General features: G+C 37.8%; 1 protein-coding gene and 1 pseudogene across 6 annotated transcripts; one reads left to right on the plus strand and one right to left on the minus strand.

Moving 5' to 3' along the window:
• Positions 1–32,639: 32,639 nt before the first annotated feature.
• LOC306855988 (macrophage mannose receptor 1-like) lies at positions 32,640–41,901 on the minus strand (annotated as a pseudogene). The gene is made up of 7 exons: positions 41,892–41,901; positions 41,519–41,821; positions 40,999–41,340; positions 39,526–39,894; positions 37,969–38,314; positions 37,465–37,777; positions 32,640–32,992 (listed from the first exon to the last, which is right to left on the minus strand). The product of its transcript is annotated as a macrophage mannose receptor 1-like (transcript).
• Positions 41,902–50,822: 8,921 nt separating this feature from the next.
• LOC306856090 (splicing factor, suppressor of white-apricot homolog) lies at positions 50,823–154,166 on the plus strand. 5 transcript variants are annotated; one of them, XM_079395101.1, is made up of 18 exons: positions 50,823–51,158; positions 51,250–53,330; positions 61,992–62,123; positions 74,681–74,760; positions 76,802–77,027; positions 77,783–77,889; positions 80,370–80,520; positions 87,332–87,617; positions 87,706–87,879; positions 88,015–88,108; positions 109,168–109,252; positions 109,593–109,832; positions 115,145–115,329; positions 135,548–135,867; positions 140,451–140,597; positions 147,194–147,358; positions 148,099–148,171; positions 153,493–154,166. In XM_079395101.1, exons 2-18 carry the CDS (start codon positions 53,294–53,296, stop codon positions 153,556–153,558), a joined length of 2,568 nt encoding a protein of 855 aa, XP_079251227.1. In that variant the 5' UTR covers positions 50,823–51,158; positions 51,250–53,293; the 3' UTR covers positions 153,559–154,166. The 5 variants fall into 5 exon arrangements, with proteins under 5 accessions (XP_079251227.1, XP_079251226.1, XP_079251229.1 ...); XM_079395100.1 differs by having other exon boundaries at positions 50,832–51,158; positions 53,167–53,330; positions 87,344–87,617; XM_079395103.1 differs by having other exon boundaries at positions 50,835–51,158; positions 87,344–87,617.
• The last annotated feature ends 50,899 nt before the right edge of the window (positions 154,167–205,065 follow it).

Consider the following 205,065-nt stretch of genomic DNA (forward strand, 5'->3'; position numbering starts at 1 on the left):
TGGTGCCAGGCTCATTTCTAAGGGCTCAAATAGTTGTTACCGAAGGTTTTCTGTGTAGTCATTTTTTTGTCAATTATTTTATATTGCTTAAATATTCACTCTGATTCTGACACTCAAGTATCTATGGGAGCCTGCAACCGAGATTTTTTATTTTTTTATTCCAATTCTTTTTTTTCTTGCAATTATGAATTGATATTTGAAAATTCTGTCTTTTTTCCAAAATTGTCAAAAGTTAGAAAACTAACTAGTTTATATCATAAAATTGTGAGTGAAGAAATAAACTCATAAAAGAAAAAAGTCATAATTGTCTTATGTAAGCTCAAAAATAAAAAAGTCAAAATTGTGAAAGCTAAAATATATAATATATATATAAAGATAATATATATATATATATAAGAACAAGTTATTCTGCAATATAACAAATAAATTACAATATATATATTGTAATTTATTTGTTATATTGCAGAATAACCTGTTATAATTTAAACAGAAAATACATTTGTATTGTTTATTTTTTCTTTTTATATATCAATATTTCAGAAACTGTGCATACTGTAGATCTTACATTAACTTGAGAAACACGAAAAATAGATATGAAAATGCTATACAAGCTATCCCTACTTTTTAAACAAACTGCAACATTGTGTCTAATCGAATGTAATTAAAATAAATAGGAAATATAGATATTATTATTTTGAAAAATAAATAAAGGCAAATGAAGCAGCATTGTAGTAAAATATGAGCACATTTTGTGTTTATGTGGCCACCTGTGATGCAATGCTGATGTGTTAGTCAGTGTTTTGATTAGGTTCTGTGGATTCAGTCCCTGTAGTCCCTGTACTTGGGTGTAATTTGCGCAACTCTGTTATCATCTGGCTCTACATGTCTCATAATAACATCATTAGGATCTTGTCCTTCTTGCTGCTTTGGTGCACTCATAATACGATTTTGGATTGGATTCATTTTTGCCTAACTTTTGCAGGAATTGCATCATTTTCATTTGTAATAAAATTAATTCAATGTGAATTGTAATGAATCAATTGTAAATATCTTTCAGACCAGAGCTCAACATTACATCAACTACTGATGAACATGTTAAGTTTAAATTAAATTATCACTCAGTAAATTATTTAACCGTATATGTCTTTAGAAGACTTTTGTCTTCGAAAAACAATAAAATGCACAAATTAACGTTGTTTGTTATTTACATATAATGTAGGGATCCCAAGCTTCTTTGGTCAGTCGAACCTCTTTCACCTAATATATTTACTTGAAGTACCCCTGAGATTTTAAAGTAAATAATTTAATAATTAGGTATCACATTTGCATGTCCGTGGTTCTCTGGTCCCAGTTTGGGAAACCATGATAATGTATTGTAAATTTTAATGCATGTCAAGTTGTCAATAACAATGAATTGGATCACGTGACGCTTTCATTTGCCAAGTCACACATTAGCTGAGCTCTGTGTATATTACCGTCTTTTACTGTTGTTCGTCTTCTTTTTTTTACATTTGGGGTAGTTTTTTCGTTTGTCGTTGGTCTCGAGATGTCACAAAGTCGGAAACTCGCTTATCTTTCACCATCATCCTCGCCAATTAAGAAGAAAACAAAACCAGCAGCTGCGGCAGGCCGAGCCGACGTTGAAGACAATATGACGGTCACTATAAAGCGATTTGAGGACATTTTGAAGGCTGAATTACCAGCAATACACACTGAATTCGCCTCTCACATGACTACAATCCACAATTATTTATCAAGTTTCAAGTTTGTTTTATTTATATAGCACATTTAAATACAGCAAGCACGGCTGACCAAAGTGCTGAACAAACAAATACATAGAACACAGGACAAACCACAGTTACATACCGTAACCTCACAGTGAATTAAAAGCCAAAGAAAAGAAATAGGTTTTCAGAGATGATTTAAAAACAGTTAAAGACTGTAAATAATCTACCCAGTTCTGTTTGGGACAGATGTTTGCAATATGATGGAACTATTGCTGTTGGCTGTACTGAATGAATGTTCAAAAGATTTTTATGTAGACATGTGCTTTTGCATTAATGCATGAGTGATAAAGACTTTAGGCCAGTCTTTATCTTAGGTTATAAATATTTAAATTGTATAACTATAAATGTTGCAAATATCCTGGATCATCCAGGTAAGAATTAAATTCTGGGAGTTCTTATTTAAGTTGCCTGTCAGCACAAAAAGAATGTTATTGAAAATTGAAATGCTGCCCTTTAAAAGGCCCCGAATCTTTCAGTTCACTTGATATAACCTGATTGACCCTTGATATTGAATCTTTGATCCAGACATAGTGTATGCTAATTCAGTCATAAATAATGCTAATTTAAAACACTTCATTTTAATGTTTTATCAGGTTTCAGTCATTTTGGCAAATCGTAATTCTGTGCTTATAATCTTATCTTGTCTCATGTTTTATTAATGACTAACTGATTCCCAGAGAAAGTGAAAAAGAGCCCTATCTGTTGGATATGAAATAGGCCCAAGTTTGGGGAGTACTGTTCACGCACATTGTTCAAAGAGAATGAAAGGCAAAAAGGGGGAATTTTTTTTTTTTTAAACCTTCGGCAAAAAAGATTAGAAATGAAAACTTTGCTATTTGCCAACTGATTCAGGTCTTTATTGTGATTCCTGTCCAAATGAACTGAAAATTGCATTCATATCAGATCCATTTGTTAATAGTCTTCTTTGACTCTGGCCTCATTCACTTCATTACCTGATAAGCAATTGCTTTATTTTTTCGTCCCCTGAATCACAGAGGCTCCCCTAGGGTGAGAGATGTCCTCTCCCACCTTTCCTCTCCCGTCCTCAGCAGAAATGAATTTGGAATTGAGGTAGAAAACAGGAAGTAGAATGGCCAATACTATACATAGACTTTAGTTCTTATTACTGCTATATGTATCATTGCTACAGTATATCAATACTCCTAATTAACAAACATTTAAACAATATCATAGTGTTATGGCCATAAATCATCAGCATTTATTTGATTTGGCTGGCATTCAGAAAATCATTTTGTTTGCATTTTCAAGTTTTCAAATAAATCATAAAGAGAATGATTCAATGACTCGCCTATGATCACAATCACGTTTCATTCCAGAATCTCCAGAATTGACTCACTTATTAATGTAATCTGCAGAAAGACTCAGACAAGTGATACAAATATGAATTAGTGCTGTCAAACGATTAATCGAATTCAAAATATTTTTTTACATTATGTATGTGTATTTTGTATATTTATTATGTATATATAAATACACAGTATATATTTTGTATATATATATATATACATATTCTTATATTTTATAACATATACATATATTTAATATATAAACATAACATATTTTTTTCTAAAATATATACATGCATGTGTTTGTATTTATATATACATAAATATACATATTATACACACATTATGTAAACAAAAACTTTTATTTTGGATGTGATTAATCGCGATTAATCGTTTGACAGCACTAATATGAATATAAATTAACTTAAAATATTGATATATTAACAGTATTGATATGTTTTAGATCAATATTTAAAAGAATGTCCAATTAAGAATTAAGAATTTATAAATTTTTCCTTTTTTTTTCTTTCAAATTTTGTTACTGTTTTGTTGTTACTGTACAGCCATTTCAACTCAAATTCCAACTTGTGAATTGAAACAAGCCAGTTTTTAAATTCTGAATTTTCCCCGAACTCTTCCTGGTTGACAATAAATGGAGGAACACCGCACCTAGACAGAACTGTGTCCCTAGCAGATTGACAGGACTAATAATAATGACTTATTTCTCTCAGTCTCTAATAGCAGTCTAAAAAGTAGCTACATTTTGCCCCTCTTTTTCAACTTTCTATTCTATTAAATTCCCCAGCTCATTGGGCTTCACCTCAACATCAGCACATCATCTCACCGTTGCTGTCAAATAAATTTAACCACAAGCTTTGACAGGACACTTCTTTCTGTCTTGATTTGTATTCAGCCTAGTGACAGAAGGGAAGAGATGTAGCAGAGATGAAGACTAATGTTCTTTTACTGACACTGCCTCTCCTAGCCCCACATGTTTTCAGGATGCACTGATGCACTGTCATTAAATCAATAATGCTTTATAATAGACCGAAAATTGCCTATTCTGAGCGCTAAGTCACTGTGCATCTGATAAATAAACTCACTCAATAATAAAATGTGAACTGGTAGAGACACTGCTCTACTAGAGAAGACTCAGTAATGTGCATTAGTCCTAAGGGGCTTTATAGGGATTCCCACAAGGCTTAATGAAATCAGGGCAAATTTTGTTTTAATAGAACTCATTAGCATTGGGGTAAGATGATTGTTAAAATATGTATTCTTTATTCTATGTAAATTTCAAGCAATTATAATGCAAAGCTATTTTTTTGCACTGATCCAATAAAGAATATTGAATACAGCTGGGAAAGCATCCTCACATTTAATGTTTACTCATCAATTATTCAACTGTTCACTATACAACTTTAAAAGCTTAATTTATTATCCACCAACCCATTCATTCACTTGTTTTTTTTTATTTTTTTATTCTCTTTGTGCACCCTTTATTATATTTCACAGAAACATACACTTGCCCTTTCAGTTTAAATGTAGCATGTAAAGAGATGTAGTTTAAATACAATTCAATATATATATGTACAATGCCTTGCGAACATGTTTATACCCATTCAATTTTTCCCACATCATTTGTGTATAAATATACAGTGAGAGAGAGAATATATTTATGTAATAGTTTTTTTGTCATTTAATTAATTTGTCAATTAATTTGACAAATTAATTAATTTTAACATTTAAATTAGCCTGAAAAGCCTAAAATTGGCTTTTTAATGATTGGTTGGAGACAGTTTTATGACAGTGCCATCACTGGGGCATGTTGTCACATAAAAAGTGTGTTAATTAAAATATTTATTTCTTGGATCGTAATGGTGGAACAATTCCAATATATGTTTGTTTGTTTATTTATTTATTTTTGTAGCCATGGTTTAAAGAAATTTTTGCTGGAGTATAAAGTGTGTAAACTAGTCTCTCCTGTATCATTAGTGATATTATAATTTCTTCCCAAAGAGTGGTATATAAAATATCGCTTCAGAAAATAACTTATTGTTTGGAGAAATTCTATAAAACTATACTTTGATGATCTAGTAGTCTAATTCTTATTGTTCCTTTATGAATAAATGCCCTTTTGGTTATCATGTGTGAAATGAAAGCAGGGCGCTCACAGCTGGCCCCTTTTTTTCACTTAGGACAAAAGTTGAATGAGTATCCTGCTGGTAACAGTATGTAACTTAGATGTGGATGACACTTCCTGCCCTCTCTTTTAGTTTCATTTTGTCATGATTATAATAAAAATAGCTGAATGTATTGATTTATAGGTGTAAGTGCATGGGTTTAAAGGCGGCATGTAGCATCTTTTTACATGTTGGCTCATTATTGTTTTTCTACCACTACTGTATGTATATTCATAATCATCAACTGAGAATAACCATGCATCAACAAAACAACCACAAAAGACCTCAGCCTTTGAAAACATCTTGGTTTCTGTTTGGTTCTTTATGTCTTCATGTGTATCTTAGCTCATATTAGTCCTCGCACTTTATTTTATGTTTTTACTTATCTGTTTTTGTCAGCTAAAACATAATTTCCATGATTATTATGAGCTGAACTGTCATAACACCTCTGTGCCTCGACGTTTTAGGCAAAATTAAAATGTTATGTACAGCCGCTCAGGCCAAAATTGAAAACCTGCTGTAGTAGAATCCCATTAAATAATTGCCTGCTGTTCTTCATGCGCACAATGGCAGCATTTAGCAACAAAGTAATTGCAAAGGGGAGGAACTCATTAAAGTTATCTTTCTCAACATTTATTTATTTTTTTAACTGAGGCCTTAAGATTTTTTTTGACCCTGATTGAGTTCAAATTGATTGTGTTGATGTATAAGTCAGGAGCCTACAGCAGTTGAAATGTCACAAAGTGTGGATGAATCAGCATTAACGTCATTACAGGCAAGCGGTTAGTCACTCAAGGATGTAAATGTTCCAGACATTGTGAACACTGAATAACAACAGTTAAACCATTAAGACAATCAATGAAATGCTCGATCATGACCCGCTGCGTTGGTGGTCCACAATAAATGTGTCACAAGCTGCTAACATATCAGTAATTGGGTGTAGACATGCGTGGTCAGGTTATAATGGTTGTTAGAATGGGAAGTTGTGATAAGACTGTCAGTAAATCTATTTAAATAGCTATTAAAAATGTATGTATATATATATATATATATATATATATATATATATAGTATCTTATCTTATTCTCTACAATGTAAAGTAGTGAGTGTACAGCTTGTACAACAGTGAGGGGTGTATTCACTTCTGTGAGCTGCTGCATGTGTATGTGTATGTGTATATATTAGATTAGATTAGATTAGATTCAACTTTATTGTCATTTATGCAGAGTACAAGTACAGAGCTAATGAAATGCAGTTAGCATCTAACCAGAAGTGCAAGAATATAGTGTTTTATATACATATAAGTGCAGAGTAAGTGAAGATATGATTTACAGAATATACAGTGGAATTGCTATATACAGTATTGAGCAGAGTATATACAGAATATAAAATAGGAATGCAATGTAGGGATTGTATGTACATTATGAACAGAGCAATGTAGATTATATAGATTACAGATTATATATACACATTATGAACAGCAGAAACGTGAGAACAGTGGTAATAAATAAATACAGCTGGATGAGTGTGCAAAGTATTGATAGAACAATGTATTCTATGCAAAATAGCAGTAGTGCAATATTTTATAGAAATAGTTTACTGTGCTTGTACAGTAACAACTTTAAACAGTTTATAGTGTAATGACTTGAACGATGTGCAGTCTGTGCAAAATATGAGTAGTGCAAATGCATGTGTTTAAAGTACTGTGACCAGTGCAGTAATAAGCAGGTGCAGGTTAGATTGGTGGTGTGGCGTTCAGAAGTGTAAAGTAAAGTAAATATATATACTTTACTTTACTTTACTTTTGTCATTTAGCAGACGCTTTTGTCCAAAGCGACTTACAAATAAGAAAAAGTAACTAAAACTAAAAAGTTACAACTCTATAAATACTATCTACCCACATATTTAAGAAAATAAAGAAATTAAATAAAATTAACACATGCATATAACAACAACATTTCAATAATAAACATATCAATGAAAAAATTAAATAAAAAGCTACTACTATCCCTTGCCGGTGTCCCTGCCCGATGGAGTCGCACGGTAGAGTCGATGGTCTTTACACTCTTTGGTCTTCACACTAAGAGGGCTTCACACGACGACTGCCGCGACCGCTACCGCGGTATAATAACCTTTATCATACCAATCTAACAAATGATCATTTCAATTCAGCTGGACCCACTTTCCTGTTTATCAACTACAAATGGACAAGCAAGTGCACACACTGACAAGATACACGATACAGTACGAGACCAAACGCGATTTCAGCAACTCTCATCCTAGTAAACAAAATAAGCGTTTCCTAGCAACGGCAAATGCGCTAAACACTGAGACAAGTAAATACACTTACGAGCTGATTTTAAACTTCCGCTGATAGACTGCTTCTCTTAAAGACCACTTCCATTACACTGCCTTCTGCTGGCGCTTGAACCCACTTTCCTGTTTATCAACTACAAATGGCCAAGCAAGTGCACACACTGACAAGATACACGATACAGTACGAGACCAAACGCGATTTCAGCAACTCTCATCCTAGTAAACAAAATAAGCTACTATATATATATTGTATTCTATATTTAAAATGTTTAAGAAATATATTTAAACTAGTTTAAAATATAAATCTTAAATATAAGTTACTTTATTAATTTTATATGCGTAGGTTTAGATGAAAAGGCCAGTGGTATTTTTCTTACATTTTAGGTTGCGTTGTAATTGTATTCAATTTAATAATTACACTATTTAGTTCATATTCAAAAAAAAATCTGTTTCAGGAAATTTTTCGGGCCTTTTTTTATTTTATTTTTACTTTTGTTTTACTGTTTTTTTGAAAATCCTGTATAATATCCTGTGAGTTTATGAACACTTAGCCCATAAAGTGTGATAACATGCTACTGGGGCCTTTTGTCACAAAAAGGAATGCGTTTTCTTTATTACAGACTGCAATAGTGACTTAGCTCAGGCTGACTCAGTCCTACCAGTCATGTGTATATTTTGGCAGTCTCAAAACAGCCTTAACATTATTGCTTTGGTGTTACAGAAGAAATCAATGGCCAAGGAGAGGTGATTCCTGCTCCTCAGGTCCATCTATGAGGCTGTAGTTGGAACTGAGAGAACCGCCAATATTCTTGAAGACTCAGAATATTTTCCTCCTATATGTGACATTGTACATGGAGTGAATCTGTAGGGGCCAAAAACCAGATGTGTGCAGCTACAAGACAGAAAGAAGATATTTTTTATATGAAATGGACTGAGCAGTTGTGAAGCACACTTGAGTCATAGAATAAAATAGACTTTTTCTGTTCGAGAGCCCTGTAATGTTGCAGTGCTGCTTTGTCCTCTTGGCCCATGCTGATGGTGTTGTCATTTTTGTTATTCAGATGTTATAGTATTATGCATAAATAAAACCATATAATCAGGCAGTTTTATATTCCCAGAATATTTGATAGATGAGATGAATCAAAGTGTAGAGATAAAAAGCAAATGCTCTGATTCACTCAGTGCCAGTTTTGACCTGTTGGTGGTGAATGAGATCCATTATATGTAATGATTTTGAATGACTGCCGATTCTCAGTTTCTCAAAGTACACTTATAAGTTCAATATTTTCATGAAGTTCATAAAGTACTTTTTTAATTTTGTTTTGTTTACTGATGTTACACAATATGCAAAACAGAATAATAATCGACAGTTCATATAAAATACGAATTTGAAATTCAGATTATTCTCTAGCAGACCTGTTGAGCAAGATATGAATCTCAATGTCAGACCTGTTTTTTTTTTTCTTTTTTCTCCCATCGGAATAATACTGATGGACAGACCGTGTTTCAGAAAGACATAAAAACTAATGCCTAAATGTCAAAACCGAGCAGCAGAGACAGACACTACCAAGATGAAGAGTGGGCAGTCAGGTTACTAATGGATAATGTCAAAGACAGCAGTGCCTTATGGGTATAGACTGTCAAATCACCCAATCAGTGGGACAGATGAAGACTAGGATAGATGAAGGAGAAGAGGAGTCTGAGATCTGGGATACACTAATTTTCCCAGGCTGACATTTTGCTGTGCATCTGTAACTTGTGTTTTGCTCCTTCCACTGTCATGAAAAGACTGAACTCCTCTGTTTCAAATAATCCCAATTTTGTTAGCACTGTAATGTTGTTGCAATTTATTAGTTGCAATTAATTATCATTTAACAATAAATATAAGAATTTGATAGCTTTAATGATTTGATTGTTGTTAACCTTCACAATATATTCAAACGAACTACATTTCCCATGAGCAGCAGCGTAGGAGACGAGGAAGCAGAGTATGCTGGGATTGTGAGCCTGCTGCCAGCCGTCTATGTTTTTGTTAATGCCTTTTGTCGCCATTTTTTTGTTTCTCATAAACTTTGTTCAGTAAAGTTCCAGCAAATCAGAAAGATTACGTCTCATCTTTTGCTTCAAACTACAATATGGTGCCGAAACCCGCGAGTTTGGACTTTATTACCGAACTTTAAAAGGAAGTTTGGAGTTAGCTCGCGGCGACGCGAGTGAGCGAGTAAAAATGACTGAACGCTACGAGCGGATGAGACGGAAGCGCGGAACAATTAGAACTTCCACTACAAAGATTTTGACTCGTATAGAAGAGGAGATCAACAAGGATGACACGGATTGTGAGAAATTACGTGAACTGTTGTCATTGCTGAGTACGAGAGAGGAAAGCTTATCAGAACTGGACAAGGGGATAGAGGATGAAACGCCGATAGACGAACTCGAGGACGAGGTTGGAGGCGCGCAGGAATATCAGGACCGTATTGTGCTGTGGAAAAGACGTGCCACCCGGCTGATTCAGTGCAGCAGAGATTCAACTGCTCGTCAAAGTGACGTAAGTGCAAGTGCTGGCAGATTGCAAGTTAGACAATCAGTTAAACTGCCAAAGCTGATAATTGACAAATTTGGTGGAGAAATAAGTGCTTGGCAAGAATTCTGGAACCAATATGAGACTGCCATTCACTTAAATGATGCACTGTGTAAGAGAGAAAAGTTCACCTACTTGAAATCCTACTTAACTGGAGCCGCAGCTAAGGCGGTGGCAGGACTTACATTGAGTGATAGTAACTATGATGCTGCAATTGCATTGCTTAACGACAGATTTGGAAGGAAGGATCTTGTAGTGAATGCACACATGTCCAAATTGCTGAACCTAACTCCTGTGAAAAAATCATATGACATCACAGGATTAAGACAGCTGTATGATGAATGTGAGATACAGATTCGCAGTTTAGAGTCTGCTGGCATTCACTGTGATTCTTATGGCAGTCTTCTTTGCCCAATTCTGATGCAGCTGATCCCAAATGACATTGCACTCGGTTATACACGAAAGGCTGGCACGAATGATGTATGGAGTGTACCTGAGTTCATGGCTTTTTTGAAACTTGAAGTTCAGAGCAGAGAAAGAGCACAGCAACTCACAAGACCGAACTGCGTACAAACGGATGCCGTTCATAAACCATCCAACAAGATAGCACCAGGTAGTGAGTCACGGCCAAAGAGACTGAGTACTCCATCAGCTGCTGCGCTGCACACAGCCTGCCCTACAGTTCCAACAATCTGTGTATTTTGTGACAACACAACCCATAAGTCAGAGTGTTGTCCCGATTACTCAGTATCCGCACGCAAAGAGAAATTGAAAAAATTGGGCAGATGTTTTGTATGTCTTGGTACAAGACACATAGCAAAATTCTGTAGAGTTAAGGGGGTTACATGTCCACTCTGTAGTCGTCGCCATCATCAGTCTGTGTGTGAACAATATGAAGAAAAACCAGAAACTTCTAGCACGACAGACACTGTGGTTTCATCTGTATCAAGTACAGTAAATATCAAATCAAGAGAACCAAACACAGTGTTATTGCAGACAGCGAAAGCATGGACTGAGGGCCCAGGAGGGAGAAAGATTGTACGGTGTTTGATAGACGGAGGTAGTCAACGAAGTTTTGTTCATGAAAGGCTGGTGAGAAGTTTGCAGCTGCCAGTACTGAGACAAGAGACATTGAACCTCCACACCTTTGGCTCTCCCAATTCTGTGACGACCAAGCGTAACACTGTGAAAATGATCTTGGAAAATGTGTGGAACACACAACAGAAAATCGAGATTGAAGCTATTGAGACCCCACAAGTGTCCTCGGCTGTCATGAAGGTTCCTGATGATCAAATTCAAAACCTGATGCGAGAGAGAGGCCTGCAGCTCGCAGATTTTCCACTTGAGGGTGCTGACCCAGAACTTCTAGTGCTCATTGGAGCAGATTTCTACTGGAAGGTTTTGTCTGGGAAGATCGAGAGATTAACTGATTCCCTTGTGGCTCTGGACAGCGCCTTTGGCTGGGCCATTCAAGGTATTGTTTCAAACTCAAGCGAAATGGAAACCACATGTATGCACATTAGTGTAGCAGAAGATAATCAGATCTCAAAGCAGTTACATGCGTTTTGGGAAATTGAAGCTCTCGGCATCGTCCATGACAAAACACCTAGTGTAGAAGAAGCCGAAGCGCTAGAGACCTTTGAACGGACAGTGAGCTTTAAAGACGGGCGCTACCTAGTGGAGTTGCCGTGGAAACATGGCAGAGACACATCAGAACTTAAAGACAACTGTAATGTTGCAAGGAAAAGATTTGAAGCTCTCAAGAAAAGATTTAGAACCGACAATGTGCTCTATGAGAGATATAATGATGTGATTCAAGAATATCTGCAGCAAGACATATGTGAAGAGGTGAAGGACACATTAACTGCAGAGCAGGCTAGCACAGTGAAGTATTACATGCCACACCATCCGGTAATCCGAGACGATAAGGAAACAACCAAACTGAGAATTGTTTGATGCGTCTTCACACGAAGAGGGTTCACCCTCTCTCAATGACTGTTTACTTATCGGGACTAATTTAAACCCAGATTTACTTCATGTGCTTATTAAATTCCACCTTCACAAGGTGGCTTTCACAGCGGATATTGCAAAGGCTTTTCTGCAAATAGGATTGAAAGAAAAGGATAGAGCTTTTATCTCAGCACAAGCAAAGGCCATCTTGTCTGCCGCAGGAATGGAGCTGCGGAAATGGACAACCAATTCCTCTGACCTAAGAACGAGATGGATAAAAGACCAAATTGAAAGCCCAGCAAATTCACAGACACACAACACTGCATTGAAAGTGTTGGGACTAATATGGAGGCATGACCATGATGATTTTGTGTTCGACTTGAGGCAAGTGCTGGATGTTCTGGAAAGGAAGGAGAGTACTAAGAGGAGTGTACTTCAAATCTCATCACGTATCTTTGATCCAATAGGTTTCCTAACACCCTATACTATCCGTGTAAAATGTCTGTTCCAAGAAATGTGGGAGCGAGGTCTCAAGTGGGATGAAGAACTACCCCCAGATATAGCCCACAAGTGGAAGCAGTGGTGTGATGAGTTGCCACAGCTACACCTCGTGGCCATACCCAGATGGTACAACATATTGACAGACCAGCAAGAGAGAACGAGACTCCATGTGTTTTGCGATGCAAGTGAAAGAGCTTACGGTGCAGTCGGATATCTACAAGGCAAGAGTGAGACTGCAGAAATTATTTCCACTCTGGTAGCCTCAAAGTCCAGAGTTGCGCCACTAAAGAAAATGACACTTCCTCGACTGGAACTAATGGGAGCCTTGATAGGAGCCAGGCTAGCTCATAATCTGTTAAAGGCTCTAAAGATTAGAGAAAACCATCTCTATATGTGGACAGACTCAATGATAGTCTTGAACTGGATCCGCAGTTCGGCACAGAAATGGAAGCCCTTTGTGGCAAATCGAGTGATTGAGATTCAAAGCCTCACTAAACCAGAATCATGGTCACACTGCGATGGCAAACATAATCCAGCAGACCTGCCAACAAGAGGACAAGCTGTCAACAGTTTGATTGATAATATGTTGTGGTGGAATGGACCTGGTTTTCTCCAGTCAGTGAATCCAGTAGTCTCAGCAGACGTAGAGCTTCCAGAAGAAGAGGTAAATGCAGAACTCAGATCTAAATTCCAAGTCGCAGTGCAGTTTAGCAGCACAGAAAAAAGAGAGCCGTTGCTTGATCTATGCAGATACAGTAAACTCAGTACTGTTCTCAGAATAACAGCATGGGTACAGAGATTCGTCACTAATACACGCTCAAGCGTAAAGAACCATGGAGAGCTTTCTGCAGAAGAGTTAATGGCAGCTGAAGTGTATTGGGTTAGAATGACTCAAGAGGAGACATTTGAAAGAGAGATGAATTTGCTTAAGGATGGACAGTGTGTACATAAAGACTCAAAGATCAAAGAACTCAAACCATTCCTTGATGAGAAGGGTCTGATCAGTGTGGGAGGAAGGCTGCAGCTGTCTGATCTCAACTTTAGAGAGCAGCACCCATGGATACTACCTGCTAAACACAGGTATTGTGAACTTTTGATTCAAAAGTGTCATGAGAAGAGTTTGCATTCAGGTACACGAGATACACTCATGCAGGTCAGAGACAGATTCTGGATCTTGAAGGGTAGACAGCTCGTCAAGCAGGTAGTCGGAAGGTGTCCCATCTGCAAGAGGTTTAAGGCTAAACCAGCACAACAGGCTACCGCACCCTTACCGAGAGACAGAGTCATTGAATCTCCCCCATTTGAAACCACTGGTGTAGATTTTGCTGGGCCGCTCATGGTGAAGACCAGTAATGGTACCAGTAAAGCCTACATAGCACTCTTCACTTGTGCGGTCACTAGGGCCATACATTTGGAACTAGTCTCAAATCAAAGTACAGAGAACTTCCTTTTAGCATTAAAGAGGTTCATTGCAAGGAGGGGACTTTGCAAGGTCATATATTCAGATAATGCAAAGACCTTCAAACGAGCAGATCAGGATCTGAAGGAGCTTTGGAAGTCAATCAAAGAGCCTGATCTCCAAATTTGCTTCGCTGAACGGGGAATAACCTGGAAGTACATAGTTGAGCGAGCAGCCTGGTGGGGCGGTTTCTGGGAACATCTTGTGAGGTCAACAAAGTCGTGCCTTAAGAGAATCTTAGGGAAAGCCTCATTAAATTTCGAAGAGTTAACCACCATCTTAACTGAAGTAGAGGCTGTGCTAAATTCAAGATCTCTCACTTATGTTCACAATGAGCTGAATGAACCACAGCCATTGACTCCTGCTCATTTTCTGGTCGGCAACCGACTTACATCTTTGCCACCAAAAACCATTGCATCTAACATTCCAGCTGCTCAGAGTCGAGAGACCTTGACAAAAAGATGGAAATACAGTCAGAGGCTGTTGAATGAAATTTGGACTCGTTGGCGCAAGGACTACTTGATGAATTTAAGGTCTGCTCACCAATGTGCAAACACCACTGCAGAGGCAATGAAAGTGGGAGAAGTCGTCCTCATAGGAGAGGACAAGATGCCACGACAGACGTGGAAGACAGGAAGGATTGAAGATGTTTTCCTGGGGAGAGATGGATTAATAAGTGCATGTTCTGTGCGCACTTCCCTTGGAACGGTGTTAAGAAGACCAGTACAGTTACTGTATCCTTTGGAAATTAATAAGTAGTAAAGAGTAGAGTGATGAACTATGGTTCATCGGGGGGGAGGATGTTGCAATTTATTAGTTGCAATTAATTATCATTTAACAATAAATATAAGAATTTGATAGCTTTAATGATTTGATTGTTGTTAACCTTCACAATATATTCAAACGAACTACATTTCCCATGAGCAGCAGCGTAGGAGACGAGGAAGCAGAGTATGCTGGGATCGTGAGCCTGCTGCCAGCCGTCTATGTTTTTGTTAATGCCTTTTGTCGCCATTTTTTTTTTCTCATAAACTTTGTTCAGTAAAGTTCCAGCAAATCAGAAAGATTACTTCTCATCTTTTGCTTCAAACTACAATAAATGTAAACAGTGTTGGATGGTAACTAACTGATCGAAAGCACAAGACAGCTGATGAAATAACAAAACATACCCTCAGAATTCATTTGAGTCTTTGTTGTACATTGATGCTAAAAATGTACTCCACTTCATTCCATCCAAGATGTAGTTTGTTTCTTTATCAAAGCAGTTTTGATAAATTTAGCATTGCATCACTTTCTCACCAATGCAGTGAATGGGTGCCGTCAGAATAAAAGTTTAAACAGCTGATAAAAACCATTGTGATGTTTTTATCAGCTGTTTAAACTCTCATTCTGACGGCACCCATTCACTGCAGAGGATCCAATGTTGAGCAAGTGAGCTAAATTTCCCCAAATCTATTCTGATGTAGAAACTACGGTGACCGGGAGGGGGCGTCTATTCTGTTCACTTAGTTTTGTTGTGGCCACGACATATTAACTCATGGAAATGTCATATTAATTCGTGGGAGCGTGATATTATGTTGTGGTCACGAGATAATTTTGTTGAGGTAATGACATCCTTATGTTGTGGCCTCGAGATGTTATGTTGAGGGAACGACATCCATTTCTCGTGGCCACGAGTTTAATGCATAAACAAACCTACGTGATCATAGAAACCTGGGATTATCAGAGATGGACTCATTAATATTTTGAATTAATTCTGACCCTGCGTCCATTGAAATGGACATCACATGATTTTTTGTTTAAACCAATACAATTTTATGTTTTCATAATATGGGCAATGCCTGGTCACTGATTGGTCCCTGATCAACCAATCACAATGAAGAAATGACTCCTAACTTAATCTGATTGAGCTACAGGCATCACAAAAGAGAGACATGACTAACCAACTAGACAAGAAGAGGAGGAACTCCACATTTTACTTTTTATATGCAGATTTATGTTTAGGGTAGCCTCATCAACTTGCACCTATTATAAAATGAAGACTATCAAATGATAATATTCAAAGTTATTTTGAAGATCTTTCAGAGTTGCAGAACACAGGATTTTGTTTACATTTTTAAAAAGTTCTGTCCATTGCAATGGGCATCGGGTCTTGAAAGATATCAACAGCACCTCAGGAATTACAGGTTGAGAAATTTGTGGAAGCATTTCAAAGCTCAATACAGAGCTACAAATTATAATGTTAATGTTTTATGAACATTGATGTTAATTAATGAAATTAATATTAATATGATTTCATTTATGTCATCAAAGTGACCATAGCCTGTCAATCAACTTTAGTTTTAGTGAGAAACAGCCATAGTGGATGTGAAATCAGTGAAGGCCATTGCACACTGAGTCCGAATTTTTCGTCCGAAATTTTCGCACGTTGAAAAATAAATACGACCTCACGTTTTGTCAATCACGTTTGCACACTGCCTCCGAAATTTTCGTCCGTCAAAAAAAAATTCGGATCGGGTTCGATTTTTTGCGTTTTTCGCATCCGTATAAAGCATTTCCAGATGCTTTGAGAAGGTGTTTTAACAATTCAGAGCCACCGTACAAGCGAAAGCCAAAAGAGTGTCAGACAAATTAATACACTTCGTCTTGCAGCACAGCGCACTTTATGACAAACAGATTGCGGAATACAGAATATAAAGAACTGCTGTAGCCTATTTTTTTATGCCTGGCGCGCACCTTTCCGATGCCGCAGTTCGGTGTGTGTGTTTGTGTGTGTGTGTGTGTGTGTGTGTGTCCATACCTCAGACAGTCTCTGTTCAGGATAAATTGGTTCACGGAAATTGGTGGTCTTCTTTTTATTATGTGGATTCAGTATCGCTAGCAAAGTATCAAACTGAGGCACTGACATCCTGAAATAAACTTTGAATCTCTTGGGATAATCCCGCAGCTCTTTGATAAGGAGGGGGAACTCTCCTTCCTCTCTGCGCAATCTAAGGATTGGATGGACCCAATATTTCCTTTTTCTTTTTCTTTTTTTAAAAAGAGAGAGGACAACAAAATCATCCTCACTGCTTAAAGACATTTTGTATAGTTTTGCGAATTTTTTCGCAACGGATTAATTAAAACGCATCGGACTCAGTGTGCAAGGTCTCTGTGCGTGACGAATTTTTAAGATTGCGAATGCGAAAAAACGCATGCGAAAATTTCGGACTCAGTGTGCAGAGACCTTTAATGCTATAATGCACACAATCATACATTCATCAAAACAATCAGCAAGTACACAAACCAATTCACATACACACAAAGACATTTATACATATACTCAGATTCACCCACTTCAACCAACAAAAAGGATCAAACAAGTTTTTTTGAGACTTCATATCATCTTACCTTTTTTCCCACATTCTTACTGCATTGTTCATTATGTGTTCAAAATCTTACTAGCTCAACTATAGTGCACAAGCTCTACTTATGTATGGTTAAAATATAGGGATGAAAAAAATCTAATAAAAAAATTAGTTGGCACAAATCTTGTTTTTTAGACTTATTTCTATATTGGAGAAAAGCAAATATCAGGTGGATAAAAATATATATATATATTCATTAAAAAAAAATCAGGTCTGAAGGGGTTAAGAAATTATTATATTAATTATTATAGAAATCATAACATAATTAAATTATTATATTGACCATAAGCTACCGGACTGTAGACAATTGTAAACAACATTCAAATTAAGTTGATCATGAATAGGCTAAATGTTACATAAAGTACATAAAATAAAATAGACTTACAAGAAAACCTTTTTATCCATCCCACAGTCTTGCTAGCTGTGTGTGTGTCCATTAACTGATCATCTTTTTTTCGTTATATTTGTATAGTATTATTAAGTGACGTGACATACGGCCAAGAATGGTGACCCATACTCTGAATTCGTGCTCTGCATTTAACCCATCCAAAGTGCACACACACACAGCAGTGAACACACACACACTGTGAACACACACCCGGAGCAGTGGGCAGCCATTTATGCTGCAGCGCCCGGGGAGCAGTTGGGGGTTCGGTGCCTTGCTCAAGGGCACCTCAGTCGTGGTATTAAGGGTGGAGAGAGCGCTGGACATTCACTCCCCCCACCTACAATCCCTGCCGGCCCGAGACTCGAACCCGCAACCTTTGGATTACGAGTCCGACTCACTAATCATTAGGCCAGGACTTCCCCATTAGCTATCAACATCATCATAATCATCATCATTATTATTAGCCTGCTATTATATTTTTATATTCGTTTTCGATCTCTTTACATAACGTTTTTTAAATAAGCCTACTGTAAATGCTCGACATGCCAATAAAGCTTTGATTATGCAGACTGGAATTTATAGTCTATTGTAAATGCAGTTTAAAGGTTGAATTTTAAATTAATTTGTCCAGAGCATGTGAGCGGAGCGGAGCGGTCATATTTCCTTCGGAGAGAAGAGTGCCTTTCTGAAGATTCCGCTCCGCTCGCTCAACCCAAAATGCCCTTTGGTAATTTGCTAGTTCGAGAATCTGTGGAATAAGCAATAGTTTGTCTAATGTTTCTAAAATGTAATTCTAAAATCATGTAAAGATAGATGTTTTAATAGTCTGCATTTCCACGCAGTTTTGGTCTTTTAGAAGGTGTGTTTCTTTTATAAATGCCACTAATTCATTATTTATTTGGGCCTGATAATCAAGGTGTATTTCGTGAAATTATATGTGCATTTATTTAATCTTTTGTGTGTGTTTTGAATGTTCTGTTGCACAATAACTGAAGCTGTATTTTCATGGAAATAAAGTAGGCCTAATGAAAATCAAATACGTATAGCCTACTTTTTCAGTTATTTTATTTTTTAGGAGGGTTTGCCAAGTGGCTTCAAAAACAAGACACGCTTTTAAATTAGTAATTTTAATTTAATACATTTAAATGAATATAATTAATTTATTAATACATTTTTATGTTAAAATATAGCTCATCACCATCTCTGTTTGGCCTGTAATCATTGTGCCAGCTCATACAACTGATCTTATTAACTGAATTAATCAAGCTGTGAAGGAAATCATCTTAAACCATCAGTTTGCTAAACACATGAATGTGACTATACATCTACAAGTAGTTGGTGACTGCAGGATACATTTAAATTTCCAACACGTAATTTAATACCACAGGAGAGACAGTTCTGCTTATTTGTACTATATTATCGGGGAAATCTTGCAATTATTTTAAACTGACCTCAGCATGCAGCAACAATGATGTTTCAGTCTTCCTATCTTGAAGTGTGGTTTTAGTATTTATTGAACATTATACAGGTTAAATTAGAATTGCAAAATTAGACAAATTTAAACAACTAAGAATTACATTTGTGAGTGGGTCAGATTTAGCCGGTATTGTGGACCTTGCTGAGGATCAGCCAATGAAAAATGACTTTAAATAGATACTAAATGATGTTATAATGAAAATCTAAAAGTGGGAAAGGTTACCGTTATGGTTAGTTTTAGGATTAGCTATGTATAAAAACAATAGAAGTCAATGAAGAGTCTTTATAAAGATAGTCCCAATTCCCTTCATGCGGATCCACAGGTGGATTCCTTTCAAAAGGTCACTTGCAGCGGGTAGCATGCTTTGTTTATGTGTATGTATGTGGGGTGAAACACCTGTTTTCATGAGTTTGGTTTTGCTTTTAAGAGGTTTTGTATGCTGAAATTAGATTAGATTAGATTCAACTTTATTGTCATTGCACATGTAAGGTACAGGGCAACGAAATGCAGTTAGCATCTAACCAGAAGTGCAATAAGCAGAGGTACAGGATATACAGTGCCTACAATATGTTACATATGTACAGAATATACAGATAAGGCAGTAGTACTATGGACATAATTTACAAGTTTTTAAATACTATCAGTATGATATACAGATGGGTGATATGAACATACTATACAGATGGATTGTACAGTAAATGTATGTACACTATGAGCAAAAACTATGAAAATAATTACAAATGGATATGAATAAGCTATAAATTGAGATATATAAACACTAGTGCAATGAACATTGAAAGTGCATAGAAATAAAAATTTACAGTACATAGTACTCAGTGTGTAGATTGGTTGTTTTTTTGTTTTGTTTTTTTTAATCGATTTAATGATGGGGAGGGGTGAAGAGTTTGTGGTGGTGTGTGAGGGGGGTATCATTGGGCAGAGTTTAGTAGGGAAACAGCTGTAGGGAAAAAGCTGTTCCTGAGTCTGCTTGTCCTTGTTCGGAGGCTCCTGAAGCGCCTCCCAGAGGGCAGTAAGTTAAGCAGTCTATGGTCAGGGTGAGAGGAGTCCTTAAGAATGCCGCGAGCTCGGCGTAAACAGCGTTTTCTCTGGACGTCCTCAATGGCAGGAAGTGGTGTCCCTGTGATGCATTGGGTGGTTTTCACCACCCTCTGTAGTGCCTTGCGGTCAGCAGCTGAGCAGTTCCCATACCAGACTGTGATGCAGTTGGTCAGGATGCTTTCAATTGCACACTGGTAGAAGTTCCGCTGGATGATTGGAGACAGGTGGTTCTTCTTCAGTGTTCTGAAATGACTCTTGACAAGAGAGCCATTCTGAGAAAAAAAGGGTAATCATTCTGGGTAGTCAGCAACAGGCTACTGTGAATGTTGTGGGGTCCATAGAGTCATTATCTATAATAATGCATCTCATGAATGTAAAATCAACAACTGACTTTTGTTTATGCATGAAAAGAAAGCTTCAGACTACAACTACAACATTCAGAAGTACAACATTTAGAGCTGCTTAGATTAATTTAAAGGCTATGTATATATGTATTATTTATTGAGTAAACTATTACAGTTTTTGCTAACAATTTGTATTGGCTTACTTTTCAATTTTCATTTAAAATATATTTTTTGTGCTTTTTCTTTTTGGTTAGTTTTTATAGTTCTATTTAGATATATATTTATGTTTTAGTAATGCAGTAACCTATTTCAATTAGTTGTAAAGCAAAGTTTGTAATGTTTTATTATTTATTTTATTTCATTTTTTTAAGTTTATTCATCAAACATTTAAATTGATTTTATTTATTTATTTTTGGAATTAGGAATGGGAAATATGACCAAAATCTTATATCATGACATGAGTAATTTTATTTCACGGTAACAATATATTTTACAATAGTTAATTTTTCCTTTAAATGAGGTCTGTATGATATCAAAATGTTTTATACCATAGAAGTTTCACAATTCTTCAATATAAAAAAAACAACTAATACTAGCCTGAAAAAAAAAAGCTCACCGAAGATAAACAGTAAAAATAAAAAATGATACATTGTATAAAGAAATCAAATGTATAAAAACACTGCATGTTCTACACTGTGTAAATTAAACATATTTCTTATTAAAGTTACAAAAGTGATTTAGTCATGAGCAGTGAGGGTTTTTCTCTCTTTTGTTGTTTGATTAACACGAATGACAGACAGCAGGAATATTAGACTGCTGTCACTTTTAAGAGCTACCATCAAATAAACTGTTACACTTGTTTTCTTTCTCAGCTGTTTGATTTCACCTAAGACCTAAATTACTGTGTTAACACATACAAGGGTGTGTATTTAACTGTTCAAGGCCTATATAGCAGCAAAAATACCTCCATTCAATACTCCTGTGCTCTGAGCACTGTCTTCACACTTGCGTGACAGCGCTCAGAAACAGTATCTCATAGCAAAATGAGTTCTCTTTCACTGCTAATTGCATTTCAGCGGCTTAAAATCACTTGTTTTTAAACCACACTGCTTAAAAATGTGTCAACGATAAGTTTTTGTGACCAAATAGCACAGCAACATCCCTTAAGTGTGTATCTCTACCGGTTGACAAATTTCTACTAGTTAATCGTTTCTGCTGTTATATTGTCCATCCCTAGTCAGAATGCTCTAAAATGAAATTAAAAGGTCATAAATACATATTTCATAGTGCAAGATTGTTAGAGCGTTGTTTCCCTTAGAGTCTTACAGCATGTAGCAGTGGCAAACTCAAATTGTAAAAAAAAAAATTGTAAGCCTATTGCTAAAATATTACACAGCGAGGCATTACATTGAGGGCACTATGCAAGAAAGATGGAGAGAGATGGAGAGACCAATCACCTTACATAGTGTGAGGCACCAATTACCACGCTGAAATTACCATACTTATGCATGGTGTAAATCAGATATTAGCTATAATGCAAAACCCTGAGGCATCTGCTCTTCACCCCTTCTGTATTAATGACATTTTGCTCCTTGCTCAATTGAAAGATAAAAAAGCTCATCAAGCTCAGCCTCCAGAGAGTAATGTGATTTGGACAATCAACTCAATCGACTCAAAATTATTTCTTGGCTGGTTTGATAGGTTCTGTCCAGGAGCAGCTAAATTTACGGTATGAAAGGGGTAAAATTGCCTTTGCTTCAGTGGGATGTTCTTTTCTCTTCCTTTCTTATTTTTTTTCTTTTACACATAATCAGTGATGGTTACAAGTGAAACTCTACATTTCATATCTACTCTAAGAAAAGTCTGTAAAAATAGGGCCCGGTATACTGTATTAATATGATTTCCCATATTGATTTTTCACAGGTGTTTTAGTTTTAATGTATTTGTTTATTTATTTAAACAGTGTATAGTTCTTCAGAGCCCTGTATTGTGGATAAAACCAGACCAACTAGACCAGCTGAAGACCAGTGTAGACTTGGAACCAGCAGATTTGTTGCTTGTTTTAAATATTCAGCTCTCTGCTGCATTATTCACACACTGTAAATTATTGTGCTAAGGCTTTGTTTACACTGAAGGTTTATACCAAGAGATAATTATGATTAAGGAAATGGGAGGGGGACAGAAAGAACAATAAAGTCATTTGAATATAATCTGCTTTTCTTGGCTTTTTCTTCACACAAAGCCCATAGGGTGGTTTTTGAATGATTATAAAATAGCTGAGAGGGGATTGTTTTATTGCATTGAGTTCATCAGCTGTGGCCATCTGCTTCAAATACTGAATGGAAGACAAAATCTGTATTGAATCATGTCTTGGAGGTGCACCAGTGATTGCTGTGAAACAAATCAATAGGATCAGAATGACCTGCACAAAACACACACAAAATCAACTCTCTTAAAACACACTTGTCAATATCCAACAGCATATATACACTCACCTAAAGGATTATTAGGAACACCTGTTCAATTTCTCATTAATGCAATTATCTAATCAACCAATCACATGGCAGTTGCTTCAATGCATTTAGGGGTGTGGTCCTGGTCAAGACAATCTCCTGAACTCCAAACTGAATGTCAGAATGGGAAAGAAAGGTGATTTAAGCAATTTTGAGCGTGGCATGGTTGTTGGTGCCAGACGGGCCGGTCTGAGTATTTCACAATCTGCTCAGTTACTGGGATTTTCACGCACAACCATTTCTAGGGTTTACAAAGAATGGTGTGAAAAGGGAAAAACATCCAGTATGCGGCAGTCCTGTGGGCGAAAATGCCTTGTTGATGCTAGAGGTCAGAGGAGAATGGGCCGACTGATTCAAGCTGATAGAAGAGCAACTTTGACTGAAATAACCACTCATTACAACCGAGGTATGCAGCAAAGCATTTGTGAAGCCACAACACGCACAACCTTGAGGCGGATGGGCTACAACAGCAGAAGACCCCACCGGGTACCACTCATCTCCACTACAAATAGGAAAAAGAGGCTACAATTTGCACAAGCTCACCAAAATTGGACGGTTGAAGACTGGAAAAATGTTGCCTGGTCTGATGAGTCCCGATTTCTGTTGAGACATTCAGATGGTAGAGTCAGAATTTGGCGTAAACAGAATGAGAACATGGATCCATCATGCCTTGTTACCACTGTGCAGGCTGGTGGTGGTGGTGTAATGGTGTGGGGGATGTTTTCTTGGCGCACTTTAGGCCCCTTAGTGCCAATTGGGCATCGTTTAAATGCCACGGCCTACCTGAGCATTGTTTCTGACCACGTCCATCCCTTTATGACCACCATGTACCCATCCTCTGATGGCTACTTCCAGCAGGATAATGCACCATGTCACAAAGCTCGAATCATTTCAAATTGGTTTCTTGAACATAACAATGAGTTCACTGTACTAAAATGGCCCCCACAGTCACCAGATCTCAACCCAATAGAGCATCTTTGGGATGTGGTGGAACAGGAGCTTCGTGCCCTGGATGTGCATCCCACAAATCTCCATCAACTGCAAGATGCTATCCTATCAATATGGGCCAACATTTCTAAAGAATGCTTTCAGCACCTTGTTGAATCAATGCCACGTAGAATTAAGGCAGTTCTGAAGGCGAAAGGGGGTCAAACACAGTATTAGTATGGTGTTCCTAATAATCCTTTAGGTGAGTGTACATGCATTGCAGGAGAATTCTACTATTTTTATTTTTCCCCTAAACTATCATGAATAAATGCAATTTCCACCACTTTTTTCATATACATTTTATAAAGTAAAATTTAGTTTTTATACTTTGACAAAATGATGGCATGTCTTTTACTTCACTCAGCACATTTCAAAGTTTATATCTCCTTGTTTAAAACACAAAAAAACAAAAACAAACAAAAAAAACCTTTGTGCTGGGTATATATAAATTTATGTAAATCATTTTTAGACATATAATACTACATGTTAATATTATTTAATATAAATAATTTTACCCTGTATGCATTTCCATATTTGTTTACATAATTCATATTTTTTTATAATGGATTGCCATATTTTGTCATTTACAATCTAGGACAAGAATGAAAAAACAAACAAACAAAAAAACTTGTAAGTAACTTAAAATGTAGCAGAATTAATGACAGCATTGTAAAAACCTTTCAAGAAGTTTAATGGGACCTTTACATAGCAAAAAGGAATAAGTTGCAGTCTATTAGTTTTAAAATCATCTCCTGGGATATAAAAGTGCCATTAGTTGAAGAAACACCATTACACAGCAATGGCACTATCTTAACTTCCTAAAGTGTTCCTTAAGTTTCTCATTGATTGGAAATGTCCTGTTTGAACATTTAAACAAGTTCTATTGCAAAAAAAAATAATAATTCAAGAATAAGCAAAGATCTCGTTGTCAGCAGTGTGAACACAACACAACTGTTCCTTTCAATAAAGAGATGCTCAAGGTCTCATTGAGAATAATGTTTGAGGACTAAAGTCATTCTAAAATCTTCTTGATTAAACATCAAAAACTTTATCTTCTGAGTTCAAAAACTTTATTGACTGCTCACCCTGTACAGTCAAAGACTTGAGATCAGTAGCGGCCCAGAGAGCAGGTCGACTTGTACAATCAGCCTCAGGAGACTCAGTGAGGGGTTTGCTTTCAAACTGTCGTGAGAACTAAAAGGCTTTTAAATGAGCACATTAGATGCCTTCTCACTTCTTTATTTTCTTTTTAAAGCACCTCAAAATGATTGTATTTTGCTTAAATAAATAATGGAAAAACTGGCCAGAAAACCTAATATGGACTCTGAGGTGATCAAAAAGTCTTTCAGTCAAATTCCATCATCAATAATAGAACAATATCATAACAAAATATCCAATGATCCAGTGACCAGTTTTTTGTTTGTTGTTGTTGTTGTTTTAAGGAAAATATTACAAATATTAATTATATACAATATATTATAAAGGTAGCTCAGAAAGAAACTTGTCAGATGGCTCAAACTTGTCTCAATTGCATCTTGATCAGTTTAATATACCAATGAAAAGAAGTGGTTGGCATATTCAGTCCATGCATATACCATCCCTGCAAGCAGAAACAATATTTGCAGAAGTCTTTTTGAAATGCATACCAACCATTAGAACAACCAGAAATCAGATTTTCTACACCATTGGTCATATATAACTTGTGGACACATTATTAGATATTTCCCCTACGTATTTAAACCAAACAATGAGTTTTTAGGTGTTCACTGTGGAATCACTGGCTGTGTCTGACATGCACATTCAAGAGCAGGCTTATATAATATGATTCATGATGAAATATTACATTTGATAAAGTAATTGTATAGCCTAGGTTTCCTGGGTTTTATTTAAATCAAATCTTGGGAAATGTTTGAATGTTTAGTAGCTGTCCATTTAAAGATATTGATAATGTTTTCGAGCTGTGCGCTACTCACCTATTTTAGCTGTCTAATATAGTGGCTATATACAAGTTTGTGTGAATTAATCAATAAATGTGTGTTAAACATTCTAGTAAAGTCCTTAAAAAGAGTTTGCAATGCTATTCTGGATATAATGAATAATACCTATTCACTGGAAATCCTTTGGAAGCCTATTTCATATTCATATTTTTTACACAATCTCTAAATGAAGTTTAAGTAATCAATGCAAGCTTTCTTTTTTTTCTTTTTTTTTTTTGGAGTGATTGGCCTTTTCTCTCTTACCTTTAGTAGAGCTTTAATAGAGACACCAGCAGGAGGACATTGCAGGTAAACAGACTCACCTAGCTGGACAGGTCTCATAAAACATGCAACTCCATCCACCCAGAAGTCAAACTGAGGGACCATTCATGATATTTCAAACCTTATGGAGGTTTGTTTCAGTTTAATTAGTTGCCGTCTGGTCTGATGGTTTGACATTTACAGCATGAGGGTTATGAAACTGAAATGAAATAAACATTAAACATGTCAAATACCTTACTATTTCTTTCTCACCAGCTAATGTGCTTCATGGACATACTTTTCAGAAGTCCACCAGTTCTCCAAAAAAGCAGTAGAAGTTTATTATGATTTTTTTTGTTGTTGCTTAAATTCAATTAGAAAAAAGTACAATAGAAGCATTTTAACTAGACGCAGACATTTGGACCCCACTGTATGTGAATAGATGTTTCCTTATGAGAAGTACATTCTGCTATCACAATGTGATATATGGCCCAATCTGGTCCAATGGTGGCAGTGCGGTCAGTGTGTGGAGATGGATTCAGTCATTACTCCACAGCTCTAACAGTCTGATGGAGACAAGCAGCTGTACACAATGACACGAAACCTGCCCGGAGGGCAGCACGGTAACAGTGTGCAGGGTGTGAGACAGGAGAACCATGCAGTCTGACCATACATTTGTCCCCAAATTGGGGAGGAATAGAGGAACAAACGTTTAGAAAACAGAGGTGAGGTAACACCAATGGAACTGAAATGAGCAAACAGGAAACATAGAGCAGAAGACGGCAGAAAGGGTCAAATCAAATTTAACGAATATTATTTCAGCACAAAAATGGAATAAAAGCCTTTAAAGGAATAGTTCAGCCGAAAATGTTCTAAAAATGTACTTACCCTCAAGCCATCCAATATGTAGAGTTTGTTTCTTCATCAAAACAGATTTGGAGAAATTTAGTATTACATCACTTGCTCACAAATGGATCCTCTGCAGTGAATGGGAAATATAATGAATTTAATTTATATTTATTATAGCAATCATTATAAGCCTTGCATAGAAATAGATGCTTACTAATAAATGTACAAGTAATTTAGTTCTTTAATTAGTAATTTAGTGACTCGGCTACTTTAAGGTACTTTTACAGTAGTACTTTTGGTGCATTTCATGTGGAAGTTCTCTATGTGTGTGTGTACAGCATGTATATTAATAAAACAGAGACTCCATTATGACTCCCACAGTACAAAAAGATCTTGAAAAAAAGAAAAATAAATTGTTAGTATTTGATCCAATATAATGTAGCAGAGTAGTTGCGTTTCAGACAGATCACCCTCCCCCAATGCACTTTCTTGTGGCGCTAGTCATGATGTGTTGTGTTAAGTTGATCGACCACTTCATAAGTAAAGTAGATGAAGCCTGAGATATGTGCAGTAATGAGGGCCATTTGGCCCTTCCTCATCCACCTAGTTACTTTAATAACATAAAAATCATACTGCTGGCTCTCGTTGGCATTCAGCCATAGCAAAAACCTATGGAAATGAATATCATTATTCACAGAGCCGCCTACCCTCCCATTTGTTTCCATTAGTTCTTAACATATTTCAAAGTCAAATTCAATCAGTGGGGGTCTGAGAAAGGGAATGAGGACCTCAGAGACCGCAAAGTTGAAGTAATACAGCCAGACAGTGGGCTCCATATGACTTCTGATTTGAGATGAGTCAGGGATTACAAAGAAATAGTAAAGAGAATCTTTAAATAGTATAAAGTTTAGTGTAGTCATATGTGACCCTGGACCAGAAAACCAGTCTTAAGTCGCTGGGGTATATTTGTAGCAATATCCAAAAACACATTGTATGGGTCAAAATTATAATTTTTTTTATTTTATGCCAAAAATCATTAGGCCATTAAGTAAAGATCATGTTCCATGAAGATATTTTGTAAATTTTCTACTGTAAATATATCAAAACTTAACTTTTGATTAATAATATGCATTGCTAAGAACATAACTTGGACAGCTTTAAAGGTGACTTTTTTCAATATTTAGATTTTTTTGCACCCTCAGATTCCAGTTTTTCAAATAGTTGTATCTCGGCCAAATATTGTCCAATACATCAATGGAAAGCTTATTTATTCAGCTTTCAGATTATGTATAAATCTCAATTTTGGAAAATTGACCCTTATAACTGGGTTTGTGGTCCAGGGTCACCTATGTAAAGTGAAGATATTTAATGTTTGGGTAGACACTTTGTGTAGCACATTTTATGTGCTAAAAACAGGGCAGCATTCTAAAAGCGTGACATCACATCTTGTTTTTGATTCGTTTAGATGTCTTCAGTTTGTTGTGCTTTCATATATAAGTCGAACCGCACCAGAGCTCACTTGGCAGCGTTTTAATTGAGCCAATCCTGCTGTAAACACCCTAAAATATTTTTATATCCTTTATTTTATTTAATATTTGTACATTTTATTTGTTTTATAGTATTATCAGTACATAATTTACATTTTTGATTAATTAAACACTTTTTTTTGTTTCAGAAGGGCATTGCATAACACATTTGGTTTTGTTTGAGGCTCAGTCGATGTGTCTTTTTACACAAGCAACCCTGTGACCATGTACATCAGAGAAAAGTTCAGTACTGTCAATGTTGTTATATTTGGCCAACATTATATACAGCACGTTATTAAAATTCTCAGACCACCAACTTTCTACATTGGCAGACTTTTTGCTTTTGTGTGTGCTGTATGCATATGATGTTCAAACTAATGTAAATTATTTCAGTTTCTGTAAACAGTTTGTTTTGCACATTATATGATTTGCCCTCTGAGATTTGAGAAAAATATTGCCACAAAATTGAATCCGACGGCACTTTATGAATCTCACCAGCACAAAGGGGCTCTTTACCATGTGATTAGAGGTTTAATAATGTGACGTGTCTCCTGGTCTTTGTGTGGTGGTATTGTTTTAAGACGCTGTCACAGAGGCACCATGGTTCCTTTACAGAGCCTCTGTCATATTCTCTCAAAGCCTTGTATTTGTTGCCGTCCTTCTGTGCAACATATTGGAGTCTGTCATTTTTAATTTCTCATCTGACACAGTCAGGTTTTGACATTGCTTTGGCTCACCCAATCTGTTGTGCAAATACTCTTTGTCAGTCTAAATAATGTCACCAACTGGCTTGTCATGCGTTTCTCTTCTGTATTTCATCTCATCGTGTACTTTATTATACCCTACTGATGGAAACAGATGTGAAATATAATTTGTGTGAGAGCGTGTGGGTGTATTTCAATATTTGCAACAGTTTTTGTTTCCTTCTAAGAAGCTCAGTTTTTAATCTGCAAAATCAGAGTATGCATATATGTGTCAACATAGCCTGAAGCAAACAGTTTTTTGAAAGTCTCACCCATCCACAATAAGTCAGTCAGTCACAGGTATGAGACAAATAAAAGTGGCCGGGTTGAATTAATCAGCTGAAATTAACTACAGGCAGCATTTTGCCTCCATTGCTCAAGATGACGCCTGGAAAACAAGCAGGCAGCCATGATAAAGTGCATTTGATTTGACACTTAATAAGTTGATCGATAGCACAAAGAAAGGGCAGATCGGTGGATAGAGGATAAGGAAAGGGGAAACCAATATTGTTGTACCGTTTTTTTCTTGTTAATATCTGCATCTGCACTGTTCAATCATCAGACAGTTTTTGTGTTATCTTGAATGATTCACTGAATTCAAGCTTGATCAAATGCCTCTGGATTAAAGTGACTCAAAAGAATGTGTTTTTCTGTGTGTGTTGTAGTAGTTCAGCTATGGTACTGTTCAGTTTTTATACAATAAGTTGTCATAAACAATGCAGAAGCAGAGAGTAAGTCTATGAAATGCTAGCACACAGTTTTTGCGTTAAATAAGGTCTTTATGATATCAAAAAATTTAGAAATGTCATAATTCTTGTCACCAGTGTCAATATCACAAAAAAACTAATGCAAGCAAAAAAACAACAAAAACCTGAAGACAAGTAAGCAATACTTAATCAGTGATTAAATACAAATAAGAAACTAATTACAAGCAACAGGACAAAAAAAATTAAATAAAAATGCAGTAGAACAAATAAATAAGAAATGCTTCATATATTGTATAAAGTAATAGAATGTATAAAAACATTGCGCATACTCTTCACTGCATACTCTTAAACTCTTATTAAAATACCATTATGAACCATTAGCTTTTTCAAGTAAAACTATTACAAAATTCCTTTTTGTAGTGTGTTTTGGGCATTTTCCCAATAGGATTTAACATCCCACCAATAGAATCCATCACATACCAGTAGACACCATTATAGTTTCCATTATAACCATTAAATCCATTACATTTTATATTGTGTTTTGGGCAGGGTTCTATTGTTTTTTTCAGCAGGGAGATCTTTTTATGCCCAAACATACACACTACACTGACTAAAATTCAAAAAGTGAAAAAGCATAATAGGACCCCTTTAACCAACTTTACTAACAAAACATTCAGTGCATTATTAAGCATAACTTTAAATAAAACAGTGTATTGTATTGTACTCTAAATAATTTCGCAACAGCACTGAAATCCAAGCTACATTCATTGTAAGTATTTTGATTTACAAACCCCTTCACTGGTCTATTAAACAACACATGCTAAAAACATAATTTGGAAAAACAAAAACTGGATCATTCACAACTGAGATTAATTCATTTGTAAAAGTCAAGAGAATATAGAATAATTTCATGCTAGAGTTGCTATTTTTGTAGTTAATATTGAGCCAAACTGTACTGGAAACCCAAAGCGCTGTCCTCCTCAGGGATTGATCTTACAATAGTGTCTCAAATTCATGGTGATGTTGCGGAGCCTCATCAGCTCTTCTTGTAACTGAAAATATATGAGCTTTATGACATTCATGTGCTGATATGATATGCCAGTCATATCATTTAATTTATTCACATTCAAAAGTATTCATTACATCTGAGTTCCTTTGAAATTAAATGTTTATAATATATAGCATATTTGTAAGAAATATGTAGTTTCGATCAGATAAATTACAAGTGAAGTGAAGTGACATACTTCCAAGTATGGTGACCCATACTCGTCAAGGAATTCGTGCTCTGCATTTAACCCATCCAACGTGCACACACACAGCAGTGAACACACACACACTGTGAACACACACCCGGAGCAGCGGGCAGCCATTTATGCTGCGGCGCTCGGGGAGCAGTTGCTCAAGGGCACCTCAGTCATGGTATTGAGGGTGGAGAGAGCGCTGGACGTTCACTCCCCCCACCTACAATCCCTGCCGGCCCGAGACTCGAACCCGCAACCTTTGGATTACGAGTCTGACTCTCTAACCATTAGGCCACGACTTCCCCATCAATATGATGTTCATCATGTCCACCAGAAAGCAAATAGAAGACAGAGCTTACACAACGCATTTCCTTGTCCCCCCCCCCCCCCCCCCCCCCCCCCCCCGGTGTTTATTTTTTTATTTAATTATAGAAGGTATATTTTCTCACCACTGTAACAGAAGAAAGGCAAACTGGCAAAGCAGTTCTCATCTGTCCACTGGCCAAAATATTTTAAAGACACAGCTGTGCAGTGTTGAGCTCCTAGCTGTCCTGGGATATTTGCACTATTATCTGGTTCTGCAGCAACACCTTGGATTAATGGAAGCCAATATGTGAATGAAGAGTTGCTCTGATCTGACCACAGTCTGTTTCTGTAAAGACCAATCCATACATAATAACTATAAAAACGTGTAACATTCAGTATCTGTTGACGCTCTGTCTTATTCCTCACACTGGCTAGATCTGTGTATTGCTCTCTGCAGTAGCTCTGAGCTCCAGTCCAGGTCGTATAATATACCTTCTGAGGGGAATTTGCTCTACCTAAGAAAAATAATAATAATAATAATTCAGTTTATTTGTCTTTGTTTATCTGTATAATAAAAAAATAAATAATTTTATGAAAACACAAAAAAATTTACAAAAAATCACAGAATGAAAAATAATGTTTTTATATTCTTCCAAAAATTTGCGGTTGTGGAAGAAAAATACTGAACAATTTAGGAACTTTGACTTCATGAAAAAAAAAAAAAAAACTTGCAGTGTCTTACCATCGTAGCAAACAAATATGAAATGATATTCACAATAAGAATATCATCGAGCCAGTTTCCATTAGAATCCATGAAAACACACTCCCATCAAGTTCATTCCCATCAATGTCGTTCAGTTCATGATACCAGTTTCTGAAATCTCTCTCTCCTTCCTGATAGAAATCATTGTCTTTCAGTGACCATCTCCAGCTGTTCACATCATCATACAGTCCAATCCAGGCTGAACCATAGTAACTCCCATTAACTGTGTTAATCAGTCTGTTCATTTCCTCCATGTTATCAATGGTGGCCAGATCAGTGTAATTCTGTCTGCAGTATCTCTGAGCCTCAGTCCAGCTCTTAGACTCATTCACAAAGTTATACTGATGGGATGATACAAAAGCTGTAAAGGTGTTCAAGAAGTTCAACACAAGTTAAACTCTATGAACAGCATATGTGGCATACTTGTGCTCTTTCTTACTTATTAAACCAAGTATGTCTTACATATTATGATTCTTTGAATTGCATGAATTGTATGGCTTTTGCATCATAAACCACACACTGTCTGTACCTTCTCTTACTGAATGACACATTGGCATTGTGTGATAGTACAGTAAAGTGTCACAGTATGTATTGGTTGTTTAAATTGGTGTCTTTGTTTACTGTCAACTCTGTATTCTTGCTCCAGATCGAATTTAATAAATGGAGCCCATTCCAAATAGTCATTGATGGAGATTTTTTGGGGGTCTATTCTTATTCTAAGATAACTATGACTTGCAACTTACATATTGGCAAGTTGCTGAAAAGACAATCTAAAAATTGTGACTCGGCACAGTTTGTGATACTTAAAATAGATCTGTGTATATCTTACTGCCCTTCCATCCTCAAGGGCCCAGTAGAGTCCCCTGGAAGAGCAAAAATAATTAACATTTCAAATGGCTGTAAATCAAAGTGATTATAGTTTTAAGAAGAAATTTTGCAGGACAACTACTTATGCTGTGTTAATTAAATAATGTTGGACAGATTTTTCAAACATGTATGGAAAGGTGGTATAAAGGTGTTTAAAAGAGTGCTTTTAGTAAAATATCAAATTTCAGCCTGCCTCTTAAATATGTCATAAATGTTTGCTCAATGAACATGTTTAGATATACCTTTGTTCAAAAAAGATTGTCTTTTTCCCACATTTTATTATTAAACATTTAAACTTCATTACCCATAAGCCTCTGCCATTCAAACGTGAAAAATATGGCGCTGGTATTTGTAGTTTAATAAAGTTATGCTCAGGGTTAGGGTTACAATCTCGGTAAAGTGGTAATTTCTCACGACATAGCAACACTGCATTGTTAACTGAAGGTATTGCTGACGTAATAATAACAGCAAAACGTACTTTACAACATTAAGCTTTTTTTTTATTTGGGTTAAAAGATAGTCCAATCACAGCGAGTTCTGCGAGTGCCAAGGGAACTTCAAAGCCAATGGCAACCCAGCTGAGCTGAGACTCACACTTACTTGCCCATATATGGTCATTTGTGACAGGATCTTCTGGGTTCTTGTGGTGCATGGACAGACAATCCCTTAAATATTTATTTGTCTCCACTCAATATAAAATTGCAACAACAGATTGCATCATGTGGTTAACCTGACACAACAACAGATTTGTTGATTACAGTGATTTTTTTTTTCTTCAAACAAGAGCGTAATAGTTCCCATTGTATACATTTTTTACACTAATATTAATGTACAATGTTAAACTCAAAAGTTTGCATATAAGATGCCAAATAATACTCAAGGCTCCATTTGAAAAGTGCATATTTTCTTCTCTTTAACAAAATATTCAAAACAATATTTCAATCTTTTACAATTATTAGCTTTAAAAATATATCTCCTATAATCATTGTTTGCTTATATTGTGACTAAATGCAAGACAAATTAATGGATAATAATAATTATAATTTGAAAATTATAAAAGTCAACCATTTTGAGCAAGATATATACACACACACACACACACATATACAGTATATGCAGTGTAGATGTATACATACATAGTGATAGTGACAGGAGTGCAGTGCTCACAGTAGAGATGGGAGTGTTGACTGTAGAGGAGAAATTAATACAAGTAGACATGTTAAGACTGGAAGTTGGCAGTTAAGGGCTGAGACAGATGTGCTCCATGAGAGAGAGAGAGAGAGAGGTTTATAAGCTTTTGGAGGGGCTGACATTGTGGAAAGCTGATGGAGTAATCTGTGAGAAATCCTGCAAGAACTGAACACATGATGAACAATAAAAACATTGACAACTACAAATGGTAGACAACAACATAACTGCAGCGTGTATAACAGTAAACAGAATATTATTGTCTGTTGGTGTGGATGCTAAAATAGTTATCATTACAGTTCTTGCTCTTGGTGTGAACAACTTTAAGTGATCTGATTTGGCCAAATTAATTGAAGATCTGATTTGTCACATGAGAAGTTAAACTAGCATTTCCAGACTCTTGCTTCTTAGACAGACGTGTTCAATAAAACTCAACATGGAAAGAAAGGCAGACTATGAGGTGTGAACAGATATCATGTACTGATAGAACGGGAAGAGACAGCACCAATTTGTAAAGGTTAATAAAGAATACAATGGACTTAATAAACGTTATGATACAAACACTCTGACTACTTACAATGGGCACAATCTGCATATAAATACTGTAAAGCTGATATAAAGCCACCCAGCTTTATATCAAGCTGATGTAAAAGCTGCTTTGACACAATTTGCATTGTTAAAAGCGCTATACAAATAATATTGACTTGACTTGACTCTGCAGGAGAGTTGAAGCAATGGCCAATGGCAGCAGCAGGAGTAAAAGTCGTAGAATTTAGTATGAATACACTTGTACAATATGAAATGAATTTGCTGACTTGATATTGGGGGGTTTTATGACCCTTTGTCTAAGAGCATGGTTCGAAAGGCTCTAGCGGTATATACTTTGATTAAATTACACACACACCTGGCATTCTATGAGAAGGTGGTGTACACCAAAGTGTGCGTCATCAAATGACCATTCATTTGGTAGGAGACACGATATAGGTGGGGTTACATTAACTAGTACTTCACTCATAAAGCATGCATAAAACAAAATACAATGCAAGAGATACTATACAAGATAGTTAAAATCATACACACAAGGTCCTGGGATGCATGTTTATCTGTAGAAAGGTTTGTCTATGAGTGACAAGGAGGAAAGTTTTGTTTGTATGGGGATTGTGTGGGTTTCAGAAGGGTCCGTTCTTATGGCACGTCACATCTCACATACTTTTGAGCAATAAAACAGTCTTATCAGATGGTTGCCCTGGTAACTGAGCCCTTTAGAGTGCTCTTTCGGGGGGAAGGGTCCATAGACCCTCACAGATTGTTTGTTGAATGAGAGGGTTTTCTGGATTATTCATTAAATATAATGAATAAATGTGTGTCTGATTGGTCCAAATGCTACAGCAGCTTCTCACGCTCCTATAGCCGGACAGTTGGTGGGCTGGAACAACCTGGTTGTCCGTTTCCTGAAGGGTTCTAGGAGGCTCCATCCGCCCGACCCCTCACAGTCCCTACATGGGACCTGCCCACGGTCCTGAGAGCCCTCAAAGGCGCCCCCTTTGAGCCACTACAGTCTGCAAGCTGACAAAACACTGTTGCTCAAAAACTATGGCGCTAGCATCGGTGAAGCGAGTATGTGACTTGCAGGCTCTCTCAATAAGCCCTGCCTGTCTTGAGTTTGGGCCTAACGACTCTAAGGTCGTCCTAAAGCCAAGACATGGTTATGTGCCTAAGGATATCTCGATGGTTAGTTGACGCTATCTCACTAGCATACTTCTCCCTGGGCCTCCAGAGCCCCATTGGAGTGAGAGCCCATTCCACTAAAGGCGTGGCCTCTTCCTGGGCGTGGTCTAGTGGTGTGTCCATGGCAGACATTTGTGCGGCATTTGTCCAGTTTCTATAACTTGGATGTTCCGGCCTTACAGGCCCGGGTTTTATCTGCTTAAGTGGCACAAGCCTATCTAAGCGGTTTATTCTCAGGCATAGCCTGATTCTTCAGAACGCTCTTGGCCCTATTGCTAGTACTGAGGCTGTACTTATGACCGTTGGAACGATTATCTAGGGCCGGGCTGACCTCTATGAGTTCAGCCATCTTGCCTCCAGCAGGACAATCTTCCTGCTCATAATTGATCCCTCTGAGCCTTAATTGCTCAAGGGCAGTTTATATCAGTCGTACCTCTTCATGGCATGGCGGGATTGTATTTGTTCCCCATTAGCGTCTCGCGACACAGTACAAGTGAAGTATCGAAAGGGAATATACTCGGTTACTTACGTAACCTTGGTTCCCTGAGATACAGGAACGAGTACTGCGTGCCATGCCATTCCGCTGCATGACTCAGCGTCGTCGCTTCAGTCGAACTGGCCTGATTTCCTATGGCGAAGCGCCCGGTTATAAAGCCAGATGGCCCCGCCCATTCTGGCGGGCTTTACCGCCATAGGCTCGTGCAGCGCCACTGCCGAGCCATTGGTTCATTTTTTATTCACTGCACGAACCAATGGCCGTGCAGTCACACTGTGTGATTGAAAAAGTCTTCAGTCCTCGGAGAAAAAGGAGTTTTCCCCATTAGCGTCTAGCAACACAGTACTCATTCCCGTATCTCAGGGAACTGAGGTTGATTAAGTAACCGAGTACGTTTTTTGGTTAGTGCATTATGTTTTTGATTCAGGCCAACTAAGCCAAGACATGTTCCAGAGATTTTACTACAGTGACGACAAATACAACTAGTGTTTTACCAAAAGGAAACTCAATATTTACATATATAAAAAAAAATATTTTCAATTGGAATGTCTTACCATCATAGCAGACAAATGAGTAATAACGGTCACATGAAGAATCAAACCATTTTCCATTATAATCCATGAAAACACACATTTCATTCCCAGCATTGTTTGGTTCATGATAAAAGTATATGAAATCTCTCTCTCCTTCCTGATAGAAATCATTGTCTTCCAGTGACCATCTCCAGCTGTTCACATCATCATACAGTCCAATTCATTTCCTCCATGTTATCAATGGTGGCCAGATCAGTGTAATTCTGTCTGCAGTATCTCTGAGCTTCAGTCCAGCTCTTAGACTCATTAAAAAAGTGATACTGATGGGCTGATGCTGTCAGGGCAGAGAAAAATGTAATGATACAAAAGATACATCTTCGATCAAGTCATTATTTATTATTATTTTATCAGTTCCTTTATTTTGTGATGTTCTAATATTACCTATTCTTATTTGTTACTTTGTCTCACTGTTTAAAAAACACAAGTTATTTACTGATTTATTTTTCAGGCTAAATATCTACTCACCAGTGTAGCAAATGAAAGGTAATGCAGTGTTGCAGTTTTCATCTGTCCAGTTCCCAGAGTCACTAAATGACACTGCAGTGCAGTATTCACTATTTCCAGCATTATCTGGCTGTCCTGTCCTCCAGTTACTAAATGAAGAGTTGCTTTGATCGGACCAAGATCTGGTTCTGTACAGTCCAATCCAAGCAACCGAATAATATGGAATTAATGATTTAACTCTATAGTTTTCAACCTCATTCCTGATACTGACAAGATCTGTGTGATGTTCTCTGCAGTAACTCTTGAGCTTCACTCCAGGTTTTGGATTCGTAAACCAACACATAACTTGCACTAGCATTCACTCTTCCTGTGGGGAAGTAATTTAAATATGTCAAATATCATGGAATCATAAATATTTTATTCCAATTTTTTAAGAGTCCAACAGCATTTCTCACCATCATAGCAAACAAAACGATATCTATAGGAACAAAAGGCTTCACTCCATATTCCCTGATGATATGACATGTACACACACAGACTCTGTCCATACGAGTTCACTGGTTGCTGAACATACCAGCTTTTAAAACCTCCTCCTAATGCTGTGTTATCCAGTGACCATCTCCAGCTGTTCAGATCATCATACAGACCAATCCAAGTTGATCCATAGTAAGTGCCATGTACTGTTTTAATCAGCCTTTTCATTTCCTCCATGTTATCAATGGTGGCCAGATCAGTGTAATTCTGTCTGCAGTATCTCTGAGCTTCAGTCCAGGTCTTAGATTCAGACACAAAGTGATACTGACGGGTGCATGAAGATTGTGTGCAGGTTCCTGTGAATTGTTTTACATCACAGAAAAAAAAAGTGTTGCTATGAGCTGGTGACTGATGTACCAATAAACCATGATATTGTAAACAAATTGTTATTGTACAAATTAGTTGTTAATTATTTTTCTGTCATGACTGCATAACAATTACAATGGATTGATATAAAAACAGGTTAAATATGTTGTATATTTGTCAAAATTGAATCTTTCATGTTGGAGAAAGGTGTTTAAACTCTTTCTCATTACTGCCAAATAATGACATCTAACAAAGCAAGTGAACTTACTGCTGTAACAGAAGGAAGGCATACTGGATAAACAAATCTCATCTGTCCATCGGCCTGAATATCTGAATGATACTGCAGTGCAGTGCTGATATCCATATTCATAAGCATGGTTAACGCCGTTATCTGGTTGCGCCTGTGAACCAGGAATTTGTGGCCTCCAGTTTTGATATGGAGTATTCTGTCTGTTTGACCAAATTCTGTTTCTGTACAGTCCGATCCAGATTCCATATCCATATGTTCTCTCATGGATCCTCTGGTTCTCAGTCTGATTTCTCACATTGGCAAGATCTGTGTGATGATCTCTGCAGTATCTACGAGCCTCTGACCAAGTTTTCCAGTTATAGATAAAGATGTAAATCTGCGTGGCATTCTCTCTGCCTGAGATATTGAATATGACAAATGTATATGCGCATTAGCTCTTACTGAAAAAAAAAAATCTAATTTATATAAACAAATAAAAATGTCCTTACCATCATAGCAAACAAATGGCAGTGTGTTGTCACATGACAAATCATACCATTTTCCATTATTATCCATGTAAACACACAGCTGGTTCCCACCACTGTTGTCTGGTTCATGATACCAGTTCCTGAAATCTCTCTCTCCTTCCTGATAGAAATCATTGTCTTTCAGTGACCATCTCCAGCTGTTCACATCATCATACAGTCCAATCCAGGCTGAACCATAGTAACTCCCATTAACTGTGTTAATCAGCCTGTTCATTTCCTCCATGTTATCAATGGTGGCCAGATCAGTGTAATTCTGTCTGCAGTATCTCTGAGCCTCAGTCCAGGTCAAAGACTCATTCACAAAGTTATACTGATGGGATGATGTTGATGCTATCAATAGAGGAAACAAATGAAGTTGTGTGTATGTTGAATACGAAATTGAATACTTTGTGTTTCGAAGTATCCTAAATATTTCTGTGAATTCAGTGGAGTCCAAACTCTGAGACTGCTACCAAATATTTAGCATTTTTTACAGTTAATGAAATCTTTACTATTTAAAATGATGTGATCAGCACTGAGCGATAAATTGGATTGAAAAATGGATGCAAAAATCAAAACGTGTTGTTGTTTTTTTCCTTTTACTTTAATGACATCAGCCATCAAACTGCATGAACTTCTCATGTTTGTGTCAAACCTTATGATCATGTTCTCAAATATGATTTTAGATTATCCAAAAAGCATGTCCTTTTCGTACAAAGGAGATCACATGATCAGTGTATTCAGCGTCATAACATTTATTTTACAGTTGTAAGTTCTAAAAGCTAGTTTATTTGCAGATTTAGATTAGACTTTGAAACACGGATTTTCAATATAGTCTTAGACTCTTTAACCTCATTAAACTGTATGTCTGTACTTTCTTGCAATCGATATGATCACATTGAGGCAATATGGGATAGAGGTCATGGATTACTTTCCAAGCTAGAAAATGTTAATGACAAAAAGGTCAATTATTCATCCTCATGTTGTTACAAAATAAATGTCTTTCTTCTGTAGAACATCCAAGAAGATATTTTGAGGTTATTTATTTATTTATTGCATTCCACAGAAGTGAATACAGAAGAAATGCAAACAGATTTGGAATGACATGAGGGAGACTAAATTATGAATTAAGAATTTTGGGTGAACTATTAGCCTGTTAAAGGGCCGTTCATACCAAGAATGATAACTATAATGGTAACTACATTAGTTTCCACACCAATGCATGATACAATTCTATTTTTAAGCACACTGCAGTTATGGTGTCTGCCACTTTAAATGCGCAAGTGAATTCTGATTGGCTAATTGTCAAAGTTTTTATCACCCATCAGCTGGAAAAAAAATTATTCTAAAATATCCTAATCTAATATCCTTCCTTATCATTATTATAGTTATGCTGTGTATTTGTATTGCTATTGTTATCGTCCGTGGTCTGAACGACCTTTGAGATCTACTCACCATTGTGGCAAAAGAAAGGAAATGCATAATTGCAGTTTTCATCAGTCCACTTCCCAGAGTCACTAAATGACACTGCAGTGCAGGATCCTACAGTATCTGGTTGCCATGTGCTCCAGTAAGTAAATGTAGAGTTGCTCTGATCTGATCAAGATCTGGTTCTGTACAATCCAATCCAAACATTTCGATAATAATTATTTTGTAATAAATACTGGATCTTCTGGTTTTCTGTCTCATTCCTGATACTGACGAGGTCTGTGTGATATTCTCTGCAGTAACTCTGAGCTTCAGTCCAGGTTCTGTACTGGTAACTGAAAACATAAGTAGCACTGGCATTCTGTCTTCCTGAAAAATATGAATATCAAATTTAGTTTAGAGAAAGGATGGTTTAATTGTTTTCTATTTTGTTCACCATTTTATGCATTTTAAAGGAACAGCTCACCATCATAGCAGACCGTAAGATAAAATGCATTGGAGCAGCTTGCTGCATACCATATCCCATTGTATATATAAACACACAGACTTTGTCCTCCATAATTCCCTGGTCCTTGGTTATACCAGTTCCTAAAGTTTTTCTCTTCAACCTTGAAGAAATCACTGTCCTCTAGAGTCCATTTCCAACTGTTCAGATCATCATAGAGTCCAATCCAGGCCAAATCATTGGAATAATCATTCACTTTGTCAATCAACTGGACAGTTTGTTGTTCATTTTCAATGGTGGCCAGATCAGTGTATTTCTCTCTACAGTATCTCTGAGCTTCTGCCCAAGTCTTGGATTCATTCACAAAGACATACTGAGGGGCACACAGTGTGAGGGTAAAGAAACCTGTCGAAAACACAAAAGTTGTCTTATGTTGAGATCACATGACCACATCACATGATACTATCTCAGTTACGTATGTCCATTATCAGACACTAGAGGCCTTGTCCCACTTTCCACACTTTCATGATGTAATGGCACTTTGACTGTTGGGTAGAAGGCTGCTGTGGAGCTCGCCTTAGTGTGGGTTTGGCAGAAGTGCACATTGAGGGCGCATAGTGGCTGCAAAGGGGTCTTTTGTGTGCACCCTTCTGAAAGCTAACATGACGAATGGGACAGCAACCATTGGAAGTCCGTAAGAAAATCCATTTCTATAATGGCAGTGAAAACTGACCATTAATTATCCTGATAGGTGTCAGTATAAGGTCCAAACCACAAACCCCCATAAAAACCAAAAATATTTATCTATACACCACTGTGACTCTCAAAATGACCTGTACATTCAAAAGAAGACAAGAAATAAACCCCCACTTTTTTCATTCCTTCCTTGGCCATGACAAGTGTTTTTGTTTAGATCTACAACCACACATTAACATTTTATATCATATAAATATAAAACATAATATTTCTCACAAGAAAGCTTGGCAGCCCTAACATGAACGTTTTGTCTTTTAGTTCATGTGTATCTTTTCAAATATTATTGACTCCCAGTGGTTGCTTTTACACTAAATTGTAGCAGAGATTTATTTTTTTTTACTTCTTTAAAATTGCTTCTTTTGGTTATTTTTAGACTGGAAAAATTAAGGAAATGACATTAAACAAGCCAAATGGTTGTAACACATTAACAAGGAAGAGCAGCAGTAGCTCCGATGTAAGATTTACAGTGGTGGAATTACAAACAAGAAATGCACATTCTGAAGACAATAAATTAATAACTGGGAATTTTATAAAGCTGACTCATCTCAAACCGCACTGATTTTTATTCAACAAAATGCTCTCTAGAATGAGAATATGCCTTCCTTAATACCTCCTGCCGCCAACTAAATCATGTTTGTGGCTGACTTAAGCTATTTGTTTTTTAAGAGATGATATGATATGTCCAATTCCAACTTGTGTTTCAATATGTCACAGAAAAGAAAACTGCACTCATCAAGCCAAGATCAACCTGCACATTCTTGACCATCTTTTCCCTGAACAACCAATGGGTGCCACCATGATCACTGGCTACTGTTTTCCATGTCCAGGTATAAATTAAGCTGGGAAAATATGAAACAATGATCATCTAAGAATTATTACCTGTTTTTTCAAGCAGCAATGCATATGCTAGGGACTTGTGCAAAGTTGTTCAACATAAAATTGGACACATTTTCAAAAGGTCAACAAAACAACTTTTGCTTTTACATAACGAGAATATTCTTGCTCAGTTTACACAAAACAACAAACTGACTATTATTATTGAGGCACAAATAAAAAAATTATTGTAAAAAAAAAAAAACCCAACAAATTGCAGTAGTCAATGTTTGTACAATCAAACCCCCACCTTCCCCAGATAATATTTGAAATAACCAAGATTAGACTAAAATAACTAAAAATGTTCCATACCTGAGAACAGTAGAAGTGAAAACATGACTGTGGAGAAAAACTATGCCTGTTATAATATAAATATTAAAAAAAGAATAATAATAATAATAAAATAATTATAAATATGTTACAAAATTGTTTGTTAAAATTGCAACTTACCGTTAGGATTTTTTTGCCATAAAAAAAAAAATCATAATGTGGGTGTTACTCATTTCTTTAACATCACAAAACCTGTTAGGTGGCTTAATTAACTTACCAACTTTTTTTAAGCAGAACTTAACATTAACAAACTTGTCAAGATTACTTTATTATAAGCATAAAGTGAAAGTCTTGCTGTATATGGAAGAATATATGAATGATTTTGTTCATGTTCAGCAGCCTTCCATTCAAATTCAACATTCTTATAAAAAAATAAAAATAAAAAATGCATCAGGATCTTTATCATTGTTGATGGTGATTTAAATTATGACTTATACATTTTATATTTCAACAGCTTCATTCTCAAATACCAAAAACTGAAACTAAAACAGAAGTATTTTACAGAGGTCAACTGCCAGACACCCTCCCCCACATACATTTTTAAATAACCAAGATAAGGATTTAACATAAGTAAAAAGTTTCCATACCTGAGAATAATACCAGTGAAAACATGACTCTGGAGGAAAATTATGCCTGTTGTATTGCAATAGATCATTTGTATAGGAGTTAAAAAGTAATTAAGCACCAGTTCTGTCAAAATTGTTGTTGACCTCAAGTGTCAAGCTGTTTTTATATTCATTGAAAAAATGTGGGTGGGATCTTCTTCAAAATCACAAAACCTGTTGGGTTGCCCAAGCTACCAGCCTGAGTTTGTTAGACCTTAGCAAATGCATAAAGTAAGAGACATGCTGTAAATTAAAGAATACATGAATTAATTTCTGTTCATCAGCGTTCCATTCAATTTCTACAGTGACTTTTCATACAAAAAAAGGCATTGGAACTTCAAGAAATATGAATCCAGAACTTGATATCATGAAATAAGGGAATTGTGTACCAAAGTCAAGACCTGACAAAGCGCAAGACAAACCACAATTAGTCTGGGAGAGGTATTGAAAAAACAAATCAAGTAGCTAAACAGAAATGACAAATCAAAGCAAATCAGTGTAACTCAGCCACATGAAAACTTGCAAGATACAATAGAACAATACAATATAGGAACTATTTCTTTTCAAAATATTTTTTTAATGTTATACTAGGCCTCTTTTACCATTCTATAGTTAAATGTATAAAAATAAATTCAATACAATAATAATTATACAGATTATGTCCAAGGAGGAATTTACGTATCAGATGTCTGTGTGTCATGGTTATGTCTCTAAACAAATAAAGAAATATGATATACCGATGTGATTGTAGACTATGTTTGCACAGTTTCAGTGAAAGATACCATCCAAACATATTATGCACAGATTGTTTCAGAATGTGAACTGTTTACCTGAATTTATTGGCAACATGTATCTAACCTACTCTACTAAAATTGACATTTTTGTTTTTAATCATAAATCATTATTTTTTGCAGTACCAGACCCATTCATATTATTATTTTTTCATTTTTTAATTTCTTTTTGTTTAAATCAACAACATTGCTGTGTTACTCACCACTATCCTTTACATTGTTTTCACAATCTGTAAATTCTTATTGCATTAATGGTGATTGTACTAAATAGACATGATCAGGCTGAATGTGTTTTAAAAGAGAAAGCAACTGTCTGTACTTGTATAATGCAAAGACAGATGAACAAGGTGCCAGAGAGTTAAAACAAACCCTGTAAGTTCACATTTTACTGGCTATATGAAAACTGAAAGTGAGAAACACATGACAGAACCATATAGAAAACTTTTGATTATCTCAGTCCTTTATCAAAAACACCTGTGTATGCATGACATTTCCCTCATCCACCTGAATCTAACAGCTCTGTTGATGCTCTGAAGTGATGAGTGTATCATCAAACTTTGTTTGTCCTGCTTGTATGATAGCACTAGAGACACAATTGTCCCAGCTAAAAAGATCCAGCACTTAACTTATGGGGTGGTGATGGCGCAGTGGATAAGACACGTGCCTTTGGTGTGAGAGACCCGGGTTCGAATCCACTGTGAGACACCAATGTGTCCCTGAGCAAGACACTTAACCCCTAGTTGCTCCAGAAGCGTGCGACCTCTGACATATATAGCAATTGTAAGTTGCTTTGGATAAAAGCGTCAGCTAAATGAATAAATGTAAATGTATCATTATGTGAACCAATAAAACGTCTTTAAAAATTACTAATATAGCCAACATTTCATAGTGTGCTACATGATTTTTAAGTTATGTCCAGGTAAGCAAGTTTGCAGGTTTAGTGTCGGCTGAGATAAATATAGATTCTAGATTATTAGATAAAATCATGCTTTTAAAAGGAATGTTGAGGTTTCAGATCAAGTAAAGCTCTACTAACAGCATTTGTGACATGCTTTTGATTGCCACTGACATATCGGACAAATCTTGACATATCTCTGTTTTAAAAACAAGCAGAAGTTAAGCACTTACATTGGAAGTTGTGCATTATGCAAGGTTAAAAAGCACAAGTTGTAAAGTTGAGCAAACCGTCCTTTATAAAATGTTTCCTGAATAAAGTTAGACTGTTGTATACAACATGCAAGGACACTAGATTTCTTTTCATTAAATAAAATGATTTAAAACATTTATATTCATTACAATTAAAGCTGAAACCTTGGATTAATATAATTATAATTATATTATATAGCTATAATTAGAAATAATTTAATTAAATTATAAGCAGTTTTAATTCTAAAGAGCTTGCTTAGGCCATCTTATATTCTCTTTTGTATGAGATAAACACAGGTTAAATATGTGAACCCTGGGACGTTTTTATTATGTTGACATAGGTACGTATTGCTGTGTTTTTATTATGTTGCTACAGGTACGTACTGCGGCGGTTCAGAATTCAAATATCCGGGGTCTGTCCCTAAAAGTTAATGCTCTATTGTGAAATATGCCCTACACCAAACCCAACCCTAAACCTACCCGATAGTGTTAACAAATGCAAAACTGGTATAAAAATGTATTTGTTGATGCAACCGTGCCATTTCAACTTGCTTTTATGCAGATTTTAACTGTTTTGTCGAACCGTAGTTACACGTGATTCGAACTGGGGCTCCTCGCCTTCTAAGTACGGCCCCGTACTCCGTGAGCTACCGAACAAACTTTCTGTCTGTGAAAACCCATAGATACGAGGCTGGATATGTGCGATGCTAACGTTCAAAAGCATCAGTTTTCAAATCTCCCAGCATTTTAATGTTGTTTTGAAGTCGTAACATGATATTCTTAAAGTAATTGTGCGGAAAAATACGCTTTATTAATCAAAACTCTGTAAATTTGTGTGAAAAGGAGTAAAAGGTGTCTGAGTTTTACTATAGTGTTTGTTTCTTTAGGAAACTGAAACTGCAGTAATATGTAGTTATTGGTACGTATTTCGTGTCTTGCTAAAAAGTGCACCCAGGTACATAAATGCCATGAGACTACCTAACAAGCACAGAACGTTCCCCTAACGTTCCCATATGGTTCCCATTTGGTTATTTTTTTGGGAACCAAATAAGAATTCTCTAGGAACGTTCTCTGTAGGTTATTTTTAGGTTTAATTTTATAACTTAAAAAGAACCTTCCCAGAACGTTCCCTGCAGGTTATTTTTAGTTGTCATAACTATGTAAACTAATTAAAACTTTGCAGATGTTTCTGATTATTCTAATGCTGAAATGTTTATTTTTAATCATAAACAAACTATTTTTGCATAATTTCATGTCTGAAATAAGCTTTTAATAAAGTGTAGACATCAAAGTAGTCAAATCACATTATAATGATAATTTAATTCAAATTGTATATCTGAAATATATCTTACTGACTGACTAACACTCGTTTATTGATCTCTTTATTGAATAATTACTTATAATTAATAAATATCGAGAGTAAATATTGTGATTTCAGAGAGATTTGACAAGTAATTGAAATATTAACTGAGAAGTTTTTGTTTACGGACCGACAGAGAGAAGCACATCGTTAATTCAGTGGTAAGAAATGAATGTAATATTAAAGTCAAATAAATGTTATTCATTTTTAATGTCTGTAAATATAAAATTCACATTTTTAAAACCCAATATTTTGTTGAAGTCATTGTTATTTGGTTCTTAAGAAATGTAATATCTGGGTTGGGCTATTAAATGGTAGACTACATGGTAGTTATAATAAAGAAATCTTACATATTAACGGATAATTCAATCTCATTTAATGCTCCTTATGATGGTTAAATGTGCTCTGATTATCTTTGAACGTTCTGGGAACCAAAAATTGTTAGCTGGGTAGGCTGCTTTTATGTGTGCTGAAAAAAAAGTGGAAGCTGCAAAAGAGGAAGGGATAAGAGCTTGAGGTAAGCAGTTTTAGGTTTTAGCGCCATGCATGTCGCGTTGATTTCATGTCGCATTTTTATTGGTTAGTCAGTAAACGTGGATTGTACCAGCAAACACAATGTGTGATGATCATGCTGTATCGTCAGCTATCTTTGGTCGCAAGACCATGGCAACAGCTGTCTTTTGAACCTCTCTCACTATTTGACACAGAACCACCGATTAGGAGCCACGATCACAGAAAATGCAAGATTGCTTTACGATGCCAGTGTTTTGTCTGAGACAGCCGAAAATCGTGCAGTGTGTTTCGGGCTTACGCCTGTGGGAAAAACTGTAGCAGTCGTCAATAAAAAGATGGGGACAGGGGCGTCGCTAGTTGGGGGAAAAGGGTGACAGAGTGCATAGAGCCAGGGCCGTCCCTAGTGGGGTGAAAGGTGGTGAGGATTATAGGGGCCCACGGCTGATGGAGGGCCCCTTGGCGATCTCAACCGAGTGGCTGAGGCCAGCCTAAAAAGACACCCAGGACAGTGGACTGGCCACTGCTGTGCGTCGTCACGAAAGTTTATCATTTACACCTGTTTTTAAGCCTTGCCAATTTAAACATTCAAAATGGACTACCAGTGAAATTGATTAAAAAAAAAATTGGGACCAAAAATTATTCAGACACTTTGACCTGACCATGTTTTGTTTAAGTGTTTTTTCTTTAATTGCTAATGCAACCTTTTTACAGACTGAACAGAGTAGTTTCTTTATGTTTAGTTTTTTTTAACTACAAATTTGATAGTTTATTATTACTTATTATTTATTGTAATAAAAAACATACAACCATGGTAATGAGGACCATGGTTTTACCACCATCCTACTAATACTAGTCAGCTAAACTCTGGATTCTAGAACTTCTAGAGGGTCAAGGGTAACCAAAATGGTTTGGTAACATTCTACAAAATCCTCAAAACGATGACAGAATTTATTAGTAGTAACTTTCCAGCAGCTTAAAATCAATGCTTTACTGTCAAGTGCTTTTCTATGTGACAAAAATTATTGAGTTTGAATGGATTTGTTGTGATTTCAGTAATATCTAACATTTATGTCCTGTTTTATTTATTTATACATTTATTCACTCGAATTGAAGCATGATCCATCAAAACATTCAAGTGGGAATTTGTGGGAACGTTACGATCGCAACTCGTGATTTTGAGGGGCCCCTTTGCAAATTCAGTGCACAGGGCCCAGAATTCCTAGCGACGGCCCTGGATGGAGACACAACACAAGGTTGTGGCTATACTGCTGTGGTATTGCTGTAAAAATTAACTTTAATCATTGATTCTTCACAGAGTCATCCTTTGGCAGTTAAAAAAATAAAATAAAATTGGATCCAACCCCAGCATAATTTTGGACAAACCTATAACTCATAGTATAGTTTGTTTTAACAACTCGTTTAAATGATTCAGAGTTGACTCTTTCTTTTGAGAGAAAATAACTTTATACACGGTGCACTTTCAGATTTAAAAAACTTTGCAGGCTGTTTTCATTTATAGAGCTGTGTTACACACTGCATGAAAGGGAATTTTCAAAAATCCATTAAAGGGCACGTTAACTTTGCTGTAGATTAAAATAGAGATTAATAAAAGCTAAACCGTGTGTGTGTGTGTGTGTGACGTTGCTTTTGCATTTTCTTTGGCCAAATATCCACCCCCAGCATAATTTTGTGAGATCAGTTTCACAGTTTGCACTGTATTATTCTTATGGTTTAGATGCAAAAAGGGAGAGTGCTTTCAAAGTCCTACCCACTCTGCTTCCCCAATCAATATACAAGAACGGAGGAAAGGTCTTCAGACCCACAACCACAGAATCCTGGAAGTCATTCATTTGATGCACAACCTGTACGTTTTTTTTTTACTCTATACACGGTACTGTGCAAAAGTTTTAGGCCACTAGTATTTTTAACAGTTAAAAATGGTTTTAAGTTATTTCTATCTTTTTGCTGTAGTGTGTCAATAGGAAATATCAGTTTACATTTCCAAACATTAATTTTGCCATTAATAGTAATAATCCAGTGAGATTTTAGTGCTCCACACAGAGATCTGATCTGATCATCATGATATGAATGACATGAAGAAACAGAACAAACTGAGACAGACTAAATCCAGAAGAACTGTGGCAACCAAGATGCTTAAAGAAACCTACCTGCAAAGTTACAGTGCTGTAGAAAGTTTTAGACACTTGTGAAAAAATGCTGTAAAATGAGGATGCTGTCAAAAATAATGTCATAAATAGATTTTCTTTATCAATTAACTTCTATTAACGAAATTAAATCAACATTTGGTGTGATCATCCTTTAAATTTAAAGCAGCTTTTGCCCTCGGTGCACTTGAGCAGAGTTTCTTTTGTGTGCATTTTTTTGTGTTGTGTAATTGTATTACAGAAAAATAATAATTTTACATTCCTTTGTGATTGTTATTTTTTATTATTGGTAAATATAAAGGTAGCAAGGCAATGAGACAACAAATAACCCAATGTTTAGGTTTTAACCCAGCAACACTGACCCACTGGTTGGGTCAAATAAACAACCCAGCGCGCGTTCTGTCCCATAGTTACCCATCGGCTGGGTTCATACAGCACTTTTAGAGTGTAGAAATAACACACATCAGGCTCAAAGCTATATTTTAGTGTCCTAAATACTGATAACGGTATTGCAAAAATGGCAAACCCCACTGAAAATTAATAGTAAATAAAACATCTCATATAAAATGTAGTTTAAGCGTCTTCTTTTTTTTTGATGAATGTCAACATTCTCTGACTTTGTGTCTGTGTTCAGTTCAGTACAAGTTTACAGCGTGGGTCAAATCATTTTCACTTTCACTTTGAGGTTTTCGTCTCGAATATGACTGGTATCCATCTTTCCTATGAACGTGCATACCAAAACTGTTTAAATACTGTAAAAGCTCACATATCATATTCAAATATATTATTTACAAATTAAAACAGCAGCATCGCGTTCAGTTTCACGAAACGCAATGCAACGAATCTACGACTCTGAAACGCAACGTTCTTCAACACGCCATATTTGTTTCAGTGTGTGTTGAAATGGGCCGGAGCAATTGTTAGCAGACATATTTTATCCCACTTTTCCCAACTTTAAAGAAATGGTTATACATTTCTAGCAGTTTATCGCTTGTGAATATTATCAGGAATGTATCGGCGCGGGGGAAGCAAGACGGACCGTAATAAGGCGACTAAGGAGCAGAGCGACAGCAGCAAGTATGCGGAGCTGCTGGTGTTCGGCTATGCCTGCAAGATGTTCCGGGACGATGAGAGGGCCATCTACCACGATCAGGGCAAACATCTTATCCCATGGATGGGGGACAAGAACATCATGATCGATAGGTCGGTTAAACAAAACTAATGGGAATCATTACTTAACCAACTTAATGTCTTCCAAAGGGACAATGGATGTATTTATTGTTTTGCAGCACAGGAGGAGCTGATGGCATTGTGTTTACATGGCCAAATGTGAATAAAAGAAGAAAAAAAAACTTGATATTGACAGATCTAACATAACTTGCTTGGATTGTGATTATTTGTAAGATCAGAGCACTGACAACGCTGTCAAATGTTTCAACAGAAAGATCAGCCAAAGACGGTTTGCTGGTCTTAGCTGGTTAAAGCTTGTCTCCCAGCCTGACAGGCTAAAAAAGTACCCAGACCCCTCTAAAACCATCTAGGAGACCAGCAAACCAGCTTAGGCTCGTTTAAGAGGTTTTGATTTATTTTTTATAGGGATAGGGGATGCTTTAAATCCAAAGCAGAGTCCTTGCTCACTTGGCCCTCACTTATATAATTTAAAATATAGATAAAAATATGAAAGACTAATTTATTGAATGATGAGTGAATATGATTTACAATAAGTGAATATGAATCCAGTGTACTGGTCATGTGAGGGCTCTGCATCTTAGCACTTCAGGAATTTGCTTTGGTCACATGCATTTATTTGATTAAATGTGACCACAAAAAAACAGTCATAAGAGTCAATTTTTTTAAATTGACTATTTCCAATGGTTTGCTAGGATAGGACAATATTTGGCCGAGATACAATTATTTGAAATCTGGAATCTAAGGGTGCAAAAAAAATAAAATAAATCTAAATATTGAGAAAATCGCCTTTAAATTTGTCCAAATGAAGTTCTTAGCAATGCATATTTCAAATAAAAAATTAAGTTTTGATATATTTATGATAGGAAATTTACTAAATATCTTCATGTAACATGATCTATCCTAATGATTTTTGGCATAAAAGAAAAATAAATAATTTTGACCCATACAATGTATTGTTGGCTATTACTACAAATATACCTGTGCTACTTATGACTGGTTTTGTGGTCCAGGGTCACAAATGCAAACCACGGCAAATTCACGTTAGATTAACCTGCTAGTGTAAATTAGACCGTGCATTAAGGTGGTTCTCACATATGAAATAATATATGATTTAAATCTCATTATATGAATTCTGTCTTTGTGCATAGATCCCAAGCCTAACATTGTTCTTTTGCAGGAAGTACTTTTAACACATAGTCAGTCGAATATTGCAATCCTTATCTGTTTTGTCTTTTCCTCCACACTTTTTCCAGTTCAGCAGCAGTGCTGTTAAAAATGTTAAAATTGGTAACGAGCCAGGAGTGTTGAAACGCAGCGGGTTGCATTGAGCCACCTTAATCTGCATGGATCTGTTTTCTTGTTTCCAATGTGTATGTGTGTGTCTCTCTATCACGTAATACAGAACTTATTTCCTCAGCAATTAAGGCTAAGGGGTCCCGCCAGGCCCCGATTGCCACCTCATCGCCCACTTCTCTCTTTTGCCGAAGAAACTGGAACTGAGAAGTGGAGTACAGGAGCGAGCGCAGGAAAATTTCCTCCATATGGGTTCTTACGGATAGGTATTTATGTGCTCGGGCTTGTGTGGATGTCTTTTACAGTATATTTAGGAATGATGATGGCAGTTGTCTCAAAAAGTTGGAATGGTTTGTTGAACCATGTAAGGTAAGAGGAGAGTTGTTTGCGTTTTTTTTAATTTATTTATTTTTTTATTCGTTCTTTACTCAGGACTGTTGCGTCTTTTTTATGGTTTTAGTGAAGAATTAGATGGATTTAGTAAGTTTTTCATGCAAATGCACTCATCTGTTGACCCGTATACCAGCTGGAGTGCATCTCATAGGCCGTCTGCTTTTTTCACACCTCCTCATGCAAACCTTCTAAGCGAAGTAGCATTTTGAAAGAAAGCATATATGTGAATATAAAATCGGCTTTACTTTTAGGGTTCTTCAGTGTGGTGAGTATTTCTTGTATGTAATCCAATGTTAATTTCCCTTCGCCTTTGACCATGTGATTCGTATTGCAGGTACGATGGCCGTGGTCATTTACACAATCTTTCGGAATATGACGCAGGCTCGTGGAATCACGATTACCAGCTGTCCGAGGAGGAGGCCAGGATAGAGGCTCTGTGTGATGAGGAGAGGTACCTGGCCATGCACACTGATCTACTGGAGGAGGAGGCCAGGCAAGGTAAATGCCCATTGATCTATAATTAGCTCAGTCAATCTTCATGCATTATTCAAATGTGTGAAGTTCATGTCAGCTTGAGTGCAGCTTTTGATTTTTTAGTCAACATTTTTACTCTTGACTCAAGTGGCATGTGGTTTTTGCTGGTTTAGTATACATTTTGGTGTAACATTAGTTATTTAATATGCTACACTTATTTGAAACAATCACTTTTTGTATTTTACATTTTTCAGAAATATTTTTATAAAAATAGTTTTTATGTTTTTATATATATTAAACTTCTTTTTTTGTCAAGTGTACTTTTTAAATTTTAATGGGCGGATTCCGTTTTTTTTCCGTTTTAATTTTACTCCTTTGTAATGGTAAAATCAAATTGTATTAATCAAAAAACACGTCTAGCTAATTAAAATCATGAAACTTGAACAATTTAACATCAATTTATTAAAAGTTTAACAAAAATTACATGTTTAGGGCCCTATGAAATTTTTTATTTTTTCCAACCTTATGTTTTATTGTTACCAAATTCTGTATTTTGCATGTCTAATTATTTGAAAGCATAAAAACAAGTTTAATTTATTCTTACAATAGCCCATGTTTTTTTTCCTCAGAAATTCTGTGTTGTGTATTGCACTTTTTAAGGCATAAAACATTAATTTAATTTATCTTTTAATTAAAGAAAATTAAACAAATTTTTTTTGGGGGAAAATAAAGGGCATTTAATATTACAATTTAAAAAAATTAGAAGAAATATTGTATGATTATCCCTTAAAAATAAGATTTTAATAGTTTTAGTAGTACATACATTCCAGTCCGCAGACCGCAGTGACTTCAAGGTAAAACAAACTTTTATTTTGACAGGTTGCCGTGAATACCTTTACATTTCTGTGTATATATGACATGATGAGGATAGTTTTACTCAAATGAAACGGTCAAATGCTCATGAAGTGACTCTCAGAGCAGTTCTGGAGATGTTGTTCATGTATTTATGTCCTCATTAGTGAAACTGCAGACGCTGTAATATCACGCAGCCTTCCTCGAACAGTTATGCTCACGATTTCTGATTTACTTAACTGCGTGTGGGTGGCTGTGATGGGATGATGACAGGTAACGGTGATCATATTCAAGTGATCATCACTCCTGCTGTTGTATCAGTCAGTGGTTAGCAGAAACGGGACAAGGGAGGTCACGCACGGTACACATAAATTAAGCCCATTTTACGGGACGTCCCGGCTAAAACGGGATTGTTGGCAACCCTGCTACCAATACTAGGGGGGTAGTAATCTGGCGGGGGTCACAATTCAGCACAACACCGTTGTGTAAAATAGATTAAATAACATAAGGCTATTTAGTTTGTTTAATAAAAGAACAAGGTATAGACCTGTTTTATAGGACAGGTAACTTTAAATGACTTTTGTTGTGATCTGGCGCTATGGAGAAAATAAAATGAACTTGACCTTCAAGGGGGGCTGGCCGCCCCCCTAATATAATGGCAGGGGAAACACTGACCCATTTAAAGTTCTTTTTTTTTTTTTTTTTTACTTTTTCTATAAATTCATAAACTGAATTTTTTTCTGCTAACCTATTCAATTAGAAAAATGCAAAATAGAAGCATTTTCATTAGCCGTTTCAGACTTTTGAAACCCACTGAAAATATTCTATCAATTTTATATACACTCAAACTATAAACTTCTGTTATTAATCATGGAAAATATGTTCTGAAAACATGTCTTTCTTGTCCCTGTGTGAGATTCTTTCATTGGGAGGCATATATATTTATAAAAGTAGAAATGATTGAAGAGGCCTTTTCATAGTGGCAGTGGGGAAAAAAAACTGACCTTTTCAATCTGAAATAATTCATCTAGTTTTTTTCGCTTAGGTGGACAACCAGAGCTCTTCAGTAAACTCTGTTTTTCATGGTTATCGACTTTTGACTGGTGCGGTCAGGCTTTAAGTGCTTTCCTCTAATATCTTTTTGATTGTATTACATTTCCAGAATAGTGAAAGCTACTTGTGCTTGTTTTGTACAACGTGAAGAGTAGGGCTGGGTATCGAGTTCGATACTTTTTAGGCACCGACCGAATTGCCTCGATACCACCGAGTATCGAAAAACGTCTTGTCGTTCGGTACCAAATTTCGATACCTAAGGGGTTAATGAATCTCATTAACGTCAGTGAGCCAATAATCGTGCAGCACTAGGTGTGTTTGACTAGAAGTGACGCGGCGCTGATTGGTCAGTGTTTGACATCTGCGAGAGCAATTTGAAAGCGTACGGAGCAGTCTGCTCTCTATATCGCGCAGTTTCGCTTACTTGACACAGACTGAAGCGTGACATTTCAGCGTCTGCCGTCTCACTAAATGAGGACATAAACACATGAACAACATCCCCAGACCTGCTCTGAAAGTCACTTCATGAGCATTTTACCATTTGATTTGAGTAAAACATGCGTCATATCATATACACACAGAACTGTAAAGGTATTCCCGGAAACCCGTCAAAATAAAAGTTCGGATTAACTTGGAAGACACTGCGGCAGAAATAAATTAATATTGTTCAGCAGAGTGTACATACTGCTACTACTAGGCTACTATTAAAATTATTAAAACTCTTATTTTTTTAATTAATGATCACACAACATTTCTTCCATGTTTTAATTTTAATAGTCAAATTTTGTTTGCCAAAATAAATAAATAGTTTTATTTTCAATAATTTAAAAGAAAAATGAAATTAATGTTTTATGCCTTCATTTGAAAAGAAGATACAGAACACAGAATTTCTGAGGAAAAAGAAAACATTTCATAAGGCTGTCTTAAGAATAAATTTGAATAAACTAAGTAGTTTTTATGCATTCAAATAATTAGACATACTACAACATATAATTTAATAACAATAAAACATATTGTGAAAGAAAATAAAACATCCACTTATGAAAGTGGATAAAGATTTTAAATTTCTTGAAGTCTTTAACAACCTAGAATAAATGAATAGAAATGATGATTCTGTCTGAGCTATGCGTTTTAAAACGAGCACGCACTAGTGTAAACTGAAAACTATTTGAGCTTTATTAAACTTATTTGTACTGATTTATTGTATTGGCTATATTTTGTTCCTTTGTGCAGTGGCTCAGGAGATGAGTCTTTGAGTCTGTATACATGTCAACAAGCTGAAAAAAATTAAACCAAAGTTTTTTGAGATAATGTAATCTTGTTAAAACTGTTTTCATAAAATTGGTATCGAAAAAAGTATCGTTCAGGAACCGGTATCGAACTCAAGGTATCGGTATCGGTATCGATATCGAACATTTTTGAACGATACCCAGCCCTACTGAAGAGATCCATAGAATGTGAAAGTGTTGTTGCTGTTGGTTTATACTAGGTCACCAGACTGGCTACCATGTTAGATATTGTTATTGATGTAGATGTGTCGGTTATAACTTGTTCTGAAATATTTCTAGAATGCAGTCCAGAATGAAGTTTGTCCCTTGACTACACCTAGCATTTTAACTGTTTTATTCATTGAGGCACATTTATGTAACGCCTGGCCTGATTACTTTACTTTACTTTTAATCATTTAGCAGACGCTTTTATCCAAAGCGACTTACAAATAAGAAAAAGTAACTAAAACTAAAAGTTAACACTCTGTAAATACTCTATACACACACATTTAAGAAAATACAGAAATTAAATAAAATTGACAAATGCATACAACAACATTTCAATAGTAAACATATAAATGAAAAAAATAAAAAAATAAACTGATTAATAAAATGATTAACAGAAGTTATTATCAAATATGTGTTCTAATGTATTGCTTCGATGTATTGCTTCGGATACTCTAAAATATCATTAAAAAATATTGTTTTTGTGTATGAAATATTTATTTTACAAGGGCATTGATCATGGCTCATCCAAATCACTTTTTAGAGCCGGAACAATTGGGTTTTTAACTTTTGTTGGAATGTTTTTAAACATTTTTAGAGTGTTTCGTGACTTATGTGAGTCTTAGAACTATTCTGATGAATCAAATATGATAAATCAGAATGGCACATTCTTATAACTCTGTAGATGCATCAACAGGTTAAAAAGTCCAAAATTACGCTCAACATTTCAATTTGCAGTTTAACAATTTTTAAACAGGTGCGCAGTAAGTGGGAATAAATTATGATGTCCTTTGCTGATAGTTTCAGTACGCCGTAGTCATTATCTCTGTAGACATCATGTGGATTCGCCCTTCAGGGGGAGACCTAACCTCATTAAACTTTTATCAATCTGTCTACATTAACATCCTATAAACTGTAATAAAGCATTGTGATGGTTTAATATTGGAATGTCCTTGTGCTCTATTGCAGTTTTAGTAGTTGTTATTCTGTAGTGACATCATTAAAGATGAGAACTCACTGTGGCTGTTTGGCTTATTGGTGTGAATATATGAGGTTTTAAGTTTTAGTGTGGAATTAATACAGTTTTTTGTGCTGCAAAAAAAAAAATTATGCTATAAATTATCTATACGCAAGAAAGAGAAATCTAAATATTATAGTTACAAAAGATTTCTATTTCAAACAAATGTGGTTCTTCTGAACACTGTAAACATCAAAGAATCATGAAGAATCAGAATCAGAATGAGCTTTATTGGCCAAGTATGTTTACACATACAAGGAATTTGTTGTAGTGACAGAAGCTCCACAGTGCAACAGAAAGACAGCAACAGGACAGGACACAGATAATAAAAGAATAATATCCAAATAGAATGTAAAAGTAGGAAAAACACAATATATAATATAGACAACTATATATGTACAGGTCAAGTATGTGCAAATTAGAAATGAGAAAATAAAAATAAAATAAGTGAGTGTGGTGAATGGATAATGTATTTTAGTTGTGTGTTCCACGCCTGAGGGAAGAAACTGTTCCTGTGTCTGGTCGTTCTGGTGCTCAGAGCTCTGTAGCGTCGACCAGACGGTAACGGTTCAAAGAGGGAGTGTGCTGGGTGTGAGGGGTCCAGAGTCATTTTACCAGCCCTTTTGCTCACTCTGGATAAGCACAGCTCTTGGAGAGTGGGGAGGGTTGTACCAATGATTCGCTCAGCAGTCCGGACTACCCTCTGTAGTCTTTGTATTTGGTAGCTGAGCTGAACCAGACAGTTATTGAGGTGCAGAGGATGGATTCAATGATGGCAGAGTAGAACTGTTTCAGTAAGTCCTGTGGCAGGTTGAACTTCCTCAGCTGGCGAAGAAATTACAACCTCTGCTGGGCCTTTCTGACAATGGAGTCTATGTGAATATCCCACTTCAGGTCCTGGGAGATGGTGGTGCCCAGGAATCTGAATGACTCCACTGCAGTCACAGTGCTGTTCGTGATGGTGAGTGGGGGGATGAGGCCTGGATGAGGTCGATCAGTGTGATGTCATCTGCAAACTTTAGGAGCTTGACAGAGGGGTCTTTTAGAGGTGCAGTCGTTGGTGTAGAGGCAGAAGAGCAGTGGGGAGAGTACGCAGCCCTGAGGAACTCCAGTGCTGATGGTACGAGTGCTGGATGTGAATTTACCAAGCTTTACTAACTGCTGTCTGTCTGTCAGGAAGCTGTTGATCCACTGACAGATGGAGGTGGGGACGGAGAGCTGGGTTAGTTTATTCTGAAGGGTTTTCGTGATGATGGTGTTAAAAGCGGATCTCAAGTCCACAAACAGGATCCTCACATAAGTCCCTGGTCTGTCCAGATGCTTCAGGATGAAGTGCAGTCCCATGCTGACTGCATCATCCACAGACCTGTTTGCTCTGTAGGCAAACTGCATGGGGACCAGTAAGGGACCAGTGATGTCCTTCAGATAAGCCAAAACCAGTCTTTCAAATAATTTCATGGCTACAGACGTTAGAGCCACAGGACTGTAGTCATTAAGTCCAGTACATCACTTCTCGTAAAGAGTAGGGGTGTAACCCCAGTGTCCTGGCCAAATTCCCTCTACTGGCCCTTGTCTATCATGGCCTCCTAATAATCCCCATCCACTTGATTGGCTCTATGACTCTCTCTCCTCTCCACCCGTAGCTGGTGTGTGGTTGAGTGCACTGGCGCCGTTGTAGTGTGGCTGCTGTCGCATCATCCAAGTGAATGCTGCACACTGGCGGTGGTTGAGGAGAGACCCCCCACATGATTGTAAAGCGCTTTGAGTGTACAGCAATACGCAATAAAGCGCTATATAAATGCATCATTCATTCATTCATTAATTCATTCAGTAATTTTGGGTTTCTTTGGGACGGGGATTATGGTGGAGCGTTTGAAGCATGAGGGGACTTCACACAGCTCCAGTGATCTGTTGAAGATCTGTGTGAAGATGGGGCCAGCTGGTCAGCACAGGATTTCAGACAGGCTGGTGTCACACCGTCTGGGCCTGGTGCTTTCCTCCTTTTATTCTTTCTGAAGACCTGGCACACATCTTCGCTGATTTGAATTGTAAGTGTGGGGGAGAGGGGGGTTGCTGGAGGTGTTAATGGTTGTGTAGAGAGGTGTTCAGGGTGGGTGTGGGGTGATTTTTGAAAACGACAATAAAACTCATTCAAGTCGTCTGCCAGTTGTTGATTCTCCAGAGTGCTGGGGGATGGTGTCTTGTAACTGGTGATATCCTTCATACCTTTCCAGACTGAAGCAGGATCACTGGAAGATAATTTCTTCCTTAGCTTGTCAGAATAATTCCTCTTTGCCAAACTGATATAAGATGTTACAGTCTCTGTGAGCTCGTCCAGATCGATGGCAGCGGCTTCAAAAACAGACCAATCAGTGAGAGAGAAACAGGCCTGTAAGTCCCGCTCTGTTTCATTAGTCCATCTTTTAACAGATCTTAATACAGGCTTTGCAGATTTAAGTTTCTGCCTGTAGGTCGGAATAAGATGAATCAAACAGTGATCAGTGAGTCCTAAAGCTGCTTGTGGAACCGAATGATATGCGTCCTTTATCGCAGTGTAACAGTGATCCAATATACTACTGTCTCTGGTGGGACATGTGATGTGCTGTCTGTATTTTGGCAGTTCACGGGAGAGATTTGCTTTATTAAAGTCCCCGAGAATGATTAAAACTGACCAAAAAAAATGACCAGAGCTACTGCTCCGCCAACTACAATGTCCAGCAAAATGTCCAAAAAATCGAAATCCGGTAAAAGATTTTGTGGTGTGTTCTGCCGAATGTTCAGCAGGTCATCCCTGGTAAAACTGATCGTATTTGAAAACAAAAAACAGGAAAAACAAACAAAAACAGTACAAACACTGACGAGCAACACACAATAGCTGCTATCAGCGGCGCCATCTTTGTTCACACTAAATGTTTTTTTCTGTGCAGTGAGCGATAAATGAGTACAAAACAGCGTTTCCATGCACCTGTCGCTAACTGACTCTTTGGAATCATAAATATGAGCATAGTTTGTCTGTTAATATTATGCGCTTTTTTGTTTGTTGTTTTTACTCCGACGCAGACAGTGCACTGCATGAGACAAAAAATAATAGCCAAAACCACCACATAGCCGCTCTTTAGTCATGCATGTTGATTTTATCAGACGATGCCGCAATTATAAATGAGAGTGACTAAAGGAACGGTTATTAGAAAAATGTTACTTGACCACCAAATGAACATATGTGACCCTGGACCACAAAACAAGTAGCAGCACTGGTATATTTGTAGCAATAGCCAACAATACATTGTATGGGTCAAAATTATTGATTTTTCTTTCATGCCAAAAATCATTAGGATATTAAGTACAGATCATGTTCCATGAAGATATTTTTAAAATTTTTAGATTTTTTTTGCATCCTCAGATTCCAGATTTTCAAATATCTTGGCCAAATATTGTCCTAACAAACCATACATCAGTGGAAAGCTTTAAGCTTATTTATTCAGCTTTCAGATGATGTATAAATTTCAATAATAAAAAAAGACCCTTATGAATGGGTCACATATTAGAATGGTTTCTGAAGAAGAATCATGTGACACTGAAGGCTGGAGTAATGGCTGCTGAAAATTCAGCTTTGTCATCACAGGAATAAATTGCTTTTTAAAATATATTTAAATAGAAATCAGTTATTTTATTTGATTACAGTTTTTTATGTGTTTTTAATCACATAAATACAGCCTTGCTGAATGTAAGAGACTTTCAAATACATTAAAAATCTGAGCAAGCATTTGAATGTTTTATGTAAGACAAAAATAGAAACCTCACCTAAGGATAGACAATCTGATAACTCTTTAGTATAGGGACCAATTCTCACTGTTAATTAGTAACTCATTAGTATGTCTATTGGTAACATATTAGCTATTTATTAGTACTTATAAAGCACGTATTCTGCATGACCAAATTATACATTCCTAATGCCTAAATTTAACAACTACCTTACTAACTATTAATAAGCTGCAAACTAGGAGTTTTCTGAGGCAAAAGTCATAGTTAATGGTTTGTTAATAGCAAGAATTGGACCTTAAAATAAAGTGTGACCGAAAAACATTTTGTAAAGTGTAGCATTTCTATTTGAATTAAACTAGTTCAGTAATGATTTGTTTAATCTAACTTTACAATGTTTGAGACTTTTGAATCAGCTGTGGAAAAGAATAGAAAGAGAATATTTGTGGTTGATGAGCACTGCAGTCAATTTTTTTTTTTTTTCATGTGAATCTTTCTTTTTGTTTTCAGAGGAGGAGTATAAAAGGCTGAGCGAAGCCTTGGCTGATGAAGGCACCTACAACGCAGTGGCCTTCCGTTACAGCGCTGACTACTATGACCCCTCCCAGCCCACTGAGGAAGAAGAGGCCAGCAAAGAAGCAGGTGGGATCCGTACAAGTCTAGAAAACATACAACTTCAAAAATCACATGCTTACTTTGAAATGCTGCTTGTAAGTCTGCCTGAGGAGATTCAGTTTCTGAGACAGGTTTCTCTGCATACTTTAGCCTATGAACTTCAAAATGCTCCGGGATGAAAAGAGGCCATTTCCCTTAGGTCAAATAAGTATCGGTTTTGAGCCCCGCTGCCATCAGCTCCCGTGTCTCACACACACATGAGCGCGACTTCAGCACTATATTTAACAACTTTCAGACCCTTTTAGTGGCTTTTTTTTCCATAAAAGGTACATACTGTCAAACCTAGCGACTTTTCTGGATAAACCTTCAGTTGGAAGATGTATTCAGTACTGCGTCTTTTCTGTGCAGTGAGCGATAAATGAGTACAAAAACAGCGTTTCCATGCACCTGTCGCTAACTGACAGTTTGGAATCATAAATATGAGCATAGTTCATCTGTAAATATTATGCGCTTTTTTGTTTGTTGTTTTTTTTTTTTTTTAGACAGTGCGCTGCATGAGACAAAAAATAATAGCCAAAACCACAACATAGCCGCTCTTTAGTTATGCATGTTGATTTTATCAGACGATGCCGCAATTATAAATGAGAGTGACTCCTGGTTAACATGTATTAATGGGTCGTGTTTAATCACTATTAATGTGGAATTTTTCTACAGTATTCACTCATCATGACAGTAAAATAGAATATTCTAAGTCAATCTACTGTAGTATTTCCTCTCTCAATCAGTAGAAAATGTGGTTAACACCCGGTCATGCATGAAAAAAATTAAAACCGTCATAGACCGTGAAAACGGTATAATTTTGAAAAATACATTGATATAAATTGTTGGTCATAACGCCCAGCACTAATCACCAGCAAGGTCCAGTGGTTCACCACTACAGGGTTTTAGTAAAAACATCACACTTCATGGCTGATTGCTTTATAAATACAGGAGCCTGGAATTAGTCTGAGTCCTCAGAGCTTGTCTCAAGCAGAAATTCGGTGACAAATGGGTTTCTAAAACAAACAGTAATCACCCTCAATGCTTTTGTACTCCTCATTCACACCTGCTCGCACCAGCACTCTTCAGAGAACAAGACTTGGCCCATGGCGCATAGTCTTTATCCACCCACTCACAACACACACACACACAGAGTCAACTAGTGGCATTGATGTCTTTTTCTTACAGTGACTGTGATGAAGTCATAAATTTTGTAGCTGCTGAAATGGAAGACAGCTTTCTTTCTCCTTCAGCTACAGAGGAATCGTATTCACAATCATCAGCCTCGGACGTCATGCCCCAAAGTTCTTTCACTTGCCATTTGATATTGCCCACAAAATTGGAAAGCATTTTCTGGATGCGGCGAGCTCTGAGCTGATTGGCTGGCTTTACATGACTTTTCAAGAATAAGGGCACACGTGTTTTTTTTTTTTATATATATATAAATCTTTCCACCTGGAAATAAAGTCATGTTTACAAGGTACCAGTGCCTAGTTGCAAGAAAACCCATAGTTGTAAGTGTAATATTACTAAACAATCTCTTAACTTAAGGGATTTTAGGAAATTGGGTGTGAGTTTGAAGAACGAGAGCTTTTGAAGATGTAATAATTACCTGATTTGCTTGTTTAATGCCGTTTAAGATAATAGGAGTTCACTGTGTTTTCAGTAGACATACACCGATACTGGGCTCCTGTACCAAAAGCTGATAGCACGCAGCAAGTAAACAGTGCTCCAGACAAAAAAACACTGACAAGAGAGAGCAGAATGGAGTTATTAGAGATTAAGGATGTCTATGAAGTACTTGTTGTATGTAATCAATATAATGTTAAACATTGAGTATTCATGTCTGTATAGCTGATGTGCGTGAGTTGATAAGCAAATAGTGTGAGAGCTTGTCAAGAGAATATCCCGTTCTCACAAACATCACTGGAAAGTATGAAGTTCGGTTATGGAGAGAGAATTGTGTCTTTATTACATGCGCGAAAATAAATGATCCGAGAGAAAAAAAAAAGTTTGAGAGAAAAAGTTATCACACTGATAGCAAAAAAGCATTTCATGAGAGAAAAAAAAATATTTGAGAGAAAAGGTTTTCATACCAATAGCAAAAAATTATAATATTTGAGACTAAAAAAAGTTTTGAGAGAAAGTATTTTCTCATAGAACATAAAAAAATATACATTTGAATTTTTTTTCATTATTTCTGAGAAATAAAATCTCTCTCAAAATACTTTGAAAAAAACTCTCAAATATATATTTTTTGCTATCAGTGTGAAATCATTTTCTCTAAAAAAAAAAAAAGTGTTTTTCTCAAAACGCTTTTCTTTGCTCTCGATGCAATTTCTTGCTCTCGTGTCAGATTTTGCTTTCACTGTGAGAATTGTGTCATGGGCGGGGCCACGTTCCTATTGGCCAGTCGGGTGAGCATCGTCTTGTCTTGGGAGTCGAACTGAATCATTACACCATTGCTCGGTTCACCTGCATGATACCGCCTCTGCCTTATGGCTAGTTTAGTTGAGCACGGACACTCCAATGACACACAGCTGGCTTAGCAAGTTCAGCATCACTGAAGATTAAACATAAAAAAATAGCACTCATATTCAGGAATGAATGTGTATTATATTTTTTGCTTGCTAATCGCTAGTAAAGCTAACCAGCCATCATGCTAGGTAAACTTGCAAACTCACCTGGTTTATATACTATTTTTAAATCAAATGCCAAATGAATGTTTTGATTTAGATAGTTTCACTTACAGTGAAACTTTCACTAGCTTCGTAACGTTAGTTCACTGACAACCGGGGCAATTTCCCCTTCATTATCACAGACGTATCGCCTGCGATAATTAATGCGATATGGCTCAGCTTGTCAGTGAACTTATGGTAGTAAATGCCGCTCCATCTGAAAGCAGGTGATGGCGATTTACTACTAATCAAGGAACCGGCTTTACTGACGAGATGAAAATAACAATGTCATCCGATATATCGCCCAGCCCTAGTTCATCATATACAACCTCCTGTACAGTTTTACTCCATGGACTCAGAATAAACTTTTGTTTTAAGGTCAATATGATACATTTTCTGTTTGAACCTATAACTGAACTATAACCTAAAATGATTATTATTAATGTGTTTAGCATCTGTATCTCTCACTATAGGTAGGCAATAGAGCAATATAACTCTAAAATCTTTGCCTTAGACTATGCAATTTAAATGGAGATAAGTTGACATGAAGGCTATGCATATGTGAAATATATGCTATAAATATAGCAGCATAAATTTAATTACCATGACAGTACAGGCACAAACATATTCGTGGGTTGCTAATGTAAGAGTTAGTCCTAGACCTGCAATTTACCTTGTCAGCTCTAGACCTCGGCTAGATGGTTGAAAATATTTAGAATAAGCCCTGTGTAGCTGAGTTTGCAAGCTACATGTGCAGTGTAGCTAAACGTGTAGTGCAACAACCATACAAAGACTAACTTATTTTAAACAAAACTAGGTGAGATACTTTCAAACGGTATATCAATCACTGTCTAAAGTTAGATAGCTATAGGGTTGCCACCTTCCATGCATACTAACGTTAGTTGATAGTTGTACAGGAGGTTGTATATGATGAACAAACAGTTACTCTTCAGGTGCTTTGAGGCTAGCAAGTGAAAAGGTAGAAACTAGCTCACTACTCACTAAATAAGGCGTGAAACTATCTAAATCAAAACATTCATTTGGCATTTGATTTAAAAATAGTATATAAACCAGGTGAGTTTGCAAGTTTACCTAGCATGATGGCTGATTAGCTTTACTAGCGATTAGCAAGCAAAAAATATAATACACATTCATTCCTGAATATGAGTGCTATTTTTTAATGTTTAATCTTCAGTGATGCTGAACTCGCTAAGCCAGCTGTGTGTCATCATCTTACCCAAACATTGGAGTGTCCGTGCTCAACTAAACTAGCCATAAGGCAGAGGCGGTATCATGCAGGTGAACCGAGCAATGGTGTAATGATTCAGTTCGACTCCCTAGACAAGACGATGCTCACCCGACTGGCCAATAGGAACGTGGCCCCGCCCATGACACAATTCTCACAGTGAAAGCAAAATCTGACACGAGAGCAAGAAATTGCATCGAGAGCAAAGAAAAGCGTTTTGAGAAAAACACTTTTTTTTTTTTTTTAGAGAAAATGATTTCACACTGATAGAAAAAATATATATTTGAGAGTTTTTTTCAAAGTATTTTGAGAGAGATTTTATTTCTCAGAAATAATGAAAAAAAAATTCAAATGTATATTTTTTTATGTTCTATGAGAAAATACTTTCTAAACTTTTTTTAGTCTCAAATATTATAATTTTTTGCTATTGGTATGAAAACCTTTTCTCTCAAATATTTTTTTTTTCTCTCGTGAAATGCTTTTTTGCTATCAGTGTGATAACTTTTTCTCTCAAACTTTTTTTTTTTCTCTCGGATCATTTATTTTCGCGCATGTAATAAAGACACAATTCTCTCTCCATATTCAGTCGGATATGTCAAAAAGTAAAACAATCAGAGAATCAAGCAAGAGAGAGAGCGAACGCACTTCTGTTGCATGAACTTTATTGATGTTCACTCTATTAGCAGATGCATCATTTGGATTAAAACTAAATCGTAAATATAAAACAAACAAAAATTTTAGGGGCATTCACTATAAACAACATTTATTTTAAACGTCAAGCATACACAACTTTGTTTAAAGTGATAGTGAAACTAGAAAATTGTATTATGTGAGTTGCTTTGGAATATAAATTGTTTTGGAATATAACCCCGTTTCCTCCACTGAATAAAAAATAAAAAAAGGTTATTGCGACTTTTTATCTCACAATTCGGACTTTTTTTCTCCAGAATTGTGAGATAAACTCGCAATTGCGAGTTAAAGTCCAGTTTTGAGGGGGAAAAAGACTATGTTCTCAGAATTGCGAGTTTATATCTTACAATTCTGACTTTATTTCTCATAATTGCGTGATACAAACTTGCAATTCTGACTTTTTTTTTCTCAGAATTCGCAATTGCGAGAAAAAAAGTCATAATTGTGGGATATAAACTTGTAATTCTGAGAAAAAAGTCAGAATTGTGAGTTTATATGTCGCAGTTCTGACTTTATTTCTCAAAATTGCGACTTTATTTCTCAGAATTGCGACTTTATATCTCAGAATTATGACTTTTTAACGCAATTATGAGAAATAAAGTTAGAATTGGGAGATAAAAAGTCGCAATTACCTTTTTTTATTTTTTTTTATTCAGTGGCGCAAACTCTGTTTATGTCTATGACGAATCACTGGGCTACTTTGTAGTGTTACCTACCCGAACCAGTCTAAAATAGTCCGAATATAAAAACTCATTATAGGTGTACTGTAGTGATTCAGGACGAGCCAAAAACACAGTTTGGAAAATAAATTAATGTTGTACTCGCTTATTCTTTACATTTTTTTTTTTATTTTGAACACAAAAAAAGTTACAGACTGCAGCTTTAAATGTGTGAAATTAACTTAAGGAAATATCTGTTTTGTAAATAAAGCCAGCTAATATTATTTATTTTTATTTTTTATTACAAATGCAATGAAAATACAGGTGTCTGTATTGGCAAGTACCAAGAATAAAAGTATTGTATCTGACTCGTTCTGGGAAAAGTGGTATCGGTGTATCCTTAGTTTTCAGCGTCTGCCACCTCAATATATGAGGACAGGAGCATGCTTTTCACCATTCCATTAAAAATAAATTACTTTCAAATACACATTGAAACTCAAAGATTTTCAAGACAGACCGTAAAAGTTTTGTTTAACTTGAAGAAATTATAGCAGAAATATATTACTGTTGTATGATAAATTGTACTTCCCAAAGCAGTAATAATAATAATAATAATTAAAGCTGCAAGCAGCGATGACGGGCCCAAGCCATCAGTGCAACCGCCACCCCTGTGGCTTCAGGAAAACGGTGCACAGCGAGCACATGCATTACAGTAACCCTCTGGCAGTTTGGATTTGAGGGATTCAGCAATGAAGGGGTTAATCCAAACCATCAAGAATGTGAAACATACATGCACACAACAATACATAAAACTTCTGTAACACTTTCAATAAAGTTTCAGTTACTAACATTAACTATATTAATTAACAAGAACAATACTTATATAGAGTTTACTAATTTTAGTTAATATTAAAAACTTGTAAACATAAAAATTTTAAGTTTTATCTGTTAACAATAGTTAATGCACTGTGAATTAACATGAACATTTTGATTAACTAACATGGTAACTATATATATATATATATATATATATATATATATATATATATATATATATATATATATATATATATATATATATATATATATATATTGTTTAATAATTGCATTTTCGTTGTTTATTAATTATCGATTTAACATTTCTAGATTACTACGATATTTACAAACCACTTATTTAGGAGTTGTCAGTGGTTCATAAGATCATTTAGAAAGTGTATTTTAAATTCTTATTATCCAATGAAAGGTTAGATTTTTGTGAATTTTTAATTACACGATTTAATTATTACTTTTCACAGCCGCCTTTGATCACATTTACCAAGGGTGCCGATATTTTTGGCCATGACTTTAAAACTTTTGTAACACTTTTCAATAAGTTTTTAGTTTTTAACATTTATATAAGTTATCATGAACAGTATTTTTATAGCATTTATGAATCTTAGTTAATGATATGTTTAAAATTGACTACTACATTATTAATTAAAATTTCTAGTTAATGTACATCAGTTGCAATACCATGAACTAAGATAAACAATTGTTTACCAACTAAAATAAATACAGTAAAAATGTTGTTCATACTTAGTTAGATAGATTTGAATTAACTAATGTTAAAATCTATATTCCTGAACTATACTAGTTAACATGAAAAATTATTATATAACATTTATTAATGTTAATTAATGTCAAGCCCAAAATGTAATACATTATTAAAATTTAAAGTTGTATTTTAACATTAGTTTATATATGTGAATTAACAAAAAATGAATATCTTTAATGTTAAATGTTTAATGTATTAACTAACATTAAAAAATTAATAAGTGATCGAAAATTAGATTGTTCACGTTAGTTAATTCATTAAATAATGTTAACAAAGAGACCTTATTGTAAAGTGTTATCAAAACCTTTAATGATTTATAAGCATTTTTTTAACGATTTTAACGATTTCTCTCACCCAGCCCCTCAACCCACACTCAACTCACACAGTCACTTAGAAGAACAAGAGGGCCCTGCGCCTTAGTGGCTTGGGCTCTAATAATATGGTAACACTTTACAATAAGGTTAATTAATTAACTGCATTAGCTAACATGAACTAAGAATGAACAATACTTCCACATTTATTAATCATAGTTAATGTTAATTTCAGCATTTACTAATACATTATTAAAATCCCCAGTTGTGTTTGTTAACATTAGTTAATGCACTGTGAACTGACATGATTAAACAATGAACTGTATTTTTATTAACTAACATTAACAAAGATTAATAAATAGTATAATAAATGCATTGTTCCTTCATGTTAGTTAATGCATTAACTAATGTTAACAAATGACACCTTATTGTAAAGTGCTACCAATAATATTTAAGGAATATTATGCAACAAAGATATTTTTAATTCATGTAGTATTTACACAGTTCTGTTTTGCAGCATTTTATTTACAAAAACAAAACAAAACAGTGTTTTGTTGTAAATTGTTAGTTCAAGTTCAAGTTGAGCTTTATTGTCATTCCGCTACATGTGGGGACATGCAGTGGAACGAAATGTCGTGTCTCGCAGGACCACGGTGCTACATAAATACAGACATACAACAATGAAGTAAAAAAACACTATAAACCTATACACTACTAACAGATTTAACTATAAGTATACTATATATAAGTATTTACCCTATACAAACTAAAAGGATAAAAAATACAACTATACGAATGCTTCACATAAATATTACCCTATACAAACTAAAAAATAGAAGATAAAAAATACAAACTATACGAATGCTTCACAAATACTGTACATGTGCAAAGAGAGACATTTGAGTCAGCAGCTGGTTGGGGAACAGTGCAGGATGATTTGTAGTGCATGAGCATGTAAACATACATGTATTGCTGAGTTTTTTGTGAGATTGTGCACACGCAGCAGTGTGTGTAAGTGTCCATAGTGCACGTAGTGTAAAGTGTAAGTGTCCATAGTGCACATAGTGTAGAGTGTGAGTGTCCATAGTGCACATAGAGGAGAGTGTCCATAGTGTAAAGAAAAATAAGAATAAAATAAATAAAAAAATAATTAAAGTTCCATACAGTTTTTCTTTGGTGTGGTAAGGTTTGGGGTGGGGGGTGGTCCATGTTCAGGAGGTAGGGGTTTGCATGGGGTTTCAGAGGGGGGCGGGGTGGTTTGAGTTCAGGGCTCTCACAGCCTGGGGGAAAAAGCTGTTGAGCAGTCTGGCGGAGCGGGCTCTGATGCTCCGGTACCGTCTTCCTGATGGTAGGAGCTGGAAGAGACTGTGGGAGGGATGGGTGGAGTCCTTCACGATGCTGTTGGTTTTGCTGGAGCATCGTGTAAGGAAGATGTCCAGGATGGAGGGGAGAGGGGCACCGATGATCTTTGCAGCTGTGTTCACTGTCCGCTGGAGGGTCTTGCGGTCAGCAGCACTGCAGTTCCCGTACCAGACAGTGATGCAGCTGGTCAGCACACTCTCAATGGTGCCTCTGTAGAATGTGGTGAGGATGGGTGGAGGGAGACTTGCTCTTTTCAGCCGGCGGAGAAAGTGTAGGCGCTGTTGTGCCTTTTTGGAGAGTGACATGGTGTTGGTGGTCCAGGTGAGATCCTCTGTGATGTGCACCCCCAGGAATTTAGTGCTGCTGACTCTCTCCACAGTCGAGCTGTCGATGGTCAGTGGGGGGTGGTCAACGGAGTTTCTCCTGAAGTCCATCACAACCTCCTTTGTCTTCTCCACATTGAGGGACAGATTGTTTGTGCCACACCATTCAGCCAGCTGTGCCACTTCCTCTCTGTAGTGCGTTTCATCGTTGTTGCTGATGAGACCTACCACTGTTGTGTCATCAGCAAACTTGATGATGTGGTTGGAGCTGAACTTGGCAGTGCAGTCGTGGGTCAGCAGTGTGAAGAGCAGCGGGCTGAGCACACAGCCTTGTGGGGCACCTGTGCTCAGTGTTGTAGTGCTCGAGGTGTTGTTGCCGACACGGACTGACTGAGGTCTTCCAGTTAGAAAGTCCAGGATCCAGTTACAGAGGGAATTGTTAAGGCCCAGCAGGTTTAGCTTATTTATGAGCTGTTGTGGGATTATTGTGTTGAATGCCGAGCTGAAGTCAATGAACAGCATTCTAACATAGGAGTCTTTATTTTCTAGGTGGGTAAGAGCCAGGTGGAGGGTGGAGGAAATTGCATCGTCCGTAGAGCGGTTTGGACGGTATGCAAACTGGAGCGGGTCGAGTGTGTTGGGGAGGCTGGTTTTGATGTTATGCATGACTAGCCTCTCAAAGCACTTCATCATGATTGGAGTCAGTGCTATGGGACGGTAGTCATTGAGACAGGACACAGGTGATTTCTTTGGTACCGGTATGATTGTTGTGGATTTGAAACACGTGGGGACGACTGCCTGACTCAGCGAGGTGTTGAAGATATCTGTTAGGACATCTGTCAGCTGTGCAGCACAGTCTCTCAGAACACGGCCAGGTATGTTGTCAGGACCTGCAGCCTTGCGTGGGTTAATCCTAGATAGGGTCTTCCTTACGTCGGCTGGAGACAGACAGAGCGCCCGGTCGTTGGGAGGTGTGGGCAGTTTTTGTGCAGGTGTGTCATTCTGCATTTCAAACCGTGAATAAAAGTAGTTGAGTGCATCGGGGAGGGATGTGTCCTCATCACAGGCCTGTGGCGGGGGCTTGTAGTCAGTGATGGTCTGAATGGCTTGCCACAGGCTCCGTGTGTCTCTGCTGTCTTTGAAGTGGTTGTTGATTTTTTGGGCATATGACCGTTTTGCTTTTTTGATGCCACAGGACAGATTGGCTCTTGCTGTTTTGAGGGCTGCTTTATCTCCTGATCTGAATGCTTCATCTCTGGTCTTTAGCAGCCCACGAACCTCTGCTGTCATCCATGGCTTCTGGTTTGCACGTGTGGTGATGGTCTTGGTGACTGTCACATCATCAGTGCACTTTTTGATGTAAGCAGTCACAGTTTCAGTGTACTCATTCAGGTCTGTGTGGTTGTTGTAGGTGGCTGCCTCTTTAAACATATTCCAGTCTGTGTCCTGGAAGCAGTCCTGCAGTGCTGAGGTGGCATTGTCTGGCCATACTGTGATCTGCTTTTCAACCGGTTTGGTGAGTTTGAGAAGTGGTCTATATGCTGGGATTAGCATAACAGTGATGTGGTCGGAGTACCCGAGGTGGGGGCGGGGTTCAGCCTTGTAAGAGTTCTTAACTGTTGTGTAAACAAAGTCCAGTGTGTTGTTTTCCCTTGTTGCAAAGTTCACATGTTGGTAGAACTTTGGCAAAACTGTCTTTAAGTTTGCGTGGTTGAAGTCACCGGCTATGATGAAAAAGGCGTCGGGGTTTTTTGTTTGTTGTTCACTGATGGCGCTATACAGTTCACGAAGCGCGTCCTTAGCGTTTGCACACGGGGGGATGTAAACCGCAACAATAACAATGGCCGTGAACTCCCGCGGCAGATAGAACGGTCGACACTTCACAACCATAAACTCCACCAGCGATGAACAGTGTTTTGATAATACCGCAGCATTGTTACACCAGTCTTTGTTGATATAAACACACAAGCCACCTCCGCGTGTCTTACCAGACAGTGATGAATCTCTGTCCGCTCGGAAGTGGGATAGCCCGTGCAGTTGAATGGCGGAGTCTGGGATGTTGTCGTTTAGCCATGTTTCGGTGAAAACAAACACGCAACAGTCCCTTGCCTCATGCTGTGTAGATCGACCGAGTTGAATTAAGTCCAGTTTGTTTTCCAGAGAGCGGACGTTTGAGAGCATGAGTGTTGGAAGAGCCGGTCTTGAGGGGTTAGCTCTTAGCCTAGCTCGTATACCTCCGCGCTTACCGTGCTTCCGTCCTCTCTCACACCGCTTGCGACGCTGCCTTGTGCGGGTAGCGTCAGTAGGCGAGGCCGCGGTCTCGAGGTCCGGCTCCAGCAGTAAACAAAGGCCTCGTAGCTTCTCAGTAGCCGCCGGCGAGAGTTGGTGTACGTAAGCGTTGCTGATATCCAAAAGACTTTGGCGATCATAGATGAATTCTGGGGTGATTTCCTTAAGAGTTAGCGGTAAACTGACACTATTTGGAGACGAACAGACGACATTAAACGACATAAAAGCACCGTCTTTGGGACCCGGAGCAGCCGCAGCGATCGATCGCGCCGCCATCTTCCTTTGTTAGTTTCAAATTATTATATTTTAAAAGATCAATTAAATTATTAAAGGTTTATTAATGAATTTCAAAAGACACCATTTTAAAAAGGTATCTTACTCTGTTGGTTAATTGTGAACAAGTTATGTTTACATTCAATCTCAAAGTGTAATAAACATGGGAAGCATTTCCATCCCCATTAATCACAAAGGAATACCTTATATTATACCTTATTTTATATTACATGTCTATTTTTAATTGGAAAAGCATTGTGGTAATTATTTTTGGCCATATTGCCCAGCCCTATTTCTGAATTGTTTCTGTGAAATATTCAATGCTTGTTACTTTTGGATGGGCAAAATATAAATTCTCAGCCTGTTCTCTAGTGTTTTCTGTATAACTGAATGACATTTTTAATCACAGTCTATTATTGTGGTATAATCTAAACATAGAAAAACAAAACAAACAGTGCTCAGTCATTTACATGTCATTCTGATGGTCTGTTTCTAAGTGGCTGGCTCTTGGTCAAAATAATCTGCAGTGTAGACCAGACCTTATGCCATTTACATAAAGCTTTGTGAGAGCATGTGAGATGATTTGATTGTAACCATCAGTGTAAAAAAAGATCATGTGACAACTTACTATTTGTTGGATAGGTTTAGAAGAGCAGTTTGATTTATTAGAGCAACTAATGGGGGAACTTTGTAACTACTAGATTTGATTATTTCCTCCATTAATGCACCAGCAGTGTGTTTCCATCTTCTGCCCCCATTTCCCTTCACACTGTATTCAGCATCAAATTTTAATTTGGTTTTTACCTGTCTTGGCCAATTTGTAGAGGCAGAGGGTGGAAGAGTGCATAGAGGCAGCATCAGTAAACAGAGCTGACGGGGCTTGTGGTCTCTGAGAAAGTTGTAGTAACTTGAAATGAAACTTCGAAAGTGCCTCCGGTTCTTTTAAAGTGTCCTTAGTTAACGAAAGCTTCATAGTTGCATCGGTGTGTGTGTGTGTGTGTGTGTGTGTGTGTGTGTTTCTCATCCTGCTCCTGAAACTCTGATTCTTTGTGATTCTTTTGTCATGCCAATCTGATTTTGTCTGTTAATTCTGTTTTTCCCACCTTTGCCCTTCTCTCAGATCAAGAGCAGCAAGAGGAAGAGAGTGAGGAGCCGTTTGTGGCGCCCCCTGGCCTCCTCATCCCTCCGGATGTAGAGCTGGTGAGCAGATAATGAAGTATACCCATTTTACACCGTTTCACTTAGGGATGCACCAGTAGTAAAATTCTGGTCGATACCCATAAGACAGTAATTATTTTCCTGTTATGGCCTTTAAAAGATTCAATACCATTTTGTCTAAATAAATTAAAATAATGCACTAAACTAAAATCAATAATTTTTAAATTCTGCAAGTGAATTTAGGCATCACAACATAATATGTAATGTACACTATAAAAATGGATATTAATTTGGAGATTTACCGAAGATTATATATAATCGTTTTTAAAGATTAACTAAAGCTAAATCATTCATTTTAAATGCTACAAGTGAGTTTAGGCTTCACAGCATTATATTGAACAGCACGAAAATGGATATTTATTTAGAGATTTGCTAAAGATTACATATAACACTATTTCTACAACATTAGTGAGTTAGATGGCGATTCAAAATCTGGGAAATTAACAAAAACTATTAAATATTCCGATCAATTAAAGGGGTAGTTCACTCAAAAATGAAAATTATCATTCGCCCTCCCTCAAGTTGTTCCAAACCTTTTTTTTCTCCCAACATTCATCAAAAATCATCTTTTGTGTTCAGCAGAAGAAAGAAATGTATAGAGATTTGGAACAGCTTGAGGATAAGTAAATGATGACAGATTTTTCATTTTTAGGTGAACCTCTAATAAGTGAAATGAAAGTCTCTAATATTTGTAGATTAATAAGGAACACATATATTGTGCATCCCTACTTGTAATCATCATTACCTACATATTTGAATTAAATAATACGTGCTTGATTTGCATTTCTGGTGTTGGATGTCTGAAAACTATACCGAAAGTTTGTTGATTTGTTACTTTGCAAGAGGCCATTTATGACTATGTGGCAAGTAAAGACTCTATTCTCTGTTCTTTTCTATTCAGAAGTTTCAGATTTTGATTGAGCTATAAAGATCTTTCTTTGTATAACCAGCATGCATGCGGTGGGATGCAAACGTCAATCTACACAAACCAGACATGGGCTTTTATCGCTGCAGGATCCCTCGTTTGGGAGCCACACAATCACTGATTTTTTTTTTTTTTTTTTTTTTTTTTTACTGTGCCTGTAGCTGAAAGCAAGTTGATCCCACCAAATTATACTTTTCTAAAAGCTCTAGTCTCGATGCCCTACCTTTATCTTCTTAAACCGGGGATTTGTCAGCGCTTTTCCACGAAGGCCTGCTGGAAACATAGAAACATAAATACTTCACCATCCAGTGAACCACTTGCAACAGCATACCCCAACCAGCACTTTTTTTGGTGGAGTGATATTCATCTCAAGGTTGGAGGATTAGTCGAAACCTTCAGTTTCTAAGGCTTGAAAACCCCAATTAGTTTCAAATCTGTGAGGTTCTTTGAAGGAGCCTTTTGAATTATTAATCTTCAGCTGCTCTGATTACCTTACTTATTGTACAGCACATAGCTTGAAGCAACAAAAGAATCCGATTTTGAAGTGAAATGCTGGGTTGTTTATCTTCAAATTAGCAAGTCGTTATTTGTCTCTCTTTGCCTCTGGGGCTTCGAATACAATAGATTCTCTGTTTACCTGGACATTGGCGCTAAAGTGCAGCCCTTCGAAAAGTTCTTTTCATGCAATATTCATGCTTCCTTCTAATGAAGGATATGTGTCATTTGGAGCACTATTGGTGCCATTTGTCATTTAAAATACAGCATCGCCATAAATCAGCTCGGCACATGAATATGATTTTGTCTGCAGCTTGAAAGATGTGTGACTATTTTAAATCTGCATGTGTAGCTGGAAATGAATTAATGATGTCCCTGGTTAGATTCATGGAATGCCAGCCCACACTTACACATAAATTGTTTGTGTGTGAACTGCAGTCGCTAGAAAGTCTTGTGCCCGAAGTCATTGATGATAAATGTTCTATACGCATTTTTCCCTATACAAATTTTGTAATTAATCTTTATTTTTTTAATGTGGCATATTCTCTAAGATTAATATGAATTTCAGTTTTGTTTACCCCATTTCTTTGGCATCTATTTCAGCCTGCGACCACCAAGACGCATGCTATTATTGAGCGCACCGCCAACTTTGTATGCAAGCAGGGGGCCCAATTTGAAATTGTGCTGAAGGCGAAGCAGGCTGGGAACTCCCAGTTTGATTTCCTGCGGTTCGACCACTACCTGAACCCTTACTACAAACATATTTTACGAGCTATGAAGGAGGGGAGGTACACACCGGCATCAGAGGGCAAAAAGGACCAGCAACAGGGTAAGTTTTTCATGCGTTACAGTTTATTAGGTTGACATGAAATTTTGACCGTCCTTTATTTCCCCATAATTCTATGCTTGTTATTTCAAACAAAAAAGTTGGTTTTGGGGCAAAGGCTATTCTAGAAAATCTAGAAAAGATGACGTAATATATATTTGTAATATTTCGACAAATATATAGTGATTTGCTCTGGTATTGAACACCCACTTTTCATAATTCAGTTCACTAGATAAAATGAAATGCCCATTTTTGCTTCAAATACACTACCTTTCAGGAATTTTGCATCAGTAAGATTTTTTAAGAAGTAAAGACTTAAATATAATTCAAATAAATGCTGAAAAAAGTATAATGGATTCCTCAAACTAAATATTAATCAATTGTTTTTAACACTGGTAATAATAAGACATGTTCAGCTTTGCATGGCAGGAATAAATGGCATTTTTAAAATATAATAAAATATAAAACAGTCATTTTAAATTGTAATATTATTTCAAAATGTTAGTGGTTTTACTGCATTTTTGATCAAATAAATGCAGCCTTTGGGAGTATAAGAGACTTCTTAAAAACAAAAATATTAAATATATTATCAACCTCAAACATTTTAACTCTTGTAAGTATTGTATCACTTTATCAGTCATTTTGTAGTATATATTGTAAATTTAACAAGTTGAATCGAGTCAATTGTTTTTAGAATAATGAACAAATGTGACATTTCTAATGTCAGTTAATCCAATCAATTGGCTCTTTTGAAACAGAATCAAAGTCAGACAGTTCTGACGATGATGACGATGGAGATGGAAGCTACCTGCACCCGAGTTTGTTTGCATCCAAGAAGAGCTCTCGTCTGGAGGAAATAATGAAGGTACAGCATCAAACATACCCCATGCTGTTTAGGAATATTAATACACTCTTTTGGCGGTTTTCAGACTGTGATTATGTACCGTGTACCCCGGATCACATTGTTTACACACGTGTTCATAACTAAAACAGCAATGACATGTAATTTACCCCTCTGCTATACACACTGCGCTTTTTTTGCACTCAGTTAACCGAACTTAGTAGACTGTTGCTATTATTTTCTAATTTGATGGATAAGTGTTCAAAGCAATGCATTTCAAAATGAATGTCAAATTGCTCTTAAGTTGCTATATTTCTTGGCAGAACTGGGCCTGAAATGAAAGCATCTGACATCAAAGTGTTCCCTTTTTATGTATTTGTTCAAATAAGGATATGAAGTTCTCATCAGATGCTTCTATCTTTGATTTCTTCATCTAATATTCTGTATGTTTAATCTGAGTTGCTCTGTCATTTTTTTGGAGACTGGCACAGAGAGACATTAGAGATAAAAGCCTGTAAAATAAACTAATGTTATCTGATTTAGATGTCTTCCGCTCTCACCTTGACAGTATAAAGTAAGCGTTTCAATCATGAACTTTATATAAACTATTTTTTCCCTCTTTTTCAAGACTCATCTAATTTATTTAAAGGAGCTAACTCCTGGTTATTACAGTCAAGTATTGCCAGAATTGTCAGAAATTATTAAACTAAGTTTTGTGATGCTAAAGGAAGAGTGACTGTTAAACATTCATCTCAGGTCTTACGCTTGAGATCCTTCTGCGTGTCATGTTTTTCTGTGGCTTAGTCAACCTGTGTGTTCTGGTTCTGCCAGAAAACGGGATTTATGCCACCCACATGTTATGGTGGATTGATAACTTAATAGCAGCTCAAGTAACCAGTCATGCATTCGTAATGACACAAGCAGCTTTATCAAGTTTGCAGTTTGCAGGGCATGTGAATGTAATTTGTCAATGTAAAAACATAAAAGATAAGATTTTTATCTAAGATTTTTTTTTGTCGGTCTGGTCAGGCAAGTAGTTTAGATTTTAACTTACCCTGCTAAATATAAATCATTTTTTTTTCCTGAAAAACAAAAGAATGATTCAGTGCCATATATATTAATGTTTCTCACAACATTGTCACATTTATGTAGCATTGTTTTAGTTTTTTTCTCTTAAAAGTATATATGTTTTCATTAAATATGAATGTAATGTAATTACATGTAATGAAGTTACATTTATAATATAGAAGTTGCATCATAATGTTATATAATGTAATTCATAATATAAATGTTGCAGGATCTACATTTATTAAGTTTATTAGGATTTCAATTACCAAGAAATTATGCAGTTCTAATGAAATTCCAGGACTATAAATTCATAAACAGACTTAAATTATGGCATATGGTGGTATGTTTATAGTTTTCAACCCATTTTAAATTATGCTTCGAAGACTATCACAAATCATTTTTGCAATTTCCACAAGACCTCATTTATGTAAGCCAGCTAAATGACTTCCTTGACGTATTTAAATCATTAGAGATCACAATGTGAATGTTTAATATATTACAGAAAACCAGATGTTTAGGTTTGTAAAGCACAAAAACTTTGCTCTTTTTTTTGTTGTGATTTCTAGCTTGTTCCTATAGACTTTTTGCAGTGAAAAACAGTACTTCAGCTTCAGCTGCATAAGCTTGTCACCTAAAAATTAAAATTCTGTCATTATTTCCTCACCCCTATGTTGTATCTTAAAATATAAGTTTGTTATTCAGTGAGCAACAGGCCAGCAAATTGGATTTTGAAGGCATGGTGTCATAGCATGTAAACACATGTAGAGACTAGACAGAAAATGCACCGGAAGACAGAAAAAGCTGCATCTGGTGAACGGTACTTAAAAGGTCACCTCCTTAGGGGACAGAAGGGAATCCAGTAAAGTGCGTGTTCAGCACATCCTCTAAAAAGAAGTGGTCTCACTGGATTGAGAAAGAAACCGTTCATGCGGGACAGCAACAAGCAGAAGTGATGACAGCATGCAAAAGTCTAAAGCATGGAGTGACATCCAGTGGCAGAAAGTACTGAGGAGAGACGAGTGCAGACTTTAAATCTTTGGTTCATAGTGATGTCCCAATATGTTATGTGTCTTTATTCATTTACAATTTTTTGGAGCTCTGTCTGATCACATGGACAAGGAAAGTACCTAAGTGCAGCCAAACTCTGTGAGAAACATGGAAGGTGCTGCCACGGAGCCACCTGAGAAAACTACAAACCAGTGTGCTACAGTGAATTGCTTCCAAGGGGCCTCACAAAACACTAGCTAGATTTAAAACCTGATTTATTCCATTCATATGGTGTTTTTACATTTCTGTTTTGTTTAAACAGCTTTACACACATTTTCTGGGTGGGATATATATATATATATATATATATATATATATATATATATATACTGTATATGCTGAGGGAAATGTTGCACGCCCCGTTGACCTTATGTTTTCATGTGTTCTAGCCTCTGCAGGTCATTGATCCAGATCACCCGTTGGCTGTGCTTGTTCGAAAAGCCCAACAGGAGAAAAATGGCGCTGCAGCGATTGCGACCAAAGCAAAGGAAGAGCATCAGTCGTCGACAGTAGCCACACAGGCAGAATACACATCTGACCGTGAGTATGATGGCAAATCAACATGTGATCTGTATGGTTGACAAAAGGTCCTCAAACAACTTTTTAAAAGTTAAAAGACCTTAGGTCTGCACAATTAATAAAAACTAAAATCAAAAATTGTGTCTGACATTTCTCCCAGCGCACTGCCGTCCAATTTTACCACGCCCCTTATGACATTTACAATTTTCTTTCTTAATTAACAGATTGAACTCAAACAAAACACAAACAAATATTTAAACATAATATTAATTTTGTTAAATGTATACAACAATTATTATTATTATAGTTTTGTATCAATAATAATAATAATGCAGTTTAATAATTCCAATTGCATGCAAATAATGATTTAGATTTTATTTCCAGTAATTACAGCTCTATGCAAATTCTTATTCTTACTCTTATTTTTATTCATTAATAAGACTAAGAATAATCACAGTAATAAAGGAGTTCTAAAATTCCAAAACCACGCATATCATGATTTTGAATGTACTTTCCTAAATTGTGCAGCCCTGTGTATAATATTTGTAGTAGTAGTAATAATAATTGTGCAGCTGCATGTATATGATTGATAGATAGATAGTAATACATATTTTATGAGTGTGATTAACAAGACTGTGCCCCCCCCCCCTCCAAAAAAAGAAAAAAAATCAATTTCATGTTCAATGTGCATGCTAAGACAACTTTTTTTAAAATTCTGCGAACTTATTCCTGAAAATTTCTGTAAGCATTTTTTATGACATGCTTTAAAATATTTGCCTGCATTGCATATACGCAATAATTTTGGTTGCTCTACTGAAAGAACAGATTTGTGTTTTTTTTTTTTTACACATGGTGAACATAAATGGGCTTGACATTTGCAGTGTGCTGAGACTTAAAATGCACCATAAAGCTTGACATAAATTGAAACTGCAGCATGATCGAGTTCTATAAATTTTTTTGGGATGAGGTTGGTCGTTCTTGTCTCTTGCTGATGAACAAAGACATGTCCTCTTAAAAAGAGCCTTTTAATGGAAGTGGGTGAGGACTACAATGCCAGCTCTTTAAAGACTGTGGCAAATCACTAACATCTTGAATTATTTTTAGGATGATTAATTTTAAGGGCGTCCTTGAGTGAACATGGCAATGAAGCTGACCCTTCAATGCGAGCAAAGTTCATTAAATTAAGTACTAAAGTGGGCAGACTGCCCATCGTGACCTCCTTATCTTCAGTCAGTTCTAATTCAACAACTTTACGACATTAAAGTACGTTTTTCTTTCACCACTTGAATTGATTCTCACTACACCCTCTGATTTTCGCAACTGTTGAGTACTATAGCCAATCACAGACACGTTCGATGTGTTCGTGAGTTCAATGGCGAATTGGAGGTGCTCAAAATAGTGTATAAGTCTATCTATAACAACATCTGCTCCTAAAGAGTGGGTTTCAAGCAGTCTTATCCACAGATGTGTGCTTTCAGTCGTTGGTGCCAAAATGAGTGCACCTGATGCTCAAAAAGCAGCTTTAGAATCAATGCGAAAGGAAATTTGTGGTTATTTGGAATAATATTGAATTTGCTTGATATTGCAGCACTTGCTTGCAGTGTAGCACCCGATATACGCTGTCCTATTATAATCAACAGCACAAATAAGAGATTCGTGCAATAACAGATTTGCTGATTATAATGGGAAGGGAAAATTCTGCTTTTGTGTAGATCTGTAAAAAAATAGTTTTTGCTGCTGCTAAAAAGACAGATATGAAGTTTTGATTTACTGATAAAATGGCAATGAATTACTTTAGGAACAACATTCTCAGCTTGTTTTGAACGTGTAGCTACAGATGTAAAAAGTACATTAATGTAAATTCTAAAAATCAGCATTGTAAAAACAGTTAGTGTTTTCATTATTTGCTTTATTTGCTATTTGGCCTTAATATATTTTTTTAGCTTTAGTAATTGCTGTGCTTCAACATATGATTTATTTCAGGATATATAAAAAGAACTGACTTAAAACCAGTTTTGATCTGGTCAAAATACTTATGTTCTAATAATTGTGGCCACCACTTTGTCTTGTGTGTGTGTGTGTGTGTGTAGTAAAAAAATTAATAAATGTATATACATTTAATTATTTACTTTTTAAATGCAATACAACTGTCTTTTTGGTAAAATAAATCTGCTGGTGCATGCCATCATTATTTAGCTTGGCAGTTCCAAATGTTAAACTTATCATTGGTGATATAACTGTAGGAGATTATGACTAAATTATTTATGACATAATTATTGATATATTGATTGTCCTACTACATACTCAGAGCTTTGTCCTTGAACCGAGTCATACTTTTAAAAAGAAATAAAAAATAAAAAAAGGTCCTGCCCTGCCAATTAAGATGTCAAGTGCCAGCAGATTTATTTTGACCAAAGAGAATAACAGAAGGTTTTTGTCTTTTAGAATCCCATGGTGCTAAACCTTTTTTAAACCATTTGCGTTAGCTGGTCCTCTTACTTTAACTCATAAGGATTTAAGGTACTGTGGGGAACGAACAATTCGCCTTTTATTGGAAATAGAGAATTTAGCACTCAGCTGATGAAACACTCAAGCTGGGACTGCTGATTTGTCTCAATTAGCCTGACTGAAGGAGCTCTACTGGTTTCTTGAGGGAAGTGCCACAGGATTACAGTGCCAAAAGGCGCTTGAGTGGGCCAGTTTCTCAAAAGAAAAGCTACTTTGACTGCAAATGTGTATTTTCTAGGATTAACAGCATGACAAAGAGGTTCTGTATGCTTAACCACAGTCATCCTATAATCTCTGTCCAAATGTGAGGGTTATTTTTCCAAGGCTTTGGCCTGTATCTGAGGTTTGCTGTGTGTTTGTCTTTGAGGGACGCCTGGCACTAAATTTGAAGTTCGGTTAAACATTGTTCGCTCTCTGCCCAAATCAAGTTTGAATTAGTTCCCCTTCTTGATATATTTAAAATGTTTACTATCAACTCCAGCCTGAGTTCCAGCCATGTGGTGCGACGAAGCACATTGAAATGCTTTATGAAAACAGATTCTTTTGGTTAACTGGGGGCAGTATGTCATGGGGCTCATGTAAGTGCACACTCAGCGGGCTTGAGAGATGTGCATGGCTCAAGCCTTCTTGGATATCCTCGTTTACAGCCACAGTTTAAGCAGACTGCAGATTTATTACGTCACACACATGGTTCTGCTCATTCATCCCAGAATACTCTGCTCATTTCTAGTGAGTCACCCCGGCGCCACATCACACGTCATGCCAACCTCGCCCTCTCCATAAAACATCGCTCTTCTTCGGAAAAGAGCAGGCCGTTTTGTCCGTTTCACATCACTAGGACAATTACTCTCTCATTTCATCAGGGTTCAGTAGACCTTGGTGATCCGCGTTCATTCAGCGCTCATGATTAATGCAGTTTATGAAATATGTTGACAGTGGTGGGGAGGTGTGACCTTTGAACCGCTCAGTTACTGGTCTAAGCTGCTGCCAAAACTGCAATCCCGATAGAACAAGTTGTCTGTTTTTATTTAATGAGTCATGATGATGGTTAGAACAGTGTCTGTAGGAACTGCATAATTGGGTTAATGTGTTATTGTTATAGAAGACCATACTGAACTACTCAGTGTTTACTGTACACCAAAGAAATAGTTTTGGCTGGGTTGTGATCTTACAGTTGAATGACTCTTCTGAGCCAGTTCTTTTAAATGAATCAAACCACTCACGAATGAGTCACAGATGAACTCACTCGGTCCAAAACAGATTACGCTCTCATTGAATTAGTTGAAATGGGTTTTGAATTAACTTACTCACTGCCATACTGTTTGTATACACTACTGTCTAAAACGTTTGGAGTCTGTAAGATTTGTTTTTGAAGGGAATGTTTGTAAGAAGTGTCTCAGCAAGGCTGCAATTATTTGATCAAAAACAGTAACCTTGTGAAATAATAATATTACAATTTTACTTAACTGTTTTTTTATTTAAATGTTTCAAATGTAATTTATTCCTGTGATGGCAAAGCGAATCTTCAGTCTTCAGTGTCACATGATTCTTTAGAAATCATTCTAATATGCTGATTTAATGCTCAAGAACATTTATTATTATTATTATTATCGATGATATTTGAATAGACATTCAGAAAAACATTTATTTGAGATGTAACTTTTTACTGTCACTTTTGATCAATTCAATTTATTCAAGAACCAAAATTGGTTCATTTCTTGTGATTTTCATTCCATTCTGTTAGGACTTGTCTATTAACCTCTGAATGACATTTTATGCTCCGTTCCGGTCTCAGTATTATTTTGGGTTACAGCTTGTCTCAGCCAGCTGAGGTGTCTTGTGAGTTTCAGATCGTAATTCCTTGAAGAGAAGTCACTCACAGACTTATTTGCCAGAGTAAGCATAAATGTGTTTGCGTTTGAGACGTCCTCCCTCAGGGATTGAGGATTGTCTGTTGATTCTTCAGGCTAATCTTTCTCAAATAGCGCTTGAGTCAAATCCAGCAGCACATGCTCGACTCCGGATCTTCCACAGCTCTCTGCCTCTTTATCTCTACAGGGAGACGTCATAAACGATTAGATCCCATCATTGAAAATGAAGCCTGCTAAGCTGGAGGTGAAGTAAGGACCCATTTGTTATGAGATACGTGAATTCTGCTGTGGTTTTTAATGGAGCTGGGATGTCATTCAGTAATATGGTTATGATGGAAATAGGCCTGTCAAAATTATTTCATAATCATCCGTTCGTGATTACTAGATCTAATTGCAGGTATCTGATGATACGGCGACTTCCACTTACAAACACAAATTGCAATAAAAATAAATTATTTGAATTTCTTAAATATATTTTATGTGCTATTATATTTAAATAAACATTGTAGTTAAATTGTAATAGTTTTTCTAATATTATTTATAATTTGTATATATTAATATTTATCATACTGTGTGCTCAAGGGGTTTATTTTGCAATAATGAGTATCTGTGCTTCATCTCACTTATTACCGTCTGCCATATAATTAAATAAATAGAGATAGAATATAGTTGCGTAATATTATTCTTTATGTAGTTTATTCAAAATTTCATAATTGTGAGTCACAGCCCTAGTTCTGCCACATCTTTCATAAAATGTGGAGATACACATGCCACACACGTCTCTCACTCTCTCCTTCTTTCCATTCCTTTTCTCCCAGAGTCTCTTTGTGGCTCTCTCTCTTTTTCTTTCCCTTTGTTCATTTCTTTTTTGGCTCTTGCCCTCTTGTGCTTAGTTCTTCTCTCTCTCTCTCTTTCTCCCCACACTCACATGCGCGTTCACACATCCCAGTCAGTCATGAAGTAAATGTATCCAGATCCGCGCTGCCCCTCTGCTCCCTCTCCTCTTCCTCTTTCAGCTCTCTTTGATGTGTGGCTGGAGTCAGACAGAATGCAAAAGTCGCTTAAATGAGCAGGACTATTGGTCTCTTCTTGGTCTTGAACTGCCCTGACTTCAGGAGTACCCAGGAGATGGCGTTGCTTTAATCCCTCTAGCTTTTAAATGTCTTTATTGTTTCTTTTGTAGTGTTTCGTCATTGCCATAGTGCTGCAGGGTCATCTCTTTACAATTGTGTAGTCTAAACACCTTTATTAAAGGGACAGTTCACCTGAAAATTGACATTTTGTCATTTACTCACCCTCATGTTGTTCTAAACCTGTATGAGGGTGAGTAAATGATGACAATTTTATTAGTGAGTGAACTAAACCCTTAAAATTTAGCACGTAACAGATATTTTCTCTATTTGCATAATATCAGAGATTTGGTTGTGTTGATATTAATAGAGCTTGAACTCACAGCTCTGTTTTCTTTGGGTTCTTATTAAACTGCTTTGTTTAATGGTTATTTTTGCTGTTGTAACAGTTGACTGAAGGGAAGGAGCAGCGCTTGACTGTAATTAGGCTTTATTAAGTGTTTTTCAAGAACTGTATGTCTTTACATGCCTAACATCTCAACCTAATTATTTGTGGTAGAGCAGAACAAAAGAATGCAATTTTTCTCTTCCGCTAGCTTTTTATCTTCTACTTGAAAAGGAAATTTAACTATGCAGACAGTGATCCAAACGTAGATGATTTAAATTCTTAATTTGCATCAACAGTTCCTAGTTCTGCTATTGATGACTAATGTTGAATGCAGGGCTCGACAAATATCACCAAAAATATTCAGGCAAGTAAAACTTTGAATGAAGCTCTGCCTTTACATTTCAAATGAGGCAGGAAAAAAGGGATTTGATTCAGAATTATTAAATGAGGCAGGCATACAATAATTATATATAAAAATGTATATACATTTTTTGTTTTTGTTTGTTTGTTTAAAGAAATGAATACTTTTATTAAGCAAAAATGCATTAAACCGATCAAAAGTAATAGTGAAAATATTACATTACAAAAGATTTCTATTTCAAATAAATTCAGCTCTTTCCAACTTTTTTATAAATGAATGAACCCAGAAAAATATCTATCATGTTTTCCTCAAAAATATTAAGCAGCACAACTGTTTTCAACTTTTAAATGTATATAGGAATGATTTCTGAAGGATCATGTGACACTGAAGACTGGAGTAATGGCTGCTGAAAATTCTGCTTTGCCATTGCAAAAATAAATTACATTTTAAAATATTAAATATTAAAATAGAAATCAGTTATTTTAAATTGTAATAACATTTCACAATATTATTGTTTTTTTCCCCTTTATTTTTAATGAAATAAGAGCAGGCTTTAACTGTGTGTGTGTGTTTGTGTTTGTGTTTGTGTTTGTGTTTGTGTGTGTGTGTGTGTGTGTGTGTGTATTTCACACAGCCAATGTTGCAGCAATGTACTACGGGTACTATATGCTGCCTGATGGAACATACTGCCTTGCCCCGCCGCCTCCTGGGATTGATGCCAGCCCATATTACACCTCGCTGCCCACTGGCATGATGCCGGCTCCTCCTGCATCTGGTCCTCCTCCTCCCCCTGGCACTACACCTTTGATTGATCCCTCGGCTGCAATCCCATCAGCCCCTGCTGCAGGACCAGTCACGGTGTCAGCTCCTGCGTCTGCCCCGCTCTCACATTCTGCTCCGGCCGCCCCTCCAACTTCCAGGTGTGCACCCTACTGTCTTTGCTTTCTGCAAATCTTGACATATTTCAAAAATCCTACATTTGGCCTTATTTTTCTTTTCATCCATCAGTTCTCGACCTCCTCAAACCAACGTTGCACCCACGGTGCCGGCGGCTGTGGCCCCTGTCGCTGCCATCATCCCTCCTCCTCCCGACATCCAGCCTGTCATTGACAAACTAGCTGAGTATGTGGCCAGAAACGGGGTGAAATTTGAGAGCAGCGTGCGTGCCAAGAATGACCCGCGGTAAGAAATTATGCTCCTGCTCGTTACAGCCATTCTTTAGATACGAAGGTCTCACCACTCCTATTAGATTACTGTAATATGTAATAACTGTAACCCTCTCTCTGTGTGTATGTGTGCGTCTCTTACACCCTAAAGGTTTGACTTCCTGCTGTCCTGGCACCAGTATAACTCATATTATGAGTTCAAAAAGCACTACTTCATGCAGAAAGAAGGCCTGAGCATGCAGGAGGTAGTTTTATGCTTTGTTTTCTTTCTTTTTACTTTCTCCTTTCTTTCCTCTCTCACGATAAGGTTTGGTATCCTTATAAGGTAAAAAGGTTTTTGTTTATTTTAAATTCACTACTAATTACAATTAAGTATATTCATTGAGTAGATGCTGTTATTTAAGGTGACTTAAGGAACTAGTTACCCCAAAACAAAATGTTGCTGCCTGAAATGTACTCATAATCAGGTAATCCAATATGTATATAAGTTAGGTTTTTTTTGTCTGAACAAATTTGGAGAAATTTAGCATTACATCACTTGATCACCAATGCAGTGAATGGGTGCCGTCAGAATGAGTCCAGACAACTGATAAAAAGAAATTCACACGACGCCAGTCCATCAATTAATTTCTTGTGACGTGAAAAGCTGCATGTTTGTTAAAAAAAAATAAAAAATCACAAAGGTGTTTCTAACTTCAAACTGCTGCTTCAGGCTAAAATACAAGTCTTCTATCCATAATATTGCTTTCTGCAGTGAAAAAGCTGTCTCTTCGTCTGAATCAGGAGAGAAATATGCACAGATGAAACACTGTTTACAGGTAAAAAGAGTAGTGGTTGACCGATATAATGCCAAGGCTGATATATCGACTGATATTTGATGTTTTTCAAATATCGGCCGATATAATGCCAAGGCCGATATATCGGCTGATATTTGGCATTTTTCAAATATCGGCATCGGCTGTTTTCTGCTGTTTTTTGTGTTCGAGGCTGGACTTTTATTTTGACGGCACTGAGAACAGCAGTGCCTGAGCACACAATGCTCACGTCCTCCCTCTTGTTCACTGTTGTCGTTAACAGTTCTGTCTAATACGGATAGAAGTCTGTCTAATAATCAGATAGAACGGTTAAACAAAGGAGTTAATGTATATAAAAAGTATTATAACAATTGCTTTTATATTATTAGTAATAGAAAGGCAAACATTATAATACTTTCTCGTTTGCCGTCAGCATTAAGCATTTATATTATTTAAACAAATCTTTGAATGACTAATGAACATTTAATTTCACAAACCTTACAAAACTTAGTCGAATCCAGCTGTGAGATCTTGTGAAGTGTGCATTTTTATCCAGCATGATCGCGTGATGATCGGTCCATGCGAATGAAATGCTTTGAACTTTAAACTCGTGATGTCAAATTATGCTGCGCTTTATGCATTTGCCCACTGTCATTTTCACTGTGTGCTGTATGTAAAATGAGTGTTACCTTGGCTTTATTTGAAAAATGTGATTCCCAATGCACACAAACTTCCTAGAATACTGAGTGCCCTGTTTGTTACAGTGTTTACTTTCTTTTTAATTGTATTTTTATTAAGTATTTATTTATTTGTGAAAAACACTTTGTCATAGTATATGTTATTTTACACATTTATTTTTTTAATCCATTATCAAATTTCTTAAATAGTAATTACATTTTTTTTTAAATTATATCGGCTTCATATCAGTTTAATTATATCGGCTTTATATCGGCATCGGCTATAAAAAAAACAACATATCGGTCGACTGCTAAAAAAAAAAAGAGTCCAAAATGTCTTGTTGGATTTTGATATGAACACATATCACATACTGGAGGAAGCGTTATTTTGAATTATGCCTTCAGATTTTGGCCATAAGCAGAGGTTTAAATTTAAAATGCCACAGTGATGGATTTGCTTCCTACAAACACACAGCTTTTCACTTTAAAAGTTGTTAATTGATGAACTTCAGTCATGTGGATTACTTGTGAATTATTGTGATGTGTTCATCAGCTGTTTGAACTCTCAGTCTGACGGCACCCATTCAGTGCAGAGGATCCAATGGTGAGGAAGTGATGTAATGCTAAAATTTCTCCACATCTGTTCAGATAAAGAAAATGCTCATCTACTTTTTGGATGGCCTGAGGGTGAGACAAATTTCAGCAAAATTACAATTTTAGACAAACTATTGTTTTAAAGTGCAATTATTACAGGAACAGCTCCTCGTCCTGTGTGAATGGCTTCTCAGTGTAGAACCTTGTCTTTTTGATACTGAAAAACGGTTTTGCATGTTTATGGGATGCTAATAAAACAATATGGCATATCTAGCATCTCATTAACTGCTCATTTGGTTTGAGAAATTGATTTTTACCAACTTAAATAATCATGTTTTTAATACTTCTCCAAGGCCACTTCTGCGGATTCTGCATTACTGATTCACCCCTGTATATTTCATTAATATCGCACATTTTCAGTGAGAGAGCCTTGATTTGACATTGCTGCATGACTTGCATCAGTAGAAATATTCAAAATCATCCGTATTCAAAATTCAGTATACGGATTTTGAGAGAAATGTAGTGTTTTAACTTCTGTGACTGATGGTTTCTTGTGTACCGGTAGGATAAAACAATTGTAATACAGATGCAAAGCCTAAAATATATTTTTTCAAGAAAAAAAACCTAGCTTAATGTAGACAAATTATAAGTCAGTGCAGTAGGCAGATTAGTGCCTTATGGTCGTCTTTAGTAATGTAGAAATAGTGCAATACAATACAGTAATGTCATTCAGTGTAATGGTAATTCAATAAGGCAATTCAGGACAGTGTAAAGAGTGTAATATAAGGGCAATTAGTAAACAGTAGAGGTGTTGTGCAGTCGATACAGAAGTAGTTTATGCTGATCCTTGCTTTAGTTTAACACTGATATACTATAGAGAGAGATTTGGCAGCTGTTTTCAGCAGATATGAAATAGGGTGCTTCTCATCAGTTAATGTTTGCTGAATCAGTTTAATTGAATAGAATTTAAGAATTTTCATTAGTCAACTTTTTATGTTTCGTATAATCTTAATTATTAATTCTAATAATATTAGTATTCAATTATTAACATTGAATCAATCATTGATTAATCTGTAAAGAAAAAGTGATATCAGTAAAAGGGATATTAGATATTGTAATTATTTCCTCTACCTGTATTGGGATTTTCAGGAATTTTACTAATTAATGATTAGTTGATGATAATTAATAATTAGTTGTCAATTTATCACTAGAATTTGAATAAAAATGTTAAAGAATTTATTAGTATTTTCCTCGTGTAATGTTTTCAGACAGCGTGTTTGTGTTATGAAAAATGTTTATTTAATACTGATTTTATTATCATTGGTAATTATGTGATTGCACTATTTTAAGGTGTTCTTGTTACAGTATAATTATACTTTTAAGTACTGAGTAATATTAATTAACTACATGCACTTTCTATATGGTTAGGGTTAGGGTTCGGCTTAGGGTTGCTTGCATGTAATTATGCATAATTAATTGTTATTGTAATAGTAAGTACATGTAACGTGTAACAAGGACACCTCAAAATAAAGTGTTACCAATTAAGTTCACAAAAAATAAGTCTCTTTCTTCAGTAAAACTTGATAAGCTTAATCAATTCAATTAACACTGATGAATAAATCATTGATTAATCAGTCAAACTGAAGTATGTAATTATTTAATGTGCAACCTGCTAAATTGTTCACTCAGCCAGTGGTATTAGTTTGGGGCAGAATTGTTTGTTTTTTGACTAGTAGAAAATTATTTACCAGATTATTTTTGGAAACCCATTTGGTAAAGCCAATTGCACACTTCAGCTTTAACATCGCTGTGTGTAATCCTAGTTTATTAGCGACTGGTCTCAGACTGTGAACAGCAAATGATGCCAGTCTTGACCGCTGACTGCCAGAAAATGACATCTTGATATATTTACCAGTCAATTAGTCATGTTGACTTGAAAAAGATGTCAAGAACAGGAATAATTAGCGCTGTTAATTCCCATCTTGATTTTTTTTATTTATTTTTTTTACTTTATTTGTTGTCAAGTATATTCTGCCTCTAATGGTGTGTGTGACGCTGTAAATACATTATGCTAAAACTACTTGTTGTTTTCCCTGTCATTACTGCTTATTAACTCACTGGCCATCCTTAATGGATTGAGAGGCAAGATCGACTAACTGTGCAGCTGTGCATTATTGAATATAAGGAACGTTCCAGTGAATTGAATTAGAATAAGAGGGTTTTTATGGATACATCTGCCTGTAAGTGCTCAGAGTGGCCTTTCTGAATCTCTCCCACGCATGGCACTAGCTAATACAAATTTTGTAAGCAAGTGATAGACTGACATTATGTTTATAGTAGAAAGGAGGTGGGATTCATAATAATATCTGTATGGTAGAACACGTACATGCTTTAAGTGATCGTTGACCTGTGATCTCCGTAAATCAATCTTATGCTAATGGACCCATTCTCATCTTTAAATTGATATTGCATTCGTGCAGTTCAACGCTGAAGTGATCTAAATTCAGAGTTTCCATAATCTGACTGTTTTCAGGTGTAGTAATGTTGCTTTATTTTAAAGGAGCACATTTAGCCTGTAAATCAAACTATAGAGCATGGCGCTAGCAACACTGAGGTCATGGGCTGGATTCCCAGGGAATGCATGAACTAATGTAATCCAAGCCGCATTAGATAAAAGCATCTGCCAAATGGATAAATGTAAAGACCATAACAGTAATATGTGCTACTGAATATTAATTATGCTTGCCTAGGGGAATTACCTGACTGGCTATTAGGAAGACATTAAGTGTGCTAATCAATGAATATTTATTAAGTTACTTGACTGGACGCTCATGGAAGGTTGCCAAGCAACTTCTGCATAATCTAATTAATATTCACTGTACCCTAAATTCTCTGGGTGCACATACATAACAGGGTTACATGTTCAGAAACAGTTAGATGAAGCATGACATAATGAAATAGGAAAAAGTGGATGGAACTGAAGACGTACTTGCATATATTAGGTAACGAAAAAAAAGTTACAAAAAGCAGCCAATCACAGTGTGAAATGTCACTTGCGCAAGTTTACATACATTGAGTTGAGTCTGTAACTGCTGTTTTTCTACAATGTGTGATTATGATCAACAGTTTGTCTGAAGATCCTCCTTTCCTTAATGAGACCGCCGGCTGCAAGCTTTGGCTGTGTGCCTCTGTCGGTGTGTGTTTAGGTCAGAAATGTGAGGATCAGGCTCTGATATGCGGTTTTGTGTGCGCTGCACTGCTTTCATCCAGGGCTAAGAAGAGACTTTGGGAGCTCAGATGATATTGATTCCTTTTCCGGTTGCCATGGCGTAGTCATCCCTGCAAACTCTGGCTCTTTGATACCTCAGTGTGTTTTTGAGGGTAGAGTTTCTGGTTTGGTCAGTTCACTCATTTATATCTTTAATGTTCTTGGATATCAGTTGAATGTGTTAATTTAGTGTGATTTAATTATTTAAAAAGTAACATGTTTAAAAAAAAATGTAAGCAATTAATCATGCCCCCTGATCTATATTTAAATTCATTTTTCACAATTCAAGCCTGATGATTAATTAATCAGGCATATGTAATTAATTACATTTTAAACAGTATTGAACTTCAAATTAGGAATGTGTGATATTTATGGTCTACAATAATTTCATAATTGTTGTTTTAACTGTGTGTCACTCACTTTGAACTAATCATTTGAATGAATGATTCAGTGAATCACTCATTAAGACAGGGCCTTGCTGACACCTTCTGATGGTATTACTGTCATATATATTTATATTTCACAGGCCTAAACCAGCCAAGGTACCTGCAGAACACACTCAAAATTGTTTAATTTTTATCATAAAAAAATTCGCCCAAGATATCTTTTTTCGACAATATCTCACACCCCCTACTTCAAACCAATTTTTAGAGGGGGGTTATTTTATGGTCAGATATATTTACCTGCATGGGTTGTTTTACATGTAGTTTCAGAAAGAAAAATATGAAATAGGAATATACACATTTTATGCCATAAAAGAACCATTTTTGCTTGAAACTATTTTTCTTAGTGTGAAGAACATATTAAAAATCTAAAGAACTTTTTGGGGACTGGAAAGGTTCCATGGATGTTAAAGGTTTTTGTGGAACCGTAGATGCCAATAAAGAACCTATTTTTAAGACTGTACTATCATCACTGTGTGAGAAGAGATGTTAGATCTTCTGCCTACATCTGTCTAAATATGGAGCTTGGAACTAATAAGGAATGAAAGGAAATTAGAGCTTAGAAAATTGAGGAAAAAGAGGAAGGAAAGTGTTTGAGTGGGAAAATTAGACGAAATGTTCCATTGTTGCAATCAACGCAACAATGCTGTGCTCACAGCAGGATCTTATGTTATTTGCTTGCCTTGCCAGTAATATTGTCTCCAGAGACAGAGCTGGGCTGTCTCTAGCTAATTTCCTCGCTTGTTCAGAACTTTTTGTATTATAAGCTGTGCAATTTTTTGTTGTTTATTCATTTTGAATGTCTTCCACTCTTATTTGTACTTCCAACTGACAATCATTCCAGCCGCCGGATAAGCTGAATGCTTCCCAACTTCTTAAAGCTTTGGCTTTGCTTTGGATGCACAAAATTCGACATGCATTCCCCAAATTAACTGGGTAGAGAGTTTTGGAGATCCCTTGAGCTCATTTTTGGACTCCTGCTAAGCATCGTCTAAAAGAGCGATCAAGTTATATACAGTGGTCCCTAGAAGTATTTGGACTCTCTTGGAAGCTTAAAGGAGTAGTTCACCCAAAAATGTTTTGTCATCATTTACTCACCCTATGTTCCTAACAAATGTCTATGACTTTGTTTCTTTCATCGAACACAAAGGAAGGTATTTATTTTATTTTTATTTATTGTTTTAAATGTCTTTTGCAGTTAAAGTAATCAAGGTTTAATATTGATTGAACCCCAGTTTTCTTCACATTCTGTTTGTAACATCTTTAGGGTGAGTAAATAAAATTTTTAGATTTAACTGACCCTTTAAATCACTCTTAAAATATCTGAATATCATTACCGGTACATAAGACCAAGCAAAGTATCAAATCAAGTGGCAAATGCAAACAAATAATGCTGAGAGTACTGCACTTTTCTTTAAAGATTTATTAAAAAAAAGTTAAGAATTTTTTTTTTTTTCTCCCCATTTTATATGTATGTGGCTTAAGGCTGTAGTTTATTTTATGCAAAATACAAGATTATGCAAAATACCGTTTCATGGCCAGTAAATTTTTTCAGTTCAAGGCTGGCATCGCAAAAACTTTTTAAATTATGCTTTTCCTGCATGTGTATTTTGTGTAATATCATCTTAAATTGCCCGTTTTATCACATCATTAGAGTGAATAAGTGAACTGATAGAAAAACTGAACCATGTCTAAGCACTGTCAGATGAAGCAAGTTTCAAGTGCATCTGCATTCATGCACACTTCAGTGCTTTTTCATTTTGGAGGATTTTTATTTGCATGGTCAGGATAGAAATCCGGAGGTTCAGGGGAAGGACAGAGGAAGCCCCAAGCCTGTGAAAATCAATTTATTCTTGTAACTTGTGCGCATACCTCAAGGACATCATCCCACAACCTAGTTCTTTGAGCATACTAAGCGATGGAAGTTTATGTGGATAGTCATATTTCACTAACACCTGCTGCCTCATTAAAACCAGTGTCCCACCAAGTGCATGAAAGCCCTTTTTCTGCGTCTGGGTGAATAAAAGTTGTTTCAAATTAATAATAAGGGCAGAATATCCCAAAGGCCTGCGCAGAAGAAACACGATCTAATATCTGAACACGAATGTTTTTTTGCATTGCATTCCTTTGTTCCTCACTTATTCAGGATCCACCGAGAACGTTTGGCTTGATTCGCAAAGTTCAGCATCCCTGTAAATTTGTCGGTCTCAGCCAGCATTTAAACTTGATGTTCTGGAATCCTCTTCAAAGCGAGTGACATTTGATTCAGATTTCTCCATCTCAGCAACGTCTGACGGCTTTAAGTCAGCTATATTTAACCACATTTAATGTATTTTGCCCCTTAGTATTTTATTTTTTTGGAAATATGTGAGGGAACTTGTGCTGTAAAAAGCTTTTACAAGGCAGAATTGTGTCAAGAGACTCTCTGGGACTGCTGTGGCTTGACTTTTAGAGGAAAATGTATTGTCCTGGATGGTTCAAGTGCTTTGAATTATTTTTAAGGTCAGGTGAGGAGTTTGACATTAAAGCTGGCAGGTTCTTAAAGTCACGATTCTTGTAATTGCTACCCAGTCCCGTATTAAAAACTGTCTGCTTTAGCCATCATCAGTTCTTGAAGTGTTCTCTTTGAAGAACTTGTACTTATGTTTAATAAGGTCTTTTTAAACATGGTAATGGTTGTTCCGGAGCCCATTGCCCTGTTTTATTTCTCCTTATCAGACCTTTTTCAGACAAGGTTGTTTTATATCAGTTCCAATAAAACAAGTCTAGTATGGCACTTAATGTGTTTATCAAAGATTATGTCAGATGATAGCATAATGTTGTTATTTCTGTGCTCTCATTAATGGTCTAATAATTTGCTTTTTCAATCTTTTTACTATAAAACTGCTAAAGATCCTCCAAGTTATCGATTAAGTTTTGTTCTTGTTTGGCATTCTAGAAACCTGAATGGGGAGTATATTTTTGCTTGATTTGGTGAGGTCCTTGTTAATATGTTCTTGTGTAATAATGAAGGCTTTTGGCTGGTCCCTCAACTTCATAAATAATCAATATTGTTTTTGTGCTGCAGCTTTTCAGCTTCTCCATAAGACATAAATGCTGCACTGCTGACGTTTCCAGCTCTGAGGTTTTGGCACGCACTCATGTTTAAATGAAATAGTCGGCCTTTTAGCTGCTTTTAATGAAAAGTGGAAACATTTCTCTGCCATTCCATACCTCTGTGTAACTGAGCTTTTCATTTGATGTTTTTTTTTTTCTTTTCTTTCTTTTTATTGCACATTTCATTTGTCGTACGTGTCTGTACCACCAACAACTATACAGTCATGGCCAAAAATATCAGCACCCTTGGTAAATATGATCAAATAAGGCTGCAAATTAATCTGCATTTTTAATTCTTTTGATCTTGTATTTAAAAAAAATCACAAAAATCTAACCTTTCATTGGATAATATGAAATTAAAATGGGGGAAATATCATTATGAAATAAATGTTTTTCTCTAATACACATTGGCCACAATTATTGGCACCCCTAGAAATTCTGAGTAAAATATCTGTGTATATTCTCATTCATATTCACAATTTTGCACTCCAGGGTGATTATAAACATGAAATTATCCAGCCATGGCTTCCTGTTTCACATAAATATAAATAGGAGGGAAAACAAAGCCCAAATTCCCTTAAACATCCGTCACAATGAGAAAAACCAAAGAATATATATCTGATATGCAGCAAAAGATAATTGAGCTTCACAAATTAGTGAAGTGGCTTTAACAAAAGAGCTAGAGCTGTGAAAATTCCCATTTCCACAATCAGGGCAATAATTAAGAATTTCCAATCAATATAAAATGTTATTAATCTGCCTGGAAGAGGACGTGTGTCTATATCGTGTATCTATATTAGAAGGAGAGTTTGAGTGGCTAAAGACTCTCCAAGGACCACAGCTGGAGAATTGCAGTAAATAGTTGAGTCTCTGGGTCAGAAAACCTTTAAAAAATATATTGTCAAACAGCACCTACATCATGACATGTTGTTCGGGAGGGTTTCAAGAAAAATTCTCCTCGCTCATCCAAAAACAAACTCCAGCATATTCAGTTATCAGACACGACTGGAACTTCAAATGGGACTGGCTTCTATGGTCAGATGAAACTAAACAATGAGCTTTTTGAGCTAAACACTCAAGATGGGTTTGGTGAACACAGGGATAAAAAGTACCCATGTGTACAATGAAATATATTGCTGTATTTTTTTATATTGTGGGCCTATATTTCCGCAGGAGGTCCTGGACATCTTGTTTAGACACATGGCATCATGGATTCTATCAAATACCAACAGATAAAAAATCAATAAGTGACTGACTCTGTTAGAAATCTTATAATGGGCCATGTTTGGATCTTCCAACCGGACAATAATCCAAACACAAACCTCAAAAACAACACAAAAATGGGTCACTGAGCACAAAACCAAGCTTCTGCTATGGCCATTCCAGTCCTCTGACCTGAACCTTATAGAAAATGAGTGAGGTGAACTGAAGAGAAGCACCACCAACATGGAATCTAAAGGGTCTGGAGGGATTCTGGATGAAGGAATGGTCTCTGATCTGTTGTCAGGTGTTCTCTAACCTCATCAGGCATTATAGGAGAAAATTTAGAGCTGTTAAACTGGCAAATGGAGGTTTCAAAAAGTATTGAATAAAAGGGTGCCGTTAATTGTGGCCAATGTGTATTAGAGAAAAACATTTATTTCATAATGATATTTCCCCCCCATTTTAAATTCTTATTATCCAATGAAAGGTTAGATTTTTGTGAATTTTTTAAATAAAAGATCAAAAGGATTAACAATGCAGATTAATTTTCACAGCCGCCTTTGATCATATTTAGCAAGGGTGCCGATATTTTTGGCCATGACTGTATATATACCCATTTCCTCACAAACATTATAACATGTTATTAAAAATTTGATCAAGAACGATCCTCCATCCAAGAACGATCCTCCATATTTTTATACATTAGAAGGATTTTTAAACTGCACAGAGCTTTCTTCTAGAATGCAATAGAGCATATCCTCTGCTTGGCTACATGGCTCTCTAGAATACTTGATTCATATTGGCTGATCGCAGTATCCTGCTGATATATTTGTATAATGGCTACTGAACTAGATATGTGAATGTTGTCCCTGGCAGCCAATTTCCTAGATAGCTAGTTTCATCTCTCTTGTAGCACAGTGCATTCTTTTTATGTTAAAATAATTTCAATTTAGATCAATATTTCATGTCCTTTTTATTTATTTATTTGGTTTTATTATTTATTTAAAAGCAGCCATCTAAGCAACATAATAATGAACTGTCGTTTGGTCATTATTGCAAAGTAAACCCCTTCAAGGTCTTCCAAAGCCGCTCCACTTTGCATTGGGATCCAGATCATTCTTTTGAGGTTTAATTTGCGATAATGAATGGCGTTATCCCTTACATATAATCTTTGATATTTTTTAATAAATGTGACGTTTGTTTTTTTTAATAATTAAAAAAATCATATCTGCTCTCTTTTTTCAAGTTTTTGCATCTGCCAATATTTCATGTTTTTTTTTTTCTTAAATTGAAGTAAATTAAAGCTTTCGTTTTTAGAAGTGTTTATTTTTTACCCTCTGGCATGGTTTCTGCATTCCCTTTCATATCCAACAGACTGCTTTAAAAACATGAAAAGTGAAAGAGAGGAATTATCTTTGTTGTGGTTTTTGAGGGCAGTAGGAAGTGAAAGACATGCCCTCCGTACATGTAATATTTTCCAAATATTATTCTGAAAATTGTTAATTATTATTATTATTATTATATATATATTTTTAATTACACTTGTGTTTTGTTTAATCAAAAGAATAATGAATATTTTTCGATGATTAGTGGTGTTACCTTGAGGCAGTTAAAAAAAAAAATAGAGGGCTGCAATAATCTCTTCCTGCTTTACTTTGGCAGATGGATGTGCGCTACACTTTTCAGTGACTTTGAGAAATGCCTTCGAGCACCAGTATCTCAGCTATGACAGTGGCGCTTATAGGCTGTCTGCACATTTCTAGCAGTGTGCCACTTTACAGCCCTCTCTAGGGCACTTTTACCTCAGTTAAACCATTTTTGATCATGTGTCCCTCTCTCTTTTTATGTACATCCAAGGCTGCAGCTTCCCTTTGGTTTCTGGTGACTTGCAATGCTTGAAAAAGTGAATGAAATCCACAGGGTTTTGAATATAGACTACATGTGTATGTGGAGGAGGATACTGACCACTTGTAGAAAATGTAATCATAAATTGCTATGCTCAACATAGTGGGTATAGAAAAGGATGTGATTCTTTTGTAGGAAAGAAAGCATTTTTTTTAATGTAAAGTAGTCAATTAGCTTATTGGAAAAGGCTTATTCTGGTCTATTGCTGGTCTATAAGTGGATTATCTGGACTAGCCTCAAGAGTACCATATATTTGAATGATTTGAGGTAAAGAGTTGAATTGAACCATAGATGTCAGATTTTTTGGTTATTTGACCAAATATCGTGTTTTTGTACACTGGCATTCAAAAGTTTGGAATCAAGTTTGGAATGCCATGGTAAATTTCACGTTTTTGAATAAAGTATCTTATGCAAGGCTGCATTTATTTTAATAAAAAAAAAATTGTAAGGAAAACAATAATGTTATGAAATATATTTAAAAGGCAAAATAACTGATTGATTTTCTGATTGAACTTATTTTATAATATAATTTTTCCTTTGATGTAAAAGCTGAATTTTCAGCCGACATTACTGCAGTCTTCAGTGTCACGTGATTCTTAAGATTCTTCTTTCATTTTTCTTTGTCTCTCCTCACACTCTCTTGCAACATGTTTGCTTTTCATCTTGTACTGTCTCACGTCTTGCATAGTTCACTTAAGGACCAACTGAGGTGCCAGGGTATCTGCTTTCTGTCAAGTCCCAAGACTCCTGTATTCTCTCGTACCTACTTTAAAAGCACAGTCTGTAATTACTGCAACTGGCAGGCCATTAGCGGCGGTGCAAGAACAAACAGCAGCTCTTCCGGTTCACTTCTGTGGTGATTAAGCAGGCATATTTGCAAACCCCAAACTCTGTTTTAAGCCTATGAGCTGAGTCTTTGTCTTTGAGCGTCTGCTTCATCAATTATAGATTGTATCTGTAATTAGAATCTCTGTCAATCTAGCATTTTGCACTCCATAACCTCCTTTATTATGTCTGTTCTAATTGTAAAGAAAATGATCCACTGTGTTTAATCTAAACCTTCATGATTACATTCTTACAGTATGAGTACAGTACAGTGTCTCTGTGGTTATTGTTGAAATAATTATAATGATTAGATATTAGAAATTAATATCGGTTAACAAATGCTATAAAAGTAGTTTGTTTCTAGTTTCCTTATATGCAATTAATTTTCTAATGTTAACAGATTTACCAATGGAACCTTATTGTAACATTTTGTTTTTGTTTATTCATTTTCATTTTTTAGAAGTGTTGCCATGCTTTAGCTGATGCCATGCTTTAGCAGTACAGTAATGCAAGTCACTGTTATGTTGTAGTTGTTTCTAAAGTTTATCTACCAAACTCTATACGTGTTAACATCAGTAGTGAGAGTGCTAATATTATCTGTGCATATCTAGTCTTTGTCTTGACCTTCCGCCTACAACAGTAGTCCTACCACTAAAAGGATGTTTTAATGGACACATACCCTACTTATTCAGGCTGTTACTGTTTATTTGTAGTCACAGTATTCATCACATTTAAAAACAATGATCATTTCTATATTTTTTTTCCAGCAAAAATACAACCTGAGTAGCAGAGGGAGCTCCCGAACAAAAAACATTATTATATCTTTTTGACATACGCAGAGCATAGACGTGACTAAACGAGATAAGAGATGTTAGGCGTGACAAGTTAGACTATTAGACGAGACGAGATAAAATACAGGTGCATCTCAATAAATTAGAATGTCGTGAAAAAGTTCATTTTTTCTTGTAAGTTATTTCAAAAAGTGAACCTTTCATATATTTTAGATTCATTGCATGTAAAGTAAAACATTTCAAAAGTTTTTTTGTTTTAATTTTGATGATTAGAGCTTACAGCTCATGAAAGTCAAAAATCAGTATCTCAAAACATTAGAATATTTACATTTGAGTTTCAATTAATGACCATCCCTACAGTATAAATTCCGGGAATCTCTTGTTCTTTGAAACCACAGTAATGGAGAAGACTGCTGACTTGGCAATGATCCAGAAGACGAACATTGATGCCCTCCACAAAGAGGGTAAATCACAGAGGGTCATTACTGAAAGGTGTGGCTGTTTACAGAGTGCTGTATCAAAGCATATTAAATGCAAAGTTGACTAGAAGGAAGAATTTGGGTAGGAAAAGGTGCGCAAGCAACACGGATGACTGCAAGCTTGAGAATACTGTCAAGCAAAGCTGATTCAAACACTTGGGAGAGCTTCACAAGGAGTGGACTGAAGCTGGAGTCAGTGCAAGAGTCACCACGCTCAGACATCTTCAGGAAAAGGGCTACCAAGCCACTTCTGAACCAGAGACAACGTCAGAAGCGTCTTACCTGGGCTGTGGAGAAAAAGAACTGGACTGTTGCTCAGTGGTCCAAAGTCCTCTTTTCAGATTAAAGTAAATTTTGCATTTCATTTGGAAATCAAGGTCCCAGAGTCTGGAGGAAGAGTAGAGAGGCACAGAATCCATGTTGCTTGAAGTCCAGTGTGAAGTTTCCACAGTCAGTGATGATTTGGGCTGCCATGTCATCTGCTGGTGTTGGTCCACTGTGTTTTCTGAAGTCCACAGTCAACGCAGCCATCTACCAGGAAATTTTAGAGCACTTCATGCTTCCTTCTGCTGACAAGCTTTATGGAGATGCTGATTTCATTTTCCAGCAGGACTTGGCACCTGCCCACACTGCCAAAGGTACCAAAAGCTGGTTCAATGACCATGGTGTTACTGTGCTTGATTGGCCAGCAAACTCGCCTGACCTGAACCCCATAGAGAATCAAGAGGAAGATGAGAGACACCAGACCCAACAATGCAGATGACCTGAAGGCCGCTATCAAAGCAACCTGGGCTTCCATTACACCTGAGCAGTGCCACAGGCTGATTGCCTCCATGCCACGCCGAATTGAGGCAGTAATTAAAGCAAAAGGAGCCCCTACCAAGTATTGAGTACATATACAGTAAATGAACATACTTTCCAGAAGACCAACAATTCACTAAAAATGTTTTTTTTATTGGTCTTATGAAGTATTCTAATTTGTTGAGATCGGTGGGTTTTTGTTAAATGTGAGCCTAAATCATCACAATTAAAAGAACCAAAGACTTAAACTACTTCAGTCTGTGTGCATTGAATTTATTTAATACACGAGTTTCACAATTTCAGTTGAATTACTGAAATAAATGAACTTTTCCATGACATTCTAATTTATTGAGATGCACCTGTATGTTACTAAATAAATAACGTTAACGTTACATGATTGTGATAGAGAATGCGAAGCTGACGTCTGATTTCTTCAAGCTGTCCTAACTTATTTAAAATGTTTACTATGGCAACGTTAATGGCGTGCATAGTCTTTTGCATCGCTTATAAATATTTCTGCCTTGTATGGTGATCATAATCCACATTAGATCTCAAACAGAAGTTATTTCAAACACTCGCTGCTGTCTGAAAGTGAGTTTTGAGCTAAAATTATTTTAAAAGGCTTTAATGCTGGTGTTATAACTGTTAATTATATGAAATTATCCGCAGCGCTGATGCTCTCCAGATGCGGAGAAACTCCGCATTTGTTCATAACCACTCCTCTAGCCCCAGCTGGCCCCCTTCGGCCCAAGGTTTTCATCAGGCCAAAACACTGACAAGGCATGATCAAGCCCCGGAAGTGACAGTGGAAACGTGCGACTGGCCCTGGCACGCACTAGCACGCCCAGTTTTGGCCTGACAGTGGAAACACGGCTATTGTAAATGCCTTGCCTCATAGATGTCCATTGTGAATGCTTTGCTCCATTGAAATCTGCTGTAAATGCCTTGCCTCATATACTTCAGCTATAATTGCATGCCTGTAGACGTGTTTTTTTTTTGTGTTTGTTTTTTCATATACAAGTTAAGCGATGTATATTATCTTTCTTTCTCCCTTTTCCTTCCCTCTCTTATCCCTCACTCCTCAATAATTAAGAGAACGGGGGCAGCATCACTAAATACGTCACCAGTTTCTTTAAAGCAAGTATTTTTGATTTGTTGTGGAATGCACTTTTGTTTTACTTCTGACTTTCTGGAATAAGAAACCTACTTTTGTTGTCTAAAAACTGTTTTTGTTGTCACTTTCTGTGCTTTCTGCCACCTGAACTTTTAGAGAATCCTTACATGTTGTTACGAAAGTGGTTTTGCCACTGCTCAGAAGAAAGTCTGTTTTATGAACATTGTACTTTCAGTATAAGATACGCTAGAGTATTCAGTCTGTTTGACATCAAAGTTCAGTTTGGTTTGAGTTAGGATGTGAGGAACCTCACTAAGGAAGAGTCTGGGATTCGATTTGGAGAACATTCTGGTTTAATTTGCCCAAGTGAACTGATATTGATGATTTACTGATGATGACCGGACTTGCCGGGCATCGGTCCCACAGCACCAAACCTATCCTGTTGCTGCTTGTCTCTGCAGAAAAAGCCTTAGGTGAACAGCTAACGTTCTTTGCGTCTTTGCTGCAAGACAGATGCAATAAGCATGTAATACGGATCACAAACATTTGATTTTGTAAATGTAAATTTCTTACAACGTGACAGGTTTTAACACATAATTGTATCATGTTTGGGAGGACTTTTCAGCTGAAACTGAAATGTTATGCAGTCAGTTGAAATGTTGAAGCATCTTCAAATAAGATGAGCTACAACAATACTGTTGCGCAAACCTTTATCAACATTTTCTTGCAGTTGATGGTGTTTCAAATGGCAGCATGTAACCTAATGTGACCGAAAGGTTTTAACCAGCGTTTTTTACTTATGTAATAAATAATTAACTTTTTATGCCCATTTTTTTTTAAAGCTTCACCTTCTTTCTTTTACTGCAGTAATAAGAAAATAAACTAAAAGACTCCTAGACTATTTAGTTTGTTTATCACTATGTAAAAATATTTTCCCCTTGTTAACCTTTCCTGTTGTTTAACGAATTTATTTTAAGATTATAAAAACACATGTGCCATCCTTCAGCTGCTTTTTGTTCAGACTTTTGCTTAAGCGTAGCACATGTAGGTTTCAGTACTGCACCAAATGGACAAAAACATGAGTTAAAAAAAAAACTATTTTTGATTCCTTCTCTACACATTTGTTACCTAGCTACAGAGCTAAACAGCTGTTGCTCTTCATGTTTGAACTGTGTTAATGACGCAACTTTGCCACTGTTCAGAACCGGGTGCGTCTCACTCATCCTTAAAAGTGAAGCTGCGGGCTCTTTGATCGTCCCCTGGTGGCTGGCTGCAGTACAGGTCATAAACCCCGCCCTCTCCATGTAAACGAATGGGACTTCAGTCAAAATAAAAAAAAATAATTACACTTCCAATACAATTTTCCGAAATATGGTTTTGGTCATTTAAGGTAGTTGTTATCACGCTGATATATGTTCAATTATTCGTTTTTGTGATCAGTTTGATTTTAGCTAGTAATTTGATGCTATAAAAACGGGGCGTGTCGTTATGGTTGATTGGGTCTGCGGGAGTTTTATACCGCGGCTCCACCTCACGACACTACTGCGCAGACTCTGGCTCCAAACGAATCTCTACTGCGCAGACTCTGGCTCCAAACAAATCTCTACTGCGCAGACTCTGGCTCCAAACAAATCTCTACTGCGCAGACTCTGGCTCCAAACGAATCTCTACTGCGCAGACTCTGGCTCCAAACGAATCTCTACTGCGCAGACTCTGGCTCCAAACAAATCTCTACTGCGCAGACTCTGGCTCCAAACGAATCTCTACTGCGCAGACTCTGGCTCCAAACAAATCTCTACTGCGCAGACTCTGGCTCCAAACAAATCTCTACCGCGCAGACTCTGGATCCAAACGAATCTCTACCGCGCAGACTCTGGCTCCAAACAAATCTCTACCGCGCAGACTCTGGATCCAAACGAATCTCTACCGCGCAGACTCTGGCTCCAAACAAATCTCTACCGCGCAGACTCTGGATCCAAACGAATCTCTACCGCGCAGACTCTGGCTCCAAACAAATCTCTACCGCGCAGACTCTGGCTCCAAACAAATCTCTACCGCGCAGACTCTGGATCCAAACGAATCTCTACCGCGCAGACTCTGGCTCCAAACAAATCTCTACTGCGCAGACTCTGGCTCCAAACAAATCTCTACCGCGCAGACTCTGGATCCAAACGAATCTCTACCGCGCAGACTCTGGCTCCAAACAAATCTCTACCGCGCAGACTCTGGATCCAAACGAATCTCTACCGCGCAGACTCTGGCTCCAAACAAATCTCTACTGCGCAGACTCTGGCTCCAAACAAATCTCTACCGCGCAGACTCTGGATCCAAACGAATCTCTACCGCGCAGACTCTGGCTCCAAACAAATCTCTACTGCGCAGACTCTGGCTCCAAATGACGTCATTTACTCAAGATAGCAGAAGCCATACTGAGATGTATTTGCTTCACTTTTCTATAGTGGAAGGAAGCGGAGACGCGTCGTCCATCTTTTTTTACAGTCTATGTTCGGAACCAATTAATACAATGTGAAAAGAAATCTTTGGCATCAAGGGAATAGGGCTGAAATGTGAACTCAGAAATGTGAAAATATTCTGAAATGTACATTGTGTGAAGTGAGCAATTTAGTTAGTGAGTAGTCTGATTTAACCAGATCACTAAAGAATGTATTTGATAATGGGCAGATCATTATTTTCTTAGAGATGATGGCAGAATCATAATTCCCATGGCATAACATCTCTTCGTATGCCTTCATGAGTGACACCTACCATCATACTCTAAAATTACAGCATGCTAACTCTCCCATAGTCACATTGCTCATCCGTGTTTTGCTTTTATAGAGCTACTTCCACATGCCATGGTCCATCAGCATGCGTTTCTTCTGCTGATTTTACCCATAAACCGGATTATGGGATTACCGCCTTTATATGAGAGAATGAAGACATTCTGTATGGCACCATCTCTACAGGGGAGAATGTGTTTAAGGAAACCCAAGGCTGAAGAAGTAATGTCGCTCACAGGGGGAGACTTTAGAACAACCCTTGATTTGTTATTAATGTTCATTTGATATTAATTCAATGATGTATGTGGACAGCAGAGGTCTTTTAATGAAGGATTCTCTAAGAACCAAAGCTCACTGAAGTTCTCATTTTTAAAGCAGAGCAAACAGGTGGAAACAAATGGACCGCTCGGGAGAGAACTTGGAATTCACAGCAGTTTTCTTCTTTATGTAGGATTAGTGATGGGAATTGTAAGGTTCTGATTCTGATTTTAAATATATATTTATATTTAAATCAGAATGGAATAACCTGTTTTTTATTTTTTCCATTTTTGCTAATTAAAAAATTGGCTCCATTCTTCATTTTCTACTTCTGTTATTTAAAAAAAAAAAAAAAAGCTGAATCTGAATAAAACTTATCAAATCTGAATGAAAACCAGTTCTTAATTCTCAACACTAGGTTGGAGTACAGGCTACACTGAAACATTCAATCTCTCCGCAGTGACTCTTCCCATTTTTTTATAAAGTGTCTGGTCACAGATCCAATCTCCCACTTTAATTCCTTCATCTTGTCTTTCATCTTTGGGCGAGAAATTTCTAACTGGGTTTAATGTCCTCCTGACCTTTCATCTTACCCAGGGCTACAGTGAGAATCTACAGACACTTCTTTAATAGAGCTGTAAAATATTGAAAACTTCCATTAGTGACACTAAACTTTCAGAATCTCTCTCTTTCGTCCTCTCACTCTGTAATTTTTTTTCTTGTTACATAAAAACCCGGCAGTGAGGTTATGCAGGATTATCACAGCGTGTGTGATTCTCTTTATTATTAGTGGCTATGCCCATTAGCGTACAGCAGTGTAGAATATTCATTTGTACACTTCCGCTGACTCAAACAAACGAATAAAACACAAAGATTTGGGTCAGTATTAGGAAAACAACATCTCATTAGTGTGAAAACACTGTAGCTCATTAATAAGATTTTCACCACCCCACAGTATGGAGTCCAGTCTTCCACATGCATTGAGGTGGAGTCAGACATTTTTGAGCATGCAATCTGCAGGCAGATGGTTGATAAATGAGCATGAGGTCTGCATTGCTCTCACGCTGCATGACCGTGAAGGATCTTTTTGTGATGTTCTCCACTGCAGATCATCCCTGAGATTATACTCGTCCATCAGTGTAGCTCACTGAGTGATACTCAAACCCTGCATCTCATCTTAATAGAGCTCAGACCAAAGCTCATATAGCAAGTCGGAAATGCACTTTTTGTTTTTCTTTGTTTAAAGATGAAGTAATTTCTGTGGCATAAAACATAATTGCAAAAATAATTATTGTTTCCAAACAAAACTTACATACAATGTTTCTACACATTAATCAGAGAGTGGAAAGTTTTTTTTTTTTTTTTTTTTTCTTTCCTGTAGTATAGATTTTAGGAAGGAAGGGAAAATGGAATGAAGGAAGAATAGAAAGTAAGGAAGGAAGGAATTTTCAATGGATAGAAGGAAGGAATGGAAAATGGAAAAATGGAACAAAAGAAGGATAGGAATGTAAAATTGAAGGATGGAACGAAGGAAGGAATGTAAAATTGAAGAAAGGAAGGTAAAATGGAAGGAAGGAAGGAATTTGAAATGGAAAGAAGGAACGAAGGAAAGAATGAACGCAAAATGGAAGAAAGGAAGGTAAAATTGAAGGAAGGAATGTAAAATGGAAAGAAGGAACAAAGTTATGTAAAATGGAAGGAAGAAGGAAGGAAGGGAACATGGAAGAAAGGAAGGTAAAATGGAAGGAAGGAAGGAAGGAGGAACAGAAGAGGATGACAGCAGGAAGGAAAAAAGAAAAAGGGAGAAAAGAAAAAAGGAAAGAAGGCAGGAAGAAAGTAAGGTGAAGAAACTAGAAAGGAAGAGTAAACAAGCAGGAAGAAAGTAAAGATGAAAGAAAGCAGTAAGGAAAGAGAACGAAGAAAAAGAAAGAAAGAGCACATAGAAAGAACTTAAACATCAAAATATTACACATGTGGCCCTTAAAGGATGAGATGGATTCTCTCTCAGGCTCTTCCTGTAGCCTGAATTCCTTCCATTTCCCTCTGTGCCTCCTCTTCTTCACCTGTGAACAGTATAGAGGAATTACTGGCTCAGAATAACCACATATTCGGTACAAAGAAAGTCCTTTAAAATACTGTCAAGATCTTGAGAGAGCCTTTGTCTGAAAACTGAGAGCTCAGGATTTTCATCCATAACCTGTGTCTGCAAAGTAAAGTAACTTTTTGTGTCTCTCTTCCCTCTCTCTATCTCTGTTCCTGCCGTCCTGGCCTCACAGGATTCGCTGCTTTACAGCAGTGGGGGGGACAGCACAGCGAACTGCTCTTCTGACAAGCAACAGAACGAGGGCAAGCTCATTAAAAGTAAGACAGCTCTGAGCTCCATGATGGAGCCCCCACCTCCTGACCTCAGAACATCCTTGTCAGCCATACTGACATTTCAGAATGTCCTCATGCACCATCCCATGTCTCTCCATCTGTTAATTGCTGTTGTTGTGCTCAAGCTGTTTCACTTAGGGTTCAAAAATGGCACGCTAACCCCTGTGTCTCTGCTGATGTAAATACAGATGAGCTGTTTGGGCTTGACTGTAATAATCACACCTTTGACCATAATGACAGTACTTATGCAGCAAAATTGTGCTAAGTGAGGAAGGTTAACAACAGTTACTAAATAAAAGCGTGTCTTTTGTTGTCCACTTCCCAGCCTCATTTGCGCCCATCTGCTTTGCTATAAAGTCAAAAGAAAATGACCTTCTGCCTCTGGAGAAGAACCGTGTGCGACTGGATGACGACTCGGATGAGGATGGGATGAAGGGGGAGGTGCAAGAGGGAGTGGAGTTGGCTATGGGATTGGTCGAAGCAGCCACCAGAGAGCCACCTCAGCCTCCATTGGCTGAGGAGAAGAAACCGGTACTGTCCCAGGAAGAGCTAGAGGCCAAACAAGGTACATCAGAATCTTTTTAAATTAAGCATTCTGTCAGCATTTACTCACCCGCATGTTGATCCTTCTTTGGCTCGTAAAAAACCTTTAAAGGGGCTTAACAGGTTCTTTGTACGGCAGTGGTGCTATATAGCACCTTAATCAGCCCAAAGAACCGCTGAAGAACCATACAGGAGCTTAACAGGTTCTGTATATGGTAACAGTGCTATATAGCACCTCAGTCATGCCAAAGAACCGGTGAAGAACCACTGAAGCACCAAGATTTGGTGCTATACAGCACCAAAAGTGGTTCCCCTATGATTACAAGCCAAAGAACCAATTTTAGTGCTATATAGCACCATTTGTTTTAGTGAATCTCTGTGGAATTGTGTGCTAAAGTCTGAAGTCATAGTAGCTTTAAATGACAAATTAACCTAGATTTAAATCTGCAGAAGGAAGGAAAGGGGGATGAACAAAGAACAGGAAAAAGGAAGGTACAGTAGTTAGGACGGACATAAGAGAAGAAATGAATAAAGGAAGATGAGAAGAATAGAAGAAAGGAGAAATGAAATACAGGAAGAAGGAAAGAAGAATAAATAACAGGAAGAGGAAAGGAACGTAGGAAAAAGGAATGAACAAAGAGGAAAGGAAGGTTGAAGAAAAGAAAGAATGAAGAAAGAAAGAGAAATGGAAGATATGAAGAATGCAAAGAAACAGAAATGAAGGATGGAAGGATGAAGAAACAGAACAGGAGGGAGATAGGAAGGAAGAATGGATGAAGAATGGAAAATAGGAGGAATGGAAATAAAGGAGAAATGAAGGCCAGGAAGAAGGGAAAAAAACAGGAAGGAGGAAAGAAGAAAGATTGGCAGGAAGAAATAACTAAGAACAGGAAGAAGAAAAAAGGTAGGATGAAAGAGAATGTAGCACAGGAAGAGAGGAAGGGAAATTGAGACAAGAAAGATGGGAAGAAGGAAAAGTAAGTCAGGAAGTAAGAGGGAAGAAAGGTTAGAGGGAATATAGAAAGAATATGAATAAAGGAATGGTGGTTATGAAAAAGAAAGGATGGATCAAGTAACAAAGAACAGGAAGAAGGTATGGAGAAAAAGAACGAAAAATAGTAAGAGGGGAAGAGGGAAAAAGTGAAGGAAGAATGGGATGGGAATAGAAATGGAAGGACAAGGAACAGGTAGAACGAAAGAAGAAGAATGGAAGGTATTTGGATGAAATTAAGGCCAGGACGAGGGGAAAAATGAAGAATGAACAAAGGGCAGGAAAAAAGGAAGCATAAAAATGAATAAGGCAGGAAAGAATAAGTAAGGAAAGAAGGAAGGACTATTTAAATTTGATGGCGCTCTTTTGAATATTTTTGAGTTTCAAAGTCTCTGCTCACTTTCATTTTTGAAAAAGTGTTGCCAGAGTAGTTCTCAAAATGAAGAAGTCAAAGGGGGTTGGAAAAATATTAAATCAGTTGTTCATTTTTGAACCGTCCCTTTAAAACCACTAGACTCTTTTCTGGACCATTGTCCATCTTTTTAAATGCCAAGCGTATTTGCATGTTTTAGCCTTGAATCCCTGTCTGTAGAGTTCAGAAGTTAAGTTTCGTAAGTGTTTCATAATTGAAATAATTCCTTGTCTGCTGTTTTCAAGGCTGTTCTTTTGTAAATGTTCTGAAAAAACAGTTCAAACAGAAGAGATGAGTCAGTTTGTGGATTATTACAGAAATAACTCATGCTGATTTCCCTCACCGTAATTGTTGCAGCCCAAATGTAATTTCTCACTGGCCAGAAGCTTAGAAGCCAGACTTTTACTGTAACAAGATAAGAAATATTGAGAAACAAACTGTAGTTTATCATGATCGCATTAGGCCAAGAGTTACCGGATTTTGCTGCACTTCTAGTTCTTCATTGTTCTTTTGACCCTCAGAGACTTAAAATAGTGAGCTGATCTGATCGCTGTCACATCACGATGACTGGCAGCACATTAAATTACTCCGGCGAGGGCCAGGGATCTAATGTAATAGATCTGTCCATATGGACCACGCTCAACAGCGGCAGTAACTGTCCCTTGTAATTAAGCGGGAGTGTTTCACACAGATAAAAACGAGAAGGACACCTCAATCAAAGATACCGACGACGTCTACACTGGAAATGAGATCTGCAGATGTGCATGAGAGATTGTAAATGTGTTTTTGCATAAAAACATTTAATTTTCAGTTCAACTACGCTACCATTCAAGCGTTTGGGGTCAGTAAGATTTTTGAAACGAGTCTGCATTTATTTGATCAAAAAACACTATTAGCTATTTTAAGATTTTTATGTTTACTTTTTATTCCTGTAATGACAAATCTGAATTTTCATCAGCCATTACAATCTAAAATGCTGATTTTACTGCTCAAGAAACATTTCTTATTATTACCAGTTTTGAAAAGAGTTGTGCTGCTCAAATTGTTTGGAAACTGTTAATTTTTTTCTATAATTTTTTGATGAATGGAAAGTTTAAAAGAACCATTTTTATGTAATAGTTTTTTTTTTGTTTGTTTTTGTAAAGTCTTTGCTGATACTTTTATCAGTTAAAAGGAAAATTCACTCACCCTCAATTTGTTCCAACCCTGTGTGAGTTCGTTAAACACAAAGAAAGATATTATGAAGAATGTCTCCATTGACTTCCATAGTATGGAGAAAAAAAATTATGGAAGTCATGGGGACCAGAAAATTGTTTTTAAAATTTTACCCTTTTAAAGACACTGATAAAAAAATATAATTTATTAAATATGTCAATATTAAAAACAAAATATCAATATTAATTTCTTAAGAAAAAAAAAACATACCATCCCTAAACTTTTGAATTGTAGTGTATATATCATGTTTTTGCTATAATAATTAATTAGTATATTTTGGATATTTCATCCAAAAATGAAGCTCTGCATCCTTTATTCACTCTCATAGCATTCCAAAATCATATGAGTGACTTTCTTTCTTGTAACAGTAAAGGATATATGTAAAATGAATTTCAATATAATGAAGGTCAGTAGGGATCCATCTTCAAAATGACTGAAAATCACATCTGACGTTATTATTTAATATGATGGTCTAATTTTGTGAGACTCATTCATCTAAAATCTTGCCTTTTGCCGTCAGCATCTATTAAAATATGACAGTTTTTAGATGTACAACATCACGTTTGATTTCTCTGATTTGACATTGCGTAAAATCATTGTCAGCTAGGGGGAAGACTAAGTGCATATGTATACAGATACTGTATGGATTACTTTTATGGAACTTTTTTTTTTTTGAATGTTTGAGCTTGACAGCTCCAGTCCTCATTTACTTTCATTAAATGGAAAAGGGTTGCGCCAGGATATTGTTCAATATTTCATTTTCCATGGAAGACAGAAAGTCTTGGAACGGCACGAGGGAGAGGAAATGATGACAGATGTTCGCTTTGGGTGAACTATTCATTTAACAAGAGATGCACCTTTCATTATAACATGCAGACTTTGCATTGGTTTTCTTGTTCCCCATTAAAAAAGAATTTATTTAAATGGCATCACTGACACTGGACTGCACAGGGCAGACACTGTGGCCGAGCACTGAGCAATAATGCTTCTGGAACGCATGGGTAATTACAGTAATAAGACCAGATGCCCAGAGGAAGTTTACTGCATGAGGAAGTGAAATAAATGGCACTGCAGCAAAGAAGGCCTCACTCAATGGCAAACTAGCTTGGACTGCATGACTATCGACCCATCCGGAGGAACATAATCTGTATTGATGAGCTGTTAAAGAATCACAGATACACCATTCAGCAAACGCTCATGTGTCCATCTATGTGCTCATACTTCCATTGTAGTTTCAAAATTAAACCTCAAAAGATAAACTTATTGGATTTTGTCAAAATGTTATTTGCTGCCTCAATTGCAAATTGACTTCTGAAGTGTACATATGAGAAATTATGCCAGAGAAGGGGAAATTTGCTGGAAATTACTAGTCATTGCTTTTAGAAATGCCACAAGCAAATTACAGCTGTTAAGTGCTGTGGGTTGCATTGAAAAGGCTTGTCACACATGTATAACGTCATTGCAGTCCTTTTTCTAGGGATTCGCACAGGCGCTTTGAAAAGACAAAAATGATCAATAATATAAAAACAAATGAATTACATGTGACTTTGTTTGCAACTTCAATGCATTTTAAGCCAATCGAAATCTTGTAACAACTATGTTAAAATGGCTCATCTTTTATTTATTTATTTTGTTTTGGGGGCATTTTATGTAAAACCTTGTGGAATAGAATAGATGAACAGTCATTATTTACTCACCTGTATGAATTTCCTTCTTCAGTGTAACGTCTGTCTGTCTGTCTGTCTGTCTGTCTGTCTGTCTGTCTGTCTGTCTTATAAAAGTGTATGAGTGTTGTTCAGTGAGTCATTGTTTTTTAGTACCATTATTTATAAACTACAATTGTTGTATTGTATTATTTAATTATTTAATAGAATTTCATAATTTGAATTAGCTCTTCTTTTTAGAATTTTCATTGCGGTTTGTCTCTGAGCTCTCTCATTATGGCGAGGACACAATGCCGTGCACTAACAGAGGATTAGGTTAAATTGTAACAGGACAGCAAGGCTTCAAGATCGCTTTTGTTTCAAGGCAGTGCAAATAACTTGTGACTGTTGAAATACTTGTGGGAAGGAGCTTTGCTGATTGAGGGACATCTCAAAAAGTTTCTTTCCCAACTCCTCTTTCTTTGTCACTGTTACACAGTATTATCTCACTCGCAGTGACATATCGAAGGAGAAGCCTCTGTTCTCTCTCCAGTTGTGTTTGTTCCCGAGTTATATGTGATTGTCTGTGGCAGGGGGCCTATTTTTAGTGCGGACACTGACAGGGCCCTCTTCTTCTTCTTGCATAATATAATGACTTGTTTTTTCCCCCCGTTTTCCTTGTTATTACTGTTCCCATGAACAAAATCTGAAAAATTATACATGAGTACATAGCCTAAACTGAGACACCATTGACCGTTATACAATCCGCAGCCAGGCAGCATTTAACACCTAAGCAGAGAGTTAATGTCAGAAAGCATAATTCTATCGTGGTAGATGCAACGCATTGTAATCTTGTAGCTTTTTAAGCTCCATGCAGTTTTTATGAGGCACGCTGGCTTACAAAACCAGGTAAGTCATGAGTAGACTCATCTAGAAATGTTTTACATTTGCTTAGCAGCAGAAACACAATGCACTTATGCACACAAGCTCCCATGCTTTTAGTTGTCAGAGCATATGGTGTGTATCAGGACCAATGTGTGTGTATCTGACCTTTCTTCCCTTATCTCTTCCAGCCAAACAGAAGCTGGAGGACCGGTTAGCAGCCGCAGCGAGAGAGAAACTGGCCCAGGCCTCCAAAGAGTCCAAAGAGAGGCAGCTTCAGGCTGAGCGCAAGAGGAAAGCAGCCCTCTTCCTGCAGACTCTGCGAGGGCCAGAGGCTGAGGTCCGGCGTACTGCGGAAACCGCTGCTGCGTCCGAGGTTTGTTTGTGTGTACGTGTGTGTGTGTGTGTGTGTGTGTGTGTGTGTGCGTTTTCCAGCATTGTCCGTCTACCACCACATTCACCTAGGCTTTCTCTGAATTCCTAGTACTAGTAGGAACTGAATTTGAAATACGATCAGATGCGCATTATATATTTTATCCGCCATATTAACATTGAACTTTGACGTTTAAATGAACAGTTTCTTGTTACTATAGTGCTTACGCTTGCAAAGAGCCGCCCACTCTTCGTTTTGGCTTTCATTGCATTGCTTGATACGCTCACCCTGACAAAAAATACTCAGTTTTTGCTGTGCGGTTCAGAATCATGCTCAGTGCCGTTACGGGTGTAGATTTTGGTGTTTTTATTTCATCGGTCAGCATCACGTCAGGATTCCTACTCGATAACGCTGCTCTGATTTCCTTGTGGTTTGTTTAGTGAAGTCCTCCTGTAAGAATAAGCAACATAGTTTATCGATCCATCAAGAATCTTGGGGAAATGCTCATTACTGCAAAATGATTCCTGACAACCGTTTTTTCAGCAATCTCTGGGGGTCAAATGTGACTTTGCGTGCTGACAGACTGGATGAGATGAAATGAGAACTTATAGACGCTGTTAATTCTATCCCTGTTGTATTTTTATGGACTTGCAAGAGGAGTTGTTCCTAATTAGTTGTGCTGACAAAGCTGGTGTCTCCCAGGAAAAACGGCAGTTTGTACTTGTGAGTTTATTTGGGTTTGTTTATCTTGTGTCAGCGTTTAGCCATTGAAGCAGCCCTGATTACTTCTAAATCCATCGAAGCTTCGACTGAATGTATCAGAATCTCCTCTTTTACTTCACCAGTTATGTACACTACCGTTTGGGGACAGTAAGGTTTTTTTTTTTAAATAAATTAATTCAGAAATTAAAATAAATGCAATTAATAAATTAATACTTTTATTCAGCATTTTATTCCATGAAATGCTGTTCTTTTAATGGAATAAAATGCTGAATAAAAGTATTAATTTATTCATTGCATTTATTTTAATTTCTGAATTAATTTATAAATCCTGAAAAAAATGTAAATTGGTATTTTAACTTGTAATAATATTTCATAATATTACTTTAACTGTATTTTTGATTAAATAAACGCAGCTTTGATGAGCATAAGAGTTCTTTCAAACATATGACAAGAAAATCTTGCAGACAAACGTTAAACTGAAGCACATACTGTGGTCAGACATACCTCACTTTGCAAGTTTATGAATTTAAAGTTCACCTAAAATAATAAATTTTCGTCATTTACTCAACTGGTATGACTTTCCTTTTTCTTTGGAACACAAAAAGATATTCTGAAGAATTACTTCTTAAAGTCACACAAGTCATATGGATCTCTGTTATGGTACTTTTTTGGATCTTGAAAGTTTGTAGAGACACCCATTCCAGAGTTAGTTGGGTTTTTAAAGGATTTCGGTCTTTCTCTATGGCTAAATATTGTGTACAGTGTCTGCTTAGAGTGGTCTCTCAGTAGGTGTTTTTGAGATCGTAACCACGATCTTCCTCCAACTCTTGCTATAATGGCCAGCGCTGGCTGAGTGCAGCTCATATTTCCCCTGATCTTCTCCGCAGGCTGCAAACACAGTTTCTCCTCCAGAAAGTTTGCTCCATGGTGTCCACGGAGGGAGAACGAGAAAGGCAGAAGCGTGAGAGACGCCATTAGGAAAAGTGAGAGAGACTAGGAGTAGGAGAGTGGCGAAGACCAATCTCGCCGTTTGTCTCCACAGGCGTGCGGTTCAGCTCCACATTAATGAGGCCAATGAAGCATGAAATCAGAAGAAGCAGCTGGTGGATACAGGACTGCTTCCTCTGGGCTTTTACCTGAGTCTCTCGCTCACATATACACAACACTACTCGTACATTCCTAACCAACTAATCCATTATGAATGTCCCTTCTGCTTCTTATTCTTGGACCCTCAATTACTTGTGCGGGACGCCTTATTTAGTTTCCAACTTATTACTTTACTTTACTCTAAGGCCTGATTTAAGCTGCACCTTCCAATAGCTTACATCGGTTCTGTCATTCACCCTCAGGAAAGAAACAAAGATAGTTTGGCTACCCAGGCAAGACGCAAAAAAAGTGATATGCGCTAAAAACGTACGATATTTGGAATATCGTGGAAAAAAACACGATATTTTTGAATGATTAAAATCTTTTTTTTTTTTTTTTTTTGCTGTTTGAATCTATGTAGGTTTTTTGCAGTCTAATCAGGAATTAAAACTACTTAAAATGTCATTTTTATTTTGTAAAATTTTTAATTATGATTAAAATCAGGCTTTTGTTGAGGCATCTTAGTCTCATTTTTTCAGGGTTTTTTGTCGTTTGAACTTTCGCTAATTTGCCTTGTTTAGTAAACTATTTGTTGATCGCTTCCAGCTCATTGTGAAATCTCATTGGTCCAAATACTGCTCCTCACAACTGTACGTTGTATATTCTGATTGGCTGCCTGGGATTGAGTCTCGTCTTGCGCAATAGTTTCACGTTGAGTGTAAATAGATGAATTGTTTGTTGATGGGAAATTTCCATCGCTCTTGTTGTTCCTGTCTAAATGCTTGAAGTCCAAGAGCTGTGAAGCCCTAAAGGCCTGATTTATGTGTATGCATGCTTATTTGCTTGTCTTTAAATATGGATGCGTCCTGCCTTTATCTGCTGACTGGACTCTGTTGAACCCCCTTTAAGGCTTCACGGCTTCAAGGATTTTCAAGGATTGTGCGATCGGTCATCGCTCATGACTGCTGTATCATCCTTTGCATTGCCTCGCCATGATCTTTTTCAATCTTTTTCCTGTGACTCGGTAGTGGTAATGATTTCAGTCAATTTAAGCTTAATGCCAGCTGTGATCTTTGATGGAGCCGATTGCCAGCATTGATTTTAGCTTCCCTTGCCTTTTTTTTAAAGTAGTGATGCACCAAAGTGAAAAGCTGAAACGGAAAATTCTAGGCAGGCACACTGGTTTGAAAATTGAAAATGAGTGGTTTAAGTTAGCCTTTGTTTGGAAAATCTATGCAAATTCTTTTAATATAATAGTTTTTAAATATCTATGGGTGTTTTAATAGTTGGATTGTCATTACAGTAATACAGTATGTAGGCTCCAACAAATATTTATAATCATGTTACTTTTATATTAATTACCTCAATTCAGAGATTCATCTATATTCATTTAAAATGTAAAATTTCCTTTGTTCCGTTTTTGTTGCATTTTTAAAGAGAGCATGTCCTGGTTGAAAATGTGTTTTTGTTTTTAACTGCATTTTGTGTGTGTGTGTGTGTGAGATAATAGATTATTTACTATTATGATTTATTATTATAAAAAAAAAAATTGTTATTGTTGTTGCTTTATTAACACTTTTAACTGCATTCTGTGTCATTTGTTCATTTGTGATATACTCCTTTCAGGGTTTTTTTTTTTTTTTTTTTTTTTTTATTGAACACAAGAACATGTGTTTTCAAAACCCCCTTTACAAATGTGTCTCATCGGGATTATGTCATCTGGAACCAGTGTAATAATTATAAGGCTTCTTGAAAACTGATTACTTCAGGCATTCCACTGACTAGTCGATTTTGAAAATGGGTGCATGCTGCAATATAGAAGCAAGTTCTGTGCACCCCTAATTCCTTTCTAGGTCTTTCCGCAGGTGAGAAAATAGCACAGCTGAGAGACACATTCAGAGTTCACAGAGCTTCCATTGTGTTTGCAGCTCCCACTATCCAGATATACAGCCTTTGGCGCTTTACTGATTGCTATGGCAACAAAAATCAAATCTAGCCAATTTAGCATGCATCAGGTCATGTTCCCTAGCTTTTACCAAACCACGGACATGCTACAATGTCTATAGATCCATTTAATAACCGCAAATAGATGCGTTTTACAGAGAACTGTGCAGAGGCCAGGGTAGTCAATAGTCACACATTTTCGCCATGTTGAATCAACAGTCGTCTCGTTCCATCACAGCCGGCCGTGACTGTAGCCCTGTTTGTTCAATGAGAATTCTCAGTTTCTTCTGGAGATAGCATAGAGTGCTTCTGGCAAAGCTTGTATTTGTAGTATTTCATCTCTTGTTTGCTGGAGAACATGATTGTGCCACAAGATCAGAAAATAAAATAGGCTTGATCTGCACTGCTGTCGCAGGGCTTAGTAAGATAGATTTGTTGTGACAGACAGGAGCGGAAATAAGACCCTGCTAATTGTTTGATGTTTAGCTACAAACTTTCGTCAAGCTAAATGCTGTTTGGCAGTTTGAAACAGGAAATGTGGACAGTCATCTGTGCAGCCAGGTGGCACTTTGCAGCGAAGCCCAGCAGAGTCTCTCTCTGCTTCCATCAGCAACTTCTTCCATATTGCCTCAATGTTTTTTTTTTAGCTCTTTTAAATTATTTAGCTCATTGTTTTATTATTATTTTTTTTTTATTGGCAATTAAATGTTTTATTTTATTAAGTTTATCTTATCAAACATTTAATAATTTACGTCAGTAAGTAGGCATGTATAATACTTAATGGAAAATAATGTTGATTTATCAAAAATAAATAAGCTATATAAATAGTAAATAGATTGACTAGTCGATTTTTAAAAATCATCGACTTCATTTTGCTGCGTCCACTAACCGGCAAAATACCAGAAGTGGCGCATTTCATGGACGAGAATCCATAAAACACATTATTAGACTATTTTCCATGGCCGCATGATATATTAAACCCATTTAAAAATCATTATTGGGCATAATTGTGAATTCACAAACGCTATGATTTAATTAAATAATTATATGCGATGCAGTTTAATACAGTGATGCGTGTAGGTTAAGTACGTGCATCACACAGCGGCTCCGTTCACAATAGCTCCACAGAAACTGTTATCATTTACATGTGTGGAGCATCTCAAACGCCATCTCTGACTGTTGTTGTGAGTTGGTGTTTATTATAACCTTCATCTGGGAACGCAACGCGCGCCATTTCATCAGATTTGTGAGGTAAATCATTTATAAATCTACACTAACACAGGAGAATACATCGCGATTTCAAAATAAAAGCTCAAACCCGCACTCTGAGTTTACTCTGTTCACATATTCATTTAATTACAGCGGCTATAACATTTCTGTCCAAAAGAAATGGCCAAATATTAAAGATTAAGTGTATATTTGGATTAAATGGCGCTTGGTCGATATTAAACAAGGATTAGGTCGGGCAGTAATGTGTAAAAACAATCATCAGGCCGTCAGCGTCCCCTGCAGGCCTTTGTTGTAATGCGTAATCTACATTAGCTCTGTTGTTTATTATACATTATGTATTTTAACAGTTCTGTTCAATAAAACCATATGATTTCTTGCTTTTGATACTTTATTTTAACTAATTATTATTGCATCATTGCTGTTATATATGTACTTTGTCATTTTAAAAGCTATTGTTCAAAATAGCTTAAATCCATTTTTATTATCACAAAAAATATATATATTATAATTATAGGGCCCTATGAAATCAGTTTTATTTCCAAATTCAGTTTTGTTAAATTTTATTAATCAAAAAGCCTGTCTAATTAATTGAGTTTTACAGTTTTATCTGTACCAATTTCTGTTTTCCATTATTTCTGGATTCCATTTTAATTGTTCCATTAAATTTTAATAATAAAAAGCATATCAAATTAATTGATTTTATATATAAAAAAAGTATTTTTTCAGAAATACTGCACATTTACATTTTTCTCCCAAATTCTGGTAAATAATATTTCTGGTAAATACTTCTACACGTGGATATGTTGTCATTCTCACACTATAATACTGAACTGTGATTTCAGTGATTTGGACTGTGAGATGGACACTCTATGTTGCACTTTCATAGAAATTTGGATTTCATTTGGTTTAATAATTTTTTTTTTTTTAAGTAAAATTGTAAAAAAAAAATTGCGGGAAATTAGTCGTTTAGATTAATCGATTAATCGAAAAATTAGTCGTTAGATTAATCGAAATAAAAATAGTCGTTAGTGGCAGCCCTAAAATAGATTTAGTACTATGACATATTATTATTATTTTATTTTTAAATTATAATGATAAAAACTACTTTTATGTTTTTACCTTGTAACTTGAAGTCACTTTCTAATATTTTTAATTCTTCTCAGTTTCTGTGCTTCTACTGGTTCTTGAATTTAAAATAAATAAGTAATAATTTAATAAACTGCATCATAAAGCAAGTATAATTCATAATGTAAATTAAAATGGGTTAATTAAAAACAAATAAGTTAGCCGAGTTGAAAAAATGGGCAAAGAACATCTGCCAAAGCACAGTTTTTATGCGACTGTTTCTCAGTCTGTCCAAAACTTTAGCTGGATGTAGTGAAAATATGCGTATCTGAATCAATAAAAGCTGATACAGGAATACAGTTGTCCAGTTTCAGCATTTTCTGCAATTGATTTCAATCATTAAGAGCAGCAAATTTGAGAGTGCAGCAGCCAAAGACACATGTATTGAATGCGGGATGGGAGAGGGAATGAGATCAGGACATTCAAACATTCATCTTTTTTTCCTGCGACCACCATAATGTTGTGATGGAAGTCAATATTTATTCATGTTTGTTCATGATCATTGTGTTATTTTGTTCACGGCTTCAGACACGCTGTGATTTAAAACACCATTTTCTCCTGATGACATTGGTTTTGTCAAATAGTCTACTGTGATTTTTTTTTGCATCTGGTTGAGTGAAGTGATAGATAATGTTTTAGCTTCTGTACAGCTGAATTGAAATGACGGACCACTTTTCGAAAATGGGAACGGTGTTGTTTTTTATTCTTTCCCCATTTTGGGTTAGTCTTTATACACAATACTATTTTTTAACTACAGAATTTAGACATAGAATGTTGTCTAGCAAAACACAATGATAAATAATAAAAAATAGCATTTCATGTATTATCTTATATCAGGGATCTCAAACTGAATATTTTATTCTTAAATCCAGCCTACAAATTTAATTTACTTTCTGCAGTTTGCTTTGTGCTGTAATTCTAGATTTTTGTACTGTAGGTTAATATATATTTTTCCACAGGCCTAAGAAAACAAACCAGTTCTAGTCTTGGTAACAACAACAAAACAAGCCTACATGTTCGAAACTGTCAAAAAAAAAAAGTTTGGTTCTGTTTGTGTGCTGGCAGTTGCTGTGTCCGCAATTTCTCGCTTGTTTGCTTGCTTACAATTCGCTATATAGTGGATTCCCTGTAGTGGCTGATAGTCAAGGAAAAAATGGCAGTTCTCAAGGAATGCAATTGTTAGTCCACAAAACTTTTTTTTTTTGTAACAGGCAACTTGAGTTTAAAGCTTCAAGCACTGCCGTCATGAAAGAATTATGATATTAACTTAAGCAATTCTGTGTTCAAGATCTAAAATGAGACTAAAGACAGAACTTGCATCTTCAGAGAGAACATGGCAGGCCTCGGAAGACTTGGGGAAGAAGGAGACACAGAGAGCTCCTTTGTCAGTGTCTTCCGGTTTTTTTTTTTTTAACACTGCTATTTGCAGTATTATAGAAATGCACCTTCTGTGAAACAAGAAAATCAGTTTGTTCCTGCTTTTTTGTGAGTATGTGTATCCAGAGGGTTTGAAAATCGTAACAAAGTGAGCTTGCCATGTATCTCAAAAGAATCCTTTTGTTATTTTTTTTACTTCATTCCAATTTATTGTAATTGTTTAAATTCATATTATTTAGAAAATAAGTATATTACATAATGGAAATTAAAATCAATTCATTAAAAATAAGTTAGCTGAGTTGAAACAATGGACAAAGAACATCTGCCAAAATGCAGTTTATATGCCACTCAGTCTGTCCAAAGCTTTGGCAGGATTTTGTGATTTTTTTTTTTTTTTTTTTTTTTTTTTTTTATATAATTGTTATTTTTATAATCCTACTTCAACAGTTTCTGTGTAATGTAGTGCAAAAACCAGTCTATTTTGTGTTTCCCCTCAGACAAGAACAAAATACTCCAAATTCGCACTTTGGAAAAACTGCTAAATCAGTGCAGTGCTTTTCTGTGCTTTATTGCCATTGGATGTTCTGCCGATAGCAGTGCAGTTTTGGGAGGGCAGGCTTGCCAACATATGGTGTAGAGTAAGTGTCCTCTGACCACTGTTCTGGTGTCAGACATTGGCATGTTTACTGGCAAAACCCAGCGGTCGATCAAACACACCTCAAAACTGTATTGGATTTGTGCTTATGGATCTGTCTGTCACTATGAGACATATCAGGACAGCTTATCCTGTTGCCTCTTTCTGTAGTGTCCGTGTGCATCCTCACACCTCTGTGCTCTTTTCCTTTTAAACAAATAGTTTGCTCCCCAGTGTAATCCTCCACTTAACACCCACAGCCAAACGCGATCTTAGCAGTGATCAATGGGGTCCGATTACAATTTTAAAGAACGCTATTCTGACTAGAACCGACTAACCTTAATCACAACTCTCCGGATTTCATCTGAAGTAAGTCTTAATGGGCTGTTGCCATGCAGCCGATTGAATTAATTGAAAATCTAGCTGTGATTACTGTTGGACACTTGGCTTAGAGGTTCGCCATGTTGATTTAAGTCTGAATTTTTTTTAAATAAAAATAACCATGGTTGCCGCACAACATTCTTAAAAAATTACTTTCTTGGTCTTTTTTGTTTTTGTTTTTTGTTATGTGGCGCTTTTGAGAAGTCAACCTTTATTATAGGCCGGCAACTGATGAAAAGAAGCTGTGATGGAATTAAAAACCAACCATCAAATGGAGAGCATGTTTTCAGTTTTACTGGAGTCATCCTTTTTCCTGCTCATAGTCACAAGACGGAATTAAAAAGGGGAATGGAATCGATAGACCCTGAGGAAATGAGGCGATCTGAAACTGTTGAGGCTCCCCGCCACTGTGCCTGTGCTTGCTCTAATTAGTTTATACATAAATCCATAGCAAAGATTTAAGAGCCCACTATAACTTTTATCCTGACCTAAATGGAGTAAATTGGCTACGGATTAGCTCTCAACGAATAGAAGAGTTTTACCTCAACAAAGACCTTGTTTTCACTGGTGGACCATTTATCACAAATCCCAAATGTCATTCAGAAGACAGAAACAACATCTTAAATGGGTTAGTTCACCCATAAATGAAACGTCTGTCTTTTATTTCATGTCTTTTGAAAGCTAAAACCTGTTTTTAAACTAGTTATACATTCTTAAAAAAGAGTTCTGTATTGGCATAGATGACTCAGTGAAGAACATTGAACATCAACAGAAACTTTCGATTGCACAAAAAGTAATTTTTAGTAGAAAAAGATTAGATTATTAATGTTTTTACGCTAAGAATACTGAGAACTGTTCCATGAAAGCTTCTTTAGGGAACTCAGTTGCATTGCTGTGAAAACCCCTTTTTGAAATGTAAAGGATGTAGTTCAATATTTAAGAATATTTTTTTTTTTTCCAATAGAATGTTGATTTAAAGTTAATTGAGACAATGACTGTTTTTAAGGTAAGATTTACAATGAGTAACAACATAAATTTTCATCTGTTCTTCATACAAAGACTTCAAAACACTTGAATATTGCGCAAAACTCACATAGACTACATTTACGATAATTTTGTGGTCCTTTTTTGGCCTTTGGTCTCCTTCCACATACATTATATGAGAAATAGCAGCTCAGGCATTCTGCTGAATAACTTTTTTTGTATTTCGCTAAAGAAAGTCACACGGCTTTAGAATAAATGCCCATTTTTATATGAAATTTTAATTTACTTTAATAGTGGTGGTCTACTACTTTTTAGTGTATTTACTCCCTCGCTCTCTTTTTTCCCTCTGCCATTCTTGCATGTTTTATCACAGGGCTCAAAGCATGCATGTGCAGATGATGTCAAAGAGAGGTTAGAAGAGGTTGCCTCAGTCCCTGGTGTGATGGCATTTTAACACAGCGCTTTTACAGCATTTGTGTTTGCATTTGTCAATGCTTTTATATGTGTTTATCTGAAAAACTGTATGTTGGCTGTGCAGTCTTCAAAATGGCATGTTTTTGGCATTTCCACCTCCTGGCTCGCCGGCCGGCCGGGAAAATTTAGATGCATTACAGGCTTTGACTCAGTATGTTGTCGAGAATTATTCTGGGTGCTAAATAAACAGCCGGCGTGTAATCATTAAAGCCATATTTTTCACCTTGAGTGTATTCAGATTAATTAGGAAATGTTCTGGCCTGCAGAAAATCTTTGTGCCAGCTGGTCGTTCCACCGTCTTTCGTTTGACGAATGCACCGTAAATTGTTCACAGTGAAATGCAGACTCTCCAGCGACCCTTGTGTCATCAGTCTTAGATTGACTGCTTTATTACTATGGCTTTTACTTTAATCCTTTTTCTTATTATTGACCTTTCATTATTAAGTGGAACACATAGTGGAGCTTACAGGATGCCTAAGCATTGCTGTTTCACTTTTGATTTAGTGTTTTCGCTTAGGACTGTTCCCATTATCGAAGTCAACTGCAAACTGTCACAGTTTAAGAAAGAACAATACCCAGAAGCCACTGCAGATCTCACAACGGCTGAAATAGAAACCAGGCCAGTTCCCACCTCCCTTATTCTTGTATTTACCATCTGTCTTTATTTTAAGACTCCAATTTATTTTATTTTCAGCAATGCTGCCTTTTCTTTTTGAAGAGCAGGTTGTGTGCTTGATCTTTCCTTATGTCGGCAGCCATATCCCCCTGCAGCCTAAGACTGGTTGCCCACTGAAGCTAAGCAGGGTTGAGCCTGGTCAGTACTCCTGACCAGTACTCCTGGGAAAAACTAGGTTGCTGCTGGAAGAGGTGTTGGTGAGGCCAGCAGGGGGTGCTCACCCTGTGGTCTGCGTGGGTCCTAATGCCCCAGTATAGTGACGGGGACACTATTGGCGCTTTTCCACTGCGTGGTACGACTCGGCTCGGCATGGTTCGGAACGGCACGACACGGCTCAGTTCGGATCGTTTTGTGTTTCCACTGCAGTTTAGTACCGCTTTAGAGTGGGCGGGATTATTCACGTGTCGTTATAGTTGCGCCGCCTCTACTGCCGTGACTCCTGAAAAGCTTTTTAATTCTGCGTTGCTCCATCACGCTCTCGCTGGATCCGCTCCTCGGCTATCAACGAGAGGAACATTTGTACTTCCTCAACAGACAACAAAACAGCCATTTTTTGTTTGTTTAAAAAAGGTGCGCTCATTCAAAACAGTTGCGTTCGATCCTTCGCTGGCTGTGCTGATTTAAATCTAGCGAGTCTGTTGTGTCTCGTGCTGAAATTTCAATGACGCAGGCAGTGACAATTTTCTCCGGCCAATCAGTGATCAGCAGAGTTTAAACGTCATGTTTTGGTAACGGTACGGCTCGCTTGGAACCTCGGCCGAGGTGGTACTAAAAAAAGTACCAGGTACCAGGTACTGTTCCCAGTGGAAAACCCACCGAAAGTGAGCCGAACTGAACCATGCCGTGCCGACTATGGAGTGGAAAAGCGCCATATACTGTGAAAAAGCACCGTCTTTCAGATGAGACGTTAAACCGAGGTCCTGACTCTCTGTGGTCATTAAAAATTTTGCCCATTGGCCTCTGACCATCATGGCCTCCTAATCATCCCCATACACTGATTGGCTGCATTACTCTGTCTCCTCGCCACCAATAAGCTGGTGTGTGGTGGGCGTTCTGGTGCACTATGACTGCCGTCGCATCATCCAGGTGGATGCTGCACATTGGTGGTGGATGAGGAGATTCCCCCCCGTCCATGTAAAGTGCTTTGAGTACCCAGAAAAGCACTATATAAATGTAACTTATTTATTATTATTATTATTATTATTATTATAGAGCAAGGGTTTTCAACCTGGTGTCCGTGATGTGTGATGATATATAAATCATAGAATTCCTCAGTAATGTTTAATGTAGGTTATTTAAATATTTAAAACAACCAACAACATGTTCACATGCTATTTATAAGTGTGTTTATCTTAAAATACCAAGAAAAAAAAAAATCCTGTGAATATCTTTTAAATGATTTGATTCCACGTACCTGGCAAACGTTGGCAAATTTCACCCTCAAATGTGTTGTTATATCAGCCCAGTCCCTTGTTAACATGACTTCTTGTGTGCTCTTACAGCACTTGCCAAGGCAGCCAATCAGAGTAGAGCTTACCAGGTGGCTAAAGTGTTTTTCTTTTATTTAAGCAGTATTTATCAGACGGAGTATAAGGGCAGAAGACATCTGACGCTAAGACTACAGCCTGGCTCACACTACAGGATTTTTAGCCTGATTTAGCCCCGATTTCCTCCTCCCGACAATCAGAGGAAAAATCTTGTCAAGCACCTCGATTGGTCCCGATGTTCGGCGCGGATCTGGTGTATGTATCTGGAAATGTGAGGCGTTCACAGATCGAACCTTGCACCTCCCGATCTGCTCACACACAAATCTTTGATACAAAGATATCAAACACACATGTTTGATATTTCGGATTTAAATCGGGATGATGACGGCTATATGATTACGTCAGTACTTTCACAATAGCCAATGCACGACTGCAAAACAGCTGCTGTACGGCTCCGTTGGATAGTGGAGACGGAGGAAACGGCTTCTTGAAGTTTTGTAGTAACACTGTCTGTATAATGTGTCGAAAACGTATCACAACCGGTGAGCAGAAAGAGGAGTGCTGGGGTGAAATCACCTTAGTTTTGAACGTACCGGGTGAGTGCAGAAAGCTGCTAGAACGCTAGCTAACATATGTAAACATTGATGACAAGCTGCTGCGCTCCGTCTGACATGATAATCTTAATAATATCTTGTAGTGTGTGATGCGCCACCATATTCAAATCTTGTAGTGTGTGCATGTTTAAGATTTGATGGAAGAAAATCTGCGAAGATTCTCCTTATGTGTGTGCTGCAGCCAAATTTCAGTTAGGACTTTAAAACTCCTGTAGTGTGAGCCAGACTTAAGGTCTCCCTAGTGTCACATTTACATTGTCTTTCATGTGTGATTTTTATCCTGGATGTGATGTTGTCGGGACCTGTTTGATGTGCTCTTAGTGTGCGTCTGTGTATATGAGCTTGTTCACGCTCCCAGTTGCACACACTCCTTCCCCAGGGCTGTGGCGTTTCTCTTTCTCTGATGTGTGATTTACCATTTAATTGATTGAGCTCTTTGTATCCGATCTGCTCTTTTTAAAAGAAGCTCTCATGGGAGAGGTGTTTCTGCTTTAACAAGACAGTCAGCACTCAGGAGGGAACACGCTCCTGATTAGTGTCAAAAGCAGGGGTGCGGAGGTGAGACTCGGTGCCGTTGCACTTCTCTTTTGTCCGTGTTAAACGAGAATGCAGGGATTGGCGATGTCACTGAAGTGTTTTGTGTGTATCATGGCTGGGATAGAGATTTCTGAAGCTGGTGTTGAACTCTGTTTATTTGACATGCAGAAATTGTGTAGGCCGTGCCTCATTTCCTTTAAAAGTTCCGACGTGTAAAAAAATTCATAGGTTGATTTCATCAAAGAGTAAACACTGTGTGTCAGTGGTGCTTTGAAAACATAGCTTTGTTTGTTTGAGAATCCCAACCAGCTCAACACGGCAACAGTGAGTCAACCAATGGTGTGAGTTTGGGGTGGGGCAAAACCCTGTTTTTTGGGACCAATGGCAAATGGGTAGGGTTTGTTTGAAAAAAAAAAAAAAAAGAAAAAATCACAATTTACTTCCTCTTGTCATTCCAAACCTGCATTATATTCATTCTTGTGTGGAACACAAAAGTACTGAATTGAGTTTGCAAATTTATTGCACTTAAAAATTTAAGTGCACATAAAGTCATTTCAAAATATTCAAAGGCAATATTAGTTGCTGTGGTATCAAAACGTGGTATATCTCACCCCTTTTAGATCCAATGTATAGACAGAAGAGTTTAAACATTCTTCAAAAAAACAGTCATTCAGGTTTGAAACAACATGATGAAATAATGAATTATTAAAGTTATCAACTATTCCTTTAAAAATGTTTGTTAGTTTGTTTGACTCATTTGAGAATCGCTCATTTTGTTTTCTTCCATATCATTTCATGTAATTGCACTTTACAGATTTTGAATTGCAATAAGTCAGCAGGTCATCGTTTTTCTATCAAATTTGTTATTCAGCAAAGCCATTGTTATAATGGTTCCCTTCATGATTGCCCAACAGTTAAATAATCAGTGTGTTTCTTTTATAGTTCACTTCCCTGGTGGGAACCTTCCAGAACGTCAGTAAGAACCCGTTGTGTTGCTGTTACTTTGCCAAGCAGCTCCTGACAGATGTCCATTCATCATATTGGCATACTGCAGAAAAACAAGCTAATTATTTTGACTTAAAAGCATTATTTCTACTCCTCTGAAGATGAGAGATCCACCAGCATTGAAACATTCATGGATTGTTCATAATGACTAGCCAGTTTTTAGATTATTCATTGTTTGCTTGATTAATGTGAACACATCCATCGTTCACTGCTTATCCACCATTACTGACCAGAAGAGCTGCAACAATTTCCATTTAAAATCACAAATGTTCAGTATCTCTATTTGATGGGAGTTAGTAACCTGCAATCTCAGGTTTAAAACTTTTTTTTTAATTGAAGGCTATTATAAGATTGAAGACTTATAATTGAAGACCCTTTATATTTATCTGAATTTCTGCATTAATTAAATTGAATAGACAAACACAGTCTGTTACAAGTAAAGGTCATTGCACACTGAGTCTGAAATTTTCGCGTTTGTTTTTCCGTTTTTTTCGTATTCCTCATCCTTTCCTATCAAAATGCATGCTACGGATGCGAAAACGCAGAAAATCGAAACTGATCCGAATTTTTTTCATGATGGACACAACGTGAGGTCGTATTTAATTTTTTAACCAAAGCATCTCAATTCAGGTTGAGGTCAGGACTTTCCTGTTGAAGCCTTTCTGTTGTTGGTCTGTGCTTTGTGTCATTGTCCTTCAGTTGGCAGTCGAATGACCTTACATTCTTTTGCAACATCCTGATAAACTTGGGAATTAATTTTTTCATTAATGATAGCAAGCGATTCAGGCCCTGAGGCATAAAAGCTGATGAAATCCATGATGGCTCCTCCACTGCTATGCCTTTTTTTTATATATATATATTTTTTATATATAGTATCTGTTCACAGAATATTTTGCACAGTAGAGCGATGGTACACCCAGGTGCTCTCTTGCAAAATCGCAAGTGTTGTTTTGGAAAGACAATCTGATGAACAACTAGGCTTTTAGAGACCCCTCTCATTTTTCTGCAGGTCAGCAGTTCTCAATCTCAGATGGTCTTAGCACTCTTTTGATTGAGGTTTGGTACACAATCAGGCCATGCTTTTTGTGATTAGCAAACCCAAATTTTTAGGGTGGCACTGACTAACACCACCAATCTTGCCTCTCTTACTGAACTCAAGGTTAGTTGAACCCAAGATTACCTGATTATCCATTAGCCTATGTGTTCACATATTTTTTTCTCCTTGCAATGTTAGTATTTTCACACTGTGTTCAATAGACACAAGAAAATATGTCCGTGTTATTTGTTTAAACAGACTCTGTTGAAATTTAGATCAAAATTTATAACGAATCAAGTTAAAGGATTAGTTCACCCAAAAATTGTGTCATTCATTCCAAACCTGTTTAAGTTTCTTTCTTATGTTGAACACAAAAGAAGATATTTTGGAGAATTTTGAAGAACCAAACAGTTGTTGGTCCCCATTGACTTTAGGAAATGAAATACTATGGAAGTCAATGGGGACCATCAACTGTTTGATTACCAGCATTCTGCTAAATATCTTCTTTTATGTTCACCATAAGAAAGAAACTCAAATAGGTTTAAAACAACATGATGACCAAATTTTTATTTTTGGCTGAACTATCCCTTTAATCGAAAGAGTTCATATAGTTTTTCCATGTATCACTATTATTAAAGACAGGATATGCTGTATCACTCAGATGATTGAACACAAAAATGTGACCAGCTTGCATTGTTTGCATGGATTTAGGGAATTTACTCTAAACTAGCCTCTATTTTTTTTCACATAATCCCTTGTTTGCTATCCAGCATAATGCAATGGCTTTAAGTGAGTGAAGTGACATTCAGCCAAGTATGGTGACCCATACTCGGAATTCGTGCTCTGCATTTAACCCATCCAACGTGCACACACACAGCAGTGAACACACACACACCGTGAACATACACCCGGAGCAGTGGGCAGCCATTTTTTATGCTGCAGCGCCCGGGGAGCAGTTGGGGGTTCGGTGCCTTCCTCAAGGGCACCTCAGTCGTGGTATTGAGCGTGGAGAGAGCGCTGGACATTCACTCCCCCCACCTACAATCCCTGCCGGCCCGACACTCGAACCCGCAACCTTTGGATTACAAGTCCGACTCTCTAACCATTAGGCCACGACTTCCCCACTTCCTTTCAATTGCTTACTACGTCTCTCCCCTTCCAACACTCAGAAATCAGCAAATCATTCTTCACCCTACAGCACTTACTTAGTTTTGAATTTTCACTGTCCAGCAGATGCCAACACGATTTGGCAGGTACCTAACCATGTGTACGGAGTAGTGCGATTGCACACAGCAGCTTTCAGAATGTCTAAAATCCCTTCATCGACCTCAATCAGAGATCCTGTGGGAAGGAAAGTGTCCTAATGTTTCATATGAATGTCGCGTGAGATTAAAGCTTCCCTATGGTCCCTAACACCACTACAGTGCTCCTTTAAGAGTAGTGTGAAGAGTGCTTCAGACGTTCGCTACAATGATTTGGAGATCAAAAGTGTGGTGTTAAATTTGTGTTTTAGAGGAAAACATTTTTCTTGCGGCAAAGAAAATTCAAGAAGTAAATATGAAGCCCATTCCTCTGTAATTACGAAGATAATAGCTTTTTAGACTCCCGTTAGATGTGACATATTGTGTGTGTGGAGAGAAATCATAAATTCAACTCCTGTTTACTTGAAGCACCTTTGGAACGATTGTCCTAGCTCACCAGATGCTCCTCCAGAATTAGAGAAACAATAGCCTTTCGTTTAGAGAAGCTAAAGAGAATCATAAATAATGGTCCGTTTCAGGAAGCCCAAGCTAATTAGCGTAGCGCTGAGTGTCAACGCGTTGTCTGTGCCAGAGTCGCTTGCACCTCAGTATCCTAGGAATCCCGTGAGAGCGAAGTAAACTGTGGCAAAGATCAAAGAGACTCGTTCTAGGTGTCGTTATTTGAATGAAAAAGGGTGTCTGTACTTTTGCTGGCTATAGGAGAGAGAGATGTCGACTATCTAGAATATTGTGCTGTTGCTCATGCATTTAAATGCCTCTCATAACACACTGAATCTGCCTTATGCAGTCAATGTTTGGGGAAAATCTGAGGAGATTGAGGTGATTGTGTCAAAAGTTGAGGAAGACAGATCTGCTGACTCGTCTCTGATGACGCTTACCCGCCCTTTGTGACCTGGAGTGTATATTTACTATGAGAAATGTATACAAGGAAAAGGCTGCTGGCTGTAATTGCACACTTCCACCTGAGGCACTTCCTCCATGAGTTTTTCTCTGTCAGTCCAATCACTTTCAATCCAGTGGAGATGGTTTAAAAAATAAAAAAACTACTGTGGTAAAAACTTCGGATTCTGGCAGTGTCTCCAGATAATGTGAACTAAATAGCAGCAATTTACCCCACTTACGTTTGTTTTTCTCTGAAAGTATGAAAAACAGATGGATTAAATATGCTGCACACTTCTCACTGCAGACGGAGCAGATGAATTTAGCACCAGGGTTTTAATGACTCCATACATTTGTTCTTCTGATGTTCTAGGTACCACTTCTTGTCACGACCCCTGAGGAGCTTTGCCTGTGTAGTCTGTTTGAATGTGTCTCATTGTCTCTTATTGTCTCAGAATATTTATTTTATAGTAGATAGATACATATAGATGTAGGTATATACCTAGTTTGTATTGTGTGTGTGTGTGTGTGTGTGTGTGTGTGTGTGTGTATATACATTTTTTTTATTATTATATATATATTTTTTTTATAATATCAATGTAATTTTATAGTTTTCTTTTTCTCCCCTTAAGAAGCTGTGAATATTCTAATAATAATCATTATTATTTTTTTTATTTTTTTTGGGGCAGTTCTCAAATAGTGTCAATGAATTAATCAAAATATTGAATAATTAATTTGATTATTTATTTATTAAATGCAACTTGATGAGAGCAAATTAGGTGCTCTAAATTGCTCTTATTTAGGCAAACCTTGTAAGTGGTAGAATTTAACCCATTATCAACACTTCTAAAAGAGGAGACAGACCTCTTTTGCACTCATATTCCCAAGTGACTTTATTGAGCAAGTAAGGCTGTGATTAACCCCTAAAGCTGTCAAAGCGAACTACCATTCACAGACTGTTTCTTTACTCAGGCTGATTTGCTTTAGTCTCAGGTTGAGCAAACACAGTGTTTCACTTATTTATAGATCGATAGATGACAAATACAATCTTCAGATTGCGATTTATATCATGTTTGTGTGTGAAGGACCAAATGAAAACGTTTATGAAAGAAATAAAAGGTTAGACCTTGACGTTTGTCTCCTATTAGCACTCCCACCTTTCTCTCAGACTCAGTCTTCCTAGCTCTCTCCCTTTCACTTGGATTTCTTTATAGAGTTCCAATAGCGGAACACCAGCTGGTTTTTATACTGTAGGGATTTGGACGAAGACTTTCTCCTTATTAACATGTGCAATGTCTAAGCTCTCTAACTTTGCTGACCTGGCATTCTCCGCTCTTCTCTGAAGGTGTGTACTTAGTGGTACTTAAAAGGCAAAGCATCACTATTGCTCATACCTTGGGTTATGGATTTTAACAAACCCCTAACCCGAAGTATAAAACTTCTTAATTCATCCTACACAGTTTGTCCTACAAAGTTTGTGCTCAAATCATGTGTTATTTTGCGCTATTACAATAAAACTGTTCAGAAAATCTCAAAAATCCATGTTGAAGGTGGCACCCACGTCATAACTTCATAGAGACTTGAGGCTGTCCTTGTTTAACTTTTCCCAGTAAGCAACATGTTAGAAACTGCATAGCAATGCTCTGGCAACCTTTTTTTTTTTTTTTTTTTGAAAATTTAAAAAATATACACATGCGCGATTACATGGGCTCTAGCAGGCTTGATATTTTGGAGGGCACTTTGTCCCTATCTCTCGAAAACAGGCATGAGAGACCGGACACTTGTGCTATGCTTTCCTTTGGGGGGTTTATCTTGCCAAATGTCAACCCAAAACCCCTGAAATCAAACCTAACCCTGTGTCCCATTATATAACTCCAGCTAGAGAGTTATCAAATTGAATGCACTTTTCTAATCTTCCATCTACAGCACCTACTCCGACACCCTCTGAGCAGCACTATCTTTTACATAAGAGACGGTCCCATGCTAGATAGAGAGAGAAAAACACTATTTCTAGATTAATTGGGACACGTTTAAAAATACTTTAGGATGATATTGCGTCCTGGTTCCGTTTAAGCTCTCCAGAGCTGTATTATATGACCTGTAGCCCTTAGATTTCGAGCCTGACTGTCACCTTTTCTGCCTCATGATAATAGACTTTTTATTTCCTCGCGTGTGATGAACCGAGACCCGCAGATGTGGTTTCGACGGCGTGAGCTGCAGCGTTGATTGATTGAAATTCCATTTCTGATGTGAATCCAACAGCCGAGGGGATCTCATTTAACCAGACAGACACATATTGAAGTGATTACGACAGAAGAGAATGGCCAATTATGTTTCTGCCAGGCCCATATTATGCTGCGAAACAACCAGAATTTTTAATTAGCGCTATTTCTGGGGTGGAAGGAGCGAAGTGGAGTTATTAAGACCAGGGATAAAAAAGACATAGGCTCTGCCCTGGGGAGTCGTCCACATACATAGTAACATGGCTTCCTTTCACATGGAGACATGATGGCAAAAACCTTTCTAAATTGGATACGGTCCCCGAGACCGCTCGAAGCCAGTTGCGGCTCTATTGATTGGTTCAGATGCGCAAATTTAGAAAGCCACTGGGACCACCTTTCATCTCACATGTGTCGTAATTTTGTCCAGAGAAAGCAGCTTGATTGGATTTTGCTCATTAAAATGGCAGTTTTCTTTCCTGTTCCCGTCTGAGTTGCACTTCAGGTCTTTTGTGTCTAATCCCTCTTTCTTTGTTGTGTCTCTCCAGCCATTGGTGTCCGCCCTTCCCATGAGCGGCATCCCTCAACTCACATCTCGTATACCAGGCTTTGACTACCAGCCTTTGGAAAGTGCGCTAACAAGGAGTGTGAACGCCGCTGCTTCTCATGTGACCACTTCTATTGCCTCGTCTTCCTCCCGTGGGCCTGAAAGGAATCGGGATAGGGATCGTGAAAGGGATCAAGAACGGGACAAGAGGAAGAAGAAACATAAGAGAAGGTCTCGGTCCAGGTCCCACTCGCGCTCCAGATCCAAATCCAAAACCAAGAACTCTTTGCCCAGTGCCTACCGCACCTTCAGGAGATCCAGGTAATGGCTTGGGAGTTCTAACATATTTCCAGGAGCATATTTCTTAAGAAAGAGCTCGTTAATTGCTAATGGCATGTACCTAAGGCTACATTTACTGAAATGTAATTATGTTTTTAAACTGCCTTATCCATCCAAAAATATGTTAATCTAAGTGGCCTTTTAAGTCAAATGTAAAATGTGGTTTTAGGGCTTAAAAGTTGTAATTCATCATTTGAAAATTTCACTTCTTAAACTTAGTTGCAGAAAAAAGTATGTGAACCCTTGGGTTATCTTTGGATTTGTTCTAAAATGTGATCTGATCTTCTGAGTCAGAACTTTAGATCTGCTTAAATAAAACACAAACAATGAAATGCTTTTATTAAACGCAGTGTAAACCTTCAGTGCAGGGTGGAAAGAGCATGTGGAAACTTAAATTTAAAGGGACAGTTTACCAAAAAAGTTTCTCATTTACTCCTCATGTCGTTCTAATCCTGTCTTGACTTTTTTCTTCTGCAAAAAAGAAGATATTTTGAAGAATGTTGATAATGAAGCATTTACCTTCATTATATGGACAAAAAAATGACCCAAAAAAATTATTTACAGGTTTGGAACAATATGAGGGTTGGAAAATGGTAATAGCATTTAATTTTTGGGTGAACTCTTTAAATTTAGGGTCTCAGTGTGCACCAAATGATTCCTGTAATTTCAGCTCATTTTCAGATAGGAATATCTGGAAGAATTTAGGAGTAATTGTGACTTTAAAACTTTAATGACCAGTATATCCAGAAATCAATAGTAATAGTCCCAAGGGTTCACATACTTTTTTTTTCCTCCCTACATCTATATCAATAAATACATGTGGGGAGAGTGGCTTGTCAAAAGTTTTACTCCCAGAAGTTTGAGGCAAGGATGCAATACCCCACCTCTAAACTATTGTTCACCCCTCCACCGCCCTGGTTTTTTTATTCGTCCTCTTTATTGGAAATCAAGGCCGATTTGTCATTAGCCGCTGCTGAAGTTGCAGTAATTACAGTCCCCTCATCATGCCCGTCCTGACACGCTATAATATAATTTCTGGAGATTAAATCATTTCGGCCCCAGCATTTAAATCACTTACAGTGTGTAAAGGGCCTTGCTTTCTTCTCTCTATCTCTCTCTCTCCATCTTTCACAATCTCTGGCTCTTTGCTCTTTTCCTTGGTTATATTTCCATGCAAACTTGCCAAACGAGGGCAAAAAGTGTGGCTGTAACTGAATTTGCTAGGTGAAATATCGAAAGAAGTAAAACCGTTTCCTCTAATACGAGATAAGGAATGGCCTCATTCTCTCTCTCTCTCTCTCTGTATTTCTTTATGTGTGTGTATATATTTATTGATAGATAGATAGATTTATATATATATTTATATAGATTTGTAGAATAAATCTTCTGTGCAAGAGAAAGATTGAGATAAATTTTGGGCAGAAGCTCTTCTTAGACTACTAATCTAGTTTGGCTGAGCCCCTGTGGGGCTCTGTAGATATCGCCTTGGCTTTAGCCATGTTCTCCAGCTACGAGCTATATGAGAAATCTTTCTATCCTTGGTGGTTTTATTATTCCTCTGTTATTGAACTGCAGTTCATCCGCTTACTTCATAGGCTTTGCACCACTGCGTAGACTGCAGCGTCTGCATTAAGATGACAATCCCATCTCCGTCTAATCCAGATCGTCTCACTTCCGAGTTAATTTCTCATTGGGTACAGCCCCATCATGGTCTTCCAGTGTTGCCCTTTCCCATTAGTCCTCAGATAATGAGGGCCTGGAGTGGCACTACGCCTTTGTCCACACTCACCCTATCTGTCATGTCCTTCCACAACCCTGTCATTAACAGGCATGGACACATTCATTTCTCAAGCCAGACACGTGACCTTGTGGTTTTGACCTTGTTCCCTGATTGCTGTTGAGCGGTGGAGGGCCTTTAAACCACGAGTGTTTGTTTTACAGCAGGTCAGCTCATGTTTGGGCCTAGTCCTGGTCAAGGATGTCTGAGTATTGCCACTTCAGTAGAGGAAATGAGTGTTAAAGTGTTCAGCTGTCACCTTTTGTACTTTTCCCCATAATGGCCATTCTTTGTGAGCTGATTTTGAATTTAAGAGGAATTTAATAAACTATTTGTGTCATGTAGTCTTGAGAATATTGAGGTAAAGAGCTAAAGTGCATGTCAAGATTTCAAATACTAGGAAGCAGGTTTTTAAAGAGAGTGGTTTAGATTTAGATCAGATTTTTACTCGCAACCTTTGAGTATTACCTTTCTTTTTGACTTGGCTTAAATTGATAGAATATTTAACATTTTTCAAATCGAATTAACATTATTTGCAGTATTACAAATATTACAGTTGATAGCAGCTGTTTTTTTTTATTAAAGGGATCAATGCAGTTGTATTATTATCAATTGAAAACAGTTGTGCTGATTAATATTTTTGTGGAAATCATAATACAAAAGAACTGCTTTTAATTGAAATAGAAATTTAATGCAACTTTGCTGAATAAATGTATTAATTTCTTTAAAAAATAAAAAATATCACTTTTTTTTTTAATGGAAGTGCATATTGACCGATATTGGATTTATTTTTTTTACTTTATTTTGACATTAGTATAGAATTTTTGCATAAAATGTATTATTTATTGATTTATACAAGCAGTAGCATTTAAATAATGCAACCCAAAGCCTAAAACCTGATTCCAGTCTGGAATTCTAGTAAAATTACAGTAAAATAATAGTTTTATCTCCAATATTTTACCATATTATACCATTAGGCCAATATACCAATTATCTACCTTTTATTTCATCAATAAGTATAATACAACATCATAAAGAAAACTAGAAAACGGCTCATTTGACTAGATAACTTTTTATATATAGCAATAGTAAGAGGTATAAATCAACACCCCCACAAAGCCTGTTGTTTTTTATTATAGCCTTCATTAATAACAAGCCCATATCTCAGTCGGTGATTCCGACAGTGAGCATGGACATTGAATTGGCAATCCTAGGGTCACAAGTAATTATAAAGACGCTGTTTTCTGACATCAAACATGACCAGTGTTATGCCTCTAATTTTGTTACTGCTAATAATACCAGTGGCAGTATTTAAAGCTACTCACTCATTTTTATTTGCTGCCTCCTGACACCTGACATCTCATCTCCAGTCGGTTTGTCAACACTAGGAACCAGCCCATTAACCACATTTCTCCTTAATGAGTATATCTGTCCATTGTAGCGGAAAAAGAAAAGAAAAATGAAATTCACACTGGACACAATTATAATAAATGGATGCAAATGTATTATGGTGGGGAAAAAAAATACTTTCCTCTTCATCAAATAATATCTTTGACACCCCTGCAGTAGATTATTAATGATTAGATTTAATATCTGTTTTACTTTCTTCTTCCTGTCTGTATAAATATATATTTCTCTCTCTCTCTCTGCCTGTTCCTGACCCCCACATTTTCGTTGCTTTACTTGTTTGAAGTGTACGTACATATGAGATATTTATTTTAATTCACATTATCCTTCTGTGTGGGTATATACATGATTACATTTCAACCTACGCAGAACTCTTAATAACAGCCCCTCCGTTTTGTTACAGGAATGTGTTCGTCAACATATGAGCATTTCCCAGGATCAGTGAGGCTCATTTTGTACTGTTATTGAACAGTAAAATAATGATACGGCCGTGCCCTCCAATGAATTAAATACATCATTTGGAATGGAATTGATATTTTATCGAATTTGGAGAGATGTTTCACAAGGTGTTTGTTTTTTTACTCTGAATTTTATTTGTCAAATTCACAGCATCGCAGTATACTGCATTACTTGCTGTCAGTGAAATCTGCTATAAATGTGCCAATTGTTGCTTCATTTACAGCTGTAAACTGTTACTACCGTCACTCTTGACATTTATGATTCGCCAGTTGAGATCCACTCAGATCTAGTGTCAGTCCCAGAGCAGAACAATGCTCACTGATTTACCCAAATTTTCCAGGTCCATGACATTTCTTCAGTGTCTTTGCAGTGTTTACATTGATGTCTGCTGTGCATGGCACATAAGTCTAGGACTGTCAAAGATAAAAAAAAAAATGTGACAGCTATTTCAGTGATTTATGCCAGATACTAACAGGACATTTTATGTGTGTGGTTTTCCCCAAAAAAATGTAATAGCTTGCAGCATGTTTTAATTGTCATCAAAAATAACAGTGAAATCTCACAAGCAAAACATATTAACCGTCATGGTTTTAATGTCATCCACGCAAAAATTTTCTTTATTTCAGCTATTTTTAATTAAAAGTCGTTTAAAATTTTACTTTATCTAATAGTTTTTGTTTGCAATAACCTTTCTTTAATGTTCAAGACCTCAACTACTCATTACTTATTTTTAGAACTTTCTCCATCTGTCAAAAAGGTTTTAAAGAGGTTTTAGAGAGCAAAGAGCAAAGGACCATCATCAGCTGACAGTTAATTTAACAACATCAAGAAGTCTAACCTGTGGGTTGATTTCTTTAGCAAGACTTCTAAGTTGACCATGTTTCTTTCCTTTCAATCTTTTTTTCTCTTTCTCCACTCTCAGGTCTCAGTCTCGTTCCCCCAGCCGCAGAGACAGACGAGCTCGCTCCTCGGACAGAAAGCGTGATGAGAGAGAGAAGGAGAGCTATGGGCCAAGCACCTACCGCCTTGGCAGCAACCCAGCACTGGGCAGGAAGCGCTCCAGATCAAGGTAGGGTGGCACTTAGGCCACATCAGGGCTCAAAAAGACAATTTTGGTTGTGTTGTTTTTTTTTTTTTTGGTTTGTTTGGGGGGTTTTTTGCTCTGTGATAAAAAAAATTAATAAATTATTTTCTAAATGTATTTTATACACTGTTGGGGTTTTTATTAAGAAATTAATACTTTAGCAAGGATGCATTAAATTGAAACGTAACATTAAAGAGACACTCACACTCACGAGAATGAACGAGCAGAACTCATGCAGCGAGTAGAAAGGTTTACAGTTGATAAAGCGTTTCTAGATCTGTTTCTAACACTGTTACATCTGTACACCACCTTTCATTGATGTTGAAGCATGTACCGCGGCCGTGCGATTTCCCCGTTGATTCCACGTTGCGATCTGCTCTGATCAGCGTGAAGTTAGGCAGATGTAATGCGCTGTCTAGAATTGCGCCATTCAGCCAGGTTTCTGTGAAACACAGAGCAGCAGAGTTTGAAAAGTCCTTGTTTAACAGAGAAAGCAGAAGGAGTTTGTCCGTTTTGTTGGATAGAGTGCGGATATTCGCCAGATGGATGCTAGGCAGTGGCAATTGAAATCCACGCTGTCTGAGCTTCACGAGTGCGCCGGCTTGCTTTCCCCGTTTGCGCATCCTGAAGCGTCTAAAGAGCGCTGCAGCTCTGCCGACTACTATGTTCAGCAAAACATCTGAATAATCGAAAACTGGTTGGAGATTTTGCGGTGTGTTCTGCCGAATGTTCAGCAGTTCTTCCCTGGTGAAACTGATCGTGTTTGACAAACAAAAAACAGGAAAAACTAACAAAAACACTAAAACAACTGGAGAGCCAAGCACAATGGCTGTCCTGCCATCTTGAGAATATATATATATATGCAGTGCCCTCCAAAAGTATTGGAACAGCAAAGACAAAATTGCTCTGTTGGCTGTGGAGTCAAGACATACACAAATATGAATAAATGATGAATATGAGACAAAACTACAGAATGTCACATTTTATTATTGGGTGATTCAACACATAGATGTTTTACCAGCTAAGAAGTTCAGCACTTTTATAGTTTCATCCCTCTATCTGATGTGAGCATAAGTATTGGAACAGTTGCCTCACAGGTCTTTCTAAGTGATCAGCCGTGTCCTGTTGCATTAATTCTGCAGATATTAAAAGCAGGGAATGTAGTCGTATCAGTTATATCCATTACTTCTGTATTCTGAATCTTGCATTCGATGATGACACACAAACCAGGATGAAGATGAGAGAGCTGACTTGAGAGAAAAGCAAGCAATTTGGATGCTAAAACAAAAGAGGAGTCAGTTAGAGCTCTAGCAAAAACAAAGGGCATGGAGAAATCAAGAGTTTGGAAACCACCAGCGACACTAGCAACCAACAATGACCTGATGATACAACAATGACCTAATCGGCTGAGAAAACAACAGTAGGTGATGACAGACAAATCATAAAAGCTGTGAAAATGATTCCTAAAAGATGTGTCTGTAAAATCACCAACAACTTCCAGAAAGCTGGGGTGATGCTCTGACAATCTACTGTCCTCAGGAGACTTTGACACAGAATTACAGATGCTACACAGCAAGATGCAAACCTCTGACCAGCACCAAAAATAGAAAGGCAAGATTAGAGTTTGCAAAAAAGGACAACGGTGAGCCAGAAGAGTTTTGGAACTGTGTTTATGGACCGATGAGACAAAGATGAACCTTTATCTAAGTGATGGAAAAGAAAAAATGTGGAGAAAAAAAGGGAACTGCAATGATCCCAAGCATACAGCCTCATCTGTAAAGCATGGTGGAGGTGGTGTCATGGCATGGGCATGCATGGCTGCCTCTGGAACAGGCCCTCTCAACTTTACTGATGACTTAATGTATGATGACAGTAGCAGAATGAATTTGGAAGCGTACAAAACCATCTTGCCTACCAATATTCAAGAAAATGCCTAGGTGATGTCTATGGGTCACAGACTCTCTGCTGTGATTGTGCGCAAGGGATCTGCAACTAAATAATAGCTTTTAATCTTTTATACCTGCCTTATGTTCAACTGTCCCAATACTTATGCTCACATCAATGAGAGGGATGAACTCTAAAAGTGTTGTTCTTTTTATTTGGTAAAACATGTATGTGTTGAAACGGCTAATAATGAAATGTGACATTCTGGAGTTTTGTCTCATATTCATCTTTTAATCCTATTTGCATAATTTGCCTTGACTCCACAGCCAACAGAGCAATTTTGTCTTTACTGTTCCAGTACTATGGTGAGCACTATATCTGTGAATACAAAATATAATGACAGCAGGAAGAGCATGTGTTTGTATTAACAGCAGCTGTGATATGGCCTCATTTTAAACCCTCTAGTTGTATATCATCACAAGGAGCAGTTTGGCTGATTGTCAGCATACATGCTGCTGTTCACAGTAGGTAAAAAGTGCTTTCCTGGTGTTTCCTCAGAGTCTGCAGTAGGCATGATCTATTCATTCACTGTAGTCCTATTGAAGAGTCCTGTGAGACTCCACTCCGTGACACCGCTATCATCACCCTACCCTCTGTCTGATTTCCTCTACCTTCCCATTATTTTCTTACCGACACCTATAAGGTGCTAAATCACCACAGAAAGAGACGGTCATGGTGACTTCTCAGATCTCACCCGGCTTTTATGTCGTTGGTTTTTATCTGGGCAGCCCACTCTCTCCAGTGCTCTTTAAAGCTTAGCTGAGACGATTCTTCATATTCTGCTGCAGAGGAGGTTGCAAAGACAAGCTTTTTACACATCTCCTACAAAAGAAAAAAAGTTCAGCATCTTTCATTATACCCTCGACCCTTTTTGGTTTGAACTAAGGGAAGAATTGAGAGGGAGAGATGGATGGTTGGATCACTTACAGGGTTTTAGTGAGGTTTGGTTTGTTAGAGTGATGATAGAAGCGTCTCAGATGCAGAACCTCGCTTGCATGCAAGCAGAGGAAGATTGAGTGCCTGTCTTGGACCAGGCAGCAGCTGGTTTCTAGGAAATATAGCATGACGGTTGGGTTACGGAAGTAAAATATAATTTGTTCTCTCCATAGGAAAATACATTATTACAAAATATGTAAATCTTTCAAGACAGACCAGCCACAAGCTCTAAGGTTAAGCTACCACTACCCATGATTTTGAAGATTCATTATTCAAAGAAATCATAATCCTATGCATTTGTATATTCATTTGCATGTTATAATTTTTAATGCTTTAGAATGTATTATTTTTAAACTTGTAATCATATGTGTGTATATATTGCATATAAAGTTTTTAACAGTTATTACTGTTTAAAAAAAAAATTAAGTAATTTTTTAATTTTATTTTTATTTATCCTTCATTTTACCAGGATAGTCCCCTTGAGATGCAAAATCTTTTCTTCCAGTGAGTCTTGGCAGCACAAAAAGTTTCACAATAAAACAATTACAAACACATAAAACAAACAAATATTTTGCTCTACATTTAGGTAATTACTAATACATAACACAAAAAGAAAAAAAAAAGAATTTACTCATAACAAGTACGTTTCCTTTAGAGTAGACCATAGTAATGACATAGTAACAAGAACTAAAATAAGAATTTAAGTAACATAATTAAAGTAATATAATTGACTAGAATGATTTAAAAAATGATTAGAAGAATAATATTTACGATGTATAAAGTTTATCAAATAAAATATCAGTAATACATAATATACAAATATATATGTGTGTACACACTCAGAGACGCAAAACCACGCTGTGGCTGTGTTTGGAATTATTTTTGTTGTTGAAGTAGCACAAAAACAGGCAATACGCAGTCTAAAACGTAAGTTTCTTATTTACTTCTTGTTTTTAACTTTTGTAAAAAATCAATATTACATTTGTAATCATGGTAATATTTGGAGAAAAAAAACCTCACTCTTTCTGTGATATTGATAGAACTGTCAAATGATATATACATTTTCTGTTCCCATATCTTGAATTGTGTGATCGTTGTAATTGTAATAGACTGAATCATGCAGTGAAAGAATGTGCACTAGTCTAAACTTCACGTAATGCAGGCATGCACTCTGTAGGAATGTTTTGAATGGGTTTTGCAAAATACTCAGTCAAATCGCACTTTGTTAAAGGGGTCATATACGATTTCAAGTTTTCGTTTTACTTTGGAGTGTTACAAGCTGTTTGTGCATAGCTAAGATCCCTGAAGTTGCAAAGACTAAAGTCTCAAAACCAAAGAGATATTCTTTATCAAAGTTAAGACTCTGCCACGCCCCCCTAAAACGGCTCATTCAAACACGCCCCCACATGTCTACGTCACAATGTGGAAATATTTGCGTAATGCCGCCCAAATGTGCACGCAAAGAGAGAAGGCGTGGTTTCAGTAACCGTAGTAGTGTTGATGCAGCCATGTCAGGGAGACGCTGTGTGTTTCTATGCAAAAGCACTTTATTTGGCCTTCCGAAAGTAGATGCATTTAGGAATGATTAAGATTACTTACAACAGGACAGCACAAGCCAGATGTTATCACAACGCATTTTATGGACAACAGTTTTGTGAACCTAGGAGAGGAGGTAATTCTGACTTTGCTATGACAATCTGGTGCTTCTGAATCAGCGACTGTAAGTATGTTATGTTATTAGTTTAAGTATTTGCTATTGACTGTTCAAATGCGGAGTTTTGCGCGTCTTGTGTGTGAGTGTGTGTGTGTGTGAGAGAGAGGGAGACACGGTCACACAACTTCGGCTTGTGTGCAAACACATACGAGCATTGTGTGTGTCACGCGACTCTGTTCTCTTTTCGGGCTTGAACTGATGGTAAAACTAAGGACATTATTAACTGTCTTTACATTTATTTTGAAAGATGAAGCTCGCGATTATGGAAAGGGGCGTTACATTTCTGACTCGTGCTTGTGGTGTTCGGCCAATCACAATGCATTGTGCCAGTTGGCCAATCAGAGCAGACTGTGCTTGTCGGAAGGAGGGACTTAGAGGCGGGGGCGGGGCATAGAGGATCTACAATAATGTACAGTATTTGAAAAATAATGTTTTTTTTGAACATTAAAAATGTTCCACCAAATACACTAAATAATGATCTTTAAAAAAGCATTGTGACCTCTTTAAAACAATAATTACGATATAAACGCAGACGATACACATCGCACACCCCTAATATATATATATATATATATATATATATTATATATATATATACACACACACAAATACACATAAATACAAATATGATTTATAATATTAGAAATGAACAGTTATGATTATTATTTGCAATGGTTTATGAAATGAGTAGTTTGTTCCCTCCTAAAAGACGTGTTCAACCTTTTCCTTTTTTCAGATTTTTATTTTTGGCTTCTGCTCTTCTGATTCATCTCAGAGCTGAATGGCTTTGTTCATTACTTAGAACTTTTATTTATTTATTTATTTTAAATCCCTTTTGAGAAAATTAATGACAAAAAATACATTCAAATCTCCATACTGCTCTCATGTCCAGTAAACTATAATATAATCTTAATCATGCCAATCATATAGGGTAAGTGAGATGTGTTCTGTCTTTTTGGATAAATCTATTTTCCTGAACTGATTCAATTAGTCATAATAGTTTATGCCTCGGGTGGAATTCTTGGCACGTCTGCAGCAGTGCATTTTTAACCTCATTGTGTCTCCTCGGACTGCTTTGATCCACACTCCAAACATGTCTTGTCATTTTGCTACAGTGCCACAGGTAATTAGAGGTCACTATGCCCATTAACTGAAGTTGGGTGCTCCTTTAAAAATGCATTTTTCTAACTAAAGGACATGCATAAAGTATTCAAATAAAATATTCATAAAGGACAGCCTGGGAGATAAAGGCCCCTTGATATGGACTGTGTGTGCTTTTTCTCTGGAGAGAGCGCACATGCTGTGACTGTTATGTGTGAATGGCCTATTCCAGTCCCCTCGCTGACGCAGTGCTGGATCAGGGGTCTTGCTCAAGGGTCATGTGGATGCTTAAAGACTCCACAGTGTTAGTGTCAAACAGTAACTCTCACTTCACTGCTCCATCCACAGAGCCTCAAGAATCAAGGCTTTTTTAGCTCATATGATTTTTAGTTCATAAAAAGTGAAAATACTTCATATTTTGCTTTGTATTATTGTTCTAAACCGATGACTTTCGATCTTCTGTGGAACAAAGAAGGAAGAATTTTGTGAATGTCCATGAATTCAAGTTTTCCAATATGTGTGCAATATTCAAAATCTTCTAAAGCTATACAGTAACTTAGTGTGATTTGTACACAGTGGGAATTGGAAGTACTTCACATAAAAGTGATTTTTTAAAAATTGTAAACATAAAAAGGTTCGAAGAAATAATTGCATAAATAATTGAAGAAAATAAACTAATTAAAAAATAAGGGCAAACATGCTATTATTAACCTAAAATGTTTCCCCTCTCAAATTTGATTTGTCTTTTGATGCAAAACATCAGATCTGATTTAAATGAAAATGAATGGCAGTAGTTTTCCTAACAAACCATGCAGCAGAATTTTTGTTTTCAGTTTGTTTTGAGCTGATCTATTAAATTAATAACTTTTTAATAACTCTTTTTCAGATCACCTCATGAAAAGAAGAAAAAGAAGGGTTCAAAGTCATCGCACCAATTTAAGGGTTCCTCCTGTTCGCCCTCGGCATCCCCTGACAGAGCCGGAGCCATGGCCAGAGTCTCTGCAAGCCCCTCCCCTGTCACAAGCCCCGCCTCCAGCCTGGGGAGGTCCAGGTAAATGGCATCTCGCTCTGGTCCCATTACTAAACAATCAGTCAGCGTGAATCTCGCAAGAGAGCCGCCCACCCTCTGAAACTGAAACTCCGCTTCAGTCAGAATCATAGATTTCAAGTATATTTTTTCCCCCACTTTGTTGCAATATTAATTTAAGCTTTGCCAAGAGCACCGCGTGTGTGAGACAAAGACGGTCTGCGCTGTATCTTTTTGATTTGGAAGTTATAATGGTTTTAGGTATGATTTGACAACTTGACTAATTACCTGTTGAACAAAGCATGAACGCTTCAGATGCTCAAAATCAGCCATGATGACATTTTGATAAAAAACGGCATAAAATGCATGAATTTTACAAGATATTTGTACATTTGAGAGGTTTTGATTCAAAAACCTGAGAAAACACCACACTGCAAAGGGTTATTGGGTACAGGGACTGACTTTTTTCATACAACTTCAAAAAGTTTAATCAAAAAGTTGCTCTAAACTCCCTCGGCCTTCACTGTGTCTCTCTCTAGACTTTGTTTTATTTGTGCAGCTGTTGTGTCTCTTCCGGCATTGGGTGAATATTTCATGACCTTCTTCTGGTCGCTCAGTTTCAGCTCAAGATGTCTGTGGTGGTTACGTAGTCACCAGTCATCATGAATACTTTATTAAGGTGTTTTTCACAAACCGTGCCAATTGGCAGACCTCTGTCTGTCTGTCACTGTCTCACTCTCTCTTTCTTTTTGTTTGTGAAACAGGGATGGCTCTCAGGAGAAAGACAAACAAGTGTCCTCCACTATTGTCTCTTCAGTGCAAAGCAAAATCACTCAGGTATGTCAGTTGGCAACAAAACTTTTGTGTAAACTAGGGCTTTCACTTGATTAAAATGTGTAAATGAATTACAGTATGTCGCCTAATTAAATTTAATCAATTTTATTTTGAGCTATATTTGTAGAGAAATATCATCAAATGAAGATAGTAATGAAGACATTGCATTTTTTAATTATATTTTATTTATTCACTCTTTATGATATAGGACACTGGAGATTTATCAGGACAGCTTTCTGTGCCACACATTGACCAAAAACCTAGTTTTTTATGGTTTTTCTATTTAAAAATGCTAGACAGCCATAATTGACCAGTGTGTCATAATTTATATAATATTAAATATACGGGCCCTAAACCCTCAAACTTCAGGGATTTTTTATGTTCAAAAATGTTCAAAACAGGCTTTTGGGTCTTGACAAACTTGGTTTTTCTAGTTAAAAATGATATGTATATGAATTTCAGTTTATTTTAATTCTGCTACTTTAAATTAACTTTTTAATTGGAATTCTACATCAGCATTAAAGCATATTTTTATTAATTTTTTTCTTTTGATAATATAGGACATTGAAGATTTATCAGAACCTGATTTTTCTACGTAAAAGTGCTAGATAGCTGTAATTGACCATTATGTCATATCTTGCTGCTTTTTCAGTCATATTGAAAGTTAAAATCATTTTGTTATTTTTAAGAATATGTTTTGACATCCTGCATTCTTTTCCATTCTTTGGTGCAGCACCTTCCGTTTTAATGCAACATGTTCTATGCGAATGCCCACTTGTACTGATGTTTTCAAATTAAATTTTGATCTAATTTTGTACGTTAAGCAGTTTCGGGCTGAATTAATTTGCAAGTTTTAGGGTTTAGAATAAACTCAACCAGAATGCTTGAGAAATATCAATACAGTGCTGCCTTGCAAACACTGTAATTCACTAAAAACACAAAACTTTTGCTACCTCATTTTAATTCAGCGCCTAAGGGGAAAACAGACTGAAATTGTGTAGCATTGCTGATGAGACGCTTAGTATAGCTTTAATATATGTAATCTAGTGCCAGACGGTCTCAGTGGTCTCTGTTTTCAGAGCCTTGCGTGCTGAAACTGAGAAATACAGTGATTTGGTTGCATGACCCTGTCGCTAGGGATGGGTATGTAGGTGTGAGTATGTTTATGGGAGAAAGAGAGCTTGTCGCTATCGCATGCTGATTCAATGCAGCTGTCAGTCCCTGCAGCTCTGTTATGATCTCTGGCCCTGTGCGGCAAGGATGAAATGCGGAGTTCACTCGCTTTCCTTCCCTTTTGCTTATTGTTATACAAAGCAGACGAAAGGTAGCTGCTATATGTATAAAAAAAATGCAGTTGTGTCAGAGAGAAGAGGATGCAAGAAATGCAGAATGTAAGAAGATAAAGTATATCGTACTGTGTTTCGCTTGCAGACATCAGGTATTCATCAAAAAGAGAAGTCGGCAGGATAACAGCCTTTTATTCGCTCTCTTTGTACTAAAAAAGTCCACAGTCTTGACATGGTTTCAGTTCTTTTGGAAACCTAATTCACTTCCCTTTTCTCCCAGCGCGTGAAATCACTTCTGACACCTCAGAACTGGGGCAGGACTTCCAGGGGGCAGCGTCTTGCAGAAACGAGTTGGCTCTTATTAAAACCAGCAACTGCTGCTTGAATCAATAGAAGCGCGGTTCATCTTGACAAATAACTACCGGCAGAAACTTCTGCAGGCCTGTGCATGCTTGCATTTCGGTTGCGTGAGGAAGTCCCTTTGTCCCCATTTCCCCCTCTATCCCAGGGAACAAAAGCTCTAGGATGTGCAGACCACCCATAGATCCTGCGGTAAAGAAGCAGGTTTCAGCTCGGCTCAGTTTGATCTTTTGCCCGTAGCCCTACCTCACGCAACTATATCGTATCCTCCAGAGGAGAATGTTCCAGCTCTGACATGCACATCTCGACTATTGATAGAGGAAGAAGTGCTCTCATGAGGCGCCCCGGTAGAGACTGGCGGGGTTTTTACAACCGGCAAATGAAAAAGATGTAACATTAAAGGCTGGGGAAGTGTGTTCTCGATTTTAGCACTACTCCCCTGGGATTTTACCAACCCTCTATCTGCCTGTCAGATGAACAACAAGGGAGGCTGGTTTATGATTCTCCCTGAGGAACACAATAGTCTCTTTTTCTTTTCTAGTGCTCTGTGCTATCCTCCCCATGCTTAAAATGTTGGTGCTCCTTTCTTATTTTCCTCTCTTTAGAATGGGCTGTGTGATAAAAGTGGCAGGTGACTGAGGGTTTGATTAGGAGTCGTTTATGGGTTGCAAAATGCACCTTGGCGGGTTATGAGCACAGTACTGTCGTTGTGTGCAAGATAAGAAACCGAAATGCATTGTGTTCCCGAGTACCCCCCACTGTGCTAACTGATGTGAACAACATGTGAAGGTCCTCACAGTATAGTAACAACACTAAAATGAGACCGTATCAGAGCTGTGCTCTTTACACTTTACCTAAGGCTCTGAATGTAGGAGAATGACATTAACGCACTTTAAGGAACCTTTAAAGAATTCTTGAAATCTCCTAGCCCAAAACCATCTCTAACCAACAACTACGCATGCAGTACTAGCAAGAAATATGGACACCATCATCATGAGAACTTGATTGGAGTTGAAAAGGCATCACTTGGATTGGCCTCTTCTGGAAACCAGAGGGGAAAACGAAAGAGAGAAAACTGAACAGTGCAAGCAGAATTTAAGCTTCTAAACCTCACCTGGGACACCATTCTGAAGCTGGCCTAAAACAGACAGGAGTAAAGGGCCATGAAGAAAATGACTAAATGAGTCCGAATGTTTTCAGAAACATGGAGTGAGTTCAGAGAGATATTGGATGTGAGATTTCAAAATTGTTTTTAAATGGCCCAGGCCTGTGATTGAAGTGCATGTTCTTTGAACTGAAAGTGGGGTGATCCTCTGAACTCTGAAAATGTAGGTACAAATGATATCTTGTCAGATTGGTTGGAGGTCTGGACCCAAATAACTACAGAGAAACCAGCCAACTGTAAAAAGCAGTTCTCGGTCCCAATTACGACTAGCAAGAGTAGACTAAGGTAGCCATATTTTCAGATGTCCTCAGACTTCAGCCAGCTGTGGTCCTGTAATGAGCTCTAATCATACTGAAGATATCCTCCTTTCATTGCAGTAATCTGCTCGGGTCAGCTGGAAGCTTTGAAAGCCCTTTATCCCAGCTTAGTCCTGTCACTCTAATGTACTGGATCAACACACTATGATCGGAGAGACTTATTCTCACTGGTTCTTCGCCTTTTAGCAATGTATATGCATTCGGATAGTGGTGTATGTGTGGGAATTTGAATTGAATTAGTCACAATACAGGAAGCTGATGTGGAATTTGGATTGGAATGACGAAAACTAATTTTATCCATCCATCCATCCATTTTTAGGTTTATTATGAATTGTGCACAAACCTGGCGGGTGGTATGCAAGATTCCCCAAGTCATAGTCTCTGTACACTATTTAATGCAATCCATGTAATATTGTGCTTTCACTTCCCCAAAACGACTTTAATAATGATTTCACCCCATGAAGTACAACAGCAGACCCTTCTCTCTAGAGGCACGTTTGTCCTTGCCTGCGTTGTTTGTGCTTTTCTTGACCACTTGTTTGTTTAATGATTAATTCTGCAGGGGCTTTATTGGAAATTCAGGGTTAATAACTTTCCTTCGACTGGACGAGGGGGTGGAAGGCAGCGGTGACTTTAATTCTGCAAACATCAATGAGCAAACCTTGCTCCTATGACAACCGTGCAATTCAGCCACCTGTTTCGAAAGATTATTTTACTGATTTGATATATAATGCCAAGTTGAGCTGCTTGCAAATTTAAAAGCAGTAAAGAACCTTGAAGTGATTTTACGCTGGTGGCAGAGAAAGGCGTCATTATAAGAGATCAGAACGAAATTTATCTTAACTGAAGTTTAACTGATATGTTCTTGTACATTTTATTAGTATTTTAAAGTAATATTACTTTTTTAAAAAATGTAATCAACATTATAGAGCCTTAACTTCTACCGAACCGGCAAAAAAAGTAGTTTTTTGTTTGGAGTTTCCTCGATGCAAATTCCATTCCTATGAAATCAATGACACCAGTTAATGTGCATATTCATTAAGCAAATGTTTATTCAAGTGCCAAGCTGTGAGTTCTCTGGTGTCACATTCTCCCTATGGGCTCTTAGCATGCAACCGGCCTTGGGTAAGGTAACCTGAGCCACATAGAATGAGGGGAGGCATTTGAAGAGGAGGAATCCAGCTCTATTTGCCCATGGCCTTCTCTTCTATAGGATGCCATTAGACATCAGTATGCATATTTAGCACATTGGATTCTCATACATACAAAACCAGAAGCCAATCTGAATTTCAAATTGCGAAAAGTTGTCTGCAAGCTTATGAATTTGTGTTTCTGTTTTCTTGTCCTGTGTGTTTATTAGGGCTGTCAAATTGGCTGAAAAACTAAATTTGAATTTTGTAATAAAGTATTATCAAAATTCAAATTATATTCGAATTTAAAAGGCATGATTTCTGTTAGGGGCGAAAAAAGCTTTTGGCTTCTCTCCTGAGGCCACAAGAGGGCGCATCGAGCAAAATATTACCGTACTAATGCTACTAATCTTTGAAAAAGTGCATAATGTTTAAAATAATGTTTATAAACCATATATAATTAATTACGTTGCTTAAACAATTAGAAACAACAAGCATCATGTGAGTATGTATAGTTTAATACCAAAATCCAATCACAAAGAGTAGCTTACTTCTGTAGCCTAAAACATGAGATGCAGTGGGATGCAGAAAAACCACCACGTCTCAAGACATGTTTTTTTTTAAGTTGAACTTACATTACATGGCTTTCTAAACATGCCGCTCTTATGCGAGACGCGAGTGCAACGTGATATATGTCCCTCTAGAAAATGTGATAACATGCGTTCTGGCTTGGTTTCAGTTTTGACGTAAACATCATCTCCGCACTGATGTTCTCTTTTTCCGCAATATTGTGGGTTCAACTGGATAGACTAAAAAAAGCATTAAAATGCAACAACACCTACATCGTCATCGCATCTTGTGTACCACATATAAGGCTGCCTGACACATGTAAAATTCGAATGATATATAGAGTTTTTTTAGATTTTTATTTTAAATTCGACAAATATTCAAAATTCAATTTTTTTTTAACAGGCCTAGTGTTTATATACTATGATTAGATTCTCTCCCAGCTCTGCTCCCCTACGAATACTGTACTAACTTTTCCTCCATTTCTCTTTGCTTGTAGGACCTCATGGCGAAAGTGCGAGCAATGCTTGCTGCCTCCAAAGGCCTTCAGCCGAACCCCTCCTGAGTGAGTTCCATCACATCCAGACAGGATCAATCTCCAGCTACATCTCGCAAGGAAGCAACAGCCTTCTGGCTAACTACTGGACCGCTGTTCGCCTGACAAGCTGCACAATGCTGGACGCTTTTATCCCTTTATGTATGCCTGTTTGGACCTTGCGTTAGATGTTTGTATTTCGCCTCCAGATTAGCATTAGGCATGGAGATCTCCTTTATTTTGAAGGTGCAGGTGGAACCCAAGCAGGTGTAGAAAAAACGAAAGCAGCAACAGATGGTGGGGCCTCAGTCCTGCTGTGTGTTTTAGCTATAAAACAACAACAAGAAAGTATTAAAGGCGTAATTCCTTGGATGCAACTAAAAATGTTTTTTTCCTTTGTAATATCGTGTCTACCAGAAGGACGCCTTTATATCCTTCTGTGAAGGATAATGCAGTTTATTTCTCTCCTATCTCCTTTTTTCCCTCTGAGCTCTTTTCGATACGATGTCGTCAGCTTTCTTGGTTGTTTTTTTTTTTTTTTTAATATGTGGCCTTCAGTTTTTCATTTCTAAGTTTGTACGGGCCTAATTTTGAAGCTACTTTGTAAAACCGTCAATAAAGTTTGAATTATGGAACACAAGTGTGGTTGCCTTACTTTCCGCAAGCGACATCTCGTCATGTTCGCCTCTTGCTCCGTCTGTTTTTCATTTCCTGCACCTGCGAGCTCTGGCCTTTTGACCGTCGGCGCATGTACTGCATCCCAGCATGCACTCTGCATGATAATTAGGCCCCATGTTCTGCTGAAGGGTCCATGTGAGTGGGGTTCTCGAGAGGGAGAGAGCGAGAGCGAACAGTGGGAATCATGGTCCCTTTTAAGTAAGCCTTTAATCTTGTGGCGGTTCAACCTGCAGAGGCAATGCGGTGAGTCTCATTTGGACTTGTAAAATGGACTGGTAAAGAGATCCCTGAAGCAGGTCTATCCCATCCAAACCCATATTTACACTCACTCCCAAACTCTTTTTGACATGGGGAACATAATGCTTTCCCATGTTCAAATTATGTTGAGTCCGATTCAAGTGGGATTTTCCTGGAAAAGGGCACAGAGGAAGTGTTTTTGCCAAAAAATTAATTTCAAATGTCCATCTCGTGTGCTTTTTATTGATCATCTGAGTATTCATTGTTCACTCTGTCCCGTATGTTCAGCTAAACCTGCACCATTTAATCAAGGCACTTAATTTACTCAAGTCATTTTTGATTTGCATTATATCAAAAAAATTTCTTGTTTGTAATTTGATGCTTAATGTTCCATAATTGCACCAATCACGATAATTGTAATGTTACGTGCTTTTGAAAAGGGCAGCTTTGAACTGACTTAATAGACCCTGCATTTTGTATTGCACTCTCATTTGAATTATAACAATTTAAAATGCAGGGTTTTTTATCTTTTGATTATTTATATGTATGTTGTTTTTGTCGTCGACATTGGCCTGTTGTCAGAGCCTGTAGACAGAAGATGAGTCAAGTATGAGGCTTCTTGCAGGCCGGGACGTCTTTTTTCTTTCTCGCCGGAGAGCCTGTGTTCATCATTACACACCAGCAATCTGCTCAGCCAGCGAGTAAACAAATAGCTCATTTTTGGCCAAAGCTTCACTCATTCCAGACTCATAATGGCCTCAATATTCCCTCCAATAACTGGATTGCCTCGAATAGCATTAAATAATGGATTTATATGCAATTAAATGCACCTCATAACATCATTGATTTAATTCCGAAGGGCTGCATTCAAGGTTTCGTCCACTCGCGCTGTCTGAGTTTTTGTGTATTACAAATAAAATGGCTGTGTAGTATCCAAGAAGTCACTTACAGGGCAGAATGAGGAGGCCGTTAAGGTGATTTGTTAACTTTATGAGATTTGAAAAATACTGGCTTCAGTCTGGTCCAGTGAAATGCTGGAACGAATAGCTTTCTGTAGACAGAAGGTTTGGTGATTTGTCAATTGATCTTTGGATGGCTTGCACTTTTTTGAAAATTCAAATCAAGTCAAGTCACCTTTATAGATATAGTGCTTTTAACAATACAGATTGTGTCAAAGCACTTAACAGTATCAAATTGGAGGATAGACTGTCAGTAATGTATAAAAATAAGATTAAACACTCAATTTTCAGTTAAGGCATTTCATTGTCTAGCTCAGTTTAGTTGAAATAGTATCTGCTAAATCAAATTGACAATCACTAGAAATTAAGTGTCCCCAACTGAGCAAGCCAGAGGCGACAGCGGCAAGATTCAAAGAAAAATACATTCAAATCATCATCTAAAAGTCAAGGTTGGTAATGACGTTTCATGGCCTGTTCTTAAGTTTTATTTCCCTTTGCTTACCACCGCAGTTGAAACCCTGCTAGAATGAAAGCAGTCATGCGGCGACACGTTGGAAATCCAAGCTGGACCCAATTGAGTATGTAAAATTAAAAATCCAGAAGCATGTGTCTGAGAGCTTTTGATTCTCTTGATGTGGTTATTCAGCAGAGGGTTGTTGTGCTTTTCAAAGTTGTGGCCTGGACTCCTTTAGCAGATTTTCTGAATTTCCCACAAGGGGAAAAAAATCTCAGCCAGCTGTGATATGTCCTGAATATTACGAAATACAAAGGCCTTTTTGGAAGTGCAGAGAATCTTTTCTGAGCGGAAAAGAATATACATGAAAACCTTAATCCACAAAGGCATCAGTTAATGTGTAGGTGCTGTGTTTCTGTTAAAGGCTTTAATGTGGTAATTGAGATGTTCTCTCTCTATATCTATATCAAGATTTGTGATGCACAGAACCCAAATGAAATGGACCATTGGTATGAGCAGTTTGTGAAGGTCAACTGACCAAATCTGTATTTATTCAGCACTCTTTTAATCCAGTGCCACTGTTAGTCTTTATCGCTGTCTACTGTTTACCATATTCAAGGTGTCCTGATTAAAGTGTTGCAGACTGTCTTAAGTCTCACACTTGTCCTTCAAGTATCAATTCTATCCCACACAGCCTCAGGAAATAGGTTGTGTTATCTCTCCAGTGGCGATACCATGTGATCACACTAGCTGGGCTGTCTCCAGATTTATCCAGCAGATGTGAGAGATATCACTGGCTTCCAGTATATGGTTACAACTTCATTTAGTTTTTGCTGCATTAGTTTTTGTTTTACCCACAAACATTACTTACTGAGACAATTTTAATAAAGTGTAACATCGTATCTGTCTTCAGTGAAAAACAACTTAACGTAGATGCATAATTATTCAAACTTGACATTTTCTCAGCCTCACGCTCAGTCTGACATGGCCATATTAGAAAATACAGTTGTATAATCAATATATCAATTTTTAATTATCACATTGATAATTAAATCAGGTTAGACGCCATATTGAGTTTAACGCAGATTAAAACTATCCACCTTTTCCTAACAATGCATTGTAAATTATGGGAGGCACTTCCGGTTTGGGGAAGTTCCACTCAGAAAGACTGCAACAAATCATGTCAACCATTTCATAAGATTGTGCTACAAATAATCCTTATCAGTAATTTTGACTGAATGGGCTGTACATTTTAATTTATTGTCTATTTTCAGAAGTCAGGAGAATAACTTTACGTTTGGTAGGCTATGTGACGTGATATAACAACAATATCTATAGAATAGCTCTTTTCAGCCCGATGAATAATTTTCCTCCTGATTATTTCCTTCCGCTGCAAGTAAATGGAAAAAAGACAACACACTGTACATTTGTGGTCTGCTCTCCCGATTTAAATTACGATATAAACCATGAATAATTCATTTTCTCCCCAAATCCTCTGTCTCTTTTCAGGTTTGTTTTCACACGGATGCAAATGTAATTGTTGCATAACACGTCTGTATATTGCTGTGGATAGGAGGAGGATCTTTGAGTTATTCATGGTATGTTGCAAGCAATTTTTTTCATTTTTAAATTTACTTTTAATGATCGATGATTGAAGTTTTTAAAAATGCTTATTGTATTCATAGAATGAACCTTTTGCTGATTGTTTACAGTGGACTTTGTTTACAGTGGACTCCTAGATCACGTAATTTTCAGTCATTTTCTCATAATTTATCTTTGGCTGCTTTATAGTTGATTTACTAATTCAGATTGTGATCAGAAATTATAGACGTGTTCAGGGAATTAGGCTCAAATGAGCACTGATTCGATTAAGGACTTTTAAGCGAAGGCCAACAAAAGTAATTCAAATAGTTTATGAACGAAACATCATTATGAATGGCATTGTGCTTCTAAATCGCAACAGGTGTAGTTCTCGCGTGAAGCCGTTAGCATGTTAGTTAGTTAGTTAGTACTTAATAGTAGGTGTACTAGTATGTGGCTCGATAAGATTCAGCACTGCTGGCTAAAATCCTATGTTGCTTGTTGAGTGCGGCATTATTAAAAATTAATATGCCTATGCCTGTCTTTCTACATTATGGTGGGTTTTTGAAAACCTGAGATGCATTGTAGCTGTTAATAATGCCCCAAGATGCTGTTCACTGGTTTAATTATGTATCATTTTCTTAGTACCATCTCAACTTCTCTACCACAATCATCTTAAGGGCTCCCCGTAACCTGCAAGTCAAGCCAGCTTGTCTTTTGTGGTGTCAAGACAGTGGTTGGTAGGGTCGAGGGAGAAAAAAGGGAATGTTTTATCAAAGCCATTGACTGAAATGTTTCAGTGGACATTTGCAAGTCAAATAGTCTGTGGGATCAAGGGACTTGACTAGAGCAGGAATCCTGGGAAATGTTTAACTGCTTTATTCTGATACTTTATTCCTCTGCCTCATGTTATATCAAAGAATTTGGTTTGATGCGTCAATTAGAGAGTGTTTATAAAAAGCAGAAATGAAGCCTTGATTCTCACACATGAAGAGACATGGCACTGCGTTTGAGCAAGTGTGTCCCCAAGGTCCTTCACCTCATAAAGGGTTGATTCAAGTGGGGAGGCTGCATAAATCCTTGTAAATCCATTCCTGGCGCTGAGACTGTCCTCTCATTTTTTTAAACACCTGAAACATTATTTTAGCTGCAGGATGAAGTAGCTCTCCTCTAAGTGCTCTATTTCCCTGTCTCCCACTCTCTCCTGTCTTGTTTATAGAAGTGTTATTAGTCTGTAGCAAGTCCATGTCCAGAAAGCAACATTTGTCCAATGCTAATCTTGAGGAGGGAGATTTTGTTGTGGAATTATGGACTTGTATATAAGTCTTATTACACAGCTCAAGGACTCTGGCAGTACAGTGTCAACAGACTTGCCCAGTTAGCTGAGCAACGCTCAAACATTATTTAGGCCTACAGTACATTTAAGATTTATGTATTTGCATATAAATATTACATCAGTTTGGATTACAGTTTTAACACGAACTTACTTAATGTGAGTTAAAGTCAAACATAAATAAAACGGGTAATATTTCTGTACTCAATATATCATGGCATAGTTTATCTATTTATCAGTCTTATAAGGGGGCAGTCATGGCCTAATGGATAGGGAGTCAGACTTGTAACCCAAAGGTCGCGGGTTTGAGTCTCAGGTCCAGCAGGAATTGTCGGGGGGGGAGTGAATGTCCAGCGCTGTCTCCACCCTCAACACCACAACTGAGGTGAGACCCTTGAGCAAGGCACCGAACCCCCAACTGCTCCCTAGGCACCACAGCATAAATGGCTGCCCACTGTTCCGGTGTGTGTGTGTGTGTGTGTGTGTGTGTGCAGAGCACAAATTCAGAGTATGGGTCACCATACTTTGCCACACATCCTTTTCTTTCCTTATTTGTTTTTGTACAAGGTATATTTTCAAATGCATTTTTTATCAAATAGAATCTGCATAAATCTGTTCATTGTGATGGAAAAAAATACATTTATTCAGCTAAAAAGCATGACCATGGTTAACATGCTTAGATATGAAACAAGCAGTATTAAATTAGGTCGAATTTATGACTAACAAATATGCACCAGATTATTAGTTTATGGTAAAACTGTGCAGTCCAAATGTAAATACATGAATCTTAAATTTATGTCTAAATATTGTTTTGAGTGTGCTTCACATCCACAGATTAATTTACCCTCATGTTGTTCCAAATACGATTATTTTATTTGATTATTCTGCAAAACATAAAATTTATTGAATTTAATCAATGCGCGTAATGGCGACTGCCACTATTTTTTCTGTAAAGTGACCTAAATATCAGGTTGTTTTTTACTAAAACCAATCAGAACACTTAGGTAATGACTTTTTGCTTACACTTTTGGGTGCTTTATTAAGCATTAAAATAATTTATGATGCACTGCCATTGTATTGAATTAAAATTTAAATTTAAATTTCAGGCGAAGTAAATGATGACAGCTTTTTTGTTGTTTTGGGTGAACTGTCCCTTTAAACATGGGCGTCTGCTAGAGTGAAGGTTAATTATGGCTGCTGGCACTGCCCACCTCACTAGATTGAGGACTCAATCAAATGCCCCTCTCCAAACGCCACACTCATAAATTCTCCTACCCAGTGTGCTGCTAAATGTCATTTTAACTTATGACCTTGCGGTAGAGGACCATGTAACGTGAGAGGGGAGAACTCAAGGCTCCAAACACCTGTAAAACAAGCCGTCTGGTCACCCTGCGAAAAAAATCCCAATCAAAACAAATCAGCTTCAGTTTGCACCGGTCTAATTATCCTCTTATGAATTGGAACGAGCGCTTGCCTCCACGGGGTGTGCAGAATCGCAGCGAGGTGGAATATGTACTCGCCGCTTTTCTTTTGATTTCTTTGTTTCTGTCATTAACTTCCCACAGCGTCCTGAGAGGATGTTTTCAATCTTGTACTCTTTGTGTTTCTTGCGTAATGAGAGAAAAGAGCGTTTAACAGGGTTCGATCACATTCTGGAGCTTGGGTTGCTGCGCTCTGATTTGGCTCTCTTCAGAGCTGCATGTTCAGACTGATTGAACTCGGAGAGAGTGAACGAGCGCTTCAAGCTTTGTTGCGCCTTCTTTCACAGCCCTACAGGCGGATGCTCACTGGAGAAGGTGACCCATGAGATTTCATAGGCTTTTTTCATTCTCTGTAATAGAGCTGACTGGATGAGGAGGACTTTTAAAAAGTAATATCACTCTCCATTTCTCACGTCTTCCACTTTGGAGTTTGCAGTGCAGTGTATGTAAAAAGGGAGGCCCTGTTCCAAATGGCATACTTAATGTGGGCTTGTTGTCTCATGGCTTTTCTGCAGTTGTGGGACTGCAGGGTGACGTAAAAATCAGATCTGTTGAGCCTAAGTCAAGCTTTAAGTCTTTCAAGGACAAATTTAAAGTCAAGTCCCAAGTTTTTTGCTTTTTAGAGTAGTTTTTTTTTATTATGGATTCACCGATATTACACTTTAGGCCTATATTGATAAGCTGACAGTTGATTTTATGTTGGCTGATAACTGATAAATGTCTAATAAAACTAGAATCAGTTGTTCCAAGAATGAATTTAGACATCATGTTATAATATACAGTATGAAAAATGGATATCGATTTTGAGATTTTATAAAGATTACATTAAACAGTGTTATTTTATTATTTTTTCTAACACTTTATAATCAGTTCTCATTTGTTTGGTTATTGCGCCCCGTGTTTAGGGAACGATAAGGGCATAATTGAAATAGGTTGGTAGTGATGGATTCCCAAAAAACAAGAAATCACTCCGGTCGGGGACCAAACAAGCACACTAATTAAGTAAGCAAAACTGTGAGGTTTATTAAAGATTATTGGTGAAACATAGAGAGCATCTCTTTGGGGTGGCCACAGGCCAACATAAGAAACAAAAGGGATCTAGAATGAAAAAGCAGAAATTAAATAACCTGATTACCTTGAGAAATAAAATACAGCCAGCTTACCTAACTACCCAACCAAGAAACAAAACCACACAAAATAAAAGGGCAGGACACCCCTCCGCTCTTTTTCACAAAGTGTGCTGTATCCTTAACAAAAATGAGAACTAAGCTTTAGCTACAAAACCTTTGTTAGACATTAGTTTGGCCGCCGGCCAGAGGAGGAATCCAGGAGCTCCGAACCCATTTGTGTTCGCGCCAACAAAGAGCTCCCTGACTGCTGGTAAGCGGCATTCTTAAACGACTCCACCTTAATAGAGCGACCAATTATGCGCCGACACCACCGCATCATGCAAGCTATGAGAGAGCAGACCAAAGAGGAGAACTAGAGGGAAAGAAAAAAACAGAGCAATACAATACAACAAAAATATTTACCAAATTAAACTGTCGTAACAATAAAAATACAATTTTGTTTGTTAGTTCATAATGTTAACACAACTTTTAATTTTAAAAATGTGTTGGTAAATGTTGTATGGACATTAAGATTAATATATGTTATAGAAGCGTTGTTCATTTATTTTCCTGTCAGTCTGTCGTTATCTGAGGTTAACAAATGGAACTGTATTGGTAAGTGCTATTTTAGAGTTTTTAAGAGTAATTATAAATGCAAGGGAACATTTTGCACCAAGAACGATCTAAGTGCAAAGGAAATATAAATGTAAAGATAGAGTAAATAACTGATATCTGTGCATGAAAAAAATGTCTGACAAGTCACTATACACCGCTGTTCAAAAGTCTGGGGTTGGTAGAAGTCTCTTATGCTCACCAAGCCTCCATTTATTTGATAATAAATACAATAAAAACTGTAATTTCTATATTAAAAACAGTGTTTACTAAGAATGAGAGGGATCATTCCTGCACAGAGGTGATCAGTTTGAGCTCCACTGAGAATTACACTGAAGGCACAAAACCTTTGTGAAATACAAATGCTCTTGTTTTATTTCCCAGGACAATGAGACTACTGCATTGCATTTTATATGAGCTTAGCTTGCCTAGGTTTTGTACGTTGAGTAAGAGATATTGCGGCGGTCATATAGGTAAAGCCTTGACATTTTAACCTCAGAGCGTCTGGTTCTGATTTTGCAACAACTCTGTGTTTTCACACGGTCTGATGAAGATCTCAGACTTGGATAACAGTTCACTCTCATCGACCACCTTTTACAAATTATCTGGTGTTAACAGATAGCAAAACTGCTTATAAAACGACGAAAAACTGAAGTAAACCAGTTGATCATGGGGCAAAGTGATCTCTCAAGCGAACTGCAGTTTTAGAGACGAGACATGATTGCAACATGATTACAATGCAGCAAGGCGTAATTTACCTGCGGAGTGTGGCATTGTGTTTGTCCTGTGGCATACACCCACCCTTTATCAGGGAGAATAATGGCCTCATCAGTTCTCGTCTTTCTTGCATCTGCACACGCGTGAATGTGCCTTACTCTATAGGGTGGATAGCCGGGGAAGATACGGTATCATTTCACTCAGAGAGAGGTTTTTGTGAGGGCATGTGATGAGGCATCTCGACATCATGCTGCATCTCCACAAGATTGCATTTAGCTCTCCTTCGGGGGCTGCCACTATCAAAAATAGTTTTCCTTTATCTTCGTAACATAGGGAAGCTGATGTATCCATGTTCCAAACTGAATATAACAGCTTCGTACTACACCTAATTGGCTTCCACATTTACGCTGAAGGGCACATAGATAATAATTTTCTGTATTTTTCGAGTAATGTTTCGCATTACATCTGCCCTTTTATTTTCTCCTCCTCTTACACCCAGGCAAATTCTTCTCCCGTTTTGTCTCGGTATCTTTTTCTCACTCGCACACAAATGCACAGTCAGATTTCAGATGTTCTCAGCATCCCACGTGGACTTTGGTGTCCATATGGCCGATCTCTGTAGACGCCTGAGAGAAAAGGAACTGGAGTGGTCAGAATCCACTTCATTTAATTGCTCATTGTGTTTTGATTCGTGGTGTTCAAGTGTTTATTCCAGAGGCTATTCCCTGCAGGACTCAGCTGGACTCGTGGCTTTTTGTTTGAAATGTTTTAGTTATTTATTAATATTTTTTTATTTTAAAGCATCGGAAGAGGAGGACCGTAGGGGCTTAGCCTGATTACGCGTTACGGGCTGTATTTGGTCATGCCTTTGCAGCTGTTTGCTAGCTGTGGAGAGAAAAGTGGCTTCAAAAGAGTAAGTTTTCAGTGGGGAATCACATAATGCAGGTTTTTGCCTCCTGTGGCTCTGTAAACAGACACTGCTAAGTGCTTTGATTCTTTATACCCCACTTTTTGTGCTCGAGACTAAGACTTTCACCGCTATAAATGTGGTAGGTCTCATATGCATAAATGCAGCTTTCTTATTTGAGTGTGGATTGGAGGGAATGAAATGAAGGGATTTGTGGGGAAAGATTGAGCTACATGCTCTGCGCAGACAGATCAACAGAATCCAGCCACACTTAAGTGGATTACTGTGGTTGAATTTAATTGTGACATTAGTAAAGAAGGGACACTATCTGATCATTTTATGGTCTGTCTGAAACTATATGGTCTAATTTTGTGTAATTACGTTGTAGCTCTGACCTTATGGGTGTCTGGTGAGTCTGGGACATATTGCTACTTTGACCTTATTGGTTTATAGATTCTATTTATGTAAAAGGCAGAGTATTGCTCTATGAGGTTTCTTTTTAAAGGGGTAGGCCACCAAAAAATTACATTCATGGAATTGTTTGCTCACCCTGCTATTGTATTGTTAGTTTTAGAACTGTCCTTTAGGTCTGTCAAAGTTAATGCACTAGCTGGGATCATTTAATTAATGTTTAATTGTATTACATTTCTCAGCACAGTCTGGAAACATTGCTAACAGTGTATTAATCTTATAAATACATAATTAAAAATGTCCTTTCAACAACAGGCACATATGAATGCCAGATATTCTCTGTTAAAGTTCATCATAAGTGGACTGTTCATAAAACATTACTTGTATGTAGGTGGTGCACAGGGTCATAAAACACCATCAGAGTAACACACGTAACATTAAAATAATGCAATTATTAACATTAAATAAGACCAAATTTAACACAAAACACCATACTGTACATTACAGATATGAAAAAATTTAATAAAAATACTGTAACTGTAAAGTATATGATAATTCACCTGCAAAAATTTTAATTTGAAAGTATTTTACTGTTACATATGTGACATTACAGCATTTGAAGTGTTTCACTGTATATGGTAAGGACCCATTAACATTTGTTAACAATTAACTGTAAAAATGACAAATATACAGTGCAGACAGTTTAAGGATTCAAGTTTTAAAATTTAACCGTTTAAAAACTAAAATTAGTTTTTGACCATTTTTATTATTTTAGTCATGAAAATTTTAATCCAGTTTTAGTAATGTTGAGCAGGCTTTCATTTTCCTTTTTGGTTTTCATTAAAAATAACATTTTCATTTTTAACAATTAACATTTTTTCCCTCATTTTATCTTCTTCCACAGAGGAAAGAAGGCCATGACAGGGTTTGAAACGACATGAGAGCGAGTACATGACGATAGAATTTTCATTTTTGGTTGAACTAAGCCTTTAACAGCATTTCATTCCTGTCAGGAGACTACTCCAGCATACCAAAGCAAACCTCTGCCGAACACGTACATTGACTCTAATCTTCATTTTGTTCTTATATTTCCTCTCGAGCTCAAGCCTTACTTTAAATAATAAATAAATAAATAAATATGAAGGGTCAGGACTTTCCACTGACTGGCAGGGCTAATCAGCACCACTGCCTCTCTGCCAGTCAACCCTGTATCTGGTTTGTAACAGCATAATCCTTTTACACTAATGCAAAGGATAACAGGGGGAAAATAGCAGCTCTGTGACACTGAAGCCAGACAGGCTCTTGTTTTCACAGTATTACTGGCATCGAGTCGAGGTTCCATTCATACTGCTTTATTGTTTGACGGCTGTTTTGAAATGTGCCCTCCTAGTGACAGTTAAAACAGATAGGCCAACGAGAGACATTTCAGGAGCTGTTCATAAGTTACGGAGGGGAACCAGTGAAGCAGAGTGAAACTGAAATGAATGGGGCCGCCAAGGCCATATCAGCACAGGAAGGGCCTGTCGTTTAACAGGCCTCATCTTTAATTAGAATCTGCCCCTCAAAAGTAGCTTGTATTTCTGGCTAAACATACAGCTCTACATGAAATTTTTGTCCGGCCTGGGCTTTCCTGTGGTGCATGTGTACTCGGAGAGAAGTTTCTCTGGCATGTGCTGTGGATGTTTTTGGAAGCATACACGTAGACACGTTTGAACAGCGGATTGAGTTGAGCTTAAAATGTGCCCCATACAGCACAGGGGCATGAACCTTGACACCTGTCTCACAGTCCGGGCCACTGAAGCCTTTGATCCATTGTTTTGATAACACCAAGTGTGACGTAGTGGCATATATTTATTATTTAGTCATTTAGCAGACATTTCAAAATGGCCGTCACACAATAAAGCAATATGAATGGCACCTCAACTCGATGCCAGTAATACTGTGAAAAAGGTAAAACTTTATAAATACTACCTATCCACATTTTAAAAATAAATTAAATCAAAATGACAAATGCTTACAAAATTTCAAAACTTAACATTTAAAAGAAAAAAAAGCTAAAAACAATTTAAAATATTAAAGAACAAAAGGTATAGGAGTATATGATATTCTATCATAAAGTAAAGAGTAAAGAGACTTTATTGTCATTGTAGTTATACAACGAAATTTGTTTGGTAACACTAAGCCAAACAACAACACTAAGCCAAACAACACTAAGCCAAATAACACTAAGCCAAACAACAACAACAAAAACATATATACACACACACACACACACACACATATACAGTGAGGCAAATAAGTATTTGATACACTGCTGATTTTTCAATTTTTCCCACTTACAAATTATGGAGAGATCTGTCATTTTCATCGTAGGTACACCTCAACTGTGAGAGACAGAATATTTTAAAAAATCCTGAAAATCACATTGTATGATTTTTGAATAATTAACTTCCATTTCATTGCATGAAATAAGTATTTGATACAATAGAAAAATAGAACTTAATATTTGGTACAGAAACCTGTGTTTACAATTACAGAGGTCAAACGTTTCCTGTAGTTCTTGACCAGGTTTGCACACACTGCAGCAGGGATTTTGGCCCACTCCTCCATACAGGTCTTCTCCAGATCTTTCAGGTTTTGGGGCTGTCGATGGGCAACACGGAGTTTCAGCTCCCTCCATAGATTTTCTGTTGGGTTCAGGTCTGGAGACTGGCTAGGCCACTCCAGCACCTTGAAATTCTTTCTACGGAGCCACTCCTTAGTTGCCCTTGCTGTGTGTTTGGGGTCATTGTCATGCTGGAAGACCCAGCCATGAGACTGGTCCCAGCTCTCTTCAGGTCATAGACCAGGTCCTCCCGTGTAGTTCTAGGCTGATCCCTCACTTTTCTCAGGATCATTGATACTCCACGAGGCGAGATCTTGCATGGAGCCCCAGTCCGAGGGAAATTGACAGTCATCTTGAATTTCTTCCATTTTCTAATATTTGCGCCAACAGTTGTTGCCTTCTCACCAAGCTGTTTGCCTATTGTCCTGTAGCCCATCCCAGCCTTGTGCAGGTCTACAATTTTGTCCCTAGTGTCCTTAGACAGATCTTTGGTCTTGCCCATAGTGGAGAGGTTGGAGTCTGATTGATTGAGTGTGAGAACAGGTGTCTTTTATACAGGTAACAAGTTCAAACAGGTGCAATTAATACAGGTAATGAGTGGAGGATAGGAGGGCTTCTTAAAGACAAACTTACAGGTCTGTGAGAGCCAGAATTCTTGCTGGATGGTAGGTGATCAAATACTTATTTGCAATAAAATGGAAATTAATTATTCAAAAATCATACAATGTGACTTTCTGGATTTTTTTTTTTATATTCTGTCTCTCACAGTTGAGGTGTACCTACGATGAAAATTACAGATCTCTCCATTCTTTGTAAGTGGGAAAACTTGAAAAATCGGCAGTGTATCAAATACTTATTTGCCCCACTGTACATACATATTTATAAATTCAATATATATAATTTAATTTCCATTTAGTTTGTTGAAGTATTAAACTAACTCAAATTAAATAAAACTAAAACTTAATAAAAGACCTATACAGACATAATAAATTCAGACATTAACTAAAATTAAAATAGATAACAAATACAAAACAAAGACAGTATAGTTTATCAGTAATCCTAAGAAATAACACTGCCAAACACATGCTAAAAACAGCAACTTATTTACACATAGTAAGAAATGGTTATAAAAACTGAAACAGAAGTGAAACAAGTAATAGAAAAGAGGAGAAATAAAAAGTGATACTTATATCCTTTGCCGGTGTCCCAGCCCGGTGGAGTCGATGGTCTTTACACTCTTCGGTCTTCACATGATGAGGCCTTCACACGACCGCTGCCGCAGTATACTAAGCTTTTTTATACCCATCTAACAAAATACTAATTGAATTTAGCTGGACACACTTTCCTTATTTTTCCACAACAAATGGCCAAGCAAGTGCAGACACTGACAAGATATGCAAGACAGAACCAGACCAAACGCGATATCAGCATGTCTCCACACAGTAAACAAAACAAGCGTTTCCTAGCAACGACAACTGCACTAAACACTAATAAGACAAGTAAATACACTTACGAGCTACTTTTAACTTCCGCTGATAAAGACTGCTTCTCTCAAAGAGTATTTCTTTACACTCTTTTCTGCTGGCGCTTGAACACACTTTCCTTATTTTTCCACAACAAATGGCTACGCATCCGCAGACACTGACAACATACGCGAGACAGAACGAGACCAAACGTGATAATATATATGTATACGTGTCATGGATGCTCTGATTTGCAACTGTTATATATTTTTTTAGGAATGCGCGATATTAGATTTTGTCGATATCCGATATACCAATGCTTTTAAAATCTTTTTGGCCGATACCGATATTTATTTGGGGTTTTTTTGCAACACCACCAAGTCTCTCCTGTGCAGAAATCATTTTTAATGTTTATTAGTTTTGAGCAAAATCTTATTTGTTAGAACTAAAAAAAACATTATTAAAGTTTTTTTTTTTTAAATGAGAGTACATTGAAAGCTTTGAAAATAACTATAACAAAATCAATCGTTGCATGGTTTGGTTGCTTGTTTTTTTGCTTTTTCCTGACGGATGCAATTGAAGCTTTAACATTTTATTTATGGATTTAACATCTATAGATGGTCTAAAGCAAAAGAGCTTTTAGAACTTCTTGTATTTAAGTTTTCATAATCCATTTGAAATATATATTACATATTAATTAATAAATCTGTATATATTAAATTATTTAATTTACAAGTGTAATGTTTCTGATTTTTATTCTATATAAGCTATAGCTTCTGACCTTTAAATCAAAACAGACTGCATTATTTATTCAGAAACACAAGTATCTCAATGTTATTTGTGCATTTTACTTTTATTTTATTACAAGTAGGCCTACAGCGCCATTGTTCTTAACACTAGCACACCCTGAGCACATGTAAGCTATATTCGTCTTGTCGGCAAGGCACATTGGTTTTACAAATCGGCCGATGCCGACGTTTACATTTTAAGCCTTTATCAGCCAATACCGATAATATAGTGCATTTTTAATATTATTGTGGTATAATCTTAAGATAAACCCTAAATGACATGTAACAGTAGTAGGTGGTTCTTGGTCTAACCTTAGTTACCTGAGTATTTGGGTTTCTGCTCGGGTTGATTTTTCTAAAAATATTTTGGCACGAGCTCAGCCACTTTTGGTCGTTTCTCATTTTTAAAGTTCAGCACATTGGATGGCATGGACTCCAGTAGGCAGAGAAATTGATCTGCTTTCCTTTCCTCACAAAAGCAGGAGCTTTGAGATGCAATGGGACTCTGGGACTGACCATTGTTTAACGCTTTTTACAGAGTAGCTTGTGAGAGGCTTTGAGGGGTACACTGCCCGCTGTCTCTCAGCGCCTAACGTCCCACAAACCAACTCCATTGTTCACTGCATTCTAAACCTGTCCATTTCCCAAAAGGAAATTTCATTTGGCTCTGTGGATGAAGCATGTGTAGCCACTTGTGACTTTTTTTAAACTAAGCTTAGATGGATCAGCTCCCTCTATAAAAAGACCAGTCCAGCTGACAGTGTATTACTCTTCAACACACATACACAAAGACTCATCTGAAGAGTTGGAAATGATCTAAAATGTTTCCAGACTCTTAAACTTCTTGTTGTACTTTTATCTTACAGAATGTGAGTTTTCAGTGGAAAAATATAAGTTCATTCAGCCTGGTTTCAACTCGAACAACAAAAGCTCCATCTTTTCGTAGCTCTATGCTGTGTAATTATTTTGTTGCTTGCTGTGTCTAATTAGCACATAAAGGCTACACTTCTTGTTTTCTGGATTATCTTTGGCTTTGAAATCTAACCCTTAGGTTCTTGTTAGATAGAATACAAGACTCTGTATTAATGTTTAGCATCAATGTAGCTACACATTAAATTAACTGGTTTCAGTTTCTTGAAGCTTTTTTGGAGCTGCGCTCCCCAGATACTTAGGAACTCTCTTTAGGCCTGTCAGCCTTTCAGAGAATCACTGTCTTCTGTCTTACATGCCACACTCAAATGCATTTTAGATCTTTGCTCCCTTAAGAGGAAAGAGCAAAGGAAGAAATGACTGGGCATAAAGACGCTTCCTCAGTGCTCAAAGAACGGCCTAATTTAAGTGCTCTATCATGGGACCGATGCCTTGCGCTCTACTTCCCCAATCACTCAGGTACCCGAAGGCATGAACAGACTTGATATTATGCAAAATGTTGCAGTTGTTACCTGCATCAGATGCTATTTCAATATTGGCATAATTATCACAATTGATTTTGATTGCCGGTGAAAAGATTTGACGTAAAACTGCATGAACTGCATGCATCCATTTGTTATTTTAGTGAAAATTTCACAAGCTGTGATGTGTGGAGACGTTTCAAAGCTGTAAGACAGCGGATGACATCCTGTACCCGTCTCCAAGGACGTGTCTGCATTATCCTCCTGCTATTCCTCCTACAGCAATCTGGTAGTCTGAAGGCATTCAGGAAAAGAAAAACATTTCATTTCAAATATTATCTTGAAGAACTTCTTTTGACAGTCACATGTATGTGCACTTGAAACTGGGCATTTGCTGTCACCAACTTTTCTAGTGTTAAGCAATGGATTTGCTTTTTCGAGTTTTATTTCTATTTCAATTGCTAATGCAATCACAACATAATGGGTAGAATGTGAGTATTGGCATGAGCTTATTGCCTCTTTCATTCCTGAGAGAACAGAGGCTATTAAACTGGTTCTGAAAGAGAGCTTATGTGCCAGTAATGCACATCAGTTTTGGTAATGGATAGATGGATATTGGCCACAGGGGGAGAGAGTTGTAGTGATTATTTGTGGCAGCATTATGTGCAATTCTCAAGTCGCTCGATGTATTTCAGCCATGCATTTTATTAAGTTTTTAAATGATGGATCAAGATTCAGATGGCAGCCATCGGAGGCTTGGCTGGAATGCGATTAGCTATTGTTAGTCACACTGTAGTTAGACTTCGTACAATTGTATTGAGGCTCAAACAAATGTTTGCATGTTTATGCAGAGATTCACACATTTGATTAGAGAAGTAACCCCATCTTATGAAGTTGGCAGCTTCTACTAATTCTTGGGAAAAATTATGACAATGACAAGCTATCAGTCCTCTCTTTCTCTCTCCCATAATGATAGCCCTCAGATGGATTTGATTTGTGCCAAATCCTCTTATCTGATCCTATTGATTTGCCAGACTGCTTTAATTGCAGAGGTAGTTTTAAAATCAGAGAGCAAATAGCTTTTATATTTTCTTCTCATGTATAATCTTTGTTCTTTCTTGAATTTGATGAAAACATCTTATTTTTCCACTTGTGTAGTATATTTTTAGGTTCCACTAACCAAAAAAGCTGCGATGACATAAAAAAAATGAAAATATACCCATCTGCTTTGAAGCAGTTTTAGTTTACTCTGGTTTTAGTGTTATGTGATGTTATGTGAGGTTTTAGTGTTGCAGTGAAATTAGGTTGTTTTTTGTGAGTAGTTAAGTGTTTACACGTGTTTACTACCGTAGTGATTCTGACGCCGAGTGCTCCTCTCTTAAGTTGATGAATGTGAAGAGCAGCAGGGCTGATGAAGAGTACTACACTTTGAGGACCATCGAGCGACATTATTAAATATGCAAAATTAGAAAATATGTTTTCAGTTAATAAAATGTTGGTCGCTTTGCAATTCTGTATTTTAGGAATGTTATTTCCTCTGCCACACCCATATTATCTGTTTGAGTTTTGTTGTGATGTTTGATCGTGTTTTTGTCCAGCAGGTCATGTCATCTTCATTTTTCTGTGCTGTTTCTGCTGCATCACTGTTCTTTAATTTGATGTATAGCTGCTCTTGACAAAGCTGCCAGCGTAATCCTATTCACTGACCACACGGTCCATTCTACAGATTGTTCATCATTAATTTGCTGGATATGGCTCAATGGCCCCTTGCTTTTGGGTGCAGATTAAAAGATATCGGTCCAAGGAAATGTCAGTAGATTCCTTTTTGATTAACGTGGGTGGTTTTTATTCGCTCCCTGTCCTTTGTGTATGATATTAATGGGTCAATTTGGCCCCTTGGACCTTTATTACACCACTGAAATATGAGTAATTTCATAAATCGGATTTTCTGCTTGTTTTCTCTTTTTCTCTTGTTTTCCTCATTTTTCTTTATCATCTTTTTTTGGTTTGTGTGTATGCGTGTGTAATATTTTGCACAATTACCCAAATATTTATTTTTAAGGGGAGGAAAAAACTTTAAGTATTGTATTTGCCCAAAATGTTCGCTTATTTGTAGGTATATTATATTTGTATATGGGTCAAAGATGAAAAAGGGGTTTCAAGCATCAAAACTATGTGTAATACAGCTTTGAATTGTTGCTGTTTTTCAATACATTACAAAGTGTCTTTAATTAAATAGTTTTTTCTGCGCAAAAAATAAATATCATACATTTTTTGCCATATTTTACAGAAAACAGCCACTAAAATGCCATTCAGTGTGACAATCTTGTCAGGCATATTTACCACAAGAATCAGTTCATGACGTATTAAAAGACTTAATTAGTTTTATCCCAAATACTACTTACTTGTAATTTTACATTTTTACCATTTTACATTTTACATTTTAATTAACTTTGCCACTATCCCATTTTGGCTATTTGTCAGCATTTGGCTATTTTTACTCATTGAAAATGCAATAAAATTTAGTATACTTCCTTATATATTTTAATACGTGCAGGTTGGAATAAATATGTTGTTTAAATTTTTACATAAATATAAGTGTTACACTACATGACAATGGAACATTATTTCACATGCATTTGACATTTTATTCCCCCAAAATTATTTGAAACTTATTTGAAATTTGCACATGTAGTGAGATTCTAGTTCAAAAATGCTGTCATACTTTTAGCTCTGATTCAAAAAGCTATTACCTGAAATGTTTTAATCTACTTTTTTTTTTCTTATCCGCGCAGGAGCAGCATCAGAAGAATGTTCGGCGGGCAGAGGAACATTGCTCATTTTCAGTACAGTGACGTTTTAAATTGGTTCACTTCTCAAGAAGGCTTGTTTGTGATATTTGCCTCTGAAGCCATCTGTTTGCGTCCCATGGCGCCCTGATGAAAATGATCAAATTAGAGATCAGCGAATAACAATACTGGCATGTGTGAGTCTACCGGCTGTGCCAGACTCTACTCTTCTCCTTTTATAGGAGTGTCATGGAAGCCTGTTTGAAGAGAGTAAATGATAAGAGAAATACAACAGCAATAGCCATAAGTCAAACGCAGCTGTCTTGCATCTGGCACCAGAAACCCCGCCGGACAGTAAGTGTAGATGTGATGTCACAATGAGAGCTGGAAAGAGAAAACCGTGTGACTGCTACAAATGAGTAGTTTGGATATGCACACTGTTACCACCAATCTGGATGATAGATTCACAATAACGTTTTGGGTTTTGTCACACAGATTTCTTGTCATTCTGAAGTTGCATGATGACTTCTTTGGGATGGGATTACTTAATATCCCATCTTTGTACTCTTCAACATAACATATGGGGAGGAACGCCTCATCTAAAACGAGGTGCCTGGCAAGGGAATATCTGTATCTGCTCTCTCTTTTCATGTGGAAAATTACATGGCATCTCAAATGGTACAGTCAGAGTCTGAGGAAAGCGCTTGCCAAACGTTGACAGATCTTCTGCTTCTCTTCATTTCACATTGGTGTTATCTCACTACACACAAACTCTGGGGCAGAACCGAGCACCACATGTGGCATGTTTAATTCAGGGCACCATGTTCCTGTATTTGTGTGCTGAGTTAAAGAGTTGTGACTCTGGGTCTCATTCACTAATAATTGCATACAAGTTGTGTACTTTTTTATGTATGTGTATGTATGTATGTATATATGTATATATATATATATATATAATGTGTGTGTATGTGTGTGTGTGTGTGTATGTATATATACATACACTAGTATTTAGTCAGACAAAGGCAATTATTCATCCTGTTACTTTGAAAGTATTTTACTTTAAATTTTATTATTAAATATATAAAACATTCAACTCGACAGATTCTATTTTTTATTTATTCATTTATTTGTTTATTTAGTTTGTGGTATACATGCTTCAGTTAGTTTTCAGTTTTAACCTTAATTTACAATAAGCTTGAATTTATCAGTGAATCGTGATTTTTGTGTTTGCACAGGTTTTATGCACAAAAGCGCACATCGGCATGACTGGAGAACATGAAGGCTTGCTGAAGATAAGACAGACCCGAGGCCCTTTTCCCTTCTCCCGTTTTTTTAATCATAAAGGCGACAGAGACTCAGTAATCAAGGGAAAAGCACCAAGCCCCTTTCCCGAAAAGATCCAGTGACTAATTAATGGAGTACTTTGAAAGGGTTAGCCGTCAGACCGTAGGGATCCATAAATCAGAATTCCCTTCCGCTCACTTTCCTTATAGATCCAGCGTTAGTATGGATGCAAAGAGGCCGGCACACCCTAGGCACACCCTAAACTTGTCACTCATTCACATGGCCGCATCTGAGCCCAAGCCTATTAGCAAAATGGATTTAGGGAGAGAAAGAAGGACAACGGTGCACAGAAAAGGAGGCCAAGAGGAGGTGAGAAGAATCTAGAGAGGGCATTAATGTTCTCTTAGGTCTCCATTACTCAGTGAAGGTCAGAAGAGTGTTTCCGACACCAAAAGGGGGAAAAAGAGAACCAAAAAATAAAAATACAATGTAATTTACTGAGCTGGAGTGGTGGCCCCAGCACGTCAGTGGAGCAAGAGAGATAATCCAGTTAAAATGAGAAATGTGAATGTCAATGCCTCTCCATTTGTCTACATTAATCCATCGGTAGATCCATGTGCACTAATGGTTAAAGTGATTAGGATTGATATTTTTAAGCTCCACTAAAGCTACCAGATGCACTTGCGATATCGACAGAATGTTTTGTCGCTTTGCCTAAACCAGTAACCCTTTTGAAGCCCTTTAAAAATAGGAAGGGCCATGAGCTCATCGCTGGCTAAGTATAGATGCATATTTCAGACCTTAGAGTGTTGTCCACTGGGTGTTGAATGAGAAGGCTCGCTGATCTGGCACGGTCACTGGCCTTTGTCAAGTTTCACACAAACTGGGGCATGGCATGTTGAGAGTTTCCCACTGAGGGATCCTTCAACCTTTCAACTCAGTATACCACCCACACTGAGACTCTGTTGACCTTTTTCCACAACAACAAGAGTCCTAGTAGTCCTCATTCAGTGAACTTCCACCCAGAGCAGAATTGAAAATGCCTGTTAAATTATATTTAAATTCATGAATTTGAAAGGAGGTAGCAAACAAGATGAAGAGTTTAATATAAGATGTTAGAATTAAAACAAATTGAAATTCACAAACAAAACTTTCAAATTCAAACCATGACTTTTAACTAGAAAAGCCAAATACAAATTTCAAATGTTGGCATGAAGTATTATTTTTCTTTTTGCAAAATGTAAGTTTGGCACAGCTGCTCCAGGCACTTTATTTTACTCATCCATATAAGATTAAAAGTAAAAGTCTTAAGTGTCACTGAAGTGAAGTAGTCTTGTGACACTGAAGACTGGAATAATAGGTGCTGCAAATTCAGCTTTGTCATCATATTAATAAATAACACTTTAATCTACAGTATATTAAAATAGAAAGTTATTTAAAATTTAAAAGCAACTGGTTTTACTGCTTTTACTGTGTTTTTGATCAAATAAATGTAGACTTTGTGATGTAGTTTGTGAAAACTTACCAAACCCAATCTTTTGTACATTACTGTAAATAAATTTGAATGTTATTTTCAGCTTCTTTGGCGTATTTATTTATGGACAGGTTATGCGGTAACATAGTCAGCATTATGACAGTGGTAACGTGGGCTTTGAAAAATAATAGCCAAAAACTATAACTATTTCAATGGAAAGGGGTTAACTGAGACCCACATTACCTCAAAAATGGACACGTCCCTCCGCCTACTAAATTACATTGTTGTATGGTGGCTTCTGCCATAAGAATAAACCTCACTGAGTGAAAAATACTGACGTTATCGATGTTTGAAGTCAAAATCTCCAACTTTAGTATAGCAGATGTCTCTAAATTGTGGGTGTCGTTTGTGACAAGGTGTGTGATTAGAAACCTACGATGATTTGCGAGAAGATCTGTCTCTTCTTCTGCTGGCTGTGGTTCTGAAAGGGCAGGATGGAGGAGTGCTGTAAATCTGCCCCCTCTCACTTACAGGTCCTACCTGGGACATAATTTCCTATAGAGAAGTACACCATCTTACAAGGAAATGGACAGCAGTTGTAACAACACCAAATTTTGATAAATGATTCTTGCAGTCACGTGAATCTCCAAGGATGCCTGGGATAGATTTTAACACTTGCTGCATCCCAATTTGCCTACTTATACTATACCCAAAAAGTATGTACTCTTTTTGTGAAGAAAAAGCACATACGTTTTGAGTATGTAGCAGAATAGTAGGCAAGCTTTGGGACATACTACTTCGTCATAGCTGCTTCTTTAATGGATGCTCTGTTGCTTAGTTACGTGCATCCTGTAACTGTTTAAACTGCCCTGTCAGTCTTCTTGTCACAGTTAACATCATCAACATTTAATTTCATTTGATTTCCTACCGTATTGGAGAGAAATAAAGAAGCACATAGCGGGTTTGCATAATGATGCATTTCAAAGTTAAACACCAAAGGTATCATTATAAAAGTTCACAATGTTGCTGCAGATGAAATATAACGTGGATAACATTAAATAAATATTTCATCAGGTTAGACATTGATTATTTATCACTCAATCCCTTCCTCTACCTGTCCGTTGGTCGCGCATATCAGAATCAGAATCAGAATGAGCTTTATTGGCCAAGTATGTGTTGTGCTCTCGTCTGTATCATTTGTTCATCAGTGTTCGTGGAGGCGTGGACAGAAGCACACAACAAAGATAATCCGTTGCACGAACTTTACTTAGTAAAGCATTACTTTACAACAGCGGGGTTTATGCTCTTGCCCAGTGCTGATGGGTTTGACTACAACCATCCACACCGGAGCCTGCGAGCATACTAACGCTAAACATAAACAACTAGTGAACTAGTCCCCGTGTAATGACGTAACAGCATCTAATTGGACAATACAGAACTCATTATTAGAATATATGAAATAACTGTAACTCAACTTATATTTAATTAACTAACACTATAACACCACCCCCCTTTTTTTAAGCTTGGCAGAGTCCCTTCTGCACTACAGAGGGTGAGAAACTAACTTTTTTTTTTTTTTTTTTTTTTTTTTGTTAGTCCATATAACGACTTGGAGCCCGAACAAGCCGCCCCCTTTTTGTCTTCGTCCCCTCTTTTCCACAGAGATCTGGATCACTGTTAGAATCCATCGTGAGGAGGGTCTGAGGCTCTTTTAACAAAGAGTTGTCGGAGGGTGAAGGATTTGACACTTCTGCCGCAGTGACTACCGGTTCCTGGGGAGTTTTTGGAACCAACGAGCCTTCCTCAGTGCCGGTGTATTTCCGTCGCAGCCGCTGCATCCAGGTAGGGATGTGATCACATAGATAGGGTTGTAACCGATCATGATGCAGTACTCTCTCACTTCGTCTGTCTTTGACTCGGTAGAGCACTGGTCCAAGACATTCTGTGATGACGAATGGCCCCTGCCATGGAGCTTGAAGTTTTGGACTGTACCCCTTTTTCCTGCTACTGACCCTCACTAAAACAAGATCTCCCACATCGTAGGACTTCTCTCTGGCTCGTAAGTCATAGACCTTCTTCTGGCGCATCTGAGCCGAGTGTAAGTTCTGGCGTGCTACTTGATGAGCATGCTGCAGGTTAGCTTGCAGTTCATGAACAAACTCAGGTGTGTCTTTAGCTTCCCTGGTAACTTCAGCTGTCCTTAGCCAGATGTCATGTGGCTGGAAAACTTCTCGCCCCAGCATCAGCTGATTTGGTGTGAAACCTGTCGCCGAATGCACAGTGCTCCTGTATGCCGCAGTGAGTAGGGGAAGATGTTCATCCCAATTCCGTTGACTTTGATCCACGTAAAACCGTATTATCTGCAATAATGTTCTGTTGAATCTTTCCACTTGCCCGTTTGAAGCTGGATGGTATGGTGTGGTCCTGGTCTTGGTGACTTGTAACAGGCGACAAACTTCATTGAACAGTGAGCTCTCAAAGTTCCGTCCTTGGTCAGTGTGAATTTCAAGGGGAACACCAAAGCGGGAAATAAAATCAAACACCAACCTCTTTGCGGTTGTCTCAGCTCCTTGTTCGGGGATAGGGAATGCCTCTACCCAGCGGGTAAACTGGTCGATTATAACGAGGATGTACCGGTTGCCTGACTTAGATTCTGGAAATGGTCCTAGGACATCAAGGTGGAGTCTGTCCATAGGCGCTCCGGCCTGGTAGTTCTGGAGCTTGGCCCTTCCCATTGGACTGGTGATCTTACAGGATCTACACTGTGGGCACTTCTTGACGAAAAGGCGCACATCATTTCCCATATTATACCAGTGGTAACGACTACAGAGGCGCATGAGTGTCTTTTCCTCCCCTGCATGACCTGCTTGTGCTGGATTATGACATGCTTGGAGAACCTCATTCTTCAGGGAAACAGGAACAAGTAAGCGCCGAGGTGATACACCTCCAGTGACATCATCCCAGCGGTAATAGAGGATCCCATCTCTCATCTCCACTTGAGACCAACACAACCAGTACTTGCGAACTGCTGGGCTCAGCATCATGACTTCTTCCTTAGCAGGCAAAGAACCATCAGACATCCATTTATGGAGAATTGAAAGGTCTGGGTCAGCTAACTGTTCTTCCTTGAGACTTTTGAGGCCCAGTGGCTGTAACCAGTTTGTGGAAGGACCTGGGTTGTCAGCACCTACTTCATTAACATGACTGGTTGTGTTAGTGCCACTGCTCTCATTTTGACAGTTAACGGAGTGTGTGCGTCTTACCGCTAAGGGGATAACATCATCGACATCTTCCTCGAATCTGGCCCATTGATGGTGCAGCTTTCGACAGAAGGGACACCCCTTGCAGGGCAAGCTATCCAGCTCTCTTCCTGCTTGATAACAGTCACAAGGTTCCTCATCCAGTGCCCTTCGGGACAGTGCGTCAGCGTTGGTGTGATGTGTGCCTGCCCTGTGCTCGATGACAAAGTTGTACTGGCTGAGTTCTTCAAGCCACCTAGCAAGTTGGCCTTCTGGTCTCTTAAACCTGTATAGCCACGTCAGACTGCTGTGATCCATCCTCAGTATGAAGTTAGACCCCAACAAATAGTGGCGGAACTGTCTGGTAAACCTAACAACCGCTAGGAGTTCTCTACGTGTGACACAGTACCTCTGGTGTGCTGGTGTGAGGAGACAGCTGGCGAATGAGATAATCTTCTCTTCTCCCCACTGTAACTGTGAGAGCACAGCTCCGATGCTCTGGTTGGATGCATCAGTGTCCAGTACAAACTGTCCAGATGTAATTGGGAACACCAAGATGGGTGCAGTTGTGAGACTCCTTTTAAGATGTTCGAAAGCCTTTTGCTGTTCCTCTTCCCAGGAGAAGGGAGTCCCCTTTTTGAGTAGCATTGTCAAGGGTGCAGTTATTTCAGCAAACTTGGCAACAAACCTCCTGTAATAATTGCAAAGTCCCAGGAAAGACTGGAGTTCCTGGACGCTGGTTGGGGTCTTCCAGTCCCTTACATCATTGATGAGGGCTGGATTGGTCTTAATTCCTTCGCCGCTCACAATGTGACCCAGAAACAGAACCTCGTCCTTTAACAACTGGCATTTTGAGGGCTTTAGTTTCAGTCCATAATCCTGCAACCTTTGAAATACCTCTGCAAGGCGTTCAATACACTGCTCTACATCTTCACCAAAGATGATTATGTAATCGAGGTATATTAGCAAAGTGTCCCACTGCAACCCTCGTAGAACCAACTCCATTGCCCTCTGGAATGTGCTGGGTGCGTTGCACAACCCAAATGGCATTCTGGTGTACTCATATAATCCATACTTTGTCACAAAAGCAGTCTTGGATCGGTCTTTTTTATTCATTTCAATTTGCCAGTATCCTGACTGAAGGTCAAGTGTTGAGAAGGTCTTCGCACCACCCAGCACATCCAGGCATTCCTCTATTTTTGGTAGGGGATACGCGTCCTTAATAGTAAGATCATTCAGCTGGCGATAATCTACGCACCAGCGGATTCCGCCATCTTTCTTCCTTACAAGGACGATAGGGGATGCCCATTCAGAACGTGAGGGGACCACAATACCTGCTTCAAGCATTTTTTTTAGATGTGTTTCCTCCTCATTCCAGAACCCTAAAGGGGTACGTCGTACTGGCTGTCGAACAGGCTTAGCCATTCCTGTATCAATGCTGTGCTGCAGAGCAGAGAACTTCCCCAGATCATCATCAGTTGCTGCAAAAACTTCTTGGTGTTCACTCAGTAGAGCTATTAACATCTTTTGCTGATATTCCGTGAGCGTTTCACTTGCAGAAGTGAACAACTGCCTGAGGTGCTCTGGAAGGTCAAGGGCATTTGGTGATGACACCCTTCTTACATGGTGCTCATCCGGAGGCTCACTGTTAGGGTCTTGTAGCACTGAGTCCCCACCTTTTGCATAAAACTGTGCCTTGACTGGAACTGTACAGGCTCTCTCCCCTTCCTCTTGAGCATCAGGATATGCTTCAATGAGCACCCCCAAACAAACTCCCCTTGATAAGGGTCTACTGGAAGCTGTGATGTTGCATAGCCTGACAGGAATCCTCTGTTCCATGTTAATCATGACACTGCCTGAAGACACTCCATCAGCCAGGCTAACAGGCTCTAGAACAGCAGGGAGTTCTGGTTTTGGGTCGACTACCACACCCCAAACTAAACATTCACACTCTGGCGGCACAGTGAAATCGCTCTCTAACATCACCCTCGAAATGGCGTAGTCTGGCCCCTTGCCTTCAGATATATAGGCTGGGATGAGTTCTGAGCCCATAAAAACTTTGCCAGAGGCATGAATGGTGAAATCAGCAGCTTTTAAGAAATCTAAACCCAGGAGTAGGGCATCACGAATTGGCGCAATGCAAACTGTCCACTCCAACACTTTTGTGCCTATTCTGAATTCTACTTTCACTCCACCTGTTGCTGACATCTCCCTTCCAGTTTCTGCATTTCGGAGACACACCTTTTTCAGTCCTGCAGATGATTTAACAGGTAATTTGCTGTATGTTTCTTCAGACATGATTGTGGCCTCAGCACCCGTGTCTATAACTGCATTAACAGGTATGCCATCAACAGTCAGCAAGATCATTAAACTGGGCCCTCGACTCTCAGCTCTGCTTACATGTACAATGGATGGACTTTGCTCTACTTGCTCGGAGCGATTTTGACTTGGGGGCTCCATTTTGGTCACAGTATTTGCAGGGGACTTGTAGATGGACTGGGGGACCGTGAGCAGTTCCTTTTGTAATGTCCTTCCTCCCCACACTGATAACATGGCCCACTAGCAGCTCTGGTGGGGCTGTTATTCTGCTGTCTATATCTGTTTGACTTGAAAGAAATCTGAGCTGCGCGTCCCCTTTCTGACTGGACTGCCATACTGGAATTTGTCTGGTGAGTGGGTCTTACCGTAGAAGGGAGAACAACAGAAGATGGAGGAGGTAGACGGTCTATGGCTAGTTGGAGCTTATCAACTTTATCCATGAGTGCTTGCAACTGGTGCTGTGTAACATAGCCCTGTGACTGCACTCTACGTGACTGCAAAGCCTGTGGCTCCTCATCAGAGTCCATGTCTAGATCAGCCCAGGATACTCTACGTGTCCTCCCCCTCTGATCGAAATCTCGTCCAAATGTCGCTTTAAAGTTGTGTTCGTATGATGAAACTAGCCGCTGTGCCTCATCCAGTGATACAGGGTCACGGTTCATAACTTCGTATGCCACTTTCTGGTTGCGCAGCCCTTTGAGAAAAGCATCAGCAGCAATTTGCTCCCTGAGCTCGATGTCCACTCCAGGATAAGCCAAAATGACTAGCCTGTGAACCTCCTCAGCGAACTCTGAAACAGTTTCTTTAGACTGACGCAGTTCCCCAAGTCTCCTCCTTGCTGTGGTGGGAGGCTCTTTTTGGCCAAATCGGAAAGCCAGCTGTTCTTTCAGCAGAAAGTAATCTTCACGAATGTGTTCAGGTAATGAGCACAAATATCTAACAGCAGCGCCTCTTAGACATTCATGCAGTTTATCCACTCTCTCTACTGCACTCCATCTGTAAATAACAGCTCTGCGCTCAAAAGGAATGATAAGAGTCCCAGTCATCCTTACCATCGTAAGTGTCAAGTTTAGCTTTAGGTCCACCTGGAGCGCGACCATAAGGGGCTGTGAGATGATGAGTGGGCGTTGAAACAGTGGAAGGTTCGTGCATGTGTGGGCCCAAGTTGAATGAGCCATTATAACGGCTGGGTCCCTGTGCACGGCTTCTGGGTCTCACGTCGGGGTCAGGTGTCGAGGAATTTTGACTTGCTGGGGTCCGTACATGTCTGTCAATGACAGCGAGCTCAGCAGCAAAAAGATGTTCAGCACTTGAAGGCACTGTTGCATCTCTGTTTGTCACAAGGGTTCTATCTGGGGCAGATGAAAGTGTGGTAGCGTTGTCACGTGGGTGTGCACCACGTGTCACCGTGTTAGCATGGGGCTGCTGCGTGAGAGTTAACAAACAAGTCTCCGTAGCTTCCAGTCTTTGAAGCAGAGGTGAAATTGCGTTTTGGAGTTGTGCATTTTGTTGTGACAGCACAGCCTGTAGCCAGTGTGGGGGGTCTGGGGCAGCTGATGCTCCAAGTGAGACGTCTGGATCAGTTGAATCCATCTTGTATAACAATTGAGAGTGACCTGCTCCAACTCTTAATTTTCGTTGAGTTAATGCTTTATTTATAATATTTATTTATTAATATGGAAGTATATTCTGCTCCATGAGTTGTAATGTAACTTTTCAAGGCTGGATCATAGTGTCTGTGAAACTTGGCAGGTAGCCAAAAACAGCGCTTGATTTGGCAGACTTCCAGCTCCACGCACGCCTCTCTGCTGGGGGGAGGGGAATTCCGTGCTGCTTTATCTCCGTGCAAGAACGATTAATGTGACGAAGAAACGTGTCAATCAGTCTTTAATACTACTGCACAATGGCGGTTTGCAGCTTATAATGTCCATAGAATCACAATGGATGTCCCAGCAGTTCATAACACTCACAATTCGTTGATAGTTTTCTATCGCGCTCAACTTCTGACACCACTTGTTGTGCTCTCGTCTGTATCATTTGTTCATCAGTGTTCGTGGAGGCGTGGACAGAAGCACACAACAAAGATAATCCGTTGCACGAACTTTACTTAGTAAAGCATTACTTTACAACAGCGGGGTTTATGCTCTTGCCCAGTGCTGATGGGTTTGACTACAACCATCCACACCGGAGCCTGCGAGCATACTAACGCTAAACATAAACAACTAGTGAACTAGTCCCCGTGTAATGACGTAACAGCATCTAATTGGACAATACAGAACTCATTATTAGAATATATGAAATAACTGTAACTCAACTTATATTTAATTAACTAACACTATAACATATGTTTACACATACGAGGAATTTGTTATAGTGACAGAAGCTCCACAGTGCAACAGAAAGACAGCAACAGGACAGGACACAGATAATAAAGAATAATACAAATGTCCAAATAGGCAATGTACAAAACAGTAAAAACACAATATATAATATAGACAATTGTGTACAGGTCTGATATGTGCTAATTTGAAATGAAAAAAAAAACATAGATAAATAAAAAAGTAAGCAAGTGTGGTGAATAAATAGAGTTGTGCATTCCGCATTTTATTGTCAAGTGTTCATGAGATGGATTGCCTGAGGGAAGAAACTGTTTCTGTGTCTGGTCATTCTGGATCTCAGAGCTCTGTAGCGTCGACCAGACGGTAACAGTTCAAAGAGGGAGTGTGCTGGATGTGAGGGGTCCAGAGTGATTTTACCAGCCCTTTTGCTCACTCTGGATAAGTGCAGTTCTTGGAGAGTGGGGAGGGTTGTACCATTGATTCGCTCAGCAGTCCGGTCTACTCTCCGTAGTCTTCTGAGGTCAGATTTGGTAGATGAGCCGAACCAGACAGTTAATGAAGTGCAGAGGACGGATTCAGTGATGGCAAAGTAAAATTGTTTCAGCAGCTCCTGTGGCAGGTTGAACTTCCTCAGGTGGCAAAGGAAGTACAACCTCTGCTGGGCCTTTTTCACAATAGAGTCAATGTGAATATCCCACTTCAGGTCCTGAGAGATGGTGGTGCCCAGGAATCTGAATGACTCCACTGCAGTCACAGTGCTGTTCATGATGGTGAGTGGGGGGAGTGCAGGGGGGTTTCTCCTGAAGTCCACGATCATCTCCACAGTTTTGAGCGTGTTAAGCTCCAGGTTGTTAAGACTGCACCATACAGCCAGCTCCTTAACCTCCTGTCTGTAAGCAGACTCGTCACCATCCTGAATGAGGCCGATCAGTGTGGTGTCGTCTGCAAACCTCAGGAGCTTGACAGAGGGGTCTTTAGATGTGCAGTCGTTGGTGTAGAGGGAGAAGAGCAGTGGGGAGAGAACGCAGCCCTGAGGAGCTCCAGTGCTGATGGTACGAGTGCTGGATGTGGATTTACCAAGCTTTACTAACTGCTGTCTGTCTGTCAGGAAACTGTTGATCCAGTGATAGACGGAGGTGGGGACGGAGAGCTGAGACAGTTTATTCTGAAGGTGGTGTTAAAAGCGGAGCTGAAGTCCACAAACAGGATCCTCACATAAGTCCCTTGTCTGTCCAGATGCTGCAGGATGAAGTGCAGTCCCATATTGACAGCATCATCGACAGCATCATGAGGGGACTTCGCACAGCTCCAGTCATCTGTTGAAGATCTGTGTGAAGATGGGGGCCAGGTCATCAGCACAGGTTTTTAGGCAGGCTGGTGACACACCATCTGGGCCTGGTGCTTTCCTTCTTTTGTTCTTTCTGAAGACCTGGCACACATCATCTTCACTGATTTTAATTGTAGGTGTGGGGGAGAGGGGGGTTGCTGGAGGTGTTAATGGTTGTGTGGAGAGGTGTTCAGGGCGGGTGTGGGTTGTTTTTTCAAACCTACAGTAAAAGTCATTCAAATCGTCTGCCAGTTGTTGATTCCCCAGAGCGCTGGGGGATGGTGACTTGTACCTTTCCACACTGAAGCAGGATCACTGGAAGATAATTTGTTGCTTAGCTTGTCAGAATAATTCCTCTTTGCCACTCTGATCTCATTTTCCAGTGTGTATTTGGCCTGTTTATACAAGACTTTATCCCCCTCTCTGTAAGCATCTTCTTTGGCCTGGCGGAGCTGTCTGAGTTTTGCAGTGAACCATGGTTTGTCATTGTTGTAGGTTAAATGAGTCTTGGTAGGAATGCACATATCCTCACAGAAACTGATATAAGATGTTACAGTCTCTGTGAGCTCGTCCAGATCGATGGCAGCATTTTCAAAAACAGTCCAATCAGTGAGAGAGAAACAGGTTTGTAAATCCCGCTCCGTTTCATTAGTCCATCCTTTATCAGTTCTTAATACAGGTTTTGCAGATAAAAGTTTCTGTCTGTAGGATGGAATAAGATGAATCAAACAGTGATCAGAGTCCTAAAGCTGCTCGTGGAACCGAGTGATATGCATCCTTTATCGTTGTGTAACAGTGATCCAATATATTACTGTCTCTGGTGGGACATGTGATGTGCTGTATTTTGGCAGTTCGCGGGGAGAGATTTGCTTTATTAAATGATTAGAATGATTAAAACAGAGTCCGGGTGTTGTTGCTCCCTCTCTGTGATCAGATCAGGGAGTTTCTGTAAAGCTGTGTTCACGTGCGCTTGCGGTGGAATGTAGACACTCACGAGAATGAACGAGCAGAACTCCCGCGGCGAATAGAAGGGCTTGCAGTTAATGAAGAGCGTTTCTAGATCTGAACAGCACATCTTCTTTAACACAGTTACATCTGTACACCACCTCTCATTGATGTAAAAGCACGTCCCGCCGCCGCGCGATTTCCCCGTTGATTCCACGTTCCGAGGCAGATGTAGTACGCTGTCCGGTATGTCGCCATTTAGCCAGGTTTCCGTGAAACACACAGAGCAGCAGAGTTAGAAAAATCCTTGTTTGTCCGGGAGAGCAGAAAGAGTTTGTCCGTTTTGTTGGGTAGAGAGCGCAGATTCGCCAGATGGATGCTAAGCAACGGCATTCGAAATCCACGAGCATGCCGGCTCGCTTTCCCCGTCTGCACGTCCTCCTGAAGCGTTTGGCCAGAGCTATGGCTCCGCCAACTACAATGTCCAGCAAAACGTCCGAGTAGTCAAAATCCGGTAAAAGATTTTGTGGTGTGTTCTGCCGAATGTTCAGCAGGTCATCCCTGGTAAAACTGATGGTGGGTACACAAAAAGTTATTTTATCCTTGCTTCTAGGAAATCCTCAATCTATATGCTTTCTAACAGCTTCATGTGGCCATAAACATTTCATTTTAACTTGACTTTAAGCACTATGCATCATTAAAGTTTCACTTTCACCAAGTAAAGCCGATATGTGGTGTTTACATGTAATAATCGTAATATGAGTTTACCTTACGGTGCGAACCAGAGTCTCCGCATCAGTAAGCGATAAACTCGAGCATCTTACCCCCCGAAGACGTGTCGAGGCGCAAAGCAAAAAAAAAAAAACATTGACGAACAAGAATATAAAATGCGGGAAACTATTCATTGGTTATTCTAAAATTAATTGCATTACAACTTATACTACAACTGGAAAATACTGTAAATTGATAAACTGTTCGGCGTGATGAAGTTTAATATCTCCGACAGTGCCTGTAGTCCCATTTAGCAACTTGTTAGCAACCGTCTTTTTTAAGAAACGTAACGGCTTTAAAAAATCACGAGTGTGGTGTAACTGGTGTGTTTTATGTCATAGAATAAAACGTGGGATTTATTTAAGCAAATTATTTAAGCAAATTTAACCAAAATCCCATTTAAAAAACCCATTGACTCTGGGACGATGGAAACGGAAGTGCTAAAATGCTCGCTTCCGGGTTTTCGCCTACAAAGTGACATCCTAGTTCAACCACTCTATTGATGTCAGTCCTCTGTCGTGTGTCATGTGTTCCTGCCTCTTGCTTCCATATTTGATTTATTTTCTGTCCTTGTCTGATGTGATTATTAGTTAACTCTTGTCCAGCCGTGTTTGTCTAATTGTCTATGATTATCCCTTGTATATTAGTCCTGTCTGTTCAGTTAGATTTCGTCTGGTCTACTCGTTACTCCCTGGTGTTCCTGTCTGTGTCAGCCTTGGCTTTTCTTGCCCTGCCGTGATGTCTTCATAAAGACTATTATTTGAGTTTACGTCCTCGTCTGCGTGTTCCTGTGTCCTCCTCGTGTATGCACCGTGAAAATTGTCTTCGGTCTGTTGAAAAATAATGCACACCCGAGGTGGTGATTCGTGTCGTGTGTATTATTTTTCTAATAATTCAATGGACCGAAGTCAATTAATCCGCTTATACTACGGTTGCCACACAAGACATTGATCAGATGATTTATTTCAAGGCATTCATCTGGTTTTTCAACTTAAATCGCTATTGTGAGTAAGATTATTTCTTCCGCATCTCATCCAACGCCTCCATTGCTAATTCAAAAACGTCATTTTAAACCGTAATGGAGGCTTGAGCCGTTAATAGCAGACTAATGCAGTTAAAACAGTTAATAACTAAGTTATGAGAGGAGAGAGAGAGAGAGACAGAGAGATTACCTCTGTGAATCTGTGCGTCTCTCAAAAGTGTTCGGCAGCAATGTCTCTAAAGTTAGTTATAGTGAAACTTAAAGTTAACTTTCTTCACGAACAGCGGCGTTGTTGTTACCTCGCTTGTGAGAAGTCATGTACTTTTTAAGTTGTTAAACTATGTTACTGATAAAATCGTCAGAGTAGCGCTAACAACATCAGCGCATCTGTGCAAACTGTCTTTGAGGGAGAGATAGCGGGAGAGATAGCGTATGTGCTTTCCGTACATAATAAAATGTAATTTTGTGGCAAAAACATGAATATAATCTGTCGTTGTATCCTTATGTTTACTATATTTATTTGTTTGGCCAGTGTCGTTGTGGGTTTTGGTTCTTTTGCTGTTTTAGGCTTTAAGGACATTTGAAATAACGCAAATAATTTGTCGAAGTGATATGAACATGTAAGCAGCCATATCACCCTGCAGCCCAAGACTGGTTGCCCACTGAAGCTAAGCAGGGCTGAGCCTGGTCAGTACCTGGATGGGAGACCTCCTGGGAAAACTAGGTTGCTGTTGGAAGAGGTGTTAGTGAGGCCAGCAGGGGGTGCTCACTCTGCGGTCTGTGTGGGTCCTAACGCCCCAGTATAGTGATGGGGACACTATACTGTAAAAAGCACCGTCTTTCGGATTAGACGTTAAACCGAGGTCTTGGCTCTCTGTGGTCATTAAAAATCCCAGGATGTTTTTCGAAAAGAGTAGAGGTGTGACCTCGGCATCCTGGCCAAATTTCCCCATTGGTCTCTGACCATCATGGTCTCCTAATCATCCCCATACACTGATTGGCTTCATCACTCTGTCTCCTCTCCACCAGTAAGCTGGTGTGTGGTGGGCGTTCTGGCGCACTATGGCTGCCGTCGCATCATCCAGGTGGATGCTGCACACTGGTGGTGGACGAGGAGACACCACCCCTCACAATGTAGAGCACTTTGAGTGCTTAGGAAAAAAAAGCAGAAAAGAGCTATATAAATGTAATGAATTATTATGTAATGCGGTGCCTGGAACTACGTTTGCCGTGCGTTTGCCTGAAAATAATTGCACACCTTAGAACGTTCGTCAGCCAATCAGATTCAAGCATTCAACAGCCCCGCAGTATAAGACATACTAATTCTATTTTCAAATACTATTTAGGATGGATAGCATGTGAATTGGGACACAGCAACTGTGTTTGGGAAGCAAGCATCTGTTTCAAGCTAGATAGTTTTGAGATCTACCTTCTTTTTTGGGGGGCGTTCAGGTTTGCATCTGGGTTTGTTTTTAAGCCAATCACCTGAGCTCAAAAAGTCATGTGACTAATTAATATTGAATTGTAGGAAAAGCACATCATGCCCTGCAACCCGCAATCCCATTCCCTTCACTGGTGGGTGACCATTTTACAAACCTCAAAAATATCAGGTACTGGTACAACATTTTTGCCATTTATGTTACTTGTCAGAAAACAAAACTATTTTTTAATTGGGGGAGAAACGTCTATATGGTGTAGATACAGAACCTGCCAGCCAGAACTTGACCCCTTAGTGAGGACTCACAAGATTGATTTTTCTCGAGCCTTTGGTTTGCGAATGTGTAATATATTTTCTTTTAGTAAAATTAGAATCGCTTTTTGCATCGGTTTTTAATTATGTTACAGAGATTGAAAAAGGTTTTGTCCTTTGACATTTAATACTACATCACTGAAGAACTTCAAATAATTTAAGTAATGTGTGTGATGAGTAAAGAAAGCAGGTTGTAATTTCTAAATGGTTGTCACACTGAGGAGTGAAAAGATCTTAAATGTGTGTCTCTCAGCCATCTGTTGCATTGCCTTTGACATTTAAACTCAGATACTGGCTTGAGTATTTCTGTGAACTTCAAATAGTGTGCTCTTACTCGCTGTCCTCAGAAACACACTCATGGTGCCATTTCTTAAGGGTTGAATTGTTTGGAGAAAGGTTTTGGGGACAGGGCAGTGTGTAATTGTTAAAAGAAATTGTGTCAAAATGTCCCAAGGCCCAATTCCCAACATGCGGACAACACAATGTTCCATGTCTTGTGAGTAAGATGAAAGTTTTTATGGAGTCATAAAAGGGCATTTCAAACTAGATTTGAACTTTTGAATGGAGCTTATCGGTTGTTCTATTTGGTTCCGCTTTTCTCAGTTATTCTGAATGGTGGTGAGTGTATATTGCTGTATTGTTTCTTGGAATTTTTCAGTAGTTGTTAGTAAGCTGCTTAATGGCATAAGTGTAAAGAGCCCACCCTCAATCTATGGAAGTTTTATGCTCATTTTATCATCAGCTAGACCCTAAAATCTCTAAATCCAATTACTTAGAAAAGTAACAGCAAAACCTACAATAAACCAGCGCAAACGGTGCAGGGTGAATTGCGTGCCAATGTTTTAAACTTGTAAGAACACTGTTTAGCGTTTCTATATTGATTCATTTCAGAGCAGTTCTCCAGATGTGCTGTTGGACACAAAGAGGACACATTTGTATACTGAGTCTCAGAGTGGAGCCTAAAAAGGCTCTAGTGGTCTCTGATTGTTTATACATACTCGCCACCAATATGAAGAGTTTGCTGAAAAATGACATCATTATAAACACAGATGATTCCAGACCCAGCTGAGTGACCCACATTTCAAGCCTGTGAATTTCACCCCATTACATGAGCCAGAATTTTGTTTTTATAATGAGAATCTCTCAGTTTCTCTGCGCTGCTTGATATCTCTAAGCTCCCGCTCACTGACACTGTAATTGTTTTGTTAAACTGCAACAGGAGACTGGCACAAGTCTCCCTTGAAGAAAGCCGTGAAATTCAGTGTCTGCGACCGGGAGCTTTGATCAGCCGGCCATGCTACCATGTCTTCAAAGCCTCAGATTTGTGAAACCTGTCTCTGCAGGAGAGTTTCTGCTATTACAAGCTCATCAGCATATGTAGCCTGGACTGAGACATATCTTCATTTAAGCCCATTTAGGATTCTGTCACCATAGATAGTGTTGGTGCTTCACTGCTTTTAATGTTTCCAGACTTTGATGGAAAGCTCTTTGGTTCTCAGGAAACATTTGTAGCTGAAGTCTGTTTTTTAGTTCAGACCATCAGGGATTGAATTCAGAAAGTTTATGCATGAAGTCATTCAGTTCAAATGGTACAGTCTCACAAAGTTGGTTGAGTTGTGAATGCAATAATGTATCATATAAGGGCTTGTATATGGGAAGGCTTGTGTTTGGGAAGTTGTGGCCTAATGGTTAGAAAGTCGGAATCGTAATCCACAGGCTGCGAGTTCAAGTCTCAGGTCCAGCAGGGATTGTAGGTGGGGGGAGTGAATGTACAGCACTCTCTCTCCACCTTCAATACCACGACTGAGGTGCCCTTGAGCAAGGCACTGAACCCCCAACTGCTCCCCGGGCGCAGCAGCATAAATGGCTGCCCACTGCTCCGGGTGTGTGTTCACTGCTGTGTGTGTGCACTTTGGATGGGTTAAATACAGACCACAAATTCCGAGTATGAGTCACCATACTTGGCCGTATGTCACGTCACTAACTAGTCACTAACTAAATAATTGTGAGGTAAGCTGTGCCATTTCTTTTGTTAACACACATGACTTTTCAAAAATAAATGAATGAAATACAGTACATTAGTTAGGGTTAAAGAAGTAGTTTAGCCAAAAAGGTATCTTAATACTGTGGAACCACTTGTAACATTTTGAAATTGTTTTTATAATAGCATATACCTAGATAGGTATTTTTTTTTTCATATAATATTTGATAAACATAAGTTGTTGTTTTTTTAGATAAATATTAAAGTAATTATAATTATGACAATATTTGAGCCATTTATATTATTTTGAATATTTTTTTATAATTGTAACTAAACTATCATTCACTGCCTGTCTGTCTGTCTGCTTTGACTACCACTTTAGCATGCCATCCGAGATGGATACAGTTTGATACCATTTTTTAATTGAGACTCCTGGGGTTAGTGGTAATTACTGTATCTATTCAACATGAAACAGTACACACTGCTCTTTTATATTCGCTATTTTCAAATGAAGCGACAGACAACACTGGTCAGGCATCTTAATTTGTGCGCTGGTCTTGATTACTTTGACCGGGAAACTTCTAATTAATTAAAACCGTTGTACACTGAAGTTTTAATTAGGGTGGCCAGTATGTGGCAGTGATATAAAACGTAGCTCTAGCCGCTGGTTCATTATTGAAAATAATTGTGTCGCTTCCAGAGCCAGTCTGCATTTCTAAATGTGTAAGCGTAGATACTCGCATGGAAAAAAAGGACAAAAATGGGTGTTTTAGCATAGTAACAAATGATCCCAGGTGCTTTGTCGGCAGAGTGGGACGAGCGCCACACCACCACGGCATGAAACATGGGTCGGCATGCTACCAATGATCCTGTCACCCTCGTACCGCACTGGGAATAAAATATAATGTAAGCAAGTGACAGGGTCTGGGCTGGTTTAACGAGCTTAGAGCAATCTTACAGAAGCAGGTTGATGGCTAGCATATAAAAGAAAGGTGAGCGTCAAGGAGCGTCGAGAAAGTAATAATTGTTTGAATTAGTAGAGCCTGTCCTCCTTCCAGACTCTCTGTGCCAAACCTGATATAATTCACCACCTCCTCGCCCATCTCCGCCCAGCGCCCACCTCCCCGCTTGCTTTTTCTTCTATTTTTGCGCACTTTCTTCTGATTAGTGTCACACTAAGGAGGCTATAGCAGTAATTAGTCGAGCTGCTAAAATGCTTTTAACCCCACAAGCTTTCTAAGAGCATTGGGCCTAAAATTAGATTAGGTTAATTGGTGTGCTATTAATTATTATTAATTAATGGGTTCGCTTTGTGGCTGCATTCTAATCCTCGGGCCATTATGTTCACTGTAAAACGAATTTGTGCGAAAGAATGTAGATTTATTTATGTCTCACTCATAGGCAGCGCCCCACTGATGAGTTCTGGTAATGATGTGACCGACATCGGCTGTTGAAATTGCCGCATGCGTTTTGGAATGTAGGGTGGTGAATAGTGCAGACTTTGCCATCAATTCCCAAGATGCATTCGTTGCCCGCGTCTCCTGTGGCGAGCCTGTTTGTTATATGTCAGGCTTGTAACACCATCCTGCTGCTGTAGAACCAGAGCAGTGTTAAGCACCACATGTACAATGCACATGCATACAAATCTCACTGTACTGAAAATGGAAACAATCTGTGCTTATCCTATGCCTAGAATGCGATTATACCTCCGATACATGTATGTCGGTGGAGAGCGACAACCAATCCATTTGATGATTTTTGCCTGAAGTGGCAGCTAAAGATATTACAGCAGGCTATGTAAAGGGCAATAAGTACCTTTTTCTTCATCCCCCTCTTTCTTAAATATTCAAAGGCATCACATATGCATATCTCAGTTTATATGTCTGCGATCTCAAATGACTTGTCAGATTTCAGTATGCAAAATTGCCTCCAGGTTTGCCCTGCAGTTTAATCAGACAACCAGGCGTTTTGTTTCACAAGATGGTACTGGTCAACATTTTATAACACACAAGTCACCAAAGAGATGTTATATATTCAGATCGAAGAGCAACTCTCTTGTACGAACCTTCAGAATAAGGGAATAATAGTTGTATAGATTAAAATGTTATCCTCAAGAAGTTGAACTGAATCTGTGGTCACAGCACATTGCCTCTCCATTCATCATATTTAATGTTCACAATTCAACAAATATGTCTGCAGTTTAAAATGATTAATTAGATTATTAATCAACGGCACAATCACTGAGAGCTTTATTCGGCGGATTGAATTAATCTTTCAAACAATTAGCTTTTCACACAATCAATGCATAGCTGCTTAATGCAGGTGATATAATTTTTAATCTCCTATTTTCTCACCTTAGTGAAAAAAAAGAAACGAATTTGATGTAGATCAAGTCTGCAAGAAATTAGTTTTTTTTTTGTGTGAGTCATAATGTAACTTAATCATAGAATTATTAAGGATAAAAAAAAAAATACTTTTACTATAGGAATTTTGATGAACTGTAAGAACTTCATGTGTTGGCATATTAAATATACCGGTACTTTATGTAAGCAATAAGGTATGAGAGGCCGTGCTGTATCGTGAATAAATCATGGCTGAAGGGCGTTGTTAGGCACGACGCGAAGCGGAGCATTCAGCCGTGATTTATTCACCATACAGCATGGCCTCGAGTACCTTATTGCTTTTATAAAACGGTTACCACACAATAAAACAATATTGAAACCAAACATTTATGTACTGAAATGTTCCTTATTTGAAGCAAGTTCGTTAAATGCTGTCCTTCCGCTAAAAAAATAGTTCCTGAGAGCAACAGTAAACGGCAAGAGAATGTTCCGAACATGCCTCTCATCTAATGGAGCTTAAATAAAAATAGAATAGGAGCTCTTATCATCCGCTGTGTCATTTATTTTTTTAACACCATACATGATATTTTCTCACACACATACATCTGCTTATCTCTCAGCATGAGAAAACGTCTGTTTTCCGTTTTTTTGTTTTAAAACAGATTCGCAGCACAGGGCAAGTTTGCAAGCGTCATTACACTGTAAAATGATGGACATGTAGACATACTGTCAGAGAGTCACCACAGTCTCCACCAACGACACTCGCCAGATCCCAATCCCCTAATTTCTGATCATCGCCACCTGTCAGCACTAATCAGCAGCACTATATCCCTGCACTCCTCCCGTTCACTCACTGTCTGGTCTCAAACTTTCCATGTTGACTAACCTGACCCACTTACCTTTTGTCTACCTACCAGTTGCTCCTGTGTTCCTATCCCCGTTCTCCATCGCTCCTGTGCGCCACCATCTCCACGCTCTGCTGTTCCCCTGGATAAAGAAACAAGGACATTAACACTCAGATAAGCCCCAAGAGACTTTCCCATTCCCCGCCTGCTTACCCGGACTTATGCTCATCTCATTCCTCTCTGCTGCTTTTCAATAAACCTGTTGTTTGCATTGCAAACTATTCGGGTGAGGCGGTTGAATGTAGCAAGTTTCACTCTACATAGAGATGCAATCCCATAAATTTTCCAGTGAAAATTAGTTCCAGTGAACGGAACTACGATATTGGGAATCGGGAGCTGCTCGCCATTAAACTGGCACAGGAGGAATGGAGACACTGGCTGGAGGGAGCTCAACACCCCTTTACGGTCCTCACTGACCACAAAAACCTGGAATATCTCCGAAGTGCTAATAGGTTAAACCCCCGGCAGGCTCGCTGGGCCCTCTTCTTCACCCGGTTCCAGTTTTCCATCACGTATCAACCCGGAGATAAGATTGTCAAGGCAGATTCCCTCTTACATATCCATGCCCCCGACGAACCCTCCAGCCGTCCTTGTGAGCCCCATCCGGTGGGCCTTGGATTAACAGATCCGCATCGCCTCCATCACCGAACCCGCTCCGCTGGGAGGCCCAGAGGGCAAAATCTACGTACCCACCTCCTTGAGGACTTCCCTTCTGGGCTCCCTGCATGCATCCCCGGGCTCTGGACACCCAGGCAGCCAGTGTACTCTCTCACTCCTCCAAGCTCGGTACTGGTGGCCCAGTATGGCCCGGGATGTTTCCCAGTACGTTCGTGGATGCTCAGTCTGCACCATCTCCAAGACTCCACATCACTTACCCGCCAGAAAATTAGTCCCATTACCCATTCCACGTCGCCCCTGGTCCCACGTCGGAGTCAACTTCGTCATAGATCTCCCCAAGTCAGAAGGTTATGCCTGCATACTCAGTGCAGTTGACAGATTCTCCAAAGCCTGCAAGTTACTTCCCCTCCGGGGTTTACCCTCAGCCCTCGAAACAGCAGAGGCCCTCTTCCATAATCTCTTCCGCACCTTCGGCATCCTGGAAGATGTCGTCTCCAACCATGGACCACATTTTGTCTCCCGTGTCTGGAAGGCAATCTTCAAACTCCTTGATGTCACCGTCAGTCTCTCCTCAGGGTATCGTCAGTCTCTCCTCAGGGTATCACCCCCAAACTAACGGCCAGACTGAGCGGAAGTTTCAGGAGATTGGGAGATATCCCCGGGTCTACTGTCATGACAACCAGCACAGCTGGAACCGCTTCTTCCGGTGATCCAAGTATGCACAAAATTCTTTCAAGCAAACCACCACCGGCCTCACCCCCGGCTACCAACCCCCTCTGTTTCCCTGGACAGAAGAGCCCTCCGACGTTCCAGCTGTCGACCACTGGTTCCGAGCGAGCGAGAGAGTTTGGGACTCAGCTCATGTCCAACTCCAGCAGGCAGTGCGGAGACACAAGACCTATGCAGATGCTCGTCGGTCTGCCACCCCCGTCTATCGTCCTGGAGATAAGGTGTGGCTCTCCACCCGGAATCTGCATCTCCGCCTGCCCTGCCGGAAGCTGAGTCCCCGCTATATCGGTCCCTTTACCATCGAGAGGCAGATCAATGAGATCACCTTCAATCTCCAACTTCCTGCACGGTATCTTATCCATCCAGCATTCCATGTCTCACTCCTCAAGCCTGTCTCTCCCTCTGTCACAGAACCCGACAAGCCTGCAGTACCTCCTCCTCCCGAGATCATCGAGGAGACCCTAGTCTACAGGGGGCAGGACATCTTGGACTCTCGGCGAAGGGGTGGTCGCCTGGAATATCTTATTGACTGGGAGGGATACGGGCCGGAGGAAAGATCCTGGGTGGACGATGTGCTGGATCCCTCTCTCCTGGCTGAGTTTCACCAGAACCACCCTGACCGTCCTGCATCCAGAGGCCGTAGCCGACCCCATCGCCGTAATAGGGTGTCAGGAGTCACCCCTGGAGGAGGGGGTACTGTCAGAGAGTCACCGCAGTCTCCACCAACGACACTCGCCAGATCCCAATCCCCTGATTTCTGATCACTGCCACCTGTCAGCACTAATCAGCAGCACTATATCCCTGCACTCCTCCTGTTCACTCACTGTCTGGTCTCAAACATTCTATGTTGACTAACTTGACCCACTTACCTTTTGTCTACCTACCAGTTGCTCCTGTGTTCCTATCCCCGTTCTCCATCGCTCCTATGCTCCACCGTCTCCACGCTCCGCTGTTCCCTCTGGATACCCTGGATAAAGAAACAAGGACATTAACACTCAGATAAGCCCCAAGAGACTTTCCCATTCCCCGCCTGCTTACCCGGACTTACTGCTCATCTCATTCCCCTCTGCTGCTTTTCAATAAACCTGTTGTTTGCATTGCACTTACCTCTGTGTCCCATGTCTATCTTCTGACACATACAGAATCATACCTGAAAAAGAAAACTAATAAATACAGTAATATTCCCTCACTTTGGAAACTGTGGGCTTCCACACAGACACGCGCCGCACACACATCAACATATCTCCATGAGTGGCCTACAGGGGCCACTCATACTTCATTAAATAAATAACAAACAGCTAATATTGCCGAAATATATAATACATGCAACAGCTTTAATGCTATATTATTGATTGTTTATGTTAAAGGGTGGTTGCTAAGGGTGTTGCTCAGTGATACACAGAACCGTTGGCTGAAGCGGTCTTAGCCGTGCTGTATCGTGAATAAAACACAGCCGCTGACCAATCAGAATCGAGGAATAGAACTAACCGTTTTATAAACAACAGTTCGTTCAAGTTTTCAAACCTGATTGGTTGAGAACCGTGAGATATTGTACTGGTATCGCTGTGCCTCTGGCCTAATCACAGCCATGCTGATATAAAGCCAGTATCGCTCTCATACTGGAGTGATATATATATACATATATATAGCTTAAATTGTAAAGTAATTCATACTTTTTACATCATGCTGCAAAAAAGTAGTTGTTGTTTTTTACAGTAAAATTACTGTTTTGTCCTGTTAATTGTAATATATTTATATTCTATATGGTTGGGTAACAAAACTAAACTGACAGGTTTTTACATTTTTACATTGTTGTTCAGTTAAATTCTAAAAATCTGAAAAGCAGAGGAAAACCTAGACAGCAATCTTGATGTTGGCTTGCATGATTCCACAACAATAGCTTTACTGACCCATCACTAGGCTGCTATCATGCTAGGAATCCTTTCTGCTTTGAACAACTGTTCCAGATGTAATGTACTAGCCGCTAGGCCTGTTATCGGAGGTGAGCTACAGGGTGACAGAGGAGAATAAAAGAGGTCTAAGCAACCATAAATCAGGAGACTGTCTGGCACAGTTTCAATCATCTACAAGCCAGTGCCCAGAAGACAAACGTGTCTGATCAAATCTGCTTCAAGCTGACATGCTCAAGCCCTTTTAATTTCCTTTCTTTGATTGAAATACACAATCTTATCAAGATAGGAGTTTGAAAAGGGCTCATAAATGACAGCAATTAAGGTAAAACGTTCTGTATCCAAAATTGCTTGCTCGGACATCGATGGGTGGTCTGTGGTGGGTTGTAATTAGGTTTATAGTTAAAGTTGCACTGTAAAATTACAATCATTACGTGTTTATGTAAAAAAAAAAAAAAAACCCTGAAAGATATTAACAGTGTCTTTTACCATAAATGTAGTCAGCCAAGTTTACAATTAGATTTTTCTGAATTGTATAGTGTTGTTCGGTAATGACGTCAATTTGTAGGTCAACCTGGATAGATAATTTGTTTTAGATTTCCATTTAATTTCAAATGGCTTTTTAAATATCAGTTTTCGTTTGGGTCACATTCACAGCCTATTTCACTTCTGTAATGTATTTTCTTTCTGAGTATTTCATGTTTTATCCATGATTATATTGTTTAAAGTTGACATTGACCATATGTGACACTTGCGGAGCTTCTTCTAAACATCACATACGTACCACTTTATATCATGAAAAAAAATGAGATTGGTGGAAAGTAATTTCAATTGGATTTTACTAAAAACTATAGAGAAAGGTTTTCTTAATAGATTTTTGTTTGGATTCAATAACAAAATTAGGTCTTTGATTAACATTATTTGAAGAGACTTTTGTTCTACAACTTAAGACTTTTTTCTTACGGAGTCATTCCCAACCTTAAAAATGTTGCTAACAAGTTGCTACAACAGTTGTATAATACATCTAAGTAAACGCACCTCCTTGTGGTGGTCCTCATTTAGAGGGTTGTTAGCATATTATGTTTTTAAAGTACACAGCATTCAGCAAAATTCACGTTTGAGGTCTAACTGTGTGTAATTTATGATTTAGAACAAAACAGGAAGCCTTGTTTTACTCATAAATCCAAAAGTCAATTCTCTTTTCCAGGTTGGACTACAAATTATTGAGCTCATTTTCATTTCCTATCCACACAGAGGCCTTTGTTGTTAGATTTAAACTTTGGTGCTCTTGTTACGTCCCTTCACAAGTTCAAGATCTGAAGTTGTTCCTGCAGGTAAAGGGCAGGTCCATTGTCATGAGGTATTTTCTTTCTTTCCTGCCAGTATGTCGTGTCTCGCTGTGCTCTCTCTTAGTGACGTTAGAAGTGTCACTAAACTGAAAAGGGCCTTGACAGGTTGATAACAATACTTTATTTCAATCTGCTGTGTGTCCAAAAAATCGAACTGAAAGGATAAGAACCAGGAGTTTTAAGATAAGGTGTTTTTCCGTTTAACAAAAAAGAAAAAACACAGCACTGGACAAAATGTGAATGGCAGAGAAGATGAGCTGAATAAAAGAAGGCATTGGGATGCTCCGAGATGACAGCGACTGAAAGAATGGCAATACAACTAGAGCATCCAGTGGGTTTTAGTCTCAAACTACAGTATTTAATTTGGGTCAGATGTGACTTCACAGAGTGAAGGAGACAACATCTTCTGTTGAAAAAGTGTTTCAGTTCTTCCAAGTCAGCCTGAATATTCACAGCCTATTTTGCTTATTTCGTGAATTATTATTATTATTATTTTTTTTTTTATTAGACTGTGAATGTAAAGTGTTTGGAGGGGAGGTGTTCAAGTGAAAGGCAATGGTGATGGCATCCAAAAAGGAAAGTCGTTTTAGTTAGAAAATACATAGGAAAATAGTTGTAGTTTTTTTTTAAACAGTTTTTTCACATTTATTATCTGGGTAAAAGTATAATCCTGTTCATGTAGATATTTGTGCTTGTCTGTTCAATAAAAAAGCATTTTTGGCAAATGAGTCTCCGGATGAGGTCAGCTGAAGTTAAAATACTTCAAATTCTTAAACCCTTTAAAATCAGTTTTCTAACCCCTCTGCTTTTGGGGACATATGATAAAGTATCTCCTAGTAATATAATAAAGAAGCAATTTCTTTGTGTATGCAATGCTTATCTTCTGAATTATTATCTAAAATGATGCCGTTTTCTCATTTGTTGACAGTGTTGGAATGGGCAGAGTGGCCATATTATTGATCAATGAGACAGGCGGGCTGTGTCTTTTAAGTCTGTAGTTTTCACAGTGGTTATTTGGTTTACTTTCATAGGGCAGTTTTGATTTATTTTCTATGCCACAAACCATCCCTCTGTCCTTGAGCTGTTTGCTTTAGCGCTCAATTCTCTCTCTCTCTCTCGCTCTTTCTCTTGCTCCATCTCGACGCCCCTTCAGCCACAGGAAGAGATTAATTAATGCCCAGCTGACATTTCTGTCTGTTTGTTTGTGTTTTTTACACTGTAATCTTAACCTGTCCAATGGGAATGCCCATTAGGCTTTTACTGGTACTGTGGATTTGGCTCTCTGTGCTTCAGGATGAAAATACTGTGCATGGAAAATATAAAGCAAACCAAGATTTGCAATGTGCTGCAGTCAGAAGCTCAGAATTAGAATTTTATATTAGGATAGATGTATATCTGATATAAGACGGATTACAGACTGTTTCCCTGGGAGCAATGGCATTTAGATTTAAAAGAATATGGCTGCTTTGTCATTGATTTGTTGCCTGGTCTTGTTGAATTTCACATGTAGAAGCGGAAGAACCCACACGACGATTCCTGCTGATTGAGTTCTTCTTTTACAATTATTTAACTGTCATTCCTTATGTGCAACTGTTCAGTTACTCTACAAGCTTTTGTTTTCATCTCTGCAATCTTTTTGTCTTAATAGAGAACACAGTTAGTTTGAACATGGTGCTCTCTTTCTCTCTCTTTCTTTCTTTCCTCAGCTAACTCAAACTCCAGTCGTGCATTACATTAAGAAACTTTCAATAGAGTTTCAGAAAGGTTTCTGCATTTTAAATCCTGAGAATTACTTGTGCAAGAACTTTATACTGTCTTTGTTCAGAATAGAACAAACAAAATAGAACTCTTTCTCTGCATCTTCCAACTGAAGATGTCAGATGATTGACAGCCTGTGTTCAACTTACACCTGATTGAAATTTAAATATGTAGCAATGACTATTTTGTAGTCCTCTGTGTGATTTCTTTGACATGAATAGATTGTTTGTTTATCCAAGCTATGTTTGCCTTGGTATTTTGATTTAATTATTTGCAAGGAAAGCCGCCAAACAGATTGACCAATTGCTAGTCATCTGTTGCTATGACATTTCTCCATCTTCATCACAAGGCCCTGCTCTGTCCAAAAGATTACTTTTTATAGTCTTGAACAAATATGAATCTTTCACATTCACTGATTTGTATTTTCCTTCCTGAACAGTTGAAAAAAAAAAAAAAAAAAAAAATATATATATATACACAGTATATATATATATATATATATATATATATATTTTATACATAAATATCTATCTATCAATGACTTATGCATAAAGATGGTAATTTGATTAATTCAGTGAATCTGTGTTTTGAATGAATCAGTCACCATGAGTATTTTGACCTACTGGCATAATAATACAGAAGAGTAATTTGTATTCATGAAATATTTCCACAAATAGCAATAAAATGGTGTTTAAAAAAGCTATTGAGAGTCTCTTTGTAGATCTGTATATGCACTCGTTTTGATTGTAAACTATTCATTGTTTAAATGAAGCTGTTGAGTGGTCTGATGCAAAAAAGCATTCAGTGGTTTCCAGCTTCTTGCTACAAAAAAATACAAAACTGTTTTTGTGAACAGAGCTGAAAGATTCAAGTCACTGGTATGAATCAAAATAACCACCACTACAAGGCGTGCAGGGATCCATTATACTCATTATAATGGGGCACAGCTCTTGCTTGTTCCTCAGCAGATCTGAACGCTACAACAAAGTACTTTTTCATTTGCCTTTTCTTCTGCAACAATTATACAATATTTAAGGCGTGAGATAGACATGTTACTCTGTGTTGCATTGTAAGTACTCCAGATTAGTACAGTTATGATGATCATGGCTTTGAAACGCTGATGTGCTTGCTGTGCTGTCTTTTGAAATTTAATTATAATGAGCTTGAAAAACAGCTTTGTATTTTAGAAATACAGACTTTGTAGGCAAAGGAGTATGCTTCTCGAAAAAGGATAGTGGGATACTTCAATCGTTGTAGGATACAACGATTGAAGGATAATGTATTGATTAGCTGATTTTTTTCAGGGTCAGGATAGCAGTACCATTTTTGCACCTGAAATGCCTTTGACTTGCTTAGTTGTAGTTTAAAAGACACTTGATATTTAGTAATATTATTGATTTGACTGCACTGAAATCAGAGAACAAACTTGAACTGAATTGATCGGGATGATGGAACTATTGCCTTAGCTGCTTTATAGCCAACTTAGTTTCAAAATTGATGAATTTTGCAACATTGATACTTATTGAACTGAACTGAATTAACATTGAACTGACTTGAGCTGAATGACGACACTAATCTTCTGTAAAAACACTTATAAATTAATTGAATTTGTTTCATAATTGATGAACGTTACACAGTTGTTGAACTGAAATGAATCAACAGTCATGAGCGGAATAATGACACTATTTAAAATTTGAAGTTGTCATTAGTCATTAGTTATGTTATTTTGAAGCAGCTTTGAAACATTCTGTATTATGTAAAGTGCTATAAAAATAAAGTTGACTTGCCTTCTACAGTCAGAATTGTCAGATATTAAACACTTAGAATTCTACACTTTACAATCAATCCTCAATTGCATGTATCATGAATGTTAATGTAGTGTCTTCTCTCATGACAGCAAGCTAAAAGGCTCACTAGAATTTTAATGATCCTATTAGGCAGTGAATGCATTGTTATTGGCTTTCTTTGAAAAGAGAACCTTATTTAGCCCATCCATCCATCATCTGTTTAGCTGTGAGATGACTAGAATTTAATGGGATTTTTAGTATTCCTTTAATTTAATTCTGACTTTACACATTGACAAAAAGTGCCGTAATTGGCTGTTGCTTAAATTCACAGGGCCAAGGACATCTTCAGGCCAAAGGTGTCACAGGGCTGTGCGACCTTGAACAGCAAAATGTAATTTATTACACGTCTCAGAAAGACAATTAGGTATTCTACACTTTAAATGTGCTAAATCAGATACGTCCGACGCTGTTTCTCTCTTTGTAAGCGATATACATGAAGGAAGGCGTTCCATTAAAGCTGATGTTAACAGAATTAAGTGCGCTAAGTTAACTTTTTTCCCCAAAGTGTAAGCTCAGCAGTCTTTTCAAAACGTCAAGTATGAAGCCGGTAATCACAGGTCGTCTGCGCAAAGGGAGGTTATTCATTTGAATTAGAACCCTTGATAATCTTCGTCTGGATTTTTCTTGACAGACGTTTTGTTTTGCGGTGTGCCCGTGCATTTGATTAGCCACATGCGAAGGAGAAGCTGTCACGCGCTTGACACCAGCAATCTTCTGTCCTCCCTCTCTCTCTTTCAGTCCTCTTTCTCCACACCATCTCCATTAATCTTTTTTCGCCTTCAAACTGCCATCTCTCTTTATGCATCACGTCCCCACACACCAGTCTCTGTTACATGGTGTTTTTCAGTCAACAGATCTGCTTCACCGCTCCTGTCCTTCATTACCTGAGGCCAGAGCTTAATATTTCATAGTTCTTTGCATTACATTTCAGGGTTGTGTCCCTTGAAATGTGCATTACGCTTAAAGCCATAACTCTGTAATGTGGAGGCTTGTGATTAAGTGATAAGAGCTCTTACGGACTGTCAGGTGTGCCGTTCCCTGTGATGCATGTTTTGCCTTCTGCTGCCTTTAGATTATTCACTGATGGGGAGATTTATAGCGGCACTGTTCTTTGTATGCTACAAAAAGTATTTGTACTTTAAACACATACATAGTGTGATATTTAGAGAAGGCACAAAGCAGTTTTAACTGAAAGGTCACACATTACAGTATTAGTGTTGCTGTGTAAACTGTTGTGCTGATTGAATACAGCTTGTATTTTATGTCCACTTTGATTTTTAGATTTTAATTTTCTGCAGAAAAGTTGGTTGCAGGGTTTAAGCAATGACTATGGTTGCTTACTAGTTAGGTGCTTATTTGTTAGGTGTATACTTATTGGCCCAGAAGCATTATTTTGAATGGGGACACGGCTGATGGTCGCCCTTACCGCTTTATTCAGTTATTCAGTTTTTATTTCATAAGTGTGTCTTATATTGACTGCAAATAGAGTTTGGACTTTTTTTTTTTAATACTGTGTGTTCATTGCAGGTGTAACAGAACAATTCACACAGTAAATGAAAATGATTTACCCTCATGTCATTCCAAATCTGTATGACTTACCTTTTCTGCAGAACACAAAATAATATATTTACAATATAGTTGTAGCCTATGAAAGTTTTGGTTACCAATGTAAAACACACACATTTCTCAAAATATCCTCTTAAATCCCATTTAATACTTGTGTTTTTTTTTTTTTGGGGGGGGGGGGGGGGGGGGGGGGGGGGTTGGTTTCATAAGATAAATAGCTATTGTTGGACTTCACTGAGCTCTCCAGACTGACAGCACGTAGAAGCTTAATCCATCCATTCTCCAACCGCTTGTCCTTTGTGGGGTCATGGGTAGGAATTATAAATTAATTTCATAATCTTAAAACAGTAAAAGAGCATGCTAATTTATTGGCGCTCATAGCCTAATTAATATTCATGAGTACGCTTTCGCATTCAGTGACGTCAAAAATAGAACCCATCTGTGAACCCCCACCAGTCTCCATAACTTTTTAGACCGTGTCATTTTTAAAAAATATATATTAATTTACTAAAGTATCATTTTAATATGATTTAAAAGTAAACTTGTAGCGAAAATAAAAACGCACAGGTCTCAGCTGGAGGACAGTG

This window comes from Barbus barbus (assembly GCF_936440315.1).
Source record: "Barbus barbus genome assembly, chromosome: 36".
Lineage (NCBI taxonomy): Eukaryota > Metazoa > Chordata > Actinopteri > Cypriniformes > Cyprinidae > Barbus > Barbus barbus.

Coding starts and splice junctions, on each gene's coding strand:
- LOC306856090 (XM_079395099.1), top strand. CDS start 50,965: ATGTATCGGCGCGGGGGAAGCAAGACGGACCGTAATAAGGCGACTAAG. Junction 88,109..109,167: donor AAGGCCTGAGCATGCAGGAG/GTAGTTTTATGC, acceptor CTGGCCTCACAG/GATTCGCTGCTTTACAGCAG. Junction 140,598..147,193: donor AGGAAGCGCTCCAGATCAAG/GTAGGGTGGCAC, acceptor ACTCTTTTTCAG/ATCACCTCATGAAAAGAAGA.